We start from the raw sequence: 269,292 nt of genomic DNA on the forward strand, positions 1-269,292 counted from the left end.
GTAAGTTTGCTGACGACACCAAAATTGGAGGTGTAGTGGACAGCAAAGAAGGTTACCTCAGATTACAACAGGATCTGGACCAGATGGGCCAATGGGCTGAGAAGTGACAGATGGAGTTTAATTCAGATAAATGCGAGGTGCTGCATTTTGGGAAAGCAAATCTTAGCAGGACTTATACACTTAATGGTAAGGTCCTAGGGAGTGTTGCTGAATAAAGGGACCTTGGAATACCGGTTCATAGCTCCTTGAAAGTGGAATCGCAGGTAGATAGGATAGTGAAGAAGGCATTTGGTATGCTTTCCTTTATTGGTCACAGTACTGAGTACAGGAGATGGGAGGTCATGTTGCAGCTGTACAGGGCATTGGTCAGGCCACTGTTGGAATATTGTCTGCAATTCTGGTCTCCTTCCAATCAGAAAAATGTTGTGAAACTTGCAAGTATTCAAAAAAGATTTACAGGGATGTTGCCAGGGTTGGAGGATTTGAGCAATAGGAGAGGCTGAACAGGCTGGGGCTGTTTTCCCTGGGGCGTCGGAGGCTGAGGGGTGACCTTATAGAAGTTTATAAAATCATGAGGGGCATGGATAGGATAAATAGGCAAAGTCTTTTCCCTGGGGTCAGGGAGTCCAGAGCTAGAAGTAATAGGTTTAGGGTGAGAGGGGAAAGATATAAAAGAGACCTAAGGGACAACTTTTTTACACAGAGGGTGATGTTTGTATGGAATGAGCTGCCTGAGGAAGTATTGGAGGCTGATACAATTGCAACATTTAAAAGGCATCTGGATGGGTATATGAATAGGAAGGGTTTAGAGGGATATGGGCAGGTGGGACTAGATTGGGTTGGGATATCTGGTCGGCATGGACAGGTTGGACCCAAAGGGTCTGTTTCCGTTCTGTACATCTCTATGACTCTATGTTCCTCTGTAGAGGCCACTCAAATTCACATACGCTCACATGCACACACAGCTACGCATGCTCACTCTCTCTCACCCATTCATTCACATACACACACGTGTGCACAAAGAACACACATCAGCTTCAGTATAATTGTCTCATTTTTGACATACATTCAAAATTAGGTTTAGCCTGAACGATTGATTGGACATCTGCTGCATTTGTAAAGGGAGGAGAGGAACAGGTGGACAGTTCCTATCATTCCCTGCAAATCATAATGTTGCTAATTGTTGTCCAGTACCACGCCTTCTCCTTCATGTCATGTCGAATTGGGCAAGTTTCAGTTTGAATAAAATGAAGGTTTTGTTTATGGAATGTGACATTTGTTGTAACAATAAACGAGTGTGTTGGGAGAGTTTGAAATACAACAAAACTCTTGTGTGGCGTATTGTCAGCACCGTAGATTGTGTGTGTGGACTTTGAGGTAGTTATGCAGATGGTCAATTAAGCATCAGATTTTCACAAAACACTTTGTTGGCAAGTTTATATTCGAAGTGGAATTGTATTGATGTTTCTTAAAAAAACACATTAAATCCCCAAATCATTTAATGGGATTATTCCAGCCTTGGCAATTGTTATTACTAAATGGAGATAAAATTGTTATGCACTAATTCAAGGCTATTTATAAATTCCTTAATGTCAATTAAGGACAGTTTCCTGTTCTCCTTCTTCCATCCTCCCTTAAAATATGTTTCTCTCTGCACTATGTTTCCATACCAACGATTATAGATAGAAAGAGGAAAGAGGTTCTGATGAGGGGATGTCAGCAGTTAGCAGCTATGTTGAAATGAGTCAAGATTAGAGTGGTGCTGGAAAAGCACAGCAGGTCAGGCAGCATCCGAGGAGCAGGAAAATTGCCATTTCGGGCAAAAGCCCTTCATCTGGAATGACGCCTCATTCCTGATGAAGGGTTTTTGCCCGAAACGTTGATTTTCCTGCTCCTCAGATGCTGCCTGACCTGCTGTGCTTTTCCAGCACCACTCTAATCTTGACTCTAATCTCCAGAATCTGCAGCACTCACTTTCGACTAGCTAAGTTGAAAAGCAGAATGAGAAAGATAATAATCTCTGGATTGCTTTCTGAGCCATGAGCTCTGACGAAGAGTCATCTATTCTCAAAATATTAGTGTCCTCATTCTCCATGGATGCTGCCTGACCTGCTGTGATCTCCAGCGTTTTTTGTTCTCGGTACAGGTTCCAACATCTGAAGTAATTTGCTTCCATGTGAATTAATTAAAATGGGTCAACTAGATTAAAGAGTTAACTGTGTCACTCAAAGATTGGTATGGGAGAAACCGGTTTGAATTCATGGGACATTGGGACTGGGAATGGAGGAATGGACCCCGCCTGACTCATGCTGGGAGCAGAGTCCTGGTGAATCGCTTAACTAGGGCAACAGATAGGGCTTTAAACTAAATAGTGAGATGGTTCAGTTGCATGGAAAATTAGAAAATGAAGAGTTAACTAGGATTGCTGGTTAGGAATGGAGCTGTTTGTTATCAGAAAATTAAAGGAAGGGACAGAATATCAAGGAACCACAGAGGTGGAGGGAAACTCAAGAATAGAACAAATGTTTAGGCCTTGTACCTCAATGCAGGAAGCATTCCGAATAAAGCAGACAAAAGGTTGGAGCAAATCGAGGTAATAAATATGATGTCATAGCCATTACAGAAACATGGTTCTAAGGAGATCAAAACAAGGAACTCAACATTCAGAAAGATTTGATCTTTTGGAGGGGGGAGAGAGATGGAAAAGGTGGTGCGATTAAGCAAAGATGAAATGAAGATAGTTGTGAGAAATGATATCGAGTCATGCAGACCCTTCGGTCCACGTCGACCACGTTTCCCAAGCTAAGCTGGTCCCACCTGCCTGCTCCTGGCCCATATCTCTCCAACCCTTTCCTATTCAGGTATTTATCCAAATGTCTTTTAAATATTGTAACTGTACCCACATCCACCACTTCCTCTGACAGTTCATTCCACACACAAACCACCCTCTGTGTAAAAGAAATTGTCCCTCAGGTCCTTTTTAAAGCTTTGAAGCCAGATTTGTAGATAGTATTTTTTAGCTCTTGGTTTCTTAAAGTGGGTGATGTAATTGCCATTTTTTTTCAAGGGAAGGTAGACAAGGTCTATAAATATATAAATCTATAAATAGGGAGGTAGGACATACCACCAGCACATCACTGGAGATTCTCACTGATGATGTTACCATGGTGATGAAACGTCTGAAAACAAACCTTCCAGCTCAGTGAGCTAACTTACTTCCTTATCATCAACCTGAGCTACAAACCTTCTCAAAATTCACTAATGGGCTCTTATTTCAAGGAGGGGTGAGGTGGGGGGTTTGGAGTATAAGAGTAGGGAAATCTTACTGCAACTGGATAAGGTGCTGGGGAGACCACACCTAGAGAACTGAGAGCAGTTTTGTCCCTTCTTTAAGGGGAGAGATCATTTCATTGGAGGCAGTTCAGAGAAGCTTCACTGGGATGATCGTGGTATGGAGGGATTGTCTTACGAGCAAAGGCTAAACAGGCTGGAACTCTACTCACTGGAGTTGAGAAGACTGTGAGGTGATCTCATTGGAACATATCAGATTGTTCAGGGGCTTGACAGGGTCAATGCTGAAAAGACGTTTCCCTTCAAGGGAGAGTCTAGGACCAGAGGGTATAGTCTCAGAGTATAGGGACACCAAGGACTGAGCTGAGGAAGAATTTCTTCTCTCAGTGGGTTGGGTGTCTTTGGAACTCCTGGCCACAGAGAATGTAGGGGCTGAGTCCCTGTGCATATTTAAGGCTGACAGAGATAAATTGTTGATCAGTAGAGGAATCATGGGTTACGGAAAATGGGCAGGAACGTGGATGTGAAAAGTGTTTGATCAGCCATGATCCTATAGTATGGTGGAGCAGGCTCAAGGGGTGAACAGCCTCCTTCTGTTCCTGTTCCTTACGGTCTTATCATCTTGTGGAGTCAAATACCAATATTTCCTGTTTCCTTGCCTAACTGTTCATTATTCATGATAAGCTATGAAGGTATCGTCATGGTTTTTGACTGGACATAACATCATAGATAGGACTGCTCCTGCCAATTCATCTACATCAACATAAATTTCAGAGTCAAAACCATAAGAGGGAAGGGTTCAACCATAATAAACTGTGGAATTCTTGCATTTAGATAATGCCTTTCATGGCAAATGGTTTTCTGAAAGCACTTTGATGTCAATTAAATCCTATTGAGATGTCTTCACTGTTTCAATATACAAAATGCAACCAGATCATTTACACATATCAACATCCCCCAAGCAGTATTTAGTAATGTAGGTTGAGGGTTGTAGGTTGGTCCAGAACACAAAGCAACTCCCCTTTTTAGATTAGATTCCCTACAGTGTGGAAACAGTCCCTTCGGCCCAACGAGTTCACACTGACCCTCCAAAGAGCAACCCACCCAGACGCATTTCTCTGCATTTACCCCTGCCTAATGCACCTAACACTATGGGCAATTTAGCATGGTCAATTCACCTAACCTGAACATCCTTGGACTGTGCGGAGAAACCCGAGCACCCAGAGGAAACCCACGCAGACAGGGGGAGAATGTGCAAACTCCGCACAGGCAGTTGCCCGAGGGGGAATTGAACCCGGGTCTCTGGCGCTGTGAGACAGCAGTGCTAGTGCCGTGGGACTTTTTAATGTCTACCTGAGATAACAGATGGAGCCTTTATTTGATGCCTTGTCCCAGAACACTGCACAGAAGGTCAGCCTAGATTACAGACATTTTGAATCAAGCTGTTCAGAATGTGCTATGACACATTTCTGGAGTGGGTTGGACTTGAACCAACTGGCGGCATGGTGGCACAGTGGTTAGCACTGCTGCCTCACAGCACCAGAGACCCGGGTTCAATTCCTGACTCAGGCGACTGACTGTGTGGAGTTTGCACATTCTCCCCGTGTCTGCGTGGGTTTCCTCCGGGTGCTCCGGTTTCCTCCCACAGTCCAAAGATGTGCGGGTCAGGTGATTTGGCCATGCTAAATTGCCCGTAGTGTTAGGTAAGGGGTTAATGTAGGGGTATGGGTGGGTTTCGCTTCGGCGGGTCGGTGTGGACTTGTTGGGCCGAAGGGCCTGTTTCCACACTGTAAGTAATCTGAAACCAGGCTTCTTGCCTCAGAGGCTGGGACACCTCCCAGCCTGGATTATACCTTTAAATTAATGGATGAGATCATTAATCCATAACCTTCTGATTTTAATGTCATCCCTGAGGCTGACACTCCAGCAGCCTTATAGCACCCTGACTGAGGTCATTTAAACCAACTGGTTATTCCTGGGGCTGACTGCTTTGTGTGACTTGGCTACTCACTGCATGACCTTTGCTCAGATACCACAAAAGGCTCTAGAAAGTGAATGAAAATTTGTAGCAATAGAACTCACCAAGTGGTAACATTTCCTGCTTAACCCAACTTCACAGCATTTCCCAACATCGTTTTCATGATGTAGTCACCTATCTGCAGCAATCTCCAGCACACGCCTCCAAGGTGTTGGCTAGGTTACCAAGCACCTGAAGAAGTTGTCAGCCGCACAGCTGATCTTGTAGTTACAACCCTCTGGAAGGGTACAGACTCTTATTTCAGGCATATGTCCCATGGCAGAGTCCTTACCAATTTGGAGACAGTGAGGTCTGCAGATGCTGGAGATCAGAGTTGAGAGTGTGTTACTGGAAAAGCGCGGCAGGTCAGGCAGCATCCGAGAAGCAGGTAAGTTGACATTTCGGGCCAGAGCCCTTCATCAGAAACATCGATTTTTCTGGTCCTCGGATGCTGCCTGACCTGCTGTGCATTTTCAGCTACACCTTCTCAGCCCCTTACGAATATGGCAGTCAGTGCAGAATGACTGAACATACACTATGCTCCATGTTTTATATCTTTATCACGGGTGCAGTATAGTCCAATATCTAGGTCAGCCAGGCAGGATCAAATGCTATCAATCATTATGGATTTCCTAAGGTTTACGCGGGTTGTCGAGAAATGCTGCTTTGACTTTTGTCTTCAAGAAGTTATATGATCAGGTAAGTGTTGATGCACTGAAAAATCTCCAGCTGTAAACTGTGTAGTTTAACTTATATGTAAGAATGTGTAGCCATGAGGCTGGGTGTATCTCTAATCTAACTGGTTTGGATGTTTCCGAGACATCTCTGAGTTTCAAGCCAACAGCTTGAGTATCCTGAGGCAGTGTGAATGTTAGAGGGTGGAGGCACCAAACAATTAAAGTCATCACTTCCTATCTGAAATGGCTTTGCATCACAAGTTACACTCAATGTATTTGCCAACATCTCCCAAGGTTCTCCTGGTGCTGAGATACCATAAACTGTTCACTCAGCTCCATATGAGCAGGCCACACAGGCAGAAAAACTGAAGTCACATGGGCACACAGCAACAGTATTCACAGCTCAATGACAAACCCATAAACGCATGATATTTAATCTGGACCAAATCCATGCATGCAACATGCAAGTACCTAGGCTTTACAAAGAGACAGCAATTATGCTATAGAACTTGTACCTCAAATAAAGAAGCTTGCTTGGTGGACCAGGATTGTCATTCTTCATACTGGAAGGATTGGAATTGTGTAAGCGTTCATTTCGACCACTCCCCACGTATCTCCTTCTGCCTAGATTGGGTCATCAGAAACAGGCTATGTTCTACTTGCATAACGCAAAGGCTGTTTGAAACTGGACAGTGCTTACAGTCAATTTGATTAGTTTACTGGTCACTGAAGCACCACCTTTTTTCTTTATCTTTAGTGCAAACGTCTGGCTCGTGAGCGAGATGAGGCTGAGAGGCAGCTGAAACAGATCAAGCGAGGTGGGTCTATTTCTCTTCCTATATTCACCATTCTTTAACTCATTTGCAGAGAATAGAAACATTACATTGAACAGCCACTCTGCTGTGGTAGAACGAGAATTATCTCAGAGCTCGGGATAATAAGGCAGTTTAATTTACAAGGGAAATTGTTCATTTTCCAGCTATTGGTGACAATGTCACAACATGACTTTGTAATAAGCTGTTCATGTACAGTGCATGCACAGTACTACTGACATGGGCAATCCTGGTTAGAGTTGTACCATTTGGTTGATATTTTACACTTAAGAAAAAAGGCTCGATTTAATTAACAGCAGTTGTTCATCCATGTTTTCAGAATTTTGTACATTAGGAACCACCCAATCCTGTAATTTTCAAGAAAGTTGAATTATTTTGCCTTGCACTAGCATTGACTTGTTTAAAGGCAGCATACCACCTTGTTGATATTCACTGGTGGTACAGAACTCAAAATTATTCATGTTATCCCTCCTGGCAGTGAAGGACTGAGAGGCGAAACTTCTGACTTAAGAAGCTGTATTATTTCAAAATGTAACAATATTAACTTGGACCATAAAATGTCAAGGAGAACGTGAGGACTGCAGATGCTGGAAATCAGAATTGAAAAGTGTGGCGCTGGAAAGGCACAGCAGGTCAGGCAGCATCCGAGGAACAAGAGAGTCAACGTTTCAGGCATAAGCTGATCATCAGGAATGTACGTGGGGAGAGGGGTAAGGGGGCTGAGGGATAAATAGGAGGGTGGGTCTCAGGGGGAGGTAGCTGGGAAGGTGACAGGGAGATGCAGGAGCGTGGTAATGATGATAGGTCGGAGCGAAGAGTGGAGTGGATAGGTGGGAAGGAAGATGGACAAGTGGGACAGTTCAAGAGGGCGGTGCCGATCTAGAGGGATGGACCTGGGATGAGGTGGGGAGAAGGGAGATTCAGAAACTAGTGAAGTTGATGTTGATGCCATGTGGTTGGAGGGTCCCAAGGTGGAAGATGAGACGTTCTTCCTGCATTTGTCGGATGGCTTGGATTTGGAGGTGAAGGAGACCCTGGACTTGCATGTCCTTGGTGGAGTGGGAGGCGGAGTTGAAGTGGTTGGCCACAGAGTGGTGGGGTTGTTTGGTGCATGTATCCCAGAGAGGTTTCCTGAAACGGTCCATGAGTTGGTGTCCTGTTCCCCCGATGTGAAGGAGACCACATCGAGCGCAATGGACACAGTAGATAAGGTGTTTGGAGGTGCAGGAAAATCTCTGCCGGATGTGGAAAGATCCTTTGGGGCCTTGGATGGAGGTGGGAAAATGTCGACAGTATTATCTTTTCTGGTCACCCTGCTATAGGAAGGATATCACTAAATCAGAGAGGGTTCAGAAAATATTTACCAGACGCTGTCAAGAACGGAGGGTTTGAGTTATAAAAATAAGCTGGGACTTTTTCACTGGAGCATAGGACGTTGAGGGCTGATCTGTGTAGAGGCTTATAAAATGATGAGTGGCATTGATCAGGTGAATGTCAAGAGTCTTTTCCCTGGGATGGGGAAGTTCAAAGCTAGGGAGCATATTTTCAAAGGGAATAGGCAAAGTTTTCAAAAGGACACAATGGGCAATTTTCTGAGATAGAAAATGACACATGTTTGGAATGAACTGCCAGAGGAAGTGGTTGATGCAGGTACAATTACAATATCTAAAAGACATTTGGATAAATTCATGAGTAGGAAATGTTTGAAGGAATATGGGACAAATTCAAGCAAATGGGATGGTTTAGTTTGCAAACATATTTTGCAAGGACTTATTGATTGAAGAGTCTGTTTCCTTGCTGTATGAATCTATAACTCCATGGCTCTATTACAATGCCAAAGATTTAAATTTGCAATGCATTAACTTACCTTAAACTTTACCACTAAATATTAAAGTTGAAAATGTGTTGCTGGTTAAAGCACAGCAGGTTAGGCAGCATCCAAGGAACAGGAAATTCGACGTTTCGGGCCAGAGCCCGATGAAGGGCTCTGGCCCGAAACGTCGAATTTCCTGTTCCTTGAATGCTGCCTAACCTGCTGTGCTTTAACCAGCAACACATTTTCAACTGTGATCTCCAGCATCTGCAGACCTTACGTTTTACACTAAATATTAAAAACAAAAATAGAAATTGCTGGAAAAGCTCAACAGGTCTGGCAGCGTTTGTGGAGAAAAACCAGAGTTAATATTTTGAGTTGAGTGACCCTTCCTCAGAACTGGGAGATGGAGAGGATTGCAGATGATGGAGAGGTCAGAATATAACTTCCTCAGAACTGCTCAACATTAATGCTCCCTAACAATAGGCTACCAATTATTATTAAATGACAAATTGATTAGTTTGCTGTGCTATTACTCATCAAAGACCTCTTGATACAGAATCCCTCTAACCTTACCATTTACTGCCTATATTTCCAAAACTGAACAAAGACATTGAGTTTCTGGAGGGAATTTCCTGACAACATGCTGCTTCTACAAAGCTCTCATAGATCTTCAGTCAAAACTGAGATTTGGACAATAGGGAAACCCTTAAAAAAAAATAATTTTCTTATTATGTTCCAGCGCAGGAAAGGCCATTGTGATAAGGGCTGTCACTTTAAAAATGTTATTTAATCCTTTTGTTTTCAAGAGAGCTGGTAAAGTCAGAAACCGAGGAGTTAAGGCAGTAGCAGCTTAACAATGGAAGGGGAGCGGCCAGTTCTTCCAGTTCAGGTGTTTAACTTTGCCCAGCCCAGTCCAACACAGGCACCTCCTCATCAGGTTTTCTTACCACAGCAGTCACACGATATTGGAGTTCAGGGGAGTTGCAAGCTTCTGTAAAGAATTCCTCTGACTCTCTGAACTTTCTCTCTGGATGTTGTTCTCTCCTGCCTGTGAGAATCTGTGTTTACGAGACTGGATGGGATTGATGTTCTCAAAGAGGAGGTGTGAAAATAGATAAATCCCCTGGGCGGGATGGGATTTATCCCAGGATTCTCTGGGAAGCCAGGGAGGAGATTGCAGAGCCTTTGGCTTTGATCTTTACGCCGTCATTGTCTACAGGAATAGTGCCAGAAGACTGGAGGATAGCAAATGTTGTCCCTTTGTTCAAGAAGGGGAGTAGAGCCAACCCTTTAATTACAGATCAGTGAGCCTTACTTCGATTGTGGGCAAAGTGTTGGAAAAGGTTATAAGAGAGAGGATTTATAATAATTTTGATAAGAATAAATTGATTAGGAATAGTCAGCATGGTTTGTGAAGGATAGGTCATGCCTCACAAACATTATTGAGTTCTTTGAGAAGGTGTTCAAACAGATGGATGAGGGTAAAGCCATTGATATGGTGTATATGGATTTCAGTAAGGTGTTTGATAAGATTCCACGCGGTAGGCTATTGCACAAAATACAGGGACATGGGATTGAGAGTGATTTAGTGCTTTGGATCAGAAATTAGCTATCTGAAAGATGACAGAGGTTGGTGGTTGATAGGAAATGTTCATCCTAGAGTTCAGTTACTAGTTGTGGCCCATAGAGATCTGTTTTGGGACCACTGCTGTTTGTCATTTTCGTAAATGATCTGGGTGAGGGCATAAAAAGATGGGTTAGTAAATTTGCGGATGACACTAATGTTGGTGGGGTTGTGGGCAAATGGTAAGATTCTTGGTGGTGTAGATGAGCGAGAGATCTCGGTGTCCTGTACATAGATCCCTCAAAATTGCCACCCAGGTCGATAGGGTTGTTAGCTGAAAATGTGTTGCTGGTTAAAGCACAGCAGGTCAGGCAGCATCCAAGGAACAGGAAATTCGACATTTCGGGCCAGAGCCCTTCATCAGGAATGAGGAGAATGTGCCAGGCAGGCTAAGATAAAAGGTAGGGAGGAGGGACTTGGGGGAGGGGCGATGGAGATGTGATAGGTGGAAGGAGGTCAAGGTGAGGGTGATAGGTTGGAGTGGGGTGGGAGCGGAGAGGTCAGGAAGAAGATTGCAGGTTAGGAGGGCGGTGCTGAGTTGAGGGAACCTACTGAGACAAGGTGGGGGGAGGGGAAATGAGAAAACTGGAGAAATCTGAGTTCATTCCTTGTGGTTGGAGGGTTCCCAGGCGGAAGATGAGGCGCTCCTCCTCCAGCCGTCGTGTTGTTATGTTCTGCCGATGGAGGAGTCCAAGGACCTGCATGTCCTCGGTGGAGTGGGAGGGAGAGTTAAAGTGTTGAGCCACGGGGTGGTTGGGTTGGTTGGTCCGGGCGTCCCAGAGGTGTTCTTTGAAGCGTTCCGCAAGTAGGCGGCCCGTCTCCCCAATGTAGAGGAGGCCACATCGGGTGCAGCGGATGCAATAGATGATGTGTGTAAAATTTATCAACTATTGCATCCGCTGCACCCGATGTGGCCTCCTCTACATTGGGGAGACGGGCCGCCTACTTGCGGAACGCTTCAGAGAACACCTCCGGGCCGCCCGGACCAACCAACCCAACCACCGCGTGGCTCAACACTTTAACTCTCCCTCCCACTCCACCGAGGACATGCAGGTCCTTGGACTCCTCCATCGGCAGAACATAACAACACGACGGCTGGAGGAGGAGCGCCTCATCTTCCGCATTGGAACCCTCCAACCACAAGGAATGAACTCAGATTTCTCCAGTTTCCACATTTCCCCTCCCCCCACCTTGTCTCAGTAGGTTCCCTCAACTCAGCACCGCCCTCCTAACCTGCAATCCTCTTCCTGACCTCTCCGCCCCCACCCCACTCCAACCTATCACCCTCACCTTGACCTCCTTCCACCTATCACATCTCCATCGCCCCTCCCCCAAGTCCCTCCTCCCTACCTTTTATCTTAGCCTGCCTGGTACATTCTCCTCATTCCTGATGAAGGGCTCTGGCCCGAAATGTCGAATTTCCTGTTCCTTGGATGCTGCCTAACCTGCTGTGCTTTAACCAGCAACACATTTTCAGCTCTGATCTCCAGCATCTGCAGACCGCACTTTTTACTCAATAGGGTTGTTAAGAAGGCATACGGTGTGTTAGCTTTTATTAATAGAGGGATCGAGTTTTGGATCCATGAGGTTATGTTGCAGCTGTACAAAACTCTGGTGCGGCCACACTTGGAGTATTGCATGCAATTTTGGTCACCGCATTATAGGTAGGATGTGGCAGCTTTGGAAAGGGTTCAGAGGAGATTTACTAGGATGTTGCCTGGTATGGAGGGAAGGTCTTACAAGGTAAGGCTGAGGGACTTGATGCTGCTTTCATTGGAGAGAAGAAGGTTGAGAAGTGATTTCATTGAGACATAAAAGATAATCAGAGGGTTAGCTAGGGTGGGCAGTGAGAGCCTTTTTCCTAGGATGATGATGGCTAGCTCAAGGGGGCATAGCTTTAAATTGAAGGGTGATAGATATAGGACAGATGTCAGAGGTAGTTTCTTTACTCAGAGAGTAGTAGGGGCATGGAACGCACTGCCTGCAACAGTAGAAGACTTGCCAACTGTAAGGACATTTAAATGGTCATTGGATAGGCATATGGACAAGAATGGAATAGTGTAGGATAGATGGGCTCCAGATTGGTTTCACAGGTCGGTACAACATTGAGGGCTGAAGGGCCTGTACTGAGCTGTAATGTTCTATGTTCTATGAATTTACCTTTCTGCCAAGGGGTATCTTTATGGGATGTTACTAGATTGGAACAGTTAGTTAGTAATTATTATTGAATCGAGTTGGTTAAGTCTTCCAATAGTTAGGTTATTCTAAATTCCACTTTCTTCTGTTTGTGTTTCAACCCACAGTGTTTAAATAAATTCTGTTTTGCTTAAAGCCGAGTGGTTTGACCAGCTGCATCATACCTGGAATATTCACAACAGATTTGTCCTTAAAATAAGGAAAAGTTAGGGTCTGGGCTCCCTTCTTAAAGTATTTTGAGGGGGGTCTGGCCTGGTCCATAACACCTTTTAAAATCTCAAATCAGCATCAGAATTCTCCTTCACAAGAACCGTTTTAGCCAATCCTATTTTCCTGTGCTCTCTTCGATATTTTTCTTTGACACCACACTATTACATTTTAAATGATGGATGAACTGAAAGCACTGCATTAATATAAATACAGGATAAAATGTGTATCCTGCATAACAATGTTCAGATGCCTCGGAGGCTTGGTTATATGTTCAATGCATATGTGATATTGACTCAGCTGTGCAGCTGTGAACAGATAGTGTAGAAAAGCCCTGTGGTTTCTCACAGGCAGGCAGGGAAGGGGACATCACTTTACCCCGTCCGTGAAGTTAAAAAGGTTTGCTCCATCAGAATCCCAATCCGATCGATTCATTGAGAACAATGTGCCTTCCTTCTCGAGATGTGATTGTCTCCACTTGCATTTCATGCAATGAGGATTTTGTCCAAGGAAATATCATGTATTGGAACGGAAAAGGAAGTTTATTTCATTGGAAAGTTGACTGAAATATTATTATTGCTAAAAATGGAGAGCAGAAGGAAAATTAGATAAATATTAATCAGGTCTCTTTACAACACTTTGATAGACTGTCTTTGTTTAAAAATTGTGCCATAGTCCATAGTGAATGCTTTACTACTGTGAGTCTGAGAAAGATTTAAAAATAACTATTGACCATTTGCTCTGATGTTGCACCATCATTTCTGCAAAATTGTGTAATCTGCTGTATTTAGGTATTTTACCCCAATGATATATTTCCTCAATGATTTCTGCTACAGTAATGAAAAGTCAGATGACTTTTCAGATTGGAAAGTCAGATTCCAATTAAACTCCCCCTGCCCCATCCCATGTGGTGTTAATGCCCCAGAGAACTATTGGCACATTGGCTGCAACAATGCTTGGTGTGGACTTTAATTTTGATTGTGAATTGATTTATTGTTGTCACATGTACCTAAGTATGGTGAAAAGTTTTGTTTTGCATGCAGTATAGACAGATCATACAATATAAGCACATATAGATGTTCATAGAATCCCCACAGTGTGACTGCAGGCCATTCAACCCTTTGAGTCCCAAGAGCATCTCACCCATTCCCTGTAAACTCATAATCCCATTGGCTACTCCGTACATCCCTGTATACTATGGACAATTTAGCATGGCTAATCCACCGTAACCGACACATCTTTGGACTGTGGGAAAGAAACCGGAGCACCTGGAGGAAACCCACACAGGTAGAACATGCAAGCTCCACGCAGACAGTCACCTTAGGGTAGAATCGAACCTGGGTCCCTAACACTTTGAAACACCGGTGCTAATCACTGAGCCACCATGCAACCCATAGGGCCATTGAACAGAGCAAGGAATGCAAATTTACAGCTGCACGGGAGGTGTACAAAAGCAAGATCAACCTGAGATTTGAAATTTGAGAGCTCCATTCAGTAGTCTAATAACAGCCTGGAAGAGGCTGTTCTTGAACCTGCATTATAAAGTGGCCGCGTCAGAACCGTACCTGAGAATCTGCATTTATTTTGTCCTATGCCCTTGATAGCACATGGTGTTTAATAGCATGCCCAGCTGCTAATGGAGTGGGATGAATAAGTTACATTGTTTGTTATCAGTGCAATTGCATTAATGCGATGGAGCGCGGAACAGGCAGAAGTATATTATGGTGCAACGTGAATAGACTAGAGGTCAATTTATCCTTGTTGAAAACAATGATAAAACATTCCACAAAATCAGAAATTATAATCTTCGGAAACCAGAACAGGAGAAGACCAAAACAGACAATACCTAAATGGACCAGCAAATCTGAGTTATCAAACTCAGGTTGGATGATATGAGATTCATTCTCTCAGCTCATAAATAAGTTATTTACACAGGTTTTGTAATATTAGAGTAACTGTATTAAAGAAGGGAGTGTTTCATTATTTTAGTGAATAATTCAGCTCTGAATGTCAATAATTCAGTACTGCTCGCTTTGTTAGGAACATCTTGTGTTACTCACAGACTTCTGCAGCTTTTCATGTCATTATTTGGAAATAATTCACATTGGCGACGATAAGATGTTTTTTATTTTCCATTACGGTTATATTTTTCCTGCTTCTTTTGTGGGGGTTTTCACTCTCGCTTGAAACTACACTGTATCCTCTACTTGAATAATAAGTTCTGGGTGTCCAATACCAATGTTCCTTTCTTCAGAGGAGGAGTTGTTGGATGATAGGCTGCCCATTCTCTGCATTAAAACCAATCCAGTAGTTGAAATGACCATCTAAGCACTTGGATGTTACTGGAACAGGAGGGTTTGAGTGATAAGGAGAGGCTGGACAGACTGGGACTTTTCTCGTTGCAGTGTAGGAGGTTGAAGGGTGACCTTATAGAGATTTATAAAATCATGAGGGGCATCGATAAGGAAAATAGCAAAGGTCTTTTCTCTAGGGTAGGGGAGTTCAAAACTAGAGGGCATATTTTTAAGGTGACAGGGGAAAGATTTAAAAAGGACATGAGGGGCAGCTTTTTCACATAGAGTCTGGTTCATTTGTGGAATGATCTGCCAGAGGAATTAGTAGATGCAGGTACAGTTACAACATTTAAAAGACATTTGGATGTTACTTGAATGTGAAAGGTTTAAAGGGGCATGGGCCAAATGCAGGCAAGTGGAACTAGTTTAGTTTGGGGAAATTTGGTCATCATGGACGAGTTGGACTGAAGGGTCTGTTTCCGTTCTGTTTGCTCTATGACTCAATCCTAAATGTTGGGTCTACAATTCACAACAAGAATAATAAAAATCAAGTGCTCTATTTCTTTCTTCAGATAGCTGTAGATGTTGAGTAATTTCAGAATTAAAAATCACACCACACCAGGTTATAGTCCAACAGATTTAATTGGAAGCGCAAGCTTTCGGAACGCTGCTCCTTCATCAGGTAATTGTGGAGCACACATCATGAGTAATTTCAGGTGTTTTTCAGACTGCTTTCTATAGAGTTTCGGTTCACTAACAGTAACAGCCCATTCTTACGGTCTGCCACGGTTGTTCTTGAAGCTTTCTTCACCTGTAATAACAAAAGGGAACCTTGAGATAGAATCAATGACCATTATGAAGTTAACTGCACGCACCAGGTCATTTCAAACTGAATTAAAAACCAATACAACTATAAATGCTGTAAATCAGAAACAAAAACAGAAGTTGCTAGAAAAGCTCAGCAGGTCTGGCAGCATCTGTGAAGAGAAAGTAGAGTTAATATTTCAGATCCAGTGACCCTGAGAACTGATGGTAGTGCGGAAAATGTCAGTTTATTGCAGAAGGTCGGGTGGGGGGAGTTGGTAAGGAGTAAATGATGAGTGCGGATAGAGCCCAAAGAGAGAGAAGAGCAGTTGGACAGACAAAGGATTCGATAGCGACCTGGCTGGGAGGATGAATAGCTGTTAATGGGGACTGTTAGTGGCAACAATAGATCGTGTGTAATGACAGTCTATGTAATAACAAGGCCTGATGTGTGTGCGGTAAGGGGCTAGGACACTGGGGAGTTCAGGTCCTAAAGTTATTGAACTCGACATTGAGTGCAAAGTGCTGTCAGGTCCCCAAGTGGAAAATGAGATGTTGTTCTTTTAGTTTGTGCCGAGCTTCACTGGAGCCCTGCAGCAAGCCTGAGACAGAGATGTTGGCCAGGAAACAGGGCGGGGTGTTGAAGTAGCAGGCAAATGAAAGCTCCGGGTCACACTTGTGGGCAGAATGTGGATGTTCTGTGAAGCATTCACCCAGTCTACACTTCATTTCCCCCAATGTAGAGGAGACCATGTTGTGAGCAGCAAATGCAGTCGACTAGATTGTGAGAAGTGCGGGTAAAGTGCTGCTTCCCCTGGAAGGTATGTTTGGGCCCTCGGATAGTGAGGAGGAGGAGGGGAATGGGCAAGTGTTACACCTTCAGTGGTTGCAGGGGAAGGTGCCGTGGGGGTTGGGGGGTTTGTTGGGAGTGAAGGAAGAGTGGACCAGGGTGTGCTGGAGGGCATAGTCCCTGCAGAAGGCAGAGAAAGGAAGGGAGGGGAATCTGTGTTTGGTGGTGGCATCTCACTGGAGGTGGCTGAAATGTTGCCTGATGGCCTCATGGATATGGATTCCGGTGGGATAGTAGGTAAGGACAAGGGGAAGCCTATTGCTGTAGGAGGAGGGTGGGGAGGAGGTGAGGGTGGAAATGCGGGAGATGGGTTGGACCCAGTTGAGAGCCCTGTCAACAACGGCGCTGGGGAATCCTCAGTTGAGGAAGAAAGTGGACATTTCGGAGGCTCCCTTGTTGAAGTTGGCCTCATTGGAACATTTGTGATGGAGATGGAGGAACTGGGAGAACGGAATGGAGTCTTTACAGGAAGCAGGGTGCGAGGATGTATAGTCCAGGTAGCTGCGGGAGTTGGTGGGTTTATGATGGATACTAGTGGCCTACCACTGGAAAGCTATTTGTAAAGAAAACCTTTATGATTTACTGTACACTTACAAAGAAAGGCTTGTCTGATCCAACTCGTGCTTATTTGTTGTGTACTGACTGGCACAATGCCAGGGCAGACAATGACACAGTGGAGGTCACTGACAACTGTGTGTGCATCACTTCAACAATTTAGAATAATTGTACATCATTTATCAGCATTTAGCAATGTTTTGAGAGCTTTATGTTCTAGTCAGATACTAAAGTATAACAGAATTGATTGTCTCTGTGTCTTTGAATAAATTATATAGTCAGGTGAAGCAGAGAGTGTTAACTTACAGAGAGTAGTCATTAGCAATTCCAGAATTGTCTGTTCCAGGCACCGCAGTTAAAATGGAAGGAGATTCAGTTACAAAGATGACTGGACATTGATGAATCGTTGTTGTTGCTGTAAGTACTGGAAGTGAAGGGGACGGTAGGTCAAGGCTGTTTTTCATTGTAGTTTGAGAATCTGTCTCTGCGCTGATAGAATTCAAAGCAAGTTGTGTCATAATACAGGAGTCTGTCACTGTGTGCATCTTACAGATAACATTGATGCTTTGTTTATTAGATTTAATTCACATTGAAATAATTGAAATAATCCGCCTAGAACCCTCCCTTTTATCTGCACTTGACCTGTTCATTGAGAATTGCTGTTGTGACTTTGGTTACCCTAATTTCTCTGCTCCCCGCCCCCCAGGTTCCTTACCCATTTAAACCAATCTCCCTCTGTACTGACTGCACTCCGTGCTCTCGGATCCAGTCCTGAATTTGTCACCACCCTGCCGACTGGCAGACCGACCCCCGACGTTGCTCCCCTGGACCATAACCCCACCAACGAGCAGTTTCGATGACAAGTCACTGGACTCAAAATGTTGACCTCTGCTTTCTCTCTACAGATGCTGCAGGGGCCTGCTGAGTTTCGCCTGCAATTTCTGATTTTGATTACTAAAGGGATGCTTGATTGTGGAAAATTCACTTGTATCGCTGCATGTTATAAGGGACGTTAAGCCAAATCATTTTACATGTCTTTTTATTTTCCCATGTGTATTCTCCATTGTTTCACGTTTTTCAAGAAAAATTTAGGACATCGATATGAAAGGGCAGTGATGAGTCATTTGGATAAGTACGTGAATAAGAAATGTTCAGAGGGATATGGGCCAAGTGGGAGTAGTTTAGTTTGGCAACATGGATTGGTTGGACCTAAGAGTGTGTTTCTGTGATGTATGACTGAGTCCAGCACAAAGGCATTTAGATGATCAGGTGGAGGAGAGTGGAATATAGTTATGGACAAGGACTCTAATGTTTCACTATCAGCACCATTTAGGAAACTCTTTTAAAGTTTTCATCTACTCCTCTCTGCTTTCTTTTACATGTTTCCTCTCCCTCTTTAAATGTTAGTATTTTTTCTATTTTTGACCTTCAAAACATTGGAACACAGATACATGTGTTGTCTCAAAGGACGTGTTCTTAATAAAGACGCCATTATCCGAGTGAACGAATGTTGATAGAGTGGTCCGCCCAAAGGATGTTAGTTTGAGACTGGAGAACAATGATTCTCTTTGTTTCAGCTCATGTGTGTGAAACAGCCTATCAGTCTTCTCTGTCTTTCTGGATTCTAAATGGTGGTGCCCAGACATGTTATAGGTAACCACATATTGCATTGATAAGGGGATTTGACCTGAATCTGGAATAGACATATGGATTTATTATAATTTTGAGTTTTCTCAGTGTCCTCTTTACTCTCAATATCAAGCAGTTGTTTCCACATCTGAAATTTTGTACAGATTTATTGAAATAGAGTCATAGAGATGTACAGCATGGAAACAGACCCTTGAGGCCAACTCAAACATGCCGACTAGATACCCTAACCTACTCTAGTCTCGTTTACCAGCATTTGCTCCCTATCCCTCTGAAGCCTTCTTATTCATGTACCCATCCAGATACCGTTTAAATGTTGTGATTGTATCAACCTCCACCACTTTCTCTGGCAACTCACTCCATACATCTGCCACTCTCTGAAAAAGTTGCCCTTAGGTCCCTTTTAAATCATTCCCTCTTACCTTACACCTATGCCCTCTAATTTTGGAATCCCCCATTCTGGGGAAAAACCTTGTCTATTTACCTATCCATGCCCGTCATGTTTTTAATGTACCTCTATAAGACCACACCTCACCCTCCGAGGCTCCAGGGAAAACAGTGCATTATGAGTGGAACATAACCGTAAAGGTATAGGAGGTGGGAATCCATCCCTGGCATGCTGCAGTGTTCCAGTGAGCCCCAGCGCAAAATGGAGGAACAACATCTCATCTTCAAACTGGGCACTTTATAGCCTCCTGGGCTTAATATTGAGTTCAACACCTTCAAGTTGTGAACCTACTCCCAATCCTTCCCTTTCTTTTAACTTTGCTTATTATGTTCTCTGTCACCATGTCCTCTCTCCCCCACCCCTAGCCTAGTGGGACTCTCTGTCCTTTCCAGTCTGGCTGTTAGACACACCTTTGTTCTGCCATTCTCATGTTCTGATCAATTAATCTGCTGCAGCAACATCCTTACTCCCCCAGCACTCCATCCCCACACTTCAGGCCAGCTCCGATTCGAAACATTATTGAAATGTCATCTGGAATCGAAACATTAGCTTCTTCTCTCTCTCTCTCTCTCTCTCTCTCTCCACAGATGCTGCCTGACCTGTTGTGATCTCCAGCATTGTTTGTTTTCAGGAATTATCTATTCCGTATCTAGTTCTACTGCCTTTGTTCACTCAGCAAGTGATGTTTTGTGTTTTCATAGCTGCTTTGACTGTCAGCAATTTTCCTGCTCCACAGGTAGATAGGATAGTGAAGGCGGCGTTTGGTACACTTTCCTTTATTGGTCAGAGTATTGAGTACAGGAGTTGGGAGGTCATGTTGCGGCTGTACAGGACATTGGTTTGGCCACTGTTGGAATATTGCGTGCAATTCTGGTCTCCTTCCTATCGGAAAGATGTTGTGAACCTTGAAAGGGTTCAGAAAAGATTTACAAGGATGTTGCCAGGGTTGGAGGATCTGAGCTGCAGGGAGAGGCTGAACAGGCTGGGGCTGTTTTCCCTGGAGCGTCGGAGGCTGAGGGGTGACCTGATGGAAGTTTACAAAATTGTGAGGGGCATCGATAGGATAAACAGACAAAGTTTTTTCCCTGGGGTCGGGGATCCAGAACTAGAGGGCATAGGTTTAGGGTGAGAGGGGAAAGCTATAAAAGAGACCTAAGGGACAACTTTTTCACACAGAGGATGGTGTTTGTATGGAATGAGCTGCCAGAGGAAGTGGTGGAGACTGATACAATTGCAATATTTAAAAGGCATCTGGATGGGTATATGAATAGGAAGGGTTTAGAGGGATATGCGCCAAATGCTGGCAGGTGGGACTAGGTTGGGTTGGGATATCTGGTCGGCATGGACGGGTTGGACCGAAGGGTCTGTTTCTGTGTTGTACATCTCTATGACTATGACTATGACTCTGTAGGATTTGTTTCTAGGCTCTTCCCCATTCTGTTCCAGTAGCTTCTGAGAGATTCTTATTCAGTGTCAGAATTTGTGTTTTTAATGTGTTATGTGCTGAGAACACCACCTCCAAAAGCTCAAGCTTATAAATTCTGAGATGATTCAAAAATTGTTCAGATGGCTTTCGGAATCCAAAACAAATAGTTTTCCAAACAAGCCTGTGTTCTTTCTGTAAGGTCCGAAATCACACGACATCAGGTTATAGTCCAACAAGTTTATTTGAAATACAAGCTTTCAGAGTGCTGCTCCTTTTTCAGGTGAACCTTTTACAGATGCACCATTGAAAGTATACTGTGCCAGTGGGCCTGCCTTGCCCAGGACCATTATGCACTGGGACAGAAACTACAGAAGATGGTGTGCACAGCCCAGACCATCACGGAAGCCAACCTTCCATCCATTGATTCCAGTTACACGGCTCGCTGCTGCAGAAAGGCTGCTAACATCATCACAGACCCCTCCCACCCTACTAATGATCTCCTACAACCTCTTCCATCAGGCAGAAAACACAGCAGCTTGAACAAACACAGCAGCAAGTTCAGGAATAGCTTCTTCTCAGCTGTTACTAGACTGATGAATGCCTGTCTAACTTTGAATAATGTTGATCTTGCTAATGCTGATCTTACCAAGCGCTGCCTTGTGTGAAATAACCTGTATGCCTCTGTCTAAGTTATTTTCTCACCCTATGATCTGTATGTCCTTGATTACTATGATCTTCCTGAACTGCTTGCAAACAAAGTTTTTCACTGTACAGTACTTCACACAGTGTGTGGTGGGCGTTTGGAACGCGTTGCGAGCAGAGGTGGTAGAGGCAGGCATGGTAGATTCATTTAAGAAGCGTCTGGACAGATGCATGAGGAGGTGGGGAGCAGAGGGATACAGATGCTTAGGAATTGACCGACAGGTTTAGACAGTAGATTTGGATCAGCTCAGGCTTGGAGGGCTGAAGGGCCTGTTTCTGGGCTGTAAGCTTTCTTTGTTCTTTGTTCTTTGTACTTAGGTACACATGACAATAAATCAAATCAAAAGGAGCAGTGCTCCAAAGGCTTTTGATTTCAAATAAACCTGTTGGACTATAACCTGGTGTCGTGTGACTCTAGACCTTGTCTACCCCTTGTCTCCACCTTCAGGCTCTCTGCCTGTATTCCTGATGAAGGGCTTTTGCCCGAAACGTTGATTTTCCTGCTCCTCGGATGCTGCCTGAACTGCTGTGCTTTTCCAGCATCACTCTAATCTGGACTCTGGTTTCCAGCATCTGCAGTCATTGTTTTTACCTTGTCTATCCCAGTCCAACACTGGCACCTCACCTGTTATATAAAACTAATTAAATTATACAACATGCAGATCTGAGATTAAGCTATGTGTGTGTATAGAAACTAAATGGAATTGTAACTTTACTTTAAACTCTTCCTAATAAACTAAGCAGTTCTTTTTACTTTGCTGATTAAACTAATGAGATTTGGATGAAATCAGAGTGTACAGCTCCCACTGAAGGGAAAAAGATTTGTACACTTTCCATCATATGACTTTAGCAGAGATTTAAAAGGTCATGAATTAGCTCACCTTTTAAAAATTATCTTTATTTATTGGGTTCTGAAAAGATTTACAAGGATGTTGTCAGGGTTGAAGGATTTAAGCTACAGGGAGAGGCTGAACAGGCTGGGGCTGTTTTCCCTGGAGTGTCGGAGGCTGAGGGGTGACCTTATAGAGGGGCATGGATAGGGTAAATAGACAAAGTCTTTTCCCTGGGGTGGGGGAGTCCAGAACTCGAGAGCAAGGGTTTAGGGTGAGAGGTGAAAGATTTAAAGGGATCTAAGGGGTAACTTTTTCATACAGAGAGTGGTCCATGTATGGAATGAGCTGCCAGAGGAAGTGGTGGAGGCTGGTACAATCCCAACATTTAAAAGGCATCTGGATGAATACATGAATAGGAAAGGTTTGGAGGGATATGGACCAAGTGCTGGCAAATGGGACCAGATTAATTTAGGATATCTGGTCAGCATGGACAAGTTGAACCGAAGGATCTGTTTCCGTGCTGTACAGCTCTTTGAATCTATGTGTTGGAGGAACGGTTAATACAAAAATCCTTAAAACCCACTTTCAGATTATGCCCAGTTATAGGACCATCATCTCAGCACTCAGGGGTTTAGCTGGTGCTGGTAGTATAAATGGATATCAGTCTATGAAGGAAAAATTAGTTCTCATTCATCCACATTTACAAATTAGCCGTTTTCCTCTATCGATGTCGCTGATTCTATTTGGAAACTGATGAAGTCAAGTTAGTTTCATCTCTAAGGTATGACATTTTGACAATGAATGTTTACTGGTTGAGAAAGCTGATGAATTTCTTGGCTTTGTGGCAGATCTAACAAGGAATTTGTTGACAGGAACATAGTTAATATCTCAAAATTAACATTCACAACACAAAAGCCTTCACTCAACATAACCATCATACCATAGTTGGTCATTTTTAGGTCACGTCCACTTCCTTACCGTCTCAGTTTTGGTTGCTGCAAGCTGGAAACATCATCTCAGCTCAAGAAGTCTGACGAATGAAACTTTTTTTTGTCTGCGTTGAATAGTCTTTTTGGCTTCTTCAAGGAGTTTAAAGTCAATAGAGAGACTGAGCTTTCCTCTATGGTAGCATTTTTTCACATAGGCAGTGAGCAGCAATGTTTTAAGGTTCAATGACATATAGAGATATAAAGCACAGTGTCCATCGGACATTACAATAGCAGCTCCATGCAACCGGGGAAGTGCAGAGGATCCTGTAAGTGGATCGTAGATGTGCCAATGAGCGTTCTCAGAGGCTGGCACAAGTCGGATACCAATGCCCCTGGATTTGGCATTCAGGAGGCTAGGGACCATGGAGTGCACCCTAAAATGTTGGTGCCCAATGTCCAGCATGACAGTCCATAACACCATAAGACATAGGAGTGGAAGTAAGGCCATTCGGCCCATCGAGTCCACTCTGCCATTCAATCATAGCTGATGGACATTTCAACTCCACTTACCTGCACTCCCCCCCATATCCCTTAATTCCTTGCAAGATTATGAATTTATCAATCTCTGCCTTGAAGACATTTAACATCCTGGCCTCTACTGCGCTCCATGGCAATGAATTCCACAGGCCCACCACTCTCTGGCAGAAGAAATGTCTCCTCATTTCCATTTTAAATTGACCCCCTGTAATTCTCAGGCTGTGTCCACGGGTCCTAGTAACCCTGCCTGATGGAAACAAATTCCCAGTGTCCAAGCAGTCATCTGGAGCCAGTGGAGAGCTGAATCCAACGGGTGCTCGCTCAAGGTTTTGTGTTGAGTTTTCCCAACATTGAGCTTGTTTGATGGATTTGGTCAGATAGGACCAGAATATTAATGAGGTGAAACATTTCTGTCTTGCTTTATTCTTGGCTTTAGTAGACATAGGTTTTATTATTGATCCTAGCTAACTTTCATCAGCGTATAGATAACAGCTTGGTAGAAAAACAGCTCATTTTAGATGCATTATTCCTTAAAAGCTGTGCTTAACTAAAAAGTGATGGGTGACATTCAATTTGATTGATTTAACACCTGGGATGTTATGGATAAGCTGAACAATGTTATTATAATTGAATGGGAGATCTAACAGCAAAATCTTGATGGAGTTGCCGGTGTTGGACTGGGGTGAACAAAGTCAGAAGTCACATGACACCAGGTTATAATCCAACAGGTTTATTTGAAATCACAAGCTTTTAGTGCGCTTAAATTTGTGATTTCAAATAAACCTGTCGGAATCACCTGGTGTCATGTGACTTCTGACTTTGTGAAATCTTTAATAGGTCAATATTTTTAATTTGCATCTACTTCCAAACAGAAGGTCCGAACCTACTCTGCGCTTGAACACAACAAGGAACAGTCAATACAGTATCTTTGTTAGAGTTTCTGTTTTTAATCAGTAGAGTTCCGATATCCCTTTGTAGGATTGAGATATCTTGGTGCCTGATGCTATCTCAGTTGGCAATCAGTCAGCAAGATTAAGGCCAACAGAGATCTGTTTCTGCAGTAATGTTGCATTGTGTAAAAAATCAGGGAGCGTGCTTGAAGGATCAATAAAATGTTGATAAGTGAAATGGAAAATTGTTTTATTGTCTCAACATTTCAAGCCGATTAGTAGAGTTTGTAACTTGAAATTATACAAATGGTGCCAAACATATATTTACTGCTCATTTTATTGCTCTAATTTTAAGCAAATTTATCTGTTAGTTTATAGATTGAACCTGGTCTGACAGAATGTATATTTGTATGTAAGTTAGCTCGCTGTGCTACACATCCTAGGACAAGCGAAACAAAGACATCACATGAGAATTATTAGAGGCATGGCATTCTAACCAGAAATAAATGCATTGATTTAGATCCTATCTACCTTCCCTTGAAAAAGAACCAGAAATGATGTCAACCACCTTAAGAAACCAAGACCTATAAATAGAGAGGCGGGACATTCCACCAGCGCTTTACAAGAGACTCTCACTGATGATGTCATCCAGTATGGTGACGAAACGTCTGAAAACAAACCTTCCAGCTCAGTGAGCTAACTTCCAGACTTATCATCAACCTGAGCTACAAATCTCCTCAAAAATCGCTAACGTATTTGTCTTTGAAATGAAAATGAAGATTTGTTATTGTATTCCCGCAAGCTGGAGGAATGGTTTTGCTGTTCAGTCTTGCCTTTAAACTTATTTAAGATCAGAGGGAGGGGATGGTCAAAGGAAATGTGAGGGGTAAGTTTTTTACACAGAGGGCGATAGGAGTCTGGAACACACTGTCGGGGGTGGGAGTGGAAGCAGATACAATAAGGACATTTCAGGGACTTTTAGCTAGGCACATGAATATGCAAGGAATGGAGGGATATGGATCAAGGGCAGGCAGAAGGGCTTAGTTTATTTTGGCTTCATATTGGCACAACATTGTGGGCTGAAGGGCCTGTTTCTGTGCTGTACTGTTCTATGTTCTAAATGCTGAGCAGATGAAAGTGCAAGGAGTTCCATAGAGCACACAAGGTCCCTTTATTGAAGTGTACATTAAGAGTGGGGTCAAAGGTGAGTCTGAGCAATGTGGGCTATGGGGAGCTGTGTGGCCGAATCAAGCAACAACAACCTCGCTAGTAAGAACATCACGCTCCATCTTTTATGCTTTTCACAAGCAGCGCGATGAGTTTCCTGTCAGCATGTTGCCAATTGACAGTCATTAATGATTGCTCAGAGTCCAAATCACCTTATTAATATTCTGCTCCCATCTGACCAAATCCGCTAAACAAGCTCAATATCAGCAAAACTCGAAACGAAACCTACAGTGAGCAGCTCCTGGATCCAGCTCTCCGCTGGTTCCAAATGTTGGACAATGGGCATCAACATTTCAGGGCACACTCCACGGCCAATAGCTTCCTAAACTCCGTGCCCAGGGACATTAGTATCTAACATGTGCCGGCCTCTGAGAACCCTCATTGGCACACCTCCAATCCACTTACAGGATCCTCTGCCCTTCCCCCAGCTGCACAGAGATGCTATTGTAATGTGTCGCTAGGACACCGGGTGCCCAGGAATGTGGAAGCAGCTTTTGGAGTGGACTGGGCTGCATCTCTGGGCTCTTTGTTTGTTGTCATGGTGATTAATCCCACTGAATCTAACGGTGTGTTCACAGCATCCCTGAACTTGCCAAGCCTTCCCATGGTGCACTTTGCCCCTGAGCCAAAGCTACCAGGCTCTTCCTAGTGCTCCCTCACTGTGCTGTTTAGGTGTACGTACAAAAGGAGGAAGTCTGTTGTGTTGGTCAGCCAGCAGTGGGTTATGTCTAAGGGGATAACCTTCACACAAAGGGTCTTGGCACAGTAAGTCAAGAGCAACCTCTGATACTAGTCCAGCTTTGCTGTGTGTGTGTATTGGGGGGGGGGGGCGGTGGGAATACATGGATCAGAGTCAGGATGTTGTCCTCTTAAAGGGTGAGGAACCAAATGACAGGCAATGTTCCCCCCTTCACCCCCTCCCCAACCACACCATACTCTCCCACCTCCACCACTCCCAACTCTCCCTCACCACCTGATTCTTCCTGCCCTACAGGGGGAACTGTTTTCCTTCTGGAATGAGAGAGAGAGAGAGAGAGACAGACAGACAAACATTGTGGGAAATGAAAGTGGATGCCACAGCTTTTCCTGTTGGTGTGGGTTAGGGGTGTCCCAGTGTGCGAGTAGGTAGTGCAGAGGGCAGGTACAGGTAGTGGTGTCAGGGTTAGGATAGAGGGCAGCAAATGAGGGAAGATGTTGCAAGCATCAGTGGGAGTGGCAGAGCATGGGCCTTGGGTGGAGGTGGGTGCAGTAACAGAGATGGAGTGAGTGTGAGGTATTGGAGAGAAGATGGTGGAACTTATATTCGGAGAGTGGAGAGGAACTTTTTTTCCCCCTTTATTCATTCATGGGATGAGGGAGTTGCTGGCTATGCAGCATTTATTGTCCATCCCTAATTGCCCAGAGAGCAATAAAGAGTCAGTCACATTGCTATGGGTCTGGAGACAAATGTAGGCCAGACCAGGTAAGGATGGCAGCTTCCCTTCCTAAAGAACGTAACTGATGCAGATGGGCTTTTCCTAGTTTTGGATTCATGGTCATTCTTAATCTCTTAATTCCAGATATTTACTGAATTCCACCATCTGCTGTGGCAGGATTTGAACCCAGGTCCCCATTACCTGGTCTCTAGGTAAACAGTCTAGTGACAAAGCCACTAGGCCATCACCTTCTCAACAGACCATACATCTATAGTGCTGGGGCATTTCTCTGGTTGGCTGAGATTGCCTTAAGTTGAGAGTGTGGTGCTGGAAAAGCACAGCTGGTCAGGCAGCATCTGAGGAGCAGGTTAATCGTTTCAGGCTGGAGCCCTTCATTAAGAATTGGAGAGAAGATGGTAGAACTTTTATTTGGGGAGTGGAGAGGAACTTTTGTTTTTCCTTTATTCATGCATGGGATAGGGAGTTGCTGGCTATGCAATATTTACTGCTCATCCCTAATTGCCCAGAGGGCAGTGAAGAGTCAACAGCATTGCTGTGGGTCTGGAGCCACATGTAGGCCAGACCAGGTAAGGATGGCATCTTCCTGTCTGGCCACATGTCTGGCCTATATTAACTCCAGATGAAGGGCTCCAGCCTGAAACATCGATTTTCCTGCTCCTCGAAAGCTGCCTGATCTGCTGTGCTTTTCCAGCAACACACTCTCAACTCTGATCTCCAGCATCTGCAGACCTCACTGTCTCCCCCCTCTGAGATTGTCTTAATCCAGGCAGGCATCGTCTGGTGTCATGGCCCCCTACCATAGGGGTGCTGGAGGATGAGGAAACTTTGTATCCTGCACCATTCCATCTAGGAGGACCCGTAGGACACTACCCCCTGCTGGACATGTGTGGGGCAGACATCAGCAACCATGCAGCACAGCTCCACTCTGCACTGACAGTGTGGCCCAGGTATATGATGAAGATGGAGTGGGCACAGGGATGTCAGTCTTTCCATGGTTATCCAGTGAGTGGTGAGTTGTTCTGGGAAAGGTGCAGAGTAAGACGTAAGAAATATTACTAGGTAATCAAAGAGGCGAGTTTGGCAAGATACAATGGGAGAACTCACTCTGCCGCAGTGTGCCAAACCCTCTGAAAAAGCCAACACAACTCGCACTTAGCTGAAGAAATGTAAGGTTTAGCCCTGAAACTCAACCCAAGAGGAAGACCTTGCATAGAAACAGAAACTCCTACATCTAAAAGATTGTTCCCAGATCTTAGTAATATTTATGAAGGGAATATTTTATGTCTTCAATTTATTGCGTTTCAGGATGAATAATTGAAGAGGGAAAAGTTACTGGTTTCTGAGGGTGGGGTGGAGGTGGGTTGTGAGGATGGTGTGCTGGCGTGGATAGTGAGCTGACTGGAAAATTCCAGTTGGTGTGGTAGATTGACGGTAATAGCTCACTCCACTGGCTGTTGGGTGGTCATTATCTCTCCAACTGCTAACCTGAAAGTGACCTTAAGGATGGTGACAGAATAATGGGCCGCTTTCCAACATCAGTTCTCCTTGCTAGTGCTCTCCAGACATGTCTCTGATAATTGTTTGAGAATCGGCCCCATTACAGAGTAACTTGTTTGTTATAAACATGATGTGGGAGGAGCCTCAAACCAAAGTAGATGCCTCCTACTGTTAAGTCAAGTTGGCAAGTGATTCAAATATCCAGGTGGTCAGCATCGAAAGAATCAAAATCTGGCAACATTCTGAGAATAGACGAAAACTTACATTAAAATTTAATCAATAAACATTAAAGATTTTCCGGCAAATACGGATTGGTCCCCAGAGTGAATGCTGAAGATTTCAGAATTCCAGTTCTGAGCTATGCCTCATTGAAATGTCAGTGTCTGTCACTGTCCTGAATGTCAGAGCCTAAGGCTTCTTGAAATTAAATATTGCAGTGAATTAACGTGCAGCCTTTTCACTTGGAGACCTGTATTCCAGTTCTGCCGAAACTGATGTGATAAAGCTTCATCAATACAGTCACTGAAATGCTAACATGAAATGAATTCAAATTATGTCAATTTAGTTTTTGTACATTGCATAAACAGGAGAGGATTTTGACAGCTTTCTTCCTGATTTAGCACCTCTCTTCACCCCTGCATGGGGAAGGGGCTAAGATAGGTGCCTTAATAATAGTCTGTTTCATCACCGTCCCAGTTGGAAAATCCCATCCAACCGCTCATTTGCCTGCCATTGAAAATCAAAGTCAAACTCAATCTGGAACGCAGCATGTATGAACCCTCACGGATAACGAGCAGTAACAACGGTCTCGAAGAATGAACTGTCCCTGTTGCCCATGAACTCAGGCATTTCAACATTGAGAACACGAGAGGAAGTACGGAAAAGGAATTGGAGAAAGGAATGCGAGTGATGTTGACACTGAGGACTGATCCTACCTCCCAGAAACACCTGCCAGATGTATGGTGGAAGATGTGGCTTCAGGATCAGCCTCATTAGCCTCACAAAGACCCTCACAATCCATGACCAATGTCACGGAGATGGACAATAACACCCCATCACTGAGTGACTGCCCACAATGGTATGAAGAAAAATGAGGAGAAATGTGATTTTGCATGCTTGGCAGATGGTACGTTTTACATTAAAGATCCACTGGGGAATATTAACTGTGACATTCTTGTTTTGAGGATGAGCATTCTGGACTCAACTTCCATTGGAAACGATCAGTGCCAATTCTTTTTGAGAGCTTCATTGGTTTCAGTTCCATCAAGCCAGAACCCAATGAATGTCCCAGTGTTTGGTTTGTTCATCTATTCCATCAGTGTTGAAAATGGAGAATGAATAAGCAGTTTAGGCTGGAGGTAGAGAAAGAATGTGTTTTAATCACACCAGAATCAAGGTGATGATGAAGGCAGACAATGTTTTATAGGGATAAATTAAACACTAATTTAAACACAAAACACAAATAGGAAGGGATTTGTAATTTAGACTTTCAAGTTTCTAACATTTGTGCTCGTCATAACTTCACAACAATGGGAAGAAGGTGGAATTGTTGGCAGGAGCCGAACACAACGGTATTTTTTTCCTGAGTGCATAAATTAATCTCATCCCTGACTATTACACAAGCCTATGGACAGTGCAATGATCATTTGGGAGTTGATAGCATTGGCAGAATAGGCGCTAATAAAATTAATTCAGAGGTGAGCCCTTTATCCTCAGATGATTGATGAGAAACACGGAAAGGAAGGGGGTAAGATTGGGGTCATTGGATTCTCTGAGGTCACTGTGCAGGAGCATGAATGGAAGCCTTTACTAATCTGGCTACGGTGAGACTGATCGGAGCGGAACCACCAACTAAACCTTCTCCTCTGACTACTTTGGAATTTTCTGGAATACTTATGGGTCATAATTGAGCTTCTTCAAAACTCTGCCTCCTGTATGCATCTGGATGGGTATATGAATAGGAAGGATTTAGAAAGATATGGGCCAAATAGGATTAGATTAGGTTAGGATACCTGGTTGGCATGGATGAGTTAGACCAAAGGGTCTGTTTCCATGCTGTACATCTCTATGACTCTATGACTCCATCCTAACTTGCTGGTGAGGACCAATCCAAATGATAATGACAATCTGCATAAGGTGCATTTTCTATCAAGAGGTACATTACTTACAAAACCAAGTTTTGAGAAAATGGTTGAGGTTAAACTAAGACTTTGAAAGCTTCAAAGTCGAGGAAAAAGCAAATGCAAACAGTTAATAAACACAAAGATGCCAGGTGCTGAAAATTTGAAACAAAAACTGAGAAAGCTGAAAAAACACGACCAGTCTGTCAGCATCTTAGAGTCATAAAGCTGTACAACAGCTTTGGTCCAACCGTCCATGCCAATCAGATATCTGAGGTAAATTCAGTCCCATCTGCCAGCATTTGGCCCATACCCCTCTTAACCCTTCCTATTCATATACCCATCCAAATGCCTTTTAAATGTTGAAATTGTACCAGCCTCCACCACTTCCTCTGGCAGCTCATTCCATAAACGTACCACCCTCTGCATGAAAACGTTGCCCCTTAGGTCCCTTTTATATCTTTCCCTTCTCACCCTACACATATGCCCTCTAGTTCTGGAGTCCCTTAACCTGAGGAAAAGACCTTGCCTGTTCACCCTATGATTTTATAAACCTAAGATCACCCTTCTCCGATGCTCCAGAGAAAACAGTCCCAGCCTCTTCAACTCTCCCTATAGCTCCAACTCTGACAACATCCTTGTAAATCTTTTCTGAACCCTTTCAAGTTTCACAACATCCTTCCTGCAGCAGGGAGACCAGAACTGGATGCAATATTCCAAAAGTGGCCTTACTGTTGTCCCGTTGAGAGAAACAGTTAGTAGTTCAAGTCCAGTTTGTTTCTTTAGATGACAGCTGCAGTGGTAAGAAAGGTCTTGCCAAATCAGAAACCATGAAGAGGAATTTGCTGTAGACCTAAACATTTTGATTGTTTCTGTCCAGTTGAATCAGGCTTAGGTTTTATCGAGAACGGTATTGTTAAAGCCAGTTGTAAAAGTGCCTCATCACGTGGATACTAGGAAAAGACTCTGAACCACACAGCTGCCCCTGGCAGTTTCTTTCCAATTCAGGCCAGTGCCTTTGTAAACTCTGACCACCATTATCAAGTCTGGGTCTAATCACAGACAATGAGGAGGGAAGGGAGCAATTGTCTATGTTTAATAAGAGACTTCTTAAGCTCCAGTGAACCAGAAAATTAGTGTCAGTAAAAATGGAGATAGATTAACAAATTACAGAAAATGTTAACAGTATTAATTTATTCATGCAATAGATTTAGATTAATGCAGGGGCTTAAGTAACTTATTCCTTCCTGAGCTAAGAGGCTCAGTTTAGATGGGTTCTGAGGGGATCTTTGTGATGGTAATAATTGCACAATGCAAGTCACATTGGTTCTGAAATGCATATCATTAACTAATCGTCTGCATTGTGAGCAGACTTTCAGGAAACACACAGATATACTACAAAACCTTAATGTATTCACAGAGAATTTATGGAGCTTTTTGACACAGTTTACCAGCTTTCCCTCTGAAACTGACTGCTTCCTCACAATTTAAGCTGGATTTACAGAAATCATGACATCAGAGGTCTACCATTCACAGCTTCCAAGCGTCACAGATTTGTTCAGCACAGAAACAGGCCCTTCAGTCCATCTCATCCATGCCGACCAGACATCCTAAATTAACTTCGTCCCATTAATAAGAGACTTCTTAAGCTCCAGTGAACCAGAAAATTAGTGTCAGTAAAAATGGAGATAGATTAACAAATTACAGAAAATGTTAACAGTATTAATTTATTCATGCAATAGATTTAGATTAATGCAGGGGTTTAAGTAACTTATTCCCAACAAGTCCACACTGACCCTCCAAAGAGTAACCCACCCAGACTCATTTCCCCCTGACTAATGCACCTAACGCTACGGTTAATTTAACAGTCAATTCACCCTAACCTGCTCATCTTTTGGAATGTGGGAGGAAACCCACACAGACACGGGGAGAATGTGCAAACTCCACAGAGACAGTCACCCAAGGCTGGAATCGAACCTGGGTCCCTGGAGCTGTCAGTTAGCAATGCTAACCACTGAGCCATTGTGCTGTCCACTTGGCCCATAGCCCTCTAAGTAAAAACAATGACTGCAGATGCTGGAAACCAGATTCTGGATCAGTGGTGCTGGAAGAGCACAGCAGTTCAGGCAGCATCCAACGAGCAGCGAAATCGACGTTTCGGGAAAAAGCCCTTCATCAGGAATAAAGGCAGTGAGCTAGAAGCATGGAGAGATAAACTAGAGCAGGGTGGGGTGGGGAGAGAGTAGCATAGAGTACAATGGGTGAGTGGGGGAGGGGATGAAGGTGATAGGTCAGGGAGGAGAGGGTGGAGTGAATAAGTGGAAAAGAAGATAAGCCGGTTGGACAAGTCATGGGGACAGTGCTGAACTGGAAGTTTGAAACTAGGGTGAGGTGGGGGAAGGGGAAATGAGGAAGCTGTTGAAGTCCACATTGATGTCCTGGGGTTGAAGTGTTCCGAGGCGGAAGATGAGGCGTTCTTCCTCCAGGCGTCTAGTGGTGAGGGAGCGGCAGTGAAGGAGGCCCAGGACCTCCATGTCCTCGGCAGAGTGGGAGGGGGAGTTCAAATGTTGGGCCACGGGGCGGTGGGGTTGATTGGTGCGGGTATCTCGGAAATGTTCCCTAAAGCGCTCTGCTAGGAGGCGCCCAGTCTCCTCAAGATCCCTCTAAACCCTTTCTATTTATGTCTCCATCCAGATGCCTTTTAAATGTTGTGATTGTCTCAGCCTCCACCACTTCCTCTGGCAGCTCATTCCATACATGCACCACCCTCTGTGAAAAAGTTGCCCCTCAGGTCCCTTTTAAATCTTTCCCTTCTTACCTTAAACATGTGCCCTCTAGTTTTGGACTCCCCTACCCTCAGGGAAAAGACCTTGGCTATTCACCTTATCCATGCCCCTCATGATTTTATAATCCTCTATGAGGTCACCCCTCAGCCTCTGATGGTCCAGAGAAAATAGCCCCAGCCTGTTCAGCCTCTCCCTACAGCTCAAACCTTCCAATCCTGCTTACACCCTCGTATATCTTTTCTGAACTCTTTCAAGTCTCAGACCACCCTTACTATCGGGGAGAGAGACCAATATTCCGAAAGTTGCCTAACCATTGTCCTGTACAGCCACAACATTTCCAACAAGTTTGCAGATGACATTAAAATTGAAGGTGTTGTGGGCAGTGAAAAAGGATACTTCAGAGTACAACAGGATCATGATCAGATGGGCCAATGGGCTGAGGAGTGGCAGATGGAGTTTAATTTAGATAAGTGCGAGATGCTGCATTTTGGAAAAGCAAATCAGAGCAGGACTTATACACTTAATGGTAAGATCATGGGAAGTGTTGCTGAACAAAGAGACCTTGGAGTGCAGGTTCATAGTTCCTTGAAAGTGGAGTCACAGGTAAATAGGATAGTGAAGAAGGCGTTTGGTATGCTTTCGTTTATTGGTCAGAGTATTGAGTACAGGTGTTGGGAGATCATGTTGCCGCTGTACCGGACATTGGTTAGGCCACTTTTGGAATATTGTGTGCAATTCTGGTCTCCTTCCTATTGGAAAGGTGTTGTGAAATTTGAAAGAGTTCGGAAAAGATTTATCAGGATGTTGCCAGGGTTGGAGGGTTTGAGCTATAATGAACAGGCTGGGGCTGTTTTCCCTAGAGTGTCAGAGACTGAGAGGTGACCTTTTAGGGGTTTATAAAATCATGAGAGGCATGGATAGGATAAATAGACTAAGTCTTTTGCCTGTGGGGGAGTCCAGAACTAGAGGGCATAGGTTTAGGGTGAGAGGGAAAAGAGATAAGAGAGACCTTAGGGGCAATGTTTTTCATGCAGAGCGTGGTGCATGTATGGGATGAGCCAAACGAGGAAGTGATGGAGACTGGTACAATTACGACATTTAAAAGACATTTGGATGGGTATTTGAATAGGAAGGGCTTAGAGGGATATGGGCTAAATGCTGGCAATTGGGACTAGATTAGTTTAGGACATCTGGTCAGCATGGACGAGCTGAACTGACGTGTCTGTTTCCATGCTGTAGATCTCTATGATTCTATTGTTCGAAATGGGGGTACAGTCGAGGGGTCAACATCCAGGGACCGTAGATTTCGAAAGCTAAGGGGGGAGTGGAGGAGAAATTCGCAGTCAGACAGTGATGGACGTTTAGAATTCACTGTCTGAAAATGTGGTTGAGTCAGAAACTCTGGTAACATTTTAATAATATCTTGAAACTCACTTGCCTTGCCATCGTCTCCTGGACTGTGAGCCAAGAGCTGGATAATGGGATTAGAGATATCCAATCTTTGTCGACTGACACGGGCATGATGGGATGAAATTCCTTTTTTATGTAAACATGTGCAAAGGCGTTTGGAGGGAACTAATCCACAGCTGAAATTGATTTAGAGCGACATTGCTTGCAATTATCATGCCTGCCTATTGCTTAGAGAGCTTTTAGTCAACCTTATCAATTTCATTCATATTTACTGACGTAAACTGATTTAGAATCTCTCACTGCGGTAAGGTGCACATAGTGCTCCATATTTCTACAGCATTTGCAACATGCCACTCAGTCTTTGATTACAAATCTCAGTCCGAGTGCTCCCCGTGATTAAAACGCTCTGGCTTTAGCTGACAGACAATATTGGCCAGCTTGTGCCCGCTGAGCAGACACTCAAAGCAGGACTGTGATGAAACATAAAGAGCAAATGTTGACAGTTCCAGTCTAATTATAGCCTCGCACACCAAAATGTCACAACAGACTGCCATCAGATAGCAAGGTAAAGCTTTCTGGGGTCACTAGGAGTTGTGTTGCGTTTGCTTGCCCTTATTCCTGGCACACTGCCAAATGGTTTTCATTCTCCCAGATAAAGGATTTGGTGGCAGCAAGACTGGAAGATGAGAGTTGTGTTCAGAATGAACAAAGAGTGTGGATGTAGTCTGTTCTTTTGCCTACCCTCTACACAAACGCTTCTTGTGGTTACATTTATCAATTTCTGGTTGAGACACGCCAACTGCATTCAATTTATGTCTCACATAATCCTTTCTCCTAACTTCACCGAATGAAGCTCTGTCAAGGTGATATTAAACTGAATGCAATGCCTCCCATCAGGATCATATTTCTAACTGAACCTTTGAGAACTGCAGGACAACCTGATCAACACAAGCCTGGAGCTGAGTTGGTGTTGCTCTGTCTGTGAAATCTCACACTCTGTGCGGATTGGTGTCCTGAATTCCCATCACATCACTGTGTGCTCGGGTATCTTTGAGACTTACATGAATGGATGTCACTACCAGATTGTATTCTGTGGAATGGCTGCGTTATTCTCAGAACCTCTTGGTCTCTCTGCCCTGTGGATAACACCAAAATGGGACCATTAGCTTTCCACAGCCAACTCCCCACCCTTCCTGTTCATAAATGAGTCTGGCGTCAAGAATTTGCCCTTGGCAGCATATGGTCTGTTTGATCCCCAATGCATTTAATGATACCAGTGCTCTGACCAATGGAGACAGTGTCCCAGAATTTGCAGGGTCATAGGGAAAATGTGAAGGAGTAAGCAAGCTGAGTTGCTCTTGCAAAAAGCCAGTGCAGATACAATGGCATATGGAACATTGAACAGTACAGCACAGGAAAAGCCCACCATGTCTGTGCTGACCATTCTCAACTAATCGCAGCTGCCTGCGCATGGTAAGTATCTCTCTGTTCATGTATCTATCTGAATGTCTGTAAATGTTGTGATTGTATCTGCTTCCACCATCTCCCTTTGCAAGCACCTACCACAATCTGTGGAAAATAAATTTCCTCACTCATCTCCTTTGAACTGCCCTCTCTCACCTTAACCCTATGCCTCCTGGTGTTTGACATTTCCACTCCGAGAACAAGACTCCGAATATTCATCCTAGCTACGTCTCGCATTATTTTATATACTTTGATCACGTTGCCCCCTCAGCCTCTGACACTCTAGTGAAAACAATATAAGTTTGTCCAAACTATTCTTACAGCAGATACACTCCAGTCCAGGTAATATTTTGATAAATCAATTGCACACCTCCATAGCGTCCACGTCCTTCCTACAGTGTGGTGACTAGAACTGCACATAGTACTGCAAATGTGATAGATTAGATTAGATTATTTACAGTATGGAAACAGGCCCTTTGGCCCAACAAGTCCACACCAACCCAGACCCATTCCCCTACATTTACTCCTTCACCTAACATAATGGGCAATTTAGCATGGCCAATTCACCTGACCTGCACATTTTTGGACTGTGAGAGGAAGCTGGAGCACCCAGAGGGGACCCACACAGACATGGGGAGAATATGCAAACTCCACACAGAACTAAGGTTTCACACAGCTGCAGAGCAAGAGAGGACAGCAGATGCAGAAGATCAGAGTGTGGTGCTGGAAAGGTACAGCAGGTTAGAGAGTCATAGAGACTTACAGCACGGAAACAGACCCTTCAGCCCAACTTGGCCATGTCAACAAGATATCCAAATCTAGTCTAATCCAATCTAGTCCCACCTGCTAGCACCTGGCCCATATCCCTCCAAACCCTTCCTATTCATATACCCATCCAAATGCCTGTTAAATGTTGCAATTGTATCAGCCTCCACCACATCCTCTAGCAGCTCATTCCATACACGTACCACCCTCTGCGTGAAAAAAATTGCCTCTTAGGTCTCTTTTATATCTTTCCCCTCTCACCCTAAACCTATGCCCTCTAGTTCTGGACTCCCTTACCCCTCAGGGAAAAGACCTTGTCTATTTACCCTATCCAAGCCCAACATAATTTTATAAACTTCTATAAGGTCACCCCTCAGCCTCCGACACTCCAGGGAAAACAGTCCCAGCCTGTTCAGCCTCTCCCTATAGCTCAAATCTTCCAACCCTGGCAACATTCTTGTAAATCTTTTCTGAACCCTTTCAAGTTTCACAACATCCTTCTGATAGGAAGGAGACCAGAATTGCGTGCAATATTCCAACAGTGGCCTAACTAATGTCCTGTACAGCTACAACATGACCTCCCAACTCCTGTACTCAGTACTCTGACCAATAAAGGAAAGCATACCAAACGCCTTCTTCACTATCCTATCTACCTGCAACTCTCAATTCAAGGAGCTATGAACCTGCACTCCAAGGTCTCTTTGTTCAGCAACACTCCCTAGGACCTTACCATTAAGTGTACATGCCTTGCCCTGATTTGCTGTCAGGGTGCTGTCTCACTTGCTGTGCTTTTCCAGCAGGTGATTTGCCAACTTTCCTGATGAAGAGCTTACGTTCTCCTGCTCCCTGGATACTGTCTGGCCGGCTGTGCTTTTCTAGCACCACACTCTTCGACTCTGATCTCCGGCATCAGCAGTCTTCACTTTCTCCCCCTTGCCAACTTTCATTCTCAGTGCCCGACCGATGAAGACAACCCTGCCATGTGCCTGCTTTACCACCTGATTTGTTCATAAGTACAGTGAGCAGTTTTGTTTTGCACAGTACAGGCAGACCATAACAAACAAGGACATACAGATCACAGGGTGCTTAGACAGAGCGAGATACACAAGGTTACACTGCACAGGAGGGGCACAGAGCAAGATCAGCATTAGGTTTGAAATTAGAGAGGTCCACTCAGTATCTAATAACAACGAGGAAGAAGCTATTCTTGAACCTGCTGGTGCATGTGTCCAAACTTTTGTAACTTCTTCTTGATGGAAGAGGTTGGAAGAGAGTATTATCAGGGTGGGAGGGTCTTTGATGATGGTGTAGCTCTTCCATGACAAAGAGAAGTGTAAATGGAGTCCATGGATGGGAGGTTGGCATCTGTGATGGTCCGGGCTGTGCACACCACCTTCTGTAGTTTCTTACCTTATCCACCGATGTTACCACCTTCAGGGAGCTAAGGACTTTGAGCCCCCAAGACCCGTCAGTGCTCGAAGGGCCTTGCCATTTACTGTCTAAATTTGCTTAATGACCTGTGCTGTAATTATGCAACTGTTGTCTAAATACTAGCTTGACATTCATCAGGATGCTTGGGAGTCTTACCTACCCCCCCGCCATCATTTCCACCTTCTGGCATTCAAGCCCCTGCAATCAACCAGAGGATTAAATTGCTGTTCAGTGGGTACTTTTTCCTAAAGCCTCAGAAATCATGTTTGACAGTAAAATCTGCTATTACCAGTTTATCTAGTGATTTGTGATTGTACTGTGCTGAAAACAAATCCACGTGTTTTAGCTCTTCACCAGAAACCTGACCAAAATGGCCACAGGTTTTTGCTGACATATTGTGTCATCATGTGGAGGTGCCATTGTTGGACTGGGCTGGACAAAGTCAGTAGTCACATGACACCAGGTTATAGTCCAACAGGCTATAAAATCACAAGCTGTCAGAGCTCTGCCCCTTCGTTAGATGATAAAGGAGCAGCACTTCACATGATGAAGGGGCAGCGCTCCGAAAGCTTGTGATTTCAAATAAACCTATTGGACTATAACCTGATGTCATGTGACTTCTGACAATATTCTGAAATGGAAAAGGGAGCTAAAACTCCTAAACTGATGGATTCTAGATGAATCTAGAGACTCCTCAGCCAATGTTTGCAGTTTACCTCAAGTTGGGCAGTCCATCTTTAGGTTGGATTCCTGTCATGAGTGAATAGAGCACGATTGGAGTCCTGTCTTTCCAATCAGACCTTAAGCCAAATGCTCCATCTACCCCCTCAGGTAGGTGCCATGATACTAACAGTAAAGGTTCCCTCTGAGTTCTATGTTCTGTCATTATCACATTCCCATTTGTGAGACCTTGCTGTGTGCAGGAAAGATGCTGTATTTTCTAAATCATACCAGTGACTGCTCCATAAAAATACATCATAAACTGTAAATACTTCCTATACATTTGCACATGATGAAGATATTGCATAAAATGTGGTATCATTTAATGGAAACATTAACTCACATCTTTTTATGGCACTATAAAATTGCTTAGAGTCTTAATCCCTCACTGATGCTGTTAGGAAAGAAAATGTGTTTCTGTAACTCTATAATCCCTCCAGTTCCTAGAAGCAGCCCTGAACTATGACTCTGACCTCTAACCTCCCCCTCTTCCTTTCTCCTGCCTTCAATTGCCTTGGCCTATCACAGGCGACAGTTCTCTCCATAGAGGTCACGTGGTTATGACAAGTTGGTCACTATACTGAGCACAATTTCATTTCTCCAAACATCCCACTTTTCATTGAAAAATGCAGTAATATCATTTGCAGTTACAAATGACTCAAGTTAGTGATGAATAGTGGGGCAAAATAATTATCACTCGTTAACCAACCACTGTATTATCTCTGGTCATTTCTACTTTCATCAGTCTCTGTACATGCACTGCATATCATAGAATCCCTACAGTGTGGAAGCAGGCCATTCAGCCCATTGAATCCACATCGACCCTCTGAAAAGCATCCCCTCCAGACCCACACCCCCCCTACCCTATTCCTATAACCCTCAATATCCCACGGACAATCCAGTCTAACCTGCACATCACTGGACTGTGGGAGGAAACCAGAGCACCGGAGGGGACCCACGCAGACACAGGGGAGAATGTGCAAACTCCACACAGTCACCTGAGGCATTAAATCATTCACATTTCCTAAGGGAGCATGCATAAGTTGTCATTGGTTGTTCTGGTATCTGCTCATTCACAGGTTTCTTCATTGGGGAGTTGCATTAATGTGGCAAGTGCTGTTGCCATGTAACTATTGTTGTTGATCCATTTCCACTGCGAAGGGGTGGTTGCCTCTGGGACTCACGGTTAAACTATACTCTGTGCTGGCGGGGAGATGGCTTTTCCCTGATCAGCTGCCTGTAGTGAAGGAACAGCCTCCCTAGTTGTACCTAATTGTCACAAAACTACATCTGTTTGTTCAAGTTCCCTGCACACAATTGAGGTGTCAATAGCTCAACGCAGGAGAATTGTAGCTGTGAAGATGTTGTGACTTTAAGAGGCGTATTTTGTTGTGGACTCTCTTCAGAGATTGAACGAGAGGTGACGAGCTAGCTAGTGAAGACCACTTGAGTAAGCTTGGGAAGCCATGGGTTTTTTTTAACAGCCTGAATGGGCATGGCCAGCTCTCACAGATTAGGATTTTTGGGTTTTAGTTTTTCAGTAACATCAGATGCTCTCGTGGTCTCAATAGAGTTGGAAGGTTCAGTGAATGTCTGCTGGCTGCTACTCTCTCTGAATTTTCTCTTGATATTTTTTCCTCCTGGACTGCAGAACTGTACGTGCGAATCTGTGTCTGATTTTCCCTTTTTGCCAAGGGGTGTATTTATGTCATGGTACTAGTTAAATACTAACAGGTACCGTGTCTATTATTTATTTAAGTTTTCCAATAGTCAATCTACTCTTTCTAAGAGCTGTTCATCCTTTTGTTTGCATTTTAACCACAGTTTTTGAATAAATTGTTTTTTCTTCACTTCAAGTAGATTGACCAATCAAATTGCATCTGGGTCACGACACTCCATATTTGCCTTTGAAGTAAGAAAATGTTAGAGTCTAGGCTACCTTCTTAAAGTATTCTGAGGGGCCTGGGTCTGGTCCATAACAGTAGCCATGTAGGCCGACGTTTATTGTGAGCATTGAATATTAACATTCTGACCGGCTCTCCAGTGCTCAGCTTGGCAGTGTTATTGAAGTTTTATCTCAATTTTGACACTCATTCCTGTTTCTACTTCTGGCTTAAAGTAAGTTTTTCACTATTGGAGGAATAGTTTGGGTGTAATAAGACTTTAGTGTCTGGACTGGACTATTTTCCATACCTTCTGTAGGCTTATTTCTCCACATAAGCTTGTTTTGTATAAGTCTATGTTAGATTTGCTGGATTTTTTTTTGATCTCCTTTGATTGTTTTTACAATGCTTCAGACTTTCCATTTATGGGAGATAGTGTGGAGATGATGTATTCTGTTGAATTTCTCAATCCGTTATGGAACGCCTGAACTGTTCATTCAAGAATTGTGGGTCATTTTCACTGATGACAATATTTAGAATATAATAATGACCTGAGTGTTCGTTCAGACTGTCTACAATTTCAGTCATGATTTGGAGATGCATAGAGTCATAAAGTCACAGAGATGTACAGCACGGAAACAGACCCTTCGGTCCAACCTGTCCATGCCGACCAGATATCCCAACTCAATCTAGTCCCCCTACCAGCACCCGGCCCATATCTCTCTGAATCCTTCCTATTCATATACCCATCCCAATGCCTCTTAAATGTTGTAATTGAACCAGGCTCCATCACATCCGCTGCTAGTTCATTCCATACACATACCACCCTCTGCGTGAAAAAGCTGCCCCTTAGGTCTCTTTTACATCTTTCCCCTCTCACCCTCAATCTATGCCCTTTAGATTAGACTTACAGTGTGGAAACAGGCCCTTCGGCCCAACAAGTCCACACCGACCCGCCGAAGCGCAATCCACCCATACCCCTACATTTACCACTTACCTAACACTACGGGCAATTTAGCTTGGCCAATTCACCTGACCCGCACATCTTTGGACTGTGGGAGGAAACCGGAGCACCCGGAGGAAACCCACGCAGACACGGGGAGAACGTGCAAACTCCACACAGTCAGTCGCCTGAGTCGGGAATTGAACCCGGGTCTACAGGCGCTGTGAGGCAGCAGTGCTAACCACTGTGCCACCGTGCCGCCCACTGGACTTCCCGACTCCAGGGAAAAGACTTTGTCTATTTATCCTATCCATGCCCCTCATAATTTTGTGAACTTTTATAAGGTCACCTCTCAGCCTCTGACGCTCCAGGGAAAACAGCCCCAGTCTGTTCAGCCTGTCCCGATGGCTCAAATCCTCCAACCCTGGCAACATCCTTGTAAATCTTTTCTGAACCCTTTCAAGTTTCACAACATCTTTCCGATGGGAAGGAGACCAGAACTGCATGCAATATTCCAACAATGGCCTAACCAATGTCCTGTACAGCTGCAACATAGCCTCCCAACACCTGTACTCAATACTCTGACCAATAAAGGAAAGCATACCAAACACCTTCTTCACTATCCTATCTACCTCTGACTCCACTTCAAGGAGCTATGAAGCTGCACTCTAAGGTTTCTTTGTTCAGCAACACTCCCTAGGACCTTACCATTAAGTGTATAAGTCCTTCTAAGATTGCTTTCCCAAAATGCAGCACCTCGCTTTTATCTGAATTAAACTCCATCTGCCACTTCTCAGCCCATTGGCCCGTCTAGTCCAGATCCTGTTGTAATCTGAGGTAACCCTCTTCGCTGTCCACTACACCTCCAATTTTGGTGTCATCTGCAAATTTACTAACTGTACCTCTTATGCTCACATCCAAATCATTTATGTAAATGGCAATAAGAGGGCCCAGCACCGATCCTTGTGGCACTTCACTGGTCACAGGCCTCCAGTCTGAAAAACAATCCTCCATCACCACCCTTTGAGCCAGTTCTGTATCCAAATGGCTAGTTCTCCCTGTATTCCATGAGATCTAACCTTGCTAATCAGTCTCCCATGGGGAATCTTGTTGAAGGTCTTACTGAAGTCCATATAGATCACATCTACTGCTCTGCCCTCATCAATCTTCTTTGTTACTTCTTCAAAAAACTCAATTAAGTTTGTGAGGCATGATTTCCCATGCACAAAGCCATGTTGACTATCCCGAATCAGTCCTTGCCTTTCCAAATACATGTACATCCTGTCCCTCAGGATTCCCTCCAACAACTTGCCCACCACTGAGGTCAGGCTCACTGGTCTATAGTTCCCTGGGTTGTCTTTACCGCCCTTCTTAAACAGTGGCACCACGTTTGCCAACCTCCAGTCTTCCGGAACCTCACTGTGACTATAGATGATACAAATATCTCAGCAAGAGGCTAAGCAATCACTTCTCTAGCTTCCTACAGAATTCTAGGGTACACCTGATCAGGTCCTGGGGATTTATCCACCTTTAACCGTTTCAAGACATCCAGCACTTCCTCCTCTGTAATCTGGACATTTTGCAAGATGTCACCATCTATTTCCCTACAGTTTATATCTTCCATATCCTTTTCCGCAGTAAATACTGATGCAAAATACTCATTTAGTATCTCTCTCATTTTCTGTGGCTCCACGCAAAGGCCACCTTGCTGATCTTGGAGGGGCCCTATTCTCTCCCTAGTTACCCTGTTGTCCTTTAATATATTTGTAAAACCCCTTTGGAGTCTCCTTAATTCTATTTGCCAAAGCTATCTCATGTCCCTGTTTTGCCCTCCTGATTTCCCTCTTTAGTTTACGCCTACTGCCTTTATACTCTTCTAAGGATTCCCTCGATGTTTCCTTCTTTTTCTTAACCAAACCCTCAATTTCTTTAGTCATACAGCATTCCCTATACCTACCAGCCTTTCCTTTCACCCTGACAGGAATATACTTTCTCTGGCTTCTTGTTATCTCATTTCTGAAGTCTTTCCATTTTCCAGCCATCCCTTTACCTGTGAACATCTGCCTCCAATCAGCTTTCGAAAGTTCTTGCCTAATGACGTCAAAATTGGCCTTTCTCCAATTTAGAACTTCAACTTTTAGATCTGGTCTATCCTTTTCCATCACTATTTTAAAATGAATAGAATTATGATCGCTGGCCCCAAAGTGCTCCCCCACTGACACTTCAGTCACCTGCCCTGCCTTATTTCCCAAGAGTAGGTCACGTTTTGCACCTTCTCTAATAGGTACATCCACATACTGAATCAGAAAATTGTCTTGTACGCACTTAACAAATTCCTCTCCATCTAAGCCTTTAACACTATGGCAGCCCCAGTCGATGTTTGGAAAGTTAAAATCCCTGACCATAACCACCCTATTATTCTTACAGATAGCTGAGATCTCCTTACAAGTTTGTTTTTCCATTTCCCTCTGACTATTAGGGGGTCTATAATACAATCCCAATTAGGTGATCATCCCTTTCTTATTTCTCAGTTCCACCCAAATAACTTCCCTGGATGCATTTCCAGGAATATCCTCCCTCAGTACAGCTGTAATGCTATCCCTTATCAAAAATGTCACTCCCCCTCCTCTCTTGCCTCCCTTTCTATCCTTCCTGTAGCATTTGTATCCTGCAACATTAAGCTGCCAGTGCTGCCCATCCCTGAGCCATGTTTCTGTAATTGCTATGATATCCCAGTCCCATGTTCCTAACCATGCCCTGAGTTCATCTGCCTTCTCTGTTAGGCCCCTTGCATTGAAATAAATGCAGTTTAATTTATTAGTCCTACCTTGTCTCTGCCTGCCCTGACTGTTTGACTTGCTTCTGTTCTCAACTGTACCCATCTCAGATTGATCTCTTTCTCACTACCTCTCTGGGTCCCACCCCCCCCCACCTTACTAGTTTAAATCCTCCCAAGCAGTTCTAGCACATTTCCCTACCGGTATATTAGTCCCCTTCCAATTTAGGTGCAATCTGTCATTCCTGTACAGGTCACTTCTACCCCAGAAGAGATTCCAATGATCCAAAAATGTGAATCCTTCTTCCATACACCAGCTCCTCAGCCATGCATTCATCTGCTCTATCCTCATACTCCTGCCCTCACTACCTCATAGTACCAGGAGTAATCCAGATATTACTACCCTTGAGGACCTCCTTTTTAAATTTCTGCCTAACTCTCTGTAATCTCCCTTTTGAATCTCAACCTTTTCCCTTCCTATGCCATTGGTTCCAGTATGGACAGTGACCTCTTGCTGGCCCCTGTCTCCCATGAGAACATTCTGCACCCTCTCTGAGACATCCTTGATCCTGGCACCAGGGAAACAACACACCATTCTGCTTTTTTGCTGCTGGCCACAGAAACATCTGTCTGTACCTTGGACTTCAGAATCCCCTAACACAATTGATCTCTTGGAAGCCGACGTACCCCTTATTGCATTAGAGCCAGTCTCAATACCAGAATCTTGGCTGTTCGTGCTACGTTCCCCTGAGAATCCATCACCCCCTACATTTTCCAAAACAGCATACCTGTTTGAAATGGGTATATCCACAAAAGACTCCTGCCCTAGGTGCCTACCTCTCTTACCCTTCCTGGAGTTAACCCATCTATGTGACTGTATCTGAGACTTTCCCCCCTTCCTATAACTGCCATCCATCACATACTGTTGCTGTTGTAAATTCCTCATCGCTTCTATTTGTCTCTCCAACCGATCCACTTGATCTGATAAGATTCACATCCAACAGCATTTATGGCAGATATAATCCGCAGTAACCCTTAAACTCTCTTTAAACTCTCACATCTGACAAGAAGTACATATCACGGTACTAAAGGCCATTTTTGCTCCTTCACAATCTACAGACCCAAAAAATAACACCGTCTTATTCCTCTACAAACACTGCCTCAGGTTAAATTAAGAGCTATGGCTTATATTTTAAGTTTAATCAAGAGACTTATCTCCAAAAACATATAATCAAGAAAGAACCCACTGTACGCACTAATCCAGCCTTTCTCTTGGACAGACTTAAAACAACAATTAACTTATCTGATTCTGTGCTGTGAACTTCGCCCAACAGTTCCTCCAAGATTAGTTGTGAATTACACTGTTTGTTAATTTTCCCAGATGCACTCCGATGTCCAGCGACACATGAATTCAAAACCAGGAAAGGCAGTAACTGTGCAGGTTTTATCTCTCTCTCTCTCTCCTGCACTGTCCTCACCATGTGCTTCCTTTGTCTGCTCCTCTTTTTCACCTCCATGGATGCTCTCCCCACTATATGTCCTCACTGAGCCTCACCAGTGCAGACACTGCCATTTACTGCACTGGCCCAAACTCTCCTCCAATACAACAGCCATAGGTTGGCACTAGGACCGCCTCATCGATGCATAAGCTGCTGGGAACCCGAACCCTCCTCCAACTTTGCTGCTGTTATGAAGATGTGTATGTACTGTACGTTTAAGAGGGTTAAAAGCTGGCAGAGCTACCTGACAGCACCAAGTGTTCTCAATAAGATAACAATGTAACACTTGGTCGAAAGCTAAATAAGTTGGTTGCTCGGAAATGACAAAAGAGATTTGAATTAGGCTAATCAGTTTACATTATTTCCCGAAAAATACCAAATTCCAATCAAGTTTGAATTCAGTATATTGATAATCTTAAAAGCCAATGACAGATTCCGATGCTTTGGGAGTATAAGACTGGAGAAAATTGAACAGTTGAGAGGAGAACTACCAAGCAGCGTGTTAAAAAGACAGCCTAAATATAGTCAGTAACCTTTGAAGCAGAATCCATAAGAAGAAGAACAGAAGACACAGGAAGATCCAAATAGAAGAACGGAAAGCTGCCTGGTTTTGAGATAAGAAGCGTTGTTTTGTAAACCTTAATTGGGAGTTTTATTGGACTAGGATTATAGAAGGGAAGATAAAATATAGGTGAGAGGAAGGAATTAAATAGTTGTTAGTTAATCATTCTCTGTTATACTTTAAAAAATAAAGTTGTTAATTTTACTTTAAATAATTCTTGGCCTATCAAATTTTCATAGATTACTGCTTGGGATTAATCTTTCTGTGTTGCTGGTTTCAAATTGAGCAGGAGGGGGTACAAAAATCTCAGCAGATTTAAACACCTGCACATTAGTGTCTGAGATCCCTAAATAAAACCTAGGTGAGACAATTTGTTTAATTTCGGTGACTTGGGGTTGGTTAAATTAAAAGTGAGAGAAATGGCTCTTAAAATTGCTAAACAGGGTCTGGGATTTGAAGGTGTTTCTCAAATTTGCCAAGAATGTTTAGAAGGAAAGAAAAAGACCATACTTCTGGAATTAGCAAATGAGGTAGACTTGGGTTTAACCAAGGACAAAAGTAAAGCTGAAATTGTAAGGGAATTACTTAAACACTTTGGTGTGTCAGAGGAACAGATGAGGGCAGTAGAGGGAGAAAACTTTAATTACAATTGACGAAAATGAAGTTAGAAGATAAACAAAAGGAGAGGGAAAGGGAAAGCGAGAGAGAAGAAAGAGAGAGAGAGAGAGAAGAGAGGGAGAGAGAGGAAGAAGAGAGAGAGAAGGTTCTGAACCGAGCAAAGAGAGAGAATTTGATCTTGAGAAGGTGCGACTTAGTCAGCAAAGTCAAGTTAACAGGATGGAGATTAAAAGAGAAGGTAGTGAGAAATACAAATATGTCAACATTCTGCCACATTTTGATGAGAAAGACATTGAAGCCTTTTTTATTTCAGACGGAGACGGAGTGGTCTGAGGATTTATGGGTAATGCTAGTTCAGACTAAACTGGTCGGCAGAGCTAGTGCGGTATTTGCCGCACTGTCAGGTGAGGGGGCAAGAGATTATGAAGAGGTTAAACAGGCTATTTTAAGTTCTTATGAATTGGTATCAGAAGCATGTACAGAGGAACCTCGATTATCCGAAAATCAATTATCCAAACTTTGGATTATCCGAAGAAGATCTCAAGGTCCCGAAAGAAACATTACGTCAAAGAAGTGTTTCCAGCAATGATCATGTCTTTTGTTTATAATGATTAAAAATGAACTCAGCTCACTGAAATGCTGCCGAGAACAGTCCTGGACATCGATGGGAGCCCAGGCACCGTCTCCAAATGACTGACCTCCCACCCTCTCTCTCTCCCCACACATTTTCCCTGGAGTTCTACACAGGGGTGAACCCTAAACCCCCCCTTCCCCCTTCCCCAGATAATCTCTCCAACATTGTCCTGTACATGTCAGAGGTTGAACCTGTCAAAAAGTTGCAGTGAAACGTTATGTGTGTGGCTGCGTGTGTATGTGCTATTTGGAGACACACCCCCCTCCAAAGGCAGCTGCAGTCTTGCTGCCGGCGTCTAGTCTGACTGTCCCGGAGTGGGGGGGCAGGGGACTGTTGGGGGAGGCAGGGGCGCAGGTGGGGGTACGGATGGTGGGTGGGTGCAGATGAGGGGGCAGGGTGGGGGCAGAAACGGGGGGTGGGGGGGACTCTGTGCAGTGTGCTGCTGTCTAGTCTCCTGAACGGGGAGCAGACTTAGCAAATGCTTGCTGTGTCAATCCCATTGAACTGATTGGGTGGGTTGGAGGGGTTTCAGCAATGGTTCAGGTCCCCTCCACCTCAGAATCAAGACCCTGAGACAGAGAGAGAGGGTGCAAGGCAAGCAGAGAGAGGATAAAGGAAACTTCAGAAAACTCCGAGCCCCAGAGGAGAGGCATTTAATCAATTAACCGAATAATCAATTATCCAAATGAAATAGTGCCCGCCCATCTCGTTCGAATAATCAAGGTTCCTCTGTAGACAGCAGTTCATAAACACAAAGAAAGAACAGATCAGACTTATGTTGAGTTTGAAAGAATTAAATATCATATTGATCGATGGGTATGAGCTTTGAAAATAGATAAGACCTTTGAGGGTTAAAGAGAGGTTATTCTGCTGGAGACGTTTAAAAACTCACGGCGTTTGTAACCCCAAATGGGCTATCCGTTTAAAGGGATGCCCTTTGGAATGAAGAATATGCCCGCCACATTCCAAAGACTCATGAACAGAGTTGTGGCTGGGTTAACAAACTGTGCAGTCTATTTGGACGATGTAGTGATCTTTAGTAAGTCCTGGAATGATCACATGGTACAGTTGGCAGAACTCTTTGAATGACTACGAGAAGTAAAACTGGTGATAAACTTAAATAAAACCGATTTCGCCAAAGCAGAGGTGACGTTCCTGGGACATAACACTGTCATGGAAGGTTGACCCCACGGAACGCAAAGACGAAGGCCATCGAGGAAAGAGGTGCTTCAATTCTGAGGACTCAGTGGATTCTATCGGAAGTTTGTTACAAACCCCAGCAGTGTAGTGGCCCCGTTAACCGATTTACTGAAGAAGAACAAAGTTTCCCTTGGACAGAACCACGCCAGGAGACATTCGACCATTTGAAAGTAACATTAACCACCAAACCAGCTTTAACTCCACCAAAACCTTTTAAAGTCGCCACAGATGCTAGTGACATTGGAGTTGGAGCTGTGCACTTGCAGGAAGATGAGGATGGGATTGAACTGCCAGTTGGTTACTTTTTGAAGAACAGCTGCAAATGTGTTGCTGGTCAAAGCACAGCAGGCCAGGCAGCATCTCAGGAATGGAGAATTCGACGTTTCGAGCATAAGCCCTTCATCAGTATTCCTGATGAAGGGCTTATGCTCGAAACGTCGAATTCTCCATTCCTGAGTTGCTGCCTGGCCTGCTGTGCTTTGACCAGCAACACATTTGCAGCTGTGATCTCCAGCATCTGCAGACCTCATTTTTTACTACTTTTTGAAGAAGATCAACATTCACCAAAGGAAATACTCCACAATCGAAAAGGAACGATTGCGTTTGGTACTGGCCTGACATCATTTTAATGTGTACGTCACAAACAATGTGTCGGAAACGGCTGTGTACACTGACCACAATCCACTTACATTCTTAGACTGCTTTAAAGACAAAAATATGAGATTATTTCATTGGAGTATTATGTTACAGACTTTTAATTTAAAAATCATACATGTTGCTGGTCGTAAGAAAGAAATCGCAGATGCATTATCGCGGATTTAACTGATAGGTGAACGTATATTAAAGTTATCTGTATGACAGGGTAATGTGTTTAAAAGTAGAGAAAAAAAATGAAGCCATCTTTTCATTATGATGTTTAATTTTTTTCGTAGTGGGGGAATTGTTATGAAGATGTGGGTGTACTGTACCTTTAAGAGGGTTAAAAGCTGGTAGAGCTACCTGACAGCACCAAATGTTCTCAATGAGGTAACAATGTAACACTTGGTTGAAAGCTAAATTAGTTGGTTGCTTGGAATTGACAAAAGAGATTTGAATTAGGCTAATCAGTTTACATTATTCCCTAAAAAATACCAAATTCCAATCAAGTTTGAATTGAGTATATTGACAATCTTAAAAGCCAATGACAAACTCCGATGTTTTGGGAGTATAAGACCGGGGAAGATTGAACAGTTGAGAGGAGAACTGCTCAGTTACCAGCATGTTAAAAAACTGCACGAAAAATAGCTCTCTTAAAAGTACCGTTATCGATCAGTAACCTGTACAGCAGAATCCCTAAGGAGAAGGAAAGAGGGCACAAGAACATCTAAATAGAAGAACCGAAAGCCTCCTGGTTTTGAGATAAGAAGATGTTGCTTTGTAAATCTTAATTGGGAGATTTATTGGACTAGTATTATAGAAGGGAAGGCAACAGATAGGTTAGAGAAAGGAATTGCAAATAGTTGTTAGTCAATTATTCTCTGTTACACTTCTAAGAAATAAAGTTGTTAGTTTTTATTTAGCTAGTTCTTGGCCTATCCAATCTTCATACATTACTGCACAGGATAAGTCTTTGCTGTGTGGCTGTTTTTAAATTAAGCAGGAGAACTTACCCCATGTTATAACACTGCCACAAATCTGTGCTGCTTGGACCCCTCCAGTCCACGCTGCCGGGCCCACTCCAATTCATGCAGCCGGGCCCACTCCAGTCTGCACTGCCAGGCCCACTCCAGTACACACTGCCAGGCCCACTCCAGTCTGCACTGCCAGGCCCACTCCAGTACACACTGCCAGGCCCACTCCAGTCTGCACTGCCAGGCTCACTCCAATTCATGCAGCCGGGCCCACTCCAGTCCGTGCTGCCAGGCCCACTCCAGTCCACGCTGCCAGACCCACTCCAGTCCACGCTGCCAGGCCCACTCCAGTCCGCGCTGCCAGACCCACTCCAGTCTGCACTGCCAGGCTCACTCCAATTCATGCAGCCGGGCCCACTCCAGTCCGTGCTGCCAGGCTCACTCCAGTCCGCGCTGCCAGACCCACTCCAGTCCACGCTGCCAGGCCCACTCCAGTCCGTGCTGCCGGGCCCACTCCAGTCCGCGCTGCCAGGCCCACTCCAGTCCGCGCTGCTGGGCCCACTCCAGTCCGCGCTGCCAGGCCCACTCCAGTCCGCGCTGCCGAGCCCACTCAGAGTCCCCACTGCCGAGCCCACTCAGAGTCCCCACTGCTGAGCCTACTTGCTGCTGCCGATGCCATTGCCCAAACCAAGCTCTTCACCAAGAGGTGAGTAAAATAGAAGAGAAATAGGGTGTAGGTTTGCTCACTGAGCTGTAGGTTTGATATCCAGACGTTTCATTACCTGGCTCGGTAACATCATCAGTGGTGACCTCCAAGTGAAGTGAAGCTATTGTCTCCTGTTTTCTATTTATATCTTTCTCCTGGATGGGGTTCCTGGGGTTTGTGGTGATGTCATTTCCTGTCCGTTTTCTGAGGGGTTGATAGATGGTATCTATATCTATGTGTTTGTTTATGGCGCTGTGGAGTACCAGGCCTCTAGGAATTCTCTGGCATGTCTTTGCTTAGCCTGTCCCCGGGTAGATGTGTTGTCCCAGTTGAAATGGTGTTTTTTTCCCTCGTGTGTAGGGCTATGAGGGAGAGAGGTTCGTGTCTTTTTTGTGGCTAGCTGGTGTTCGTGTATCCTGGTGGCTACCTTTCTTCCTGTTTGTCCTACGTAGTGTTCTAAAAGACATGCCAGAGAATTCCTAGAGGCCTGGCACTCCAACCACAACGCCATAAACAAGCACATAGATCTAGATACCATCTCTCAACCCCTCAGAAAACAAACAGGAAATGACATCACCACAAACCCCAGGAACCCCATCCAGGAGAAAGATATAAATAGAGAGCAGGAGACAACAGCTTCGCTTCACTTGGAGGTCACCACTGATGATGTTACTGAGCCAGGCAATGAAACGTCTGGATATCAAACCTACAGCTCAGCGAGCAACACCTACACTCTAAACCTCAACCTGAGCTTCACAAACCTCGCAGAAGAGAAATAAAAATGAGAGAACATTATGTTCAGCATGGACTGGTTGGGCTGAAGGGTCTGTTTCCATGCTCTACGATTCTTTGACTCTGAGAGAGAAAAAGAAAGAAAGAAACAAAACGAAAAGCAGCTGAGCCCCAGCCTCAGAAACCTTTCACCACCGCCAGCTTATTGGAGATATTTACTCACTGGAGTTAGAAATATAATTCACGGGTGGCTTGGAAGGTGGCCATTGGCCCTTAGTTCTTCAGCTGCTGATATAGACTATCTCACCCCACACCACTTCCCAGGTCCTGGGCCAGAACTTTGTGGGATCATAAACACATCCATGTACTTTTACAATGTGATGGGGTGTGTGTCTGTGCCTCGACCACTGAGTCAAGAAGGAAATTCCAGACCACACCACCATCTGGGAAAAATATATTCCCCTCCCAATGTCTCTCTGATCCTTTTACCAATTACAGTCACAGCATGCTCTGTGGTTTAATTACCTCTCTGCTAATAGGTCGTGAGTGATATGCGTTCCACAAGCAGAAATCACTAAAATCAATGGCACTGAAATAAATGTGACAGGAGACTTGGAGAAGCTTAAAAAACACAGAGCAAATAAATCACCAGTGATAGGAGATATTCATAATTTTATACACCTCTATGAAAATTCCATTGAAAGGTTATATTAAAAGTGATTGAAAATTTATTTAACATTATATATCTGTATCCCAGAATTAAGCACACTCTACGCCCACATCATATTCTCTGTCTGTCACTCAGTGTGCTGTGATGTTTTATTTACTGAGCATTATCCAAATCATTAACAATAGCAGCTTAAAGTCAGTGTTATACGAAGGTTGACTTGGTCACAGAATATTCAAAGGATTCAATTCCAATTCTTAGCCTTTCAGATTCGGTGTCCATAAAGGTTTGTGTGCTGGACACAATTTCTTGATGTTGTTTTTGTGGTTTACAACGTGTGCTGCTTGGATAATAATCACTCCCACGTCAGCTACAGGAACATTGGAAAAGGAGCAGACCATTAACCCTTTAAGCCTGTTTTAACGTTGAGTTTAATGACAGGTGATTGATGACATGTCAATTGCTTCTGCTCATTTTCTCTGACTCCTTCGCCAACACAAAACTGCTGATGGCAGGTTTGCAAGTGTCCAACATCTACTACTGTCTTTTGCAGACCCTGACCCAAATTTTTGGGAGAAAAGGGCGTCCTAAATTCACGAACGAACTTCAGCAGAGTTGGATGATGGAATGTCAGAGAGAGCTGGCTGACGGATTATGGCAATGAGTGAGGTTAGAACATAGAGCGGTACAGCACAGGAATGGGCCCTTCACTAATGACACCAAATTAAACTAACCCCTTCTGCCTGCCCTTGGTCCTTATCTCTCCATTCCTTGCATGGTCATGTGCTTATCTAAAAGTCCCTTAAATGTCCCTGTCGTATCTGCTTCCACCATCACCCCTGGCAGCATGTTCCAGACTCTGTGTAAAAAAAACTTGCCCCTCACATTTTCTTTGAAGTTTTGCCTCTCTGCCTTAAATGCATGTGTTTTAGTTTTAGACATCGAGCATGTGGTGCTGGAAAAGCACAGCATGTCAGGCAGTAGATGGAGCGGGAGAACCATTCCTGTTGAAGGGCTTGTGCCCAAAACTTCGATTCTCCTGCTCCTCGGATGCTGCCTGACCTGCTGTGCTTTTCCAGCACCACTCTCTTGACGCTGATCTGCAGCATCTGCAGTGCTCGCTTTCTCCTAGTTTTAGACATTTCAACCCTGGGACGGTCCATGACAGATACATGGGCTGTACCTTAACAATAGATCTCCCGGCAGGGGCAGCTATAAGGACCTGCACTAGATTTCACTCTTAAAAATATTCTAATTTTAAGGTTACGATCTCGTATTCTGGATTCCTCTGCATCCACACAGTTCAATCCCTAAATCAGTTTAAATACCTTGAGTAGATCACTGCACAACTATTGGAACTCAGGTGGATAACAGCACCTCATGCAACCTTCACCCAGAATCGAACACTTTTAGCCTGTAATGATGTGGTTTGAGATGGGGATATCCACCATCTATTGGGCAGGAGTAAATGTCATTTTACTCACTTGCACACTGCACTCCAGGATCCGTTAGTCTTCTCATGTGACCACTCCTGGTTACTGTCAGGAGAGACGGACCCAGTGGCTCTTCTGGTGGGACAGGTGTTATTATTTAGCCTTCAGCCACACGTTGATGTACTTCAGATGTGGAGGTGCCGGTGTTGGACTGGGGTGGACAAAGTTAAAAATCACACAACACCAGGTTGTAGTCCAACAGGTGTATTTGGAAGCACTAGCTTTCAGAGCTGCACTCCAGAATCTTGTACTTGTAAGTAAACCTGTTGGACTATAACCTGGTGTTGTGTGATATATTTGAGGAGAAAGTGAGGACTGCAGATGCTGGAGATCAGAGCTGAAAAATGTGTTGCTGGAAAAGCGCAGCAGGTCAGGCAGCATCCAAGGAACAGGAGAGTCGACTTTTCGGGCCTGAGCCGGAAATGTCGATTCTCCTGCTCTTTGGATGCTGCCTGACCTGCTGCGTTTTTCCAGCAACACATGTTTTAGCTCTGATATATTTGAGGACACACTTCAATAAACATCAACACAGCTACATTCTCCCTAGTCTGCAATTTATTCTGAAGAAAGGTCTCTGGACTTGAATCATCAACTCTGTTTTCTCTCCAGAGATGATGCCAGACCTGTTGAGTTTTTCCAGCAATTTCTATTTTTGTCTGAAATGTGTGGATTCACTGGGCTAAGCAAAGCTGTAAACACTGCATTTTCAAAACTCTGATGAGGTGGATATTTTTAAATGATATGAAGCCCATGGTGTTGGGGGCAAGGTACTGGCATGGATAGAGGATTAGCTGACAGGCAGAAGGCAGAGAGTCAGGATAAAGGGGACTTTTTCAGGATGGCAGCCGTTGGGTGACTAGTGGAGTTCTGCAGGGGTCAGTGTTGGGACCATAACTGTTCACGTTATACATTAACCATCTGGATGAAGGAGCTGAGAGCACTGTTGCTCAGTTTGCAGATGACACAATGTGAGGTGGAGGGATAGGTAGTGTTGAGGAAGTGAGGAGGCTGCAGAAGGACTTACACAGGACAGGAGAGTGGGCAAAGAAATAGCAGATGGAACACAATATGGGAAAGTGTGGGGTTATGCACTTTGGTCAGAAGAATAAGGCACCGACTTTTCTAAATGGAGAAAGGCCTCAGAAATGTTCGGTACTTAGCACTGCTTCCTCACAGCGCCAGGAACCCAGGTTCGATCCCAGCCTCGGGTGACTGTCTGTGTGGAGTTTCCTCCGGGTGCTCCAGTTTCCTCCCACAGTCCTAAGATGTGCAGGCCAGGGTGAATTTGGCCACATTAAGTTGCCTGAAGTGTTCAGGGATATGTAGGTTAGGTGCAATAGTGAGGGGTAAATGTAAGGTAATAGGAGAGAGGAATGGGTCTGGGTGGGGTTACTCTTTGGAGGGTTGGTGTGGGCTTGTTGGGTCAAATGGCCTGTTTCCATTGTGTAGCGATTCTATGAAATCTGAAACACAAAGGGACTTAGAATTAGAATTAGGAATCCTAAGTCAGGATTCTTGTAAGGTTAAGATACAGTTTGAGTTGGCCATTAGGAAGGCAAATACAATGTTAGCATTCATTTCAAACAGTTAGAATACAAGAGCAGGGACGTACTGCAGACACTATAAGGCTCTGCTCAGACCACATTTGGAATATAATGAGCAGTTTTGGGTTCCATATCTAGGGAAGGACGTGCTGGCATTGGACGGTATTCAGGACGGCCCCAGGGATGAAATGCTAGACATATGGGGAGTGGTTCAGGATTCTGAAAATGTACACAATGGAATTTCGAAGGATGAGGGGATCTAATTGGAACTTACAGAATACTGAGAGGCCTGGATAAAGTGGACTTCGAGAAGATGTTTCCACTCCTAGGAGAGACAAGGACCCGAGGGTACAGTCTCAGAGTGAGGGGATCACCCTTTAGAACTGAGATGAGGAGGAATTTCTTCAGCCGGAGGGAGGTGGCTCTGTGGAACTCATTGCCACAGAGGGCTGTGGAGACCAAGTCATTGAGTGCATTTAAGACAGAGATAGACAAGTTCTTGATTAGTAAGGGGGTTGTCAAGAGTTATGGGAAGAAGGCAGGAGATTGGGGTTGAGAAACATGTCAGCCATGATCTAATAGTGGAGTGGACTGGACGGGCAGAGAGACTTAAGAAAAACACGAGGGGCTAATTTTTTACACAGAGGATGGTTCGCGTGTGAACTTAACATCCTGAGGTGGATGTGTGTACAACTACAACGTTTAAGAGACACTAAGATAAGTATATGAATAAGAAAGATTTGGAGGGATATAGGCTAGGAGCAGGAAGGTGGGACAATTTTGTTTGGGATTATGGTCTGTTACGACACAAGGTAAACTCTCCTGCCTAATTTAAATCAGCAACACAGAAAAGATTTATCCCGTGCAGTAATCTGTGAAAATTTGAGAGGCTAAGAATTTTTTAAAGTAAAAGTAACAACTTTATTTCTTAAAGTATAATAGAGAGTAATTAACTAATAATTAACTAACAACTAAGGGCAGCACAATGGCTCAATGGTTAGCACTGCTGCTTCACAGCACCAGCATACCAGGTTCGATTCCAGCCTTGGGTGACTGTTTGTGTGGAGTTTGCACATTCTCCCAATGTCTGTGTGAGTTTCTTCTGGGTGTTCCAGTTTCTTCACGCAGTCCAAAGATGTGCAGGTCAGGTGAACTGGCCATGCTAAATTGCCTGTAGTGTTAGGTACATTAGTGAGAGGGAAATGGGTCTGGGTAGGTTACTCTTTGGAGGATCGGTGTGGACTTGTTGAGCCAAAGGATCTAATTTATTTACAATTCCTTCCTCTAACCTATCTTTTACATTCCATTCTATAATACTAGTCTGATAAAACCCTAATTAAGATTTACCAAAATTCAACTTTTCAAAAACCAGCCAGATGTTGAATTTTCTTTTCTCCTTCTTAGGGCTTTCTGCTTCATGGGTCACAGATCGATAAAGGTACCTTTAAGCAAGCTCTTCTCTGGGCAGTCTGCATGTATTGGTGGCCTGGCAGTTCTCCTCCCAACTGTTCAATTTTCCCTGGTCTAATTCAAATCTATTTTGTTGTTTCCAGGCAACCAACTAATTTAGCTTTCGATCAAGTATTACATGGTTACCTTATTCAGAACACTTGGTGTTGTCAAGTAGTTCTGCTATCTTTTAACTCTCTTAAAGGTATAGTACACCCACATCTTCATAACAGGTCGGCATGGACTGGTTGGACTGAAGGATCTGTATCACTCTATAACTCTATGAGGTTTTCATCATTGATTGTATATTCAGAGGATGGGATGTGTAGATCAGACAGAAGATGGCGAATGCTGATGTCAATGTTGCATGTAGCCATTGTGATATGGTCTGTATAGATATCCTGTCGTTTACTGGGAAAGAGAGTGTCGTAGAGACCACTCTCACATTGCATTGGTAAGGAACTCCGGATAAAGATGGGTTTATGCTGCTGAACATGAGATGTAGACTCCTTTTTAAAATCCCCCTCCAACAGCGTGCATGCTGCAGAGGTCATTTTAGAACAAAAATGGCACCCATTGCACAGAGTAAATAGACACCCTGTGTAACCAACTGATCTGCATCTTCAGTTCCTCCATCCACTTTAATTGATGGAGTCTCTCCTCATTCCAAGGTGCATCACTGTGCTGCTTTGCATAAAATTTCAAATGCATATGCATGCTGATATTGTCCTTCTGAATTCCTTGTCACTATTAACCATGTTTTCAAGTTTTACGTGAGTGTTGAAACGAGGTCTGGAGACATGAATAAAGGAGAGCAGTCACGCTGGTACTAGTCCCAGGGGACACCATCACTGCACAGGTCACTCAGTCTGAAATCTAACCATTCATCAGAACTCCCCTCCTTTCACCAGTTGTAACTCTGTGTCAGCATTGCTCCGATGTGCTTTGATATTGCTATCACGCAGGATCAAAGTCTTTTTGAATGTTCAGGTACTTAACACTAATTATGCAACCCTGATCAATGCTCTCTATTACATCAGCAGAGCGCTCGATCAGACACAATTTATCTTTAAAGAAATCTATGCCAGCCATCGTTTATCAACACATATCCTTCCATTGAGCTATAGGGAGAGGCTGAACAGGCTGGGGCTATTTTCCCTGGAGCGTCAGAGGCTAAAGGGTGACCTTGTAGAGGTTTATAAAATCATGAGGGACATAGATAGTGTAACTAGACAAGGTCTTTTCCCCAGGGTAGCAGAGTCCAAAACTAGAGGGCATAGGTTACAGGTGAGAGGGGAAAGATTTAAAAGGGACCTAAGGGGCAACTACTTTCATGCAGAGGGTGGTACGAGTATGGAACGAGCTGCCAGAGGAGATAGTGGAGGCTGGTACAATTACAGCATTTAAAAGACATATGGATGGGTATATAAGTAGGAAGGGTGGGTGGGTATATGAGCAAGAAAGGATGGGTATATGAGTAGGAAGGGTTTAGAGGGATATGGTCCAAGTGCTGGCAATTGGGACTAGATTAATTTAGGATATCTGGTTGGTATGGACGAGTTGGACTGAAGGGTCTGTTTCTGTGCGGTACAACTCTGTCTCTGTGACAAGTGAGAGGAAAGTAGGTGTCGTGCTAATATCAAACTTCAACTCTGATGGCAGACCTTTTCTGGCCATGAAGACAATCAAACGTAACGGTGCTATAGGGTTTGAATTCTGCTTACACAATCCAGACAGTATGGTGGCTCAGTGGTTAGCACTGCTACCTCACAGCACCAGGGACCTGGGTTCAATTCCCACCTCGGGCAACTGTCTGTGTGGAGTTTGCTTATTCTCCCTGTGTCTGTGTGGGTTTCCTCCCACAGTCCAATCGGTCATGCTCGTAGTGTTGGGTACATCAGTCAGGGATAAATGTAGGGGAATGGGTCTGGGTGGGTTGCTCTTCAGAGGGTCAGTGTGGACTTGATGGGCCGAAGGGCCTGTTTCCTCACTGTAGGGAATCTAATCTAAAACTCCATGGAATTGCCATGTTGTGTGAATTCAAACCAGGTTTCAGTTCAAAGGTGCAGTGCAATCGGCTAAAATCTTCCTCCAGCCACTGAGCGTAAATGAATGGGACTGGGAATGTACCCCCTGGTCTTGAAATCCCCCATCCTCAGGAAAAACCAACTACCATTAACTCTATCTATACCCCTCATTATTTTATAAACTTCTATAAGGTCACTCCTCAACCTCCTACACTCCAGTGAAAGAAGTCCCAGCCTCTCCTTATAACTCAAACCTTCCATACCCAGCAAATTCCTGGTAAATCTCTTCTGAACCCTCTCCAGCTTAATCATATCCTACCTATAACAAGGAGACCAGAACCGGACACAGTATTCCAGAACAGGCCTCACCAATGTCCTGTATAACCTCAACATGACATCCCCAACTCCGATACTCCTGAGCAAGGAGGGCAAATGTGCCAAAGGACTTTTTAATCACCTTGTCAATATGTGACGCAAGGTAGTTTCCGTGTAGAATGAACTTCCTGAGGAAGTGGTGGGTGTGGTACAGTTACAACATTTCAAAGACATTTGGATAAGGACATGAATAGGAAAGTTTGAAGGGATATGTGCCAGCAGCAGGCAGGTGGGACAAGTTTAGTTTGGGATGATGGTCGGCATGGACTGATTGGGCCGAAGGGTTTGTTTCCATGCTGTGTGACTCTATGATGGAGAATGAGGGAAATTCAGGCGATGGGACCTACCACTATTGTCATGGTCAACCCTCACCTGCCTTATTCCCCTTGTCCCAACAGTTAGCCCTGTTCTCTGCCCCACTGGTGGCACTTTCCACCTTGGCACTAACATGCAGCCATATTGAGTTAGCACTACCCAAAAGTATTCCATGCACAATCAAAACACAAACAGGGAAGGCAGGGATCGGGTTCATGGGAACTATGTGTCACCGCTGACCTCCAAATGCTTAATTGCTTCACTTACCATTAAGCAACTTCAAGTTATTCAAGTCAGGAAACAGGTCTCCTTGCCTGCCCTTGAATATCTCAGATTGCACTTCACTGATCAATATGAATCACACAAAGCTTGGGACTGGCATTTTAATTGATATTGCAACAGTGAGTACTCAGTACCTGAATACTAACGCAGCCTGATCGTTCAGGCAGCTTAATTCTGTGCTGCTTATAATATCTGCAAATCTACTGCAGGAGAGTTACCAAGTTACCACTGTGTATTGCAAGTATCTATATTAAAAAACAGGTTGCATTTGTATAGTGCCTTAACATGATAATTAAATCCCAGGGTGCTTGACAAAAGCAAAATGAGATCAAAACTGATATGAAGGCAAAAAGGAGATGTAAACATAGGTGACTAAATATTTGATTATGGAGATATTGGGGGAGGGAGAGAGGTGGAGAGGCAACGAGGTTTTGAGGAGGGAATTTCAGAGCTAAGAGCCCGGACAGCAGAAAGTGTCATTTTAGTGATCAATTTTTGGAGGAAGGACAGATTTGGAAAAGTGCAGAATTCACAGAGTGTTCTACACCTGGAGGGGCGAGAATGGAAATGGGAAGGGATGATGCCAGAATGCGATTTGAATCAAAAGAATTTTAAAATTGAGCTGCTGGTGGAAGGTTAATAGGGTGTCATTGAGTCTTGGTGAGAGCAAGAAGCAATGTTTTGATTTTTTTTCCCCTCTTCCCCCACTCTACCGCCTAACTGCGGTAATGCTTATTTATTTCCCCAGCACCCATGTTGTGTGTGTGTGTGTGTGTGCGTAGGTGTGAGACACAGTGAAAGACACAAGGTGTGCAAATCTTCATTCAATTCCAGGAAGAGAGGTCAGTGACAAGCAATGCCCTTCTCGTCAAAAGGCAATGCTGCGTGATCAAAAATGTGAAGGGGTGGAGCAATGTTTTGAATGAGCTTACAGAGGCTAAATGATTGGCTGTCAGCCATGGGTCCATTAGAAGACTCCAGCATTGGGGTAATGAGACCCTGTATTAGGAATTGTAGCAATTGATAGAATCAGTCGAATGCACACTGCATGTGTCCACTGCAGGCTGCAGAGAGTTATCAGCTAGCGATAATGTTCATGTGAAACTCTGTGAATGTAGAACGCATTCTGAATGGGCTTGAGCAATGCCAACACACTCATGCTCTGTAGGTGGCATTCTGTTTCCATGGCAGCTCTCAGACTTCCAACACGGATCATCACCCGTTGAAACTGTGTATGTTCAAAATATAACCTTTTTCTCTTAATTCTATTTTTATAACGATAATGTAAAAGGATATAATGGCAGACCGAGGTACTGGCTATCATTAAGCCAATCTTCTTGCCTCGCGTCTTATGGGGAATTGTAATGCTCTCGCCGTAACTCCTGATCTTGATCCACTCAGGGATAACTTGCAGCACAGAACAAGGCACATAGGCACAACACTGAATTGCTCAGCCAAGTGACCACTGATAAATGAGGAGCTTTGTCAACATTCCCTTGAAAAGAACTGAAGCTGATATAGTATGCACGCTGCAGATGTACTGTCATTGCCAGCATATCTAAACTCTAACATGCTGTTTGCAACAGCATTGAGGATGGATAGCCATGTTGGTTGAAATGATTTTCTGTTCCACATCATCGGTCTCTATGGACCTGAACTGGCCGAGCAACAACGTGCAATGCTTGAGATTCTCCCTCAGGCACCTCATTCTATATTTCATACCATCCTTTACATTATTTTCCATGATAAGCAATGGCCAAAATATTCATTTCTCCGACTGGCTGACAACACGCATTTAAAATACCTCATGAATGTGGAAATATAAATGTGCCCCATCGCCTCAGACTTCGCCAACTGTCAGGCAGCTGATTTAGCTGAATTGCTCCCATTTCTTTGAAACATTGTGAGACAGACATCAGATAGACTTCAGTTCTGCTCTGCTCAATTACTCTACAAAGAAGTAAAACACGATTTAATTCTGTTAGTTGTGGAGAAGATTTATCAAGACATTCACAAAGTCAGTGAGCGGTAGTTTTTATGGTCAAGGTCACCCCAAGATGGTTTTCCACTGGGTAGGGTGAGGAATTGGAACCAATATCCCGATTATTTATTAAAGGATAGAAACAGCAAAGCTCTTTCATTGCGTCTCACCTCACCAGCTCCAGTTTCAGAGGATCTCCCACTTCAAAACATCAATTTTACATCTGTATTATCAAAAACAGATTTAAAAACAACTCTAAAGCATATAAAGTCATAGAGTCATACAGCACGGAAACAGACCCTTTGATCCACACCGACCATAATCCCGAACTAAACTAGTCCCACCTGGCCCACAACCCTCCAAACCTTTCTGATTCATGTACCTCTTTAAATGTATTTTTAAAAGGTGTAATTGTACCCATGTCCACCACTTCCTCAGGAAGTTCACTCCACACCCTCTGTAGAAACAACTTGCCCCCTGGGTCTTTTTAAAATCTCTCTCCTTTCACCTTAAAAATGTGCCACTTAGTCTTGAAATCCTCCACCCTGGGGAAAGGACATCCACCATTAACTTTATCTATACGTCTCATTATTTCATAAATGTCTATAATCGATGTATATTTAGATTTAGAGTCATGGTAACAGGCCCTTCGACCCAACACGTTTCGTATAGTTAGTCAGAAACATATCAGACAACTGAACAAAGATAGCTGTTAACATCACATGACTGCATCTAGCAGTATACTTCCGGAACCTTCTACAGAAATCAAAGTTGACTGAACAATCAGTGTCTCATGTACTGCCTGAAAGGACTGGAATGCTAACTATTAGGTTATAAACTGCCGCAGAGACCAATTATCTTCCAAGTATCCAATAGAATTACAAGGTATGGTATCCTGGAAGAAAATGTTAATGACATTCCACTTAGCTTCTGAGAAGGGTGGTGGAAAATAGGCCATCAGCTACGCTAACCTTTATCTCAATAGTACCTGTTCCACTCAACTCGAAGGATGGAGGAAACATTGGTCACATGATTCCTACAGCACTGAACTTTTAATTACACAATTTTGAGATTATTTGAAGGGGTTGCTTCATCCAACATCAAAGCGTCAAACTACCTGCTACAAATGAACAGCTGGTGGCCCGTGAGAAGTAGCCAGCGCCTTGTAGTTTGTGTTCCCTGCAAGTAATCAACATCTTTTCCACAAAACAGTGAGGGAGAAGTTATACTCGAGCAATATTCCTTAGACAACTTTCAAAGAAATTTTAATAAGGAGTGACACGTTATGACTCCTGAAGTGCTGGCAGTTCAGGTCATCGTCAGTTGTGCTGTGGAACACCACCTTTGTATTCAAAACAGTCACAGTGTAAATCCAAACCCAGCCCCAAACATGTCACCTGATGAAGGAGCGTCGCTCCGAAAGCTAGTGTGCTTCCAATTAAACCTGTTGGACTATAACCTGGTGTTGTGTGATTTTTAACTCAGTTTTGGATTGTAAGCTAGAAAGTAAACGCTAGGCTCAGTAAGGACCACTGCTGTAATGTCCAGTCAGAGGTAGGGTTCATTTCATGTACCCTTAGAAATGAGGGTGGGCGTTGGGGATACTTTGCAAAGCAGAGCTGAAAATGTGTTGCTGGTTAAAGCACAGCAGGTTAGGCAGCATCCAAGGAACAGGAAATTCGACGTTTCGGGCCAGAGCCCTTCATCAGCAAAACAAACATGCCTACAAAAATACAAATGGAAAGGGATAAAAAAAATCTTCAACAACTTAATACAAAACAACCAAGATGAAACGCTTAAATGTAAATATGGCGACTCCTAAGCTTTGTGAAAGTGAACCGGAAAAGATGGCCACAGAGTAAAATTAAAGACCAAAGTCTTTCTTTATGAATTTAATCTGCCATCTGTTTGTTCAACAGTACAGCTTTTAATCAATATGTCACTTGCATTCTCTTCATACTCATTAGGCTATACTCCAAAATTTAAAGTAGCAATGGTACTATGATTGGTTTGTCTCCTGTGAGTTGAGAGGGCAGGAGAGGAACAGGCAGGGTTTTCACTGCTGACTGGCACACAGTGACCTTCCGCAGGTAGCTGGTGTGAGTTGGATGGCAGTCATCATGAATCAACAATGGGTCTGCACTTGCTATTTTTATGAACTGTTTGTCGGCTTGTTTAAATGCAAATGATTCTCTGGTAGAGGCAAGAGAGTTTTTAATTAATTTACTAATGTGACTTAGGTTCACAATAAATTATTAATCAAATCACAAATGCTCACAACACTGGGCTCATAAATGATGTCTGACACAACGGAGAGTTCCCAGCACAGATTAGAATCCACCTGCAGGGATATTGCTCCAGTCCCTGGTTCATGAGATAGTTATGACAGTTGATTTTCATTTTCCCTTGGGATTTCCAAACTTGGCCTTTTCTCATTGGCCATTGGTTATCAGATCCTGTGGGAATATGAAAGTATTATTTTGGAGGCAGTTTCTGCAGATTGCTCACTGTACACCATCAGAAGGATTGATTCACAGCAGCCAAGTTCCAATGCTGAGTTACTTTGTCTTGTTGCTGCGTTGCCAACGTGACCAACTTCCTGCTGGTTACTCCTTTCAATCTTACTATCCTTCCCCCTCCCCTTCCCATCCCACACTCTCCCCCTCCTAATCCCTATCCCTCACCTTCCCATCCCACCTCCTCAACTTCCCAATCCCTACCCTTCACCTTTTGATCCCATCCCCTCCCCTTCTCATCCCATCCCTTCCCCTTCCCATCCCATCCTCTCACATTTCCAACGCGCCCCCTACATTTCCAGTCCTCCCCCTCACCTTCCCAATTCCACCCCCTCCCCTTCCCATCCCTCCCCCTCACCTTCTGATCCCTCCCCTCACCTTCCCATTCCTACCCCTCACCTTTCCATTCCACCCCTTCCCTTCACATCCCACCCCTCCTCCTCCCATCCCTCCCCTCCCCTTCCCATCCCTTCCCCTCCCCTTCCCATCCCTTCCCCTCACCTTCCCACCCCTGCCCCTCCTCACCTTCCTATCCCTTCTCCTTATCTTCCCATCCGTCTCTCAATCCCACATCTTCCCTCCTCACCTCCCCAACTCTAATTCTCACCTTCCCATCCTTTCTCCATATCTTCCTCGCCTCCCTCTCACCTCCACATCCTCCTCATTTTCCCATCCTATTCCCCCATCCCACTTTCCTTCATTCCTGTCCTTCACCTTCCCAGTCCTCCCTGCTCATTCTCCCATCCCTCCCCATCACACCCCCGCCCCCTACCCCCCTTCGTTTCTTTTTGAACTAACCTCTTACCGATCCTGGATAATTCCATTTGCTATGAAATATGAGCTTCTACAAAGATGCCTTTACATCAGCGTGGGGGTGAATTCTGGTAACTTGGATACATTCACCTCGGGTGTCAGTAATTCGGAGTCCAAAACTGTTTCATTCTGCTTGAATTGACCATCCTGCCTTGAGATATGGAATTCACCAAGTACTGGCAGCAGTCAGAACTACATGAGCACATTAGCTGTTTGTTCTCATCAACGAGAGGGACAACTTCCTCCAAGTTCTCACTGTGAGGAGAGATGGAGTGCGTGTTTAACTCTTTCTGATGAAGGACTTTTGCCTGAAATGTCAATTTTCCTGCTCCTCGAATGCTGCCTGACTTGCTGTGCTTTTCCAACACCACACTCTTGACTCTAATCTCCAGCATCTACAGTACTCATTTTTGCCTGCATGTTTAACTCCGCTGAGTTGACCTCTCTTGTTCTTCCAGTTTCACAGATGGTTATCGAGGAAGTGAACGCTCTGCACACACAGCTGGAGATTGAGAAATCTTGCCGAGAGAATGCAGAAGTCTTGGCCACAAAGGTAACAATGAATGCAGCTTTAAAATGTTCGCTGTCTCCCTGGGGGTCAGATGGCCTGATAGCAGAGTGCCCACTGCTTTATTTTATGCTTTAAGCTCCCTGCATATCAGGATACCAGTCTGGAGTATTTCTGATGAGGAGGTGCTAATGTTGGACTGGGGTGGGCAAAGTCAGAAGTCACATGACACCAGGTGAGCGTCTTCACCTGACAAAGGAGCAAAGCAAACTGTTGGACTATAACCTGGTGTCATGTGACTTTATGGGCTGTGAGTGTCTGCCCATGGCTCCTGAGGATGCTTGTTTCTTCTTTGTAAGCAAGGCTCTTACACACTTTTACCTATATCTGCACGCAGTGGGCTATCAAGTACAGCATTCTAGTGCAGTGAAACCTCTCACTCCAGAATGGTGCCTTCTCTCTTACTGATGTCCACTTTTTGTGATCAGTTACAACATCAATCTCATTACACCACACAGACAATATTCACTCAGTTCCAATACAATTGAGATTCAAGGATTAATTAGCGTTTGGACCAATCAGGCACAGTGACATTAACTGGACAGTTCTTCTGACAACCTAAACACAAGCACTAGCGTGGGATGTCCAAATCCCACTCACGGGATGTGGACATCGCTGGCCAGACCAGTACTTATTACCCATCCTTAATTGCCAAGAGTCAACCACACTGCTGAGGGTCTGAGGTCACAGGGAGGCCAGACCAGGTGAAGATGGCAGATCTCCTTCCCTAATGGACATTAGTGAACTAGATGGGTGTCTGACAATGGCAATGATTTCATGGTCATCATTAAGCTCTTAATTCCAAATTTTCTTTTATTGAATTCAAATTCTACCATTTGCCATTGTGGGATTTGAACCCAGGGTCTCCAAGACATTACCTGGGTACTATATGTTTTAAATGAACTTGAATGTACACAATTGAATAGTCAGTGTCTACTCTTCCCAACTCTAGTCCTTTTGTCTCAGTGTAGTGTAATTAGCTACTTGAACAGTCAGCATTTTTCCATTCGTGAGGGAGAATGGGGCCATTGAGACAGTCATTGCTAAATCATTGCCAATTTCACCAGTATACCACCGAAATTGCAAGTCTTTGTGTCCTGTGAATGAGACATGGGTAAAAACTGATCTCACACTCTGCTTTAACCTTTTCAATCTCACATTCACGGTCTGAGAGCTGGGATATGTGAGACTGTCTTTGATGCCTGGGAGAAATGCATGAATTAATGTAAGGGGAATTATCACATCTCATGCTGCTTGAGACTTCAGATTGCTTTCTCGTTTCATGCAAAGGTCGGTTGAATCTTTTACAGCTGAGTCACGAAAACAAGAAGCTGAAGTACCTGAGCCTCACATCCCGGGTGTGCCTTGATGACTTGCTTCCCAGTATTTCAGATTGTGGGGCCGCAGAGGAGGAGCCCCAAGATACCAGCCCCGACCCCTGCCTTCAGTATCAGCAACAAGTCAAAGGTGAACTTCAATGCACACCAATCGTTTACTAAAAGTGAACTTTAATCCACAACCTGTGAACCCCATGTCCTTCATTGTCAGGATCTTCCAACAGTGTTACATCATTACCATTCAATAGCCACCACACAGTGAGTTGCAAAGTAAGGAACTTTGCTGGACCACAGTCAGAAACATTCAACCTATCACAGTAAGTCATAGAGTCATAGTCATAGAGTCATAGTCATAGAGTCATACAGCATGCAAACAGGCTCTTCAGTCCAACCAGCCCATGCCAAATATAATCCTAAACTAAACCAGTCCCAACAACCCACGTCCCTCCAACCATTTCTTATTTATGTATTTATCCAAATGTCTTTTAAACATTGTAACAGTACTTGCATCCAATACTTCCCCTGAAGGTTCATTGCACACACTAACTCACTCTCTGTGTTAAAGAATTTGACTTTTTAATATCTCTCTCCTCTCACTTAGTCTTGGAAATCCCCCACCTGAGGGAAAAGACAACTGCCATTCACTTTATCTGTGTCCTCAAGATCTTATAAATCTTTATAAGATCAACCCTCAAACTCCTATGCTCCAGTGAAAAAAGTCCCAACCTGTCCAGCTTTTCCTTATAACTCAAACCTTCCAAATCCCACAACATCCTGGTCAATCTCTTCTGAACCCTTTCCAGTGTAATAACATCTTAATAATAAGAATTGATCCCACTAGTTAAAGTGTCATCTGTGTTGAAATGAGGTGTCAACCATTTTATAAAAGCATAGCAAGGAAAATAAGGTTCCACTTTCTCATAAACTTATAGCATACCTGCTAAACGTTGAGCTGTTAGTGTTAGAAATGATAATGTTATATTGAGGGCAGGACGTGTAACAAAGACAGTTACAACTGAGAGCTTCATTCAGTGTCTACTTTACATTCTAAGTTTCAAAGGTCTCTCCACAACCTTACCACTGGACCCCCTTATAGGGAGAACCCAAGAAATGAAAAATCATCTCTGGGCAAGACGAATCTCAACTGCAACAGATTTTTGTGGTTCCGCCCTGAACTCCATCAAGACATCCAGGCACAATTCTGCCATTAGTGTTTTGGAGCACTTTTCCATTTGTGCTGTCTAGTGGTAAGGCATATGAAGGGGACATTTGCTTGTCTCTGACTCCTACGTGTGTCCACAGATCTGCAGGAGACGGTAACACAGCTTCTGGAGGAGAAGAAACAACTTGCCGGTCAAGTCCAGGAATTGCAGAGCAACATTGAGGAATTAACCAGCAGGGTGAGTGCCTTCTGTTGACAGTACATTAGAGGACATTTCGCACTCTGCAAATCTACAGTCATGAAAATCTACATAGTTTTCTTCCCACCATTGCAGCATTAGTCTCAATGGAAGTTACCACCCAAGTTTTACACAAAACCGGCAACTAAAGAACTAAGGTTAGTCGGGTTGGATAATTGAATGAATGGCGGCACGGTGCCCCAATGGTTAGCACTGCTGCCTCACAGCACCACAGACCCGGGTTCAATCCCACCTTCGGGTGACTGTCTGTGTGGAGTTTGCACATTCTCCCCGTGTCTGTGTGGGTTTCCTTTGGGTGCTCCAGTTTCCTCCCACAGTCCAAAGATGTGCAGGTTAGGGTCGATTGGCCATGCTAAATTGCCCCCATAGTGTTCAGAGATGTGTAGACTAGATGGGTTAGCCATAGAAAACGCAGAGTTACATGGACAGGGTTGGGAGGTGGATTGGGTGGGATGTTCTTTAGATTGTTGGTGTTGAGTTGAATGGCCTGCCTACACACTGTAGGGATTCTACAGTGAATTGAAGTTGGCAATCTATAAATTGTGTACGTGTTGATGAGCTGCCAATTAGCCTCTGAGCTGTTGCTGATCTGATGAGCTCTACTCCATGCTTTATATTTTTATGGTCCTGATTATCTATCTTATAAGGCTGCTGTGAACAGTGAACATTATAAGGACCATCAACCAGGTAGATCCTTTACTGTAATTCATTATCAAACAACTGCATGGAGACTGGTTATCCATATTTGATATTTATTTGATTCCTTAAATCTAGCTTGCTTGGACAGTCTTACTTTAAACACTCTACCAAAAGCTCGCAATTACACAAACAAAACATCTATTGAGGTGCTGCGCATGGTGAGTGAATGAGTTAACTTCTTCCAGTTAAAGTTATCAAAACTGTCAGGACAACAAACTGGTGAACTTTCATAGCGCAGTTATGATAAGGCGATAAGCAACATCTAAAAACTTCTTCTAAAAATTCTGAGATTCTAGAAGAGATGTTATTAACTGGCAGAATTAAAGGCTCATTGATGCTTAGACTCCACAAAGCTGACTTGCAACTTCAATGGGACAGGAAACATGGAGTAGCCATTGGCCACTTATTTTCATGGATAGGTAAGTCAGGCTATGTATCTAATGATGAATGAAGACTCTTGTGGAACATTGGTTATGCCACTACCTCAGAACTACAAGGCCAAATTCATTACCACATGAAACTGTTGAAGCCAAAACATTGAAGACTTTCAAGACCTAAATATTGTTCTTAGGATTAAAGGAATCAAGGACGTGGGGAGAAAGCGGGGACAGAGTATTGGGTTGGGTGATCAGCTATAGGAGTTGGGCTGTCATGTTGAGGTTTTACAGGACATTGGTAAGGCATCTTCTGATGTACAGTGTCCAGTTCTGGTCGCCCTGTTATAGGAAAGATATGATTACGCTGGAGAGGGTTCAGAAGAGATTTACCAGGATGTTACCGGGAATGGAAGGTTTGAGTTATAAGGAGAGGCTGGATAGGCTGGGACCTTTTGCACTGATGTGCAGGAGGTTGAGGGGTGACCTTATAGTGGTTTATAAAATCATGAGGGGTTTATATAAGATGATAGCAAAGGTCTTTTCCCTCGGGTGGGGATTCAAAACTAGGGGGCATATTTTTAAGATGAGAAGAAAAAGATTTAAGAGGGGCAACTTTTTTTACACAGGGAGTGGTTCATGTGTGGACTGAACTGCCAGAGGAAGTGATGGATACAGGTCCAGTTACAATATTTAAAAGACATTTGGATAAATTCATGAGTGGGGAAGATTGGGAAGGATAGTGGCAAGCAAGTGGCACTAGTTTAGTTTGGAAACATGGTCAGCATGAACTGGTTGGACCGAAGGGTCTGTTTACATGCTGTATGACTCTTTGAGTTCAGAGGCATGTCAGATCATGTCTGAATAGGGTGGGTCAAAATATTTATAATGGGATGACCTATTATTTTACACTTCAGTCACTGAGAATTCTGAGCACTCACGTGTAGTTAATAAATTAGCATATCCAAATCCCAATGTTCCCTCTTTGTCTCTCCATTCACAACAACATTTCTGCAGCTACTGATTTGCTCAGCAATCTCTCCAGGTCTAGCTTTGCTGACAATCCTTGAGCCTGGCCATTCCCTCTGGAATATCTTTCAGCTTTGCACCTTAAGACCAATAGATCTCAAGTTTACAGACCTGGTTTAATTATTCATTGCCAGATCTGGCTGGACTGCAGAAAGTGTTATTGGATGTTGCTATCATTTGCCAGAGCTGCTCATTATCCAAGGATCATGCAGGAATGTAAATGTTGACCCCCGTCTCTTTCGTGTACACACACCATGTTCTTAAACCTTGTTATGTCTAGTCCCCATCTGAGTTAAGACATAGTACACACATACACATAAATTCCCTTGAGATGGGTTGACTCAAAACTAATGTTGTTATGTTGAAGAGTGTGGCGCTGGAAAAGCACAGCAGTCAGGCAGCATTCAAGGAGCAGCAGAGTCGGCATTTCGAGCATACGCCATTCCTGATGAAAGGCTTATGCCTGAAACATCGATTCTCCTGCTCCTTGGACGTTGCCTGACCTGCTGTGCTTTTCCAGCATCACGCTGTTTGATTCTGATCTCCAGCATTTGCAGTCCTCACTTTCTCCTAATGTTTCTTTGTCTTTGGTTTGTGCTTTTAGTTGGAGAAGGAACACGTTGAGATGACAGAACTTCAAAACCTGCTGGAGCAACAAACAAAAACAATCAAAAGTTTCAACAGGGGTGAGTTCAAACATACCTGTTGCTATTCTGTAGAATTTTCACAGGAACTTGTTTAAACATCAATGTGTAACTCACAATCATTTTGTCTGATGTGAATGAGCTGGTTCTCTTGATGAGCTTGTAATCTGTGCCTCCTGGGAATGATCATTTAATTTGCAGACAACAGGTGGTTACTTTAATAATGACTTGCTTCAGGATATGAAAAGAAACACATTTCACAAACATAAATAGGACGATCCTGTCAAAAGCGATGGAAATCAGCTTTTAATAGGTTGATGTAAAGTCATTTTACTGAGAGAGGAATTTAGTGATTTCTTGAGAATCTCAGAGTTGATGAGTTTCAAGGGTTTGTGTAGGAATCAACACTGTATGCAAAACGCTAAGATCTCTGTCTCACAGAGTCCTTTCTGGCAGAAGAAGGCTATTTGACCCTTTGAATGTATGCCACCCCCTCAGAGAACACTCCAGTCAGTTTCACTCCATTGAGTTCATTTCCTTCAAGCTTCTATCAGAGTCCCTTTGGTAATCATTGATTGTACCACCCTCATAGGCAGGGAGCTTCATTATCACTCGCTGCATAAAAAAAACCTTTTCTCATATTTCCTCTGAATCTCTTGCCCAAATTCTCAAACTTGTGCTCATGGTCATTGTATCAACAGCTAATCATAGAATCCCTACAGTATGGAAGCACACCATTCAGCCCATCAGTCCCTACCAATTCTCCAAACAGCATCCCACCCAAATCTGCCCTACCATATCCCGAGAACCCTGTGTTTCCAATGGCTAATCCACATCCCTGGACACAAGGGGCAATTGAGCATGGCCAATGGGAAGTGTTTTCCTTCTGTCTACTTTGTCAAACTCTTATACATTTCCATCAAATCTTCCCTCATTCTCCTTCTCCTTCAATCTAAGGAGAAAACAAAAACAGCCCTTTGCAAGCTAAACATTTTGCTAAAGTTCCCCATTCCTGGACCCTTTCTGGTAAATCCCTTCTGAACTGAAGGAACTTCTTAAAGTCTGATGAGTAGAATTGGATGCAATACTGTAGTTGGCACCAATGTTGTTTTATGAAGATTAAATCTAATTCCTCCGCTTTTGTACTCAATACCTTTATTTATGACCCCTTTCTCAGCAGCTCACTAAAGAATGGGAGCCAGGGAATGATTGGCTGAGCATATCTCCCACCTGACTTCAAAAGTGTAGTTTACTTAACATTTGAGCAGATTCCTATCCAGTGCCTGACCCACAGGAGGTGGAACAAAAACAATATCGAAGGGAAAGTAAAAAGTGCTATTAGATAAGTGTAACAGAAAAATGGCACGGAATGCCACAAGCAAGCCAATAAAATCCATAATTATATACCACATCATGTGGTTAACTATCATAGTACAGTTGATTTGCCACATTTTATTGTCAATTATTGTCTTGTAAGGTTGGGCAGAGATTTTGATATTTCGTGGCCATGGTGGCTCAGTGGTTAGCACCACTGCCTCACACTGCCAGGGTCCCAGGTTCGATTCCAGCTTTGGGCGACTGTCTGCCTGGAGTTTGTATGTGCTCTGGTTTCCTCCCACATTCCTAAAATGTGCAGGCCAGGTTAATTGGCCATGTGTTAGGTGCATTAGTCTTCAGAAGTTTGGCGTGGACTTGTTGGGCCGAAGGGCTTGTCACTACACACTGTAGGGAATCTAATCTAATCATGTGGGAAAGCCCTGGAATGAGTGCCATTATCTGGAAAGATCCATTAGTTCTCCCACCTGGATTTTTGCTGGGAAGGCCTTCATGATAAATGTGGATTTGAGATTTTTATTTTTCCCTCGTATTCTGCATTCTTTTAAGCTGATTGAAAATAAATTGAGATAAGCTTAGTTTCTTGGACAACAGGGAAGGAGAGATTTGATTGGTTGGAGGCTGTCGGAGATGCACTGTCCTCCTTAAATGGGGACAGAACTAATTAACGGGGTATTGAATGTTAAATGACTGCAGAATGAGCTGGCCTGGTGCACAAGAGGTTGTTCTAGCCTTTCAACTGGGTGCCAAGGTCGCAACCTACACATCAAATCCCGGTGTCCATGTCAATGTGAACAGGTGTGCTTTGCAGAGAGGAGGATTGGAAGTTGCTTTAATTTAAAAAAATGAACATGAATATTTGCAAACACTCATTACTAAACTGCATCCTGTATCTTTACTTCAAGTACCTAGAGCAATATTCTCCTCCGAATAGGCCTTGGTGGTTAAATGTGGAATGGTAATTAATTTATTTATTAGCCAGCAATAAAGAAAGTTATAAATTGTAGTCATAAAGTTGCCCCAGTAAATGCAAGCTCAGATTTGATCATTATTGTACTAATTAATTGCCCAAGCAAAACACTTCCTTGTGATATAACCGCGACTATATTTCAGAAGTACTTCTTTGTGCTGAGAGATGTCCTGAGGTTATGAGGCTTTACAAATACAAGATTTTGTTTGTTTCTTTAATTGCTTCTACTGGTGCAGTTATAACGCTGCTGTGATAACCCTGAATACTTTAAGACAGTGAAAAATTACACGCTAATTGCAACAAAATAGATTGAAAACTAGTTACAATTATTTTAGATTCAATCAGAATTCTCAATGATGCACAGTGCAGAAGCTTTCAATCAAGAGAAGAATTTTCACATATCATTCTTACAGGACTCATAGCACAGAGTGGAAAAGCATTTGGGAGGGATGTGTACAATGTTACAAGGTTAACACTTCTGTTGGCAATTGGCCCTTTCCTCACCATTCCTCCACCACCACTCTTTCCCATTCCCCGTCTTACATTTTGATTTCTGTTATAAATCTACAACCAGAAGGACAAGAAGACAGTAACCTGTCTGTGTAATGTTTTCTGGCCCAGTTTCCGTGATGGCAACCCAGGAATACGAGGATCTCAGACAACAACTGGAGCTGGAGCAGAGCCTAAGGCAGAAGGCTGAATCGTTTGCTCATGAGGTATGTGTAAAAGGGCAGGCAGTGAAAGGTCTGCAAGGTAAAAACAATGACTGCAGATGCTGGAAACCAGATTCTGGATCACTGGTGCTGGAAGAGCACAGCAGTTCAGGCAGCATCCAACAAGCAGCGAAATCGACGTTTCAGGCAAAAGCCCTTCATCAGGAATAAAGGCAGAGAGCCTGAAACGTGGAGAGATAAGCTAGAGGAGGGTGGGGGTGGGGAGAAAGTAGCATAGAGTCATGACATGGTTGAAGAGCTTCAAGGGCAGAGGAAATGACCTGGGAGTTGCAGTGGGAGAGGGACTCCCTGAGATTCTTGTAGAGAGAGGAGGAAAACTTCTTCAAGGCAGGCATCCTTGCAAGAGCAAGGGCTAAGTGACTTTATTTAAACATTGCCTGTGTTATTCTTCTATTAAATATGCTTGCCTGAACCCATTTAAACATGAAATATTTATCACATATAGAATGTTGGTGCTGCTTATTCTCGAACTGAAATTATCAATACTGCGCTGAATTAATGTGGGATCACTGACCCTGACAGGCTGGTAATGGAGAGTGTAGCCAATTTCACTTTAACACGTAATTATAATATGATTACAACATGTACTTGAAAGGTTATTTCAATATAATTTTTGCATATAGTGTCTGTAACTATCTGAGAGCGCAAGAGAACATTGATGCATACACACACACACACGTGTCTTACATCCAGACAGGAAAGAGATGTGTGACTTTTTTGAACACATTGCCTTGTACAGACGTATTAATTGTGAGATGGTGAGATAACAGTACCAGTAAATTCTTCCCTCTGCGCAGACTTACATGCTAACAGAAACTGGAAGGAGATGAGCAATATAGTTATGACGATGCTGTCACTTTAATAGGTTATTTTGTACAGGTTTTGATTTGAAGAGAAGTTGTAAGGCAGAAGTACCAAACTGATGACTGAAAGTGACTTAACGAAACAACTTAGAGTCATTGAGTCATAGAGATGTACAGCATGGAAACAGACCCTTTGGTCCAACCCGTCCATGCCGACCAGATATCCCAACCCAATCTAGTCCCACCTGCCAGCACCCGGCCCATATCCCTCCAAACCCTTCCTATTCATATACCCATCCAAATGCCTCTTAAATGGTGCAATTGTACCAGCCTCCACCACATCCTCTGGCAGCTCATTCCACACACGTACCACCCTCTGTGTGAAAACGTTGCCCCTTAGGTCTCTTTTATGTCTTTCCCCTCTCACCATAAACCTATGCCCTCTTGTTCTGGACCCCCCACCCCAGGGAAAAGACTTTGTCTATTTACCCTATCCATGCCCCTCATAAATTTGTAAACCTCTATAACGTCACTCCTCAGCCTCCAACGCTCCAGGGAAAACAGTCCCAGCCTGTTCAGCCTCTCCCTGTAGCTCAAATCCTCCAAGCCTGGCAACATCCTTGTAAATGTTTTCTGAACTCCAATGAAAGTAACCTGGCTCTGGCCTGCTCTCACAGATCACGCTTTCTAGCTTGTTTCTAAAATTTTGGCCGCAGAAGCTGATTGCGGAGGAGGGATCTCAAAAGAGTTGGAAGTTTCAGCGGAAATCTCTTGGCTGCTACTCTCCCTGAATTTCCTCTTTATGTTTCTTCCTCCTGGATTGGAGAACTGCATGTGAGAATCTGTGCCTGAGTTTACCGTCTTGCCAAGGGGTGTGTATATTGGATATTACTATATTGGAACCGTTAATTAGTAGTAGTTATTGTGATTATTATTTGATTAAGTTTTCCAATAGTTAAGTTATTCTAAATTTCTCTTTCTTTTGTTTGCATTTTAACCATAGTGTTTGAATAAATTATGTTTTGCTTATTGTAGTTTGACCAGTTGCATTGCATCTGGAACATGCCACTTCACATTTACCTTTAAACTATGAAAACATTAGGATCTAGACTACCTTCTTAAAATATTTTGAGGGTGTCTGGTCTGGTCCATAACACAGTTCATAACTGTTGGATATTCTCTTTTTTGTCTTAGAATGATCAGTTGTCAATAGGTAAAAATCCAAGAATTGTTACTAAGCAACAGTGACTGTTACACTCCAATTGCTGGGAATAAGTATCTAACTGCGTCGATTCTAAGTTTGACTTACATTTTTATACATTAAGGCGCTGATAGCTTTATCTTAATTATAGTTCATTTTCAAGTCCTCGCAACACAATAAGCCAATTACAACATGACATTGCATCAGTAAGTCACTTGACTTGAACCGTTGATATCGGTCAGATTTGTCTAGTGGTAGTTTGTGTATGTGTTTAGGTAAACTGGTCAACACTCTGCTTGTCATGTAACCTTATTAGCAGCAGAAACAAATATAACTGTTATACAATATTAAAATAATCAGATACGCCATTTTCTTGTATTTTTAGCTGTTACAGTATATGCCATTGGCTCAATCACACTGTTTCATATATCCCCACAATAACAAATCCTCTCCCATACTAACAAGATGAGAGTGTGTTGGTTTGCTGTGTGTGAATTAGCTGTGATACAGTGATGAGACAACTGGTTGTAAAGCACGCTGGGGTATCCTGACATCATGGTGAGGTGCTTATCAATGGAAGATCTACCATGGAAGAGAGCTTCCTTTCACTTGCAGAGAGGTCTGTAACACAGCGATGCAAACCACCTGTCTGCACAGCTTACCTCATTGGCATGTGGTGAGCATCATTACAGCAATGGCGCTCACTGTTTCTGACTCTTCTGACTGCCAGTCAGACACTTGCCAAACACCATTACATGGTGGCAGTGCCCTTTCTCCAAGGAAACCACACAACAGGAATTACACGGTGCCAGCCTATACCATAGCAGGCTCAGCCAGGAGTTGCTGTGTTCCCCTGAGCTGTACACTCCAGTAGAATCGCTGTGTCATTTTGTACATTCTCAATGCAATGTCTGCATTTAATCAGGGTTGGATCTCAAAGTTTTGGTGTCATTTTGCAGGTTCAGAAGCCAGATGCTTGTGGGGTTAAATAGAACTAAGTCCCCATTGTGCCTTTAATTTTTAATTTATTCATTCACGGGATGAGGGCATCACTGGCCAGGCCAGCATTTATTGCCCATCCCTAATTGCCCAGAGGGCAGTTAAGAGCCAACCCCATTGCTGTAGGTCTGGGGTCACATATAGGCCAGACCAGGTAAGGATGGCAGTTTCTTTCCCTAAAGGATACCAGTGAGCCAGATGGGTTTTATTCTGGCAATAGATTGATGGTCATCATTAGAGTCTTGGTGTTTAATGTTAGAGATGTGGACTGAAAGCAGCTACAGTTTACGAGCCCCGTCCTCTGTATTAATGGGAATGAGACTAGATATTGATGCCAATCAGTAAAAGGAGATTCAAAGAGTGTGGTGCTGGAAAAGCACAGTAGGTCAAGCAGCATCCAAGGAGCAGGGAAATCAACGTTTCAGACATAAGCCCTTCATCAGGAATGAGGCTTTCGCAGACATGTTTCATTCCTGATGAAGGGCTCATGCCCAAAACGTCGATTTTCCTGCACCTTGGATGCTGCCTGACCTGCTGTACTTTTCCAGCACTACACTCTCTTTGACTCTGATCTCCAGCATCTGCAACCCTACTTTCTCCTAGTAAAAGATTACCTTAACCAAAAATTGGTTAGCAAACTTTTGTATGTTTTGGTTTGGATAAATGCTGAGCATCGTTTTCATCACCAGGTCAGGACATGTGTGAAGTGGTGTTGAAGTGAGTTGGGTGTGGGAGTAGTTGGGCAAGTGTGGGAGCTGGTGAATATGTGATGGATGTTTCACTGTTGTTCTACTCCCACCCTGTTACAGATGTTGATTAAACAGAAGGAAGCGAACAGGCAGAGTGCGATTCTCCTGCAGCAGGTCGATCCCAGCATACAGCTGCTCAAAGCATTGGAGGAGGTCGCAGCCATCACCAAAACCCTGGAAGAGGAAAGGCTGCAGCATCACAAAGAGGTCAGGGTTTGTGTTGCCATGGAAATTCGCTGCTTCCTTCGGTGGAGTTGGCATCCGGGAGGAATGTAGGGGAGAGGGTCCACTGTGATAGAGTCAGAGTGTCATAGACAGACCCTTCAGTCCAAATCATCCATGCTGACTAAATTAATCTAGTCCCATTTACCAGCACTTGGCCAATATCCCTTTAAACCCTTCCAATTCATATACCCAACCAGATGCCTTTTAAATGTTGTAATTGTACCAGCCTCCACCACTTCCTCTGGCAGCTCATTCCATACACGCTCCACCCTCTTCGTGAAAAGATTGCCACTGAGGTCCCTTTTAAATTTTTCCCCTCTCACCCTAAATCTATGCTTCTCTAGTTCTGGACTCCCCCACCCCAGGGAAAAGACCCTTGTCTATTTACCCTATCCATACCCCTCATGATTTTATAAAACTCTATAAGGTCACCCCTCAGCTTCTGATGCTCCAGGGAAATCAGCGCTAAGGCAACTCACTCATCCCAGTTGACAGATCTTTTATTTGAAACCAAATAAAAATAAGCTATTTAATTGAACATCTCAGAAACTGGAAATATGTGATGCATGTTATAATGGCACAAAAGCAACAGAGCACTCCTCCAGCCTTGGTCACAAGAAGACCATTCAGAAATGTGAGTCGATAAAGTGCGGAGCTGGAAAAAAAAAGCACAACAGATCCAGCAGCAGCAGAAGAGCAGAGGAGGTGCTATTTCAGGTCGGGATCCTTCATGCTGCCTGACCTGCTGTGCTTTTCCCAGCTCTGCACTTTATCCACTTTCCAGCATCTGCAGTCCTCACTATCTCCGTTCGGAAATGTCCCGTACCAATTTATTTCAAATGACATACTTTAAAATATGATATAATAAGGGATCTCCCATGCGTGAGATGAGGAGAAGTGTTTTTAATTTCAGAGAATCATACAGCATGGAAACAGACCCTTCTGTCCATGCCAACCATAATCCCAAACTAAACTGGTCCCAGCTGCTTGCTCCTGGCCCATATCCCTCCAAACCTTTCCTATTCATGTCCTTATTCATGTCTTTTAAACATAATTGAATCCATATCCACCACTTCCTCAGGAAGTTTGTCATCTTCTTTGGAATTCTCCCCCACAGAGAGCAGTGGAGGCAGAATCACTGAATATATTCAAGGGTCGAGATTTTTGATTGTGAAGAGCCAAGGGTCATGACAGGGCAGACGGGAAAATGGAACTGAGGGTGCAACTCATTCAGCCATATTCTTACCAAAATTGAACAGGTTCGAGAGGCTAACATGCTCCTGGATTTTATATTCCCTGGGTTTACTCATGAGTGTAATTGTTTAAACAAAATGCAAGCCAACTTTTGAAATTTTAAACATTGCTTCAGCATATTTTTACATGGAATACTGGAGGGAAGGGTTATTCCAAATAAAGCTAGATTCCCTACAGCGTAGAAACAGGCCCTTTGGCCCAACCAGTCCACACCGACCTGACGAAGAGTAACCCACCCAGACCCATTTCGCTTTGACTAATGCAAATGCACCTCACACTATGGGCAATTTAGCATGGCCAATTCACCTGACCTGCACATCTTTGGACCGTGGGAGGGAACTAGAAAGGACCCACGCAGACACGGGAAGAATGTGCAAACTCCACTCAGACAGTCACTCAAAGCTGGAATTGAACTTGGGATCCTGGTGCTGTGAGGCTACAATGCTAACCACTGAGCCACTGTGCCGCCCCAGGTCACAGCGAGGGCAATAAAAGATACAGACACTCATCACACAATTCTGAGGTGCAGTGTACACTGCTATATTTTGAGTTTTGAATAGCTGCATTGTTTGTGATGGATTTAGTTTAAACAGACATGGTTAGAGTATTTTAACCCAGCGATACACCATTCTCTCCCATCTGGCTCTGAGCTCGGCGTTTGTACAGCACTGACTGACCGCGCTCTGAACAAACTGAGAATAATTCCTTCCTCTACAGATTCAAGAGCTAGAGTCTCACCTCGATGAGTCAGCACTGCAGAAGGAACTGGGTACTCTACAGAGGCAACTGGAGATGGTTGAGGAGGAGAGACGGGAGTCAGAGCAGAGAGTACAAGAGGTGGAGCAGAGGAACAGCGAGCTGGAGGATCAAGGTGTGCACTGGATGGAAAGGATGTATGAGCTTGTAGTCATAGTCCCCATTGCAATACCTCAGGCAGTCCAGGAGCACCTTGCAGATGAAGCTGCGCTTTTCATTTGGAACATAGAACAGGACAGCACAGGAACAGGCCCTTCAGTCCACCATGTTGTGCTGAACATAACACCAAATTAAACTGATCCCTTCTGCCTGCCCTTGATCCTTATCCCTCTATTCCTTGCATATTCATGTATTTTTCTAAAAGCACCTTAAATGTCCCTATCGTATCTGCCTCCACTACCCTCCCTGGCAGCACGGTCCACACTGTTACCACTCTCTGTGTAAAATACTTACCCCTCAGATCTCCTTTGAACTTTCCTCTCTCCCTTTAATGCTGGCATTAGATATTTCACCTCGGGGTAAAGATCCTCACCATCAAACCTATCACTTGTACTCAGTGTAGGAAATGGGACAGACATATTGCTTATGGTGCAACTCCCTGATTTAAAAAAATGCAAGTAACACGGAGTCATCTTCCTGTTTGCAGATGATTAGTGCATTGTGCACACTCAATTACATAAAAGTGATGCAGACTTTCTGCTTGTGGTATTAACAGGGGATTCCAATGCTCTCTTGGGCTGGCTTCCTATCTTTCACCCGCTGTATAATGTGAGCTCATCCAAACCTCTATTGTCCATCTATCAAATCCCATTACCCCTCTGTTCACAGACACCCAATTGCTCCCAGCCCTGCAGTGCTTCGATTTAAAAGTCTCTTCCTGATATTCAAATTGCTAATGGTCTCCCTGCGCCCCATCATCTGCCTGCCCTCGGACTTCAACAGTGCTGCAGGTTCTGGCCTGTTGAGGATCTTCGATGTGAATCGCTCCACCATCGGTGACTGTGCCCCGGGTTTCCTCGGACCCAGTATCTGAAATTCCTTGTTCAAATCTCTCTGCTTCCCCAGTTCCTATTCCTCTTTCACTTACCTTCAGCAATAAGGTTTTGGTCACTATCTTAATATTTGCTGATGTGATTTGGTATCAAATTTAACTCGATATTACTCCCAAGAAGGACTTGGGAACATTTAACTCTGCCAAAGGTGAATTTTTTATTTTGAAATATACGTTATTCATAAAAAACTATTGGTGAGTGTGTATATATATATATATATATATATATATGTCACTTAAACAGTTTTATTCTATACAGCAGCATATCAAGGAAACTAACAAACACTGGATCTTGACTCTATCCAAACAAACCATCTCTTACTTGAACCAGACTATATTTTACCTACATTTGAGCCTCAGGGAAGGTCCGATACCTTAACGGACTCCTACTTAACTTTGGCAGGTGGTGGTCTTTCCCCATTGCACCTTGGCAGAAAGAGATGATATGTAAATGCATGATGTTGTTAGTGCAGCGTAGTCACCCCTTCCAGCTCCAGATGGAATGTCTGTATCTAGCCTGAGAGAACACCTTCAGTTTGATGGTAACTGTGTTTCAGAAATGAACTAGCCATCACCACGCACTGGTAGTGGCAAAAACAAAATTTACCTGAGAATTAAAGTGCGTGTCAATGTCATTTTGCAGTGAAAGAACTAAAGAAGATCAAGTTTCAAGAGATTGACCCAGCTCTGGCTGCAGCTCCACCCCCACCCCCTCCACCCACTCCGACCCCTCCTCCTCCACCTCCTCCTCCACCCCCTCCTCCCCCACCACCTCCCCCTCCTCTTCCATCCACACGCTGCAACCCAATAAGGTATGGCCCCGGAGTCTTTAGTGCATTAGAAGGAAGCGAAACGGGAGGAGGGTGCATTAATGGATGTGGGGATTGGAGAAAGAGATTGGGATTTGGGGTTGAGGAGAAGGATTCATTTGGAGGGCAGGAGTAGTGTGGGGAAACATTAAAGGTAAATGAATAAGTGCCCTCTATCTCCATAACAAGTAACTTCATCAACAGTTCCCACTTATTGTTGGAGACGAGGGTGAAGGGCGAGGGGACAGAGGTGTGAAGTATTGGTGGAGACAGGAATCATTGTTGATCTTTGCTGTTGAGGAGCTTAAACGATTGGGAGAAAAAGGCCAATTGAGCTCAATGCGATCCAATCAGACATGATGGAGAGGTGAACATGTGAGTTGAAGAGTATGGTGCTGGAAAAGCACAGCAGGTCATGCAGCATCTGAGGAGCAGGAGAGTCAATGTTTTGGGCATAAGCTCTTTATTAGGAATGTGGGGTGGCCCAAGGGGGCTGAGAGATAAATGGGACAGGGGTGGGGCTGGGGGAAGGTAGCTGGGAATCCAATAGGTAGATGAAGGTGGGGGTGAAGGTGATAGGTCAGAGACTAAATTAGAGTGGTGCTGGAAAAGCACAGCAGGTTCAGGCAGCATCCGAGGAGCAATAAAATCAATGTTTCTGGCAAACGCCCTTCATCAGGAATACAGACAGAGAGCCTGAAGGGTGGAGAGATAAAATGATAGGTCAGAGAGAAGAGTGGAACGGATAGATGGGAAGGAAGATGGACAGGTAGGACAATTCAAGAGGGCAATGCCAGGTTGGAGGGTTGGATCTGGGATAAGGTAGGGGGGTTGGAAGAAATGAGGAAAATGGTGAAATCCACATTGATCCTGTGTATTTGGAGGATCCCAAGGTGGAAGATGAGGCGTTCTTCCTCCAGGCATTGGCTGGTTAGGATTTGATGATGGAGGAGGCCCAGGATTTGCATGTCCTTGGTGGAGTGGGAGCGGGAGTTGAAGTGTTTGGCCACAGGGTGGTGGGGTTGTTTACTGCTTGTGTCCCAGAGATGTTCTCTGAGACATTCTGGAAGTTGATGTCCTGTCTCTCCAGTGTAGAGGAGACCACAAGGAGAGCAATGGACACAGTACATGACACATGAACATGTGAATCAGATAAATAGTTTGATTTGATTTATCATTGTCACATGTATCTAGGTACAGTGAAAAGTTTTGTTTTGTGTGCAGTACAGGCAGAGCATACCTTACAAAGATCATAGGGTAATAAAACAGACCGAGGACTACAAGGTTACGTTTGGAGAGAAGGTGCACAAAAAGCAAGATTAACGTCAGATTTGAAGTTTGAGAGCTCCATTCAGAAGCCTAATGACAGCGCGGTAGAAGCTATTCCTGAACCTGTCGGTGTGTGTGTTTAAGCTTTAGGTTTTTCTACCTGATGAAAAAGGGTGGGAGAGATTATAACTGAGGTGGGAGGGCTCTTTGATGATGTCGCTGTCTTTCCAAAGCAGCAGAACGTGTAGATGGAGTCACTGGATGGAAGGTTGGTTTGGGTGATGGTCTGGGCTGTGAGACAACAAAAATGTGCACAGAGCAGGGGAACCATAGAGATGGACGTTTGTGATGGTTTAATTGGGGGTGAGACCATCAAATCAGACAGGGGAGTAGTGGAACAAATCAGGAGAGCACAGATACAGTGGAAGGTGGAAAATTATTGGCTAGGCTGTTGGTGGCTGGTTGGTTTTGCCTGTGAAGAACTGATTTATTTTCTGCTGGGACTCACGCTGTACCTCTTACAGTTCCCTCATTGCTATCGTGCGAAGATCATCCAAGAACTCCAAGGCACAACCGAAGCCGGAACCTAGCAACAGTAAGCAACCAGCCTCACCTTATCGCCAGAAGTAAATCTCAATGTGCATGAACATGACTGACACAGTCTGTTGGGATCTCTGTTTCCTGCATCTACCCAAAACAGAACGATTAATGTCAATATAACCTGTTCTGTGCTAACCAACAGGACTAGATCAGCTGTGTGTTACATACCTTTTACTTTCTGTTGACTTTTGGCTGGATTCAGTTGACATTAACCCCAGGAATGTCAAATAAACTTGCTATGGTTTGACTTATAGCTGTTTTGCTTTATGGAGTTTTACCCATTGCAAAGGCAGCAGAACCCTCTACAGGTGAATATGAGCTGCCCTTCCCCTTTCCAAATGTATTACTCACTGATCGAGCTCAGATCTCCTCTGTTGCAGATATTTCCGTATCAATCTGCTCACAGGTGTTGTTACACATCTCTGGAGCATGTGGGCTTTGAATCCAAGCTTCATTGGTGCAGAGGTGGAGACATTACCCCTGCATCACAAGAGCCCTCCTTGTTTCAATAGGTCTGAAATGGAAGGAAAAGTCCTGGGGACTTGAGATTAAAACCCAATGATACTTCCTCACATACTTAAATAATGGAGGAGACTGGATCAGTGTATCTGTTAGTGAATCCAGCCTTGGCTCAGTGTGGCTTGGAGTAAGATTTATACTTTCACTTTATTTTCTCTGTCCTTTTTTCCTGTAGACCAGACTGGGATCGATGACGTGAAAGTAAAAGCTGTGAATGAAATGATGGAACGGATAAAACATGGTGTCATGTTACGGCCTGTGGCCCAGGTCTCGAAGGTAAAATCCCTTTAGAGTTTGGTTCATGTCATTCCCAAACCAGTTTGGTGGTCCCATTGTTCAACAGTGAAGGTAGTATATTTCCCCTTAGTGTTTGTTCCCATTAAGACTGGCTGAACATGTTTCAATCCAGGACTAAAATAATGGATACATCCATATCCTCTGCCTTGATTGGTATCCACTCCAATTCACTGTGATTCTGGAAATGACAACAACATTCTAATGTTCTATCAAGATCATATCTATCAACATGGTAAAGAAACTACAGAAAATTAAAACTCTCCAAACAAACCATAAATCTAAATAATATCTTTGTGTAAGAAACATAAATACAATAAAGGAACTGTTGTGTTTTGATTAACAATTGGATTTAAAATTCTGTTTATTTAATCCTGGAGACAGAGAAATGCAAAATTAAGAAGCATTGAAGTTCAGAGGAAATCAAACTATTCTAAAAATCGGTTTTCAAAAGCAGCTGGGTGCATTTTTGAAAGTAATTTGGAGGCTAGTCTGGAGATTAGAATAGGTTGGAAATTTAGTCATTTAGTTCACGGTGTGTGCCATGTTTTGAAATAACGGAGAGCCAGAAAAAAAAGAGATGCAAAACTAAACAATACCTAAATGTGAACTAAACAATAATGTGCATATTTGATTTCTTTTTTTACACTTTTCTTTTTGAATGCCATAGAATTAAGGCGAAAGTGAATCCTGGAGATTAGTGTGGTGTTAAGAGTGTGGTGCTGGCAAAGCACAGCAGGTCAGACAGCATCCGAGGAGCAGGAAAATTGACGTTTCAGGCAAAAGTCTGACCTATCCACATGCTATCTGTCATCCTCTGGAGCAATGGGATCTTTGTGAACAATCCATTCTCCAGCATGGTCTATCAGATCAGAAATGCCAATCAGAGCTGAAAATGTGTTGCTGGGAAAGCGCAGCAGGTCAGGCAGCATCCCAGGAGCAGGAGAGTCGACGTTTTGGGCATTCGACGTTTTGAAACGTCGACTCTCCTGTTCCTTGGATGCTGCCTGACCTACTGCGCTTTCCCAGCAACACATTTTCAGCTCTGATCTCCAGCATCTGCAGTCCTCACTTTCTCCCAGAAATGCCAATCACCCAAACATTTAAATAGAGGAACAACTCCTTGCAGAATTTTAAAATCGTCACTCATTCCTGATTGTTCTGCTGTCTGTCAGTAGGTGCTCAGCATGTAATTATGTTTGCATGAGGTGTGAGACAATAAAAACGCCCCTCACATTTTACTGAGCAATAATGTGCTCCCCTTTCAGTAATCTCATCAACAACACATGGAATGCTTCAGTTTGATTGGGTTGGGATGTTACAATGCATCTTACTCTATAGATGGGGACCTGGGTTCGACTTTTCACCTTGGATGACTCTCTATGTTGAGTTTGCACATTCTCCCCGTGTCTGCGCAAGTTTCCTCCGGGTGCTCCAGTTTCCTCCCACAATCCAAAGATGTGCAGGTCAGGTGTATTGACCGTGCTAAATTGCCCATAATGTAGTCAGGGGTAAATATAGGGTAGGGGAATGGGTCTGGGTGGGTTACTCTTTGGAGGGTCGGTGTGGACTAGTTGGGCCGAAGGGCCTGTTTCCACACTGTAGGGATTCAAATTCCAATCAATAGGTATCTAGAGTCCACATGGAAAGAATATAATTTAAGTTGACAATTTTGAAATCTTTGCTCTTTTGTTTTATTTCAGGTAAAGTCAGAAGTCATATGACACCAGGTTATAGTCCAACAGATTTATTTGAAATCACAAGCTTTCGGAGCGCTGGCTCTCACTTCACCTGATGAAGAGGCTGCACTCTGAAAGCTTGTGATTTCAAATAAATCTGTTGGACTATAACCTGGTGTCATATGACTTCTGACTTTACCTGAAATAAAACAAAAGAGCAAAGATTTCAAAATTGTCAACTTAAATTATATTCTTTCCATGTGGACTCTAGATACCTATTGATTGGAATTTCAAATAAACCTGTTGGACTATAACCTGGTGTTGTGTGACTTCACACTTTGTCCAGCCCAGTCCAACATTGGCACCTCCACATCATTATTTCAGATAACCAGAATTTGCAAGTTTTGAAATGAAAGTCCACGTATAAAAATTGTTTAACGTTCTATTGAAAGGAAAACACGTCATAGAATGTAGAATTTCTGGATGCTACATGACAGCATTCAATTCTGGTCTCCCAGCAATAGAAAGGATTTTGTGAAACTTGAAATGGTTCAGAAAAGACTTACAAGGATATTGCTGGGTTTGGAGGGTTTGAGCTACAGGGAGAGGCTAAATAGGCTGGGGCTGTTTTTCCTGGAGCGTCGGAGGCTGAGGGGTAACATTATAGAGGTTTATAAAATCATGGATAGGATAAATAGACAAGGTATTTTCCCGGGGGTGTGAGAGTCTGGAACTAGAGAGCATAGGTTTAAAGGGAAAAGATTTAAAAGGGACCCAAGGGGGTAACTTTTTCACATAGAGGGTAGTGCGTGTATGGAATGAGCTGCCAGAGGAAGTGGTGAACGCTGGTACAATTGCAATATTTAAAAGGCGTCTGGATGGATATATGAATAGGAAGGGTTTCAGAGGGATATGGGCCAAATACTGGCAAATGGGACTGGATCAGTTTAAGATATCAGGTTGGTATGGACGTGTTGGACCGAAGGGTCTGTTTAAGTGTTACATAGCTCTATGACTCTATATTCTCCTGCAGTAATGGGCACACAACTGCCAGGTATGAAAGGCTATCATACCACTCTCTAGCAGAGTTGATGATACTGCTTTATGACAAGGATCCATCTCCCCGTTCAGTACCTTTCAGATTTCCCATGTCGATAAAAAGACAGATCTAATTCAATGTCAAGACTCGAAATATTGCAAGAAATCTCCCAAGAATTTCAAACGGCAAGTTAAAGGAAACGGTGTCTCTTGCCAAAATATCAACATTCCCGTTACTGCCATTCCTGATGAAGAGCTTTGCCCAAAATGCCAATTTTCCTGCTCCTTTGGTGCTTCTCCAGCACCACTCTAATCTTCAGCACCCACTTTGTCTAATCTTTACTCTATTATCAACATGCCTACTCTCTTTAGTTAATGAATTGTTCAATGGTAATGCACACCTCTGGAGCAGGTGGGAATTGAACCTAGACCGCCAACACCAGTGGTAGGTTCACTACCATGCACCACCGGACAGCTCTACTGGTCCCTATAAAACTCCAAGTTCCAATAGGTATAAATAGACACACTCTGGGCTCAATTAAAAGGTAATTGTTACTGGTGTGAGAAATATGTGTAAATGATCAGCTACTTGTAAGTCTTTGCCACTTTCAGTTGACGAGAGATTAATTATATAAATAGAGAATGGGATCAACAAGGATGATTATCTGCTTCTTTCAATTTTGCTTTGTTTCATCATTAAAAACGGTGCTCTGACAGAAGGTAGGAACAGAAAAATGTGGCTGCTGAGCTTCTCCAGCATTTTCAGTTTTTTGCATTTCAAACACCCAGCACCTACACATTTCACTTTTATTTGGCATTTCTTTTGCTGAGTGTAACTGTCCCCATTGAGAACACTGTCACTGTTGGTGGGTCCAATGGGCCACAATGCTGGACACGAAACAGCTTGAATTAAAATGCTCATGTTGATGGCGTTACTCAAACTATACCTGGCCAAACAAATATGAGATTTGCCACCAAGTAAACAGCATTGGAATAGCAGTCAGAACTTGCATATATAATACAGTAAACTTTCTATTATCAGGCACACATTGAACCAGCACTGAGGTGGTTTGTTAAATATTCTGGATAATCAATGTAAAACCATACACTAACTAGTAGAAACGTAATACAGGGGGGTATACACATCATTGTTCTATTTTATTTACATAAATCACTTAAATAATAATATAACCTTACCAGCAGAGACTGTTCTCACTCTCACCCTCAACTGACTATTCAGACCTTGTGGGAGACCTTGAGGAGAAATTGACTTGAGATTGAATCAACTACTGATATTTTGTGTGGCCATTTGTGTTGGAATGTTATGATGAGGTTATACAGGATGTTGGAGAGACCTTTTCTGGAATACTGCGTCCAGTTTTGGTTGCCCTGTTATAGGAAGAATATCATTAAACTGGAGAGGGTTCAGAAATGATTTACCAGGATGTTGCCAGGAAATGGGGGGTTTGAGTTATAAAGTTAGACTGGAAAGGCTGGGATTTCTTTCATTGGAGCAAAGGTTGAGGGGTGACCTTATTGAGGTTTATAAAATCATGAGGGGCATAGATAAGGTGAATGGCAATGGTCTTTTCCCTAGGGTGGGGGAGTTCAAAACTGGGAGGCACATTTTTAAGGTGAGAGGAGAAAGATTTTAACAAGGACGTGAGGGGCAAAATCTTTATACAGAGAGCGGGTCGTGTGTGGATTGAACTGCCAGAGGAAGTGGTGGATGCAGGTACAACATTTAAAAGACATTTGGATAAGTCCAGGAGTAGGACAGATTTGGAGGAATATGGGCCAGGAGCAGGCAGACTAGTTTAGCTTGGGATTACGGTCGGCATGGACTGGTTGGAGCAGAGGGTCTGTTTCCGTGCTGTATGTCTCTATGATTCAAAGTACATTTACGCTGAGGTAAATAAATTTTAAAAAACTATAATTGGACAGAATAATACTGTAAACTTCACCGGGTTTTTTTGAGGTGTATAATTTTTGCCGGTTTATCGAGAGTGTCAGTTCATAAAGCTAAAACAAAATTTTGCTGTACTGGCAATGAAGATGTTAACTTGCTCAGTAGTTTGTTGACTTCTTGTGGTACAAATGAGAAATCTACTGCGTAACCACGTTACACTCATCTCAGTCTTTCCACATACAATGGCACCTGGTTGCTGGCCAACAGAAGAAATACATTGTGTAACAATACTTTTTTTGCATCTTCATAACTTGACACCTTCCATATGAAAGGTGTGCATACTCTACATTACTCTATCACAACAGTCGGAGAATCTAGTGGGTATCAGGAACTGGTGAAATAGCTTGGGATCCAATTTTTTGACTATGCCAGCCATAAGGAGAAAGTGAGGACTGCAGATGCTGGAGGTCGGAGTCAAGAGTGTGGTGCTGGAAAAGCACTGCAGGTCAGGCAGCTTCCGAGAAGCCGGAGAATCGATGTTTCGGGCATAAGCCCTTCATCAGGATTCATCTCCTGATGAAGGGCTTATGCCTGAAACATGGACTCTCCTGCTCCTCGGATGCTGCCTGACCTGCTGTGCTTTTCCAGCACCACACTCTCGACTATGTCAGCCATAACTGACGTAACTTTAGCAAAGAAGGAACAGCCAGAAAACTCCAGTCTCTTCGAGAGACAGTGACTGATAGAAGAACTCTGAGATGAGAATGAGTTGGAGTTGTACAGGTTACCAAGTCAAACCATGGCTATGGTCCAAGTGTAAACAGGTACATGCTAGTTTTAAAAAAAGGCAAGAATAATATCAGAAATCACAATCCCGATATGTTATTGGAGATAAAGACTCAAATCATACGAAAGGGAACCACATACCTTGATAGATTACGTCTGGTAGAATGACTTACATGGGCTCATTGGCCGTGTACATCTGTACTTATTTCTCTCAGTTATATTTCTTTGGATCTTTTCCTTGACCTTTACTGAGTTGGATGTTAATGAGAAATGTGTTTGGTTCCCGGACACTGTGGGTTACATTATATGAGATCTTACACTGATACTTCCTCTCTTATTCTTTCTCACTGACTGCTTGGCGGATCTCTTTCTGAAGAGGAAAGTTAGCAACAAGGTAGGACTCCTACTCCTTTTCTTTGCATGTCCCTTGCACTTGCCCTGCCCAACCTCACCCCAATAGCATCCCCCCCCCTTGCAGATTTTGAAGCCCCTCCTGAAATGATGGTCCGTGAAATGAGGGTGAAATTGAGGCCACAAACGAATGGGAATGGCAATATTCTTTCCCCAAACATGCTGTCTCAAGCTTGAATAAATCTAATGGAATGATTTTTCCTCTATCACATTTATTTTAGATACGGGTTAAAATCGGCCTCTGATTTCTGTGAATCAATTGTTGTGAATTTGAGCTATTTGAAAATCCAGAATAAAGATGGAAACTGACCAGCAATGGGGCTGGGGATTTTGATTTTTTCTAGCACCTTTGAGGGAAAGTTTTCAGTCTGCCAGGTAGCTAGGCTGCTGTGTGGATTGGAAATGAGCAGAAAGGCTGTCTTCCTTGCTTGTGATTGATCCCCACTGGAAGGCTGGGCTACCTAATGAAGGAGCAGTGCTTCGAAAGCTATTGCTTCCCAATAAACCTGTCAGACCATAACCTGGTGTTGTGTGATTTTTAACTCTGTCCACCTCAGTTCAACACTGGCACCTCCACCCTTTTCCCCAGGTTTGTTTTCATGGTTGACTCTCATGACCCTGGAGAAAGTGAGGTCTGCAGATGCTGGAGATCAGAGCTGAAAACGTGTTGCTGGAAAAGCGCAGCAGGTCAGGCAGCACCCAAGGAACAGGAGAATCGACGTTTCGGAATTCCTGAAGAAGGGCTTATGCCCAAAACGTCGATTCTCCTGCTCCTTGGATGCTCTCTGACCTGCTGCGCTTTTCCAGCAACACATTTTCAGCTCTCATGACCCTGAGAGGCAGAAATCCTTGTTACCACTCTCCTCTGCAATAACTGGACAACAGGGGAAGCTTCAGAGTTATTTTCAAAACAAAATTAAAACCATAAGCAACATATTAAGGCCTGCTCAAGATTTCTTTTGTAGCAATAACTCTGTAATTATTCAACAGCTTTGATCTTTGCCTGTTGTCATTAGCAGTTTTCCACGGATAATATCTGGGATATTAGAAGACAATTTGTGATCCAGCAGAAAAATACTGGGACTTTTTCACTGGAGAATAGGAGGTTGAGGGTGACTTTATAGAGGTTTATAAAATCTTGAGGAGTCTAGATAGGATTAATGGTAGCTGTCTTTTCCCCAGGATGAGGGCTTTAAAGACTAGGGGGCATATTCTTAAGGTGAGAGGAGAGAGATTTAAAGAAAACGTGAAGGGCAAATACTTTAAAAGGGGGTGGTTCTCTTTTTCTTTTCCTTTTCTCCTTTCATCCCTAAAGATGTTGATCTTTGGGGTGGACAAAGTTAAAAATTACACAGCAACAGCTTTATTTCTGAAAGCTTGTACTTCCAATTAAACCTGTTGGACTATTACCTGGTGTTATTTGATTTTTAACTTTGTACACCCGAGTCAAACACCAGCTCCTCCACTTCATGGGTATAATGCCACAGCACTGGCTGCCCTCTGCTGGTCACAGAAGGACTCACTTCTTGGCCTTTAAGTCTAGCCAACAGTGTGCCTGTGGCCAGTCGAAACATGGGGTGAACCACAGCTCAAGCCAAGTACTGCTCTCGGCTCAGACCCCAAACATGTGTTTTACCAGGAAGGGTAACTGGCTGATTCAGATACCTCGCTACCCCCAAAAGTAACCCAGAGGACCTGGATCAATCTTTGACCAGTGTAGATCAGTGCACCTATCACCATCCCCATTGACATTTGTTTTAGAACTTATTACGTACAGCTGTAGGAAGGAAGTTGTGAAACTTGAAAGGGTTCAGAAAGGATTTACAAGGATGTTGCCAGGGTTGGAGGGTTTGAGCTATCAGGAGAGGCTGAACAGGCTGGGGCTGTTTTTCCTGGAGCGTCGGAGGCTGAGGGGTGACCTTCTAGAGGTTTATAAACTCATGCCAGCATTTGTTTAGCTCAGTTAGCTGGATCATTGGTTTACAGAGCAGTGTGATACCAATGGTGTGGGTTCAATTCCCATCACTGGTTGTGATGGTTACGATGAAGGATTCTCTTTCTCAACCTCTTCCCTTGGCTGAGGTCTGGTAACCCTCAGGCTAAATCACCACCAGCTGCTTCTCTCTAATGAGAGAGCAGCTCCTATGCTCTGGTCAGAGTATGGTGACACAACAACAAGAGGGGTGGGGAGAGGATAAATAGACAAGTCTTTTCCCTGGGGTGGGGGAGTCCAAAACTAAAGGGCATAGGGTTAACATGAGAGGAGAGAGATATAAAAGGGACTTGAGGGGCAAGTCTTTCACACAGAGGGTGGTGCGTGTATGGAATGAGCTGCCAGAGGAAGTGGTGGAGGCTGGTACAATTACAACATTTAAAAGGCATCTGGATGGGTATATGAATTGGAAGGGTTTAGAGGGATATGGGCCAAATACTGGCAAATGGGACTAGATTAATTTAGGATATCTGGTTGGCATGGACAGGTTGGACAGAAGGGTCTGTTTCCATGCTGTACAGCTCTATGACTCTATGATTAGGTTGAATAATTTCTGATTTGGACTATTTCGTAGCATTCTACATTATGGGATATCGATTATCCTTCTTCATCAGAGTAGCTGGTTCTGTTAGCATCTTCAAACTCCTCTCGGTGAGGATGAGTGATTAAAGTCAGGACCAAATGCCTCCCTTTGGCAATTGGGTCTGGGAGCTGATAGAAATATTGTGGTAAGATTTGAGGCCTAACCTCCTGTGGCTAAGTGCTCGAGGACTGTGGGTTTGACAGTACAGAGAGGAGAGAGAGCACTTGAGTGACACCAGCTTGGGCTCAGCTGCTGAGACACCCTCCAGGAGCAGTGATAACAGTTGTAGCTGTTTGAGAGGCTGCTGCCGTAGGGATGCTCAACTCTTAACACAAATCAATCGAGGGAATATAACCTTTGACATCAATCTTGCTTTGCTGTTGTTTCCATGGCTACGTGAGCTCCAATATATTTAGTATTTTAAAATTTAGATAAGATCAGCCAAAAGAGATCATATTTATAAAAATCTAAATATTATACATCTTCAAGTGCAGGTTGCATTTGGGCAGCTTGTTGTTGAATCATTACACTTCTGTTAAAAGAAATGTTAGCTTTTAATATGTTTTTCCAAATGAAAATTAAGCAAAGCTGATGGTGATAATTATTTTCTAAATGTCATTCTTGGTACATGGGCATGGATGGCTAGGCTTAAAGAATCAAATGTCTTTTCCCTAGGATGGGGGCGTTCAAGACTAGTGGGCACATGTTTAAGGTGAGAGGGGAGAGATTTAAAAAAGACTTGAGGGGCAAATGTTTTACAGAGAGAGTGATTTGCATGTGGAATGAACTTTGAGGAAGTAGTGGATGTGAATACAATTATTTATAGGCTGTATAAAATCATGAGGGGTATAGTTAGGGTTAATGGTCGGTAAATGTCTTTTCCCTAGGAATGGGATTTCAAGTCTAGAGGGCATGATTTTAAGGTCAGAAGAGAGACATTTAAAAAGAAATGAGGGGCAAATTCGTGTGTGGAATTACTTCCTGGGGAAATGGTAGATGTGGGTATAATTGCAACGTTTAAAAGGCATTTGGATAAGTATATGAATAGGAAAGGTTTAGAGGGATATGGGTCAGGAGCAGACAGGTGGGACTAGTTTAGTTTGGGATTATGTTTGGCACAGACTGGTTGGACTGAGGGACTTGTTTCCGTGCTGTATAACACTGTGACTCCGTGACTTGCGAAGCCATTGCAGATAGCAATTAAAAGTCAATTATATGGCTGTAGGTCTGGAGCCACATAAAGGACAGGCTGGGCAAGGACATTAGGGATATTAGTGAATTAGTTTTATGGCAATCAGGTAATTTCAGGATCACCATTACTTAAAGTAGCGAGATGAAGAGAGGACAGACTGGCTGGAATCGAGGACACTTTTCCCACCCTTTGGTGGCGAAATATGGCCTGCTATCCCACAGCAGGCTCCCTAGAACAGGCTGAGAACCTGCTCGCAAAACTTGCCCCCTCCTCCCCCTGGATAGAGTAATTTCTACTCAACTGTGGAGAGTATTAACAATGAACAAACCTGGCTGATTGAAACATTGTGCCCAATAGCAATTGACATGAGGGGTGGTTTGGAAGCAGGTATCTCTGACTAATTTAAACTGGGGTGGCAGATGGCAGGCAGCTGCACTTGGTAAGAAGATGAGCAAGAGACTAAATGGCTGCGGGGATGTTCGAGAGGCTCAGCAGGATGCCAGGTGCTGGGTAGCTGAGGGGGAGCTGATTCACTGCAAATGCCATCATTCATACCCGCTGTGTGTTTGCTTTAACCCTGACAGGCACCACCAGTGGATGAGAAAACAGAGGAAAGTGCCATGGATGAGCTGAAGGGGATCCTGGTAATATAGAGAACAAATTTAACCCTTTGTTAACCGCCACACTTATAAATACCATCAGGAAAGATAAAGCAAAACATTCAGCACCGGTCAGGATGAATCAGATTTCTCTTTGTTTATCAAGTAAACATTAGATCTCCCATGGTAGGCAGGAAAATAACTACCTGTGCCCTCGCCTTGAGGATTCCAGTGACTTTATTATTCCACTGGGTTTCTTAAGATCGTAAACCCGTGTCATTATCAACTTAACCTCCTCCATTATTCACCTCACAGCAGTTAGTTGAAACTAGAGAGTTGCTAACATGCACCTGACGTTTTCAAAAAACATTGTATGTTTAAATCAGTAAGTAAAGAACATCACCTCAGATTTACTGAGTAATGTATGTAAGTGTTCAGTGCGGATTAAGAGCAGAATTTCTGATTTGAGTTTAATACTATGGTCAGACATTAGGCAACTGTTGATGAAGAGACAGCGATAGATCTCCTGTCAAAGCAGATAGTGCATCGACAATAATAGGTTCCAGTAAATTATTCATATGATTACTTTGACACGCACTAACCTTTTCACATTATACTCACAGTAAAATATATTACTATTTACTGAAGTAACCTATTTAGATTAAGCAAGGAATTATATGAATTACTTCTGATTGTAATGCAGATTATTATAATATAACCTTAATTATTCCAGTATCTGAAATAGCTATTCCTATGTGTGGTACACTGGGATCTCTCAATATTCCTTTTATTCAATAATTCTCAAATAACACAATCCCATTACATGATTATCTCACACAACAAGCTGTCACACACACTCAAAGCATACATCTCTCTGATATTAAACATTAAAAATATCACCTCCATAGAACCCATACAGGATGGAAGCTGGCCATTTGGCCCATTGAGTCTACACCAACCCTCTGAAGAGCATCCCACCCAGCTCCACCCCATCCCTGGATTTCCCATGGCTAACCCACACATCAGCATGACCAATCCATCTAATCTGCTCATCTTTGGACTATGGGGGTAAACCCACACAGATACAAGGAGAACATGCAAACTCCACACAGACAGCAGCCTGGGGTAGAATCGAACCCAGCTTCCTAGTGCTGCGAGGCAGTACTGCTAGCCACTGAGCCACCGTGCCACCCATTCCTGTGTGCTGGCATATCTTAGTATCTTCCATTGCAATCCTAATATATTTGATACCTTTGATTGTAAATCTGTCAAACAACACCACCCTCCCTGGAACGCAGGGCAAACTTTAATCATGGTGGCACGTGTCGCACCTATGAATTCTCCAACTGGTAGGAGTCTTGTACCCACTCTGTAGGTAAAGCCCAATTGAATGAAGTGCCCACTAGGCAATTAACTAGCCAGTGTTGGGCCTTCCCTGGGATTCCGGATACCCCAGGGCAGAAATCCCAATTGGAATCTGGCAGCCTTCTATTGCCAACCTCATTACTGGGTAATGCACCCAGAAAAAGCCAAAGATCAGGTCCCTGCTGAGGAAGGGCAGAGATTGTGGGGAATGAGTCAGGACTTGGAAGAAAGAGCAAAGGTTTTGGTGGTGTTCACCGAGGTCCAACATCCTGATCTCAGGTCCCTTGACCAGGCTCTGAGTGTCTTTTAATAAGAGTCTCCCCGACTCCACCCAAAGGAAATAGTTTGCTTGTTGACCTTCCCAGTGATACGTTCCCCACTCACTGTTGGTTGAATATCATTGGCAGTGGAAAGGGGGTCTTAAGGTATTAATTGTCCACAATTAGCAACCAGACAGGGAGATTATCCATGAGCCTTCGCACACCAGACATAATCAGATGGAAGTAAGGATGTGGCAGGACACCTGCCCAATCAAGTGCCCATCCCTGATCCACCTTCATGCCATAGAATCCCTACAGTGTGGAAGCAGGCCATTCAGCCCATTATGACCACATTGACTTTCCAAAGAACATCCCACCCTACCCCCATCATCCTGCATTTTCCATGGCTGATCAACCTAACCTGCAGTCTTTGGACGAGGTCAAAAGTCACACGACACCAGAAATCACAAGCTTTCAGAGAGCTGCCCCTTTGTCAGGTTGCTTCACCTGACGAATGGGCAGTGTGCCAAAAACTTGTGATTTCAAATAAACCTGTTGGACTATAACCTGGTGTCATATGACTTTCAACCTTAGCCACCACAGTTCAACACAAGCACCTCCACATCTTTGGACTGTGGGAGGAAACTGGAGCACCCGGAGGAAACCCACGCAGACACGGGGAGAATGGGTAATCTCCATGCAGACAGTCGCTTGAGGGTGAAATCAAACCTGGGTCCCTGGCGCTGTGAGGCAGCAGTGCTAACTAATGAGCCACCGTGCCAACGTTTGAACCACCATGCCACCCAGTGGGTATGTTAAACTTTGCCTATTGTTTAATATAATGCAACATTCACGGCAAATGTTCTTCAACATAATGGCCCCTAACTTTGATGCCAACTCATAAAAAGTATTCTACCTATTAATGTAAACTTGCACCTTAAAGCAACATTATATATAACTCATTGAAACACTCTCACCAATCTTCAATTATTTGGTAAAGCACTACTCTTATTGTAATACTGTCTCACATTGTGCACATCTAACTAACACACTGATGAAATTTATTGTAAAACTCTCTCACTGTAGGGACTCTAAGAGAAAACCCTTAAAGTGACACACTTTTTCAATAATGTTATTTATATTGAGATGACTCAAAGAAATATTGAATAAAGCTTTACTTTAACTAAATTCACCTCGCCCCTCACTGCAATTCCTTTCTGCTTCACCCAGCCAGTGAGAACACTAGAAGTTGGATCACACTCTTTTGGGGTGACATTGATTGTACCGAAGGATGCCAATGGCAGGATCATGGTTCATCATTGGTTCACTTGTCTTATTTGTTTCTTTCCTGTGGGTTGTGAGCACCAGCTGTGGCCCCATCAGCTGCTTGTTGGCTTTGGGAAGGTCCTAGGCCAGAAGCAGCATTTGAACTTCATCAGGCTTATTCATACTCTACATTGAGGACAGTCAAAAAGGTAAAACATGTCTTCTTGTAGGTAACGGCTAGCAGTCTCTTCAGAGATGGCAGCTCTGAACTGGCTGCAGCACTTTGCAAAGAATCTTAAACAAGAATCAAGCCCATTATTCAAATATGCAAAGGATCTGCTACCTGTTTTAGGCATTGATTTATGCACAAGGCTTTACCAATAATTCCGGCCTGGGATGAACTAGCTCAGATGGCCATTGGACTCCTATAAACTAACAATATACTAGAGCTAGGTCACAATGTCACTTCCGCATTTAAGTGTTTAACTGCTGAAAGTTATTACTTATAAGTTAATTTTACCAGCTTACATTGATATTAGAGCCACATGTGCAAGGAGGATGGTAGCACTTAGTGTGATATACAGTGCCCCTGATTTCTCATTACCTGCTCACAGGATTCAATGAAGAAGAGCCCAAGTCGAGGGTTTCCAGATGCAAGTCAGAACAAGACAGAGAATGAGCTGGAGGTTGTTCTGAGACGGAGGAGGAAACAGACTTCAGATTACAGTCCAAGAGGTAATGAGTCGCTAACATTCTGGACGTCTGCTTTCTCTCAGTTTTTAATTTGTAACATACAGATGCAGATATTCTTGGCAGAAAGTGTAAGTAACAAGCAAACTCAACATGCGTTATTATGTCTGGCCTGATGGTTAAACACATGCAGGTGAACCATAAACGCTGGCCAGCCAGCGAAACCCACATCCCACAAAATGAATGAAAAAAAAAGTTCACCAACCTTCACTAACATTTAGCAACATAAGCGGAGCCTTTTGGCCCATTACACCTATACTAGCCCTCTGAAACAGATACTAACTATATCCAATTCCCCTGCTTTTTGTGTACGTCCTTTGAAATTATTATTTGTGATCGTTTATCCCATTCTATTTTAGAAGCAATTTCACCGGTTTTGGAACAAGCCTTCCCTATTCTAAAAACACTTCAAATTCATAACATTTGCTTATCAGTCCTTTTGTTCCTTCCATGATCTTAACTTTAAAATTTGGGCTATTGGCCAATGCAGATAATTATTTCCTATATTTGTCTTATTGTTCTGACACATTGGATTTTCTCTTAACTTTGAGTTCTATTGAAAAGTGCACCCATTTCTTGAGGCCGGGCTCCTACCTGACCTACCTATTTTCTCTCCACAATTAACTAGGTAGTGATTTTGTTTAATGAGCAAACTTTCCTATCATGTCCCTTATGTGCAAATCCAAATGATGTAATAGCAATGCTGAATGTTTTGATATTTGTGCCCGCCCCCCCCACCGTGGTCCAAAAGACAAGAAATTATTAATTTATCTTTGTTTTTCATTCTTTTATCAAATTTCTAACTGGCAAATAGAATTAAGGAGAATCCAAAGGTTTTTACAAATAAATTAAGGATAAAAGGGTAACTAGGGAGAGAATAGGGCCCCTCAAAGATCAGGTAGGCAGATTTTGTGTGGAGCCACAGAAAATGGGGGAGAGACTAAATGAATATTTGGCATCAGTATTTACTGTGGAAAAGGATATGGAAGATATAGACTGTAGGGAAATATGGTGACATCTTGCAAAATGTCCAGATTACAGAGGAGGAAGTGCTGGATGTCTTGAAACGGTTAAAGGTGGATAAATCCCCAAGACCTGATCAGGTGTACCCGAGAACTCTGTGAGAAGCTAGAGAAGTGATTGCTGGACCTCTTGCTGAGATATTTGTATCATTGGTAGTCACAGGTGAGGCGCCAGAAGACTGGAGGTTGGCAAACGCAGTGGCACTGTTTAAGAAGGGCGGTAAAGACAAGCCAGGGAACTATAGACCGATGAGCCTGATCTTAGTGGTGGGCAGGTTGTTGGAGGGAATCCTGAAGGACAGGATGTACATGAATTTGGAAAGGCAAGGACTAATTAGGGATAGTCAACATGGCTTTGTGTGTGGGAAATCATGTCTCACAAACTTGATTGAGTTTTTTGAAGAAGTAACAAAGAAGATTGATGAGGGCAGAACAGTAGATGTGATCTATATGGACTTCAGTAAGGCATTCGACAAGGTTCCCTATGGGAGAATGATTAGCAAGGTTAGATCTCATGGATTACAGGGAGAACTAGCCATTTGGATACAGAATTGGCCCATAGGTAGAAGACAGAGGGTGGTGGTGGAGGGTTGTTTTTCAGACTGGAGGCCTGTGACCAGTGGAGTGCCGCAAAGATCGGTGCTGGGTCCTCTACTTTTTGTCATTTATATAAATGATTTGGATGCGAGCATAAGAGATACTGTTAGTAAGTTTGCAGATGACATCAAAATCGGAGGTGTAGTGGACAGCGAAGAGGGTTACCTCAGATTACAACAGGATCTGGACCAGATGGGCCAATGGGCTGAGAAGTAGCAGATGGAGTTTAATTCAGATAAATGCGAGATGCTGCATTTTGGGAAAGCAAATTTTAGCAGGACTTATACACTTAATGGTAAGGTCCTAGGGAGTGTTGCTGAACAAAGAAACCTTGGAGTGCAAGTTCATAGCTCCTTGAAAGTGGAATCGCAGGTAGATAGGATAGTGAAGGAGGTGTTTGGTATGCTTTCCTTTATTGGTCAGGTGAGACTAGATTGGGTTGGGATATCTGGTTGGCATATATTGGATATTGGACCGAAGGGTCTGTTTCCATGCTGTACATCTCTATGACTCTATGGCTGCCATATTTCTTTCAGTATCATGCATCTAAGGTTTAGCATCTAGCCACTTCTGCAGCAATTAAAGTTTTTGGAAGTCCATATACACAGCATCTGCTTCACTTTCTACCCAGAAATGATATCATACACAACTGAGAGACCTTTTTATTTTGCACTTTTTGCACAAAAACTAAAACCAATAAAAACATTCTTGTAACCAATTCAGTATTTACATGCAAAGCCCATTCCAGCCAATGTACACCAGCAGGGGGAGAGCAGGAAGGGACTACAACAAAATGGAGTTGGGGGAGAGTAAAAGCTCTGTATCCCCTGCCTCTATTTCCTTTACCAATAGAACAATGATCAGAAAGATGTACTTTCCTTTACAAAAACAGAAATTGCTGGAAAAGCTCAGCAGGTCTAATAACATATGTTGAGAGAAATCCGAGTTAATGTTTTGGGTTGAGTGACTGTTCCTCGGTGTTCTTCTATTAATTGTTTTAGCAGAGGCCTCAATCACTTCAATTTTGCACCTGTCCCAATTAAACTGCAAATTTAAATATTGAAAATTATTTGGCAAGGATAGAATAAGATCGTCTTTTTCAATTGCAATACTGCGTGCATGAGGAGAATTTATGCCGTCTTTTCTCTGACAGACGGAAATGAAACAGATACCAGTGATGTCACTTCTTCCAAATCTCTCAACCTGAAGGACAGCGATGAAAGAAAAAGCAATGACCTGGAGTCCAGTCCTGTGCACCGGGCTGCTGCTGCAACAGGGGAGCAGAATAACAGCACCTCAGCAAGGTAAAACTGCAAGGTGTCTCTGGTAAATGGAGCACATGGGTACACAGTAAATTAGGGTAAAAAATGAGGTCTGCAGATGCTGGAGATCACAGTTGAAAATGTGTTGCTGGTTAAAGCACAGCAGGTCAGGCAGCATCCAAGGAATAGGAAATCTGACGTTTTGGGCATAAGCCCTTCATCCCGAAACGTCGAATTTCCTATTCCTTGGATGCTGCCTAACCTGCTGTGCTTTAACCAGCAACACATTTTCAACACAGTAAATTAGACCTGTATTTAAATTAAAGTGAGTGTCACACTAATAGACGAACCTGGGCAGTTCTAGATTGTACAATATCCTTTAGCAATAAATCTGACAAATCTTTTAGCAAATAATAACTGAAAGAACTGCAGATGCTGTAAATCAGAAACAAAGGTTTCTGGAAAACCTCAGCAAGTCTGGCAGCATCTGTGGAGAGAAATCAGAGTTAACATTCCCAGTCCAGTGGTCCCTCCTCAGACCTCCTCAGTTCTGAGTGTCACAGGATTCGAGGTGTTAATTCTGATTTCTGTTCACAGATACTGCCAGACCTGCAAATCTTTTCGCAATATGCTCCTGTTCAGATCGAGACATCTTCCTGTGTCTGTTTTAGCCCCTTATCCTTGATTCCAGGAGTGAGCCATGGATTCTCATTTGTTTAGTCCCCACTTCTGGGAATGGGGTTTGATGTTGGCCCGTTGCCTTTTGCAGGATGGTTGACCCTGAGATTGTGCTGCACTTGAGTGCCTGCTGTCAGATATATTGGAAAGATTCACAGGCTGGCAATCAACCCTCTCGGCCATGTCACACATGGACCTTGAAAGGCCTTGAGGGCCTGAAAGAGGGCTCAAGCCCAGAGGGGCCACAAGAGTTCCATTTATCTTCCCGTGCACTGTCAGAATATTATGCAGCCTTGAAAAGTCAGTATAAGTAGGTGGATTAGATTAGATTATTTACAGTGTGGAAACAGGCCCTTCAGCCCAACAAGTCCACACCGACCCGCCGAAGTGCAACCCACCCAGACCCATTCCCCTACATTTACCCCTTCATCTAACACTACGGGCAATTTAGCATGGCCAATTCACCTGACCTGCACATCTTTGGACTGTGGGAGGAAACCGGAGCTCCCGGAGGAAACCCACACAGATACAGGGAGAATGTGCAAACTCCACACAGTCACCTGAGGCAGGAATTGAATGCAGGTCTCTGGCGCTGTGAGGCAGCAGTGCTAACCACTGTGCCACCGTGCCACCCATGGTGGTGTTATTGTGTTCAACATTCTGTTTAATTACAAGTATACGCTGAGTGTCTTATATTGAATGAGTGACAGACCCAAACTTAGGATCAAGATCAAAAACCGAACTGCAGGTGGGAGGTAGAAAATGAACTAGTAGCAGATTGTGACTGGGTTCCACTCCAAGTTTTCGATTCTCTCAGTTTCTGATGGGTTATCTGCACAAATTCCTGCATCAAGGGATAAGTCAGTGGAAGTTCTTGGGTTTTCACAGATAACTTCACCTACGAAATCTTTTGAAGACCTCTGCCAGCTAAGGGCTATCAGGAAAGACCCTTCACTTTGCCAATTCTAAGAAAATTGATCTTGGCTCAGGCAGAGAGCTTAGGCTTTTTCTGTTTTTCTTTCCTGTGGAAACAGCCTTAGAATCATTTTAGCATCATGGCTGATCAGGATAAAGACTCTCGCAGACACATGTCACTCACTCTGATCATGCTAATGATTCTGTCTATTAATTTCCATCTATTATTTTACGTACCTGTGTAATACAGTACAAAGATGACACTAGTGCCTGAGTATGCGGCAGGTTTACTTAGAGAGTTTAAAACATCTTTGCAAGCACAAAATATTTGACTCATGCTTACAGTTCAGTTTCTCAGCCTTTCTGCCACATCCATTAGCTTCGAGTTCGCATTCCAGGCTTAAGCAATCAAGCATGGGAGTGTAGATCAGTTACTAGACTCTCAATCTAACACCCATCAATTGAGCATTGAAAACTGCATCTTCTGCGGCTAAAGTTTGCAATCTCTGGGTCCCAAACTGGAAAGTAAGCAGCATTAACGTGAGCACACAGAAACTTGTGTGATTTTGTCCTGTGTTTACATTTGCGAGTGGAGTCCAGGTGTGGGTGTTCAGACATCAGTCACTATTTTTATAATACCCTCCCATTTTATTATGACAAAAAGGAACCACCCTTCATTTTATGGTGGCCAAGGTGGAAACAGAAAAGAAACATAAATGCACGATCCTGTATCTAACCGTTGCTGTTAAGTCAACGGCTGCAGTCCATATGCATACCTCTTTTGCTTCCCTGATTTACTTCACTCAATAGTAACCGTTTTCAGCTGCCTATTCCTTAAATCCTCTCGAAACTTCGCAATCTCTCTCTCCTTTAGATGTTCCTTCAAATCAACCTCATTGATCAACCACCAGCCACCTGTTTGATATGATTCAATGTGCTATTGAATGTTGTTTAACAGTAGTTCCTGTGAAGCCTATTTTATCTGAATGTAAGTTATTGTTAAACTCCATATTTCTCTGATAGTCACTTCCCTTCCCTACACAATTAGCAACCTTGACTTTAGATCAGTGTGGTGCTGGAAAAGCACAGCAGGTCAGGCAGCATCTGAGGAGCAGGAAAATCAACGTTTTGGGCAAAAGCCCTTCATCAGGAAGGCCTCTATTCCTGATGAAGGGCTTTTGCCCGAAACGTCGATTTTCCTGCTCCTCGAATGCTGCCTGACCTGCTGCGCTTTTCCAGCACCACTCTGATCTAAACTCTAGTTTCCAGCATCTGCAGCCCTCACTTTTGCCAACCATGACTTTAGTGCCCAGCCCACACCTTATAGAATGATGTCTCTAAATTTCGACATCTCTCATTCCCTCTCCCCTAAGGCACTTTAACCAGTTCATTAACGACAAACCTATGAAGTAGTGATAGTTTGGAATACACTATCTGGAAGAGTGATTGAGTCAGAAGCTCTTGTATCTTTGCAATAGTATTTAGATATTCACTTGCATTGCCATAGAGTTAGCACAACTACCTGACAGCACCAAGTGTTCTGAATGAGCAATGTAACATGTGGTCCAGCAACTACGTTAGCTGTTTGCCTGGAGACAAAAAAACAAATATGAATTAGGCCAATCAGTTTACCCTAGCTGCTGGACCCACATGTTACACTATACCTTATTGAGAACACTTGGTGCTGTCAAGTAGTTCTGCGAGGTTTTAACTCTCTTAAACGTGCACTACACCCACATCTTCATAACAATAGCCTCCAGGACTATAGACCAACTATAGAGAATGGGATAAGTGCAGTAAGATTTTTGTCGACCGGTGGGCCAACTAAGTAGCTTCGTTCTGTGCTTCATTCTCTATGAGTAGGATGGGAAAGCTGGTTTAACTCATCGGGTGTTGCTACCACAACAGCTCAAGGTATTGCAATACTTTGGGAGTATGAACCCACATTACAACACCAAACCTTCTAGGAAAACAAGGACATCAGGCACCCTGGAACATAAATGCAAGTTCCTCACCAATTCAATCAGCATCCCAATTAGGAAATATTTCACCATGCCTTCATTATTGGTAAAATCTCTCCCTAAAGTCATTGTGTGTCTACATGTATAACCTGGACTCCAGTTATTCAAAAAAGGCTCACAACCACTTCCTCCAGGACAGTTAGGAGCTGTTCATATCCCATGAGTGAATAAAGAGAAATGTTTATTCTAGTGGCAAAATGCAGAACAACAGGACATGATCTTAGATTTAAAGAGTGGTCATTCAAGAATGAAATCAGAAAGCATTGCTTCAGCTCACGTGTGACAGAAATCTAGAACAGTCTCCACATCCTCTTGTGATGCTGAAATGATTAAAGGTTCCTAGATGGAGATCATTTTGGGTGGCATGGTGGCTCAGTGGTTAGCATTGCTACCTCACAGCACCAGGGATCCAGATTCAATTATCACCTTGGGTGACTGTGTGGAGTTTGCAAATTCTCCCCATGTCTGCATGGGGTGCTCTCCAAAGCTGTGCAGTTTATGTGAATGGCCCGTAGTGTTCAGGGATGTGTAGGTTAGATCATTAGTTAGGGGCAAATGTAGAGTAATAGGGTAGGGAAATGGGTCTGGGTGGGTTACTCTTTCAGAGGGTTGGTGTGGATTTGTTGGGCCAAAGGGCCTGTTTCCACAGTGTGGGGATTTATTTGGTAAGTGTATCACAAGATGTGAAGCAAAGTGGGTTAATGGCCCAATGGGCTGAGAAGTGTCAGATGGGGTTTAATTCAGATAAATGCGAGCTGCTGCATTTTGGGAAAGCAAATCTTAGCAGGACTTATACACTTTATGGTCAGGTCCTAGAGAATGTTGCTGAACAAAGAGACCTTGGAGTGCAGGTTCATAGCTCCTTGAAAGTGGAGTCGCAGGTAGATAGGATAGTGAAGAAGGTGTTTGGTCTGCTTTCCTTTATTGGTCAGAGTATTGAGTACAGGAGTTGGGAGGTCATGTTGCAGCTGTACAGGACACTGGTTGGGCCACTGTTGGAATATTGCGTGCAATCCTGGTCTCCTTGCTATCGGAAAGATGTTTGAAACTTGAAATGGTTCAGAAAAGATTTATAAAGATGTTGCCAGGGTTGGAAGATCTGAGCTACAGGGAAAGGCTGAACAGGCTGGGGTTGTTTTCCCTGGAGCGTCGGCGGCTGTGGGGTGACCTTATAGAGGTTTACAAAATTATGAGGGGCATGGATAGGATAAATAGACAAAGTCTTTACCCTGGGGTCGGGGAGTCCAGAACTGGAGGGTATAGGTTTAGGGTGAGAGGGGAAAGATATAAAAGAGACCTAAGGGGCAACTTTTTCACGCAGAGGGTGGTACATGTATGGAATGAGCTGCCAGACGATGTGGTGGAGGCTGGTCCAATTACAATATTTAAGAGGCATTTGGATGGGTATATGAATAGGAAGGGTTTGGAGGGATATGGGCCGGGTGCTGGCAGGTGGGACTAGATTGGGTTGGGATATCTTGTCGGCATGGACGGGTTGAACCGAAGGGTCTGTTTCCATGCTGTACATCTCTATGACTTTATGACTCTAACTAAAATACAAATCATGCCATGAAACAATGCAGTCTTGAGGGGCTAAATGGCCTCTTCCTTTTCTTACATAACCAATAGAGATATGATGTAAAGTTTTGTTTCTGTGCTATATTTAATGCTATTATTTATGATTCCTTTCAGCCCTGAAGAAATGAAGAGAAAATGTTCAATTAAACAAGAAAATGTTCAACCCCAGGGAATCCTTATTACCATTAGCAGTCCACTAGGAACATCTGACCAAAGAACCACTCCCGCTCAGGTCCAGAACAAATCTAAGAGTCAAAATACAACCGATGAAAGCATCGATGCAGATTGTTAACATCAGTCAGGAGGAGGAGACGTCAAAACATTTGCAGATGTTGTTGAAAATGATAATTTCTCCAATGTGACCGTTAGCCAGAGAGTTCAAGTGAAAATTTCTGACGTGCATGAGCTGGTGTGATAGCGCTCTGAGACCCTTGGGCTGGGGCACCCCAGCCTGCATGAGAAAGTGGGACAGAGGCACCTTTTTCTCCACTCACCAGCCACACTTTTCACTTCCATTGAAGCGGTGAATGGGTGGGAAGTCATGAGCTGGCAAGTGCAGAAGAGGAGTTCTTATTGCTCTGTCTGAAGATAGGACCCTTTCTCTTCTTTGTATTGCTCATTGCCGATAGATTTGACATCACTGCCTCACCTGAGAAAGGTTTTACAGATGCATTTAAAAATCTATACAAACTTGGGCCACAAGTTGAACTTTCATTTATATTGTCATCTTCACTTGTTTTATTAATTTTTTCATTTTTACTTTCTATCAAAACCATTTAAGAAGCAAGCAATACAAATGGAAACTAATACAGATTCATTTTACTTGATCATCAATTTAGCTTGATCAAGAATAGGGCTCAGAATTGCCTCATCGTAATTGAGAAACATTCCTACTTCTTGATCCCTACTCAAACCTGAACCAAGATCTCACTCTGTCTTCCTTAGACATGTAGAGCAGCATTACATAATCATTTTTTGCCTCATTTCAGCACCTATTGGTAAAAAACAAATCATCTTTTAAAAATAGACCACAGTGAAACTTTAACAACCAGTGAGTGATTATCAGAATAAGATGTAGGATCAAACATAGGCCATTCAGTCCATCTGCTCTGCCTTTCAATGTGATTGTGGTGATAATCCTCAACTCCACTTTCCTACCTTTTTCCCAAAACTCTTGATTTTCTTACTGATTAGAAATCTGTCAATCTTAGAACTGAATAGACTTATGATCTAGCTTCCACACTCTTCAGATATTTTATTTTGTTCCTTCTTGACACTGAGACTGTTGAATACCGAACCCAAACTATTAATCTCTGAGTGTGGCCCACAAACCGCAGCTCTTCCTTCCAAACCTCAGTTCACAGGAACATCAAGTTTATCTCTCTCAAAACGCAGAGCAAGGGCATTGCAAATGAGGGCACATTTTTATCTAACAACACTAGTGTCACTCTAGCTTCCCTGAAATGTTGCTATGATGAGCACATCTTCATGGAAGGAGAAGGGAAAGAATCAAGAGGTTAAGCAGAGGCAATAAAGGGAATTCAGTCTCTCCTCTGGACCTTGCAATGTAAAGCACTGAGACCAGGGACTTGATTTTTATCTCATGTCAGGTCCAGGTGTGAGGTAGGCGGATGCTAAAAATAGTCCGACTGGCCAGCAGGCCAGGAGGTGTTCTTGTGGGAATAATATCGTCTTTTTTTTTAACCCTCTTTGATTGTCACCTTGATTTATGTGTTGAATCAAGTTTCTGTTACATTTGAAGGGCCTTCCATGTTTTTTGATCATATTGAGGAAGCTAGGTGGGAGGACCCAAAATGGCTGCCATTAGTTGCAGTTGCGATCAGGACTACTCTCTATGCTACACACTGTGCCAGCAGTGAGGGTGAGCAACACCTCCACCCACACTACTAGCCCAGTCATCCACAACCCTACTCCCAGTGCTCCTAGAAATTGTGAAGTGTATAGTTCTTTCTGTAAAGGAAGTAATTATCCTCAATCTGAGACTCAACACATGGAACAGTTAAAATGAGAAATTCAAAGTATAGTTACGGACCTGTAGGCACAAGCATGGTGTCACTGTGGTGTTTACTCCATTGGTGATTGTGCCATTCTCTGCATAGATTCCATTATAGAAACCATACACCACCCGTTTCATTTGGCAAGTCTGCCAGTCTTGCTGATTATTGTAGATGAATTCACAAAAATACCTTTCTATAAATGCAAACCTTTAACTCTCTCACACAGGTGCTATTATTGTGGTTACTCTTTCAGCACAAGGCATGATGTTCATTTGAAAGTTTCTTGCTGGGGTTTTCAACTAAGGCTGATGAATAAAGGAGAAACGTAAACAAGGATGATCTCTCATTTTTTTTTCACTCTTCCGAAGGTGGTTGGTGATTAAATAAAATTTATAAGTACATGAAAAATAAGCAACTTGTCTTTGACTATACTTCCACCAAATCTTACATTGTGCTTCATGTGATAATTTACAATGTGTTATGTGATAAAGCTTAAAAGGAAATTCCAGCTTCCAGTTATTAGCTGAAAGGATGACATCAAGATTTCATGTCTTAAAACTTTAAACATAATAAATGACTAAAAACACTAGATACTGAACACCATTAATATTTTGTAGGAAACATATGCATTAAACGATAGAAATAAATGATCCAATTTCACTTATCACACAGGTCACTGTCCACTGACTTACAAATCACACTGCTCGTAGTTTCCATTGAGTTGCTTTTTATTCTTCCAACCAGATAACTTCAAATCTCAGAACTCATTTACACTGACTGAGTACCGTGTGTGGTTCTGGTCACCACGTCATAGAAAGAATGTGATTGCACTAGTGAGGGAGCAGAGGGGATTTACCAGGATGTTTCCTGGAGGGTCTGAGTTACGAAGAAAGATTGGATAGGATGGGATTGTTTTCCTTGGAAAGAGGAAGACGAATCGGAGATCTGACAGAACCTTTCAAAACCAAGAGTCCCAGATTTCTACTGTCTTTTCTGGACATAGTTTTAAGGTGGGAGGAGAAAGATTTTAAAAAGACATGAGGGGCAATTTGTTTACACAGGGAATGGTTTGTATGTGCGATGAACTTCCAGAGGAAGTGGTGAATGTGGGTACAGTTACAATGTTTAAAAGACATTTGGATAAGTACATGAATTGGGAATGTTTGGAGGGACATGGGCCAAGTGCAAGGAAGTGGGATTAATTTAGTTTGGAATTATGGACTGGTTAGACCGAAGGGTCTGTTTCTGTGCTGTATGACTCTGTAAAGTGCTTTGGGATGTAGTTCTTGCATGTTTTAATTCTAATTTAAAAATTATACGCTCCTTGTCTTGACTCTGTCAAAACTTTTTAAATGCTTTAATCAGATCACATCTTCGTCATTCAGACTGACTTGAATTGAACCCAAATATTTGTAAACTTTCCTCAAACTTAACCTTTCAATTCTTGCTACGATATAGCATACACAATTTGTTCTGATGCTAGGTGTATTATTTGTAAACTATTTTCCATCCTTAGGACTATAAAGGCTAACAGTGCTTTTGGGTCAGATTATAGAGTGAAAGGAAAATGACTGAACAGGAATGAATTATTGTAATTACCTGAGCTCCTCTGGGTGGGGCATGTTATTCTTAAACTTGATATCTGTTTGAATTAGGTTGCTGCAAAGCGTTTAACTGGAGCACTTTAGGTATGACTTCAAAGCATCTCTGTAGTGGTCAAACATACCTCTGTGACACTGTAGCTTGTGATCATAGTAGCTCAGTGGTTAGCACTGCTATCTCACAGGCTAGGGACCTGGGTTTAATTCTGCCCTCAGTGACTGTCTGTGTGGAGTTTGCACGTTCTTCTGTGTTTGTGTGGGTATTCTCCCCAGTCCAAAGCAGGTTAGATGGATTGGCCATAGGAAATGCAAGGTTACAGAGAAAGGGTTGGGGGTTGTGTCTGGGTGGGATTATCTTTGGAGGGTTGGTGTGGACTAAATGGCCTGTTTCCATACTGTATGGAATCTGTAATCAATCAAAAGGAGAAGGCATTGAACACATCAAGAAACTTTGTTTGGAACATGCAGAGGTGGAGTCAAAGTGTCCTCTATTTAATCTCTCAAAAATCAACTGTGCCTCGTGATCAAATCTGCAGTTCATGCATTAGACTCAACAGCTATTGCAGACTGAATTGAACTGGAATGGATTCAAGTCATCCTCAATGCTGAAGGACTACCAAAGATTGTAATGACATCAAATTTAAGGAATTTTAATATGTGGATAGCTATATTGGCATCAGGGGGTAACTTAGTAACACTAATAAGCAGGATGAGGCCTAAGATCAAGCTAGACTACTTATCCACAATATCACCTTGGTGCATGTCTAAGTTCCTGAGTTAGCCATTTCTTGATGAGGACCAGTCTAGTTCCATCATGAACCATATTAAAAATTTTTGTTCCACCAAGTTTGTCAGTAATATAAAGATGCCTGTTCTGAGGACTTGTCAATGGACCCGAAACATTAACTGTTTTCTCTCCACAGATGCTGCCAAACCTGCTGAGTTTTCCCAATAATTTCTGTTTTTGCTTTTGCATCAGTAATCTGTTCCACATATGCAACATCCTTTCAGTAAAACAAAACAACCCTCTTCAATGTCCAATTTGCTTTTCTTGTCCTTGCTGTGTAAATTTGACTCCTTGTGTCTAAATTCCATACATAGTAAAAATATTTAATGGATCCAATTTGTTAGACCTTTGGATCATTTTAAAAAAACAGCTATCATATTCTCTCCCAATCTTCTCTTTTCCAAGAGGGGAAAAAATCTTGGAAAGTTCATATTTTTCTTTTATAACATCTGCTTAAATGTTGAGATTAACCATATAGTCCTTCAATCATAGAATCCCTATAGCGTGGAAGCAGGCCACTCAGCCCCCACATTGAACCCCCAGAGCTTATCCACCTCACCTGCATGTTTTTGGACTGTGAGAGGAAACTGTAGCACCTAGAAGAAACCCATGCAGACACAGAGAGAATGTGCAAACTCCACACAGACAGTTACCCAAAGATAGGTGGCATGGTGGCACAATGGTTAGCACTGCTGCCTCACAGCGACTGACTGTGTGGAGTTTGCACGTTCTCCCTGTGGGTTTCCTCTGGGTGCTCCAGTTTCCTCCCACAGTCCAAAGATGTGCAGGTCAGGTGAATTGGTCATGCTAAATTGCCCGCACTGTTAGGTTAGGGGTATGGGTGGGTTGCGCTTCGGTTTGGACTTGTTGGGCCGAACGGCCTGTTTCCACACTGTAAGCTAATCTAGAGTTAAACCCATGCCTCTGGTGCTGTGAGGCTAACCATTTAGCCATCATCCCAACCTCTTCTGTACCCTGCCCAATGTGTGAATAACCTTTCCAAAGTAGGTTCACTAACACTGCCTGCATCTCATTGAGGTCTATAATGCTTGAAAATGATCTTTTGGTTTATGTGCTTAACCTTTGAATAAAAAAAATCAGCATTTGGTTTGCTTTTTAACAGCCTGATATTCACTGAAATTTGTAAATGTGTGCTTGTTTACACATATTTCCCTCATGTTATTGGATGACCTTATAGCAAATTCATGGGTTATTGTCATTTCAGTTTTTTTTATTCACTCGTAGGAGGTGTTGCTGGCTGGCCAGCATTTATTGCCTGTCCCTAGTTGCTCTTGAGAAGGTGATGGCGAGCATACCTTCTTGAGCCGCTGCAGTCCAACTGCTGTCAGTTGACCCACAATGCCTTTAGGGAGGGAATTCCAGGATTTTGACCCAGTGACAATGAAGGAACGGTGATATATTTGCAAGGCAGGATGGCAAGTGGCTTGAAGGGAATTTGCAGGGGGTGGTGTTCCCATGTATCTGCTGCTCTTGTTCTTCCAGATGGAAGTGGTCATGGGTTAGAAGGTGCACAAATGTCTTCCCTTTCTCCTTTTATATTCCTGTGAAAAATAAAGATGTTTAGAATGCATTGCATTCTGAAGTTCTGGTTGGGTCATAACGTTTTTTTCTACAGGTCTTTGAGCATCAGAATTGAAGAAACAAAACAGAAGATGTTGAAAATGCTCTTCAGAAATATACCCAAAACATTGATGCCTGCATTCCGGTGGCTTAAGAAATGCTTAAGGACTTTCAGGTTTTCAACAACAGGCGAGGACTCATTGTAAATTTTGATATTTTCATTCATGGGATGTGAGCACCACTGACAAGGACAACATTAACCACCCAACCTTTAGAGAATCCCATGGGAAAGTATGTGAACGCCCTTCTCCTGCCACTGCAATCCATGAGGCACGGAATGCTTCCAAAGTAGATTAGATTACTTACAGTGTGGAAACGGCCCAACAAGTCCACACTGACCCGCCGAAGCGCAACCCACCCATACCCTTACATATACCCCTTACCTAACACTACGGGCCTGACCCACACATCTTTGGACTGTGGGAGGAAACCAGAGCACCCAGAGGAAACCCACACAGACACGGGGAGAACATGCAAACTCCACACAGTCAGTCGCCTGAGGCGGGAATCGAACCCAGGTCCCTGGCGCTGTGAGGCAGCAGTGCTAACCACTGTGCCACCATGCCGCCCCATGCAAAATGCTAAAAACTTCATGTTTTCCATGGAGTAAATACATAAAGTTCAATAAACTGCCTCAGGAGTGATTTGTCTTTTAAATTATGGATGCAATTTAAAAGTACAACTGATCTGAAGCAAAATGGCCTGCAAATAGGCCAATGTCTGTGGACATAAAAACCCAGGTATTATCATCTCGATTTTGCACTTGGTGATGAAGCAACAGAACATGACTTGGATTTCAAAAGAAATTGCTGCCCACAAAGATTGAGTGATTCCTGTTGTCAATTTCCCCTCTCGAGATGGTGGTTTTAATCTGGTGCCAGGTCATGGACATCTCCATGTATTTAGCACAAGTGAAATGCCATCAGGCAGTGACCAGATTAGAGTGGTGCTGGAAATGCACAGCAGGTCAGGCAGCATCTGAGGAACAGGAATATCAGGCAGACTCCTACCCGAAATGTCGATTTTCCTGCACCTCGGATGCTGCCTGACCTGCTGTGCATTTCCAGCACCACTCTAATCTTGACTCCAATCTGCAGCATCTGCAGTCCTCACTTTCGCCTATCAAGCAGTGACCAGCCAATTCTAAAATGCACTGATATCCTTCACTTTTAGTCAAATTTCACAGAAAAGGAAACACGTAATTAGACATACACTTTAAGACTGAAGCTCAAATGGCATTTTGCTTTTGCAATTGTGATTATGTTTGTCATCATGGAGAAAGATGATGCTCCACAGAAATAAAGTTTGTTTTGAAAAGCCAGATATCTTCAGTGTTAATTATGAACATAGTACATCGTTATAAACACAGCTGTATTGTATGTATTGAGTGCTTTTAAGAGTTTTTACAGGAACACTAACTTTGCTGGGGTGACACAGACTATGAAGATAGAATCAGAACAAGTTTTGGATTTCCCATTAAACTGTGCTTGCAAGGTGTCTAGAAATTGCTGATAATTTTCAGAGGAATGACAGTGAACCTGGCAGTTTTCATCAGCGCGCATCTGTTGCAAAATCTGGGCTGTCCAGATATGAGCTTTAGGTGGATAACCAACCATTCATAGATGTTGGCTAAACCTAACCCTTTAGGTAAAATTCTAGAATCCATCGTTAAGGATGAAATTTCTAAATTCTTGGAAATGCAGGGTCGGATTAGAACAAGTCAGCATGGATTTAGTAAGAGGTGGTTGTGCCTGACAAACCTATTAGAATTCTTTGAAAAGGTAACAAGTTGGTTAGACCAGGGAAACCCAGTGAATGTCATCTATCTAGATTTCCAAAAGGACTTTGATAAGGTGCCTCATGGGAGGCTGCTAAATTAGGTGAGAGCCCATGGTGTTCGAGGTGAGCTACTGGCAAGGATTGAGGATTGGTTCTGTGATAGAAGGCAGAGATTTGGGATAAAAGGTTCTTTTTTGGAATGGCAGCTGATGACAAGTGGGGTCTTGCAGGGTTCAGTGTTGGGGCCGCAGCTGTTCACTTTATATATTAATGATCTGGATGAAGGGACTGGGGGCATTCTGGTGAAGTTCACTGATGATACGAAGTTAGGTGGACAGGCAGGTAGTACTGAGGAGGTGGGGAGGCTGTAGGAATATTTAGACAGTTTAGGAGAGTGATCCAGGAAATGGCTGATGAAATTCAACGTGAGCAACTGCGAGGCCTTGCACGTTGGAAAAAATAGTACAGGCGTGGACTATGTTTTAAGTGGTGAGAAAATTCATAAAGCCAAAGTACAAAGGAATCTGGGAGGGCTAGTCCAGGATTCTCTAAAGGTTGACTTGCAGGTTGAGTCCATGATTAAGAAAGCAAATGTAATGTTGCCATTTATCTCAAGACCATTGGAATATAAAAGCAGCGAAGTGCTTCTGAGATGTTATAAAGCTCTAGTTAGGCCCCATTTGGAATACTGTGTCCAATTTTGGGTCCCATACCTCAGGAAGGACATTCTGGCACTGGAGCATGCGCAGCGGAGATTCACACGGATGATCCCTGGAATGGAAAGCCTAATATATGATGATTGGCTGAGTATCCTGGGATTGTATTCATTAGAGTTTAAAAGGTTCAGGGGAGATCTAGTAGAAACTTACAAGACGGCTTAGAAAGGGTGAACGCTGGGAAATTGTTTCTGTTAGGCAGGGAGACTAGGACCCGTGGGCATAGTCTTAAAATTAGAGGGGGTCGATTAAGAATGGAAATGAGGAGACATTTCTTCAGCCAGAGATTAGTGGGCCTGTGGTATTCATTGGTATGGAGAGGAGTGGAGGCCAGGACGTTGGGTGTCTTCAAGGCAGAGTTTGATAAATTCTTGATCCCGCAAGGAATTAAGGGTTATGGGGAGAGTGCGGGTAAGTGGAAATGAAACACCCATCAGTCAGTATTAAATGGTGGAGTGGACTTGATGGGCCAAATGGCCTTGCTTCCACTCCTATGTGTGATGGTCTTATGGTCTTTTCCCAGGATGTGGAAATGCCGGTGTTGGACTGGGGTGGACAAAGTTAAAAATCACACAACAGGTTATAGTCCAACAGGTTTATTTGGAAGTACAAGCTTTCAGAGCTCTGCTCCTTCCTCAGGTAGCTGAGAGCTTGTACTTCCAAATAAACCTGTTGGTGGATAACCTGGTGTTGTGTGCTTTTTAACCTTATCCCTGGGTAGGGGATGCCAAAACTAGAGGGAAGGTTTAGGGTGAGAGGGGAAAGATTTAAAAGGGGACCTAAGAGGCAACTTGTTCACATAGAAAGTGGTCCGTGTATGGAATGAGCTGCCAGAGAAAGTGGTGGATGTTGGTACAATAACCACAGTTAAAAGGCATCAGGATGAGTCCATGAATAGGAAGGTTGAGAGAGATGTGGGCCAAGTGCTGGCAAATGGGACTAGATTAATTTAGGCTATCTGGTCAACATGGATGAGTTGAACTGAAGGATCTGTTTCAGTTTTGTACAACTCTACGACTGTAAAACTGACCGGCAATGCCACTTAATGGTCAGAGTGTATGACTGCAGGCTGAGTCTTCAGAGTGGAAAATACAAGAAGGGGGGGTTCTTTGTTAACCCTGGGCTTTGCCCTAGACAACTGTAAATATGGAGAAAGGGAGGACTGCAGATGCTGAGGAGTTAGTCGAGAGTCTGGCGCTGGCAAAGCACAGCAGGTCAGGCAGCATCCAAGGAGCAGGAGAGTTGATGTTTCAGGCAAGAGGCCTTCATCAGAAGTCGCAACAACTACCTACTCAGTCAAATCAATTCTATATAGGTGATCATAAAACTTATGTTTCCAATATGTTATTCACCAAAATTGTTCATAAAATTGATAAGTACTGATTAAAAAGCAACCAGAAAGCAGTGGAAGACCAAACAGCAATTCAACTCAGCTCCAAGCAGTGGGTGGCACAGTGGTTAGCACTGCTGCCTCATAGTGCTAGGGACCCAAGCTCAATTTCTGCCTTGGGCAACTGTCTGTGTGGAGTTTGCACATTCACCTACAACCACAAAGATGTGCAGGCCAGGTGAACTGGCCTTGCTAAATTGTCACATTGCATTAGAGTGGGGGACTGGATCTGGGTGGGTTGTTCTTCGGTGGGTCGTGTGGACGTGTTGGGCCGAAGGGCCTGTTTGCAGGTAATCTAATCATCTATTGGAAATGATAGTAATAATGCAAGTCGCCATCAGGTCATGAGGCAATTTGTTGAGACCCTTGGATCTTTTTTTAAATCATGTTATCACATTCTCTCCCAATCTTCTATTGCCCAGTGGGGGAAATAAAAAAAATCTTGGATAGTTCATTCTTTTCTTTTGAAGCAGCTTCTGAAAAGTTAAGATTACCACGATGCAGAGCCAAATGGACTGAGAGCTCCTTTTGTGAAGAATGTTTCAAACACTACCAGCGATGCGGGGAACATTCCAAGATCAGTCAGTTTGTTACAAATAAAGGCAAATGTTGGAGCGCTGTAAACCCGAGGGCGTTTTATAAATTCTTCTAGGAGTAAGTGAGGACTGCAGATGCTGGGGATCAGAGCTGAAAATGTGTTGCTGGAAAAACGCAGCAGGTCAGGCAGCATCCAAGGAACAGGACGTTTCGGGCATGAGCTCTTCTTCAGGAAATGCTCTTTGGATGCTGCCTGACCTGCTGCGCTTTTCCAGCAACACATTTTCAGCGTTTTGTGAATTGTCTCATTCACTTGTGAGCAACCACAGTGCCACTGAAAATACCTGGGAGAATCACAGAAGTTGACAATGAAGTGTTTTTTTAAATTTCTTCATTACTGGGACATTTGAATCCACGCTTCCTTGATATTTCAGCTGTGTTCCTCTTTCCATTATTGTGCTCCGATTAAATTAGAGACGGATAGCACATTTAATTAGAGCGAGACATCGCAAGACTGGGCTATTAATGTGATCTCAAAAATATAAAATAGGCAGTTTTACTCCTGGCTTGTATTTAACCCCCAATTCTGCAGCATTGTGAATTCCATTTCGTAGACGTGAACAGGTATATGTTCCACCAGCTCATGGCACTGGATATCATTTAATGTCTGAATATTTGATTTATGCTGAAATTTGCAGAAGTGACAATGCACTGACAGAAATGTATCACTCCCGGGTTACGCTGCTACTCAGTTTGCAACATCGCTGCTTCCACCGCACTCTAATGGAGACATTGCGGAAGTACCTACATTCACATTAAAATTGAAACAAGACACCAGAAAGACCAATGCTATTACAAAAACTAAACCGGAAATAAGTGCACGGCCGTCGGGGAATTAGCTCAAATGGTAGAGCGCTCGCTTAGCATGCGAGAGGTAGCGGGATCGATGCCCGCATTCTCCAATGTCTGCTTTTCACAATCGTCACCTCCCTTCTATTGAAAACTTTTGACAAACCAGTGTAAGGTTTCTGTTCACTTTAATTTTACATCTGCAAGTTGTAGGTTTAATTGCACCAGCATGCTTGTTTGTAGAGTAATTGAGGGATTTCTTCCGAAATCAATATAAAAAGCAGCATGTGGTCTAATCTTTCAGTAGTTTATCAAGAGCAACTGAGAGACTGCTTTTCTGAATCGAGGGATTTCTGAACTCAATGTGAAGAACTGGATGGCTTCTTTTTCGGTGGTTTACCAAGAGTAATTGAGGAATTTCAGAACTCTGAATAACAGAATGTGTTCTAACTTTTTCAGTAGTTTATCAAGAGCAACTGAGGGACTGCTTTTCTGAAATCAATGTAAGAAGTACCATGCTTTCTAATTTTTCAGTAGTTTGTTAAATCTCTCCTCTCAGGATAGGCTTTTAATAAATATATTATCGATATAATTACTCCCGATACGATCACTGCCCTCTATACTAGTTGTTCTTGTCCTTTAATGACACAAATAGCACTATTTTCTTGCTAAAGTCAAAAGTCATATGACACCAGGTTATAGTCCAACAGTTTTATATAAAATGACAAACTTTCAGAGAACTACTGTGCATCTTTGCCGATCCAGTTTACCACTAGAAAATTACAATATGTTGGCACTGCAAGAACATCCTGATATGTATACATGGAGATAAATTATTCAATGTTGTACTTAATGCTGCAACAAGTTCAAACTGCCACCATCCCTTTGTTATATTCCAAAAAGACGCTTTCGAAAGCTTGTAAGGGTAAATGCATTTCTGAAGAGGCATTACATTAATGCTGCATTGTCACATGGGTTATGGATTTACAAATCCCCACCAACTTTGCACCACGCAAGTCACCCCTGGAAGTATTTTAATGTTTCTATTTTTAAAGTAGGTGTTTTAGTTAACTTTAAACACTTTCATAATACACCATTGATAGATGTTAAAATGTGGTAAGAAAGTTATCACAAATTGTCCCCAGTTCCTAGAGTCATAGAGAGGTACAGCACTGAAACAGACCCTTCAGTTCAACTTGTCCGTGCTGACCAGATAGTCTAACATAATCTAGTCCCATTTGCCAGCCTTGGCCCATATCCCTCCAAACCCTTCCTATTCATATACCCATCCAGATGCCTTTTAAATGTTGCAATTGTACCAGCCTCCACCACTTCCTCTGGCAGCTCATTCCATACACACACCAGCCTCTGCATGAAGATGTTGTCCTTTAGGTCCCTTTTATATCTTTCCCTCTGACCCTAAACCTATGTCCTTTAGTTCTGGACTCCCCTACCCCAGGGAAAAGTTTTGTCGATTTATCTTATCCATGCCCCTCATGATTTTGTAAACCTCTATAAGGTCACCCCTCAGCCTCTGATGCTCCAGGGAAATCAGCCCCAGCCTACTCAGCCTCTCTCTATAGCTCAAATCCTCCAACACTGGCAACATCCTTGTAAATCTTTTCTGACCCCTTTCAAGTTTCACAGCATCCTTCCAATAGGAAGGACACCAGAACTGCACACAATATTCCAACAGTGGCCTAACCAATGTCCTGTACAGCCGCAACGTGACCTCCCAACTCCTATACTCAATGCTCTGACCAATAAAGGAAAGCATACCAAACACCTTCTTCATTATCCAATTTACCTCCACCTCTGCTTGCAAGAAACTATGAAGCTGCACTCTTTGTTCAGCAACACTCCCTAGGACCTTACCATTAAGTGTATAAGTCATGCTGAGATGTGCTTTTCTAAAATGCAGCACCTCACATTTATCTAAATTAAACTCCATCTACCACTCCTCAGCCCATTGGCCCATCTGAACAAGATCCTGTTGTAATCTGAGGTAACCTTCTTCTCTGTCCACTACACCTCCAATTTTGGTGTCATCTGCAAACTTACTAACTGCACCTCCTATGTTCATATCCAAATCATTTATATAAATGACGAAAAGTAGTGGACCCAGCACCGACCCTTGTGGCACTCCACTGGTCACAGGCCTCCAGTCTGAAAAAAAATCCTCCACCAACACTCTCTGCCTTCTACCTTCAAGCCAGTTCTGAATCCAAATGACTAGTTCTCCCTGTATTCCATGAGCGCTAACCTTGTTAACTGTTATGAAGATGTGGGTATACTGTACCTGTAAAGAGTTAAAAGCATCAGAACTATCTGACAGAACCAAATATTCTGAAAAAATATATAATGTAATATTTGGTGGAACAACTTGATTAGCTGGTTGCCCGGAAATGACAAAACAGATTTGAATTAGGCCAACCAGTTTAAATTATACCCCCCAAAAATACCAAACTCCAATCCAGTTTGAATTTAGCATATTGACAATCTTAAAAGCCAATGACACAATCCGATCCTTTGGGGGTATAAGACTGGGGAAAATAGAACAGTTTAGAGAATCTGGTTTCCAGCATCTGCAGTCATTGTTTTAACCTTAGAGGAGAACTGCCAAGTCAATGACATCTGCACACTGCCCAGAAAATAACTCTCTAAAAATGTACCTTTATCAATCCTGTGAAGCAGGACCCCCAAGAAGAAGAAAAATATGACGGAATTACCAAGAAGTATGAAAGCTAAGATGTTTTGTTTTATAAATCGTAATCAGGAGTTTTATCGGACAAGTATTATAGAAGGGAAGGTAAAAGATAGCTTAGACTAAGGACTAGTAAATAGTTGTTAGTTAATTATTCTCTGTTATACATTAAGAAATAAAGTTGTTAACTTTTACCTTAAATAGTTCTTGGCCACTTGAATTTTTACAGATTACTACATGGGATAAATCTTTTCTGTGCTGTTGGTTTTAAATTAAGGAGTGTTTACCCTGTGTTGTAACAGTTTGGGAGCTTGTCCGGGATTTGAACTGGTTTAGACAGATTTGAATAGATTTGGGGGCATGAAAAATCCCAGCAGATTTAAACACTTGCAGGTTAGTGTCTTTGATCTTTAAATAAAACATAGGTGAGACAATTTGTTTAATTTCAATGACTTGGGTTTAATTAAAAGTGAGAGAAATGGCTCTTAAAATTGCTAAAGAGGTTCTGGGATTTAAAGACGATGCTCAAATGTGACAAGAAAGTTATTGACCATACTTTTAGAATTAGCAAATATGTTAGATTTGGGTTTAACTAAAGACAAAAGTAAAGCTGAAATTGTAAGGAAATTACTTAAACACGTAGGTGTGTCAGGGAAACAGACAAGTGCTGTAGAGGTAGAAAAACTTAAAGTACAATTGATGAAAATGGACTGAGAAGATAAATAAAGGGAGAGAGAGAGAAGAAAGAGAAAGACAGAGAGAAGAGAGGGAGAGAGAAAGAGAGAAGAAAGAGAAAGAGAGAGGAAAAAGAGAGAGAGAAGAAAGAGAAAGAGGAAAATAAGAGAGAGTGTGAGAGGAAAAAGAGAAAGGAGGTTCTTAGCTGAGCAGAGAAGAAAAAAGGAAGAGACAAAAAGAGAGAGAATCTGAACTTGAGAAGTTGGGACTTAGTCAGCAAAGTCAAGTTAACAGGATGGAGATTAAAAGAGAAGATTGTGATATATGTCAAAACTCTGCCAAACTTTGATGAGATGTTGAAGCCTTCTTTATTTCATTTGAGAAATTGGCTAGGCAGATGGAGTGGTCTGAGGATTTATGGGTAATGCTAGTTCACACTAAACTGGTAGGCAGAGCTAGTGGGGTATTTGACACACTGTCAGATGAGGGGTCAAGAGATAATGAAGAGGTTAAATAGGCAATTTTAAGTGCTTATGAATTGGTACCAGAAGCATATAGATAGTGGTTCAGAAACATAAAGAAGGAACCAGGTCAGACTTATGTTGAATTTGAAAGAATAAAACATAGTCATTTTGATCATGGGTACGTGCTTTGAAAATAGATAAGAATTTTGAGGCTCCAAGAGAGATTATTCTGCTGAAGTTTAAAAACTCACTTCCAGAGATGGTAAGAATTCATGTGGAGGAACATAAAGTTCAGGAAGTGAGAGGGGCAGCAGAATTAGCAGATGAGTACATGTTGATGCATAACACAAGTTTCTGGCCAGAATTTCGTCCTGTGAGGGATAGAAGTTGGGAGAAGGGGAGATCCTATACAATGAAATTAACAGTAGAGAGCACTGGCAAGATTTTACACAGGTTAAAGAAGCCCAAGAGGGTGGACAGGAGGTGAAAGGCCTCAGGAGTTTTCACTGTAATGGAATGGGACACAGAAATTTACAGTGTCAGTGGTTTCAGAAGGGCACTGGGAAAAGATGTTTTCACTATCAGAAAGTGGGACACCTAAAGTCACAGTGCTGGTGGTCAAAGAAAGGCACTGTGGGAATTCATGTGGTTAAAAAATGCTTAGCCAATGTCATTAGTGAAGGAGACCCCAAGAAGAGCTCAGCAGCTGCTGGTGAGTGCATAACCTAGGCAGGGGCTGGGTATGGAGTTAGTACCTGATCTCTACAAAGAATTCACCTCTGTGGGTAAAGTTTACTCAGAAAGAGTCAGAAAAAGTGCCCACCACCAACGTCTGGCTCACTGGTCTATAGATCCCTGGCTTTTCCTTACCAACTTTCTTAAATAGTGGTACCACATTAGGCAACCTCCAGTCTTCGGACACCTCACCTGTAACTATCGATGATACAATTATCTCAGCAAGAGGTCCAGCAATCACTTCTCTAGCATCCCACACAGTTCTAGAGTACACCTGATCAGGTCCTGGGGGTTTATCCACTTCTATGCATTTCAAGACATCCAGAACCACCTCGTCTGAATTGTGGACATAGTTCTAGACACAATTTATAAGATTCTCTTCAAAGTCTGTGAACCTAATTCAGACTGGTCTTACTATGCTCCCCCAACCAGTATCTTCCCACTACCCAGTTTAACTGACACAGGTTGGAGGGTTTGATTTATAGGAGAGACTGAATAGGCTGGGGCTGTTCTCACTGCAGTGTCAGGGGCTGAGGGGAGACCTTATAGAGCTGTGTAAGATCATGAGGGGCATGGGTAGGGTAAATAGCCAAGGTCTTTATCCCAGGGTAGGAGAGTCCAAAACTTTTCTAAACTCCAGTGAATTCGGAGCCAATCTACTCTACCTCACTTCATAAGACAATCATTAAAAATCACACCCTGTCAGGTTATAGTCCAACAGGCTTATTTGGAAGCACTAGCTTTCAGAGCGCTGCTCCTTCATCAGGTAGTTATGAAGCAGGAGCATAAGACGTAGAATTTGCAGCAAAAGATGTCTCATACGACTGAAATGATCTATTGAACGAACCTAGAATCTTAAATCTTTCATGTTTTAGAATGAGTTTGATGGTATAAGTTCCTTAATGTGTAAATCCTCCAATTCATGGCCTCCATACCTGGTAACTACCTCACTTATTAAGCAAACAGTGGACAAGAGGCAACATACATTTCAATGGGAGAAATCCTGCCATCTGTCTCACTGAAGGAAGAGCCACGAAAGTCTTCAAAAAAGAATAGAAACCTATCTTCCTTCATACAGACAAAACATCTGGTGTTGGAACTGCGCATGAGCTGAATGCCGTCGCGACCTCCTGCCGTGAGTGAACATGCGCACAGCTGTGCTCGGTGTTCGATTTGATGTGGGGCAAGAGGAAGGGGGTCGGGACTGCGCAGGCGTAACATACACCCCTTTCCCCCCTCCTCCCCAACGATCCCGAAGCCCCGCCCCGCCCCTGGGGTGCGCATGCGGAGTGAGGTCACTGGAACGTGGACGGCCGTTGGACGGGATCGGCGGCGCGCTATTTGAAAACAAAGGAGTCGTTGGCGAGTGGCGCGCAGGGTCGGGTGTAGTTGGAAACGCATTCCTGTCCGGTTTGTGTGGGACCCTGATCGCTTCTTGTCTGAACCATCTCATCCGACCTCAGGTACAGTCCGAATGGCAGGAGGGTGTTTTGATCCCCCCCCCCCCCCCCCGGTGGGACTGGCGGTCAGTTGTATGCTGCAGCTGCCTCATGTGGTTCATGGCGGCGTCCAGCTTCCTGCCGAGGCCATTTGTCAATTGCTGCAAATCTCTCACATTCCTGGAAGTTAGCAACTCAGGCAACAAAGATTAGACAATCCCACCTTCTCCTCCCCCCCCCACCTTCTTCTCCCTCCCCCCCCCCCCACCTTCTTCTCCCTCCCCCCCCCACCTTCTTCTCCCTCCCCCCCCACCTTCTTCTCCCTCCCCCCCCACCTTCTTCTCCCTCCCCCCCCCACCTCCCCCCCCACCTTCTTCTCCCTCCCCCCCCACCTTCTTCTCCCTCCCCCCCCACCTTCTTCTCCCTCCCCCCCCACCTTCTCCTCCTCCCCCCCACCTTCTCCCCCTCCACCCCCCACCTTCTCCCCCTCCCCCCCACCTTCTCCCCCCCCACCTTCCACTGTGCTGCCCACTCCTCCTTTTCCCCTCCTCTCTCCCCTCCTTTTTCCCCTTCCTAACCCCACTCCACCTCCTCAACTTCTAGAAGTGGGTTACAGTTCAGCGAGCTGGGCTCCCTGATATGTTTAACCATTTAGAGGTTTTGATTTGGAGATGCTCCTGTTGGACAAAGTTAAAAATTCCAACAAGTTTATTTGGAAGCATTAGCTTTTGGAGTGCTGCTCCTTCATTTGTTCAGAAGATTAAAGGACATCTATTCTTAGTGTCAATGGATTGGTGGAATGGATGGCCATATTTCCTCTTGACCCTGAGGGCTAGAAGCTGTTGGATGTTGGATAACTGAATTTCTGGTTTATATTGAAGACTCTTAACAAAACTCAGACTCAATAGGAAAATAACTTGTAATTTAATAAGCTGAGTGGAATATGCATGTAATAGAACAATCCTGATACATTTTCATGTGTATGACACTGAGCAGATTTGAATTTATGAAACTCAGTTCCCTAATCTTGAGTGTTTTGAAATGTGAATGGCTCATTTACCCTTTTACAAACTAGGAAAACACAAAGGCTGAAGCTGAGTTAGTAAGAAAGTTGGAAGATGTTCATACGTGAGAGAGAGAAAACATTTTTTCCTAAATTACATTCACTGGCCTAAGGATTCAAGGGGCACTGAGAGAAAGGGGAAGAGACAGCATGGAAGCTAGTGGAAAGGTAACTTTATGGTCTGATTTGACATACACTTGCTTGTCATGGATTGAATGTTCATGTGTTCCCTCGAGATCTGGAAATGTTAAAATTTAATTTGCATCTAAGTTTATTTTAAAAGAAAATGCCATTTTGTAGGACTAGGCATGTTAGCTAAGTAAGGTTACCTCATGAGCTTTTCCACATAGTTTAGACAAGACACTTGTTTTGATGTACTGTTAAAAGGGAAGTTTACCTAGCTAAAGGCAATTGACCATTTGGCCTGGTTTGATCAGGGTTTCCCACTTTGTGCATGTAGCTCAATTAGTCAAGAGTACTCAGACCTGGCAATTAGTTTCTCTTGTGTGTTGCTGGAAAAGTACTAGGCAAAAGTGAGGACTGCAGATGCTGGAACTCAGAGTCTAGATTACAGTAGTGCTGGAAAAGCACAGCAGGTCAGGCAGCATCCGAGGTGCGGGAGAATTGATGTTTCGGGCACAAGCCCTTCATCAGGATTGAAAGCCTCAGTCATGAGCTCAGTCCTGATGAAGAGATCTGGCCTGAAATGTCAATTTTCCTGCTCTTCAGATGCTGCCTGACCTGTTGTGCTTTTTCAGCAACACAGTCAACTCTGATCTCCAGCATCTGCAGACTTCACTGTCTCCTAATTAGTTTCTCTTGCTCTACAAACTTCTGTCATTTTATTGCTGCTTATCTGATTAAGGACATGTGGTGTTTCTGTAATTCTAGTACTAATTTCTGTTTAAAGACAGCTTGTGTGCAGCAATTAGGGAAGCAGCCTGAGAGAGCTCTTATAGGTAAAAGCTGGCACTGCTACTCTAACGGTTTTAAAATTTTAGCTCCAACCTAGCTTGTAGGTATGTATGTTTATAGTACAACATTGATGCCATTGATAAATAAAGGTAATAATTTAAACTAAACTGTCTGTGTAAGAGTTTTATATTCCAGACTGCCACAGGTTAATCTCTGGGACAAACCAAGCGTGACTTACAGGTTGAGTCTACTAGGGATTCCTTGAGCTGTCTCGAATAGGTACTTTAACAGAAGGAGCATTGAGTATAAGGATAGACAAGTTACGCTGGAGCTTTATAGGACTTTAGTTAGGCCACACTTGGAATATGTGTGCGGTAGTCACCCCACTACCAAAAGGATATCGATGTTGTGGAGAGGGTACAGAAAAGGTTTGCCAGGATGTTGCCTGGTATAGGGGATTTTAGCTGCGCAGAAAGGTTGGACAGACTGGGTTGGTTTTTGCTAAATGCAGAGGGTTGAGGGGTGACCTGATCGATCTTTTTAAGATTGTGAATGGCATAGATGGACTGGACAGTATGTGGCTTTTTCTCAGGGTGGGGGCTCAGTTACTGAGGGTATTGATTCAAGGTGTGAGTGGGAAATTGAGGTGTGTGAGGCATATTTTTCACACACAGGGTGGTCAGGGTCTGGAATGCGCTGCCAGAGGAGGTGGTGGAAGCAGACGCAATAGCAGCTTTCAAGAAGCACCTGGTCGAATACATTAATTGGAAGGGAATAGAGAGATGCCGATCTTGTAACTGCAAACAGTTTTAATATGGAAGGGCAAAATGTGTTGGTGCTGATTTTTGAGGGCTGAAGGGCCTGTATTTGTACTGTATTGTTCTCTGACATGGACAAGATGAATCAAATGGCCCCCTTTGGTGCTGTCTTATAGTCATCAGCACAGAAACTGAACCTTCGGTCCAACCAGTCCATGCCGATCATAATCCAAACCAAACTAGTCCCACCTGCCTGCTCCTGGCCCGTATCCCTCCAAACTTTTCCTATTCATGATTTGGAGATGCCGGTGTTGGACTGGGGTGTACAAAGTTAAAAATCACACAACACCAGGTTATAGTCCAACAAGTTTAATTGGAAGCACACTAGCTTTCGGAGCAACTCTCCTTCATCAGGTGATAGTGGAGGGCTCGATCGTAACACAGAATTTATAGCAAAAATTTGCAGTGTGATGTAACTGAAATTATACATTGTAACTGAAATTATACATTTTTCAATGTATAATTTCAGTTACATCACACTGCAAATTTTTGCTATAAATTCCGTTACGATCGAGCCCTCCACTATCACCTGATGAAGGAGCCTCGCTCCGAAAGCTAGTGTGCTTCCAATTAACCCTGTTGGACTATAACCTGGTGTTGTGATTTTTTTAACCTTCTTATTCATGTACTTCTCCGAATGTCTTTTAAACATTGTATCCATATCTACCACTTCCCCTGGCAGTTCATTTCACAAACGAACCACCTTCTGTTAAAAAAAATTGTCCCTCATTTTTTTTTAAATCTCTCTCCTCACCTTAAAAATATGCCTCCTAGATCAGCTGTGTGGTTCTATTGCCCTTTGGCGGTTCGTAATGGCTTGGTGTATTCCTTTCATCTGCCTGGGCAAAGTTGCTTTAAGATTTTTAAGCTTCCAAAATAGGATGTATGGCGCATAGCTGGTTGGTTGATTGATTAATTCTTTGTTTTTGAAAATTTTAAAACCTGACTTCAAATTCTTAACCATGATGATTTGGATTTGCTTTTACATCATGCTGATTTAATAGTTAATTAGTCTAAGATTATATTAATTGCTGAGTTGTCTCATTCTGCATGGGCTGTTGTTTCCCCTTTTTGGGAGTGTTGATCCCTGGGTTTGTTTTGTTTTATTGCTGGATATTTATTTCTAAGAATTGTCGTTTCAAAACCTTTTATGAGTAGTAACTGCAAACACCACTGGAGGTGAAATTCCACACCAGGCCAATGTGGAAACAATTTGACAGCAAGGGGCCACCTCAAAAGAAAAGGGAAGTGACCTATAAAATAATGCACCTTGGGTTTGACTATTCTGCCCTAGGGCAGGGCTTTATTCAGACCGAGATATTAAAAGGCACTTAAGCTGGTTTCCTGAATACTTGCTTCTCACTGAGCCTGGCCTGCTAGGTGACCCTATCAGCAAATCTTTGGCATACTGTCTGTGGTTTTCTGAGCATTAATTTTTAATAGTGTGGAAAATTATGGGCACCATGCCTGCAATTTTTGTCTATTGTACAATTGATAGTGTGCACTTGTAATGTTGGCCCTTGAATTATGAAACATGTGTTTATTTCTGATTTTTTCCACTCAATAGAAAGCTTTATTTTAGGATTCAAAAGATTCTTTTACAGCAGAGTTCAGGCAAGTACAGAACCTGCGTGGCGAATCACAAAAATCAACCAAATTAAGACTCCTGCAGCAAAGAACATGAAGTTGGTGTCTATGCACTCCTGTATCTCTGGGTAACTGAGTTCATGAGCATGAGAGATTGATGTCTGACAGTTATGATGACCCATAGATATCACTTCCTCCAGACTGATGAATATAAGGTTATGCATTCCTTTGCACTGTTAGAGATTAATTAAAGAAGTTTGTGAGAAGATTTGTAGCTCGGGTGCTCGCTGTTGTGGTTCTGTACGCCGAGCCGGGCATTTGTGTTGCAGATGTTTCGTCCCCTGTCTAGGTGATATCTAGGATGTCACCTAGACAAGGGATGAAATATCTGCAACACAAATTCCCGGCTCGGCGAACAGAACCACAACGTTAATTAAGGAAATTTGTGCTATCCCTCTTGATGGTATTTTCAGTACGTTTTTGCAATTTGAGTCCAATTGTTACCCATTGCTGGTTTAAATTCTGTGGGCATTTCAGTCAAACAATTTTTAACTGGTGAGTTTCCAAATATCTGTCTGCAGAGAGATTGGACATGCAGCACAATTGATTAAATGAAAACTCCTTTACATAGAAATCATTGATCTACGTAGTTTTATTTTTAGTTTTGTTTTTTAATTATCCAACTTGTCAGTAATGAACTTCAGTTATTTTTGTGTGTGAAAATCTAGCTTGTATATGGCTAAAGGTGCTTCAGAATCAATTTGACATTTCAGATTTATACATTTTTGATGTCCTTTGAATCTTGTATTTTCCTGCTGTGTCTTTTATGCCATGTGACAGATGTATAATCCAGCAACAAATTGTGACATGAAGAGGGCAACGAAAGGCAGTTTTGAGATGATAGTAATGCATCCTGTAGCTGTAAAGGTATATTTGCTTTTGAGTTCAAATGGAATAACTGCTTGTTACCTTTAGTGATAGATTGATTTGGTATGTTTTAATTTGATTATTATTAGTTTGTTTACTATTAGCAGTTGAACTATATAGACCATAAAAAATAGGAGTAGTTTAAGTCTGCCCTGTCATTCTATAAGATCATGGCTGATCTTTCCCAAGCCTCAACCCTTCTTTTGTGTCAGCTCCTCATAGCTACCCCTCCCCAATTTTCAAAAATCTGTTTTCCTCTTTAAAGACTTTGTGATCTAACCTCTATAATTCCCTGAGTTAGAATTCGAGTCATTCACAACTCTGAGCGATGACTTTCCTTCACATCTCAGTTTTCAATGATTGTAGAATTAGGGACAATACCACCTAATTTGAGATCCTCCACTCGAGGAAACATCTCAACATAAACCCTTGTCTTGTATATTTTAATAAGATCATCCCACATTCTTCTAGAGTCATAGAGATGTACAGCATGGAAACAGACCCTTCCGTCCAACTTGTCCATGCCGACCAAATATCCCAACCCAAACTAGTCCCACCTGCCAGCACCCGGCCCATATCCCTCCAAACCCTTCCTATTCATATACCCATCCAAATGCCTCTTAAATGTTGCAATTGTACCAGCCCTCACCACATCCTCTGGCAGCTCATTCCATACACGTACCACCCTCTGTGTGAAAAAGTTGCCTTTTAGGTCTCTTTTACATCTTTCCCCTCTCACCCTAAACCTGTGCCTTCCAGTTCTGGGCTACCTGACCCCAGAGAAAAGACTTTGTCTATTTATCCTATCTATGCCCCTCATAATTTTGTAAATCTCTGTAAGGTCACCCCTCAGCCTCTGACGCTCCAGGGAAAACAGCCCCAGCCTGTTCAGCCCCTCCGTGTAGCTCAGATCCTCCAACCCTGGCAACATCCTTGTAAATCTTTTCTGAACCTTTTCAAGTTTCACAACATCTTTCCGATAGGAAGAAGACCAGAATTGCACACAATATTCCAACAGTGGCCTAACCAATGTATTGTACAACCGCAACATGACCTCCCAACTCCTGTACTCTCAACTTTTAGATCTGGTCTATCCTTTTCCATCACAATTTTAAAATGAATAGAATTATGGTCGCTGGCCTCAAAATGCTCCTCCACTGACACCTCAGTCACCTGCCCTGCCTTGTTTCCCAAGAGTAGGTCAAGTTTTGCACCTTCTCTAGTAGGTACATCCACATACTGAATCAGAAAATTGTTTTGTACGCACTTAAGAAATGCCTTTCTAACTAAACCTTCAACATTATGGCAGTCCCAGTTGATGTTTGGAAAGTTAAAATCCCCTACCATAACTACCCCATTATTCTTACAGATAGTTGAGATCTCCTTACAAGTTTGTGTCTCAATAATGCTAATAAGTAAAGGTCTAACCTGTTTAGCTGTTCTTGATAAATCAACACCTTTTATCTCCGGAATCAGCCAAGTGAATCCGTTTTGAATGTTTCCAGTGCCAATATATCCTTAAATGCAGAGATTAGAATTTTACTCAGTACTCCAGGTATAACCACCTGAATCTCCTGTACATGAACTTCCCTATCTTAAAATGATGTGGAGGTGCCGGTGTTGGGCTAGGGTGGACAAGGTCAGAAGTCACATGACATCAAGTTGTAGTCCAACAGGTTTATTTGAAACCACAAACTTGAGCACTGCCCCTTCGCCAGGTCACTAAGTACTCAAGCTTGTGGTTTCAAATAAACCTGTTGGACTATAACTTGATGTTGTGGGGCTTCTGACCTATTTTAAACTCCAAAATGAAGGCCAAAATTTGATTTGCCTCAATTAATTGTGGCACTTGCATACTTATCTCTTTTTGTTTCATGCGCAAGAACTTCTAGATCTCTCTAATACACCTTTAGGGTTTCTCCATTCAAATAATAAGCTACCTTTTTGTTCCTTCCCCATCTAGTATATGACTCCTCTGTTTTCTGCATTAAGCTCCATCAGATAAGGTTTTGCCCACTTGACCTATCTGTAGCCTGTTGAAGATTCCTTATGTCCTCCATGCAACATGCTCTGCTCTCTATTTTTGTTTCATCAGCAAATTGGATATATTATACTGGCCCCTCCAAATCATTTAATGTGCATTGGAAAGAATTGTGGTCCTGGAGCTGGTCCTTATGGGACTCCTAGTTTCCAACCTGAAAATGACCAATAAATCCCAACTTCTTGTGTGATGACCAATCCTCAATCCATGTTAATACATTACCCCCCCCCCCCATACTGAGTTCCTTTGTTGTACAGTAGCCTTTCTACGTGGCATTTCATTGAATGTATTTTAGAAATCCAAATACAGTACATTACTAAATTTCCCTTTTTCAACTCTGCTTACTATATCCTCAAAGAACTCCAGCAAATTAGCCAAGCACGATTCTTTTTCAGAAAGCCATAGTGACTCTGTTTAATTGCGTCAAAATATTTTGCTATTTCTTCCTTGGACTCTAGCTTAATTCCAACAACAGGTGTTAAAGTAATTGACCTATATTGTCCTGTTTTTAGTCTCCTTCCTTTCTTGAACAGGAGTGACAAGCAACAGTTTTCCAGCCTGCTGGAGCCCTCCTGGAATCTACTGCCTATCCTATTTCTACAGCGCTTCTTTTTAAAACCCTCCGAAACAGACTATCCGATCCTGTCAGCTTGTCTGCTTTCAGTCTATATATTATAAAATATTTTGTCCCATGTGATGAAAGCTGTTCCAATGCCTTTCCTCTCCTTAGCACTTCCTTTTCCAAGGTTGTTGGGATGCTTATAGTGCCTTCTCGCGCGAAAACTGGTGGAAAATTATTGATTTACGTGATTTGCCGTTTTCCTGATCCTGTTATCTGACTTGCATTTTCTAAGGGTTCCACACCCTTTAGCTAGTCTTTCTTTCCTTTATATATAAATAGAAAGAGTTTATAGGAATATGGGCCAAATGCTTGCAAATGGGGTTATATTAATTTAGAATATTGGGTCAGCATGGACAAGTTGGAACAGAAGGTCTGCTGTTCATAACTAAAGCTCTTTACCTGTCAAAATTGCCGATTCCCTTTTTCTTAACTAATTTTTCTCCTTTCTTAAAGAAAACCAGGAAAATCTGAAGTTCGTAGTTTGATCAGCTGGAGTGACCATGCAGGCCAAATAATTAACTTCCTAATAACTTAGGTTAGGGCAAAGGGAAGACTAGCCAGGATTTTCTCTCCTGGTTACCACATTTGTAGACATATCTGAAGAACCACTACTTGTATAAGATACCAGATGTGCATGTGGAACAATACACGATTACCAATGATTAGATTAGATTACTTACAGTGTGGAAACAGGCCCTTCGGCCCAACAAGTCCACACCGACCCGCCGAAGCGCAACCCACCCATACCCCTACGTTTACCCCTTACCTAACACTACGGGCAATTTAGCATGGCCAATTCACCTGACCCGCACATCTTTGGACTGTGGGAGGAAACCGGAGCATCCGGAGGAAACCCACGCAAACACGGGGAGAACGTGCAAACTCTACACAGTCAGTCGCCTGAGTCGGGAATTGAACCCGGGTCTCGGGCGCTGTGAGGCAGCAGTGCCAACCACTGTGCTACCGTGCCGCCCAATGCATGCAAGTATAAGCCATTCAGCCTTGAATTTTTTCAGCGTTGTTAGATAGTGACTGTTCTGAGTCTTGTCTCCATTTGCCTGACTTGGTTTCATTCTTAATGCTCTTGCCTAGTAAACGTGAAACTTGTATTTTTGAGGAGAACGTTCTAGTTTTCCACTATTCTCAATACTATTGTCAGTTTGGTTCAGGTGGTATCATTCAGCCATTGAGCCGCAACCAGAAATCATAATCTAAGATGAAACTTCTGGATAATGCCACACTAAAGAGAAACTGCATTGTCAGAAGTATCTTCTGTTAGTTTAGACATTGAACTGAGACTCTTGTTTTAGTAGTTCAGTTGAATGTAAAAAATTGCACTTTGCTGGCACTGTTAACTACAAGCAGGAAAGTTCTGACATGGCCTATTCCTCCCTCAAGCAACGTGTCAAGTATTTTAATATTAATTTATTATTTTGCTGAAACAGTCTGACTTCTCTCCTCAGATGTTGCCTGAACTGAGTGTTTCTCGTGTTTTCTAAACTTTTATTTGTATTGTTTGTGGGACTTTACTGTGTATAAATTGCCTGTGATGACCCAGCTATTTAACAGCAGTGTTTGTATTATTGCTTCACAAGTAATGCATTCTATTTAATATGAAATTTAGGAGAAGGAGGAAACTCATGCAGATTTGGTGTTGACAAAGCATATCATGAGAAAATACAAAAACTGATATGTATGGTAAATAAGTTAAACATGAGTGATGAACAAAGATAATTCCGATTTGGGTAATCTTATTCCATTGGGTTTGAAAGTCCTGGAAGATGTGCTAGTAAACCTTATTTCCACATAATTACAAGTATTTTCAGTTCCATTTTGAGAAAGTACAGTTATTTTGCCAAATGTGAATGGTTCATTTCCCTATCAGAACATATTTAATCCCCAAAACTTTCTATTTAGTTAAATCCAGTGTCAAAGTAAATGTGAGCTCTTTAACTAAGTACAGCCCCTTGCTCTGGAGGGGACAGTTGCTGGAAGTAAATCACTATCCTTTTTTCTATGGATTAGGGCAAACTTTCAAAATGCAGAGATTTAATTTTATCCCTGCAGGAAGTGTTGGATTTCCTGGTGGTGGAATTATTCTAACATTCTCTGCAAATTGCTGCTTCCTCTTTCAAACATCTTAATTTTGTACATAAACAAAATTTGGTATATGAGTAGATGTTGCCTGGAGCCTGGTCTTTCTCCTTAAATTGTGTGGTGATTGATCTAAATGGAAATTGAACAACATCTGGTTTGACTGAAGACTGTTGCATGTGAAGTCATTCTGTTTAGTGTGTGGAGTGTCTCAGCTTGTTCTTGTATGCGTTATAATTTTAAATATAACTATCTGGGCCACTGGCAAATAGGAAGCCTGGTCCAGCCTACCTAAATTCAGTGAGTCAGCTAAATGAGCTTTTGAACAATACAAATTCAGTTCATAACAACTGGTCTCTGTTTTGACTAAGAACAGTGAAATTTCTGGAAATCATTTAATTGCTCTGCTGACTCCAGACCCTTTGGATTTCAACATGACTTCAGTCTTTAAACAATATCAAATTATTACATTTGAAATCTGTATTTCCCACTTCATTCAACATTCAAGAAATAATGTCTAAATTATTCTTGCAGTTGACTGGTATGTTCAGGACTCTTGAAGAGCTCTTTGCTGTAAGCAATGCACAGCAGCCTGAGTTCTATTTTTGTTTCGCCCCTTCCCCCACCTTTTTCTTTCTCTCTGCTCTCTTTATCCCTATGCTCCCCCACCTCCTGTCTGTGTAAGTGCTGATCTATGGGGTTTATAATTCCACAGATGTCAGTATTCCTTGAGTAACTCACTGGATGTTATTCTTTGAGACAATGATTAATCACCACTGTAGTCGTGCTATCATAATGAAATTAATATAATAGCAGCTTACAGACATAATAGGCCAAATACTGTGTCAGCTGTGTGACCAAGTGGAGAGGTGGAACCCACTCTTAATCAGTTGTGAGAAGTAATTAATTTTTAGCATGGAACTTTTTGATTTAATTAAAATGATTTTTCTGGGACTTCAAGGTTTTCTTGAGTGAATCTTTATGAAAAAGAGGGGATATAAAATGATAATGTAACATTAAACGCACTCAAAGACTGGTAATAAGTTCAAAATGGCAATTGTCTGACTGCTGTAGCCGGGATGAATAAAACCTTTGCAGTTCTTTAAATTCTTTGGAAGTTTGAGGTGTGAGATTCTGAATCAACAACCACTGTTAACTCTCTCCTCAGCTCTAGCCAGATCTTGGGTTTCTTAAAAAGAACAGGCAGGTGAGTTTTTCATCTCCCAATATGTGAAATTTTCGCTTGTGTATTAAACAGCAGGTGCTTAGTTGGCTTGTTTCAATGTCCTAAGATGAAAATTGATTTCAAAAATGCAGATGGCATTTTTATGGTCAATAGTGTGGGATATGGATAAAGTAATGTTACATCTGCAATTATAATTACTGGTGCGGGGTGAATGAACTCTCACCAGTGTGTAATTGTTTCAGCCAAGAGCTGAGTCAACAAGAATGGAAACTGTGGAGGAAATGCATAATTTTTTTTTTGTATTAGCTAAAAATGTATGCAAGAAAGAAACGGGACTGCAAGACAATGGTAGATATTACAGGCACTAGATAAAATGCTGTGAAGAGAGGCAGTTAAACTAGATATGCTTGTATAAACATCAGTTTCCCACTTTTACAGAAACACAGGAACAAACCCCAATTAAAAGAGTCTTAATGATAAGATGCTGAGAGGGGCGGCACAGATGGAGGGAGAGTAGGTAATGGTAAGCAAAGGATGGGATGAGGTCAAACGGCCTCGTGAGGCCAGGAATAAGCATTTTGTCACAGACAAGGCCGGATAAGACGAGATAAACAGGAGTAATGGGTACCGGTCTTAGGGAAGTGGAGGATGTAAACGGGGGGGGGGAGAACAATGAAATTAAATAAAATGTAGGAACCAAATTATATAAATATCGAGTATTTGTTGAATTCAGTGTGTTTTGTGGACGTGCCTTGTGGACATCACACCCACTTGCAAGTGTGAAATAAATGACACTACTGATTCAGATCTTGTCTTGGACTGAAATTATTGACGTGAGTGAGCTTTGTTTCTCACAATAGGTCTCCTGATACTTTCCTCAATTTGTAGTCACGTGACCATTAGAGTCATTTTTTGGTCCATGTTTCTTCCTTTCTTAAAAAAAATGTTGGTCCATACAAGGTCTCCAATTTAACAATTAGGTGATACATGTTAACATTCACTTGTCTGTTTTTACCATTATTGTAAAAGCCTCTTCAAGTTGAAATACAGACTCCCATCTGGAGCAATTACAAATCCAGCTGAATCTGTGGAACAAAACAGTTTGCAGTTGCAAGTCTAAAGTGACTTTGGAAATTAGAGCTACATAGTAATACCCCAAATTCCAGTCTTTCCTGTTCTCTTTCCTCTTCTCCCACTAAGTAGATTTTTTTTGAATGCTCCTATGAAATCTGTTTCCATCATTCTTACCAGTAGTGTGTTCCAAGTTTTAACTGTTGCTTAAATATACAATCTCCCCACTAGGTCTTTTGGTAATTATTTTAAATCTCTAGTTATTTTATGATCTCTAGTTGCTGAATCAGCAAGAAAGACTCGCGCGCGCGCGCTCTCTCTACGTGGTCCTTTAACATCTTTCCTTAGCAGCATTCAGACTATTAGATATGCGTTTAACCACCTTTTGTTCTATTTATTCATTTTGTGGCTTGTGGGGTGTCACTGGCTGACTAGCATTTATTGCCCATCCCTAGTTGTCCTTGAGAAGTGGTGGTGAGCTGTCTGTTCAGATGAGGGGAAAAATAGTTTTTCCAATTTTTATTTTCAGTATCTCAGCTTGGAAATGCCCTAGTAAACTGCCTTTATATCATCACCTTCTGAGTGTTGTCTGCATTTGTACCATACTGAGGCCAGTCAGTGATTTGTAAAGACTTAACTTCTGTGTCTTTATATTTTATGCCCTCATTTGCAGAGCCAAGTATCTATTATGTTTTAACTGCCATGTTTAGAGTCATAGCACAGAAACAGTCCCTTTTGGTCTTTTCCACACTGACCATGTTTCCCAATCTAAACTAGTCCCACTTGCTTGTGTTTGGCCCATATCTTTTTCTAAACCTTTCTTATTCATGTATATATCCAAATGTCTTTTAAATGCTATAACTGTACCTGCATCTACTCCCTCTGGTAGTTCATTTCACCTGAACACTGTGGGGGAAAAAAGTTGCCCCTCAGATCCCGTTTATATACCCTCTAGTTGTCAAACACTTGTGAATGTGCAACCACCAATTTCTCTGGACTTGCATCTCTCAAAGTTGCACCATTTAGATTCTTTTGCCTCCTTGTGCATAACATTACCTTTAGCCATGTTACATTGTATCTGCCCATTTCACCATTCTGTCCTCTGAAGGCATGCTGATAATTACCTCCTGTAGTAACAATGTTGCTCGGTTTTAAGGTCACATTGACAAGGAAGTAATTGTCTGAATAAATCTGAGTGGGCAGCCCTTTTATTCTTCTGTTTGGATTTTTATTTAATCATTTTTTTTGTGGGATGGATGTCGCTGGCTAGCATTTATTACCCATCCCTAGTTGAAGGTGGTGGTAAGCTGCCTGTTTGAACTGCTAGAGTCAGGGAAGTACTCTGTTCAAGTCCTTTCTGCCACCAGTTCCTCAATTATTTGCCTATACAATTTACCTTCATACTGTTAATTTCTTGTGCATTTCATTTGGGATGAAATTTGTGCTGCATTGGGTTAATCTGTCTTAGCTGCTCTGTAATTCATGGTCCAAATGAGAACTTTTCTTTGACAATGGATGCATATAGTTTCTGGCATTAGGCCAAATGGCCTCTAGTTTGCTGGTTTATCCCTTGCATCTTTATGCAAAGGGAATGTAACCAATCGTGGTGCATAAATCCCATATTCAAGAAAGATTTAAACTTGTAGGTAGAACTTCTGCTATTAACATCCCTTTTGTTAGCATTATCTCTCCACCCTGCAGACACTCTGCCTCTATTCCTGATGAAGGACTTTTGCCTGAAACTTCGATTTTCCTGCTCCTTGGATGCTGCCTGAACTGCTGTGCTTTTCCAGCACCACTGTAATCCAGAATCTGATTTCCAGCATCTGCAGTCATTGTTTTTATCGAGCATTTTGGAATGCTGAACTGGATGGTTTGTTGACTTTGTTAACTGCACATCCTTTCTATCGTACTTCTCTTGTGACAGTAACTCGATTATTGTTTTCTTTCATGAATACTGATCAAAGAACTCATCAGGATGGCATGGTGGCTCAGTAGTAATGTGTGCTACTGCATCACAAGGCCTGGGACTGGGGTTTGACTGTAGCCTTTGGTGACTGTGACGCGCTCTCTCTCGCGCTCTCGCTCTCTCGCTCTCTCACACGCGCGCTGACATAGCAATATACTGAGCTATAGTGGTATAATGGTTTTTTACTATATAGTAATTCAGTCTTTGACTAACGTCCAGAGACAGGAGTTCAAATCTCTATCATTTGCTGTACTTGTCTGTTTTGACTCATTTCTAACTTTATCCCCCAGACAACAGTTGTTCTCTTTCTCTTCTGAGAGAGACAAAAAGTTTGTGCAGAGATAGTCAATAAATGTTGTCGGGCTTGCCAGTGTTGTTCATAAAGAAGTTCTTTAAAACTATTAATTCATCCTTCAAGGATGTGATTTTAATTTGTTAAAACTTGTATTTTCTGCACTGTCTATCATCACAATGTTGAGGGGGAGGATTTTAATTGTACAATTTGTATCTTCCTACAGGTACAAGGCTGTAAAGGAAAGCAAATGGCAACAGGACTAATTTCTCCAAATGTACTTTCCGATGATGATGAGGTTGGCGTTTGGGAATCGACTGCTGTTGATATGTTAAATGGGGCCATTGTGAAAAAACAATTGTTGCCAGAACTCTCTGCCATCTCACCTGGGACCATCACACCAAAAAGCGATGATGCAGGGCGAGCCCCTGTAGAGACGGTTCCAGAAGATAGAGTGAAGGTTTATCTCCGGGTTAGACCATTCACAGAGTCTGAGTTCGAGAAAGGAGAATCGCAGGTCAGTTGCAGGCTGCTGAAAGTTTGTTTTATATTGTTTTTCAATTCCATGCAATGGTTTTTTAAAATATATGCATCATTAAACTGAGGCCCATCTGTTTTCTCAGACACAAAAGATGCTTTGGAGGAACAGCAGTTTATTGGCCAATTTTTTTTTTAACCTTCAAAATCAACACAACTATTTGATTATTTGCAATCAACTTTATGGAACCTTGCTTTTTGCAAATTAGCTGCCATGCTTCCTAACTTGTAACAGTAAAGACATGTCAAAAGTACTTAACTGTGAACTGCTTCAGGTTGTCCCATGGTTGAAAAATATGCAACAGTTTTTTTAACTATCTAATTGTAAAATTAGAAATACTGTTACTCTTTCATTCCAATATTCTAAAAATTCATTGTATTGCTTTGCTTCATTTGAGATTCAAACATAGGAATATATTGAATTGACAAATATGAAAACAGACTATTTCGCTAATCTTCCCCACATTAAAATAGTTGTATCTTTCATCCACTCTGCTCCCCTCTTCTTTCAGCTCCTTTTCCCATCATCCACCTATTCCATTTGATCTGCAATATTAAAATAGTTGCTGCCTCAACCACTGACTTTGGATAAATCCCATAACCCCTCAACTCTGAAGAAGGTTCTGCCCTCTGCTGTAAATGTGTTGCATAATTTAGTTATTTCTATATCGTCGACTTTGTTCTGAACTACTGGAAAAATATATAACTTTACCTCTCTCTTCTATAATTTTAAACATTTCTAATGCATAGTCCCTTAATATATAATAAAGAATTTCAGATTCTGGAGATCTGAAACCTAAAAGACTAATTTGTTTTTGACTCTTAATGTTGTGCTAGTCAAAAAATACTTGTCTCCTCCATGTTCATTTCCTCATTAGCAGACAGTATCTTTAATTAGCATCACCTTTAAACGTCCACTTCCTTAACAATTCCTTAACTGTACAGCGGCAGTAGTGTGTGCTACAATAATTTACCAAGCCTCCTTTGACAGCACCTCCCAAACCTAAATCTCTATCATCCAGAATAACAAGGGCAGTCACTATTTGCAATTTCCCCTCCAAACCAAAAACCTTTCTGACTTGGAACTGTAGTGCTGTACCTTCACTTGTTACATCAAAATTATCGAGCTCCCTCACTGACGGCATTATGGATAGTAGTGGTCCAAGAATTTATATCATACAGGTCAATCCACTTCTCGTGTTCAATCCAGGGCATGGGGTGATCCTGAGAAATTCCCTCTGGTCAATTTGCTATTAACATTTGTTGTTCAGTTGGACCTTTAGCTTAGTATTCATCTGATTGACCTTTAAGTATGCAACTAGCTATAATTTGACGTACTTCCTTTTTATAGGCATTTTATCTTACCTTTTAAGTAATTGTTCCACTAAGTATGGCTTTGGATCTTGTTGCTCGTCGATTACCACTGCAATGGGTGCAATATATAATGAGGCTTCATCTTTTTTTAGGTGTTATAATTTCTGAAGTTACTGAATTGTTTAATTAAATCAAAACAAGTTCAACTCTAATAACACCAAGCCATATAAACAAGGTATTGTTATCCAAAAAGGGAAACCACATTGCGACTGAATCAGTTCTTTACCTTCCTTCCCTCTTCAGATTCTCCCAGAATGCCTATTGTGCTAACATAATGAAGTGGTACTTCAAATGAAACCAGTCTAATTGAAACTTTAGTACACCTAGCTTTAAATTTTGGAAACCGTTCTCCTCCAATTTGGATTTATTTTTCAAATTCCCACAGGATTGTGTTCTCATTGAGGGTTCCGAAACACTCTTACTGCGAGCTCCCAAAGACTCATTCGCCATGCGGAGCTCAGAGCGGGGAATTGGCCAGGCTGTACATAAATTCACCTTCTCTCAGGTTTGAAATATAAATTTAAGTATTTACATAAGTTGTCAAAATTAAAGGTGAGCCAACCATTTTGTTGGATATTGTCTGTAATATTGTTACAATTAAATTGTGATTGACTTGCGTGATTTTGTTTTTGCTTTTCTTACAAGGGAGCCTAATTTAAGTGAGAGCATAGAGGGAGATGAAAGTAATTAGACTACATGAGAGTTCAGTGAAATGTGAATGTGTTGTAAGCAGTACATTCCTTAATGCAGATTATCATCTGTATCATTAATTCAGTGAGGTTTGATTTGGAGGGTGCCTATTTTCAAAGGCTTATAGTGCTGAAGGAGAGTAATGATATGAAGGAATTTGAAACTAGGATGAACACTTTAATATTTTTGAGGCTAAGCATCTGACAAGATAAAATCAGTGGGAAGGACTAGAAGTATGGTGAGATACAGTTGATTGAAGTGATTGATGTCAATTATTGGCATTGATTGACAAGCGATTATGATCTCCACAAATCAAGTTTTGGACTTCTGAGTAAAGAGTTAAAAGAATGACATAGCAAGATTTCATAATTTGATCATAGTACATTGGTAAACACTATCTTTTTGTAGGCAACTTGTCATTTACATTAACAGGACCATCGTCTTTTAGATTTGGCTCATGCTTCAATGTGGGATTATAGTCCACAGTGCTTAGGCCCCAGCTATTCCATAATGTACAGGAGCTGAATTAGAGCATTTAGCCAGTTATGTTTGTTCCAGCTTTTGATCATGGCTGAAATGTTTCCCAATCCCATTCTCTAACCCTTGATCCTCTTCTAATCAAGAACCTATTTATCTCTGTGGTAAATATACGCAGTGACCCTCCAGCAGTACACTGCCCTGAGTATGAGCAATTGTTGACCTGACTGTTGGGCTTGAGTCTCTGGAGCAGGGTGTTTGTACTTTGACCTCAAGGTGTGAATGCTGAAATGGGCTGCATTCTACAAAGTCTCTGAGCCTACCTTCTCTCACTATATACACCCTGTATTTGGTTGAGGGAATAAGTAATATCTCAAAGTTTGCTGACCATGCAAAACTGCACGAGACTGATAGTGGTGAGGTGGGCGTAAGGATGATTCGGGATGGTTTAGACAAGTTGAGTGAATAGGCACATATATCACATGCAGTTTAATGTGACTAAATATAAATTTGTCCACTTCAAAAGGCAAAACAGAATGACAGTATTATGTAAATGTTGATTGGGGGAAGGTTGGTGTATGAAACATTTGGGTGTCCTTGTACACTGGTCAATGAAAGCAAATATCCAGGTATGACGAGTTAGGAAGGCAAATGGTTTGTTGGTCTTCATTGCAAAAGGTTTGACTCTAGGAGCAAGGAAGTCTCTCTGCAGCTGTATAGTGCCTTGGTGAGGTTATACCTGGAGTATTGTGTACAGTTTTGGTCTCCTTGTTTTTGAAAAGCTGCTTGCCAAAAAAGTAGTGCAGTCAATATTCACCAGGTTGATTAATTCAATCTTGGGATGGCAGTTGTGTTGTATGAGGAGAGATTAGGTCAATTAAGCCTTTACTTAATAGAGTTTATAAGAATGAGAAGGTATTTCATTATAATGCAACATCCTGGCAAGGCTGGACAAATTGCTTTCAAGGGTGATGTTTCCCCAATGGATGGATCAAAACAAAGGATTGTGATCTCTGGATATATAATTTTTGATTGAGATAAGGAGAAAGTTCTTCCTTGAGGAAAGATGAACCTGAGGAGTTCTCTGCCACAGAAGGTGTGGAGATGAAAGAAATTGATTTTTAGAAGCTAGAGATGTCATGATGTGGGGAAATGCTAATGGTCTTTCTTGAGCTGGAGGATCAGCTATTATCATGTTGATTGGTGAAGCGCCTCAATGGCCCAAATGGTCTATTCATGTTCCATTGTACAGCAAGCAGTTCACAATTGTTTCCAGGTTCTGATGGGTTCCTGTATCATGAATTCACTGACTAGTAATTTCAAGTGACAGTCTCCAGATGCTTCTTTCCTCAGTTTCAAGTTTTCTTGAATCCATCACCAGCAGTAAAGCTTGTTCTAATTTTGTTTTCTTGCTTATACGAGAAATAATCTGTGTGATTTTGTTAATCATTTTTGGGGAAGCTAGTCGCCTAAGATTCAAATTCTAATGCTTTGTGGGAAAGTTACAAGGGGTGTTTGTTGTTAGATTCTTCATTGCTAACTCTCAATGTTTGGGAACAATAGGTGCAAAGTCATATGATCCTCCTTAGCATGTGATACATACTTACTTATGTCGTTGCTTACTGTATCTTAATATTAACTCATGAAGGAAATCCAATGAAATTTACTTGTAAACATTCTAATGATAAGGTGTTAAATTTTAATTATGTGGGTAGCCAGAACAATATAAAATGTTATATTTAAAATATAACCATTAATGATCACAAACCATTAAAAAGATCCTGGCATTGTTCTGACTTTAATGTATAAACTCCCAAATTTATTTTGTTTGTTCCCTCAGATATTTTCCCCTGAGACAAACCAGAAAATAGTCTTTGATGTTGTCATGAAGAACTTGGTAAAGGAAGCACTGGAGGGACAGAATCGTTTGGTTTATACCTATGGTGTAACAAACTCTGGCAAAACATATACCATTCAAGGTCAAATACAATTAGTGTCTACTCTCATGCACTTGATGTATCACGTTATCTTGGAGTGTTTAGTGTATGATTTTTAAAGGATCTCTTTCCATTGTAGGCAGTAGGCGTGAGAATGGAATACTCCCTCGATCGTTGGCCATGGTATTCAACAGCATCCAGGGAAAACTATATCCCAGGATGGACCTGAAGCCTAACCTGTGTAATGATGTAATTAAGCTGGATAACAAGATGGTGAGACAAGAAGAGCTGAAAAAAGTTTCATTACTTGGTGGTGCCAGAGAGGTTGGTGCTAATGTTTCTAATTGAAAACACATGATTACAGGAGTTTAAAATGTGATTGTCAATAGAGGGGCCTTGCATATGTCCTGTTGAACACAATGTGCAGATTGCTCCTGTCAATCTTTGAGCTTAGAACAGAAAGTATTGCACTGCAGAATGTGCTCTGGTTTCCATTTTTGTGTATTTACCTTTTTTTTTAACCCGTGAAGTTTTCCATCCCTACTGTTATTGGTTCAAGAGATCTCTTTTTGGAACCTGTTATATTGAGGATGTTTGGACTGACTTTTTGTTTTTTGTGAAACTTCTTCTATGGTAGAACTGGCAGCTTAATGTTCCAGGATACAAATGCTACAGGAAAGATAGAAAGTAAGGCAAGAGAGAAGGGAGAGGGATGTTTTTTGGCAAGGGATAGCATACTTAGGGAAGATATTCCTGCAAATACATCCAGGGAAGATTTTTGGGTGGAACTGAGAAATCAGAAAGGGATGCTCACCTTATTGGGATTGTATTATAGACCCCTAATAGTCAGCGGGAAATTGAGAAACAAATCTTTTAAGGAGATTTGTTATGTGAGAATAATAGGGTGGTTATAGTAGGGGATTTTAACTTTCCAAACATAGACTAGGACTGCTATAGTGTTAAGGGTTTAGATGGTGAGGCGTTTAAGTGTATACAAGAAAATTTTCTGATTTCAGTATGTGGATGTACCTACTCTTGGGAAATAGGGAAGGTGTCCGTGGGGGAGCACTTTGAGGCCAGCGACCATAATTTTATTATTGATGGAAAAAGATAGACCAGATCTAAAAGTTGAAGTTCTAGATTGGAGGAAGGCTAATTTTTGACTGTAATAGGCAAGAACTTTCAAAAGCTGATTGGGGGCAAATATTCGCAGGTAAAGGAACAGCTGGAAAATGGAAGCCTTCAGAAATGAGAGAGAGATTTAAAATCTGATTGAAGATTTGTAGCTCGGGTATCCGTTGTTGTGGTTCTGCTCGCCGAGCTGGAAGTTTTTGCTGCAAACGTTTCGTTCCCTGGCTAGGGAACATCATCAGTGCTGTTGGAGCCTCGTGTGAAGCGCTGCTTTGATGTTTCTTCCGGTATTTATATTGGTTTGTTCTTGCCGCTTCTTGCAGAAACTGACACCCGGAAGCGGCAAGAACAAACCAATATAAATACCGGAAGAAACATCAAAGCAGCGCTTCACACGAGGCTCCAACAGCACTGATGATGTTCCCTAGCCAGGGAGCGAAACGTTTGCAGCAAAAACTTCCAGCTCGGCGAGCAGAACCACAACAATGAGAGAGAGAGTCCAGAGACGGTATATTTCTGTTTGGGTGAAAGAAAAAGATGGTAGGTGTAGGGAACGCTGGATAATGAAAGAAATTGAGGGTTTGGTTAAGAAAAAGAAGGAAGCATATGTTATACCTAACAAGATAGTTCAAATGAATCCTTAGAGTGTAAAGGCAGTAGGAGTATACTTAGGAGGGAAATTAGGACGGCAAAAAGGGATAGCTTTAGCAAATAGTCTTAAGGAAAACCAAAGGGTTTTTACAAATACATTTAAGGACAAAAGGGTAACTAGGGAGAGAATAGGGCCCCTCAAAGATCAGCAAGGCAGCCTTTGTGTGGAACCTCAGGAGGTGGGGATGATACTAAGCGAGTATTTTGCATCAGCGTTTACTGTGGAGAAGGACATGGAAGATATAGAATGTAGGGAAATAGATGGTGACATCTTGAAAAATGTACATAATACAGAAGAGGAAGGGCTGGATGCCTTGAAACACAAAGGTGGATAAATCCCCAGGGTGTGATTAGGTGTACCCTTGAACTTTGTGGGAAGCCAGGAAAGTGATTGCTGGGCTCCTTGTTGAGATATTTGTATCATCGATAATCAAGGTGAGGTGTTGGAAGACTGGAGGTTGGCTGACGTGATACCACTATTTAAGAAAAGTGGTAAGGACAAGCCAGGGTACTATAGACCGATGAGCCTGATGTCGATGGTGGGTAAGTTGTTGGAAGAACTCCTGAGGGGTAGGATGTACATGTATTTGGAAAGGGAGGGACTGATAAGGGATAGTCAACATTAATTTGTGTGTGGGAAATGTCTCACGAACTTGATTTGAGTTTTTTGAAGAAGTAACAAAGGATTGATGAGGGCAGATTGGTGGACGTTAACTGTATGGACCTCAGTAAGGCAATTGACAAGGTTCCCTGTGGGAGACTGGTTAGCAAGGTTAAATCTCATGGAATATAGCGAGAACTAGCCATTTGGATACAGAACTGGCTCGAAGGTAGAAGTCAGAGGGTGGTGGTGGTGGGTTGCTTTTCAGACTGGAGGCCTGTGACCAGTGGAGTGCCACAGGATCAGTGCTGGGCCCTCTACTTTTTGTCATTTATATACATGATTTGGATGCAAGCATGAGAGGTATAGTGAGTATGTTTGCAGATGACACCAGAATTGGATGTGTATTGGACAGCGAAGAAGGTTATCTCTGATAACAATGGGATCTTGTTCAGATGGACCAATGGACTGAAGAGTGGCAGATGGAGTTTAATTTAGATAAATGCAAAGTGTTGCATTTTGGTAAATCAAATCTTAGCAGGAATTGTACACTTAATGGTAATGTCCTAGGGAGTGTTGCTGAACAAAGAGACCTTGCAGTGCAGGTTCATAGCTCCTTGGAAGTAGAGTCGCAGGTAGATAGGATAGTGAAGAAAGTGTTTGTTTGGTATGCTTTCCTTTGTTGGTCAGAGCATTGAGTACAGGAGTTGGGAGGTCATGTTGTCACTGTACAGGACTTTGGTTAGGCCACTGCATGCCATTTGCATCTCCTTCCTATTGGAAGGCTGTTGTGTAACTGGAAAGGGTTCAGAAAAATTTACAAGGGTGTTGAAAGCGATAGGGAGAGGTTGCATAGGCTGGGGCTGTTTTCCCTGGAGTGTCGGAGGCTGAGGGGTGACTTTAGAGAGCTTTATAAAGTTATGAGGGACATGGATAGGATAAATAGACCAAGTCTTTTTCCTGGGGTGGGGGTGTATCCAGAACTAGAGGGCATAGGTTTAGGGCGAGAGGGGAAAGATTTAAGAGACCGAAGGGCCAACTTTTTCACAGAAGGTGGTGAGTGTATGGAATGAGCTGCCAAAGGAAGAGGAGGAGGCTGGTACAATTGCAACATTTAAGAGGCATCTGGATTGGTACACGAATAGGAAGGGTTTGGAGAGATATGGACTGGGTGCTGGCAGCTGGGACTAGATTAGGTTGGGATATCTGGTTGGCATTGATGAGTTGAATCAAAGGGTCTGTTTCTGTGCTGCACACCTCTAGAACACTATGACACTAATTGCATAGGACAAAAAATGAAGCAGGTAGTTCTTCCTAGCCAGTTTTCTGAGTATTGTACTGATCTGTCTTCCCTGACCACGTATCCTGTTCCTCTTGTCTTCAGGCACTGATTTGACCTATTCTGGTGTTGTTTGTTATCTGCTTCAACCAGGTCTGTGAGACTAAATAAACATGATACATTTTGCTCAGAAAGGAGATGTAATCAAACTTTTTGCATATGTTTTAACAATTTGGAAAATGTTTTTTGCATTTATGATTTGCAAAGGCCAGCTGACCTCTACAGAGTGTTCAGATTGGGCATCGCAGTATTAAGGCAGAATGAGTCTGGAATAGAATGGAACGTTTGTGCTTCAGATTTCCCCATGTCAAAAGTTATGTATGTGGTGTTGGGATAACTGGGTTTAAAAATAAAACTGGTCCCAAATAGGGTAGTCTTCTACTTGCACTTCCTAGAGGCTGGTTAGTCTAAGTTGAATTTTTGTACTCGCTGAGGATTTGAGAAAGATAAAATTTTGGGCTTCAGTAGTGTTTTTCTCTTTTTCTCTTTGTGCAAACATTGCTTGCAACTTGATTTCTGTTTAATTTATGAGATAAGTGTTGCCAGCAAAGTGTGTTTAATCCCTATCCCTAATAGCCCTTGAAGTTGCTGATAAGTTTCCATCTTGAAACCCTCAAGCCTCTGTGGCAACTCTAACTTTAACTTTAACTTTAATGTATGCTTCCCTTAAACCCATCCAGCTTAGCTCACCATTTTCCCCTGTTGGTGTACTAGGATTGAAATGACTTGAATGTTGGTGTTGAGAGCGGAGAGCTTTTATTTGTTAAACTAACCTTTTATCAATTATTGATTTTAATTAGGAGGATCTGCACACTCCAATGAAGAAGAACATGAGCACAGAGTTTACACTGGGGGCAGCTCTTAGCTGTGATTCTGATAGTGGCATTGGGGGCATGTCCTCTGCCAGTAATTTGGAAGGTGAGGTGGTCTCGCGTTTGAAATGTCTGAGCTTTGGATGTTATGCTCAAATTTTTGAGCGGTGATCAATTCTGGATTTTAAAAAAAATTTTCTTGAATTTCTGCTTTTCTACAGTGGTTGTGAGGACAGTCTCAAAAGTGCCGTAACAAAAGAACTTGGAGTGGCAATGGTCCTTGAATTTCAGAACTAAAATATTACTTTTTGAAATGTCATTTTTAGGGTATCCAAACTTGAGGGTGAAGAGAAAGGTCTCCACAGAATTCAGTGAAATGAATCGCCAGTTAATTGTGTTTGATGACAGAGGGATGACCATTGTCTAATACATTGTATAGCCTTTCCCATTTGTCCAATTTGGCTGTTTAGTGTATTGTATGTTTTTTAACTTTTTTTTGTTTTTCAACATTTTCAGTCTTTCTCAGTGGTCAAACTGAGACCAGTTTTAGAAAAGTGCTGAATATTGCTTAAATGTCTGTGTGCAGTGCAATTGAATAAGTTTGTTTTAGAATATTACTATACTTTATTCTAACTTTCACAACAGTTTTCTGAAAGGTTCACTGTTTTTTTTGCCATTTCTTTTCTCTTTTTCCTTTGACCTTTCAGAGTCTGCATCCCGCTGGGCTGATCATGATACAGTTATTCTTCGTCAGGAGCAGAATATACACTACTCTATTTGGGTCTCCTTCTTTGAGATTTACAATGAACTCATCTATGACTTGCTGGACACTAGTCTCACCGTGAATGGCAAACGACAAACCTTAAAGCTGTGTGAGGATAAGAATGGAAATAGCTATGTAAAAGGTACCAATGGCTGTTCACAATTTTTGCTTATTTTCCAGAATAATATACTAATTCAGGTATGTTTGTTTCAATTATCTGAAAATGGAGATTATGCTCAACCATTTTTTAGTAAAAGCTGAGGATGTAATGAAATGAAAGAGAATAAGAGTTATGTGCTGACTTGGTCCCCTGTTCAAACAGTCTATCCTTGACACTTGCTGAAGCAGGATAGATTTTCAACAAAATAACTTGATTGTAATGTTATCATTATTGTTTCATACCCTACTGTTCTATTCGGGATGAGTGTGCTATGAGTAACTGTGTTTTATGGTGTAAAGTTCAGTGTTGGTATTTTGGGAGATTTTGACTAAGGAGGTTATAGTAACATGGTCAAATTATAATCTGTGCAGTGATTGCTGACTGCGCATTGAGTGCGCCCTCCATATTGTGTGGCACCACCCTATGCTTAATGGGATAGATTTAAGACAAATTTAGCAACTGATGCCTCTGCAGCCATGAGGCATGCTGGACCATCATCTGCACTCGAACCTTATTCAATCACAATCCTTAACCTTGTGTTCTGGCATGCCCTTAGTCTGCCATTACCATTATGCTGGGAAGTTGTTGATACCTCTAATAAGGAGTCATACTTAGCACAAAGGAGGATAATGTGGTTATTAGCCAATCATCTAATTGGAGCTGGTTTGTAAGGTAAATATTTTCATAGATTCTCTCCATTGTGGGCGCAGGTCATTTGACCATTGAGTCAACAGCATCCCACCCAGACCCACACTCAACCCTGTCCTATTCCTATATTTCCTATGGCTAATCTACCTAACCTACACATGCCTGAACACTAGGCAATTTAGCATAGCCAATCCATCTAACCTGTGCATTTTTGGACTGTGGGAGGAAACCCACGCAGACACAGAATGTGCAAACTCCGAAGGTGAAATTGATGTGGTCCCTGGTGCTGTGGGGCAGCAATGCTAACCACTGAGCAACTGTGCCGCCCGATTTTCTAATCGACCTGTTCAAAGATGTTGCACAGTTCTGGAGCAGGTGAGGCTTGAAATCACATCTCCTGCCTCAGCGGTAAGGACACTACTCCTGTGCCACATGAGCCCCACTTCCTCAGCGTAGTGTCCTCTGTCCAGTTATTTATTTTGTCTGTTTTATCATTGACCTTTTCTGTCATTAAGATCAGAAATAGGAATGTAGCTGGGTCAGAATTGTGAAGCATCCCTCTTTCTAATAGTACTCTGGGTGCATCTACACTACCTAAGCTGTTTAAGGCAACTCCACCTCTAGAGGGCGATTATGTATCATTGTTGATGACCCCTACTCTGGATATTAGTGAAACAAAAATATTTTGTAAAAGTTTTCCTTTTGACCAATTACAATTTTTTTTGTTTGTTCCATTGCAGATCTCACCTGGATCAATGTGATGGATGCAGAAGAAGCCTGGAAAATACTGAAAGTTGGGCGTAAAAACCAAAGCATATCCAGCACGCACATAAACCTAAACTCCAGCAGGAGGTAATGCTTTTCATTCTGGATTCTATCTGTTCCTTAAAGGCAGCCTCTGGAATGCAGGTTGATTAAAATGCCCCACAACCGTTTCCTCAAGAAAAATATTTGTTCTTGTTTTTTTTTCAAAAGACTCTGATTTACCATCACATCCTATCAACTCCTGCTGGCCTCTAATCCTGTCTGCCTGATTTCTTTGCACACAGCAGGGTATTTAAACCAACATTAATTTCAAATTTGCTTTAGGTGGGTGGTTTTTGACTGAGTTAAAATGTTGCCTTTAATCTTGATTTTCTTACAGTTTTAAGAGACATCCACAGTTCATACCACCTTCACATTTTGAGAAAGGGCAATTTTTGTTTTAGATGAAATTATTTTGAAAAATGAAAGTAACTGTTTCCTGTAAGATTTGGCTATTTAAAAATGCATTTGAATTATACTGTTCCTTTCTGTATTCTAATGAGCTGTGACTTTATTGTGCAAGGAAATTATAATTATTAATTTTTTGCCTTTTCTACTTCTATTTCTGTGCCCTCTTCATTTTGTTTTATAGCCACAGTATCTTCTCCATTCGGATTCTGCATGTGTCTGAAGATTGGAAGGCTGTTCTTAAAACCAGCGAGTAAGTGTTCCTCTGTATAAATATTTTTGTTTTTCTCCTGACTATATTTATTTGTGTTTGATACAAACAAAAGACCATTCAGTGTATTCTGCCTGTGCCAGCCACTTTCCCGCTCTTAGTCTGTAGCCCTGTAGCTTAGAATTTTGTGTACATCAATGAACTTTGTTTTTCCTTGATGTGTACTTAAGCCACCACCAGAAATTAACTGTTTATGTAACTATAGCAAAACTCTTTGCTCTTCGATGCCTATCTTTGGCGAATAAAAAGTGTCCAGTATGTATGCTGAACTAAGTTTTTTTTTTTAAATTTGCTTACCTGACTACCTTCTGCAATCTGTACTTACAATCCAGATCCCCCTCTTCCTCTGTTTTCCAAGGATTTATTGTGTATTTCCTTGTTTTTTCTGGCCAGTCCAAATGCATTATCTTATACAGTCACAGTTGTACAGCACGGAAACAGACCCTCGGTCCAACTCATCCATGCCGAACAGAGTTCCTAAATTAATCTAGTCCCATTTGCCAGCACTTGGCCCATTTCCCTCTAAACCCTTCCTATTAATATATCCATCCAAATGTCTTTTCAAATGTTGTTGTTCTGCCAGCCTCCATCACCTCTATAAGGTCGCTCCTCAGCCTCTGATGTTCCAGACAGCCTCAGCATATCCAGCCTCTCCCTATAACTCAAATCCTCCAACCCTGGCAACATTCTTGAAATCCTTTCTGAGCCTTTCAAGTCTCACAACATCCTTCTCCTAGGACAGAGACCAGAATTGCATACAATGTTCCAAAAGTGGCCTAATTAATGTCCTGTACAGCCACAACATAACCTCCCAACTCCATGCTTAATGCTCTGACCAATAAAAGAAAGCATGCTAAATGCCTTTTCACTATGCTCCCTGAGACTCCACTTTCAAGGAGCAATGAATCTCTTATCTAAATCGCATTTACTCTCTTTGCCCATCTGACCAATCGGTCCGTTGATATCTTCCTGTGGTATGATCTACATGGGCTACCGTGGAATTCTTGAACTGCAATTTGCGGATGCAAGTGAAATTTGTTTCTGAAGAAGCAATGGAGCTGTAATGGTCTTGCATCATTGCAACAATAAGATCAGCACTCTTACTGTGAGTCTTTTTACCTGTGGTCTCATCTGAAATCTAAGCTGTTGCCAAAGTGGGCAAAATGCCTCTCTTCTAGCTATAGTGATGTCAATTTCTACTGGTGCAGGATCACTTAAGCCAAAACTCAATTTGTGAGGGCTGGATAGGGGAAGATATTAATTTTTGCTGTTTAAAATAAAAACTAATATTGCGTGCAATTTTGGTCTCCTTCCTATCAGAAAGATGTTGTGACACTTGAAAGGGTTCAGAAAAGATTTATAAGGATGTTGCCAGGGTTGGAGGATTTGAACTATAGGGACAGGCTGGAGCTGTTTTCCCTGGAGCGTCGGAGGCTGAGGGGTGACCTCATAGAGGTTTACAAAATTTGAGGGGCACGGATAGGGTAAATAGGCAAAGACTTTCCCTGGGGCTGTGGAGTCCAGAACTAGAGAACATAGGTTTAGGGTGAGAGGGGAAAGATATAAAAGAGACCTCAGGGGCAACGTTTTCATGCAGATGGTGGTACGTGTATGGAATGAGCTGCCAGAGGAAGTGGTGGAGGCTGGTAGAATTGCAACATTTAAAAGGCATTTGGATGGGTGTATGAATAGGAAAGGTTTGGAGGCATGTGGGCCGGGCGCTGGCAAGTGGGACTAGATTAGGTTGGGATATCTGGTCTGCATGGACGGGTTGGACCGAAGGGTCTGTTTCCGTGCTGTACATCTCTATGATTCTAATGTACTGTGGATGCAGTAGATCTGAAATAAAAACCTGTATTGGAGAAACTCCACAGTTTTTCGCAGCATCTGTGGAGAGAGAGAAACAAAGTACTAGGTGCAATATGAAGAGTCATATTGGACTCCAAACATTGATTCTCTTTCTCTTAACAGTTGCTACCAGAATTGCTGAGTTCCTCTCTTACTTCCCATTTCTACCTTTTTAAATGTTGTTGGCATGAAAACTTTCTTTTTTGTTTGTCCTTTTTTTTGAGATCAGGAATTTAAGACTTTAAATAAAAACCGCTTCATTTTCTTTACTGCAGATTAATTTTGTGTGACCTGGCGGGTTCAGAGCGTTGTAAAGAACAGAAATGTGGTGACAGGATGAAGGAGGCAACTAATATTAACACTTCTCTGCACACACTAGGCAGGTGCATCCGTGCCCTTCGCCAGAACCAGCATAACAAGTATGTACCCCCTGATCTTGCTCATTTCATTGCTGCAGCTCTTGCAGATTTTCAAAAATGTCAGATGGCCAGCAGATACGATCTGGTTTTATTAACCAGAAGAAATGGAAATTAGCATAAAAGCATCAAATTTTGTGCATGTGAAATGAAAGTTTTTTTTTAAATGGACCATAACCACAAAAAAAGTGTAGAAATTGAATGGGAAAAAGTTTTCAATTCCAGTTCCAGAGGATTTGGCTGTCCTGTCTTTTGCTGAGTTTTTAACGTTCTGCTCAACTGTACACTAAGTGTCTCTGACTGTGCTTAGTGCTTGGAATGCTAGGGTGCCTTGCAACTAGCCCACTAGTTTCACCTTCTAGTACTCTTGTTTTGGGTGACCAGATGTCTGAACTTTGTGTTCTCAGGTCAAAGCCTAATGTGGTGCCTTTCCGGGACAGTAAATTGACTCGTGTGTTCCAGGGGTTTTTTTCTAACCATGGGATGTCTTGTATGATTGTGAACATTAACCAGTGTGCATCCATGTATGACGAAACCTTGCAGGTCATGAAATTTTCTGCTATTGCTAGCCAGGTAAGCAATTCCTAACTTGCTCTATATTCTGCTTTTGAAAGTCAATGAATGGTGCAAGATATTACAAGAATCCTGTCAGCTTGATGTTTGGGAGCACTATTTTATTTGGTTTTCTTCTAGCATATGTGATGTAAAATTTCCTGTGATTCTTGTCGGGAATCGTTCACAATAAATTCTTTTTATATTTTCAGAACAGAAATTGTGGTAAATGAGACTCGTGTACCATAATTTTGATGCAAGACATTCTATGATTATTAGAATATAGTTTAATATACTCCCAGAGTGGCACAGTTTTTGAACTGGTCCTAATCCTGTAGGAGGCCAAACTTATTGGCAATACTGTTTTGTGCTTAATCTTCTGTTGTATGTATCTCACAAAGCTAGTTTAATCATGTATATCTGGTTGTTGTCCTGTTTATTCTAGCTGATACAAGCACCTTCATCCAAGCTGTTCCCTTCCTTCCGCTCACTACTGCGTGAACATGATGGCTGGAATAACTGCAATGCTCAAACACCTCTTGAAGAACAGGAGGAATTAGATGAAGATGAAGAGGATGACAGTGAAGATGAGACTGATATCAGTACGCTGGATAAGGAGGTGATTGCATGTTAGGACATAGCACTGAATTTCTGTCATGTGATTCTTGAACTTTGGTGTCTCTTGAATCTTTCTGTGTATGCTAAGATGATGGCTGTACAGCTCTAGTTTCCCTCTACATAAACTTAGAGCATTCAATGTCAGTTCATCACAGTTGCATGTATAATTAGCAAAATTATGTTGGACAGTGTCTTAACAGGTCCTGCTGTTTTAGAGTTTGCCCTTTGTTTTGACATTTGTTGCATTTGATAAGTTGCTGATTGTTCAAGTTGGTAATGTTACAGTTAAAGAAATTTGGCACCTGGGTGAATGAGATCAGTTGATAGAAAGCAAACAGTGAAATGAACGGTCTAATCTCTGAAAAGCAAGTGTAAAGCTTAATGTCCAATCAGGTACAGAAAAAAAGAATAGATATCAAGATGAACAGTTTTGACTACTTAATTTTTATATTGAATCCTCCAATAACATTTTAAGGTAAAATGATAAATGTTAACTCACTTGTAATTAACATTTATCATGTTACCTCTAAAAGCTTATAACTAGATCCTGGATGAAGTTGTCCAAGTTATATTCCCGATTCCCAAAATCATCAAGCTCCAAGATGAGGAGCCATGAGTGGCTTCCCCTCATTAGTTCCCCTTGATTAGTTACTACAGGCTTAATTTATGAATGCTGCATTCCTCTATGGATACCTCTTTCTCCAGACCAGTTTAATCCGTTTTAGAAGGACCTACTTTAATCAGACTTTCTTGAATTAACAGTGAGTTCTTTAGTTATTAAACATGAAGAAATAATGGAACATGTGCATAAAATGAGAAGAGAGTCCAAAAAATGTTGTTATACGATTCAGTCTCTGGATTCATTGTGAAGAATTAGATGGAGGATTGTCAAACAGTTTATTTTTTAGGCTTTTGCTTTAGCTGATTGAAATTCTTTTGTTCTTTTTTTTTGAGTTGGCTGTCTGCACTCACGGCAACAATATACTTACCCACAATGTTGGGGGTGGGGGGGGGGGGGGGTGGTGACTGTTAGGTTGGCGTGCACAAGAGCCTCAGCCCACTGGCATAGCCAAGTGCCTGCACTCACTTGTGCATACAGGTCATGGTTGGATTTCTTCAACCATGCTTTCGTGGGTAGGGATTACTTGAAGCTTGACTCTTGTCCAGACTGCTATCTTTTTTTCTATTATCATGTCTGCAAACTGAACTCCCAGACGTTCAATTCTGTTTGTGTTGCAATTCTTCATAAACAACCTTTTTCATACATTTCAGAATCTGTATTGATTTTCTCTCCTCTCCTCTCTTTTTCTTTCTGGTTTTTCTTCTCTCCCTCTCTCTGCAGCAACCCAACCCATCCCCAATTTTGTTTGTGCCTGAAAGTGCTCTGGTTCAAATGAAAACAGGAAATGCTACAAAAACTCCAACAGATCTGACAGTTAGGGATAGAGACGCAGTTAACATCTCAAGTGGTTGACCTTGCATTGGAAATACACTTGCACTGATTTGTTAATTGATCACCTTGTCTTCAGGCAATGTTCTAATATTGCTACTTAATTTCTAATACTTTTGTTGCTTATGCTTATCGAAAGTTGCAAAAGTACAGTTGTTCCATCTCGTGCTTTTATTATTTAACTGACGATGAGTTTGTGTTCCTCAGTCATTGCAGAAAATTATTGAGAGCCTTCAGCAACACCTGATTAAGGAGAAGCAAGACAAGCTGATAATGGAGAGCGAAATCCGGCAAAGTGTTGTCAGTGAGATGATGGAACAATACAACACTATGGAAAGACACTGGAAGTGGGTATTCAATTTATAGTGTGATATTATTTATTATCTTACTAAAGTCTAAAATACTGCCAGAGTATGAAGATGTGTTTTACTGGGCTCATACAATTTTGGCCAAAGCTGCCAATTGGAGACCTATGCCTGTGATACCTTTTCATGTCTCTGGGACATAGAGTTTTGCAATCAAAGTATAGACACTTGCGTTCAAAAGCAATTTTCATCAAGTAGAAATCTAATGAAAGATCATAGCTAGACCAACTGTTCCCTCTAAGCTGCATGCTCCAGTGATCTGCATTTGCCATCGGCACACCAATCACAACGTTGACTTCTGGTTTCAAAAGTTACAGCTGTGAACAGCCTTGGAGGTCTGTGTGGCTGAAAAGAAAATTTGGAAGGAATGCTAGCCAGGACACATGGTGAACTCCTTGTCGTTCTTTGGAAAGTGGTTTCATGTTGTCTCATATAACACAATGGAATGGGCATTTGGCTTTGATTTAAAATGTCATCTGGAATTTTCTGCAGTCCCTCAGTATTGCAATAAAGTGTAGAAATTCTGTCGCCACTCCTGGAAAGGGAACATGTTCCCTAACTCCAGATAACCACTGAGCCAAACTGTTGTTCAGTTTCTATACCCTGGGTCTGATATGTACACTGAGCTATATTTTACAAAACATGTTGATGGAGATTTGTGCAAGGTAGAATTGAACCATCATTCTTTTTGAAATAGTTGCTTGAACATTGCTAGAAAGAGAGACATGTTGCTGAAGCCTTTTGTCTTGCACTCATCAAGATTAAATACAAGAATGCCAAATTTCAAATGATCAGAGTAATTTCTGTCACAAGAGAAAGGGATGTTTGTTTGTTACCAAGCCTCTTCCTTGGTTGCTCAAAACTATTTGCTTCCATGACTGGACAGTATTTGCACAATAATCTTATGTTTCCTAATAGTTACATTTGTAAATCAGTCAAAGTTCATAATGTCGCTTATTTATTCTTGTCAGAAGTGACATATAGTCTTGAGCATGGACCTGTTTTCTGTACACAAAAGGATTTACGTTTCAAACCTTGCATCTTGTTTTAGAATTACCTTGTAGCTTAAGGAGCTTAAAGCCTTAACCCTGCTGTTGCTTTTGTTGAGGGAGTACCTTGGTAAATCAGTCAACTTGCTGATCAACTCTCACTCTTCTATCTTTAGTACAAATATTTGCAATTGTCTGAAATGTGTTATCTTTACACTTGTCCTGATGAGTGCAAGCTAAAAAGCATGGCAAACGTATCATTCCCTTCAGTAGCATTCCTGAAATACTAAAGATCACATTCTGGATCTGCGCTGAACATTTTTATATACTAGAAAAGGATCAAGCATGACATGCCAGCCATTCCTTGACTTTTTTTTTATAGTCTTTAGGTTTGATTTTTGTTTTGCAAGTCTGGTTTTTTTTTTTCGGTCCTGTTCAGTGGCTTTTGTTCAGCTGTATGGTACTTTGTCCCTGAACACCAAAGTGAATATTATGGAGGGATGCTTTCTTGAATTGAAGGCGGTATCCTTGTGGAAATGGGGTGAAATTCAACCTGTTTTCAATCTTTCAGAGAGCAGCTTGAGGAGCAAAAGGATCGCTTAGAAGATGCCTTTGAAGCAAAGATGAAAAACTACCAAGAATATGTGAAAATCTATTATCAGTTATCCTCTGAAGAAGTTTCCGATGATTCTGGTGATGAAATGAGTGAGGGTAAAGCAATGGTAAATATTTTACTCTCTAATATTATGATGTTTTAGAATAATCTGAAGCATAAGATCCTATTCTGATTTATGGAGCAAAGTTGGAAAAACACTGAAGACTTTATGGAACTAACAATTGATAGGATTGTTTACGTGGGTAGTGATTTGAAGCATGATTTCAATAGTTCAACTACTTTCAATATCCTGGCACCTTTTTGTTATATTCACTAGGAGTGTGGGTATTGATAGCTGGGCCAGCATTTATTGTCTGTCCTTAGTTGCTCTTTTGAATCCCTGAATTCCATGTGCTGCAGGTAGATCCATAATATTGTTTGGGAAGGAATGGCAGGATTTTGAGACCCTAACCCAAGCCCTTTCTTGGTCTGATGGTTACCTTTTTGGAAATCTGGGGGTTGGTACATTTTTTGTAATTGTGTAGCTATACTTTATTATATGATGGATGATGTCATCTGACTAAAGACTCTGTGCTTCATTTAATATGCCTTCAGAGAACTGTAGCTTGCTGGTGAATATCAGGTCTGTTAGAGCTTGATCTTGTTAGCAGAGAGAGGGAGGTTTGTGAGGGGCAAGGGAATGGATAGCCATATCCTATGTTATGCTCACTTTGCTTTTCTGATCCTACAAAAATAGTTTTGCGATTCTCTTGCCACTACTTGGTTTAACTTGATGCTGTTTCCCAAATAGTCCTTAGTTTTATGGCATCCTACATATTTGACAGGAACTTGAACTGCATCCAGCATTGCAGGTCTCATGTAATTCAAACCAACTCCTTCATTACCTAGGAGAGCCTAGTAACTATGGCAACCCTGTGGTATTCTCACCACATCTAATTTTACTTGATCATTCCATTTGATTTGATTGGACAAGCCCCACTGGAAACTATCCTTGAGTCTTTTTTCCTCTCTCTTTTCACCATTCCTCTCTCTCTGCCTCCAGAGATTTTGGAATTGTGTTTGTGAGCTAACTTTCTCCTTGGCTTTCAAGTTTTCTGTTAATACAGCTCAGGACAAGTGAGATCAAAGAAAGCCATTAATTTTCTTGGTGTCACAGTATTTAAATTGGTGGAAACGAAGCAGTGGAATTTATTTAAAATTAAATATTGCACATTCAACCCCAGGAAGTATCCTCTACCACTGCTTCCACAGACTGAGATCTGAGCTAATGTTTTAATTGCATTTGCACAATGCTAGAACTTTTTTTAACCAGACCATTGTTACCAATTTTTACCGGATCTCAATCTGATTCAAATTCACCAATAGACGGTACTAATTTAAAATAGCAATTGCTACATTTTCTCGTATGGTCACTCTGAACTTGTATAGCTGTAAACTAGAGGGTCAGCAGACCTTTTCAATGCCCTACTTATCCCAATTCATGGGTTCGTATCTCACACTATCCTTTTGAGTCAGCTGTGGTTGATGGTTGATCTGATTACTCCATGCCTACCCAAGATCCCCTTTTCATCCTCTTCGTGCTTGAATCTATCTACCTCTGCCTTAAAAATATTCAAGGACCTTGCTTCCACTGTCTTTGGAAGATGAATTTCAACAATGTTCAACCCTCAGAATTTCTCTTCCATTTATGACTTAAATGAGCAATACTCTACTTTGAAACAGAGACTCGTTATTTTAGATTCTCCCTCGAGAGTCAACATCTTATCCATGTTGTTGTGGTTCTGTTCGTCGAGCTGGGAGCTTTTGTTGCAAACGTTCTAGGTGACATCCTCAGTGCTTGGGAGCCTCCTGTGAAGTGCTTCTGTGTTGATTCCTCCGGCATTTATAGTGGTGTGTCTCTGCCACTTCCGGTTGTCAGTTGCTGTCCACTGCAGTGGCTGATATATTGGGTCTAGATCGATGTGTTTGTTGATAGAATTTGTGGATGAGTGCCGTGTCTCTAGGAATTCCCTGGCTGTTCTCTCTTTGGCTTGCCCTATAATAGTGGTGTTGTCCCAATCGAATTCATGTTGTTGTTTGTCATCTGAGTTGTTTCGTCCTAGAAAGGGGACGAAACGTTTGCAACAAAAACTCCCAGCTCGGCGAACAGAACCGCAACAACGAGCACCCGAGCTACAAATCTTCTCACAAACCTTGAATCTTATCCATATGCACCCTGGCAAAACCCCAGAGTCTTTACGTTTCAATCAAGTTCTCTTGCGTTTTTTAATAACCTCCAATTGATACAAATCTAGTCTGTTCTAAGACAACCCAGAAAAGGAGAAAGAGAAGACTGCAGATGCTGGAGCTCAAAGTTGAGCAGTGTGGTGCTGGAAAAGCACAGCAGGTCAGGCAGCATCTGAGGAGCAGGAGAATCGACGTTTCGCACATAAGCCCTTCATCATGCGCGAAGCATCGACTCTCCAGCTCCTCGGATGCTACCTGAATGGCTGTGCTTTTCCAGCGCCACACTGTTCGACTAAGACAACCCACCTATTCCAGATGTGAGTCTAAAACCTTCTCTGAAGTGCTGCCATTGTAATAATATCCATCCTTTGTGCAATATTTCAGATTTAATTTCCTTGATGTCATTTATAATTGATACATAAGCTCCCTACTTTGGTGTTCAATTACCCTCACAATAAACGCAACAATGTTTGATTTCCTAGTTACTCACTCTGCCTACAGACTAACTGTTATTCAATTTATGTACTAGGCTCCCAGATGCATCTCCATCTCTGAGCTCTGCAATCTCTTAAAAACCATGTCTAAAATGATTATTTTAATCTTTCTGCCAAAATGGACAATTTCATTTACTCCCAAGTTATTTCATTTGCCAGATCTTTGACCACTTGTCCTAGTTTTCCCTTTTAGCAGCCTTCTTGTGTCCTTTTCACAATTACTTTCCTACTAACCTTTGTCATCAGCAAATGCACTTCTGGCCTCTTCATCCAAATCATTTGTATAAATTGTTAAAGTCCCAGCACTGAACCCTGTGGCACATCAGTCATTCTGTCTTGCCAAGCAGAAAATGACCCATTTATGCCTAATGTCTCCTGTTAGCTAGCCAGTCTCCTACCCATGGAGAAAGTGAGAATTCAGATTCTGACGGTCTGAGTCGAGAGTGTGTTGCTGGAAAAGCACAGCAAGTCAGGCAGCATCCAAGGAGCAGGAGAATCGACGTCTCAGGCGTGATGAGGGGCTTATGCTCAACATCGATTCACCTATTCCTCGGATGCTGCCTGACCCCATGTACTTTTCCAGCACTACGCTCTCTAATTTCCTACCCATGTCAACATGTTGCCCACTAGGTCATGAGCTTTTATTTATTCTATAATGCAATAACCTTTTTGATATGGGCTGTCGAGTGCTACTTTGAAATCCAAATACAGTATATCCACAGGTCTCTCTCATCCACAACACATCTCTCTTCCTCCAAGGTTTCCTTTCACAAACCCATATTGATACTACTAAGTTCTCTTCTTCTTTAATATTTGTCATGATGTTAGAAGCTAAGTTAACTGGCCTGTAGTTTCTTGTTTTGTTCCTCTCTTTGGATAAATGAGTCACATTTGCTATTTATCAATCTAATGGAATTTCCCCAGAAAATTAAAACAAAGGCATCAACTATCTAACTAGCTGCTGCTTTTAAAATTTATTAGGCTCAGGCCCTGATGGGCTTTGTTGGAGCTTGGGGTGATGCAATTTGCTGGGTGCTACTTCCTTTGGTGGTAATTTTCTAGAGTTCCTCTCTTCCAATTCTGAATTTGTAGCTATTTCTGGGATATTAATTTATAGCCTAATACTTTACACTGAAGCCTGGTGCAAAATACGTACTCAAAACATCCGCCATCTCTCTTCCACTATAATTCTCCACTCTTCATTCACTTTATATGATCAGTCCTATCTTTTGTGAATTCCTTTTTTTCTCTGTGTCTATGGGAATTCTTCCTATCTGTGTTGCTTCTCATTGGCTTTCTCTTTAATTTTCTCTCTTTCATCATTCTTTGTCTTTTATATTCTGCCCAACCTCTGACCTGCCATGCATCTTTCATGCTATTATAATTGCCCTTTATTCCATTTAAAATGTGAGTTTTGGACCATCTCTTTTCTCTCCCCTCCCTTTTAAACTGCATGTAAAATTTGATCATATTATTGTCACTTGTGTTGGGTACCTTCGCTATGAAGTCAAAATCCTATCTTATTGCACATGTCAGGTTTGCTATAGCCTGCTATCTGGCTGTGGCCAGAATGTGCTGTTTTAAGAAATTGTCCCAAAAGTATAAACTCTTTTATTTCTTCATCAAAGCTAACTTTTATTCTTTACTTTGTTCATTTATCTTGGTGATTTTTAAGTTTTTCTCACTTGATCCAGTTAGCTGAGTATTGCTTTTGAGAAATTTGAAACCTTATGCTTTGCAACTTTCCATCCCTCCCAATCCTTAGCAGCCTTTTCCACAGCCTGTTAGTTGTAATGTCATTATACCACTCTGCATTCTCCACACTGCCAGAAAAAAATGGCTTGCCTGGTGACCTTAACTTCCTTTTTAGCCATTGGTTCTCTTCCATGCTCCCACATATGTTCTGCACCCATTGTCAATTCTACTTGACAATGATTTTTTTCTGGTCACCCTGAGATTTAATTTTCTCTGCTGTTTTATAGGCAGATTTGCTTGCCAATCCTATGTAATATTTTGAGCTTTTAAGTTTCTTCAGAGACAGGTGGGCTTTTCATTTTTAAGTGCAGTATTTCCAGTTGAGATACTATTTGTTTTTATATGCCTTGCTGATCACAATAACTCCTTGGCTCAACCTTTTTATTTTTGAGAGATTTTTTTTTTGTTTTTCCCCACTCCAAGTCGCAGAAAATCAGAGAACTAGAAGCAACTATACATCAGTTGAAGGCAGAGAGGAAGTCTACCAGCCAGTCAACAAGGCAATCTACTCGCTTGGCCAATACGAAGCTCACTGATGAACTGCACAATCTCAAACTGGAACTGGCAAATGTGAAAACTGAGCTGGAGCAAAGCCAAGCACAGGCAGCGTTCAGTGCAGAAGGTGAGTGCCCCTCATAGCTGGGACCAGTGCCTGCTAATCCCAGCAAATAAAAAATGGGGAGAAATGAAGGCAGGAGGAAATAACCTACTTGTGGTCTTTGCTGTTCTGAATACTTCTGGTGTTTTTGTTTTAAGAATGTTTGGAGTACAGGGTGTTGGAGAGTTGAGGTGGATGCATTTTAATTAAGGCCTTGATTATGGCAATTAATGAATTGAGCCAGCATTCAACGTTGTTCAACTATGAAACTGTTCGGTAAGGTGAACAAATACAGATGTTTAAACTCTCTCAGCTGGACAGAATAAGGATTTCTTCACTGTAGAATGTCATTAGCATTTTCAATTGAGTTGCACAAGAAGCTAACTGCTACCTTGCAAGGTACCACTTTGGCTAGCTGATCTGAGCATCACCCACTTGCTTGTACTGGCTGAGGAAGCACAATGATTTGGGTAGGCTGTGACAGGTGAATCACCTAGATCATGTCAAACTGCAAGACATGGACATCTGGTGGCAATGAAAGTCATCACTGCCATAAACTCATTATCCTGCACTGACTCACCCAACTACTCCTAAAGGAATACCCTTTTTTGAATTGGTCTTGTTGTTTTGTGAAGCCTGAAGCTGTGTTCGCACCATCCAAGTTTAACCTAGTTCTTATTTTGAATGATATTTAAAATTTAAGTGGTGAGGTAAAGTTGTGGCTGGGAGAGAAAACAAAAGATGTCAAGAGATCAGGATTTGAGTTCAGCTAGGTTCACTTTTGATAAAGGATGCCGTTGGAGCCACACTCACTCAAACCTTTGACCAAGATTTGCTTCTGTGTACACACCTACGAAGGTACCTCTGAGGTTGGCGATTGGATATGTTAGAACTGCTGTTTTTCTTTTTGAAAAGTGCAATTTTCAATAATTTAATATTAAAGATTTTTGTATTATTGAAGAGATGGGAACCTAAACTGTAGCTTCAGTGTCCAGGAGGTTGAGAGTAGTGAGATCAGAAATAAGATTTCAAGGTTGCAAGAGTGCAGTGGAAGCAGGAAGGTGGTTTGAAGTGTGCCTACTTCAATGCCAGAAGCATCCGGAATAAGGTGGATGAACTTGCCACATGGGTTAGTACCTGGGACTTCGATGTTGTGGCCATTTCGGAGACCTGGGTAGAACAGGGACAGGAATGATTGTTGCAGGTTCCAGGGTTTAGATGGTTCAGTAAGAACATGGAAGATGGTAAAAGGAGAGGTGCGGCATTTAGTCAAGGACAGTTTTATGGAGGCAGAAAGGACGTTTGATGAAAACTTGTCTGCTGAGGTTAGAAACAGGAAAGGAGAAGTCACCCTGTTGGGTTTTCTATAGGCCTCTGAAAAGGTTTGAGAGATGTAGAGGAAAGGATAGCAAAGATGATTCTGGATAGGAGTGAGCATAGCGGGGTAGTTGCTATGGAGGACTTTAATTTTCCAAATATTGACTGGAAGTGCTGTAGTTCAAGTGGTTTAGATGGGTCAGTTCTTGTCCAATGTGTGTAGGAGGGTTTCCTGACACAGTATGTGGACAGGCTGTCGGAGAAATTACCCGATTGAATAGAGACCATACAAGCACAGATTGGATGAAGTTGACAAGCTGTTTATTATGAGTGATATCACTAGAAGAGAAATTGACTAGGTTGACACAGAACTGACAGTCTGTACAAGTAAATCAAGGGTTCTCTTCCTCAAGCAGTAGGCAAAGGCAGTTTTATAGGGGGACAGTAATGTGGTGGGAATTACAATACAATCAAGAGTAAAACATAATCAATGGGAGGACGGCAATCAGCCGTCCGGTAGCAGTAATCAGTCAGTGATTGAGTCAGGAGATTTCGATCCTCTGTGAGAGGAGGTGTTAATATTTCTCATCCTGGCATCAATGAGTTTCCATTGTGGTTAGTCCGTAAGCAAGGTACACCTTGGTGCCTTTCAGTCTGAACATCCTTTAGAGTTCCAGTATGTGTGTGAGGAGCGAGGCTGTCCTTAGGGCTTTGGGAGCAGTTATGCTTACTATGTGCTAGGAAGTCTATTGTAAGGCTGTCTTACAAAGTGTATTCCCCAGTCTGGAAGTGACTTGAGTCATCTCCTGTTTGCTGCCTAGTGTCTGAGTTAGCCTGTTTGGTTAAGGCTGAGGCACTCTGGGTAGTTTCTGTTGTGGCTGAGAACAGATAGGGTTCCTTATGTTCTTTGTTGCCATGCTGTGGGTGAACGGGAAGCGGATTTTCTCCCACACAAGCCAACAAGGGGCGAGGCCACACTGGGTAATGAACCAGGCCTGGTGTAAGATTTGAAGGTAGGTGAGCACTTTGGTGATTAGTGACCACAATTCGGTTATGTTTACTTTAGCAATGGAAAGGGATAGGTATATACCGCAGGGCAAAAGTTAAAGCTGGGGTAAAGTCAATTACGATGCAATTGTGGAAGCTTTAGGATGCATAGGATCGGGAAGAAAACTGCAGGGGATGGTCACAATAGAAATGTGGAGCTTATTCAAGGAACAGCTACTGTGTGTCCTTGATATGTACCTGGCAGGGAGAAAGTGGGTGAGCGAGGGAGCTGTGGTTTATGAAAGAAGTTGAATCTCTTGTCAAGAGGAAGAAGGCTCATGTAAGGATGAGACATGAAGGCTCAGTTAGGGCGCTTTAGTTACAATTTAACCAAGAGGTACCTAAGAGGAACAAGGAGGGAACATGAGAAGTTGTTGGCAGGTAAGATCAAGGAAAACCCTAAAGCTTTCTATAAGTATGTCATGAATAAATGACTAGGGCCTGTCCAGGACAGTAGTGGGAAGTTGTATGTGGAGTCAGGAGATAGAATTGCTAAATGAATATTTTTCGCCAGTATTCACACTGGAAAAGGACAATGTTATTGAGGAGAATACTGAGATACAGGCTATTAGACTAGATTGGATTGAGGTTCACACGGAGGAGTTAGCAATTCTGGAAAGTATGAAAATTGATAAGTCCCCTGGGCTGGATGGGATTTATCCTAGGATTCTCTGGGAAGCCAAAGGAAACATTGCAGAGCCTTTGGCTTTGATCTTGATGTTGTCATTGTCTACAGGAATAGTGCCAGAAGACTGGAGGATAGCAAATGTTGTTCCCTTGTTCAAGAAGGGGAGTAGAGACAGCCTTGATAATTATAAACCAGTGAGCCTTCTATCAATGGTGGGTAAAGTGTTGGAAAGAGTTATGAGAGAGGATTTATAATCATCTAGAAAGGAATAATTTTGATTAGGGATAGTCAACATGATTTTGTGAAGGGTAGGTCGTGCTTCATGAGCCTTTATTGAGTTCTTTGAGAAGGTGGAAGAGGTAAAGTGGTTGATGTGGTGTATATGGGTTTCGGTATGGCCTTTGAGAAGTTTCCCCACGGTAGACTATTGCACAAAATACGGAGGCATGGGATTGAGGATGATATGGATCAGAAATTGGCGAGCTGAAAGAAGACAGGATGGTAGTTGGTGGGAAATATTCATCCTGGAGTTCAGTTACTAGTGATGTCCCACAAGGATCTGTTTTGGGTCCAGTGTTATTCATTTATAAAAAATGACCTGGATGAGGGCATAGAAAGATGGGTTAGTACATTTGCAGATGAATCCACTAACCTTAGCGTCGTGGATAATGCCGAAGGATGTTGCAGGTTACAGAGGGACACAGATAAGCTGCAGAACTGGGCTGAGAGATGGCAAATGGAGTTTAATGTGGAAAAGTGAGATGATTCACTTTGGAAGGAGTAACAGGAATACAGTGTATTGGGCTCATGGTAAGATTCTTGGTAGTGTATATGAGCAGAGAGAGATCTTGGTGTCGATGTACATAGAGCCCTGAAAGTTGCAACTCGGGTTGATAGGGTTGTTAAGAAGGTGTACGTTGTGTTAGCTTTTATTGGTAGGGGGATTGAATTTCAGAGCCATGAGGTTATGTTGCAGCTGTGCAAAGCTCTGGTGTGGCTGCACTTGGAGTATTGCATCCAGTTCTGGTCGCCGTATTTTTGGAAGGATGTGGAAGCTTTGGAAAGGGTTTAGAGGAGTTTTACTGGAAAGTTACCTGGTATGGAAGGAAGGTCTTGTGAGGAAAGGCTTGAGGGACTTGAGGCTGATTTTCATGAGAAAGAAGAAGGTTGAGATGTGACTTAATTGAGACATAAGGTAATCGGAGGATTAGAAAGGGTGGTCAGTGAGAGCCTTTTTCCTCAGATGGTGACATAGAAGGGACATGGCTTTAAATTGAGGGGTGATAGATATAGGACAGATGTCTGATGTAGTTTCTTTACTCAGTAGTAAGAGCTTGGAACACCCTGCCTGCAATAGTAGACTCGTCAAGTTTAAGGGTATTTAAATGGTCATTGGGTAAACATATGGATGAAAATGGAATAGTGTAGGTTAGGTGGGCTTCAGATTGTTCCACCGACCTGTGGAACCATTGAGGGTCAAAGGGTCTGTACTATGCTGTAATGTTCGATGTTCTACAAGTTGTCCACTTGTTTGACTAGCCTTGCACAGAGTGAGAGTTGCCATGGCAGCGATTCAGCCCATTGCCTTAGGAAGTAGTGGCTTGATGACTTGTACACAGCTGTATGGTAAAATAGAATTACCACTGATCTGGGTACCAAATGGCAGCCCTACTCATGGTTCTGTTGATTGATAGGGCTAGCTCCTGCAAACATGACTCTTCTGCAGTTGGTAACCAGCCCCTGCTGCTCAGCTGCGTATTCCTGCCTGCCATTATACCCTTGGATTCTTGACCTCCCGAGGGAATCAATTTAGCATACTTCAAATATTTAATTTCCCTCTTCCACCCTGCTGAGGAAGAGAATTTCAGGTTCTCAACCCTGAAGAAATTTCTCCTTGTTTCTGCTTTAAATGAGGAACCTTTCATTTTTAAACTGTCCCTCGGTTCTAGTTTCTCCCACAAGGGAAAAAGCATCCTTACAGTATCTTTCTCTTTCTCCTCACCATTCTCATGCCCTTTCTTCAACCCCACCCCCCTGTCGAATCCTTAAAGTAAAAGCTGTACACAATCTAAATGTGCTTTTGCCAATGCCCTCTAAACTGGAGAAAATTTTCTATATTGTTTTTCTAGTAATGAATATTTCAATAGTCTTTCTCATCTGAGTATATTAATACTATGACTATTTCTGATTTTTGAAATCCTCCATTAGGCTTTCTGTGCTGCACTTTGTACAATTCAGGAGAACATCTGTTCCCCAACCACACTGAGAAAAGTAGTTATTTAAAAAAAATTGTTCATGGGATATGGGATGGCAGGCAAGGCCAGCATTGGATGTCTGCTCCTAATTGCCCTTTAGCTTGGCAAGCCGCTCAGTACATTTGAGGGCAGGTCTGAGTAAACCATATTGCATAGTGGACCAGGTAAGATGGTTGATTTTCTTTCCCAAAGACATTAGTGAAACAGCTGGATTTAAATGGCATTCAATAGTTTCCAAATCATTATTGCTGAAACCAGTTTCAATTTGTGGATATTATTTTTTTCCAAAGAAAACTCTGCAGTTGTTTAGATTCTACATCATGAGATTTGGACCCTTGTCTTCCATGGAATTGTCTGCATTACTCTGCTAGTAATCTCAATCATAGCACCATCTCCTACAAAACTCATTCCCCAATGTAGAACTTGGAGTGATGACCCTAGAATTAAGAATTACATTGGGTAGGTAATGAGCCACCTGGATTATTTGACCGATACAGTCCCCAGCAGTTGCAGACCCTTACTTAGCTCCCTAATTGTCTATCAGCTGAGGTTCTGACTGCTATGACAATGTAAGTAATACTTGCAGTCACAGTAGAACTAGCATAGAAACCTCAACCCTTACTTAGGCAAGTTCCAATGAGTTGCTTTTGTGACCTGATTTGTTGACTAACTTGAAAAGCAATCTGTATTCTCTTATGTTGCCACTAAATTTCACTTTTAAAGTGTGTTGCCCCTAATAGTAACATCTTAAACTGAAAGCTTGGCATCAACATTTGTAGGAATCTTTCAGTGGGACTTCCTCATGAAGCATGTGTCTTTGAAACTTGTATTCAGTAGTTAGACTTAAATGTGTGCTTTCCACAAAGTCTGCAGTTTTTCATTGATTGACTGTTAATTTGCCATGTTACAGAGTTGAAGCGATACAAGGACATGATTGAGCTTCCAGCTGGAATGAAACATCTCACTGTTGATGCTGACCGGAAGATAGAAGCAGGGCAGAGAGTGAGTCCTGTATTTCCTCTTTGTTCTGACCCAGTATGGTAGGGTTAATATTTTAAACTATTTCTGGACAACTGATTGCTTGGAATGACTTTAGGTTTCCATACTGCTGTGTTGAAAGACCATAATGCATTTATCTCAGTAATGCTGTTGGGGCCAGACCTTGGCTGGAAAGCTTGAATGTGAAGTTGCTTGTGTGACAAATTAAGGACTTGCATCAAGAACCCCTCAACAGTTTGCAGCATATTGTCAAAGAGGAGATTGAGAAAATTGGAAATTGTTGTACACATTGGTAAGAGCGACTTAATTAAGGACCGTGTTGATGCTTTAGGGTGAATATAGGAAGTTAGATAGAAGGATAAGGAGCAGAACCTCAAAGGTAGTGCTGCTTGAATTACTTCTGGTGACACATGCTATTGAGAGTAGGAATAAGGTGATACAGGTTACTTGTCAATATGAATTCACTGTAACACAATTGAAGGGGGGGGTGTTGTTTCTATGTAATGTGATGTGATTACATTGCCAACACTTTAAACGTAGTCTCTCTAAAGTGGGGTTGCACAAGAATCCAGCTATCATGTTATAGAGGAACTGACTAGAGCAGATAAATCAATGGAGCAGGAAAATCGACGTTTCGTGCATAGGCCCTTCATCAGGAAGCCCAAAACATCGATTTTCCTGCTCCTTGGATGCAGCCTGCTGTGCTTTTCCAGACTCTGACCTCCAGCATCTGCAGTCCTCCCTTTTGCCCAGATAAATCAATGCCTGAGGAGATGGTGCAATGGGCAAGGATTGAGTTTTTGATAATTGAAATCTCTTCAGGGGCAGGAGAGACCTGTTCAAAAGGGACAGATTTTACCTGTACTGGAAGGGGACCAGTTGCCTGGTGGGGAGATTTCCTAATGCTATCCAAAAGCCTTTTAAACAAGCATGGAGAGGAGGTGGGGGGAATCCTAATTTGAGGGAGAGACCAGTGACGATGGTTCTGAAACTTTTTATATATAAAAAAAATTAGAAAAGGCAGGCAAAAGCAAGTTCAAGAACGAAGTAACTCTGAAGAATTACACTACATTTATCTCGATGCAAGTGGTCTTACAGTTAAGGCATATGAACTCCGAGCAAATGTGGGAATGTGGAACTGGGACATCATCGCTATAATAGAAACATGGGCTGAGGGAGTGACAGGATGTTGTAGGGAGGAGGGGAAGTGGTGTTTTTGATTTAAGGCAAACATTAGAGGGAATACTTGAGGGATAGTCAAGTGAAGCTATATGGGTGGAGTTTGGAAATAAAGGGATGATCACCTTGATGGAATTGTACAATAGGCCCCCCAATAGTCAGAGGGAAATTGATGAGCCATTATATAGAGATCTCCGATACCTATAGAAGAATAATAGGGTTATAATAGGGAATTTTAAAAGTGAGATAACGAGTTCAGAGGTATTATGTTCTTGTTGAAGTGAAGGGTATAGCTGGTAAGAGTAGGGAATAATGGATGAATAAAGACATTGACGTTTTGGTCAAGAATGAGAAGTCATGTATCCGTTTTCGGCAACTGGAGTCAAGTGGATCTTGGAAGAGTATAAGAAGTATAGGGTCATTGTTAAGAGGGAAATGGGGAGGGTAAATGGGATCGGAGATGACCTTATCTGCCAAGGCTGAGGACAATCCAAAGAGATGCTGCAAGTAATTTGAGAGCTAGGCAGAGAATAGAGCCCCCAAAGACCAATGAGGTTTTATATGTGTGGAATCAGGCAATGGGAGAGATATAGAATTAGAATCCCTAATGTGTGGAAACAGGCCCTTTGGCCCAACAAGTCCACACCAACCCTTTGAAGAGAATCCCACTCAAACCCATTCCCCTACATTTACCCTTGACTCATACACCTAACCTGTAGGTCCCTGAACACTGAACACCTAGCCTGCACAACTTTGGATTACTAAGCAAATATTTCAGTTTTTACTGTGGAGAAAGAAATGGATGCTAGGGAACACTGGAAATTAATATTGAGGTCTTCAAAACAATCCACACTACAGAAGAGACAGTGCTGAAGGTCTTAAATGCCAAGGTGGATAAATTTCTGGGACCTGATGAAGTGTATCCCAGGACTTTGTGGGAAGTTAGGCAGGAAATTGCAGGTCCCCAAGCACAGACATTTGCATCATTTATAGCTAAAAGTGAGGTGCTGGAGAATTAGAAGGTGGCTAGTGTTGTGCCATCATTTGAGATAGGCTGTAAGGAGCTGGGAACGACAGACATGAGAGTTTGACGTCACTGATGGGTAAGTTGTGGCGATTCTGAAAGATAGGATTTACATTTGGAGAGGCAAGGACTAATTAAGGGTAGTCAGCATGGCTTTTTGTGTGGGAAATTGTCTTACAAAGCTTTTTTTGTAAAAGGATGTGACCAAAGAGTGGTGGCGGAGTGATAGACGGTTAACATGGACTTTAGTCTACCATACAGAATCTTGTCAAAAGTTTTACTAATCAGTAACATTAGATCATATGGGGTTCAGGGAGATCTTGCCAATTGGATACAAAATGGGCTTGACATTAGGAAATGGTATTGGTGGAGGATTGTTTTTTGACTGAATGCTTGTGACCACCGATTCTGCAGGGATCGGTGCTGGGTCCTATTTTGTTTATTGTTTTTGTATAAAATGATTTGGATTAGAACATAGGCAAAGTTAGTAAGCTTGCAGATGACATCAAGATTTAAAAAAAACTATCTTGATCAGTGGGGCCAATAGGATGAGGAGTGGCAAATAGAATTTAATTTGGATATTTGCGAGGTGTTGCATTTGGTAAAATGAACAAGGACAGGTCTTTTACAGTTAATGGTGGTTCTCCGGATAGTGGTGTTGAACAGAGACCTAGAGGTTCAGGTACATCGCAGGTAGACAGGGTGGTAAAGAAAACATTTTTAGCACATGCCTTCATTGCTCAGGCCATTGAGTAGAGGAGTTGATACATCATGTTGTGGTTATACAGGATGTTGGTGAAGTCTCTGAGCATTGTGTACAGTCCTGGTCACACCACTATAGGAAGGGTGATGTTAAATTGGAGAGGGTTCAGGAAAGATTTACCAGGATATTGCTGGGGCTAGAGGGTTTGTGTTATAAGGGTAGGTGGATAAGCTGGGACTTTGTTCCACTGGAGTATAGGCAGTTAAGGGGTGACCTTTAGAGGTTTATAAAATCATGAGATAAGATGAAAAGCAATGGTCTTTTATTGTGAAGTGGATGAGTTCAAAACCAGGGGCATATTTTTAAGGTGAGTGGGGAAAGATTTAAAGGGGACCTGAGGGGCAACTTTTTAACACTGGACAGTTTGTATGTGGAATGAACTATTGGGGACGTGGTAGAGGTGGATACAATTACAACACTTTAAACCTTTCCAATCCACAAACCTATTGAAATGTCTTTTGAGGGAAATAGAACTGGTTTAGTTTGGGAAATCTGGTCGGCATAGATGAGTTGAATGTGCTGTATGACTCTGTGACTCATTGTTATTTAAATGGAGAGATTGTAGAATTTTGTAGTCCAGAGCCATCTGTGTCCTGGAGCATGGATTATAAAGTTGGTCTGCAACTTTAAGAAGGCAAATAGTGTTGTCTATTGCAAGGGGAATGGAATATAAAAATAGCAAACCTTTGCTAAAGTTGTACACAGCATTGGTATCCTTACTAAGGATTCAATTGCCTTGTGCACAGTTCCAGGAAATTTTCACTTGAATTACTCCTGGAATGGAGGGTATATAGTGAAGAAAGGTTGGGTTAATAGCAATTGAAATTTAGAAAATTTGGGATTGGGGTATCCATTTTATTGAAAATGAGATCATGGGGGATTTGACAGGGCAGTTGTTGAAAGAATGCTGTCCTCTTTGTGGGAGTGACTAGAACTAGGGATACAATTTGAAAATAAGGGGCCTGCCATTTAAGACTGGGATTGTGGATTTTCTTTGAGGGTGGTTAGTCTGTTGAATGATCTTTTCTCAATGGTGAAGGTAGGGTCATTTAAAATACAATTTAATATAAGGCAGAGACAAACAGGTCCTGGATTGACAACGGAATCAAAAGTTAGAGGGAAGTATATTTTAAAAATGGATTGTACCCTCAACTCCAATCAGCCATGATGTTATTAAATAATAGCACAGGATTGAGGGTTGAATGGCCCACTCCTGTTTCTACTTTCCTTGAACAGGATAAATAGTTTCTAATGATGCACTTGGTAACTTTGAAAACAGATTTTAAAACTGACAAAGAAAACCTAGGGGGTTCCTCAACAGGTTATGATATAGAATGCACTGTCTGAAGGAGGAGTGGAAACAAATCCAATAATAACTTCAATTTGATTAGATATTTCCTAAGATGAAAAGCTTGCAGGCATGGGCCTCAGTATTACTGCTTTCGGAATCACTGCTGGCAGAGTCAGTTACCTGTGCTGTAAAATCTTTAATTACAACTTCTCTTTTCAAAGCGATTTGCAGAATCTTCTGCTTCTGCTGGGACATTATCTATTATAATGTACTTTTTGCTTTAACCTAATTGTCCTAATTCACCCCTCTTTGGTTATCTCTCCCCATTTTCAGAATGCAAAGCTGCTGCAGAATGAGCTGCAGAAAATAGGCCAGGCTTTGCAGATATCAGAAAGAGCATGTTGTCATAACACTGCAGCTGAAAACCTACGGCGCACTCTAGCCAAATGTGAGGACCTAATAGTAAAACAGGTATGTTAGCAATTGTGCTTTTAATTCCAAGTCTGTGCTATCTTAGATATGTCAAAATAAAAACAGCAAGTGCTGGAAAAAGTCAGCAGATCTAGCAGCATTGTGGTGAGTGTGTGCTCAAATTTCCAGTCTGATATGACTTCAGAGGCGACTCATGTTGGGAGTCCATTAGCTGAGTTGGCTGATGGCTGCTTTTTGCATTAATGCCAACAGTGTGACTTCAATTCCTGTACTGGCTGAGATCACTAAAGATTCCTTCCATCGAGGTATGGTGACTCTGGTTAAACCACCACTAGTCATCTTCTCTGCGATGAGAACAGACCTATGGTCCTCTGGGACTATGGCAACTTCTCCATTATTGAGAAGATCTTTTGCCATGCCAGCATTTTATCTGACCATTATTTGGCAACATGTTCAAGGTTACCCAATTGCTAACTCTCATTTTTGCACATTCCTTTTTTCAGCATTAGTTGCTGGTTAATGTCATGGTTTCCCACTAACTTTTTTTTCCTCCAAGAATGCTGAGTCAATGCTTTTTTTTTTTGGCTGCAATTGAATCTACACCAGAAATCAAAATTTAAGCTCAGCTAGTCTTTAAGATTTAATACTAAGTCTGCAATACTTTTACAAAGTAGCCGGTTCCTGTTAGGACCACTGTTTAATAACATCCCACGCAAAACCACTGTCAGTGGGTGGCACATTGGATAGCACTGCTGCCTCAGCGCCAGAGACCCTGGTTCATTTCCTGCCTCAGGCGACTCTGTGTGGAGTTTGCATTCTCCCCATGTCTGCGTGGGTTTCCTCTCGGTGCTCTGGTTTCCTCCCACAATCCAAAAATGTGCAGGTTAGGTTAGTTGGCCATGCTAAATTGCCCGTAGTGTTAGGTGAGGGGGTAAATGTAGGGGTATGGGTAGGTTGCGCTTCGGTGTAGACTTGTTGGGCCGAAGGGCCTGTTTCCACACTGTAAGTAATCTAATCTAATTTAGTAAGCAGAGATTGCGTTCTGGAATTTTAGAATGGGTCTGGTAGGAGACTAGTTAGTTTTCCTCTGCACATACTTTGTTGCTGAATGTGGGTTCAACTAGAGAAGGCAATATTTTGAAATAATTAAAATTGGATTGCATTTTCACTTGGGACTTAAATACTCTGTAGCGAAGCATATTGAAAAGTCTGTCTTTTTCTTTCTGACAGGATCAAACGTTGGCAGATCTGCAGAAGCTGCTTATTTTGGTAAAGTTGGATCTGAAGAAAAAAAACGCATGCATTGCGGAGCAGTACCACACAGTCCGTCAACTTCAGGCAGGTCCTGGCTGCAATAAACGACGCTGTGCTGGCAATATTGAAAATCAGCCACCTCCAGGGAAAAAGCCATTTCTATCTGGTTTCTTGACCCCACTGAGGCTTGCCCAACAGCAGGGAGGTAGCACTCCCTCCAGTTATATTTTGCGATCTCGGGCCAGAATGGATAAGGCATTGCATCTCTCTAGTGCAAAATATCAATAAACTATTAAGCCTTAGGGGTTTTGTAGATAATACTTTTTAATTTTTAAATGCATTTGGAAATTAGGTTAAATCTAAAAAAATTACATGACAACTTCAACTCTTTTTATAACCCTTTAATTCTTCTGCAAAGATTTGTATGAAATTAGGAACAGTATGTTGGGAGATTTGTGCCAGAAGTTATGATGCGTGCTTACTTTTGTAAGTATTTTGTATATTATGTTGCTCAGAATCCAGTTTTCGAACTTTGTCTGGCCAGTAGTTGTTCAGATATGGTTTGGAGTTCCGCTCCACAAGTTAATGAACAAGGAATTATCTTCATGTTAGATTTTTTTTAAAACAGGGGTAGTGTATAGAGATTATCTTCAAATATTCTGACAGATTAAGGTTACTATTTAGAATTTTTTCTTTTTGCCCTGATGTTTTGTACAGATTGAGGGCTTTGAATAGATAAAACTTTCCCTCTGTATTATGTTATATCTCTTTGTGGAAATAAGTAAGCTTGTTAACCCTATTTCCTTAAGCTTGTATATCGCTACTATGAGTATAACTAACCACATTTTCAAGTAAGCCATATATTTATCTTCCTGTATATTCCAAAGATATATTCATTTGAGGTGAAAGTAGTTTTGCACCAAAGTGTAAGTTGTGTGCACTTTCTTTACCTGGAAGCTTAAATAGTTCTGTTAGTCTCTTCATATTATTGAATGTATTTCAGAATGTGAGTAATTCATATGATTTTAATGGTTAAACACTAGTGTTCACAATGTACCCACAGTTTTTAAAGAAATGTTACAATGCTAACTTTGAAAGTTCAGTCAATGGGATTGTTGAACACTAATTTCTAATGAAGATCAAATGAGCTTTAACTATCAAACTTGATACAATACTCCTAATAATAGATTGGGTTTCTTTTAAGCAGCCCCTCCAAACTGATTCATACTAAGTATGTAGCCCTTGGCCTACAAATCATCGAACTTGATGTACCAAGAAAAGTAACAATTTAAGGAAACTGTTAATACTTCATTCTTGTTATAGCATAACAGGACCCATTGCATAGCATTCTTAATTAGCATCTTCTAAGAGATTGAATGTGCTTGTCAAATGCCAAAGATACCACTCTTTGTACTTAACAGTCCATGGTATTGTTGTAACTTCAAATCCTTTTAAGTTGGTGTCTACTCTTAACTGTTTTGTAACTTGCTATATGCATGTGAAATTAAAATGAATTTCTTAAATACATAATGGCATACCCTGCTACAGTGTTGCTACATCGGTAGAGTCCACAGGTCAGCTATATCATTTGATATGGAGTTGCTGATTTATGTAGTACTTAAGTAGGGAGAAATTGCAGAATGTTGCAGTAGAGGAGGATTTGGAGTGCCTGGGTACACTAGTCTCAATCACTATGCAGATCCCTTGTGACTGGACAGGGAGCATAAAAGCAGGAAAGTTTTCCTGCAGTTATAAAAAGCATTGGTGAAACCACAACAGGACTATGCACAGACAGGGGCATGTTGCTGTCAACAACACTGACTTCTAATCATGGAGTCCATGGCTAGACACCAACCCTAGAGGTCTGTGTAGACAGAGGGATTGCTGTTAGAAAATTGTATAGTCTTGGTCATCTTACATGAAAAAGGGCCATTGCATTCCAAACAGAGATTGAGAGAGATTTCTAGAGAGTTATTAAGGGTCCAAAAGCTGCGTACAGTTGAGATCATAGGTGAGGGACCTATTTGCTCCTAATTGCTTTTGTGCTAGATACTGATTTGAATGGCTATAAATGGAGTTAAATTCAGAGGAATATTGAAATGTCAATGTTGACTGGTCAAGTGAAACTGAAAGGGGAGGGAGTCCAGTTCTTCACAACTGTCTGGATGTACCTAGCTCTGGTCATTTGCTTAAGGATTTGAGTATTAATGGAAGTTTGGGGGGAGAATGTTTTCTATTTAGGTAAATGACATCATTTTAAAGAATATTCTACCAAGACAGAATGTATGTATAAACACTTTAATATTTACAGATATGCAGTAAACTTGAACATAATCTCTTTCCATGAAATAAAAGTTCCAAATAGTAGCAAATGACATGCCCTCGGTTATTGAGGCTATACCAAAGCCAATAGTGGGAGATGTATTGGTTTCTGATAGCAGCACTGACACGTTCATGGTGTGATGGAAGATAAATTGAGTGGTGGCAGTTTTGCAGAAGGGGTATTGACTCCAGGGACAAATGTCCGTGATATGTCAGCACCCATGGGTGTTGTCACATCACCTTGACTGCGAAGCTGTGAAATTTGTCTCAGGAGAGCTTTTCCTTCTTCTCTAGTCTGGAACAAATTAGATTAAGATTAAATCACAGCAAAAACACTAACTTTGTTCTCAATTGTTCAAAAACTTGCATTCAAATCACAAGAAACTGAAATGAACAAGTAACACAGCAAAAAATAATTCCTTTGCTCTTTTTTCAAATGGTGTCACAGGCACAGGGTACTTCTGGACTTCTCAGGATGTTATTTGGCTTATACAGTTCATATAGTTTACTACCAAAACATCAGAGGCCAGATTACCAACAGCATACATTTCAAGTAGTGCACCAGTTGTCTCACTGGCTCCCACTCTGCTTTTGGGATGGTAGTGGGTGAATTGGCCTTTCACCTGTGGTCTGATCTAGTGCAGATTAGCAGATGGGATTTGGATTTTTGTTTACCATTCAACAATTCAAATCTTGAAGCTGGTGGGGATTACTAATGGCAGTATTGACTTAAAGTAATCAAAAGTGGCTTTTTTTTTGGAGAAATATGTTGTTGAAGATTAGCAAAATACAGCCTTATTTGAGTTCCAACTACAGCATATGGTCAATTCAAAGAATTTGATAAAGATTTGTGGATATGACTTACATCATTGTAATCACAGCATTTCTGTGCACAAACTGATGCCTCATCCCATCGTTTACACTTGAAATAATACTGAGCCAGAGCTCTAAATGCAGTGCTCATTTCATGATGCTCCAGAATCTCCTAAAAATGTGAACAAGGATAATTAATTAGGCGAGGGAGAAACTTAAAGCCTTACACATACATTTCTCCAAACACACTTTGCAGTTCTTGAGATACAATGCAAAATATATTTACTCCACAGCTTGCAAGTGAATTTTCTTAAACCTGGTAGACACAGCAAGCACTGTACAAACTTGTCATTTTGCTTTCCCAGTTTTTTTTTTAAAGCAACCTCCCAAACACATTTCATGCTTTGAAAGTCCAGGTTGTATTTGTTGGCGATTGTATCTGTGAGCAAGTGTAAAGACTGCATCATGCTATCCTCCAATATTCACAGTTTACTGTGATAAGGTTGTAAGAATTTTATTTATTCAGGATGTTTGGTTCTCTATGAAGTATGGTAGATATATTGAGCTAAGTCATTGAAGTACATGCCAGCACGAAGAAGGGAGAGAGATGTCTGTGTAGTTTATTCACTACCTCAAAGATTCAGCTTCAGAATGGGGTTTATGCAGAATAGATAATTCAGCCCCTCCAGCCTGTTCCATCATTCAATAAGATCAACTTGCAACATGTGCCAAAACTAGAATACAGCAACCACACATGAGATGGACAATGACTATTTTCAGCTAATGGCAGTGTAAATAGTAGTCAAAATGTGGTTAAAATCAGAGTTATAAGATTGTACAAAGTATAAGATTGCGGAGTGACAGGCACCAAATATCATGTGGGAAACAGAGGTCAAGAAATGTTAAATATCCATGGCTACAAGGTGTTCAGAAAAGATGATGATTAAAAGGAGAATAATCGGCATCTTTGGCTAAAGGAAAAGGTGACTACAATTACATCTATTGACCCTCCCCCTGCACAACTCGTGGGGAGGATTAGATTCCCTACAGTGTGGAAACAGGCCCTTCAGCCCAACAAGTCCACACCGACCTTCCGAACAGCAACACACCCAGACCCACCCCTACATTTACCCCTTCACCTAACACGACAGGCAATTTAGCATAGCCAATTCACCTAACCTGCACATGGTTGGACTGTGGGACGAAACCCATGCAGACACAGGGACAAGGTGCAAACTCCACACCGACAGTTGCCGGAGGTGGAAATTGAACCCGGGTCTCTGGCGATGTGAGGCAACAGTGCTAACCACTGTGCTGCCTACTAGGATGTAGAGGGACAAATACATACAACACATCAGAGCTGTAAACACCTATTATAATGGGAGACTAATTATCAATATATAGACTAGAATAGTGGTAGCCTAAGGTGCAGACATTTTTAGATTGTATTCAGGAGAATTTCCTACAGGTCCAGCAAGAAAGGATAACATTGTTGGATGTAGGATTTTGGAAACGAGGTGGCCCAAGCAACATTTGGGGGACAGTGACCATTGTAGCACAAGGTTTAGAATGATACGTCTAGAGTGGTGCTGGGAAGGCACAGCAGGTCAGACAGCATCCAAGGAGCAGGAAAATCAACATTTTGGGCAAAATGATACTAGTCTATCCACAGTAAGACTAATCAACTGGCAGAGGCAGGAACTGTACTGTACTGGATAGACTGGGACCAAAGTTGGCTGAAAACAGCTGTATAACAGGCTCTCTCTTCAAAGAGATGGTTCAGGCACAGTCGTGATGTATTCACAGAATCTCTACACTGGGGAAACAGGCCAATTGGCCCAACAAGCCCACACTGACGTGTTCCCCTACCCAATACTCTACATTTCCCCTGACTAAAGAACCCTGAACACTATAAGCAATTTAGCACAGCCAATTCACCTAACCTGTACATCTTTGGATCGTGGGAGGAAATACATACAGGCACGGGGAGAATGTGTGTAACCACTTAGCCACTGCGTTGCCCCAAAACTCTTAATTTCAAATTTTTATTGAATTCAAATTCTACCACCTAGTGATAAAGCCACTAGGCCATCACCTCCCCCTTGTCAGAAAATGGTGGGACAAGCAATTTCCATCTCCTTTGTTAGCCAGAGAGTTCCGAATTTAAGTTTAAAAAACATAATTGAGAAGCAAGACAAATTCAGAAGGAAGGTGAGAAACAGTAAAGAAGAGGGATTATGCAAAGACTGAGAATTGACACAAAAGGGAAAATCCAAAGTATTCACAAACCCAAAGATTAGGACCAAAAAAAAAGGATTTAAACTTGGAAGCAAGGGGCCTGGCTGAGGTGTTTGCAGCTGTCGTGACCAGGGAGGCAGATCCTTCCCAGGTCATTGTGACAGAGGAGGAATTGAATAAGATGTCAGTACTTAAAATTGATAACACCAGGGCTGGATACAATACATCCAACAATTTTAAAGTAAGTGATGGCAGAAATTACAGAGTCACAAACAATCATTTTTCAATCTTCTCTAGGCTTGAGGATGGTGCCTGAGGATTGGTGATTTGCAAACATTACTTTGAGCCTGCACCACCATTCATTATAATCATGGCTGATCATCCTCAATCAGAATCCTGTTCCTGCCTTATCCCCATAACCCTTGATCCCACTATCCTTCAGAGCTCCATCCAACTCTTTCTCGAAAGTATCCAATTACTGGGCCTCCACAGCCTTCTGGAGCAGAGCATTCCGTACACCTATCACTCTCTGGGTGAAGAAGTTTCTCCTCAACTCTGTTCTAAATGGCCTACCCCATATTTCTAAACTGTGTCCTTTGGTTCAGCACTCACCCATCACCGGAAACATGTTTCCTGCCTCCAGCGTGTCCAATCCTTTAATAATCTTATATGTCTCAATCAGATCCCCTCTCAGCCTTCTACACTCAAGGGTACACAAGCCCAGTCGCTCCAATCTTTCAGTGTAAGATAGTCCCACCATTCTGGGAATTGACCTCGTGAACCTACGCTGCACTCCCTCAATAGCCAGAATGTCTTTCCTCAAATCTGGAGACCAAAACTGCACACAATATTCAGGTGCGGTCTCACCAGGGCCCTGGACAGCTGCAGAAGAACCTCTTTGCTTCTACATTCAATCCCTCTTGTTATGAAGGCCAGCATGCTATTAGCCTTCTTCACTGCCTGCTATACCTGCATGCTTACCTTCATTGACTGGTGTACAAGAACACATAGATCTTGTTGTACTGCCCCTTTACCTATCTTGACTCCATTGAGGTAGTAATCTGCCTTCCTGTTCTTGCCACCAAAGTGGATAACCACACATTTATCCACATTAAACTGCATCTGCCATGCATCTGTCCACTCACCTAGCCAGTCCAGGTCACTCTGTAATCTCCTAACATCCTCCTCACATTTCACCCTGCCACCCAGCTTAGTATCATCAGCAAATTTGCTAATATTACTTTTAATACCATAATCTATATCATTAATGTATATTGTAAAAAACTGCGGTCCCAGCACTGATCCCTGCGGTACCCCACTGGTCACCGCCTGCCATTCCGAAAGGGTGCCATTTATCACTGCTCTTAGTTTCCTGTCAGCCAACCAACTTTTAATCCAAGTCAGAATTTTGCTTACACTTTGGTTGGAGGGATACAAAAAGCTTTGGGAATCTGAAGCACAAAGGGACTTAACAAAATGCAGAACTAGGACTCCTGAGGTTAAAATGCAGGTCCAGTTAGTAGTTAGGAAAGCGAATGTAAATGTTAGCATTCATTTCAAAAGGGCTAGAGTACAAGAGCATAAGACATAGGAGCAGAAATTTGGCCATTCAGCCCACTGAGTCTGCTCTGCCATTCAATCATGGCTGATAGGTTTCTCATCCCCATTCTTCCGCTTTCTCCACATCACCCTAAATCCTCAGGAACCTATCTATCTCTGTCTGAAATATACTCACTGACCTGGCCTCCAAACCCTTCAATGGCAATGAATTCTATAGATCCACCACTCACTGGCTGAAGTTTCTCCTTAGCTCCATTCAAAAAGGTTCTCTCTTTACTCTAAGGCTGTGCCCAGGATCCTAGTCTCTCCTACCAATGGAGGCATCTTCCCAACTTCCACTCATGGGTTCCACAAGCTGCTCCAAAAAGCCATCTCGTCGACATTACACAAATTCCTCTTCTTGCAATCTACTACCAACCTGATTTTCCCAGTCCACCTGCATATTGAAATCCCCCACGATCATTGTAACATTGTCTTTTCTATCTCCTGGTGTACCTTGCACCCCAGCTCCTCAGGTTTTTTTGACCTTTGTGGTTCCTCAATTTTACCTCACACAGATTCTACACCATCTGACCCTACTTCATTTCTTACTAATAAGGCAACCTCACCTCCTCTGGCCATCTGCTTGTCTTTTCAGTAGGATGTATATCCTTGAATAGTCAGCTCCCAATCCTGATCCCCTTGCAGCCATGTCTCCGCGAAGCCCACAACATCATACCTGCCAATTTCAATCTGCACCACAGGCTCATTTACCTTATTCCCCATACTTCGTGCATTCCGATAGAACACCTTCAGTCCTGTAGTAACCGTCCCTCTTCTCATTGTCATTTGTTTGTTCAGTGTGCTTGGAGTTTGATTGCTAATCTTTTCCATACACTCTTGTCCTGTGTGTGTGCTGGAGACTTTAATAACCTCTCCTGAGTTCTGCACCCGTACCTCCTCCTTTAATTCGGGTTTTCGAATTTCCTCTATAGCTGAAGCCACTCCCTATCCTGACTTGGAAAAATATTGCCATTCCTTTAGTGTCATTGGCTCAAAATCCTGGAATTCCCTCCCTCAGGGTGAAATGTCCAGAGTTTCCAATAAAGTAAGGGAAACAGACAGCTATAGAGAGAAACTATTTGTTGCCGGTGGAGGAGCCTGTAACTGTGGGGCATGATCCAAAAATTAGAACCAGCCCTTTCATGAGTGAAGTTAGGGAACACTTTTAAGCACAAAGGTAATGGAAGTTTGGAAATATTCTGCAAACAACAACTAATCTAGATCAATAGTTCAATTTTAAATCTGTGGTTGATGTATTTACCAAAAATATTCAGGAATGTATCTATGAAGTTATGTAGCAGACCAACCATGACTTAGTCCAACAGAAGAACAGGCTCAATCCACTAATCCTGTCTGAAATTCACTACCTGGTTCAAATCTTGCTTTCATTGACTGATGTACAAGAACACATAGATCTTGTTGTACTGCCCCTTTACTTATCTTGACTCCATTGAGGTAGTAAAAAATGAGGTCTGCAGATGCTGGAGATCACAGCTGCAAATGTGTTGCTGGTCAAAGCACAGCAGGTTAGGCAGCATCTCAGGAATAGAGAATTCGACGTTTCGAGCATAAGCCCTTCATCAGGAATAAGCCTGATTCCTGATGAAGGGCTTATGCTCGAAACGTCGAATTCCATTGAGGTAGTAATGTGCCTTCCTGTTCTTGCCACCAAAGTGGATAACCACACATTTATCCACATTAAACTGCATCTGCCATGCATCTGTCCACTCACCTAGCCAGTCCAGGTCACTCTGTAATCTCCTAACATCCTCCTCACATTTCACCCTGCCACCCAGCTTTGTATCATCAGCAAATTTGCTAATGTTACTTTTAATACCATAATCTATATCATTAATGTATATTGTAAAAAACTGCAGTCCCAGCACAAGCTGCAAAGACAGATGGTCACAATGTGTTAACAGAACAGAAGGATACAGTACATGGGTTTAAAAAACATATTGGAGGGGTCAGATCGGAAGTCTTCCTTTTGCAAATGAAACAGCAGAACAAACACTTGTGTTCCTGCTACCTTGGGTCCACAATGTTATCTACACTGGTTCGGGTCTGCCTTGAAGAAACTTACCCCACAATCACAGATGTCTTGGACATATTTGATGTAGCACTGTGCTGCTTGATCGGATTCACCTAACTGCTCGTGAATCCTGAAACATTATGGAAGGAAAAAGACATTAAGTCAATACGACCCGACTGGCAATGCTGGCAGCATTACAGACTACATTAAATGTTTGTTTATACTTCCTCTGCCAATTCCACAACCTTATGTAGATTTTGCAACAAAACAGAAGTTGCTGAAAAAGCTCAGCAAGTCTGGCAGAGTCTGTGAAGAGAAATCAGAGTTAACGTTTCGGGTCCAGTGACCCTTCCTCAGAACCTGAGGAAGACACTACCAGACCTGCTGAGCTTTTCTAGCAACTTTGCTTTCGTTTCAGATGTATTGCACCCACTTTCGGTTTTTATTTATGTCATTTTTGTTTGGTTACAAACAGATTCGAATATCCTTTGTAAAGAAGTTTTAACAGTAAAATATAACTGAGATCTCAGACTTAATGAAACAAAAGTGCAGCTGAATGTGTCCCCCTGTTTGATCCTCTGTTCAGACTGCTACAGGAAGGCAGTGTATTAGTACACAGTGGCTTGCCTTCCCACTTGTCATTTCCAACCTTAGATGTGTGTTCCCAACCAAATCACTTTGGTCCATCTCTCAGCAACTGCTTCACAATGGAACAGGCAGTTAAGGACAAGTCAGTTAATTGGAATCTAGCATTAGTAATTAGTAGAGGGGTCAGTAATCTTCTACCGCTAAGTCTCCTGGTTAAGAGGAAAGTTGAGACCATGGGAGTGAATGTAGGTTTGCTCACTGAGCTGAAAGGTTTGTTTTCAGATGTTTCGTCACCATACTCGGTAACATCATCAGTGAGCTTCCGGATGAAGCACTGCTGACACGGTCTGCTTTCTATTTATACCACCAGTGCTTCATCTGGAGGCTCACTGATGATGTTACCTAGTATGGTGACGAAACATCTGAAAACGAATCTTCCAGCTCAGTGAGCATCCAGAACCTCAACCTGAGCTACAAATCTTCTCAAAACTCGCTAACAGTTGGAGTCTGGAACTCATTGTCTGAAACTCTTGTAACATTTAAACAGTATTTAGCAATTCATTTCCATTGCCAGAGCCTTCAGGGCTATGGGCCAACGGATGGACGATGGAATTAGTAAAGTCAGATTTTTGATGATCCGTTCGACACGGGCCGAATGGTCTGCTTCTGTGCTGTAAGTCTATAAACAGTGCAGAGAGACTTTGATTTCAAATACAAATCAACTTCATTTCTTCCCGTTTTTACAACTTCCTATTTTCTCCTTCACTGCCAGGATGACTCTTGGTTGTAGGAGCAAGTTACTGCAGATGCTGGAACAAGATCTAAAAGCAAGAAAATGCTGGGGAGATCACAGCGGGTCAGGCAGCATCCATGAAGAGAGACAGCAAGCTAACATTTTGAGTCTAGACTCTTTGCTAACATACTTTTTTGCGGTTCGCCACATCTACCTTACTGAACAGTTAATCCTCATTTGTGCCATTATTCTCAAATCCGGAGGCTATTATTACCAGTTACTATCCACTTTCCCTACTGAACTTTTCAAATCTTTTGGCATCAGTCACCTTAAGCTCTAACATTCGAAACATCTAAAGCTATAGACTGTTATGACTGAGATTATTCAAGTGAACCATCACTAACCTTTCCAAGACACTAATAATCTTTAGCAACCTTCCTCATTACATTTATTTTGATAAGGTAACAAACACCAACTTTTCATAATATGAATTTGTAAATATAGTCTGGTTGGAACATTCACCCACTTTCCAGGATATGACGAAACCAACATTCACCATCGTTTAAGAGCTCTCCGCGGACAGACACTTACTTTGCTAGTTTGACCAGCGCCATTTTCTCAACATCACCAACCGAAAACGCCCTCCAGTAACACTGCCAAAGAGAGACAGAAAGGAAGACAAGTCACTTGTTTCAGGGTCTCGTGGCAAACCGGTTAGACAGCACAACATGGGAAGCAGTCTTCTCAAACAGGTTGTGTAAGCGTGGCTCCCACAAGCAAGGATTGTTACAATTTAATCCACTGATCTGAACTGAGTGTAGACAGAAGAACCCGAAGTGTCTAACCAACTCGAAAATCTCTTCAATTGGGAATAACAGACAACATAATGTTGACAAATAGCATGCAAACAACAGGGATAATGCAGACAATTCTAATAGTGATTTTAAGAAAAAGAAATAAACATAACCATTTTTACCAGACAGACTTAGCTGGGATCGAAATGGCAATGCAAGCCCTTGGGCTTATGCCCCCGGCTTTTATTGTGAAATCCTATGGATCATTTAACTGATTTGAAACCACTGTTTTTCGTAATTCTCTGCTGAAGCTGTATGAAGTTATCATCGTTTACAGGGCCACTCTCAAAGTCAGTTTAACTTCGGAATAAAAACAAGACAGGAAAGTACCTTCTTGGCTTCAGGCAGCTGATTCAGCTTTTCATAACATTCACCCAAAGCGATGAGCATTCGAGAATCATTCGGTCTGTGGGGAAAAGACACACCGTTTCCAAATCTTCCCAAATTCTAGGCAGCATGTGTTACTGTAGCTTTATTCCCTGCAGTGACTTACCTGAGCTGATGGGCTCGTCTGTAATAATACAAACAATAAAACGGCATCTTGAGGATCTCATACGTCTGTCCCAGTCCGTACCAAGCTCTGTAATCGCGTTTATTCACCTCAATAGCATGCCTGCAGGAACACAAGGAGTAACTGGTAAAGACTGCTCCCTCATGGGCTACAGAGCTAACCAGAGGTATTTTTCTCAGAATCCTGTTCAGACTCCAACTTTAGCCTCCGGATGGATTTATTAGACTCAGAGCTGTTACACATTCGCCATAATTATACCAGGGCTGAAAGGAATACGTTCAGACCAGTTACATAAATTTAATGTTTCCCATTGAACCATCACAAAATGCAGATTCAGCCTCCTGTAGAGTAGCTGCCCAACTCAAGGCAATACATTTTAGGAAGGGTGTAAAGTTATTTCTTAAATGGCAAGAGTTAGGAAAGTATAAAATGTACAAGGGATCTGAAGTGCCCTTGTCAGTAAGTCATTTAAGGGTAATATGCAGATGCTATTAGGAAGGCTAATAGAATGTTAGCCTTTATTACACAAGGATTTACTTATGGGAGTAATGAAGCTTAGTTAGACCGCACATGGAGTAGTGTGTACAGTCCCGGGCTCATGGGCTTAGGAAGGATATTACTGCCATACAGCAAGTGCAACATATATTCACCAGGCTTGATTGTAGAATCTAGAATCTCTAAAGTGTGGAAGCAGGCCACTCAGCCCATTGAATCCACACCAACCCTCTGAAGAGCATCCCCCTCAGACTCCTCACCCTATCCCTCTCATCCTGCATTTCCCATGGCTAACCCATCTAGCCTACAAATCCCTGGACACTACGGGACAATTTCCCATGGCCAATCCACGCTAACCTGCACATCTTGAGAGAGGAAACTGGAGCACCCAGAGGAAGCCCAAGCAGACATGGGGAGAATGTGCAAACTCCACACAGACAGTCGCCTGAGGCTGGAATCGTGAGACTAACTTATGAAAAGGGATTGGGGCAAACTGGGCCTATATTCTCTACAGTTTTGAAGAAGTGATATGACTGAAATCTACAAAACAATGAAAGGAGGAGACAGGGTTGATGTTGGTCAGGTATTTCCTCTAGTTTGAAGGGGGCAGGTTCTAGAATAAATGGACACAGTACAAAATGAAGGGGGTGTCATTTAGGATCACCATGTGGAGAATTTCCTTTACTTGGAAGATTGTTATGCTTTAGAATTCTGTAGGTCAGAGGGGACTAGAAAGCTCAGTCTTTGAGTATGTTTATGTAGAGTTTCAGATTACCGATTGTGTGAGGGGTATGGAGATAGTGAGAGTAAAGGGAATTGAAGTACTCCATCAGCCACAATAGTGAGCAGACTCAATAAAGGTGAATGGTCTAGTCATGTCCGACGATAGATTAAAGACAACGGAGACCGTTTCCAAGGAAAGGGATGGGAGGAGGCTTGACAGAGATGTTCAAAAACCATGAAGGGCTGGACAGAGTAGATAGGGAGAACCTGCTGCCATGGTAGGAGGGCTGAGAACGAGAGGACTCTGAGGCAGGTGAACATTAGAAAAGCCAAATATAGTCACAGAGTCACACAGCATGGAAACAGGCCCTTTGGTCCAATTCACCTACACCGACTGGATGTCCCAAATTAATCTAGTCCCATAGTGTGGGGTTAAGTTCTGAATGCATTGCCCCAGCATGTGGTAGAGACAGATTCAGCCTTGGCTTTCAAAAGGGAGCTGAATAATTATCTGCAGAGAAATATTTGCAGGGAGAAGCTTTTAGGGAAACAGCTCGGATACACTGGCTTGAATGATTGAAACTATTCTCTGATTCTGTGGGGCCACGGGGAAGGCAAAAGCTAAATAGATGCTGTCAGTGACACATCTGCAAGTGTCAAGCAACAGCAGGTATTAGACCTCAGTTAGTTTGGTTCTGCTTCATGACCAAGTCTGTCCTCCAGCATGAGGAGTGAAGCATCAGTTGAGTTTTCTGTAAATGAATGAAATGGGGATTCAGGGCAGTGAAATCATGCCTGAATGTTATCAGTTGAAACAGCATGTGTAAGTGAACAACGACATTGTATACCTGTAAGCCTGAATAGCTGCTGATATGTTCTTCATCTCCATATACTCATGACCCATCAGCGTCCAAGCACCAAGGTAACGAGGATTTAACTTCAGTGCTCTTTGAAAGTACAGGGCTGCTTTCTCATGTTGAGACCTTAAACTGTAGTAATTGCCTTGGTGAGAAGAGAAGTGACATTAGGTTTACATTTCTGTTCAACAGCTCAAAACGTAAAGGTCCAAGCAGTAAATACTAATTTGCATTTAGCCAGGTAATTAAGTATTCGAGAACCCTTAGCCAGGGAAGGCGAAATATCACCTTCCCATCAACCACTGCTGAGAAGTATTTGCCCTCCAAGTCAGCATAATATTAACCACACATGAAAGGGCCCACTCATGGGTAACATACAGACACCTGTGGGGCCTCATCTTAATAACAGGTGGGGATAACATATAGGCAACTTTATAAATGCTGTCCTGTTATGGACTGGACCAGACCAGACCAGGCCTCTCAAGATCTGTTAAGAGGGTAGCCCAGATCCTAATGTTTTCCTATTTTAAAGGTAGGTGTGAAATGTATGTACCAGATGTGAGGCAACTGGTCAAACTACTCCACATTAAGCAAAACAATTTATTTAAACACTGTAGTTAAGATACAAACAAATGAAAGAGGAATTTAGAATAACATAACTATTGGAAAACATGGTGGGAAAACAAATAATAGATACAGTACCTATTAACTGTTCCACTATAGTAACATCCCATAAACACACCCCTTGACAAAAAAGGTAAATTCAGACACAGATTCCTACATGTAGTTCTCCAATTCAGGAGGAAACAATATCAAGAGAGATTTCAGAGAAAGGAGCAGCTACTGTTAATAGAACATAGAACAATACAGCACAGAACTGGCCCTCGATGTTGCGCCGACCTGTGAACTATTCTCAGCTCATCCCCCTACACGATCCCAAAATCATCCATGTGCTTATCCAAGGATTGTTTAAATCTCCCTAATGTGGCTGAGTTGACTGCATTGGCAGGTAGGGCATTCCACACCCTTACCACGCTCTGCATAAAGGACTTGCCTCTGACATCTGTCTTAAATTTATCACCCCTCAGTTTGTAGTTTAACTGAATTCACTGACGTTTGCAACTCCTCTGGGAGCCAAACACCTTCTGACTGACAAAGCTAAAAACAAATCGAGACAGCCTGGTGTCTGAGAGCTGGTCGCTCCCATCCAGGCTGCTGCCATTGTTCCAACGTTTTAACCAAAAACGGCAGAGCGGCGAGAGGAGGAGGAACGGTGAAGCGAGGGCTGCCAGGAAGGGTGGGTTTTCCCGCATTAAAAGGAACTTACCTCGGGAATTGGGCCTCCATTTGCCGAGAGGTGCGAGGGAGGAGCGAAGGACTTCTGGGAAGTCATATATTTGTGTGGTTGCGTTACCTGAAACACTACTCGGATAGTGCCTCCCACCCATCCTCCTCCTCTAACCAAAAAACAAGGACCTGTGCGCCAGATTGGTAAAGTAACGAGTTTATTTTTTTATTCCTTATCTTTTCAACAGTCTCCTTGGGAATTTAGAATCGTGGGAATGGCGGTGAGGGCAGCTGAATGTTCCTCCTGCAGAATGTGGAAGGTAAGGTCACCACACGTGTCCCTGCTGACTACATCTGCGGGAAGTGCACCCAACTCCAGCTCCTCGAAAACCACGTTTAGGGAACTGGAGCTGGATGAACTTCGGATCATTCGGGAGGCAGAGGGGGCTATTGAGAGGAGTTACAGGGAGGTAGTCACTCCTAAGATACAAGGAAAAGGCAGATGGGTTACAGGCAGAGGACGGAAAGGGAACCAACAGGCAGTGCAGGAATCCCATCTGGCCATTCCCCTCAACAATAAATATACTGTTTTGGATACTGTTGGGGGGGGGGAGGAGAGAGAGAGAGACAACAACTTACCAGGGGAAAGCGGTGGGGCACAGGGCTCTGGCACAGAGTCTGTCCTTGCTGCTCAGAAGGGAAGGGGGAAGAGGAGCAGAGCAGTAGTCATCGGGAACTCCATAGTTAGGGGGACAGATAGGAGGTTCTGTGGGGAAGAGAGAGACTCACGGTTGGCGTGTTGCCTCCCAGGTGCCAGGGTTCGTGATGTCTCGGATTGTGTTTTTGGGAGCCTTAAAGGGGAGGGGGATCAGCCCAAGTCGTGGTGCACATTGGCACCAACGACATAGGTAGGAAAAGCGATGGGGATTTAAGGCAGAAATTCAGGGAACTAGGATGGAAGCTTAAGAGCTAGGACGAACAGAGTTGTTGTCTCTGGTTTGTTGCCCGTGCCATGTGCTCGTGAGGCAAGGAATAGGGAGAGAGAGGAGTTGAACACGTGGCTACAGGGATGGTGCAGGAGGAAGGGTTTTGGATTCTTGGATAATTGGGGCTCTTTCTGGGGTAGGTGTGACCTCTACAAGCAAGATGGTCTTCATCTGAACCAGAGGGTTACCAATATCCTGGAGGGGAAGTTCGCTAAGGTTATTGGAGTGGGGTTAAACTAATCCGGCAGGGGGATGGGAACCAAAATTGTACTTCGACTACAGAAAAAGTTGAGAGTAGGGAGCATCCGGAATAAGGTGGGTGAACATGCAGCATGGGTTGTTACCTGAAATTTCGATATTGTAGCCATTTCAGAAACATGGATAGAGCAGGGACAGGAATGGTTGTTGCAGGTTCCGGGATTTAGATGTTTCAGTAAGAACAGAGAAGATGGTAAAAGAGGGGGAGGTGTGGCATTGTTGGTCAAGGACAGTATTACAGTTGCAGAAAGGATGTTTGGGAACTCGTCAACTGAGGTAGTATGGGCTGAAGTTAGAAACAGGGAAGGAGAGGTCACCCTGTTGGGAGTTTTCTATCGGCCTTCGAATAGTTCCAGAGATGTAGAAGAAAGGATAGCAAAGATGATTCTCGATAGGAGTGAGAGACAGGGTAGTTGTCATGGGGAATTCAACTTTCCAAATATTGACTGGGAACACTACAGTATGAGTACTATAGATGGGTCAGTTTTTGTCCAGTGTGTGCAGGAGGGTTTCCTGACACAGTATGTAGACAGGCCAACAAGGGGCAAAGCCACATTAGATTTGGTACTGGGTAATGAGCCTGGCCAGGTGTTAGACTTGGAAGTAGGTGAGCACTTTGGTGATAGTGATCACAATTCTGTTATGTTTACTTTAGTGATAGAAAGGATTAGGTGTATACCACTGGGCAAGAGTTACAGCTGGGGGAAAGGCAATTCCGATGTGATTAGTCAAGATTTAGGAAGCATAGGATGTGGAAGGAAACTGCAGGGGATGGACACATTAGAAATGTGGAGCTTATTCAAGGAAAAGCTCCTGTGTGTCTTAGATAAGTATGTACCTGTCAGGCAGGGAGGAAGCTGTAGAGCACAGGAGCCGTGGTTTACGAAGGAAGTGCAATTTCTGGTTAAGAGGAAGAAGGAAGCTTATGTTAGGATGAGATGTGAAGGCTCAGTTAGGGCACTTGAGGGTTACAAGGTAGCCAGGAAAGACCTAAAGAGAGAGCTCAGAAGAGCCAGGAGGAGACATGAGAAGTTGTTGGTGGATAGAATCAGGGTAAACCCTAAGGCTTTCTATAGGTATTTAAGGAATAAAAGAATGACGAGAGTAAGATTAGGGCCAATCAAGGATAGTAGTGGGAAGTTGTGTGTGGAGTCAGAGGAGATAGGGGAAGCACTAAATGAATATTTTTCAACAGTTTTTACTCTAGAAAACGACAATGTTGTCGAGGAGAATACTGAGATACAGGCTATTAGACTGGGTGTGATTGAGGTTCACAAGGAGGAGGTATTAGAAATCCTGCAGAGTGTGAAAATAGATAAGTCCCCTGGGCCGGATGGGATTTATCCCAGGATCCTCTGGGAAGCCGGGGAGGAGATTGCCGAGCCTTTGGCATTGATCTTTAAATCGTCATTGTCTACAGGAATAGTGCCAGAAGAGGAGAAAGTGAGGTCTGCAGATGCTGGAGTATCAGATGCTGAAAATGTGTTGCTGGAAAAGTGCAGCAGGTCAGGCAGCATCCAAGGAGCAGGAGAGTCGACGTTTCCGGCTGAGTGCCAGAAGACTCAAGGATAGCAAATGTGGCTCCCCTGTTCAAGGCGAGTAGAGACAATCCTGGTAATTGTAGATCAGTGAGCCTTACTTCAGTTGTTGGTAAAGTGTTAAAAAATAGGATTTACAATCATCTAGATTTGATGAGGGATAATCAGCATGGTTTGGTGAAGGGTAGGTCGTGCCTCACAAACCTTATTGAGTTCTTTGAGAAGGTGACCAAACAGGTAGATGAGAGTAAGCCGGTTGATGTAGTGTATATGGATTTCAGCAAGACTTTCGATAAGGTTCCCCATAGTAGGGTATTGTACAAAATGCAGAGGAATGGGATTGTGGGAGATATAGCAGTTTGGATCAGTAATTGGTTTGCTGAAAGAAGACAGAAGGTGGTGGTTGATGAGAAATGTTCATCCTGGAGTCCAGTTACCAGTGGCGTACCGCAAGGGTCGGTGTTGGGTCCACTACTGTTCGTCATTTTTATAAACGACCTGGATGAGGGCGCAGAAGGGTGGGTACAGTGGGTTAGTAAATTTGCAGATGACACTAAGGTCAGTGGAGTTGTGGATAGTGACAAAGGATGTTGGTTACAGAGACACATAGGTAAGCTGCAGAGCTGGGCTGAGAGGTGGCAAATGGAGTTTAATGCAGACAAGTGTGAGGTGATTCACTTTGGTCGGAGTAACTGGAATGCAAAGTACTGGCTAATTGTAAGAGTCTTGGTAGTGTAGATAAGCAGAGAGATCTGAGTGTCCAGGTACACAGATCCTTGAAAGTTGCCACCCAGGTTGACAGGGTTGTTAAGAAGGCATACAGTGTTTTAGCTTTTATTAATAGAGGGATCGATTCCGGAACCATGAGGTTATGCTACAGCTGTACAAAAAACTCTAGTGCGGCCGCACTTGGAGTATTGTGTACAGTTCTGGTCACCGCATTATGAGGAGGATGTGGAAGCTTTGGAAAGGATGCAGAGGAGATTTACTAGGATGTTGCCTAGTATGGAGGGAAGGTCTTATGAGGAAAGGCTGAGAGACTTGAGGCTGTTTTTGTTAGAGAGAAGAAGGTTGAGAGGTGACTTAATAGAGACATAAAAGATAATCTGAGGATTAGATAGGGTGGACAGGGAGAGCCTTTTTCCCAAGTATCGTGACGGTGAACATGAGGGGGCATAGCTTTAAACTGAGAGGCGATAGATATAGGACAAATGTCAGAGGTAGTTTCTTTACTCAGAGTAGTAAGGGCATGGAATGCTTTGTCTGCAATGGTAGTAGATTTGCCAACTTTATGTACATTTAAGTCGTCATTGGACAAGCACATGGACGTATATGGAATAGTATAGGTTAGATGGGCTTCAGATTGATATGACAGGTCGGCGCAACATCGAGGGCCAAAGGGCCTGTACTGCGCTGTAATGTTCTATGTTTTAAAGCCCTCCTAAGTTGTTTACTTAAGATGTTACCAGTAGCCATTTCGGCACCTCTGCCTTTATAACCTCTCTTTCAAAAATAAAAAACCAGGACAAAATAACTTTTGAAGTAACAATATTGTCACAGTGTTCACTGCAGTTTTTTCAACTCCAGTAGAAACGCCCTAGCTTCATAGTTTATTCTTTTGAATTGTCCCACTGTTGCAGAGAATCAACATTTAGCTCCCGCATCTGTGTGGGTTTCCTCCCACCATCCAAAGATGTGCAGGCCAGGGTGAATTGGCCATGCTAAAATTGCCCATTGTGTTAGGTACATTATTCAGGTGTAAATGTAGGGGAGGGGAATGGGTCTGGGTGGATTACTCTTCAGAGGGTCGGTGTGGATTTGTTAGGCCGAAAGGCCTGTTACCGTAACTGTAGCGAATCTCATCAGCCTGATGAACCAGTCTGTGCAACTGCAATTCACCAAACAGAAGCTCCGTGATACTTCAAGCTCCTGTTGGTTCTGTGACCAAGACAGATTTCAATTTCATTCAACTCCCTTATGCAGCCAGACATTTACTTCTCTTTAAATTTATTTCTCAGCTGTCTGAGTGAGAAGGACTTGGCCAAGATAGTCAGAGAATAAATCCACTGTGGTCCTTCTGCTGACTTCAGTGAAACCTGTCTAAACTCAGAGCTGAACTCAGAGATATTACAAAGAGGAGAAAGTGAGGTCTGCAGATCAAAGCTGAAAATGTGTTGCTGGAAAAGCGCAGCAGGTCAGGCAGCATCCAAGGAACAGGAAATTCGACATTTCGGGCACAAGCCCTTCATCAGGAATGAGGCCCCTCATTCCTGATGAAGGGCTTGTGCCCGAAACGTCGAATTTCCTGTTCCTTGGATGCTGCCTGACCTGCTGCGCTTTTCCAGCAACACATTTTCAGCTCCGATATTACAAAGAGTGCAGGCACCTTCCATGGAGCACAGTTGATATGTATCAAAAAGAGTTAATGTAATTTTAGTGAGGTACTGGTAAAAGTAGCTCATGCAGAAGACTGAGAAACTTAAATAACAAAAAGAACTTAAGGATGCAACAGAGACCCACCAGGTGGATCAATGCAAAATGTAGGGCAACTGTACTCACCAATCACACAGCAGGTTTCCACTCGATACTTGTCAATTTCACAAAGATTGTGAGCCAGATAGCTGAGCTCGGGCTTCATATTCTAATGGAAACATAAACATGGGCACAAATTGATAACAACCCCTCCAAATTCCCCACAACTGCCAGAAAGCAAGTCGCTTCACTGGAATTCCAGTCTACTTTTTCTAATTCAAAGCTGCTAAATCAAATTATTTGATTAATCCAATTCTTTAAGTACATTTAGGACTTGAAAGAAAAGCAGAAATTGCTGGAGAAACTCAGCAAGTCTATGGAGAGAAATCAAAGTTAGCGATTCAAGCCCAGAACTGAAAGTATTTATCTCAATGACAGGACAGCCTGGATAGCTGGAAGTGGAGACTGGAGAGAGAGAGCACGTGAGAGAGAGAGAGAGTGAGAAAGAGTGAATGAGAGAAAGAGGGAAGAGAGAGGTTGGTAGTTGCAGACAAAAGTATTGTTGATAGCAAGCCAGCAGAGAAGCAAAGGACGATGAGTGGTTGAGTGTCTAAAACAATGCGTTGGCTGTGCTGAATGCTATGACAGACCTGGGGAGTGGGGATGGATAAAAGCTGTTGAAGATGGTTTTCAGGCTTTAGAATGATTGAACTCTACACCGAGTCCCAAAGGCTGCACGGAGCCTTGCTGCTATCTACCTGTACTTCAAGAGGAATTTAAAAAGGAGAAGAATTTGATGCCTGAGGTTTGAAAATAAAACTCCTGACTCTGGCACTTTTATAGAAAAGAAAAATATTCAGATGCTAAACATTTTCCTTCAATCTTAACCAGAAGCAGAGCCGTGCTGAGGGAACGTCTCCTGTTTTACGGATATTATTCGAGTTTGTGCAGACTTATGGTCGAGAGGCAAAGAGAAACTCAAGAAAAGCTGAAGTATGAGAAAAGTTACTAAGTCTTAAGGAGTGAGCTCTTTTGAGGAAGATACAAGAGCCATAGGTCACACTGCACAGAAAAACAGACCCTGCAGTGCAACCAGTCCACACTGACCACGCTCCCAAACTAAACTAGTCCCAGCTGCCTGCTCCTGGCCCCTATCCCTCTAAACCTTTCCTAATCACCTGCTTATCCAAATGCCTTTTAAACGTTGTAATTACACCCACATCCACCACTTCCTCAGGAAGTTCATTCCACACAGAACCATGGTGTTAAAAAGTTGCCCCTCGTGTCCTTTTTAAAGTCTTTCTCCACTCACCTTAAAAATATGTCCCCTAGTTTTGAACTCCTCCACCTGATGGAAAAGACCATTGCCATTCACCTTATCCATACCACAATTTTATAAACTTCAATAAGGTCGGTCACCCCTCAATCTCCTATTCTCCAGTGAAAAAACTCCCAGCCTTTCTAGTCTATTTTTATATCTCAAACCCTCCATTCCCAGGAACATCCTGATAAATCTTTCCCAAACCCTCTCTAATTTAATAACAGCCTTCCTATAATTATGCAATCAGAACTGGACACTGTACTCCTGAAGAAGCCTCACCAGTGTCCTGTACAACCTCAGCAAGAGCGTTAATAGATGAAAGACAGTTCAGAATGTCAGAGGGGAGTAACATTGAGCAGACTTACAAGAGCAGTGAAATAAAACCATTGCAATGAAGAACCAGGATAAAATACCATTGTATTCTGGCGGGAACGATCAAGATAAACAAAGTTGACTCAACAGTGTGTAATCCTCAGACGTTAGATACCTTTGATGTGAGGAACTATAACAAACAGAATCAGGCCATTTAGCCAATCATGTCTGCCCTGCCATTCCACCTTGGCTGATACATTTCTAAACCTAACTGTCCTGCCTTCTCCCCTTAACCTTTGATCCTTTTGCCAACGAAGAACCAACCTTTGTGGTAAATACGCTTAATGACTTGGCTTCCACAGAATCACTACCTTCGGGCTGAAGACATTTTGAAAGTGGTGTCCTTCACTCTGAGGCTGTACCCTGGGTTGTGGTCTCTCCTATTAGTGGAAACATCTCCACATCCACTCTGTCCAGATCTCTTAGTATTCTGTAAAACTCAATCAGATCCACCCTTCATCCAGACCCAGAGTCCTCAACCTCTCAGCATAAGACAAGCCCTTCATCCCAGGGATCATTCTTGTAAACCTCCTCTGGAACTCCTCCAATGGCAGCACATCCTTCCCTAAATACGGGGCCTAAAACTGCTCCCATTATTTCTAACGCGCTCTGACCAGAGCCTTACACAGCCTCAGTAGTGCATCCCTGCTCCTGTATTCTAACTCTGGATTTAGGTTTGCTCACTGAGCTGGCAGTTCGTTCTCAGACGTTTCGTCATCATACTAGGTAACCTCTTCGGTGAACCTCCGGATGAAGGTTCTAACTTTCTCAAAATACCTTCCTAACTGCCAAGTGAACCTGCATGTTATTGTTAAGAGAATCTTCAACTCGGACTCCTAACTCCCTTTGTGCTTCAGATTTCCGAAGCTTATTCCCATTTGGAAAATAATCCATGCCTCTACTCCAGGAGAAAGTGAAGACTGCAGATGCTGGAGATCAGAGAGTGGTGCTGGAAAAGCGCAGCAGGTCAGGCAGCATCCGAGGAGCAGGAGAGTCGACATTTCGGGCATAAGCCCTTCATCAGGAATGAGACTTGTCTGTAAAAGCCTCATTCCTGATGAAAGGCTTATGTCCGAGATGTTGATTCTCCTGCTCCTCAGATGCTGTGCTTTTCCAGCACCACTCTCTCGGTTCATGCCTTGACTCTTCTTACCAAAGTGCATAACCACACACTTTCCCACACTGTATTCCATCTTTGCTCATGGTCCTAGCCTGTCCAAGTCCTCCTGCAGGTAGAAGTGGGGTACTGCAGATGCTAGAGATTAGACTCAAAATCAGAGTGGTGCTGGAAAAACACAACAGGTCAGGCAGCATCCGAGGAGCAGGAAAATTGACGTTTCGGGCAAAAGCCCTTCATCAGAAATCCTTTTACGGCCTCCCACTTTCCCACCTGCCCCTCCATCTGTCTTTGCATCATCTTCAAACTTAGCAACAGCGCCCTCAGTTCCTTCATGCAGATCGTTAATGTATCAACGAGAACAGTCAGCCTTACCCGAACATACAACAGGTTGGATAACGTGTCCATATTTTCTATCCTATATGGGTCCTGATTCCGTAACTCATTGAAAAGGGTTAAAGCTCGATCAATATCTAAAGATTAGGGGAAAAAGAAACAAAATTAGTTCAATATTTCTTGAATACACGAGATTGTCAGATAACTACATGAGTATGTTAAATCAAAAGAACCTTTTATTAAATGGACCCAGATAACACACATATCATTCAGCAATTATACACATAAGGGTGAAGATAACTTCACAAGTTTTTAAAGTAAACATGGAAACTGTTTGAATAAAAAATTGGAACCTTATTCGAAAAACAAGATGAGACACCTCTTGACTAATCAGGTGTGTTTTCACTCTCGGCAAGGAGGTAAAATCTAAAGATGACAGTTAAGAGTTCACAGCTCCTGCGACATACCTGACCATGAAAACATTTCAACTTCCAAACTGGAAATCCCTCAATATTCTCGTGTGACCAAAAAGAAATTATTTGAATAAATTCACATTCACTTTTACAAGTTTAACCATGGAAGAACTGCAGTGCAAAGTACAGAGATCAAGATGCAACTAAACAAATACTCTACCACAACAACAACTCTGCCAATCAAAAGACACATCATTTCAGCAACCAAACCACCAGTGCACTGCCCATGTCTAGCAGGGCACACTCGACGGCAAAGGTCCATTTATTCCTGGGAAACTAATCTTTCTGGATATTTGCCCCAAGATTCCATTATGATCAAAGAGTTCCAGTCGAGGTGTGCAAATTGATGTTGGGATGATAGAGTAAGTAAAATGAATTGTTAAATAAGGAATCAGTCTGGAGATTTTGGCCTGGATCTTTCACTCGATCAGTCTCAATGCTCCAGTGCAAGTCACCTGAACTCAGCAGGACCAGCACAAAGGATCATGGAAACTGATGTTTGGTGAAAATCAGATCTCCGCAACATTTTTGAAAAGCTTTGAGAGAACAATGCGCTAGGAACACGCCTCACTCACAAAACAAGCCACGCGCTTAATTAGCTGACCACCAGTTCCTGCTAACTGCACTTACCCACAGGCCATTATGCAGACTCTAAAAATTGAGCCAGACCTTTTAGGAATAAGGACAATAACATATTTGCAAAGGATTTCGATATAATTTACAGTTAAATTTACCAGGAAACTAACTATTGTATCACAATCCAACTAAGCAATAGTTTTTGTACTTTTGTTCAAGTCATTTTCAACAAACAAATGTGTTAAGGAATACCTTCTGAGGCAAATTAAAAATAAAATACTATTTTAAAATGTTTGCCAGTTGTATTGGTTCTTGCAAATTTTGTATTCGGTAATATGCACAGGTTTAAGGGAAATCCCTGAATTTTCAAGAAGGGTGCAGTTCACACCATCACAGACTGCACCCAAGGCAGAACCTCTACACCTACCGCTTTTGAAGTGACTGGCAAGTCCAAGCTGAAGCCAATTTTGAACCTCATCCCCTTCCAGAATTCCAAGCTGCAGACACTCTTTAGAGGGGTCCTTGGGGATAATGTGAACTGCAGCAAGCCCTACACCAAAAGCTGTCATCTCCAAACACTGCAACAGAAGATCAATGAATCAGAAGGGACTCATCATCTCCTGTACAATGCCAGGACCTGAAGACTATGTAGATTAAGAAGAAAGGGAGACACACACTAGTGTCTGGTTTGCATTTACAGCTTCAGGAAATATGCAAACATGCAGCTTTAACATGAAGACTGACAACGCCAACTATACATCAGCCAAGTCTTCCACCTGATTTTCTCATCTACAAGTGATATTAGACAGACATGTGAAGGATTTGGTTGGAACTGGGTTGGATCAAAGCAAGGTACCATCTACAATGAGGGGTCACTGTGGAGACCAGGCCCTTACCACAAACATTCCTAAATGGATGACTATCAAGAACCGAAGGACTGAATTAAAAATAACATTCCCAAAAATGCAGGACAATCTCAATTTGATCTTACGACACAAAAACGAGGCGACGTCATCCTGACCCTAATACTGACCTCGAACATTATGATAAGCTACAGCAATCTGGGAGATGATGTAAGTGCTTTTGGAGAAGCCAGCATCAATGAGGTTCTGGTATTTTTGCAATGCCTCCTCAATCAACTGCAGCTCTGTATAGATGTGAGCCAGGAAGAATTCTTTCATCCATGTGTTGGGAAGCACCATGGGCTTGAGCTGGAAGGGGAACGCAAAGTACAACAGGTATGAGAAAGGTTTACAGGCCAACATTAAAGTCACAGAAAGCAGAGCTATAACCCATGGGCTAGAAGACAGCTGAACCTCTAGGCAAAGCAGTGGAGGAAAAGAACCATTTAAGAAACAATTCAACAGATCTCTGATGAGCTGAGGAGGAACTTCTTCACCCAAAGGGCTGTGAATTTGTGGAATTCCCTGCCCAGTGAAGCAGTTGGGGCTACATTACTGAATGTTTTTAAGGTAAAGATAGATATTTGAACAGTAAAGGAATTAAAGGTAATGGTAAGAGGGCGGGTAAGTGGAGCTAAGTCCACGAAAAGATCAGCCATGATCTTATTGAATGGGGGACCAGGCTCCAACGGCTAGGTGGCTTACTCCTACTCCTAGTTCTTATGTTTGTTACGTTCAATGCTGCAACAGAAGACTATTGGGATTATTCTAGAAAAGTAATTAAATTGGGATGGATGGGCTTCCTCCATCTGTATGTATCACAATCTTTCAGAACACGGAGCCCTCCAAATTGGCTTTACACCCAGCAGATCAAAGGGCTTTGAAGTGAGCATTAGTAAATGTCTGGCTCAAATGCCCTGGAATGGGCAAATAGGTTGACTCCTCTAATACTGTAGCACTCACTCAGCACCAAACTAGGAATCTCCCTCTGGGTGTTAGTCCTATCAACTGGATTCCTCATTTAACAAGAGGCACCATGAAAGAGTAAAGTTCTCTCCTCATTTTCCCAGGACAGTGAACATTCTCAGGAACAGAAAACTGTTGCAGCACCTCAGCCTTGCTGGGGAATTGCTAACTCAAAACAGAGTGACAAACTAAAGTTGGGGCTTCTTTATTACCTTTCCCAGAATGATACCAGGGGACGTTTTCACCCATTAGTTTGCCCAACATCAACGTTTATTTCTTTATCATTCACTTTTGGAACAGCAACACTTAAAAAAAATTACTGATACCCAGCCCAATTTCATGCTTTTTATTACAGAGGAGCCTTGATTATTCAGCATTCGATTATCTGAATTTCGGATTACCCGGCCAGATCGCAAAGTCCTGATGCTCGGCTAAACAATGTTATCCAGCATTCGATTAGCCGGAATTTGATTAACCAAACAAAATACTCCACCTGCCTGCGTCCTTCAGATAACTGAGGTTCCTCTGTATGTTCTTGCAATTAAATATTCTGCCAGAAGTTGGCACTTGGTTATAGAGAAATTAAATTGCCAACTGTAACCAAATCCCTTCAAGAAACAACTGATTAATCTACTCACCATTTCCTTATCAGTAATGAGATTGCATAGCTCGAGCCAAGCTCCCCAGTGCAGAGGTAAACTATGTGTTGCTTCCACAAACACATCAATGGCTTCTTTAACCAAGTCCAGTTTCCGCAGGACTACTCCATACCTAACAGACAAATGCTGACTGAATTACAGCTCACAGATATATCAATGAGCCTATACTTTCATAATCATAATTAAACTCACAAGATAAAGCAAAGAGGATCAGCATTCAGTTAGAAAGCATTAAAAACGTAACTTAGGTTGAGATGACTTGTGCCATCAGATATAATGGTAGGCAATTTAAAAGACATCAAATTGTCGAGCTCTCTCTTCAAACTCTGACATCATTTTAAAATAAATTAACGTCACATGATCCTCATTTCTCATGCTCACTGATGGTACCAATTCTTGCTTGCGTTCTTTTTTTGATCAGATTACTTAGTGTGGAAACAGGCCTTCGGCCCAACAAGTCCACACCGAACCGCCGAAGCGTATACCATCCAGACCCATTCCCCTACATTTACCCTTCATCGAATACTACGGGCAATTTAGCATGGCCAATTCACCTAACCTGCACATTTTTGGACTGTGGGAGGAAACCCACGCAGACACGGGGAGAATGTGCAAACTCTACACAAAGAGTCGCCTGAGGCGGGAATTGAACCAGGGTCTCTGGCGCTGTGAGGCAGTAGTGCTAGCCAGTTCTGTTAAACAAACATCTCAATCACCCGGATTCTTGCCCAGTTTGCAATTAATCACTGAAAACCTTTTCAGTTAATGCTCCTGCAATGAGGCTGGCATTATGTATGCTGTCTATTTTGTCTTTAGAAGGAAAATATATTGATCTTATTAGACTGGTAATCAATACACAAATTTGTAAGTAACTATGGGAATCCACTGGCAGCCTGAGAAAGAATATATTTTAATTGTAACTATGTGACACAAAAGGGAGAATACTTTACCACTCTCCCTTCAGTTTCCATGGAGTTTGACATTTATCTCACCAATCCAAAAACAGCCAGCAGCTCTCCTGCTGTATCTCTGATATTTCTGACTTTTCACAATATCACCCTGCCCATTTGGATTCCTCTTAGAACCAAGTGGGCCTTCCCGACAAGTTACCTTTCACCACTTTTTATATCGAGCCCCTTGCACTATCATTATAGTTTAGGTTGAGGCAGTGTTCGATTTCTCTTTTCTAAACCATTTGCTGGGTTACACCACTTTACAAAGGCACAACACTAAGAATCCAAAGTTCCTCCACTCTTTCCTGACTCCGCTCTCTGGCATCTCTGATCGGAGACTCTTCTTCCTGTACCCCAAGGTCATGAACATCTCGGAGAGCAGAACTGAGCATGTTACTCACAGACAAAAGCAACTTACCGTGGATGCTGCAAATCAGAAATACAAACGGGAAATGCTGCAAGTACGCAGCACAGCTGTGCGGAGAGAAACAGCTAACGTTTCAGCTCAATGACCATTCATCAGACCCAATTCCGATGAGGTGGTCACCAATGTGAAACATGAACTGCATGCCTCTTTCCATTATTGCTGCTGCGTATTCCTCAAGATGCAGTGTGATTAAAGGACCGAGAATGTGTGTAGGACTTGATCAGCATTGCAATCTGCTATTTAGACTGGTTATACTAAAGTCAAAGTGTGAAGTCACATGACGCCAGGTTATAGTCCAACACGTTTATTTGAGATCACCAGCTTTCGGAGCGCTGCCCCTTTGTCAGGTGAAGTGAACAGTGCTCTGAAAGCCAAGACTTCACCTGATGAAGGGGCAGCGCTCTGAAAGCATGCGATTTCAAAGAAACCTGTTGGACTATAACCTGGTGTTGTGTGACTTCTGACCTTGTCTACCCCAGTCCAACACCAGCCCTTCCACATCATATTAAAGCCATACCAATAAAAACATGAGATATTCCTCCAGCTGGTTATTCCTCCCTGGTCACAGTGTCACAGAGCACAGTTTCTATGGTCGTTATTTGTTTCCAAGCTGTCTTTTATCACTTCTGGATTATAATACATGGCAACAGCGTCTGAAATATGGGGCTGAGGCAGCTCCTGAGCAGCATCCTTCCTCCCCCCTGCAACCCACCTGCTAATATATACAAGCTTGTGGGGAAAGTCAGTGGAGTAACCTTCCTCAGGATTGTCATCTATCTTGTTCAACACACATCAGAAAACAAAAAGGCATTATCTCATGCAAGCTAATACGTACAAGTATAGTCCAAATCCATCCAATTCCCTGGCTTTGTGCTTTTTACTCAGTTCAACTCGCAATTCCCTCAGAGACTCATTCTTCACTTGTCCTTTCTCCAAGGGTCCTGCCAATCAGATAGAAGATGTACAGATATACAGGCCTTGGGGAGCCCCGAGATGGAGCTTCAGTCACAGATTACAGTTCAGTACACCAAAAATGCAGCGTCTTACAGGCTTCCATTCAAAAGGGGCTGGCATTATGTCAATAAAACTTGCGCGCACCCGTGATTGTCAAATACTGAATAACTATGCTGCTACAAACCTTTAGAAATCTAAATTACGGTCCAATTAAGTGTGCTTAGACTTAAAGCATTCTTTCCTCAACAGTTTAGCACTCCCAAGAATATCAGCATAGTATCCTGGCACATTTTATGAAACACGGAAACTATTAATAATGCAAATTAATACAAAAAAATGCGGTTAACACCTCCAATTGCAGATGCATATTCATGAATTAAAACTTCAAATACAAAATGATGTACAATATTACTTTTACTGAGTTTAAAGAGATACAAACAAAAAAAGGTGATTGATGTACCGTGTATCCAATACCAACGTGTGGCATTAAGACTTAAGTCTCTCTCGCAGCTCCTCTGGCAGCAATGACTGAGGAGCTGAATCTCACAGATCAGATGTGGCCAGTTTTGATTCCTGGCCCACAATGAGTTAGCTTAACTCAGACAGCTGGATAATGGAGTTTTACAGTCAGTCTGAGTGGGCCTGAGTTAGGAATGGAGAGTAGGAAAAACATATCCCAGATTCTAGATGATTGTGCATTTCTAGATTAATATCTAAGAGTCAGTGTGAGAAAATGGCAGTGAAGTGGAATATCAGCCATGATCTAGGTGAATGACAGAGCAGACTGGATGAGGCAAACAGTCAACCCCTGTTCCTATTCTCTATGGTCCCTGCTCCTGCACTCATCACAGACATGTAGATGTCAGATGAGAATAGGATTGCATCAACATCTATGATGCCTCTAGCAGTTAAAGACCCTGTTTCTCTCACAGCCCGGTGATAGATATGGATATGCTGTTGAGGTGGTTTTAAACTAATTTGGCAAGGGGATGGGGAACAGAGTTAACAAAGTCGGGAGCAAGGTCCAATCACATACAGAAGGCTGACGAGGACAGTCCAGTAGGTGGAGAAGACCTGGGCAGGATCAGGTACAAGGGGAGGGTGCAGAATTGTATCTGTTTTAATACAAGGAGGCTGATTGGTAAGGCAAGGTGAAGTTACAGCATTAATCAGTACGTGAGAATTGGAGACTGATACAGTCACTGAGACTGGCTGAAGGAAGGACAGGACTGGCAGCCCAACATTCCAGGGGACAGAGGTTTCAGACGCAGTCGAGAAGTTGGGGCAGGAGGGAATGAGAGAGGTGAGGGAAGACATTCTGAAAGAGCCATCGAATGAGGCCAATTGGGTAGAGCTTAGAAATAAAACAAAAGTGGTGCCTGCCTTGCTAGGAGATGTGTGGCAGATCATCAAAAGGTGTGACAGAAGCAAGCTTCTTGTTGCAGAGGAGTTGAACTTTGCTAACATTAACTGGGATCACCTCAGCGTGAAAGGAATAGACGGGATGAAATTTTAAAGTGCACCCGGGAGAACTTTTAGTGTCAGTCGGTAGATAGTCCCATGAGAGACAGGGCAGTGCTCATCCTAATCCCAGGGAGTGACGCCTGTCGAGTGGTTGAAGTTTCAGTGGGTGAGCATTTTGGGGATCGTGACCATAACTTTTCGAAATATATTAAGAATAAGATGAGTATCGAGCCTGATGACCTCCGTACCCCATTTGATATAATGCATCATTTCATTTGGGGCTATTTCAGGAAATAAGATTAATTTTGCAAAATTGGAGGCTATGCCTTTGGGGAACCTTAAGGATATGCCAGAAGTTGAAGGTGGCCCTAAGTTCCCTTTTAAAATACTCACGGCAGGGTTCCAGTACCTAGGCATTTTTATTACCCCCAAATTTGATCTGTTATTTCGGACTAACTTTGCTCACTTGCTCAACAATATTGGGTGAGATCTTTAGAGATGGGAGGTTCTTCCAATTTCATGGCTGGGCCGAGTATCTCTCATTAAGATGAACGTTCTTCCTCGTTCGCTTTATCCCATGTGTATGCTCCCTATAATGTTTCCCAGGTCAACGTTGCGGAAGTTTATGGGGTAGTTTGGCTCCTTTGGCATCATGGGCGGCCCCTCATCAAACTTACTAAATTACAGTTGCCTCAAGGAGGGGAAGGAGTTGATTTCCCAGACATCAGGAGGTATCCATTGAGTTCCCTGCTGTCCTTTGTCTGTGATTGGGTCGGTAATGATCCAAACTCAATATGGCTGGATATCGAGGCCTGCCAGGCAAAGTGTCCTCTTATTAACCTGTTGTTCATGGATAAGATGAGGACAGTTATGGACCACTGCCGGAACCCCATTGTCATTAGTACAGTCAAGGCATGGAGGGCGATGTGTCAGAGTGAGGGTTGTTTATCCAAGACTTCGCCACTTACACCTATAGTTGGCATGGCAGGGTTCCATCCAGGGATGATGGACTCAGGGTTGAAACTATAGGCAGCGAGAGGAGTTTCTAGTTTGGGAGACTTGTTTGAGGAGGAGGTTAAGATGTCTTTTGAACAACTAAGCCGCAAAATGGGTTACCCAGCAGAGATCTTTTCTGTTTTTTTCAGGTTAGGGATTTCACCCAGAAGAAGACTGCCCTTCTCACTCAGCCCTTTAAACCCGATACAGAGAGGCTGCTGCTATACTCCACAAGCACCCTTTCAGTTAGTGCCCTCTATCGCCTGCTGGGTGGCAGGGCCTGGCAGGATATTAACCAGTTATGAGAGGTCTGGGAGCAAGAGCTGGGAGTGGAGATCTCTTCTGAAACATGGGAGAACACTCAAAAGATCTCAATCTGTAATAGGACATGCGCTATGCAGTTAAAAGTTCTGCACAGGGCTCATGTGGCACCAGACCGCCTGGCGAAGTTTAAAAAAGGGGCATCGTCAGTGTGCCGCAAATGTAAAATAAGTGTAGGTACTCTTACCCATTGCTTCTGGACAGGCCACAGGCTCCGTGTCTATTGGAGCGCTGTGGCGGGAGAGATAGGGAGGGTATTGAGGACTGACGTCAAAGGAGACCTGATATCTCACCTCTTAGGTCTACTGAATTTACCATCTTTAGATGGGCATGGGAAGAAACGATTTAATATTCTTGCAGACTGTGCACGGAAGAATATTCGGATGAATTGGGTGTCTGAGAACCCGCCGGGTTTGCTGGGACGGCAGAAATTAATTATGGAGCACGTTCCCTTGGACCTTTTTACACAACAGGCCATTTTTAGAAGACACGGCAGCCCTATTGAATCATTTGGATATAGATTTGTCAGTCATCTTAACTCGGGCGTTTAGTTAACCAGGATGATTAGATTTGTTAAGCCCTGGGCTCTGGAGGGGTCTCCCGAGTTAATACGGACATACGGAAAACCGCATTAGGGAGCTGGATGAACTTCGGATCATTCAGGAGGCAGGGGGGTTATTGAGAGGAGTTACAGGGAGGTAGTCACTCCTAAGGTACAAGAAAAAGGCAGATGGGTTACAGTCAGGGGATGGAAAGGGAACCAACAGGCAGTGCAGGAATCCCCTGTGGCCATTCCCCTCAACAATAAGTATACTGTTTTGGATACTGTTGAGGGGGGAGGGGGTGGGGGGGAACTTGCCAGGGGAAAGCAGTGGGGCACAGGGCTCTGGCACAGAGTCTGTCCCTGCTGCTCAGAAGGGAAAAGGGGAAGAGGAGCAGAGCAGTAGTCATTGGGGACTCCATAGTTAGGGGGACAGATAGGAGGTTCTGTGAGGAAGAGAGACACTCACGGTTGGTGTGTTGCCTCCCAGGTGCCAGTGTTCATGATGTCTCTGATCATGTTTTTGAGATCCTTAAGGGGGAAGGGGATCAGCCCAAGTCGTGGTCCCCATAGGCACCAACGACATAGGTAGGAAAAGAGATGGGGATTTAAGGCAGAAATTCAGGGAGCTAGGATGGAAGCTTAGAGCTAGGACGAATAGAGTTGTTGTCTCTGGTTTGTTGCCCGTGCCATGTGCTAGTGAGGCAAGGAATAGGGAGAGAGAGGAGTTGAACACGTGGCTACAGGGATGGTGCAGGAGGGAGAGTTTTGGATTCTGGGATAATTGGGGCTCTTTCTGGGGTAGGTGGGACCTCTACAAGCAGGATGGTCTTCATCTGAACCAGAGGGGTACCAATATCCTAGGGGTGAAATTTGCTAAGGCTATTGGGGTGGGTTTAAACTAATCCAGCAGGGGGAAGGAAACCAAAATTGTAGCTCCAGTATAGAAAAGGTTGGTTTGAAGGGTGTCTACTTCAACGCCAGGAGCATCCGGAATAAGGTGGGTGACCTTGCAGCATGGGTTGGTACCTGGGCTATGGCCATTTCAGTGACATGGATAGAGCAGGGACAGGAATGGTTGTTGCAGATTCCAGGATTTAGATGTTTCAGTAAGATCAGAGAAGATGGTAAAAGAGGGGGAGGTGTGGCATTGTTGGTCAAGGACAGTATTACAGTTGCAGAAAGGATGTTTGGGGACTCGTCAACTGAGGTAGTATGGGCTGAGGTTAGAAACATGAGAGGTCACCCTGTTGGGAGTTTTCTATAGGCCTCTGAATAGTTCCAGAGATGTAGAGGAAAAGACAGCAAAAATGATTCTCGATAGGAGTGAGAGACAGGGTAGTTGTCATGGGGGAGTTCAACTTTCCAAATATTGACTGGGAACACTACAGTACGAGTACTATAGATGGGTCAGTTTTTGTCCAGTATGTGCAGGGGGGCTTCCTGACACAGTATGTAGACAGGCCAACAAGGGGCGAAGCCCCATTAGATTTGGCACTGGGTAATGAGCCCGGCCAGGTGTTAGACTTGGAAGTAGATGAGCACTTTGGTGATAGTGATCACAATTCTGTTATGTTTACTTTAGTGATTGAAAGGGATAGATGTATACCACTGGGCAAGAGTTACAGCTGGGGAAAAGGCAATTATGATGTGATTAGGCAAGATTTAGGAAGCATAGGATGTGGAAGGAAACTGCAGGGGATGGGCACATTAGAAATGTGGAGCTAATTCAAGGAAAGGCTCCTGTGTGTCCTAGATAAGTATGTACCTGTCAGGCAGGGAGGAAGCAGTAGAGCGCGGGAGCCGTGGTTTACGAAGGAAGTGGAATCTCTGGTCAAGAGGAAGAAGAAGGCTTATGTTAGGATGAGATGTGAAGGCTCAGTTAGGGCGCTCGAGGATTACAAGGTAGCCAGGAAAGACCTAAAGAGAGAGCTCAGAAGAGCCTGGAGGAGACATGAGAAGTTGTTGGTGGATAGGATCAGGGTAAACCCTAAGGCTTTCTATAGGAAAGGAATAAAAGAATGACGAGAGTAAGATTAGGGCCAATCAAGGATAGTAGTGGGAGGTTGTGTGTGGAGTCAGAGGAGATAGAGGAAGCACTAAATGAATATTTTTCAACTGTATTCACTCCAGAAAACGACAATGTTGTCGAGGAGATTACTGAGATACAGGCTATTAGACTCGGTGTGATTGAGGTTCACAAGGAGGAGGTATTAGAAATCCTGCAGAGTGTGAAAATAGACAAGTCCCCTGGGCCAGATGGGATTTATCCTAGGATCCTCTGGGAAGCCAGGGAGGAGATTGCCGAGCATTTGGCATTGATCTTTAAATCGTCATTATCTACAAGAATAGTGCCAGAAGATTGGAGGATAACAAATGTGGTTCCCCTGTTCAAGAAGGGGAGTAGAGACAACCCTGGTAATTATAGACCAGTGAGCCTTACTTCAGTTGTTGGTAAAGTGTTGGAAAAGGTTACAAGAGATAGGATTTATAATCCTCTAGAAGAGAATAATTTGATTAGGGATAGTCAGCACAGTTTTGTGAAGGGTAGGTCGTGCCTCACAAACCTTATTGAATTCTTTGAGAAGGTGACCAAACAGGTAGATGAGAGTAAACTGGTTGATGTGGTGTATATGGATTTCAGCAAGACGTTCGATAAGGTTCCTCACTTTAGGCTATTGTACAAAATGCAGAAGAATGGGATTGTGGGAGATATCCGGGTAAAAAATGAGGTCTGCAGATGCTGGAGATCACAGTTGAAAATGTGTTGCTGGTTAAAGCACAGCAGGTCAGGCAGCATCCAAGGAATAGGAAATTCGACGTTTCGGGCATAAGCCCTTCATCAGGAATGAGAGAGAGTAGCCAAGCAGGCTAAGATAAAAGGTAGGGAGGAGGGATTTGGGGGGAGGGGCGATGGAGATGTGATAGGTGGAAGGAGGTCAAGGTGAGGGTGATAGGCCGGAGTGGGGTGGGGGTGGAGAGGTTAGGAAGAAGATTGCAGGTTGGGAGGGCGGTGCTGAGTTGAGGGAACCGACTGAGACAAGGTGGGGGGAGGGGAAATGAGGAAACTGGAGAAATCCGAGTTCATCCCTTGTGGTTGGAGGGTTCCCAGGCGGAAGATGAGGCGTTCTTCCTCCAACCGTCGTGTTGTTATGTTTTGCCGGTGGAGGAGTCCAAGGACCTGCATGTCCTCAGTCATAGACATGTACAGCACGGAAACAGACCCTTCGGTCTAACCCGCCCATGCCAACTAGATAACCCAACCCAATCTAGTCCCACCTGCCCAGCACCCGGCCCATATCCCTCCAAACCCTTCCTACTCACATTCCCATCCAGATGCCTCTTAAATGTTGCAATTGTACCAGCCTCCACCACTTCCTCTGGCAGCTCATTCCATACACATACCACCCTCTGCGTGAAAAAGTTGCCCCTTAGGTCTCTTTTATATCTTTCCCCTCTCACCCTAAACCTATGCCCTCTAGTTCTGGACTCCTTGACCCCAGGGAAAAGACTTTGCTTATTTACTCTATCCATGCCTCTCATAAATTTGTAAACCTCTATAAGGTCATCCTAAGTGTGCACATGTCCTTAATGAGATGTACTCCAGGCTGCTATGGGAACCAAGAGACGGGATTGCTGGCCCTGGCAGAGATATTTAATTCTTCACTGGCCACAGGTGAAGTGCCAGGTGACCGGAGAATAACTAACATGGCTCCTTCGTTCAAGAAAGGCAGCTGGGATCGGCGAGGTAATTACAGAGCAGTTAGTCACTATCAAAGCAAGCATTTGAAAAAATTCTGAAGGACAGGATTAATCAGCACTATGAAAGGCAGGGATTGATCAGGGATAGTTAGCACGGATTGTCAGAGGGTGATCCCGTCTGACTAATTTAATTGAGTTTTTTGAAAAGGTGACGAAAGATATTGATGAAGGTAGAAGAGTTGATGTGCTTTTCATGGACTTCAGCAAGACCTTTAACAGGGTTCCGCATGAAAGACTGCATGAAATGTAAGAGCCCATGGGATCCAAAGCAAGCTGGCAAATTGGATCCAAAACTGGCTTCCAAACAGGAGGCAATGGGTGATGGTGGAGTGCTGTTTTGTGATTGGAAGCCTGTGACCAGCAGCATATCACAGAGGTCAATGCTGTTTGTTATTGACATCATACAGGCATAGAGATATACAGCACGGAAACAGACCCTTCCGTCCATGCCGACCAGATATCCCAACCCAATCTAGCCCTACCTGCCAGCACCTGGCTCATATCCCTCCAAACCATTCCTATTCATTTACCCATCCAAATGCCTTTTGATTGCTTCGATTGTATCAGCCTCCACCATTTCCTCTGGCAGCTCATTCCATACACGTACCACCCTCTGCATGAAAAAGTTGCCCCTTAGGACTCTTTCACATCTTTCCCTTCTCACCCTAAACCTATGTTAACAACTTTGATTAGAATGGAGGAGACATAAGGTTGGAGGTGACACGAAAATTGGTGATGATGGTAAACTGGGCAGAGCAATGGCAGATGGAATTTAACCCCAATAAGTGCAAGGTGATTGTTTTGGGAGATATAATAAGGGAAGGATTTACATAATGAACGAGTGCTGAGGAACAAAGGGACCTTGGTGCACATGTCCTTGGATCGAAGGTATCAGTTTGGGTAGACAGGGTGAGGAAAAAGGCATACAAAATGATTATCTTCATTTGCCAGGGCGGGGAATATAGGAGCAAACGAATCTTGTTATAACTTTATAAGACATTGTTTCAGCCTCAGATAGAATACTGTGTGCAGTTTTGATCACCACACTATTGGAAGGACAGGACTGCACTGGAGAGGGTGCAGAGGAAATTCACCAGAATGCCGCCTGGGTTAGTTCGGGTGTGTGTGTGTGTGTGTGCGTGTGCGCGCGCGCATGCTTGTGCACGCGCAGACGGTGCTGTTGATCGAGTTGTACAAAACTACAAGAGGTATAGACAGTAGATTGCGAGAGTTTGTTCTCTGTGGCAGACATGTCTAAGACCAGACGGCATAAGTTTAAGGTAAGGAGGAAATGGTTTAGAGGAAGTCTGAATAAAGGTTTTTTTCACCAGAGGACGGCAGAAACGTGGAATGTGCTGCCTGAGGGGGTGATGGAGCCATGTATTCTTGCAACAATTAAGGAACAAGGTTTGTAGCTCAGGTTGAGGTTTAGGGTGTAGGTTTGCTCGCTGAGCTGTAGGTTTGATATCCAGACGTTTCATTACCTGGCTCGGTAACATCATCAGTGGCGACCTCCAAGTGAAGCGAAGCTGTTGTCTCCTGCTTTCTATTTATATCTTTCTCCTGGATGGGGTTCCTGGGGTTTGTGGTGATGTCATTTCCTGTTCGTTTTCTGAGGGGTTGATAGATGGCATCTAGATCTATGTGTTTGTTTATGGCATTGTGGTTGGAGTACCAGGTCCCTAGGAATTCTCTGGCACGTCTTTGCTTAGCCTGTCCCAGGATAAATGTGTTGTCCCAGTCAAAATGGTGTTTTTTTTCATCCGTGTGTAGGGCTACGGGGGAGAGAGGGTTGTGTCTTTTTGTGGCTAGCTGATGTTTGTGTATCCTGGTGGCTAACTTTCTTCCTGTTTGCCCTGCGTATTGTTTGTGGCAGTCCTTGCATGGAATTTTGTAGATGACGTTGGTTTTGTCCATGGGTTGTACTGGGTCTTTTAAGTTTGTTAGTTTTTGTTTGAGTGTGTTGGTGGGTTTGTGTGCTCCTAGGATTCCATGGGGTCTTAGTAGTCTGGCTGTCATTTCTGAAACTTTGATGTATGGTAAGGTGGTTAGGGTTTCTGGCTGTGTTTGGTCTGCTTGTCGTGGTTTGTTCTTGAGGAATCTGCGGACTGTGTTTTTTGAGGATCCGTTCTTCTTGAATACATTGTATAGGTGGTTCTCTGTTTTCTGAAGTTCGTCTGTGCTGTAGTGTGAGGTGGCTCGTTGGATTAGTGTTCTGATACAGCTTTGTTTGTGTGTGTTGGGATGGTTGCTGGTGTAGTTAAGTATTTGGTCAGTGTTTGTTGGTTTTCTGTATACGCAGGTTTGTAGTTCTCCGTTGCTCTTTCTTTCAACTGTGGCATCCAGGAATGCGAGTTTGTTGTTGGTTTCTTCCTCCTTGGTGAACTTTATGCCTATGAGGGTGTTGTTGATGATGTTAAATGTCTCTTCTATCTTGTTTCGTTTTGTGATGACAAAGGTGTCATCTACGTAGCGGACCCAGATTTTTGGTTTGATGGTTGGTAGGGCTGTTTGTTCTAGTCTTTGCATTACCGCTTCTGCTATGAATCCTAATAGCGGAGATCCCATGGGTGTGCCGTTGGTTTGTTTGTAGATTATGCTGTTGAAGGTGAAGTGGGTGGTGAGGCAGAGGTCCACTACCTTCATGATGTTTTCGTTGGTAATGTGATTGATGGTGGTTGGGGTGTGTGTGATGGTCTCTTCTAAAAGTGTGGTAAGTGTTTCCTTTGCCAGGTCGATGTTGATGGAGGTGAACAGTGCTGTTACATCAACAAATGAGCAAATCTACACCCTAAATTAAGGAACAACCAGATAAACACTTCAAATACCAGGGCATAGTAGTCTATGGACCAAGTGCAGGTAAGTGGGATTACTATAGTTTGATGTTTATTGGTCAGCAGAGACATAATGGGCTGAAGGGCCTGGTTCATTGCAGCATGACCCTACGATATTGGTAGATGAACAGTGCACGTATTACCATAACATAGTAAGAACCAACACTTCAGGCAAGGAAGGAGGAACAGTGCAAAGCAACATTTTTAAAATATCAATATTATCATTGCTGTTCCAACAGGAAGGCTCCATTATGCAATAACCAAATCACAGCTTTATTGTTATAGTGGCCAGTTATCGACTTACCCAGACTGTCCACTGTTTCATCATCTTTCTTCTTTTCTCCAGACTAGAATACAAAAAAAGTTACTCAACATTGAATAAATTCATTCCATTCAAATCACAGCATGGATCCAGAGCTACATCCCACACCAATGGAGTTTAGCTTCGCAATAAGCCTATTCATTTTTGACTTTTTAAACAATCACTCCTTCCCCCTCACCAAGAGACTTGATAAAACTGAGCAGCATGTTACACTTCTTCAGCCTGAAACAAAGCTGATGTGAAACTGGAGTCTAATAAGCAGGCAAACGTCACCCTCACAAAAAATTAAAACACTACGGAAGTTGGAACTTTGAAACAAAAGCAGAGTTCTGGAGAAACTCAGTTGGTCTGACAGCATCTGTGGTGAGAGAAAGAGTTAATGTTTTGAGTCCAATATGATTCCCCTTCAGAGCAGAAGACTCATACCAGATTCAAAATGTTAAGTCTGTTTTTGTCTCCCCACAAGTGCTGAGTTTCTCCCACATTTTGATTTTATTCCATCCTAAACAAATACAAACAAGGGCAGGCCTTGTACAGTTAATGGTAAAGCCCCAGCTAGTGTTGTAGAACAGAGAGACCGAGGGATTCAGGTACATTCTTCTCTGAAATTTTGCGTCACAGGTAGACAGGGTGATGAAGACGGCATTTGGCATGCTTGCCTTCATTGTTTCGACCTTTTGAGTGTCGGAGTTGGGATGTCATGTTGAGGTTGTACAGGACATTGTGAGGCCTTTCCTGCAGTACTGATGTCCAATTCTGGTCACCCGGTTATAGGAAGGATATTGTTAAACTGGTGATGGCTCAGAAAAGACTTACCAGGATCTTGCCAGGAATGGAGAGTTTGAGATATAAAAATAAACTGGAAATTTTTTGCACTGGGGGGTAGAAGGTTGGGGGGGGGGGGGGGGTGGTGGTGACCTTACTGAGGTTCATAAGGTCATGAGGGGATAGATATGACAAGGGTGTGGGAGTTCAAAACAAGAGGGTATATTTTTAAGGTGGGAAGGAAAAAAGAATTAAAAAGGACATGAGGGGCAGGCTTTTTACACAGAGAATGGTTCGTGTGTGGAATGAACCTTCAGACGAAGTGTTTGGATGTGGACACAGTTATAATGTTTAAAAGAAATCTGGATAGGTTCATGATTAGGAAAGGTTTGGAGGGATATGGGTCAAACGCAGGCAGGTGGGACTAGTTTGGGAACAGGTCATCTCAACCAACTGGGGCTGGGATTTCAACGTAGAGCAGAGCGCAGCAGGAGCGAGGTTGGAGCAGGGAGGCTGTTGGGAAGGCAAGTGATTGCTACGCAAGTAGACGTGGAAGACCTGTATCAAGCACTAAGAGGGAAATTGAAGCACAGGTTCTCAAGGGTCATAATCTCCAGATTACTGCCTGGGCCACGTGCAAATTGGCATAGGGATAAGGAATTTAGGGAAGTGGCTAAGGGATTGGTGTGGGAAAGAGGGATTCCATTTTATGGGGCATTGGCATCAGTTTTGGATCCAGGACCAACTGTACCGATGGGACGGTCTCCACCTGAACCGATCTGGAAGCAGTGTTCTCGTGAAGAGGATAAATCAGGTCGTCAGTAGGACTTTAAACAGCTGAGTCAGAGGGTGGGGTGGGGGGGGGGGGGGGGGGGGGGGCAAAGTGACAGGGAGTATGGAGTTAAATGGAAAGATAAGCAACAGGAGAGCATGTGCGCAGGTGGGTTTAAACTCGAGGCAAACGAGGAATACAGCAAAAAGGAAGGATAACTTTGGATATCTTACAATCTCCAATTTCTCTAATAATAAGCAATTAATGCACTTTACCTGAATGCTCGTAGTATTCATACCAAAATAGATGAACTAACGGCACAAATCATCATGAATGATTATGATGTGGTAGGCATCACAGATGTGGTTGCAGGGGGCTCAGGACTGGCAGTTAAACATCCAAGGATTTACAACTTATTGAAAAGACACGGAGGTGGGCAGAGGAGACAGGGTTGTCTTGTTAATTAAGAATGAAATTAAATCTATTGCGCTGAATGACATAAGGTCAGATATTGTGGAGTCTGTGTGGGTGGAGCTGAGGAACAACAAAGGCAAAAAAAAAAACCATACTGGGGGTTATGTACAGACCTCCCAGCAGTGGTCAGGACCATGGGTACAAGATGTACCAAGAAATAGATAGGGTATGTCAGAAAGGCAAGGTCACGGTGATCATGGGGGACTTCAATATGCAGGTGGACTGGGTGAATAATGTTGCTGGTGGATCCAAAGAAAGGGAACTCATAGAATGCTTACAGGATGGCGTTTTGGAACAGCTTGTGATGGAGCCCACAAGGGAGCAGGCTATTCTGGACTTACTGATATGTAATGAGCCAGACTATATAAAAGATCTTAAATTAAGGGAACACTTAGGACACAGTGATCATAATATGGTAGAGTTCAGTCTGCAGTTCGAAAGAGAAGGCAAAATCGGATAGAACGGTATTACAGTTAAATAAAGGTAATTACAGGGACATGAGAGAGGAACTGACCAGAGTCTAGTGGGGAAGACAATAGCACAATGGCAGGAGTTTTTGGGTGTAATTGAGGATACAAAAAAAAAAGAAAGATTATCTGGTTGGGGGAAATTTAGACATCCATGTCCAACAAAGGAAGTCAAGAAATGTATCATAGAAAAAGAGAGATCCTATAAAGCGACCAAAGCACTGGGAAATCAGCAGGTTGGGAAGGCTAAAAAACAAACAAAGGTATTTGGGAGTGGTAGTACTGGATTCTCTAAAGGTTGACTTGCAGGTTGAGTCCATGATTAAGAAACTAAATGTCATATTGTCATTTATCTCAAGAGGGTTGGAATGTAAAAGCAGTGATATGCTACTGAGATTTTAAAGCTCTGGTTAGGCCAGAGCCCCACTTAGAATACTATATCCAATTTTATACCCCACCCCTCTGGAAGGACATACTGGCACTGGAGCGTGTCTAGGGATCACACGGATGATCCCTGGAATGGTAGGCCTAACATATGATGATCGGCTGAGGATCTTGGGATTATAATCGATCGAGTTTAGAAGTTGAGGGGAGATCTAATAGAAATTTACACGATAATGCATGGCTTAGAAAGGGTGGACGCTGGGAAGTTGTTTCCATTAGGAGGGGAGACTAGACCCATGGGCAAGGCCTTAGAATTAGAGGGGGGTCAATGTAGAATGGAAATAAGGAGACATTTCTTCAGCCAGAGTGTGGTGGGCCTTTGGAATTCATTGCTATGGAGTGCAGTGGGGGCCGGGGACATTAAACGTTTTCAAGGCAGAGGTTGATAAATTCTTGATCTTGCAAGGAATTGAGGGATACAGGGAGAGTGCGGGTAAGTGGAGTTGAAATACCCATCAGCCGTGATTAAATCGCAGAGTGGACTCGATGAACCGAATGGCCTTACTTCTACTCCTATGTCTTATGGTGTTAAGTCTAGTATTGTCATTCTTTTGACAGAAGGTGAGAACATTAAAATTTGACAGCAGGGTAACGTATTGAAAATGTGAGAAACTGAACAAAACAACTTTCTTTTGTGCGGTGCCTTTCACTACCACGGACGTCTCAAAGTAGAGCCAGAGATTTCTTTTAAAAAAAAGATAACCAATCTGTGCAGAGCAAGCCCACATAAACAGCAACATGGTATTTAAGACACTTTTTTAATTACATTGACTGAGGGACAAACTCTGGCCAGGAGACAATCTCCCTGTTCTTTGTTAAAATAGCATCTTGGGATCACTTCCATCACCCGGGCAGACAGACTGGGCCTTGGCTTAACATCTCCTGAAAAGGCAGAACCTCTGACAGTGCTGCTCTGAAGTGTTGGTTTTGGTTTTGTGCTCAAACCCACGATTGTGGCTTGAATCCAGAAGCTTGTGCTTTGGAGGGGAGCTTGCAAACCTAGGAGTTACAGGTAAGACCGTAAAGGTGTTGCAGGTAGACAGGGTAGTGAAGACAGCATATGGCACACTTGCATTCAATCATCAGAGCATTGAATATAGGAGTTGGGACGTCAGGTTGCAGATGTACAAGACATTGGCGAAGCCTCTTCTAGAATACTGCGTACAATTCTGGTCACCCTTCTACAGGAAGGATGTTGTTAAACTAGAAAGCGGACAGAAAAAGTTTCCAATGATGTTATTGGGACAGGTAGATTTGAGTTAGAGGAAGAGATTGGAGCTTTTATTCCCCCCCGGGAGTGTAGAGACTGAGGGGTGACCTAATTGAGGTTTATCAAATCATGAGGAGCATAGATTAGGCGAATCACCAAGGTCTTTTCCCAAAGGGAGGGGAGTCCAAAACTAGACAGCATAGGTTTGAGGTGAGACGGGGAAAGATTTAAGAGGGACCTACGGGGCAACATTTTCACAGGGGGCCAAGCATGTATGGTACAAGCTGCCAGAAGAGGTGGCAGAGGCTGGTACAATTACAACATTTAAAAGACATCTGGACAGTTACATGAAGAGGAAGGATTTAGGGGGATATGGGGCCAAATGCAGGCAAATGGGACTAGCTCAGTTTAGGAAAGCTGGTCGATATGGACAAGTTGTACTAAAGGATCTGTTTCTGTGCTGGATGACCCATTACAGATTATAACGTTTCCATCAGATCTTACAAAATAATGTATAGTTACAACTCCATCCAACCAGGTTGACAATATTCAATTTGCTCTCCACAGTCTGGACTGAACCTTTTAAAAAAAAAGGTTCAGAAGTTAAAGAGGGCCAGAAACACATCTGCTGGCGATTTTACCAGAGACATCACTATTACCGGAGTGTTCCCTTACCAGATATCTGGAATACATATACAGGAAGTAGGCCTTCTGACTCTGACAGCCTTTGAGAAAATAGGCTGCTCGATCATACTCTTTCAAATCAAAGTACGACTTGGCTAACGTGTAGGCATCCAAATCCACCAGGTCTTCCTAAATAGAAACACGGCTTTACAAAAATAAACGTGCAACCAACCAATAACTCAAAAAGAAAATAGCTAACAACCTTTAGACTCAACCCAGGGTGCTGAAGTGTGAAACTGTTGATATTTTTCTGCTACACAATTACCACGAGTTTGCTCATGGACAGAATAGAATGAAAAGGTATTTCAAAGCTTTTATCTGCCTCCCCCCAACTCCCTTCTAAGCAAGTAACACAATACCCAAGTGCAAATTGTACCGAATAATTTTGTTAATACTAATCCCACTATCCCCCTTCAGCTTTAATGGAGCTATATGTCTCCTCCGTAAGGATGGTGGCACGGTGACTCACAGCACCAGGGATCCAAGTTCAATTCCACCCTCCGGCAACTGTGTGTGGAGTTTGCACATCCTCCCCGTGTCTGTGTGAGTTTCCTCCAGCTGCTCCCATTTCCACCCACTGTCCAAAGATGTGCAGGTTAGGGCGGACTGACAATGCTGAAATTGTCCATAGTGTTCAAGAATACGTAGGCTAGGTGGATTAGCTAGGGTAGACGTGGGGTTACAGGATTACGGTAGGGGAGCTGGATCTGGGAGGGATGCTCTTCTGAGGAACAGTGCAGACTCATTGGTCCAAATAGCCTCTTTCTGCACTGTAGGGATACTGTGATAATAGATGCAATGGAGAAGAGAAGGGCAGGTCGTGCCTCACAAACCTTATTGAATTCTTTGAGAAGGTGACTAAGGAGGTGGACGAGGGTAAAGCAGTAGATGTGGTGTATATGGATTTTAGTAAGGCGTTTGATAAAGTTCCCCATGGTAGGCTACTGTAAAAGATACGGAGGTATGGCATTGAGGGTGCGTTAGAGGTTTGGATTAGGAATTGGCTGGCTGGAAGAAGACAGAGGGTAGTAGTTGATGGCAAAGGTTCATCTTGGAGTGCAGTTACCAGCGGTGTTCTGCAAGCATCTGTTTTGGGACCATTGCTGTTTGTCATTTTTATAAATGACCTGGAGGAGGGGCTAGAAGGTTGGGTGAGCAAGTTGGCAGATGATACGAAAGTCAGAGGAGTTGTTGACAGTGAGGAAGGATGTGGCAGGTTACAGCAGGATATAGATAAGCTGCAGAGCTGGGCAGAAAGGTGGCAAATGGAGTTCAATGTCGCTAAGTGTGAAGTGATTCACTTTGGTAAGAGAGTAACAAGAAGATGGATTACTGGGCTAATGGTAGGCTACTTGGTAGTGTGGATGAGCAGAAGGATCTTGGTGTCCATGTACACAGATCTCTGAAAGTTGCCACCCAGCTAAATAGTGCTGTGAAGAAGGCATATGGCGAACTGGGTTTTATTGGTAGAGGAATTGAGTTCTGGAGTCCTGAGGTCATGTCGCAGTTGTTTAAGACTCTAATGCGGCCGCATCTGGAGTATTGTGTGCAGTTTTGGTCGCCATACTAAAAGAAGGATGTGGAGGCACTGGAACGGGTGCAGAGGAGGTTTACCAGGATGTTGCCTGGTATGGTAGGAAGATCTTATGAGGAAAGGCTTAGGCACTTGGGGCTGTTTTCATTGGAGAAAAGAAGGTTTAGGAGTGACTTGATAGAGGTGTACAAGATGATTAGGGGTTTATATAGGGTTGACAATGAGAAACGTTTTCCACATATGGAGTCATACATTACGAGGGGGCATAGCTTTAAATTAAGGGGTGGTAGGTATAGGACAGATGTTAGGAGTAGATTCTTTACTCAGTGAGTCGTGAATTCATGGAATGCCCTGCCAGTAGCAGTGGTGGACTCTCCCACTTTATGGGCATTTAAACGGGCATTGGATAGGCATATGGAGGATAGTGGGCTAGTGTAGGTTAGGTGGGCTTGGATCAGCGCAACATCGAGGGCCAAAGGACCTGTACTGCGCTGTATTTTTCTATGTTGTTGTGGTTCTGTTCGCCGAGCTGGAAGTTTTTGCTGCAAACGTTTCGTTCCCTGGCTAGGGAACATCATCAGTGCTATTGGAGCCTCCTGTGAAGCGCTGCTTTGATGTTTCTTCCGGTATTTATAGTGGTTTGTTCTTACCACTTCCGGGTGTCAGTTTCAGCTGTAGTAGTTTGTATGTGGGGTCCAGGTTGATGTGTCTATTGATGGATCTTCTTGCCGTTTCCAGGTGTCAGTTTCAGCTGTAGTGGTTTGTATATGGGGTCCAGGTCTATGTGTCTGTTAATGGAGTTTGTGGATGAATGCCATGCCTCTAGGAATTCCCTGGCTGTTCTCTGTCTGGCTTGTCCTATGATGGTAGTGTTTTCCCAGTCAAATTCATGTTCCTGGTTGTCTGAGTGTATGGCTACTATGGATAGCTGGTCGTGTCGTTTTGTGGCTAGCTGATGTTCGTGGATGCGGATTGTTAGCTGTCTTCCTGTTTGTCCTATATAGTGTTTTGTGCAGTCCGTGCATGGTATTTTGTAAACTACGTTAGTTTGGCTCGTGCTGGCTATTGGGTCCTTTGTTCTAGTGAGTTGTTGTCTGAGTGTGGACGTTGGCTTGTGTGCTGTTATGAGTCCTAAGGGTCGCAGTAGTCTGGCTGTCAGTTCTGAGACGCTCCTGACGTATGGTAGTGTGGCTAGTCCTTTTGGTTGTGGCATGTCCTCGTTCCGTGGTCTATCTCTTAGGCATCTGGTGATAAAGTTGCGTGGGTATCCGTTTTTGGCGTCCACACTCAGACAACAACTCACTAGAACAAAGGACCCAATAGCCAGCATGAGCCAAACTAACGTAGTTTACAAAATACCATGCAAGGACTGCACAAAACACTATATAGGACAAACAGGAAGACAGCTAACAATCCGCATCCATGAACATCAGCTAGCCACAAAACGACACGACCAGCTATCCCTAGTAGCCATACACTCAGACAACCAGGAACATGAATTTGACTGGGAAAACACTACCATCATAGGACAAGCCAGACAGAACAGCCAGGGAATTCCTAGAGGCATGGCATTCATCCACAAACTCCATTAACAGACACATAGACCTGGACCCCATATACAAACCACTACAGCTGAAACTGACACCCGGAAACGGCAAGGAGATCCATCAACAGACACATCAACCTGGACCCCACATACAAACTACTACAGCTGAAACTGACACCCGGAAGCGGCAAGAACAAACCACTAAATACCGGAAGAAACATCAAAGCAGCGCTTCACAGGAGGCTCCAATAGCACTGATGATGTTCCCTAGCCAGGGAACGAAACGTTTGCAGCAAAAACTTCCAGCTCGGCGAACAGAACCACAACAACGGACACCCGAGCTACAAATCTTCAACCAGACTTTAAATTTTTCTATGTTCTAGAATCAATCCAATGTTCCTTTTAAAACATTTTCCAACCTCAGGCTAGATGACTGGAAAAACACATCAGCTGGGCTAACACTATTTCTGAACTTTCTATAGTTGAAGGTAATGAACTGTTTAAAGAAAGGACTGTCATACCTCTGTTAACGTTGGGGCAGCTGGCATTTCATCTTTAGGAAGAGGATCCAGGGAGAAGGCCAACTCTGAAGCCCTACACATAAAAACATCAACCTTAAGTCAGGACAAGAGAAATTCAGAGCCCACCCTCAGCTTCTTGTAACAAGATGTAAACCCATCAGGGGAACGGAAAAGACATTGTTCATTTTGAGTTCTGTGCCCTTGTATGCGAAACGCTGTTTAATGACTTGTCAAAATGTTGAGATTGTAGAAATGTTTTCATGTTCTGACTAAATAAAAGGTCTACTTCTAGCATCAACCTTAACACCTCACAGTGAATAAAATCATTAGACATAATAGCAGATTTGACAGATTGAGTTAAAGGCTGATGTTATCTATCATCATTACTGGGAACGAGATAACTTACGTACCTGGTGTTATGTCTTCTGGTTAGAATCACAGAAAAAGGCCCTTTCACAGCAACATTATAGAATAAAATAACCAGAAGTTTATAAACTAATTACTCTATAAAGTCAAAGTTGAAAACATCATGTGTAAATAAAAAGAAAACAGCAAATATAACTGTCCTATATTTGACCAGTTCAACTTTAGAATAGCCATATATATCAAGGCAACCTGTGCACATGAGCGTCAAGCTGAATAACATGAGCTACTTTGAGAGATCCAGATTGAGTTAAAGTGATTTACAGATATTATTTAAATCTTTTATCAATAATTGGCAACTCCAACACTTACAACTCCGTTCCCATAAGTAACATGGTTAATTGCATATATGTCAGTAACAACCTCAAACATTTAAACAAGCTTGAAGAATCAACCTGAATTTGTGAGAGAGAGAAAAAATAAACCTGAGTCTATCAGGTTTCTAAAAAAAACAGCTATAGATGATGATGACTCGGAAGGGTGATCATGAAGACATTTGAAGGCAACAGGAGAAAAGGGAAGGGTTACAGGGGTACAGATGCACAGCACGGAAACAGACCCTTTAGTCCAAATCATCCGCACCAACCAGATATCCTAAATTAATCTAGTTCCATCTGCTAGTATTTGACCTATATCCCTCTAAACTCTTCCTATTCACATACCCATCCAGATGCCTTTTAAATGTTGCAATTGTACCAGTCTCCGCCATTTCCTCTAGCAGCTCACTCCACGCTCGCACCACCTTTGCATGTAAAAGATGCCCCTCAGGTCTGTTTTAAATCTTTCCCCTCTCACCTTAGACCTATGCTCTCTCGGTTTGGACTCCCCTATCCTGGGGTAAAGACCTTGTCAACTTAACCTATCTATGTCCCTCATGATTTTTATAAACCTCTATAAGATCATCCCTCAGCCTCCAATGCTCCAGGGAAAATAACCCCAAGTCTATTCAGCCTCTCCCTATAGCTCAAACCCTGCAACAATATCTTTGTTGGTAGGAAAGAAGGATGACATTGGCTTTGAGGTCACAGCCGACATACAATGATGTGAAATAGATGGGGGTTGAGGTTCAGGGTAACTGTGGGTGTGGGGGAGGGGGGCGTGGGGGAGGGGGGCGTGGGGGGGGATGGGTGAGGGTGTGGGGGGGGTGGGGGGGAGTGTGGGGGATGGGTGAGGGGGTGGGGGGGGGTGTGGGGGATGGGTGAGGGGGGGGTGAGGGGGGTGTGGGGGATGGGTGAGGGGGGGTGAGGGGGGTGTGGGGGATGGGTGAGGGGGGGGTGAGGGGGGTGTGGGGGATGGGTGAGGGGGGGTGAGGGGGGTGTGGGGGATGGGTGAGGGGGGTGAGGGGGAAGGGTGAGGGGGGGGGAGAAGGGTGAGGGGGGGGAAGGGTGAGGGGGGGGGGAAGGGTGAGGGGGGGAAGGGTGAGGGGGGGGGAAGGGGTGAGGGGGGGGAAGGGTGAGGGGGGGGAAGGGTGAGGGGGGGGGGGAAGGGTGAGGGGGGGGGAAGGGGTGAGGGGGGGGGATGCCGCACTCGGACTCTCACCACTTGCCGCTCTGCAGGAGGCCCCGCTCCCGGCACAGGCCGCTCACCGCCATCAGGCCCCGCTTCACCTCCTTCAGCTCCGGGAACTCACTCAGCGCCGCCATTGTCCTCCCGCTCACACTCACAACCAATCACTGCACAGGGAACCAATCAGAACGGACATCCTCCAGCCAACCGCTGTACTGCATCCGGGATAACCAATCAGAATGATCATCCTCCAGCCAATCACTGCACAGCGTCTGCGGTAACCAATCAGAACAGGCATGCGCCAGCCAACCGCTGTACAGCTTCCGGGATAACCAATCGAAATGATCATCCTCCAGCCAATCATTACACCGGGTCTGAGAGTAAACCAAAGGGTTGGGCATCATCCAGCCAATCATAGTCAAATTCCACATTTGGCCAGTCAGAGCGCACAAAGTCTTAACCAATCACATTCAGGTGTCATCTCCACCACTCAGAATGAATCACAAGCATTGGCCTGAATCAGCCAATCGAACTGCGGAATATTCCACACCATGACCCCGCCCCTACTCTTAACCCCGCCCCCACACCGAGCTTCGTCACCATGTCTAACCCCGCCCCTACGTCGATCTCTGTCCCCGCCCCTAACCCCGCCCCCAGCCCAGCTCCAGCCCCACACCAGGTCCTAGCTCCCACCCTGCTGTGTTATCACCATCCCTCCAGATCTCCCCCTCTCTGAGGATGAAAGATCAGTCCTCAGCAGGGGCCTCACCTTCATTCCCCTACGCCCTCGGATTAATGAGTTCAACACGCGCCGAGATATTGAACAATTCTTCCGCCGCCTTCGCCTCCGTGCCTACTTTCACAACTAAGACTCCCGCCCACCCTCTGACGACCCTTCTCCCGCCTCCAACACACCCCATCCACCTGGACACCCCACCCTCCAACACACCCCATCCACCTGGACACCCCACCCTCCAACACACCCCATCCACCTGGACACCCCACCCTCCAACACACCCCATCCACCTGGACACCCCACCCTCCAACACACCCCATCCACCTGGACACCCGTGCTGGCCTCTTACCCGCCCTCGACCTCTTCATAGCCAACTGCCGCCGCGACATTAACCAACTCAACCTGTCCACCCCTCTCACCCACTCCAACCTCTCACCCTCAGAACATGCAGCCCTCCACTCCCTCCGCTCCAACTCCAACCTCACTATCAAACCCGCAGACAAGGGAGGCACGGTAGTAGTTTGGCGCATTGACCTTTATACTGCTGAGGCCAAACGCCAGCTCGCGGACACCTCCTCCTTCTGTCCCCTTGACCATGACCCCACCTCCCACCACCAAACCATCATCTCCCAGACCATCCATAACCTCATCACCTCAGGGGATCTCCCATCCACCGCCTCCAACCTCATAGTCCCACAACCCTGCACCGCCCGTTTCTACCTCCTGCCCAAAATCCACAAACCTGCCTGCCCCGGCCGACCCATTGTCTCAGCCTGCTCCTGCCTCACCGAACTCATCTCCGCATACCTCGACACAGTTCTGTCCCCTTTAGTCCAAGAACTCCCCATCTACGTTCAGGACACCATCCACGCCCTGCACCTCCTCCATGATTTTCGCTTCCCCGGTCCCCAACACCTTATCTTCACCATGGACATCCAGTCCCTGTACACCTCCATCCCCCATCACGAAGGACTCAAAGCCCTCCGCTTCTTCCTTTCCCGCCGCACCAACCAGTACCCTTCCATTGACACCCTCCTTCGACTGACTGAACTGGTCCTCATCCTGAATAACTTCTCTTTCCAATCCTCCCACTTCCTCCAAACTAAAGGAGTTGCCATGGGCACCCGCATGGGCCCCAGCTATGCCTGTCTCTTCGTAGGATATGTGGAACAGTCCATCTTCTGCAGCTACACTGGCACCACCCCCCACCTTTTCCTCCGCTACATCGATGACTGTATCGGCGCTGCCTCGTGCTCCCACGAGGAGGTTGAACAGTTCATCAACTTTACCAACACCTTCCATCCCGACCTCAAATTCACCTGGACCGTCTCAGACTCCTCCCTCCCCTTCCTAGACCTTTCCATTTCTATCTTGGGCAACCAACTCAACACAGACATCTACTATAAACCGACTGACTCCCACAGCTACCTGGACTACATCTCCTCCCACCCTGCCCCCTGCCCCCTGCAAAAACGCCATCCCATATTCCCAATTCCTTCGTCTCCGCCGCATCTGCTCCCAGGAGGACCAGTTCCAATACCGTACAGCCCAGATGGCCTCCTTCTTCAAGGACCGCAGATTCCCCCCAGACGTGATCGACGATGCCCTCCACCGCATCTCCTCCACTTCCCGCTCCTCCGCCCTTGAGCCCCGCTCCTCCAACCGCCACCAAGACAGAACCCCACTGGTTCTCACCTACCACCCCACCAACCTCCGTATACAGCGTATCATCCGCCGTCATTTCCGCCACCTCCAAATGGACCCCACCACCAGGGATATATTTCCCTCCCCTCCCCTATCAGCGTTCCGCAAAGACCACTCCCTTCGTGACTCCCTCGTCAGATCCACATCCCCCACTAACCCAACCTCCACTCCCGGCACCTTCCCCTGCAACCGCAGGAAATGCAAACTTTGCGCCCACACCTCCTCCCTTACCTCTCTCCAAGGCCCCAAGGGATCCTTCCATATCCGCCACAAATTCACCTGCACCTCCACACACATCATCTATTGCATCCGCTGCACCCGATGTGGCCTCCTCTATATTGGGGAGACGGGCCGCCTACTTGCGGAACGCTCTGGGACGCCCGGACCAACCAACCCAACCACCCCGTGGCTCAATACTTTAACACTCCCTCCCACTCCACCGAGGACATGCAGGTCCTTGGACTCCTCCATCGGCAGAACATAACAACATGACAGTTGGAGGAATAGCGCCTCATCTTCCGCCTGGGAACCCTCCAACCACAAGGAATGAACTCAGATTTCTCCAGTTTCCTCATTTCCCCTCACCCCACCTTGTCTCAGTCGGTTCCCTCAACTCAGCACCGCCCTCCTAACCTGCAATCTTCTTCCTGACCTCTCCGCCCCCACCCCACTCCGGCCTATCACCCTCACCTTGACCTCCTTCCACCTATCACATCTCCATCGCCCCTCCCCAAGTCCCTCCTCCCTACCTTTTATCTTAGCCTGCCTGGCACACTCTCCTCATTCCTGATGAAGGGCTCCGGCCCGAAATGTCGAATTTCCTATTCCTTGGATGCTGCCTGACCTGCTGTGCTTTAACCAGCAACACATTTTCAGCTCTGATCTCCAGCATCTACAGACCGCACTTTTTATTGTGGAATATTCCAGCCAACCACAGCCGGCATTAGGTCTTGATTAGTGTCGGTCTTAACCAATCAGTGTAGATTTCCTCCAGCCGTTTTCAATTTGTATCAACCACTCAAATGCTGGTAAATCTCAGCCAATCACAATGGAGTCACTGTCTCAGCCAATCAGAGAGCAACGCCTTTCAGCTAATCACAATCCAGTGTCTATATCATCCAATCAGCGCTTCCATCTTCACAGCCAATCAGAATGCATGATCACAGAGTTCCCCACCTCCTCATGCACTATAGAGCAAAGAAATATAGAAGCCATAAAGGTCATTCGGCCCATCGTCATAGTTTCTAGCATTGTCACTGATGAGCAATGTCAGGCCATGCCTCCAATTTAATGGAATAAATACAATCACAAAATACTGGAAGAACCCGGCACTTTGGCAAGGTTCCTGCTTTCCCCAAATATTCTGGTGGTGCTACTGATGGCAATCACTGTCTAATGAGTATGTAATTTTCCACCAAGGAAATTCTGCGTCACTGTGGGTTCTGTAAGCCTTTGTGCGGCTAATGATCCCGATCCGAGAGCCACACTTTCTACCACGTGTTTGGCAGGTGTATCCAGGAGGAAGGAGTCTTGAGATCATTAGCTAGGAGATAGTGAGTTCTGCAGATGCTGGGAGAGTCAGAGTCAATAAAGTGTGGAGCTGGAAAAGACACAGCAGGTCAAGCGGCATCTGAGGAGCAGGAGAGGCGATATTTCAGGAAGGACCCTTCATCAGGACTTTTGAAGGTGTCCTGCCTGAAACGTCGACTCTCCTGTTCTTCAGATGCTGCTTGACCTGCTGTGCCTTTTCCAGCACCACACTCTTGTCAACTCTGAGATAATTGGCATTGTCCACGATGTCAGCTGTAAATCACTTCAAACTCGCGTTGGTGGGCTTGACATCTGATTTCCTCATGTCAAAAAAAACTTCAGTGTTTTCTTTTCTGCAAAATAAAAGCTTAGCAAAAGCTACATAAAGTATTATTTTTAAAAATGTATAGAATTTGCACCCATGTATTTACTCAGTGTTCCTCTCCAACCCAGACTTATAGTTCCACTGATTTTGATCACTACCACTTTCAGCTATGGGTCAGTACATGGTCAATATCAAATTCTACCCCATCACTTCAGTCCTTTGTAGAAAGTGTGCAGTTTGATGGGAATACCAACCCAAAGGACGCTTTAAAGATCCTGAACCACTAACAGGAGAAGAATTCCTTTGGTGCTATAACCTATATTCACTTTCAGCACAGTTTCTGTGACATATCCAGATAATCCAATATGGATACAAATATGTATCTCAGGGCCTTCCTGTGGGAGACCTCCCCTATCATTCATAAATACCATCACCTAACCAATATTGTCCAGCCCAAGTTGCTCTGGGGAGGTAATGGAGGGTTCCTTCCTCAATAAAATTGGGTCACCAGAGAATTCATGAATGACCTGTAGGCCAGAATAAGTAACACTTAATATACTTACTGTCTTGTAGCTGATCAATATTATGCTCACCTTTTTTTCCACACTTAAAATTGAATTCAACTTCTCAAACTGCTGTGAAGTGTTCTAATTCATCTTTCTCTGCTTAATAACAACAAACCTCTAGATTATCAGTTCAGTTGGATAATCACTGGACCTCATAGAATAAGAGTTCCCTGATTGGGGCTGTTAACCTTGTCCAATCAGGGAGCCCTGGCTGACAGATATAAACCGGAGTATCAGCACCGCAGGGAGTGGAGTGCATTATTTCCCCCTCCAACTCTATTTCGATTTAATCCCTGCCCTCCCCTTCACTGTTTGTTCACACAGCATTGCCCTTTGATGTGAAGGGCACTGCTTGTCACAGGCCACTCGGGTGTTTTCCTACTTTTCCTGGTGGTGGAAATTGAATAAAGATTTGTACACCTTGTCTCTCACTGTGTCTCACAGCTGCACACACACACCATGGGTGCTGGGGATAAAAATAATAAGCACTACCGCAGTTAGGCGGTAGTGTGGGGGTAAAAAAAAACATGAGACACACACAGCATTGCCCTTTGATGTGAAGGGCACTGCTTGTCACTGACCACTTGGGTGTTTTCCTATTTTCCTGATGGTGGAAATTAAATAAAGATTTGTACACCGTGTCTCTCACTGTGTCTCACAGCTGCACACACACACCATGGGTGCTGGGGATAAAAAAAAAGGATAAACCGGAGTATCAGCACCGCAGGGAGTGGAGTGCATCATTTCCCTCTCCAACTCTATTTTGATTTAGTCCCTGCCCTCCCCTTCACTGTTTGATCACACAGCATTGCCCTTTGATGTGAAGGGCACTGCCTGTCACAGGCCACCCGGGTGTTTTCCTATCTTCCTGGTCGTGGAAATTGAATAAAGATTTGTGCACTTTGTGTCTCTCAAAAAAAAGAATAAAAAGGAAAAAAAAAGTACAAAAAATAAACGGGAGTATCATCGTGTGAGCATTGCCCATATCAGGCATTGCTTATTAATGTCAAAAAGTGTGGCATTAGAAAAGCACAGCCGGTCAGGCAACATCCGAGGAGCAGGAGAGTCGACGTTTTGGGCATAAGCCCTTCATCAGGAATGCTTGTTAATAGTTCACTGACTCACCTGGGAAGGTTTTCCTGGTGGTGGAAATATTGAATAACGTTCTTGCACAATGGTCTCTTTTTACTGAGTCACGACACGCATGCAAACAAGGGTGTTGTGGGGATATGTGCGCACTACTGCTGTGCAGTGGGAGTGTGGGGGTTAGGCACAAATAAAAAGGAATGTCAGGCATTCTGTGCACTCAGTGCTGGCCCTGAGGAGGCCGGTACAGTGCACGTGTATTTGAAGGATGACTCGGTTACGGGATACTAGCCTCTGTGGAGTTATTTTACCCTTCTTCTACTCTTTTCAAACTATGAATGTTGGACCTTGGCCTTTAAATTAAGCTTCACAATATGAATAAAGGGAACTAGCTGATGCAGAAATCCTAATTAATTACAGAACATGGGCATCATATGTTCTATCTGTGAGCCCATTGTCCACACACTATTACTCATTCGTGATAAAGAGTTCACTTCTATCAATATACTAACAGATACACTGATGATGTCAAATTACACAAATCCATTATTATCACTGCCATATTGAATGTGATACCGGTGGAATATTTTATGATTTATATACTCCTCCTCCCTGGTATTCATTGCTAATTATCTCGGTGAAAGTGGGTACTGCAGGTGCTGGAGATTAGAGTTAAGATTAGAGTGGTGCTGAAAAAGCACAGCAGGTCAGGCAGTATCCCAAGAACAGGAAAACTGATGTTTCAGGCAAAAGCCTTTCATCATTATCTGCCAGCCTGTTTCTTTTGTCACAGTCGGATTGAAAAGCAACTTGAATAAATATATGGTAACTATATTAGAAACATATTGCAGAATCCAAAAATATGCGGACTTCACAGAAGTCTTCCAAAAGCTTCTCAGAGGGTCAAAGTCAGCCAGGCAATCAATGTCTTACACAACTCCTGATGGAACTGAAATGATAACTCATGTATTGTAAGATATCACAGAGAGACTTGGTCTCCAGAAAAAAAAATACAACAGCAAGTTTCCCCTTTACTATAAGATGTGTTAATGATATTCCGTACACCTCTGAGATGGGCCTGACAGTTGGCTATCAGCAATGTAAGTCTTTGTCCCAAAGATAACTGTTCCCACCCAGCCCAACTGAAGGATTTTCGGCCGCATCATATCCACAGCACTGACTCTCAACTGCCTTTAATCATACACAGTTAGGGAATGACACTGCTCCACAGTAAACCTTCACTGAGACTCTCTTCACATCGACCTTACTTCATCAAAACAACAAACCAGTTCCATAATATTCCGCGTGAGGCCTGTGAAAACATTTTAAAGATAAACTGTATACCATGAGCTGCCGGTTATCAATCAACCACTCCAGTAAGGAATTCCAGACTCCAGTTTCAGACTCCATCTTAAAAGCAAGGACATTGTCCCTGAGTTGTTTTGTACACAGCTTGTTTCCAATTAAAATTCTCTTTATCCTTTTTAATTTGGTCTCTCCTTGACTGCTTCCAAGCATGTCTGTGTTGCAAAGTGCTCCTGCCATTCTCGGACTGAGAATAAACCTTACTCTGATTTACCTTTTCAACTCAACTGTAGTGGTCCTTCCAGTGACAGGGTCCAGCAATAGGGACGTGTTGGGGAAGGGGGAAATTACAATCTGATTGTGGACATTCGGTAAATATAGGGAGAGAGATTAATTTTAAAACACACAATCGGTCATAAACCCTCCTCTGCGGTTGTGTGTGATGCTTCTGGTGAAGAGGGTACAGGTTTATAGTGAGAGAGAAAGATTTGAAAAGGGGCAACGTTTTCACACAGAGGGTGGTACGTGTATGGAATGAGCTGCCAGAGGAAGTTGCGGAAACTGGTACAATTACAACTTTTTAAAGACATCTGGATGGGTATATGAATAGGAAGGGTTTAGAGAGATATAGGCCAATGGGACGCGATTAATTTAGGATATCTGGTCAGCATGGATGAGTGGATGGAAACATTCGTTTCTGTGCTGTACATATCCACAACAGAGTCTTGGTCAGACCTGGGATCTGGAAGCTGTAAAACCAGATCTGACCACTGGGTGGCAGAGGGGGTTTATTAAACAGCGTACTGATTACTTAATTTGTAAAATTATTGCTCAATTACAGCCGGGTAAAAAATGAGGTCTGCAGATGCTGGAGATCACAGCTGCAAATGTGTTGCTGGTCAAAGCACAGCAGGTTAGGCAGCATCTCAGGAATAGAGAATTCGACGTTTCGAGCATAAGCCCTTCATCAGAAGGGCTTATGCTCGAAACGTCGAATTCTCTATTCCTCAATTACAGCCTGACAGCTGGAGTCCTGAAGTTTTCATTGTCTGCTCCGAGTCGACCAGGAACAGATCTTTGCAGAGTTCAGTTGTACAGCCACCTTACCTACATGTGGAGGTTTTGCTGTACAATTTGATGCAGGCAGGGCACAGTTCTGAAGTTAAGTTGCTATCTGAATGAGTCCAATAGTGACGCCTTATCCCTCAGCTAAGTCGCTGTCTGAAGTCTCACTCCACCACAGCACGTCCTCCCACCCCAGTTTGCAAAAAGGCCCACAAAGGACACTTTATAAACTCGCTGCATTCCTCCTTAACATAGGCAAAGAGGCGCCCTCCCAACGCCACCCTCAGACCAGAAGGATGTTTAACGTGGGCGAGTTTATTGGGCCTCAGCACAGCTCTGCAGAGCTCCCACTGACAGGCAAACAGGACATGGTCCTCAGTCACAACATGACACGGCCTTACTCTTTCTGCGTTACACCGTGTCGCGAGTTGGAGAACATTAGAGGCGGTATGGTGGTTCAGTGGTTAGCACTGCCTCCTATTTCTAATATTCTTATGCATTTTGTGGGATCTTGCTCTGTGAAAATTATAGGAAGGATGTGGAAGCTTTAGAGAGGGTGCAGAGGAGATTTAGCAGGCTGCTGCCTAGACTGGAGGGCATGTCTTATGAAGAAAGGTTGAGGGAACTAATGCTTTTCTCATTGGAGCTAGGAACGATGAGAGGAGACTTGATTGAGGTGTATAAGATCATAAGAGGCACCGATAGAGTGGATAGTCAGAGACGTTTTCCCAGGGAGAAAATGGCTATCACAAGGGGCCATAATTTTAAGGTGATTGGGGGAAGGTTTAGGGGAGATAGAATAGAACAGAATCCTTACAGTGTGGAAACAGGCCATTTGGCCCCAACAAGTTCACACCGACCCTCCAAAGAGTAACCCACCCAGACCTATTCCCCTACCCTATTACTCTACAGTTAACCCTGACGAATGCACCTAACCTAATCTAAACATCCTGAATACTTTGGGAAATTTCCCATGGCCAATTCACCCGAACCTGCACATCTTTGGACTGTGGGAGGAAACCGGAGCACCCGGAGGAAACCCACGCAGACACGTGGAGAATGTGCAAACTCCACACAGACAGTCATCCACGTCTGTGATTCTGTGAACTTCAGCAGCTGGAAGGTCAGAAGCCTCTTGCAAGAGACACTAATCATTAATATTGAACTATTAATGGGCTCATACACAATTTCAGGCCAGTTGTTGATCAAGAGTAAAACGCATCCCAGAGCAGTGGCCATGCTCAATTCAAAACTCAGCCCTCTCCCCCCCCCCTCCTCCCCCGGCCCAGTCTCATCTAGAAATGTTGTCAGCACAAGCCGGCTATTGCAGGAAGGATCAGTGAGAGCAAGAACTTTATTACATTTACGTAGCACCTCTACCAGCCTCAGGACATTGCAATGGACTTCATCGCCAAAGAAGTATTCTTTAGGAGTTTCTCGTTACGTAGGAAAACTGGGTAGTGAAGTTTCACGGAGCAAGATCCCACAAAATGCATAAGAACATGAGAACTAGGAGCAGGAGTAGGCCATCTGGCCCATCGAGCCTGCTTCCCCATTCAATAAAATCATGACTGATCTTTTCATGGACTCAGCTCCATTTACCTCAACTCAGTCTGAAATCTGCTCCCCTTTATTTGGAGGCTATGGTCCCTAGTTCTAGTTTCACCCGCCAGTGGAAACAAGCTCCCTGCTTCTATCTTATCTATTCCTTATCGTTTTATATGTTTCCATAAGGTGCCCCCCATTCTTCTAAGTTCCAATGATTATAGTCCCAGTCTACTCAATGTGACAAATGACCAGATTACCTGTTTTGATCATGTCAGTATAAACACAGGGGCGGGATTAAATACAAAAGTGTTCAGCTTTTTTTAGAAGTGGATGTATATCCAGGCCTATATGGCATGTATCCCATGATGCTAAGGGAATCAAGGGTGACAATGGCAGGGTTCTGGCCATATTGCAGTCCTCTCTGACTCTGGGTGTAATGTCAGGGAATGGCTAACGTTGTGTTGTAGTTTCAGAAAGGAAAAAGGGATAGAATGCTAATTACAGGCCACACAGTCGAATCTCAGTAGTGAACAGATTATGCGAAAAAACAACTTTTGGAAGAAAATCTGAGCGACCACATAAATGAACATTTTGTGTTATGTTCTTGCTGACAGAACATAGAACATTCCAACGCAGTACAGGCCCTTCGGCCCTCGATGTCACACCGACCTGTGAAACCAATCTGAAGCCCTTCTCACCAACACTATTCCAGTCTCTTCCATATGCCTATCCAACGACCATTTAAATGCCCTTAAAGTTGGTGAGTCTACTACTGTTGCAGGCAGGGCGTTCCACACCCCTACTACTGAGTAAAGAAACATCTGTCCTATATCTATCACCCCTCAATTTAAAGCTATGCCCCCTCATGCTAGCTATCACCATCTGGGGAAAAAGGCCCTTACTGTCCACCATATCTAACCCTCTGATTATCTTATATGTCTCAATTAAGTCACCGCTCAACCTTCTTCTCTCAAACACAAACAGCCTCAAGTCCCTCAGTCTTTCCTCATAAGACCTTCCCTCCATACCGGGCAACTTCCTGGTAAATCTCCACTGAACCCTTTCCAAAGCTTCCACATCCTTCCCATAACGTGGTGACCAGAACTATACGCAATACTCCAAGTGCGGCCGCACCAGAGTTTTGTACAGCTGCAGCATGACCTCATTGCTCCGAAACTCAATCCCTCTACCAATAAAAGCTAACACACTGTATGCCTTCTTAACAACTCTATCAACCTGGGTGGCAACTTTTAGGGATCTGTGTACCTGGACACCGAGATCTCTCTCCTTATCTACACTGCCAAGAATCTTACCATTAGCCCAGTACTTTGCATTCCTGTTCCTCCTTCCAAAGTAAATCACCTCACACTTATCCACATTAAACTCCATTTGCCATCTCTCAGCCCAGCTCTGCAGGTTATCTACGTCCCTCTGTAACCTACAACATGCTTCGTCATTATCCACAACTCCACCGACGTTAGTGTCATCCGCAAATTTACTAACCCGTCCTCCTATGCCTTCATCCAGGTCATTTATAAAAATGACAAACAGCAGTGGCCCCAAAACAGATTAGCCAATGTCTAATCCAAACCGCTAAATCACCCTCAATCCCTTGCCTCCGTATTTCGTACAATAACCCACTGTGGGGAACCTTAATAAATGTTACCACTGGACAAGTGGGATCCCAGAGTGAAGCCGGTCATAATTGAACCTAACTCTGTTGGTTTTTAAGTCTAAATGTCAACTACTGAACACGTTCAGAGGAGTCTGTCTGTGTACTTTTAACAGAGATGTTCAAACAAGCAAAATTCCACTCGACAAAAAGGTTTAAAAGATTTCGTTGTAAAACGCCGACAAGCATTCATATTCATACTTGACACGTCATCCCTGCAATATCCTTACAAACACCAACATCTAAGCAAACATTCACCCCTATTCCTACATCATGGTTTCTAGATCAGTTTTCGTGCTTTACAAAAAAAAAAATTTGCTCATGGGATGTGGGTGTCCCTGGCTGGGCCAACATTTATTGCCCGTCCCTAGTTGCCCCTCGAGAAGGTGGGGGTGAGCTGCTTTCTTGAACCACTGCAGCCCACCTGCTGTGGATTGACCTCCAATGCCCTGAGGGAGGAAATTGCATTAAAGCTGGTGCACCTCCCTTAGACACCGAAAACAAACTGTAAACTAAAGTCATTGTTGCTTTAACTTTAGGGGGAAGGCATGGGTTCCCTAATATTGGTTTCCAATGGTCTTATCTCAAACCTGCACACTGACTGGCTGCCTTTGAGATTGTTCCGTCTGTGTGTGTGTGCGTGTCACTGATAGGCAGCTGCGCTGATGACCCCTTCCTTAATGTTTAATGCTCTACAATATAATGGCTGTTTCTTCACTTTAAAGTTGTGAAATCTCATTAAAAATACATATAAACAAACAGACTTCCTGACATTTTAGCAGCAATGCTCCACACTCACTGAATAGTCATTGTATCCTTCCCTAGTGGTGATGCCAGGTCCCCGGGAGTCAAAACTGATTTCTCCCATTTGAATTTTCACGTCATATATTTACCTCTCTAATTTCACTTAACCTGCATCAATTTTCTTGTGGCTTCAGGTATTAATACCAATATTATTGCCCTGAGGTTCTGTTTTCTAATTTATCCCCCATCTATTCACACTCAGCACTAACCCATCCCTAGTTCTGCCCGTGGTGTCAATACCCCGATGGACCAAGGTGATTGGTTCCTCTCCCATCTGCTGGGAGTTCCTCAGATATCCTGAAACTGGCAGCTGGGCAGCTAACCCACCTGGCAATCCCACCACATCACCTGCCCTGCCACCGTTATTATGCGCCAATTCATTCTCAGTTTTATTTAATTCATTTATAATTAATAAACACCATCACTCACACTAAACTTTATTACTGCCAATAAACTGTACCATCCCCAACAAAACTGTAATTATAATAAAATATTACAATTCAACTGAATTACTGAAGCCATTAACAATAAACAAACAAAAAAATTTCCTGGTGATTTTTTGTGGCTTTCTCTCCAAAGACCCTCTTGACCCCAGGCCCAGCCCTAGCCACAGCTCCAAACCCCTCACCAAACCCCCCTCCAAACCCCTCACCAAACTCCTCTCCAAACCCCTCACCAAACCCCCCTCCAAACCCCTCACCAAACCCCCCTCCAAACCCCTCACCAAACCCCACTCCAAACCCCTCTCCAAACCACACATGAAATCCCTCTCCAAACCCCACTGAAAACCCCACTCCAAACCCCTCTCCAAACCCCACTCCAAACACCTCTCCAAACCCCACTCCAAACCCCTCTCCAAACCCCACTCCAAACCTCACACCAAACCCCACACCAAACCTCACACCAAACCCCTCTCCAAACCCCACTCCAAACCCATCTCCAAACCCCACTCCAAACCCCACTCCAAACCCCTCTCCAAACCCCACACCAAACCCCACACCAAACCCCACACCAAACCCTTCTCCAAACCCCTCTCCACGCTCCTCTCCAAACCCCTCTCCAAACCCCACTCCAGACCCCACTCCAAACCCCTCTGCAAACTCCACTCCAAACCCCACACCAAACTCCACACCAAACCCCTCTCCAAACCCCACTCCAAACCCCACTCCAAACCCCACTCCAAACACCTCTCCAAACCCCACTCCAAACCCCACTCCAAACCTCACACCAAACCCCACACCAAACCCTACACCAAACCCCACACCAAACCCCTCTCCAAACCCCACTCCAAACCTCACTCCAAACCCCACTCCAAACACCTCTCCAAACCCCACTCCAAACCCCATACCAAACCCCACACCAAACCCCACACCAAACCCCACACCAAACCCCACACCAAACCCCTCTCCAAACCATACTCCAAATCCAACTGCAAATCCAGCTCCGAATGTAGCTCCAAGGTGAAAGTGAGGTTAACTAACACTCTGAGGAAGGTTGGGGCCACATGAAAAAAATCAAAAGGGAAAAGCAGATGCCAAGGGCAGAGCAGGGGTTTGGGGGCAGGATTCCAAAGCCTGTGCACGAGCAGGAGGTTGATGGTGTAGTGCCCTGTGAGGAAGGTAGTGGCAGACTGCAGGGGTCAGTCATAAGGGAGATCAGGTTTAATGCACATGAGGGTGCAGTGAGGCAGTTTGCAATTAAAAATATCGAGACGTCACCCTCACACCAAGGCACAATGTAGGGAGAATGGGACTGGGGAAGAGGGGTGAGGCTGAGGGGTATATCAGGGAGGTGTCAGGGACGAGGAGAGAGTGGGGTCGCAGTCAGGGGATTTGTGCTGTAGGGGAGTGGGGTTGCGGGTTGACAATTTGAATGAATGAATGAATTAACTTTATTGTCACACGTACTGACATGAGCGCAGTAAATGTTTCCAAGTCGCCACTTACAGTGCCATGTTAGACACCAAGATCCCTAGGTAAACCTTTCCTGTGCTCATTGGTGCAGAGGGAGCAGTCAGTAATGAGGGGTGGGGGTGTGGTAGGGGGTTGGTGGGGGTGGTAAATCTGTGATGGTGGCAGGAAGGGTTAATAACATTGTTATCCAAGTCTACACCATCTCGGGCCATAAGCACGGAGTACAGAGGTTGCGAAGCCTCAGCTGGGAGTCGGTGTTCAGTTTAGGGACAGCCTGCTGTTTGACCCCTGCAGAGGGTGAATTCGCTTTTGTTGAATGAGCAGGCCATCTGGGATTGCTCACCTCCGAGCGAGAGAAGATTGGAGGAGCTTCAACAAAAGTGATCAACTTTCGAGGGGTTCTAATAAGAGGAGCTGGGGGCTGAATCACACCCTCCTGTTCTGGAATTTTACTTATCAAAATCGTAAGGGCCATAGTTATCACGAATGACAAGGGTCTGTCCCCTAGGGGCAGGGGAGTTCAAAATGAGGTTTTGAGGGGAGTAAGATTTAAAAAGGACTAGAGAGACAACGTTTTTATACAGAGAGTAGTTTGTGTGGGGAATGAACTTCCTGAGGAAGTGGTGGGTGTGGGTACAGTTACAACATTTAAAAGACATTTGGATAAAGAACATGAAGAGGAAAGGTTTGGAGGGATATGGGCCAGGAGCAGGCAGGTGGGACTAGTTTAGTTTGGGATTATGTTCAGCGTGGACTGGTTGGACCGAAGGGTCTGTTTTCATGCTGGATGGCTCTATGATGATAAAATGTCTTGGCTTCAATTGGTTGAACACTTTCGATTTCAATAGAAAGCTCTAGCTGAGACAATGCTATGAGGCTTTGTGGTTCTGTACTCATATCCACATGATGTGAAAGGCAGCAGGCTCTCTAGCATAGGCCATTGCTTCCCGGTCCTGCTGCAGATTAAAGTGAGGACCTGCAGTCTGCTGTTGATCCTCTGTCTGCTCACAGCCACCAGCAGAGGATGCTACAGCCTAATGTCTGACTTGTTCATCACACAGACAACTGAACCACATGTGCCTGGACAATCAGGTGTAGTGGGCCAGTTAATTCCCTCAGAGCTCTCTCCCAGATAATTAAAAAAAAATTTCTTCCAAATGATCTGAAACCTATGCACTGCAGTGGAAAATGATTTACATTGTGTTGTTTGCTGATGTTTAAGAGAAGTCATCAATGAGTACAGCAGCTGCGAATATAAACAGATGGATGAGTCTAATCTCCGTATTGTTTACAGCTCCTGAGGCAGGTGCTGCGCTGGGTTCAAAGTTTCATTTTCTCCTCCATCAGAAAGGTCACTCTGACAGACAGGAAGGTTTGAGTGTGATTGTAGTGACAGTACACAGCCACAGTCAGACTGACTGAGTTAGCTCACAGGAGCTGGCACTCAGGTCTCACTATGTCGACCCCAACACACTGCCTCAGAGACATGGTAAACGAATCACTCACTCACTCACTCACCCTCTCTCATTCTGTCATTCTCACTCACTTACACTCACTCACTCTCTTGCTCACTTATTCTCTCACTCATCACTCTCACTCATTTACCCACCCTCACTGGATGTAGGTTTGCTCACTGAGCTGGAAGGTTCGTTTTCATCATCAGCAACAACTCACTAGTATCCTTACGTACAGGTAAGGAAGGATACCACTTCGACTGGGACAACACATCCATCCTAGGACAAGCCAAGCACAGACACACATGGGAATTCCAAGAAGCATGGCATTCCAACCGGAACTCTATCAATAAGCGCATTGACTTGGATCCCATTTACCACCCCCTGAGAAAAAGAACAGGAAATGACATCACCACAGGAAATGGCATCACCAACCCAAGGAAACCCAAACACATAAATAGAAAATGGGCCATAACACCAGCACTTCATCCGGAGGCTCACTGATGATGTTACCTAGTATGGTGACGAAACATCTGAAAATGAACCTTCTAGCTCATCGAGCAAACCTACATCCAGAACCTCAACCTACGCTACAAATCTTCTCAAAACTCGCTAACTCACCCTCACTCTCACTCTATCACTCACTCATTCATCACTCTCTCACTTTCCCTCACTCACTCACTCATTCTCTCACTCTCTCTCTCACTCACTCATTCTCTCACTCACTCACTCAGTCTTTTATCAAACTGATCAAAGCTCCATGATAGGTTGTAGTCATAGCTTTATCATCCACAGAAAGTTGAAGTTAGAAATCAAGAAATTCATGTAAACCTATAAGTGCTTTGTTAGGGCTTTTGTGAGGCAGTGGTAGTGCCCTTCCCTCTGAGCTAGAAGGCCTGCATGAGACCATAAGACAGAGGAGCAGGGTTAGGTTTTCAATCATGGCTGAAATGTTTCTCAACTCCATTTTCCTACCTCCTCCTTGTAACCCTTCATCCCCTTCCTAATCGAGAACTGTCTCTCTCTTAAATACACTCAATCTGAACAGCTTGAGTAACAACGCCGATCAGTGTTTTCTTACTAATAGGGTGCAGGATCAATTCAGCCTCACTGTCTTGGAAACCTTTATGAAGTTCTCAGAGAAAGAGTTTGCTGACCTCAAAAAGTGAATCAATGTCAAAGTAATTTTGTTGCAATGCGCTCTCAGCTCGGTCCCTGATATCATCAGTGAGCTGATATTTAAAGGGAAAAAAATCAATCCATTCTGATAAATTGAAAATGGATGTTTTTATGTGTTTTAATTACACTGTGGGTTCTGCCACACACTGTCTCAGTGACATATCAGAGCAATAACCTTGACTGAGGATAGTTTATAATTGGTTGCCAAATCTCTTTGTTCCTCTCCTGTTGGTTTGTTGGGGGTCAGGAATGAAAATGCACAGTTTATTTTTTTCACTGCTGTGCCCAGTTTTCACGTTTCTCCCGGGTCTGGCCAACAGACCATGCAGTTCACCCCAAACCCACCCTATACCATCGCCCGTGCTTTCAGTAGCATGGCCGGGCTGAGACTGGTTTGTGGCAACTTTGCCTCAGCTGGGATTGGCAAGCCTAACGATGATCAAGAGATTGAGAATATCTCCTCATTGAGTTCAAAAACCTCTGTGACCTTACCTCATTTTCTCCTACCCCATGCCCACCCCCCTCCTCCCAACAACTCAGCATTCCACCAACTCACCCTAACATTAGTAGCTATCTGTCTTAATCCTCAGCTCTGGAATTTCCTCCCTCAGTCTCTCGACGACCTTTTTCTTAAAATCTACCTTCTCATTTCCCGAACCTTTAGGTCCCCTCTTCTATCACGCCTTCCTTTGCTATGCTCTGCTTTTATATTCATTCACGAGGTATGAGCATCGCTGGCTGGACCAGCATTTATCACCCACTCCTGACTGCCCAGAGTCAACCACATTGTTTGTGACTCTTTACCAGATTTCACACCTCTGGAATGCTTTGGGATCCTTTGCAACATTAAGGATGCTTTATAAATTATAGAATCCCCATAGTTTAGAAATTCAGCCCAACAGATCCACGTGGACCCCCTGTTGAGTAACCCACCCAGACCCATTACCCTACGCTATTAGTTTACAATTCCCCTGACTAACCCTGCACATCCCTGAACACAATGGGCAATTCACCCTGACCTGCACATCTTTGGACTGTGGGAGGAAACCGGAGCACCCAGAGGAAGCCCACACAGACACAGGGAGAACGTGCAAACTCCACACACACAGTCACCCAAGGCTGGGATTGAACCTGGGCCCCTGGCACTGTGCAGCAGCAGTGCTAACCACTGAGCCACCTGCAAAAGGCTGTTGTTGACGGTCTTGTGACTTGACATCTCAACATGTGTCTTTACCCCTCCCACTCTTTGTATCACCTGAAACAGACAAATGCATTTTAATTAGTTTTGGGTTATTTGAAATCTCTCTGACAGCCCCAGACATGCGATGTTGTGTGATGCCCCCCATAAGTCTGCTCCCGCAATGTCAGAGCAACAACAACAGTTTGCATTTAAATAGCACTTGCAGCTATCAGAAAAGATTGAGGTCCTTCACAGAGCAGACAATATGGCTGCCAAACCAAAGCAGGACCAGTGAGGTCACCAAAGGATTGGCCAGGGAGCTGAGTGAGTCTGGGGAATGTGACCGGGTCAGTGATGGGATGACCTCTTGGGAGATTGTAAACCCAGGGTGCAGAGCTTCTATTTTTTAATTCATTCACATTGCTGGCAAGGCCAGCATTTCCTGCCCATCTCTAGACGCCCAGAGAGCAGCTAAGAGCCATAGAGTCATAGAGAGGTACAGCACGGAAATAGACCCTTCGGTCCAACTCATCCATGCTGACCCGATATGCCAACCCAATCTAGTCCCATTTGCCAGCACTTGGCCCATATCTCTCTAAACCCTTCCTATTCATATACCCATCTAGAGGCCTTTTAAATGTTGTAATTGTACCAGCCTCCATCACTTCCTCTGACAGCTCGTTCCATACACGTACCACCCTCTGCATGAAGAATTTGCCCCATGGGTCTCTTTTAAATCTTTCCCCTCTCACCCTAAACCTGTGCCCTCTAGTTCTGGACCCCCCCCCCACCCCAGTCTGAAATTACATGTAGGCCCAGACCAGGTAAGGATTGCAGTTTCCTTCCAAAAGAGCATTAGAGAGCTTTTCCTGACAATGGTTTTCTGGTCATCTTTAAAAACTCATTTTCAGACTTTTGTTGATATCAAATTTCACCATTTGCTGTGGTGAGATTTGAACCCAGGTCCCCCTGAAAAGTGGACTTCACCAGTTTCCTCATTTCCCCTCCCCCAACTTTACCCCAGTTCCAACCTTCCAGCTCAACACCATCCCCATGACCTGTCCTACCTGCCAATCCCCCTTACCACCTATCCACTCCACCCTCCCCTCTGACCTATCACCTTTACCCTCACCTCCGTTCACCAATTGCACTCTCAGCTACCTTCCCCCCAGCCCCACACCCCTCCCATTTATCTCTCCACATTCCTGACAAAGGGCTTTTGCCTGAAACATCAATTCTCCTGCTCCTCGGATGCTGCCTGACCTGCTGTGCTTTTCCAGCACCACACTCTTGACTCTGATCTCCAATATCTGCTGTACTCACTTTCACCCCCCCCGAAAAATGCTGGGGGGGAGGGGTAGGGTCTGGACTAAAAGTCCAGCAATAATACCACTAGACCATTGCCTCCCCATTTCAAAGTAAATTTAAGACAAAAAAAAAAGTGAAGCTGCTTTTTTTTCAGGAAGATGTTAGTCTTTGGAGTTCTGTGTCCGTGAGATGAGTGAGTCATAGTCAAGGCTGATCAGGCAGACCCTCAGCCAGGGTCCAATGGGATCAACAGGAAACGTAAAGTCAAGTCCAGGTCAGTGAGGGCCATTTATGACAGAATAGGCCCGAGGGGCTCCTGCTCCTAACTTTTATGATTTTATGTCCTTTTACAGCCTTAATAAATATTTGGATGAGCACTTGAAATATCGTAACATTCAGGGATATGGGACATGTACAGGAAGTTGGGATTAGCAAGCATTGAGTGGTAATTATTGTCGGTGAAGGGCCCATTCTGTGCTGTATGACTGTGTGTCCTTATATAGGAGAAAGAAGTCGCTTCATGTCATGGAGTCATACATCCAGGAGACACACCTTTTGGTCCAACCCATCCATGCCGACCAGATATCCTAACCTAATCTAGTCCCATTTGCCAGCACTTGGCCCATATCCCTCCAAACCCTTCCTATTCATATACCCATCCAGATGCCTTTTAAATGTTGTAATTTTCCAGCCTCCAACACTCCCACTGGCAGCTCGTTCCATACACCCTCTGTGTGAAAACTTTTCCCCTTAGGTCCCTTTCAAATCTTTCCCCTCTCTCCCTATGCTGTCTAGTTCTGGACTCCCCCACCCCAGGGAAAAGACCTTGGCGTGCAGGCTCATAATTCCTTGAAAGTGGAGTTGCAGGTCAATAGGATAGAGAAGAAAGTGTTGGTATGCTTTCCTTTATGGGTCAGAGTATTGAGTACCGGAGTTGGGAGGTCATGTTGCAGCAGTACAGGCCACCTTTGGAACGCTGCATGCAATTCTGGTCTCCCTGCTATCGGAAGGATGCTGTGAAGCTTGAAAGGGATCAGAAAAGGTTGACAAAAATGTTGCTAAGGTTGGATAGTTTGAGCTATAGGGAAAGGATGAACAGGCTGTAGCTATTTTGCCTGGAGCATTGGAGGCTGAGGGGTGGCCTTATAGAGGTTTACAAAATCATGAGGGGCATGGATAGGATCTTTTGATTGATCTTCTCCCACACACCCATACATCGATTGTAACCCGCTGATGTGAGATATTTCAATGTAGGTTTGTCACTTGCCTGTTTTTAGACCCTCCTGGTAACCCTGATCAATGAAGACTTATCTGGGCAAGTTACTGGTGGAAAACCTCCATTTTTGGTAAAGTTTGAAGACTCTTGTTACATTGAGACAGAGACCAAGCACGATTTGTCCTTTCCGACTTGATTTGAGTTCTGTGGAGAGGTCACTGGACCCAAAATGTTAGCATTGCTTTCTCTCCACAGATGCTGCAAGACCTGCTGGGTTTTTCCAGAAATTTCTGTTTGTGATTGATTGATTGATTTATTTATTGTCACGTGTACTGAGGTACAGTGAAAAGCTTTGTTTATGAGCTGCACAAGCAGATCATAGTAAGCAGGGATGTACAGATCAAAAAGACTTAGACATTGCACAGGGTGTGTGCGAGGTGAGATGAGCGTTAGCAAGTGCAGCATTATTTGAGGCAGGAGAGTCCATTCATTAGTTTAGTAATGGCTGGGTAGAAGACTGAACTTGAGATAGAGTCATAGAGCTGTACAGCACGAAAACAGAGCCTATGGTCCAACTCATCCATGCTGATCAAATATCCCAACCTAATCTCGTCCCATTTGCCAGCACTTGGCCCATATTCCTCTAAACCCTTCCTATTCATATACCCCTCCAGATGCCTTTTAAATGTTGTAATTGTACCAGCCTCCACCACAACCTCTGGCAGATTATTCCATTCACACACCACCCTCTGCGTGAAAAAGTTGCCCCTTAGGTCCCTTTTAAATTTTTCCCCTCTTACACTAAACCTATGCCCTCTAGTTCTGGAATTCCCCACCCCAGGGAAAAGACCTTGCCTATTTACCCTAACCATGCCCCTCATGATTTTTATAAATCTCTATAAAGTCACCCCTCAGCCTCCGACACTCCAGGGGAAAACAGCCCCAGCCTACTCAACATCTGCTTATATATCAAATCCTCCAACCCTAGCAACATCCTTCTAAATCTTTTCTGAACCTTTTACAGTTTCACAACATCCTTCCGATTGGAAGGAGACCAGAATTGGACGCAGGATTCCGAAAGTGGCCTGTACAGCTCCAACATGACCTCCCAACTCCTCTACTCAATGCACTGACCAATAAAGGATCCTGAGGATCTCTGAGATTGTGAATGGTGCTAAACGAATGCAACTTTCTTTTGTTTTATTTCGGATCACTTGAGCCGTGCTTTCAGTCACACAGCTACCTCTGCCCTGAGCAGTGCATCACTCAGCATCTAGCTTCAGGAACATATCAATTGGTCTATTTCATAATAAACGAGAGCACAGCAGCTGCTTCGACAGGCAATGTTCCCTATCAATCATAAAAGCAGAGCATTTATAGCTGCCGAGAATTTTTAATGTAAAAAAAGTGAGACAGATTGTCCTAGAGGATTATTTCTGCTGTGTAGAGGGAATTCTAAAGCTCCTGTAAATGTCTTGTGAATCTGAATTGTATACAGCACACACAGACATTGCAAAGTGCAGTTTCAATAGATTAGGGTGGGTCCATCTAACAGTTCATGGACTAATATAGAGTCAACTTGCAAGTTTCTATTTAACTCCTCGTTTACTCAAAATACTTGAAATTCTGCACAGGACTGACATTAAGCCAAACCATAGGTGGAAGGTAGTGTGCATTTTTCCAGTCTCCGAATTATGTTGTGGTTCTGTTCGCCGAGCTGGGAATTTGTGTTGCAGACGTTTCATCCCCTGTCTAGGTGACATCCTCAGTGCTTGGGAGCCTCCTGTGAAGCGCTTCTGTGATCTTTCCTCCGGCATTTGTAGTGGCTTGTCTCTGCCGCTTCCAGTTGTCAGTTCCAGCTGTCCGTTGCAGTGGTCGGTATATTGGGTCCAGGTCGATGTGCTTATTGATTGAATCTGTGGATGAGTGCCATGCCTCTAGGAATTCCCTGGCTGTTCTCTGTTTGGCTTGTCCTATAATAGTAGTGTTGTCCCAGTCGAATTCATGTTGCTTGTCATCTGCGTCTGTGGCTACTAAGGATAACTGGTCGTGTCGTTTCGTGGCTAGTTGGTGTTCATGGATGCGGATCGTTAGCTGTCTTCCTGTTTGTCCTATGTAGTGTTTTGTGCAGTCCTTGCATGGGATTTTGTACACTACATTGGTTTTGCTCATGCTGGGTATCGGGTCCTTCGTTCTGGTGAGTTGTTGTCTGAGAGTGGCTGTTGGTTTGTGTGCTGTTATAAGTCCTAGTGGTCGCAGTAGTCTGGCGGTCAGTTCGGAAATGTTCATGATGTATGGTAGTGTGGCTAGTCCTTTGGGTTGTGGCATGTCCTCATTCCGTTGTCTTTCCCTGAGGCATCTGTTGATGAAATTGCGTGGGTATCCGTTTTTGGCAAATACATTGTTCTTCTTCCTGTTTTTGCAGTTCTGGTGTACTGCAGTGTGTTGTGGCCCTTTTGAATAGAGTCTTGATGCAACTTCGTTTGTGTCTTGATGCAACAACTCAAAGGACTAGCCACACTACCATACATCATGAACATTTCCGAACTGACAGCCAGACTACTGCGACCACTAGGACTCATAACAGCACACAAACCAACAGCCACTCTCAGACAACAACTCACCAGAACGAAGGACCCGATACCCAGCATGAGCAAAACCAATGTAGTGTACAAAATCCCATGCAAGGACTGCACAAAACACTACATAGGACAAACAGGAAGACAGCTAACGATCCGCATCCATGAACACCAACTAGCCACGAAACGACACGACCAGCTATCCTTAGTAGCCACAGACGCAGATGACAAGCAACGTGAGTTCGACTGGGACAACACTACTATTATAGGACAAGCCAAACAGAGAACAACCAGGGAATTCCTAGAGGCATGGCACTCATCCACAGATTCAATCAATAAATACATCAACCTGGACCCAATATACCGGCCACTGCAGCGGACAGCTGGAACTGACAACCGGAAGCGGCAGATTCAAACCACTATAAATGCCGGAGGAAAGATCACAGAAGCACTTCACAAGAGGCTCCCAAGCACTGAGGATGTCACCTAGACAGGGGACGAAATGTCTGGATGGAAAATTGAAAAGATGGAAAATTATAGGCCAATTAGCCTAACCTCGGTTGTTGGTAAAATTCTAGAATCCATCATTAAGGATGAGCTTTCTAAATTCTTGGAAGAGCAGAGTCGGATTAGTACAAGTCAACATGGATTTAGTAAGGGGAGGTCATGCCTGACAAACCTGTTGGAATTCTTTGAAGAGGTGACAAGTAGGTTAGACCAGGGAAACCCAGTGGATGTGGTCTATCTACACTTCCAAAAGGCCTTTGATAAGGGGCCACATGGGAGGCTGCTGAGCAATGTGAGGGCCCATGGTGTTCGAGGTGAGCTACTGGCATGGATTGAGGATTGGCTGTCTGACAGAAGGCAGAGAATTGGGATAAAAGGTTCTTTTTCGGAATGGCAGCCGGTGACGAGCGGTGTCCCGCAGGGTTCAGTGTTGGGGCCGCAGCTGTTCACATTATATATTAATGATCTGGATGAAGGGACTGGGGGCATTCTAGCGTAGTTTGCCGATGATACAAAGATAGGTGGACAGGCAGGTAGTACTGAGGAAGTGGGGAGGCTACAGAAGGATCTAGACAGTTTGGGAGAGTGGTCCAGGAAATGGCTGATGGAATTCAATGTGAGCAAATGTGAGGGCTTGCACTTTGGAAAAAAGAATACAAGCATGGACTACTTTCTAAATGGTGAGAAAATTCATAAAGCCAAAGTATAAAGTAATCTGGGAGTGCTAGTCGAGGATTCTCTAAAGGTAAACATGCAGGTTGACTCTGTGATTAAGAAAGCGAATGCAATGTTGTCATTTATCTCAAGAGGGTTGGAATATAAAAGCACCGTTGTGCTACTGAGACTTTATAAAGCTCTGGTTAGGCCCCATTTGGAGTACTGTGTCCAGTTTCGGTCTCCACACCTCAGGAAGGACATACTGGCACTGGAGCGTGTCCAGTGGAGATTCACATGGATGATCCCTGGAATGGTAGGTCTAACATACGAGGAACGGCTAAAGATCCTGGGATTGTATTCATTGGAGTTTAGAAGATTAAGGGGAGATCTAATAGAAATTTACAAGATAATACATAGCTTGGAAAGGGTGGATGCTAGGAAATTGTTTCCGTTGGCGAGGAGACTAGGACCCGTGGACACAGCCTGAGAATTAGAGGGGGTCAATTCAGAGCAGAAATGCGGAGACATTTCTTCAGCCAGAGAGTGGTGGGCCTGTGGAATTCATTGCTGCAGAGTGCAGTGGAGGCCAGGACGCTAAATGTCTTCAAGGCAGAGATTGTTAAATTCTTGATGTCACAAGGAATTAAGGGCTAAGGGGAGAATGCGGATAAGTGGAGTTGAAATGCCCATCAGCCATGATTGAATGGCAGACTGGACTCGATGGGCCGAATGGCCTTACTTCCACTCCTATGTCTTATGGTCTTATGGTCTGCAATACAAATTCCCAGCTCGGCGAACAGAACCACAACAACGAGCACCCGAGCTACAAATCTTTTCACAAACTTTGAACTCCAAATTCTAAAAAAGACATAGGGCATTAAATAATACTGTAGTTGGGAAGCAATGACTATCTTGGGAAAAGCTGAGCAAACTGAGGATTCTTTCACTCAAATAAAGACGATTAAGGGGTGACTTGGAGACAGTAACGACTGCAGATGCAGGAGGCCAGAGTCAAGAGATGTGGAGCTGGAAAAGCACAGCAGGTCAGACAGCATCTGAGGAGCAGGAAAGTCAATGTTTCGGACTAAAGGGTGACCTGATGCAGGTCTTTAAAATTATGAAGGGGTATGAGTAGATGCTTCCACTTGCTGGACATTCCAAAACTGGGAGTAAAAGGTGAGGTCTGCAGATGCTGGAGATCAGAGCTGAAAATGTGTTGCTGGTTAAAGCGCAGCAGGTCAGGCAGCATCCAAGGAGCAGGAAATTCGATGTTTCGGGCATAAGCCCTTCATCAGGAATTCCAAAACTGGGGGCCATAAATAATTGACCGTCACTTGCAAAGCCAGATAAAGGCCCAAAGAAAAAAATCTGTTACTCACAGAGTGGTCAGCAATTGAACCTCACAATGAGGGGGGTAGTTGAGGTGATCAGCATCAGTGCATTTACGGGAGGGAAATGTTCTGGGGACATGGGTTCGAGACTCGCCATTACAGATGGTGGAATTTGAATAAAATGGCATCAAATCCCTACAGCGCGGCAGCAGGCCATTCGGCCCATCCTGGCCGTCTGAAGAGAAGTCCACCCAGACCCACCCCCTGCATTTCCCATGGCTAACCCACCTCACTTGCTTATCCCTGGACACTACGGACAATTTCCCATGGCCAATCCATCCTAACCTGCAAATCTGCTGGACTGTGGGAGGAAACCAGAGCACCTGGAGGAAACTCACGCAGACACAGGGAGAATGTACAAACTCCACACAGACAGTCGCCCAAGGCTGGAATCAAACCTGTGTCCCTGGGACTGTGAGGCAGCAGTGCTAACCACTGAGCCACCCATAAACAGGAGGTGAAATCAGGCTAAGTAATTCATGAAACCTTCGTTCAAAGGTTTAATCCCACTGAAACAGCCCAGAGAGCCACTCAACTGAAGGGCAATTAGGAACGTGCAGAAAATGCTGGTGTCATCAGGGAAGTGCTCATCCTACGAAAGAATAAATTACAGGAAAGAAAGCGGAGGAGACATATTGAGTATGGACATGGGCTACTCATTGATCTGACATTTCAGAGCATGCCATAATCATGCCTAGCCCCCTGTAGTGATGGACCTTACGTGACATTGTCTAGTTGCGTTATGTTCGTCCTGTTCCAACTCAGCCTGTGGTTTGTGATTTGGTAGCTTCAGGCTGTTAATCAAGCCCAGGTCCTGATGGATGGAGCTGCTTAGGTCTGCCTTTAGCTGATGAAAAGCCTCTTCGGAAACAGCACTTGTGAACGTTGTGCTGGATTCGTCTCGGAGACGACTTCCACTGGGCTGAGACAATCACAAATAGTGGATCAATGCTCTCAAAGGACAGGCAAGGCCTGGGTGTTAAAGGGATAACTCCGTTCTCACTCCAAACATTCGAAAAAGAATCTAGCTTGACTGCTCTCCTCTGCTGCTAGGCTAAGAATTTGGATTATGTGACAGTTTTACCAACCCTAGAAAGTCCCAAAGTGCTTTACGTGAAGTGCGTGTTTCTGGGGAGTTTCTCTTCAGTGGTCACCACTGCTGTAAAGTGGGAGTGCAGTAACAGGTTGGGACACAGCTTCACACAAACAGAAGCCAGGGAAACCATCTCTTGGCTTTACTTTGGAGATATTTGCCCAGACGAGAAGCAGAACTCCCTTCCTCAAATAAGGGGCCTGTGATCGATTGACCTGAACGGAAAAGTGAGGCCTTTGTTTAAAGCCTGACCCAAATCGTGGACAGTCTCCAACAACCCTTCAGTGTGATGTTCTGCTCAGACCCCTGCAATGGTGTCAACTCAAAGACAAAACCCTCTGACTCAGGGACCAGAACGTTACCACAGGCTCTCTGAGTGAGAACAGAAGAGGAAAGGGCTTCTCAATCACTGGAAGCTAATTGCTCCACTTATTTCTATCACACTAGGTAAATGACTCTCAGCGAAAGACTGCATTGAGAAAGCTAAAAGTTATGCAATACCAGGTTATAGTTCAGCAGGTTTATTTGGAAGCACTAGCTTTCCGAGCACTGCTCCTTCATCAGGTAGCTAGTGGAGCAGGATCATAAGACACAGAATTAAAACAAAAAATCATAATGTCTCTATGATCACTATAATCACATTATGATCTTTTGATATAAATTCTGTGTCCACTAGCTACCTGACAAAGGAGCAGCACTACGAAAGCTAGTGCTTCCAAATAAACCTGTTGGACTATAACCTGGTGTTGTGTGTTTTTTAACCTTGTCCATCCCAGTCCCACACTGGCTCCTCCACATCATTGAGAACCACAGAGGCCTAAACTATCACTCATCGGCCCGGAATGCATAATCAGGGAGATTCCCGGCTTCACAACCTGACCTGGTTGAAAGCATCCCAGACAGTCGGAGTGCTGGTTTTGGGCAGGGGCTGGTTATGAATGGGATTTGGGAATCACTGTTCCTGGGGAAAGGAGCTGCTCGGTGTGGAGGGCGACTTTGGATAAAGGCAGTGTATGGCAAAAAAGCAACAAAGAGCATCCTTCCAGCTCTCAACCTTTACATCCCATCCTGCACCCACACACATTCTGTGCCAATAGTGCCACATTGGCACCTTTGGTCCCTCAACCCCCTCTAGCTAATTGATGCTCCTATGCTAATCCTCATGGCTCTTCTTTAGCAGCTTAATGGGAACTCATATCCCCATCAACCACCACCCTTGTACTTCCAAACAAACCTGCTGGACTATAACCTGGTGTTGTGGGATTTTTAACTTTCTTAACCCTCCATGCCAGCTCATTGAAAGTATCTCTTGGCAATGCTAAGATGAAATTAAATAAAATTACAAACATCAATTGACAAATTCTCTACTTAAAAGAAATTCTAATTCATAAAAAAATTCACATTTGCAAGCACTTGGAAATGTCAATGAAATTGTGAAATGACAGGTAACTCACTGTGATAAATTTAGGCTGTGAAATCGACTCCTATAATGACAGCCCTCAGCTATTAGGTCAAGAGACAGAGTGAAATAAGAATAGCATAGACATGGAATAGCAAGCTCTGTTAAACATTCAATGGCCCAGGAAAGTTGACAACTCCAATGCATTCATCTCTATTCACACACAGTCAAGACTACTTGCACAGTCCTAAAGTCTACAAGTCCTCTCCTGAAAAGCACATTATCGTTCCAAATCTGTCCCTTGACCTCCCGTAAAGGTTACTGTGCCTCTCCAAATTTATGCTTTCCCCTCAGCACTCATACGCCCACACGCTGTTGTAGTCAGACGTACCAGCCAACTGCCTAGTCCCAGGCAGGAGAGGATTGATTGATTGATTTATTGTTACACGTACAGAAGTACAGTGAAAAGTTTTGTTTGCAAGCAGTACAGGCAGATCACAGTTAGCAAGGACTTATGGACCAAAAAGACTTAGACAGAAGCATCCAGGTTACATTGCTTATTGAGACGAGAGAGTCCATTCATCAGTTTACCAACAGCTGGGAAGAAGCTGTCCCTGAATCTGCTGGGGTGCACGCGTTCAGGCTTCTGCATCTTCTTCCTGGCAGGAGAGGTTGTAGGAGACCATTACTGGGGTGGGAGGGGTCTTTGATGAGGTTGGCAGCCTTTCCACAACAGCAAGCCGTGTAAATGGAGCCCATGGATGGGATGTTGGCTTCCGTGATGGTCTGGGCTGTGAGCACCATCTTCTGTAGTTTCTTACCGTCCTGTGCAGAGCAGATGCTGTACCAGGCCATTATGCCCCCAGACATTATGCTCTCAATGCAGAATCTGTAGAAGTTGGTGAATATCTTTATGGAAATGCCGCATTTCCTGGGCTGTCTGAGGAAGAAGAGGCTTTGTTGTGCCTTCTTGACTGTCGCATCTGTGTGGGAAGTCCAGGGCAGTTTGTCAGGTATTGTCACTCCACCCTCTCAACCTCCACTCTGTTAATGTAGATGGAGGTGGGAGTGTGTTGTTCTGGTTTTTTTCTGAAGTCAGTGATCACCTAGTGTTGGCAATGCATGACTATATTGACCAGTAGAAGCAGGCAGGGGAGCAACAGATGTGTTGTCGGGCCACTGGGAACTTGATACAGAGACTGCCGAACATGCCAACATCGCTGAGGCCCTGATGCCTGACACATGTGCCCACGGACTATGGTTGGAGGCTGTCATGGAGAGGCAGCTCCAGCACACTGAGACACTGCTGGACATACACATAGCCCTGCACCCCAGCTCACCAGCCAACTGACATGGGGGGATAAGGGACCTAGACCTCACTCAGACCCAGAGCAGTACCCAGTCAGATTCCCTACAGTGCGGAAACAGGCCCTTCAGCCCAACCAGTCCTCTCCGATCCACCGAAGAGTAACCCACCCAGACCCATTTCCCTCTGACTAATGCACCTAACACTATGGGCAATTCAGCATGGCCAATTCACCTGACCTGCACATCTTTGGACTGTGGGAGGAAACTGGAGCAAACCCACGCAGACACGGGGAGAATGTGCAAACTCCACACAGACAGTCGCTCAAGGCTGGAATCGAACCTGGGTCCCTGGCGCTGTGAGGCAGCAGTGCTAGCCACTGAACCACCACGCCACCAGACCTAAATTCCATTGCCAACAGGTTCCATAGTGGAGTGGGTTGTCTTTACCTGAGTCCCAGTCTTGGGGGACTGTACTGAGAGGAATCGAAAGGAAACGACCTTCTGAGAGTACACACATTATCATGTAGGTTAACATCTGCTCACTTTTCACCATCTGGTGTGTGAGCGAATGTCTGTCTGGGCTATAGTAACAACACTGAAGGTACAGAACCCTACATCCCAAGCAATGCAAGGTTCTGAGATCCCAGGTGTGAACTGAGTCCTCCTGCAGCATGGACATAAACTTGGAAGGAGCTAACTACTTTGACAACTGTGAGAAATCATTGCAGGCCCCAAAATATTTCTTGTCTACCATGACCATTGGTGGCAATGGCTCCTGATGGTGTATAATGTGGTTGGAGAGAGTCCGTGGTTAGACTCCACACTGTAGCTCTGTGCCTAAGGCTCACACCCAGCGAATGGGGCTCAGAGGGGTCTTGCTGCTGCAATGGTTGGGGGGGGGAGGGGGGAGAGGGTCTGTGGAATGCTGCTGTTCCTGGGAAGGCCTCACATCGCTCGAACGAGGAGCAGCCCCCCTCACCACAGAAATACTTTACCCTTCCCACTCCAGCTGTGGTCACCGCCATTCTGTTCTTGTTCTGTAAAGCCCAATGGAGGGGTGGCAGTGTCCATCTCTCATGCAGTGAGCCTCCAGATCACTCTCTCAGTGTTGGGAAAGCCCCTAGATGTCATGCTGGAAGGTTTCCCTCATGACTCCATCAGCTTCGAACATCCTCAAATGCCTACCTCACGCCCTGAGCGACTTCTTTGCGCCCCTGCGCCCCACAGCAGACCTGCTAAATTTCTCCAGCGTTTCCTGTTTTGATAGGCAGGGTACAGCTGACTGTTGATGACCCTCCCAACCCCAACGTTACCCCTTTCCCTTTAATGACCTATCGTCTGCTCACCTTAGACATTGATTTGGCTCCTCTTTCACAGCTGTTATACCCTCTGCATCTCAGTCTGCTGACTTCAAGGCCCACTATTAACCTCTCCAACTTTCACCCCCCTAATGGACCGCGGTAACCTCCCTTGACCTTCAGTGGGTGGATGCGCTGGATTGACCAGGACAAACCAACCCCTTGAGTGACTTAGCGAGGCAGCCTGTAGCAGTGAGTGACCAGACCCAGGACAGATATCCCTATGTTTGCTCAAGCTTCCTGCACCCCCCTGAACTGGTCACCTGTGACCCACATTGCTGACTGTGGCCCAGTGCCCGAACTGTAGAGGTACTGAGCCCTCCTGCCCTGTCGGAGCCCAGATCCCTGCCCCAAAACTACGCCAGAATTCTCCCCCCTTCCCCCTCTCTCCACCCACCCTCCCTTCACTGAGGACTACACCCTTTGAGACATGGTCCCTTGGTTGATGCCCATGCACTGGTTTAGCAGTTTGACATTTCTGCTGTTGGCGATGCTGTAGGTGTGAGTCTGATGGTGGGCAGTTCCAAACAGCAATATGCCCCCCCCCCTCGCCCCCCCCACCCCAACCCACCTCCCCCAACCCCTTCTGATGTCTGCTGATCATCATATCAAGCTGCCTGGGCCTTTAGTCTGTGCTGAACAGGTCTGGACGTCTGAGATGCATTCTTATCCAAACCCTGGGCACCAGCCCCCATTTGCAAGATGCTTCCTGGCAGCAGGACATTACAATGAAAGGTGTAGACACCGCAGAGTGTAGCATTGATGTGCACTTCCAGTGGATCACCGTGGTGACACTGGTATGCGCTGGATGTCAATGTCTGTGGATATGGGTACATGTCATTGTTGCCCATGGACTTACCCAAAATGGAGGATGTAAGCAGTGAGCTGGATTTGCCAGGTATCTGCTCTGACCTCCATGTAGGGCATTCTTGTCATCTGGGAAAATGTGATCTCCAGAAAACAAGGCAGCAAGGAGCGATAATACACGCTAGCAGGCCTCTTGCCACTCACTTGTGAGACTTACCCATCCACTTGGTTGGAAAATGAGAATCTCTGGGCTCAATCCTTTTTGCCTAACTCTCTCACCATGGCCCATATCATCCAGGGAACAGGAAGTGTGTGTTTATTCACCATAATGTTCGCTGTGACAATAATGATGATTGGCTGTCAACCACTCATGGTGTGGAACAAGAGGATGGCCAAAGTGAGGGTAGGGCCATTCAGGGATAGTGGAGGGAACATGTACCTGGAGTGGGAGGTGATGGGTGAGGTGCTTAATGAATACTTTGTGTCACTATTCACTACTGAGAGGGACGTTGATGTTTCTGAGGACAGCGTTAAACAGATTAATATGCGAGAATAGGTTGATATTAAGAAGGAGGATGTGCTGCAAATTTTGAAAAAGATAAGGATAGATAGATCCCCTGGGCCAGACGGGATATACCCAAGGTTACTACAGGAAGTGAGGGAAGAGATTTCTGCACCTTTGGCGATGATCTTCGCATCCTCACTGTCCACTGAACTAGTGCCAGTTGATTGGAGGGTGGAAAATGTTATTCCTTTGTTCAAGAAAGGGAATAAGGATAATCCTGGGAATTACAGACCAGTCAGTCTTACATCAGGTGTGGGTAAATTATTGGAAAGGATTCTGAGAGACAGAATTTATGATTACTTGGAAAACCATAGTTTAATTAGAGATAGTTGAAAATGTGTGGCTGGTTAAAGCACAGCAGGTCAGGCAGCATCCAAGGAACAGGAAATTCGACGTTTCGGGCCAGATCCCTTCATCAGGAATGAGGAGAGGGTGCCAGGCAGGCTAAGATAAAAGGTAAGGATAGGGACTTGGGGGAGGGGCGAGGGAGATGTGATAGGTGGAAGGAGGTCAAGGTGAGGGTGATAGGCCGGAGTGGGGTGGGGGCGGAGAGGTCAGGAAGAGGATTGCAGGTTAGGAGGGCGGTGCTGAGTGGAGGGAACCGACTGAGACAAGGTGGGGGGAGGGGAAATGAGGAAACTGGAGAAATCTGAGTTCATCCCTTGTGGTTGGAGGGTTCCCAGGCGGAAGATGAGGCGCTCCTCCTCCAACCGTCGTGTTGTTATGTTCTGCCGATGGAGGAGTCCAAGGACCTGCATGTCCTCGGTGGAGTGGGAGGGAGAGTTAAAGTGTTGAGCCATGGGGTGGTTGGGTTGGTTGGTACGGGCGTCCCAGAGGTGTTCTCTGAAGCGTTCCGCAAATTGGCGGCCCATCTCCCCAATGTAGAGGAGGCCACATCGGGTGCAGCGGATGCAATAGATGATGTGTGTGGAGGTACAGGTGAACTTGTGGCAGATATGGAAGGATCCCTTGGGGCCTTGGAGGGAAGTGAGGGAGGAAGTGTGGGCGCAAGTTTTACATTTCCTGTGGTTGCAGGGGAAGGTGCTGGGAGTGGAGGTTAGGTTGGTGGGAGGTTTGGTCCTGACGAGGGAGTCACGAAGGGAGTGGTCTTTGCGGAACGCTGATAGGGGAGGGGAGGGAAATATATCCCTGGTGGTGGGGTCCGTTTGGAGGTGGCGGAAATGACGGCAGATGATACGTTGTATACGGAGGTTGGTGGGGTGGTAGGTGAGAACCAGTGGGGTTCTGTCTTGGTGGCGGTTGGAGGAGCGGGGCTCAAGGGCGGAGGAGCAGGAAGTGGAGGAGATGCGGTGGAGGGCATCGTCGATCACGTCTGGGGGGAATCTGCGGTCTTTGAAGAAGGAGGCCATCTGGGCTGTACGGTATTGGAACTGGTCCTCCTGGGAGCAGATGTGGCGGAGACGAAGGAATTGGGAGTATGGGATGGCGTTTTTACAGGGGGCAGGGTGGGAGGAGGTGTAGTCTAGGTAGCTGTGGGAGTCAGTCGGTTTATAGTAAATGTCCGTGTTGATTCGGTCGCCTGAGATAGAAATGGAAAGGTCTAGGAAGGGGAGGGAGGAGTCTGAGACAGTCCAGGTGAATTTGAGGTCGGGATGGAAGGTGTTAGTAAAGTTGATGAACTGTTCAACCTCCTCGTGGGAGCACGAGGCGGCGCCGATACAGTCATCGATGTAGCGGAGGAAAAGGTGGGGGGTGGTGCCAGTGTAGTTGCGGAAGATGGACTGTTCCACATATCCTACGAAGAGACAGGCATAGCTGGGGCCCATGCGGGTGAGATGGCTTTGTGAGGGGCAGGTCAAGCCTCACTAACCTTATTGAATTTGTAGAGGATATAACAAATCATGTTGATGAAGGTAGAGCAGTGGATGTGGTGTACATGGATTTTAGCAAGGTGTTTGATAAGGTTCCCCATGGTAGGCTCATTCAGAAAGTAAGGAGGCATGGGATACAGGGAAATCTGGCTGTCTGTGATACAGAATTGGCTGGCCCATAGAAGACAGAGGGTGGTGGTAGATGGAAAGTATTCAGCCTGGAGCTTGGTGACCAGTGGCGTTCTGCTGGGATCTGTTCTGGGACCTCTGTTCTTTGTGATTTTTATAAATGACTTGGATGAAATAGTGAAAGGGTGGAGTAGTAAGTTTACTGATGACACAATGGTTGGTGGAGTTGTGGATAGTGTGGAGGGCTGTTGTAGGTTGCAAAGGGACATTGATAAGATACAGAGGTGGGCTGAGAAGTGGCAAATGGGGTTCAACCTGGAAAAGTGTGAAGTCATTCACTTTGGAAGCTCAAATTTGAATGCAGAATATAGGGTTAATGGCAGGATTCTTGGCAGTGTGGAGGAACAGAGGGATCTTGGGGTCCACATCTATAGACCCCTCAAAGTTGCCACTCAAGTTGATAAGGTTGTTAAGAAGGTGTATGGTGTGTTGGCTTTCATCAGCATGAGGATTGAGTTTAAGAGCCGTGAGGTTATGCTGAAGCTCTACCAGTTCCACCATAGAACACACCAGATGGCCTCCTTCTTTAGAGACCGCAATTTCCCTTCCCACGTGGTTAAAGATGCCCTCCAATGCATCTCGTCCACATCTTGCACCTCTGCCCTCAGACCCCAACCCTTCAACCGTAACAAGGACAGGACGCCCCTGGTGCTCACCTTCCACCCTACCAACCTTCGCATAAACCAAATCATCCGCCGACATTTCCGCCACCTCCAAAAAGACCCCACTACCAGGGATATATTTCTCTCCCCATCCCTTTCCACCTTCTTCAAAGACCGTTCCCTCCGTGACTACCTGGTCAGGTCCACGTCCCCCTACAACCCACCCTCCATCCTGGCACTTTACCCTGCCACCGCAGGAACTGTAAAGCCTGTGCCCACACCTCCTCCCTCACCTCTATCCAAGGCCCTAAAGGAGCCTTCCACATCCATCAAAGTTTTAGCTGCACATCCACTAATATCATTTATTGTATCCGTTGCTCCCGATGTGGTCTCCTCTACATTGGGGAGACTGAACGCCTCCTAGCAGAGTGCTTTAGGGAACATCTCTGGGACACCCACACCAATCAACTACACCGCCCCATGGCCCAACATTTCAACTCCCCTTCCCACTCTGCCGAGGATATGGAGGCCCTGGGCCTCCTTCACCGCCGCTCCCTCACCACCAGACGCCTGGAGGTAGAATGCCTCATCTTCTGCCTCGGAACATTTCAACCCCAGGGCATCAATGTGGACTTCAACAGTTTCCTCATTTCCCCTTCCCTACCTCATCCTAGTTCCAAACTTCCAGCTCAGCACTGTCCCCATGACTTGTCCAGACTTGCCCTACCTGCCTGACTCCTTTTCCACCTATCCACTCCACCCTGTCCTCCCTGACCTATCACCTTCATCCCCTCCCCCACTCACCCATTGTGCTATATGCTGCTTTCTCCCCACCCCCACCCTCCTCTAGCTTCTCTCTCCACGCTTCAGGCTCTCTGCCTTTATTCCTGATGAAGGGGTTTTGCCCGAAACGTCGATTTTGCTGCACTTTGGATGCTGCCTGAACTGCTGTGCTCTTCCAGCACCACTAATCCAGAATGAAGCTCTATAGAGCCCTGGGTAGACTATGCTTGGAATATTGTGTTCAGTTCTGGTCGCCTCATTATAGAGAAGATGTGAAAGCTTCAGAGGGGGTGCAGAGGATGCTGCCTGGACTGGAGAACATTCTTATGAAGAAAGGTTGAGAGTGCTAGGGATTTTCTCATTGGAGTAAAGAGGATGAGAGGTGACTTGATAGAGGTGTACAAGATGTTGAGATGTACTAGATAGAGTGGATAATCAGAGACTTTTCCCAGGGCGGAAATGTTTATCATGAGGGGAGATCATTTTATGGTGATTGGAGGAAAGTTTAGGGGAGATGTCAGAGGCTGGCTATTTACACAGAGAGTGATGGGGTGCGTGGAATGCCCTGCCAGCGGGGTTGTAGTAGAGTCAGATACACTAGGGACATTTAAGCGACTCTTGGATAGGCACATGGATGAAAGAATGTAGGTTAGTCTGATCTTAGAGTAGGATAAAAGACCGGCACAATATCGAGGGCTGAAGGGCCTGTGCAGTGCTGTACTGTTCTATTTTCTATGTTCTTTAAGGTAAATGAGAAGCAGTGAGGAAGCACTGGGAGGGGCAGGTGATGGCCTAATGATATCCTAATAGGCTGTTAATGTTCTGGGGCAATGGATTCAAATCCTGCTCAGGCAGATGGTGGAATTTGAAATCAATAAATATCTGAAATTAAAAGTCTAATGATGACCATGGATCCACTGTTGGGAAAAAAACCCACTAATGTCCTTCAAGGAAGGAAACTTGTTTAAAAAGTCTTTCACAGGACGAGGGCATCACTGGCTCGGCCAGCATTTATTACCCATCCCTATTTGCCCAAGAGGACAGCCAAGAGTCAACCCTATTGCTGTGGGTCTGGAGTCACGTGTAGGCCCAGTCCAGGTAAGGATGGCAGTTTCCTTCACTAAAGGACATTAGTGAACCAGATGGGTTTTTCCTGATAGTTCAACAACAGATTCATGGTTATTATTAAATTCTTAATTCCAAACATTTATTGAATTCAGATTCCACCATCTGCCATAGCAGGATTTGAATCCAGGTCTCCATAACATTACCTCAGTCACTAGATTAACAGTCTAGCAATAAGACCATTAGACCATCGCCTCACCTTCCACTGCCAGCCTTTCCAGGTCTGGGCTGACAAGTGACTGCACACCCACAGCAATGTGGCTGACACTTAAATGCCCCCTGGGCAACTAGAGATGGGCGGTAAATGTTGGCCTAGCCATTGACTCCCACATCTTGTGAATGATTTTTCAAAATTCTCTTGGAAGAGGCCGCTGCTGAAATGGTGGAACTCCAGGTGGTGGGGAAGAAGCCAAGGCACTCATTATGTTTAAACAATTTAACGGGATAAATAAATCACATTGCATTTCTAAGGTGTTGCATTAGTCCTCTTTAGATGCTGCAAAGAACACCAGTCCAGGTAAGACCAGCCTGGTGGACTGTGGGGTGCAGGGACTAAGGGTAGGAAACAAATGAGCTAGTCAGACAGCCGAAATATTTTAACAGCAAAAGGTTGGAGTTGTTGCTTCTCCTGTTGAAGACTGGAGGGGTGGGTGTGGAAGCACACTAGGACTCAACTGAGTGGCTCTCTTAATCCTAAAGGCCAACTCAATGCTCCCAGCAGTCTTTAATCAAAGAAACAACATTTGTGTTTGCAGTAAGAAAGCAAACATAATTATTAATATTTTCCTGATTAGCCCCCTCCATTACCACAGGCTGCCCAGAGGTAATTATTCAATTCTCTCAATGGGTTTAGCTCTGAGTAACGTTCCTTGATGGATTTGTACTTTTTTTTCATTTAGGCCAGGCCAAAACTGGAATGCAATCATAGAACATAGAACAATACAGCACAGAACAGGCCCCTTCGGCCCTTGATGTTGTTGCAACAACCTGTGAACTAATTTAAGCCCATCCCCCCACACTATCCTATCATCATCCACATGTTTATCCAAGGACTGTTTAAATGCCCCTAATGTGGCTGAGTTTACTAGATTGGCAGGCAGGGCATTCCACGCCCTACCATTTTCTGATCAAAAAACCTGCCTCTAACATCTGCCTTAAATCTATCACCCCTCAATTTGCAGCTGTGCCCCCTCATATAAGCCGACATCATCATCTTAGGAAAAAGACCCTCACTGTCAAGGTTGGCGAGAGGGCACCAGAAATCGTTTCTCAGGTTGGGTACACAAACAAGCAAAGATGTTGTCTCTCTTTCAAAATGTGAGGTTATAATTTCTTTTTAGGCCGAGGTATGACCCCAATGGGTAAAGTTGCAGGAACCTGTGACATTGATATGCACACCAGGCAGGGGGTGAACTCCTCGGTCACAGAAAAAACCTAATGACCATTACAAAGTCCAAAGTCGAAAGTAGGGGTGCTCACTTTAAGATAGAGAGTGCTTTCTGAATTTTAAAATAAACTTAAAGTTTAGCCACACCGGCCAGAACACAGAACAGCTAAGAGATGGGCTGTTCCAAAATAGATACATGTGACAATTGGCTATTAAATGGATACCTGAGTTTTGGTTGCTGTTTTGACAACAATTCAAGTTGAACCAATTAATTTAAATTATAGGAGAAAGTGAGGTCTGCAGTTGCTGGAGATCAGAGCTGAAAATGTGTTACTGGAAAAACGCAGCAGGTCAGGCATCATCCAAGGAACAGGAGATTCGACATTTTGGGCATAAGCCCTTCTTCAGGAATGAGGAAAGTGTGTCCAGCAGGCAACACTTTCCTCATTCCTGAAGAAGGGCTTATGCCCGAAACGTCGAATCTCTGTTCCTTGGATGCTGCCTGACTGGCTGCGCTTTTCCAGCAACACATTTTCAGCTCTAATTTAAATTATACCCAAGATACCAAACCCAACTGATTTTGAATTGATTGTATTGACAACATCAGACCAATGACAGAGTATAATGTTGGGGGAGTTTAATAAACACAGACATTTTGAAAACTGGTCAGAGCAACTGCCTTAGAGCTGGACAAGAAAGGCCATCCAAAGAAATAAACGCCTTGCTCTCAAAGGAACCTTAGAAGGCACTATCTACCAAAAGGTACCTTCTCCTGTAAAAGCAGTAAAAAGTAAGAAAATGACACAGGGAGCAGACAGCAGAATTGGAAGACCAGAAAGAAGACAGCATAAGAGATTGTATGGACTTTGAGAAATTAAGTTAATGTAATGTTTAATAATTGTGCTATTGTAACAGCATCTTAATAGAATTGTGGTCAGCTAAGGGATAGTGGTTGTGATTTGGAGACACCGGTGTTGGACTGTGGTGTACAAAATTTAAAAATCACACAACACCACGTTATAGTCCAACAGGTTTATTTGGAAACACTAGCTTTTGGAGCGCTGCTCCATTGACAACCACCAGATGAAGGAGCAGTGCTATGAAAGCTAATGCTTCCGAATAAACCTGTTGGACTATAACCTGGCATTGGATAGTGGTTAGTTAGGGGAAAGAGTGTTCAGTTTGTTAATAGCTTTGGTTAGTGTTCCCTGTTAGGGTTAAACAAATAAATTGTTACTCTTTTTATACAGTGGGGATCAGGGATCTTATCTCATGCACACAGTTTTAGCAGATTACGAAGAGAGGCAAGCTTTACTCGCGTTTAATTTTAATTAGCGGAGGGGTTCATCCTCCATGTTGTGACACTACTATTCATGAAGCATCTGTAAGATGATCCCCTTGATACTGGAGGTGGAGTGTTGGTGTTGGACTGGCGTTGACAAGGTCAGAAGTCACACAACACCAGGTTATAGTCCAACAGTTTTATTTGAAATCAGACAGCTGCCCCTTCATCAGGTGACCACTCGGGGCAGACAGGCTAAAGAAAACAGACTCAGCACCCCAATATTCTTTAATCCAACTCAACAGTGTCCACGTTTCTGTGCAGAATGGCTCAATTATTATTGCAAAAATCTCATGCATTGCCACATGTAGAGGAGTGAGCTCTGAATGTTACTCCAGAGTAAAGATTATAGGCATGATGGAACATTAATGATTAAGACAGTTATTGTTCAGTGCAGAAATAGACGCAGTTGGAACAAGCAAAAACATGGACAAAGTAAAGACTTGCATTTATATAGAGAGTTTTGTGACATCCAGATTGTTCCAGAATACTCCTCAACCAATGAAATGCATTGCTTCTAAATCAAGAAATTGCAGGTTGGAGTTCAATACCCCGGAGTTATGAGCTACATGCCTCTAAATTTATACGGTTGTAGTTTAGTCGATTCACTTCAATGTCTTAGCCTTTTAAACTGTAACATCTGGCTGTCCATGAATGTTAACTTAAACACGCCAATTTGTGTCCATGCACCTGAGGTTTTGGGTTCTTGCCCAACTTAGAGGGAACTTCTGGCAAAATCTAACTGGTAGTCTCTGTGCAGTCCTGAGCGGGCGCTGCGATGGTGGGCGTGCCAACTTTCAGATGAGGTGTTAAACAATGATATTCTCCTATTGGCATAAAGCACCCAATGACACTGTTTGAAAGAAGGGCAGGGGAACCCTGTCAACAGTTCTGGCCGAGATGTATCTTCCACCAATCTGATCAAAACATTGACCTTGCCGTTCAAAATTGATGTCTCCCTGTTTTACATGATAGAGATGAAAAATTCTTCCATTTACTGAAAGCGTTTTGAAACACTGGGCGGAATCTCAAGTGGTCTGTGTGATGTGGGCAATGGTGAGATTTGTAGTAGCTGAAAATGTGTTGCTGGTTAAAGCACAGCAGGTCAGGCAGCATCCAAGGAACAGGAAATTCGACGTTTCGGGCCAGAGCCCTTCATCAGGAATGAGGAGAGGGTGCCAGGCAGGCTAAGATAAAAGGTAGGGAGTAGGGACTTGGGGGAGGGGCGAGGGAGATGTGATAGGTGGAAGGAGGTCAAGGTGAGGGTGATAGGCCGGAGTGGGGTGATTTGTAGTAGACATACATGAGAAGTTTGGTGAGGCCCATCTCAACACTGGGATCATCTCAGTCTGTCTTTTGAGGATTTTTTTTAAGCAAAAGATTCTCACTGGGCAGTGGGAGCTGTCAACTTGTGGTGATTAAAGCCTTGTTGATGAATCAACTCACCTCATTGCTGTCCAGATTCCAACCTACCAATCTCGCCAAGCAAGTTCAATATGGAAGCCAGAGCAAGTACTTGATGATGCTTTATACAGTCCTGCTGCCTCACAGTGTCAGGGACCCAAGTTCAATTCCAGCCTCGGGCGACTGTCTGTGTGGAGTTTGCATATTCTTCCTGTGTCTGCGTAGATTTTCTCCAGGTGCTCTGGTTTCCTCCCACAGTTCAAAGATGTGCAGGTTAGGTGGGAAATTGTCCCATTGTGTCCAGGGATGTGCAGGCTGGGTGGGTTCATGGGAAATGTAAGCTGATAGAGATTGGGGTGTGAGTCTGGGTGGGATAGTCTTTGGAGGGTTGCTACAGACTCGATGGGTTCAATGGTCTCTATCTGCACTGGAGGGGTCCTATGATTCTAACTTCAGCTCATTGCTTGTGTCAAACAGTCTCCACGTTGGATACCATGCTGCATGGGCACTGGCACTTCATGTCCACAGACATTGGCGTTCAACAGATACCAGCCTCTACGAACCCTCATGACACATGTCTGATCCACTTACAGGACACTCTGCCCTTCAATGGTGCCCCATGGTCTGTCCCGGTAACTATCATTGTCACGCTGGAGCAAGGGGACTGTGAACTCAGGGACACAGCCCTAGCTCAGGGAGTGCACTGGGCTGGATGTCCATCCCTCATTCCTGATGAAGGGCTTTTACCTGAAACGTCGATTCTCCTGCTCCTCGGATGCTGCCTGACCTGCTGCGCTTTTCCTGCAACACACTCTAACCTCCAGCATCTGCAGTACCCACTTCTGCCTGGATGTTCTGCACTGTTTGGTCACTCTCTCAGCTCCCTCTGATCTGGCCTGGATGCCTTCAGCCCTCCTTCCTCGCTTTGCCCTTTCTGCACTCAGCCCATTCAGCCCGGCTGAAGACACCAGGCTCCTATCTCTCTGTTTTGAACAAACATGGCAGAAAGGAGCTCATCATAATCGTCAGCGGGAGGTCATGAAGAATGGCCTTCATTGGGGGCTCCCCACACAGACAGACAGCCAGACAGACAAGGTCAGCCTCCGATATCAGTGCAGGGGCTTGGACACATCGGACGACAAGGATGGTCAGTCTCACGATCCTTTCCACATCAGGGGGAGAGGAACTGAATGTTGGGAAGCACCCCCCACCACCCTCCCTCCCCCCCACCACCCCCACCCACCTTAACTCTCTCTGCCCCCTCAGAGTACTTTCGCCTTGGAATGAGAGAGGGAGAGAGCAATTCGCAGAGTTATCACAGCAGATAACAGCAGCCTGGCTGTTAGCTTTGGTGCAGGCAGAGAGGCATCTGCAACTCCAACTTGACCAAAACCAAAGGAAAGCTCAGGCCCCAGACTCTGTGAACTGCTTTATAAATTGAAACCTTCTGTGTTTTGAAGTATAGAGTCAGAAGCACAACAGAAGCAGCATAGGAATAAAGACATGGTTAGACTGTTAGCACCTCAAACAGTTCCATCATTCTATGAGCTAATGGCTAATTGTAATGTTATCCACCCTTCCTTTGCTCTATACCCTATCATCCCTTCCTCTGCACTTCCCCGGGCAAACACAGTTCCCAAACCATTCCCGAAATCCAGCTCTATTTCTCTCTCTCTCTCTCTCTCTCTTTCGGTTGCGAAAGCTAGTGAGAAATGGCTGCCATTCATTAAAGGCATGTTGCATTATCCACTTCCCACACCCTCCTACTGGTTCAGATACTGACACTCGGGAAGGCCTTGGCCTTGGAATGTTCTGGAACACGAGCTGGTGAGTGCCCCAGTGCCATAGCTCCACAGGCCGCTGGCACTCAGAGGATCCCAGAGACCACACACCGGCTCTGCCACACTCCCCCACTTACCCTCCACCCGGGCGTGGGAGAGAACCCTGTGCTGTTGCCTTCACCTAAATCTGCACAGGAGAGGAACAGCAGCAGCAGACAGGGATGTGGGACACAATGGCATCGTTGCCCGGAGGCTACGGCAATGCAGCCACCCCGTGGGGACCCAGCTGACTCTAACATGTGCCCCTCCCTCTGTCTCTGAGGGTAGGTCGTCAGTGCCACTGAGTGTCAGGCCCAGCACCCTCAGGTTCTGCTGGAGAGGGATACTCCTTTGCGCCAACT

The 269,292-nt window shown here is 43.5% G+C and overlaps 3 protein-coding genes and 1 non-coding gene across 5 annotated transcripts; 3 read left to right on the forward strand and 1 right to left on the reverse strand.

Annotated features, from left to right (window-relative positions):
• The first annotated feature begins 17,551 nt into the window (after positions 1 to 17,551).
• Positions 17,552 to 107,893, forward strand: LOC132823524 (shootin-1-like). Its single transcript, XM_060837467.1, has 15 exons — positions 17,552 to 17,581; positions 66,516 to 66,610; positions 67,936 to 68,092; positions 69,265 to 69,362; positions 72,090 to 72,171; positions 75,056 to 75,150; positions 78,981 to 79,127; positions 81,117 to 81,270; positions 82,850 to 83,018; positions 84,809 to 84,879; positions 85,579 to 85,679; positions 95,873 to 95,932; positions 99,393 to 99,513; positions 102,301 to 102,451; positions 107,716 to 107,893. Exons 1-15 carry the CDS (start codon positions 17,563 to 17,565, stop codon positions 107,891 to 107,893), a joined length of 1,698 nt encoding a protein of 565 aa, XP_060693450.1. The 5' UTR covers positions 17,552 to 17,562.
• Positions 107,894 to 118,959: 11,066 nt separating this feature from the next.
• On the forward strand, positions 118,960 to 119,032 carry trnaa-agc (transfer RNA alanine (anticodon AGC)). Its single transcript has one exon. It is a non-coding gene; the product is annotated as a tRNA-Ala (tRNA).
• Positions 119,033 to 124,698: 5,666 nt separating this feature from the next.
• kif20a (kinesin family member 20A) lies at positions 124,699 to 178,518 on the forward strand. Of its 2 annotated transcripts, none has more exons than XM_060837007.1 (18): positions 124,699 to 124,960; positions 139,748 to 140,038; positions 141,818 to 141,937; positions 144,440 to 144,578; positions 144,658 to 144,860; positions 149,059 to 149,176; positions 149,778 to 149,975; positions 151,382 to 151,493; positions 152,038 to 152,106; positions 154,248 to 154,391; positions 154,796 to 154,961; positions 155,386 to 155,559; positions 157,216 to 157,355; positions 158,934 to 159,084; positions 163,877 to 164,075; positions 170,209 to 170,300; positions 174,888 to 175,025; positions 176,217 to 178,518. In XM_060837007.1, exons 2-18 carry the CDS (start codon positions 139,772 to 139,774, stop codon positions 176,526 to 176,528), a joined length of 2,742 nt encoding a protein of 913 aa, XP_060692990.1. In that variant the 5' UTR covers positions 124,699 to 124,960; positions 139,748 to 139,771; the 3' UTR covers positions 176,529 to 178,518. The 2 variants fall into 2 exon arrangements, with proteins under 2 accessions (XP_060692990.1, XP_060692991.1); XM_060837008.1 differs by having other exon boundaries at positions 144,676 to 144,860.
• A 13-nt stretch (positions 178,519 to 178,531) lies between these two features.
• Positions 178,532 to 226,356, reverse strand: cdc23 (CDC23 (cell division cycle 23, yeast, homolog)). The gene is made up of 16 exons (XM_060837009.1): positions 226,225 to 226,356; positions 224,263 to 224,335; positions 220,653 to 220,790; positions 215,828 to 215,870; positions 205,487 to 205,592; positions 203,251 to 203,383; positions 201,778 to 201,955; positions 199,735 to 199,832; positions 196,637 to 196,718; positions 190,000 to 190,153; positions 187,916 to 188,035; positions 187,753 to 187,828; positions 187,160 to 187,221; positions 185,299 to 185,377; positions 179,428 to 179,547; positions 178,532 to 178,857 (listed from the first exon to the last, which is right to left on the reverse strand). Exons 1-16 carry the CDS (start codon positions 226,326 to 226,328, stop codon positions 178,693 to 178,695), a joined length of 1,731 nt encoding a protein of 576 aa, XP_060692992.1. The 5' UTR covers positions 226,329 to 226,356; the 3' UTR covers positions 178,532 to 178,692.
• Between the last annotated feature and the right edge of the window lie 42,936 nt (positions 226,357 to 269,292).

The sequence above is a fragment of the Hemiscyllium ocellatum genome, chromosome 16 (genome assembly GCF_020745735.1).
Source record: "Hemiscyllium ocellatum isolate sHemOce1 chromosome 16, sHemOce1.pat.X.cur, whole genome shotgun sequence".
Taxonomy (NCBI): Eukaryota; Metazoa; Chordata; class Chondrichthyes; order Orectolobiformes; family Hemiscylliidae; genus Hemiscyllium; species Hemiscyllium ocellatum.

What these genes read in the sequence shown, in the direction of transcription:
- LOC132823524 (XM_060837467.1), top strand. An exon ending in TTGAGGAATTAACCAGCAGG is followed by an intron (nt 69,363 to 72,089) that starts GTGAGTGCCTTC and finishes TTGTGCTTTTAG; the next exon opens with TTGGAGAAGGAACACGTTGA. An exon ending in CTGTGGCCCAGGTCTCGAAG is followed by an intron (nt 85,680 to 95,872) that starts GTAAAATCCCTT and finishes TAACCCTGACAG; the next exon opens with GCACCACCAGTGGATGAGAA.
- kif20a (XM_060837007.1), top strand. Translation starts at nt 139,772, where the DNA reads ATGGCAACAGGACTAATTTCTCCAAATGTACTTTCCGATGATGATGAG. An exon ending in TACTTGGTGGTGCCAGAGAG is followed by an intron (nt 144,861 to 149,058) that starts GTTGGTGCTAAT and finishes GATTTTAATTAG; the next exon opens with GAGGATCTGCACACTCCAAT. An exon ending in CTCTGCCAGTAATTTGGAAG is followed by an intron (nt 149,177 to 149,777) that starts GTGAGGTGGTCT and finishes TTGACCTTTCAG; the next exon opens with AGTCTGCATCCCGCTGGGCT.
- cdc23 (XM_060837009.1), bottom strand. Translation starts at nt 226,328, where the DNA reads ATGGCGGCGCTGAGTGAGTTCCCGGAGCTGAAGGAGGTGAAGCGGGGC. An exon ending in CTCCTGCAGAGCGGCAAGTG is followed by an intron (nt 224,336 to 226,224) that starts GTGAGAGTCCGA and finishes TTTTATGTGTAG; the next exon opens with GGCTTCAGAGTTGGCCTTCT. An exon ending in GGAAACCTGCTGTGTGATTG is followed by an intron (nt 190,154 to 196,636) that starts GTGAGTACAGTT and finishes CTTCTCACCAAG; the next exon opens with GCAATTACTACAGTTTAAGG.